General features: G+C 61.6%; 7 protein-coding genes across 10 annotated transcripts in view; 2 read left to right on the top strand and 5 right to left on the bottom strand.

Annotated features, from left to right (window-relative positions):
- The window catches only part of DGAT1 (diacylglycerol O-acyltransferase 1), a gene marked incomplete at its 5' end in the record, with an annotated part of 9831 nt that extends 8822 nt beyond the window's left edge, over positions 1-1009 (top strand). The window contains 2 exon segments of the mRNA XM_080339479.1: positions 517-579; positions 675-1009. Of these exon segments, the coding sequence (XP_080195605.1) occupies positions 517-579; positions 675-821 (210 nt within the window). The 3' untranslated portion in view covers positions 822-1009.
- Positions 1010-2030: 1021 nt separating this feature from the next.
- On the bottom strand, positions 2031-35185 carry LOC308038267 (casein kinase II subunit alpha-like). The gene is made up of 13 exons (XM_080340620.1): positions 34980-35185; positions 21702-21809; positions 20484-20595; positions 19799-19900; positions 17927-17977; positions 13944-14003; positions 13532-13615; positions 7103-7213; positions 6704-6805; positions 5351-5451; positions 2678-2826; positions 2508-2597; positions 2031-2424 (listed from the first exon to the last, which is right to left on the bottom strand). Exons 2-13 carry the CDS (start codon positions 21800-21802, stop codon positions 2315-2317), a joined length of 1173 nt encoding a protein of 390 aa, XP_080196746.1. The 5' UTR covers positions 21803-21809; positions 34980-35185; the 3' UTR covers positions 2031-2314.
- A 19063-nt stretch (positions 35186-54248) lies between these two features.
- Positions 54249-125294, bottom strand: HSF1 (heat shock transcription factor 1). 2 transcript variants are annotated; one of them, XM_080340619.1, is made up of 13 exons: positions 125061-125294; positions 111766-111874; positions 107797-107933; positions 106092-106216; positions 79050-79125; positions 78639-78700; positions 76537-76633; positions 70131-70267; positions 68505-68738; positions 58091-58196; positions 57300-57365; positions 55540-55609; positions 54249-55072 (listed from the first exon to the last, which is right to left on the bottom strand). In XM_080340619.1, exons 1-13 carry the CDS (start codon positions 125196-125198, stop codon positions 54867-54869), a joined length of 1563 nt encoding a protein of 520 aa, XP_080196745.1. In that variant the 5' UTR covers positions 125199-125294; the 3' UTR covers positions 54249-54866. The 2 variants fall into 2 exon arrangements, with proteins under 2 accessions (XP_080196745.1, XP_080196744.1); XM_080340618.1 differs by lacking the exon at positions 125061-125294 and adding an exon at positions 115431-115552.
- A 429-nt stretch (positions 125295-125723) lies between these two features.
- BOP1 (BOP1 ribosomal biogenesis factor) lies at positions 125724-194958 on the top strand. Its single transcript, XM_080340616.1, has 16 exons — positions 125724-125837; positions 126020-126181; positions 141591-141701; positions 188257-188411; positions 188991-189108; positions 189198-189299; positions 189563-189775; positions 190270-190431; positions 190674-190754; positions 191048-191117; positions 192459-192591; positions 193384-193564; positions 193645-193933; positions 194044-194128; positions 194499-194606; positions 194733-194958. Exons 1-16 carry the CDS (start codon positions 125829-125831, stop codon positions 194884-194886), a joined length of 2133 nt encoding a protein of 710 aa, XP_080196742.1. The 5' UTR covers positions 125724-125828; the 3' UTR covers positions 194887-194958.
- Positions 170018-178838, bottom strand: SCX (scleraxis bHLH transcription factor; the record flags this gene model as incomplete). Its single annotated transcript, XM_080340624.1, has 2 exons — positions 170018-170056; positions 178320-178838. 2 exons carry the CDS (start codon positions 178836-178838, stop codon positions 170018-170020), a joined length of 558 nt encoding a protein of 185 aa, XP_080196750.1.
- A 1324-nt stretch (positions 194959-196282) lies between the features above and the next one.
- Positions 196283-267622, bottom strand: MROH1 (maestro heat like repeat family member 1). 3 transcript variants are annotated; one of them, XM_080340615.1, is made up of 43 exons: positions 267571-267622; positions 265925-266253; positions 264170-264315; positions 263436-263567; positions 262869-263031; positions 262099-262197; positions 254852-255003; positions 253045-253185; positions 252243-252335; positions 251132-251210; positions 248376-248489; positions 247876-247949; positions 246503-246622; positions 244138-244248; positions 242218-242362; positions 242089-242129; positions 241417-241558; positions 240430-240482; positions 239825-239932; positions 238072-238191; positions 236786-236908; positions 235319-235465; positions 235170-235196; positions 233790-233912; positions 233594-233673; positions 232196-232328; positions 230483-230578; positions 229918-230022; positions 229140-229275; positions 228102-228214; positions 227082-227234; positions 224198-224352; positions 223095-223260; positions 221395-221591; positions 212641-212778; positions 210042-210156; positions 207951-208097; positions 204732-204920; positions 203157-203309; positions 202934-203068; positions 200985-201087; positions 200039-200104; positions 196283-196715 (listed from the first exon to the last, which is right to left on the bottom strand). In XM_080340615.1, the coding sequence occupies exons 2-43, from the start codon at positions 265944-265946 to the stop codon at positions 196630-196632; spliced, it is 4941 nt and encodes a 1646-aa protein (XP_080196741.1). In that variant the 5' UTR covers positions 265947-266253; positions 267571-267622; the 3' UTR covers positions 196283-196629. The 3 variants fall into 3 exon arrangements, with proteins under 3 accessions (XP_080196741.1, XP_080196739.1, XP_080196740.1); XM_080340613.1 differs by lacking the exons at positions 248376-248489; positions 251132-251210; positions 252243-252335; positions 253045-253185; positions 254852-255003; XM_080340614.1 differs by lacking the exons at positions 246503-246622; positions 248376-248489; positions 251132-251210; ... (1 more) ...; positions 253045-253185; positions 254852-255003.
- A 1960-nt stretch (positions 267623-269582) lies between these two features.
- HGH1 (HGH1 homolog) lies at positions 269583-278016 on the bottom strand (the record flags this gene model as incomplete). The annotated part of the gene is made up of 6 exons (XM_080339478.1): positions 269583-269891; positions 271384-271506; positions 274374-274465; positions 274549-274647; positions 275914-276014; positions 277508-278016. 6 exons carry the CDS (start codon positions 278014-278016, stop codon positions 269715-269717), a joined length of 1101 nt encoding a protein of 366 aa, XP_080195604.1. The 3' UTR covers positions 269583-269714.
- Positions 278017-279776: the final 1760 nt, after the last annotated feature.

Here is a 279776-nt window from a genome sequence, read left to right as displayed (position 1 = left end):
CCCCCCCCACTCCTTGTCTGGGACCCCCCTATAGCCCCCAAGTTCCTGTCTGGGACCCTCTGAGACCCCCCCAAAAACCCCTCTGTCTTTACTCAGCGCCCCTCACTCCTTTTCTGGATCCCCATGGCCCCCGTCCCTGTCTAGGAGCCTCTGAGACCCCCCCAAAAACCACTTTGTGTCTACTTAGCCCCCCAAGTCCACGCCTGGGACCCCCCACTCCTTGTCTGGGACCCCCTGGGCCCCCTGTCCCTGTCTGGGACCCTCTGAGACCCCCCCCCAAAAAACACCTCAGTGTCTACTTAGCCCCCTCAGTCCCTGCCTGGGACCCCCCACTCCTTGTCTGGGACACCCCCATAGCCCCCAAGACCCACATATCCCTGTCTGGGACCCTCTGAGACCCCCCCAAAAACCCCTTTGTCGTTACTCAGCCCCCCAGTCCATGCCTGGGACCCCCCACTCCTTGTCTGGGACCCCCTGGGCCCCCCCCGTCCCTCCTGACCCCCCCTGTCCCCCCAGTACCTGGTGAGCGTCCCCCTGAAGATGTTCCGGCTCTGGGCGTTCATGGGGATGGCGGCTCAGGTGAGCGCGGCCCCGGCCCCACGTCCCTCCCGCCCCCCCGGGGAGGGGACACAGCGACCTGGGGGGGGTGACACTGTCCCCTTGACCCCCCCCAGATCCCACTGGCCTGGTTCGTGTCCAAATTCCTGCGTGGGAACTACGGGAACGCGGCCGTGTGGCTGTCGCTGATCATCGGGCAGCCCATCGCCGTCCTCATGTACGTCCACGACTACTACGTGCTCAACTACGAAGGCACCCAGTGAGGGGGGGGGACAGCACTGTCACCCCCCCACCGCTCACCCTGTGCCGCCGAGGGACGAGCCGCTGTCACCGTCCTCGCCAATTGAATGTCGGATCAATGCAATAGCCCCCGGGGGGGTGACGGGGACGACCCCCCCCACCCTGGGGACGTGGGGCCGAGGGCGCAGCGGGGATTGCGGGGCCGTGTCCCCCTCCCCAGCTTTAAGCATTTTGGCACTTTAAGGGACTGTCCCCATGTCCCTGTCACACTCCCCGGGGGGTGGGAGGTGTCACCTGGAGCCCCCCCCCGGCCCCGCTGCTGCCTCCGGCCACTTTTTAACCCTTTTCCAGATTCTTTCTCTCAAAAACTGTGTGATTAAAGTCTTTGGTTGTTTTTTCCAAGCCTGGGTGGTCCAGCCTCATGTCCCCCCCCCAGCCCGACCCTTTGCTTGGGGGGGCTTCTGGGGGGCAGTTTGTACCCCCCCCCAAGGAAGGTTTGGAGGAGCTGGTTTGGGGTGGGATGGACAGTGTGGGGAGAGCGATGTGACCCCCCCCAGGACAAGCGACAATTCTGTCACCCTGTCACTTGGGGTGTGGGTGACACCCCCAGCGAGGGGCTGCGTGTCCCCCCCAGGACCTGCCCTGTGCACAAACCCCCCCCAAAGCTGAGATTCACCCCGTGAGCCCCAAAACTGGTCAGTGCATCAGAGACACGTTGGGGGGACATGAGGACCTGAGTGGGGACATTGTCACCCTGACCCCCCACCATGGGCTGTGACACCTGGGCTGCGGTGTCACCCTGACCCCCCATGGCACTGGGACACAGTGTCACCCTGACCCCCCCACATGGTGCTGGGGTGTCACCCTGACCTCCCATGGCGCTGGGACACCTGTGCTGGGGTGTCACCCTGACCCCCCCATAGCACTGGGACACCTGTGCTGGGGTGTCACCCTGACCCCCCCATGGCGCTGGGACACCTGGGCCGCGGTGTCCCCCTGACCCCCCCATGGCGCTGGGACACGGTGTCACCCTGACCCCCCCCATGGCGCTGTGGCACCTGGGCCGGGGTGTCACCCTGATCCCCCCCATGGCGCTGGGGTGTCACCCTGACCCCCCCATGGCGCTGGGACACGGTGTCACCCTGACCCCCCCCCCCCATGGTGCTGGGGTGTCACCCTGACCCCCCCCATGGCGCTGGGACACCTGTGCCGGGGTGTCCCCCGTAGGGCCATAGAAAATAAACTTTATTTGTCATTTTTGGGGGTTTCTACACCGCGGCCGCGTCACCAACCGCGACCCCCGGGAGAGCGGCGCGGCCACCGCCGGCACCGGCGCCGCGCAGGGGACATGGGCACAGGGAACCTACGGCTTTGCTCTCGCTTTCCAGACTTAACAGAAATCGAAATTAAAAAAGAATAATAATAATCCAAATCCCCCGCGGTTCGTGGCGGGGGGGGAGGCAGAAGGCGGCCCCGGCGCTGCGGGACGGGCGCGGGGACGGGGACGGCACCGGCGTCACGGCTGCGCCGCGGCGGGGACCGGCGAGCCCAGCGCGTTGGGCGAGGAGATGACGGGCGAGGCGGCCAGGCTGCCCAGCGGCTGCGGCGCGGCCATGGACGTGATCCCTGCGGGGACACGCGCGGGGTGCGGGTGACACCGGCGGGGGCGCCTGCGGTGGCCCCGGGTGGCCCCGCGGGCCGGGACTCACCTGCCAACATGCTGGAGGAGCTGACGGGGGTGTTGGCGGCCGAGAGCGCGGCCGCGGTGCCGAGCCGCGCCGGGTCCTTGGCGATGGGGTCTGGAGGGAAAGAAGCGGGTGGTGAGGGGGGCACAGGGGTGTCACCGAGCCCCACAGGGGACACGGGTGGGTGTACATACAGAAGTAGGGGTGCTCCATGGCGTCCCGGGCCGTGAGACGCGTCTGGTGGTCGTAGCGCAGCAGCTTGTCCAGGAAATCCAGCGCCTCGGTGCTGACCAGGTGCTGGTTCTCGCTGTGCACGAAGCGCTCCCACCGCTTCCGCGAGTGTCTGCGGGGACGAGGAGCCGTTGGAGCATGGAGACCAACCCCTGTCACTGCACAGGACACCCCAAAATTCACACCATGTGTCTCAGGATGTTGTCAAAGCAACGTGCCGTTGGGTCAACCCAAGACGTTGAGTCAAAGCAAGATGACGTTGAGTCAAAGCAAGATGACGTTGGGTCAAGCCAGGATGTCATTAGGTCAAGCCATGAGATCAGGTCAGGCCAAGAGATTAGGTCAAGCCAAAATGTTGGTCAAGCCAAGGTATTGTTAGGTTAGACCAAGACATTAGGCTAAGTCAAGATGTTGTTGGGTCAAGACAAGAGACTAGGTCAAGCCAAGACATTGGGTCAAGCCAAGCTGTTAGGTCAAGTCAAGACATTGGATCAAGACACTGGGTCAAGTCATGATGTCATTAAGTCAAGCCAAGAGATTAAGTCAAGCCAAAAGATTAGGTCAAGCCAAGAGATTAGGTCAAGCCAAAATGTTGGTCAAGCCAAGGTATTGTTAGGTCAGACCAAGACATTAGGCCAAGTCAAGAGGTTGTTCGGTCAAACCAAGAGACTGGGTCAATCCAAGACATCATTGGGTCAAGCCAAGCTATCATAGGATCAAGTCAAGACATAGTTAGGTCAAGTCAAGACATTGCGTCAAGCCATGATGTCATTAAGTCAAGACAAGAACTTAGGTCAAGCCAGGATGTTGGTCAAGTCAAGGTATTGTTAGGTTAGATCAAGACATTAGGCTAAGTCAAGATGTTGTTGGGTCAAGACAAGAGACTGGGTCAAGACAAGACATCATTGGGTCAAGCCAAGACATTGGATCAAGCCAAGCTGTTAGGTCAAGTCAAGACATTGGATCAAGACATTGGGTCAAGTCATGATGTCATTAAGCCAAGCCAAGAGATTAGGTCAAGCCAAGAGATTAGGTCAAGCCAAGGTAATGTTAGGTCAGTCCAGGACATTAGGCCAAGCCAAGAGGTTGTTGGGTCAAGACAAGAGACTGGGTCAAGACAAGACATCATTGGGTCAAGCCAAGACATTGGATCAAGCCAAGCTGTTAGGTCAAATCAAGACATTGGGTCAAGACACTGGGTCAAGCCATGATGTCATTAAGTCAAGCCAAGAGACTAGGTCAAGCCAGGATGTTGGCCAAGCCAACGTATTGTTAGGTCAGACCAAGACATTAGGCCAAGTCAAGAGGTTGTTGGGTCAAGAGAAGAGACTGGGTCAAGACAAGACATCATTGGGTCAAGAAAAGACATTGGATCAAGCCAAGCTGTTAGGTCAAGTCAAGACATTGGGTCAAGACATTGGGTCAAGCCATGATGTCAGTAAGTCAAGTCAAGAGATTAAGTCAAGCCAAGAGATTAGGTCAAGCCAAGAGATTAGGTCAAGCCAAAATGTTGGTCAAGCCAAGGTATTGTTAGGTCAGACCAAGACATTAGGCCGAGCCAAGAGGTTGTTGGGTCAAACCAAGAGACTGGGTCAAGCCAAGACATCATTGGGTCAAACCAAGCTGTAAGGTGAAGCCAAGATATCATAGGGTCAAGTCAAGACACAGTTAGGTCAAGTCAAGACATTGGGTCAAGCCATGATGTCATTAAGTCAAGCCAAGAGATTAGGTCAAGCCCAGATGTTGGTCAAGCCAAGATGTTGTTGAGTCAAGCCAAGACATTGGCTTAAGCCAAGACATCACTGGGTCAAGCCAAGACATCATTGGGTCAAGCCAAGACATTGGGTCAAGCCAAGACGTTATGGGGTCAAACCAAGACGTTACAGGGTCAAGCCAAGACTCAGGTCAAGTCAAGACCTTTTCCTCCTGTCCAGCTGACCCTCCCCGGCACATCTTCCTGCCGTCTCTCGTTCTGTCACTGTCACCAGAGCAGCGCTCAGCCCTGCCCCCCGCTACCAAAACCGTCCCCTCAGAAGGACGCAGGGACCCAGCGAGTCGTGGAGCCACCAGCACATCCCGAACACGGCCGTTTGGCCGTGCGATCACACGGCGCTTCTCGTGAACACAACTCAAAGCCGCTGCGTTTACTCGTTGCACCCACGCGCCAACGCTTCCAGCCCACAAACCGCCGGTGCGCCGCCAAATGGTTACAGGAGATGTTCCCCTGTCCAGGTTGGTTGCCAGGACGCATGCGGAGCTTGTTCCTGCAGCGACGGCGCGTGCGGAGGGGCCTGGGTTTAGATCTTAACCACAGCCAAACGTCGGTGTGCGAACCGAAAAGCCACCCTGCCCTCAAAACGGTCAAACCTGCTCGTGCCGGCTCAGTTCGCGAGCACCGGCACACGGAGCCGGCGGTTCTGCGAGGAGACGCGATGCGAACCACGGAGCTCAAGGGCATTTCCCCCTTGGGCTGGATTGTGTCCCCCATGGAGGAAGCGGCAGCGCCTTCCACTGAGGATGGTTTGAAGCTGGACCCTTCTCCAAGCGCCGCGTCCCCAAATCTCGACCCCGGGCTCCGCTTCTGTCCCACCCCGACGCCGCAGCGTCCCCGGCGGTGCCACGGCGGCGGGTCCCACCTGCCGAGGATGTCGTTGAAGCGGGGGTCCAGCTCGATGTTGTACTTGTCGATGTAGTCGTACAGGTCCTCAGTGCCCAGCACCTTGGCGATGCGCACCAGCTGGGGGAGGGAGAGGTGACGCTCAGGTGTCAGCGGCGCCACCGCCGCCCACGCCGCTCCGTGCCCATGCGCTGGCGCTCAGCGCAAAGCCCCGGGGCAGCTGGGATCCGCGCCATGCTGTGCCATAGCCGTGCCGCGCTCCTATCCGGCAGCGAAGGGCCAACAGGTGCCAGCGGTGCCGCAGGGCCGGAATTCCAGAGCCGGAGCCGCATCCCAGCGCTGGCGCCGGGCCCGGCGCGGGGTGTCCCCTCCCGGCCCCGCGGGCGGGCGCGCTGGGAGCCGCGGTCCCACAGCGCACGTCCCGGCAGGCCCTTCGTGCCGGGTTTGGGGCCGCCGGCGGTTGTGGTACCACCGGAAAACGCGGTTCTGCTCCTGCCGACCGGCTCCAAACCCACAGGCGCGATCCTCGCGCTCCGGCAGCGCTTGGGGTAACCAAAACACCGGCACCGCCCCGGACAACCAGCTCCCCAGACACAAACCAGGGGGAGCGGAGAATCGGGGAGCGGCCGGAGCCAGCGGAGGGGACGGGGCCAGGAGGTGGCACAGGAGGCACAGCACCGAGGGCTGGGCTGCGGCACCCGTTTGGTTCATGGTGACGTACCGGGATCACCCAGAACCCCGGGAGGGTGTGGGGTGCCAGGGGAGGAGTGGGGTGTCAAGTTGAGGTGTGGGGTGCCAGGGGAAGGTGTGGGGTGCCAAGGGGAAGGTGCGGGGTGCTGGGTTGGGTGTGGGGTGCCAAGGGGAGGTGTGGGGTGCAAAGGGAAGGTGTGGGGGTGCCAGAGGAGGGTGTGGGGTGCTGGGTTGGGTGTGGGGTGCCAAGGGGAGGTGTGGGGGTGCCAGAGGAGGGTGTGGGGTGCCAAGGGGAAGGTGTGGGGTGCCAAGGGGAAGGTGTGGGGTGCCAAGGGAAGGTGTGGGGGTGCCAGAGGAGGGTGTGGGGTGCTGGGTTGGGTGTGGGGTGCCAAGGGGAGGTGTGGGGTGCCAGAGGAGGGTGTGGGGTGCCAAGGAAAGGCGTGGGGTGCCAAGGGGAGGTGTGGGGTGCCAAGGGGAGGTGTGGGGTGCCAGGAGAGGGTGTAGGGTGCCAAGGGGAAGTGTGGGGTGCCATGGGGAGGTGTGGGGTGCCAGAGGAGGGTGTGGGGTGCCAAGGGGAGTTGTGGGGTGCCAAGGGAAGGTGTGGGGTGCCAAGGGAAAGGTGTGGGGTGACAGGGGAAGGTGTGGGGTGCCAGAGGAAGGTGTAGGGTGCCAGGGCGCTCACCTGGTCGTAGTTGTCGTGGCCGTGGAAGAAGGGCTCTTTCCGGAAGATCATGCTGGCCAACATGCAGCCCAGGCTCCACATGTCCAGGCTGTAGTCGTACATCTGCAAAAACACCCCGAACAGAGCCGGGGCGGGGGGTCAGTGACACCCCAGCACCACCGGCAACACCGCGACGGGGGGGACACGCACCGAATCCCCCCCAGAGCGCGGCAGCTCCACGCTCGCCCGGCTCCAACACCAGCGTTGGGTTCGGGCCCTGAGCTCCACGCGGTCTCACCTTGGGCAGAAGAGCCTCATTTTTCCCCCCTTTTCCCCCATTCTTGGGCCCCTGGGGACAGCTCCACCACGCACAGGTGACACCGGTGACGCCGGTGACACCGACACCTCCCCGGGACGTACCTGATAATCCACCAGGAGCTCCGGTCCCTTGAAGTAGCGCGAGGCCACGCGCACGTTGTACTCCTGGCCGGGGTGGTAGAACTCGGCCAAGCCCCAGTCGATGAGCCGCAACTGCGGGGACAGCGTGGGGACGGGCGCCTGTCACCCCACGGGGACCGCGACGCACCGCCTGTGTCTGTCACCCGCCCCACGGCCGCTCCACGTGCGGCTCTTGGCCACGTTGCGGGGGAAAGAGGGAACGGGAGAGATTGTGGGGTGACAGGAGTAAAGTCAGGGTGACAGGAGCGATCTTGGGGTGACAAGGGGAAGCTCAAGGTGACAGGAGTGATTTTGGGGTGACAGAAGGAACCTTGGGGTGATGGGAGCGACTTCAGGGTGATGGGAGTGATTTTGGGGTGACAGGAGAGACCTCAGGGTGAGGGGAGTGATTTTGGGGTGACATAAGCAACCTTGGGGTGACAGGAGTGATTTCAGGGTGACAGGAGTGACCTTGGGGTGACAGGAGTAACTTTGGGGTGACAAGAGTGATCTCAGGGTGACAGAAGTAACCTCAGGGTAACAGGAGTGACCTCAGGGTAACAGGAGTGATTTTGGGGTGACAAGAGGAACCTCAAGGTGACAGGAGTGATTTTGGGGTGACAGAAGCAACCCTGGGGTGATGGGAGCGACCTCAGGGTGACAGGAGTGACCTCAGGGTGATAAAAGCAACCCTGGGGTGACAGGAATGACCTTGGGGTGACAGGAGTGACCTCGGGGTGATGTGAGCGACCTCAGGGTGACAGGAGTGATTTTGGGGTGACAGAAGCAACCTCGGGGTGATGGGAGCGACCTCAGGGTAACAGGAGTGACCTGGGTGACAGGAGTGTCCTCAGGGTGACAGGAGTGATTTTGGGGTGATACAAGCAACCTTGGGGTGACAGGAGCAACCTCAGGGTGACAGAAGCGATCTTGGGGTGACAAGAGTAACCTCGAGGTGACAGGTGTGACCTCGGGGTGACAAGAGCAACCGCAGGGTGATGGGAGTGACCTCAGGGTGACAGAAGTGATCTCGGGGTGACAAGAGTAACCTTAAGGTGACAGGAGTGATTTTGGGGTGACAAGAGTAACCTCAAGGTGACAGACGTGACCTCGGGGTGACGGGAGTAACCTCAGGGTGACAGGAGTGATCTCGGGGTGACAAAAGTAACTTCAAGGTGACAGGTGTGACCTCAGGGTGACAGGAGCAACCTCAGGGTGACAGGAGAGACCTCAAGGTGACAGGAGTGATTTTGGGGTGACAGAAGCAACCTTGGGGTGATGGGAGCAACTCCAGGGTGTCGGGAGTGATTTTGGGGTGACAGAAGCAACCTCGGGGTGACGGGAGCGACCTCAGGGTGACAGGAGTGATTTTGGGGTGACAGGAGCAACCTTGGGGTGATGGGAGCGACCTTGGGGTGATGGGAGCGACCTCAGGGTGACAGACGTGACCTCGGGGTGACAAGAGTAACCTCAAGGTGACAGGCGTGACCTCGGGGTGACAGGAGTGACCTCAAGGTGACAGACGTGACCTTGGGGTGATAGAAGCAACCTTGGGGTGACAGGAGTGATCTCAGAGTGATGGGAGCGACCTCAGGGTGACAGATGGGATTTTGGGGTGACAGGAGTAATCTTGGGGTGACAGGAGCAACCTCAGGGTGACAGGACCAACCTCAGGGTGACAAAAGCAATCTTGGGGTGACAAGAGTAACCTTGAGGTGACAGGTGTGACCTCGGGGTGACAAGAGCAACCGCAGGGTGATGGGAGTGACCTCAGGGTGACAGAAGTGATCTCGGGGTGACAAGAGTAACCTCAAGGTGACAGGAGTGATTTTGGGGTGACAAGAGTAACCTCAAGGTGACAGACATGACCTCAGGGTGACAGGAGTGACCTCAAGGTGACAGAAGCAACCTTGGGGTGATGGGAGCAACTCCAGGGTGTCGGGAGTGATTTTGGGGTGACAGAAGCAACCTCGGGGTGACAGAAGCGATCTTGGGGTGACAAGAGTAACCTCGAGGTGACAGGTGTGACCTCGGGGTGACAAGAGCAACCGCAGGGTGATGGGAGTGACCTCAGGGTGACAGAAGTGATCTCAGGGTGACAAGAGTAACCTTAAGGTGACAGGAGTGATTTTGGGGTGACAAGAGTAACCTCAAGGTGACAGACATGACCTCAGGGTGACAGGAGTGACCTCAAGGTGACAGAAGCAACCTTGGGGTGATGGGAGCAACTCCAGGGTGTCGGGAGTGATTTTGGGGTGACAGAAGCAACCTCGGGGTGACAGGAGTGACCTCAAGGTGACAGGAGTGATTTTGGGGTGACAGAAGCAACCTCGGGGTGATGGGAGCGACCTCAGGGTGACAGACGTGACCTCGGGGTGACAAGAGTAACCTCAAGGTGACAGGCGTGACCTCGGGGTGACAGAAGCAACCCTGGGGTGACGGGAGTGATTTCAGGTTGACAGGAGCGATTCTGGGGTGACAGAAGCAACCTTGGAGTGACAGGAGTGACTTCAGGGTGACGGGAGCAACCTCAGGGTGACAGGAGTGATTTCAGGGTGACAGGAGTAACCTCGGGGTGACGGGAGCGACCTCAGGGTGACGGGAGCAATCTTGGGGTGACAAGAGTGACCTCAGGGTTACAGGAGCGATCTCGGGGTGACAAAAGTAACCTCAAGGTGACAGGTGTGACCTCAGGGTGACAGAAGCAACCTCAGGGTGACAGGAGAGACCTCAAGGTGACAGGAGTGATTTTGGGGTGACAGAAGCAACCCTGGGGTGATGGGAGCGACCTCAGGGTGACAGGAGTGACCTCAGGGTGATAAAAGCAACCCTGGGGTGACAGGAATGACCTTGGGGTGACAGGAGTGACCTCGGGGTGATGTGAGCGACCTCAGGGTGACAGGAGTGATTTTGGGGTGACAGAAGCAACCTCGGGGTGATGGGAGCGACCTCAGGGTAACAGGAGTGACCTGGGTGACAGGAGTGTCCTCAGGGTGACAGGAGTGATTTTGGGGTGATACAAGCAACCTTGGGGTGACAGGAGCAACCTCAGGGTGACAGAAGCGATCTTGGGGTGACAAGAGTAACCTCGAGGTGACAGGTGTGACCTCGGGGTGACAAGAGCAACCGCAGGGTGATGGGAGTGACCTCAGGGTGACAGAAGTGATCTCGGGGTGACAAGAGTAACCTTAAGGTGACAGGAGTGATTTTGGGGTGACAAGAGTAACCTCAAGGTGACAGACGTGACCTCGGGGTGACGGGAGTAACCTCAGGGTGACAGGAGTGATCTCGGGGTGACAAAAGTAACTTCAAGGTGACAGGTGTGACCTCAGGGTGACAGGAGCAACCTCAGGGTGACAGGAGAGACCTCAAGGTGACAGGAGTGATTTTGGGGTGACAGAAGCAACCTCGGGGTGACGGGAGCGACCTCAGGGTGACAGAAGCGATCTTGGGGTGACAAGAGTAACCTCGAGGTGACAGGTGTGACCTCGGGGTGACAAGAGCAACCGCAGGGTGATGGGAGTGACCTCAGGGTGACAGAAGTGATCTCGGGGTGACAAGAGTAACCTTAAGGTGACAGGAGTGATTTTGGGGTGACAAGAGTAACCTCAAGGTGACAGACGTGACCTCGGGGTGACGGGAGTAACCTCAGGGTGACAGGAGTGATCTCGGGGTGACAAAAGTAACTTCAAGGTGACAGGTGTGACCTCAGGGTGACAGGAGCAACCTCAGGGTGACAGGAGAGACCTCAAGGTGACAGGAGTGATTTTGGGGTGACAGAAGCAACCTTGGGGTGATGGGAGCAACTCCAGGGTGTCGGGAGTGATTTTGGGGTGACAGAAGCAACCTCGGGGTGACGGGAGCGACCTCAGGGTGACAGGAGTGATTTTGGGGTGACAGGAGCAACCTTGGGGTGATGGGAGCGACCTTGGGGTGATGGGAGCGACCTCAGGGTGACAGACGTGACCTCGGGGTGACAAGAGTAACCTCAAGGTGACAGGCGTGACCTCGGGGTGACAGGAGTGACCTCAAGGTGACAGACGTGACCTTGGGGTGATAGAAGCAACCTTGGGGTGACAGGAGTGATCTCAGAGTGATGGGAGCGACCTCAGGGTGACAGATGGGATTTTGGGGTGACAGGAGTAATCTTGGGGTGACAGGAGCAACCTCAGGGTGACAGGACCAACCTCAGGGTGACAAAAGCAATCTTGGGGTGACAAGAGTAACCTTGAGGTGACAGGTGTGACCTCGGGGTGACAAGAGCAACCGCAGGGTGATGGGAGTGACCTCAGGGTGACAGAAGTGATCTCGGGGTGACAAGAGTAACCTCAAGGTGACAGGAGTGATTTTGGGGTGACAAGAGTAACCTCAAGGTGACAGACATGACCTCAGGGTGACAGGAGTGACCTCAAGGTGACAGAAGCAACCTTGGGGTGATGGGAGCAACTCCAGGGTGTCGGGAGTGATTTTGGGGTGACAGAAGCAACCTCGGGGTGACAGAAGCGATCTTGGGGTGACAAGAGTAACCTCGAGGTGACAGGTGTGACCTCGGGGTGACAAGAGCAACCGCAGGGTGATGGGAGTGACCTCAGGGTGACAGAAGTGATCTCAGGGTGACAAGAGTAACCTTAAGGTGACAGGAGTGATTTTGGGGTGACAAGAGTAACCTCAAGGTGACAGACATGACCTCAGGGTGACAGGAGTGACCTCAAGGTGACAGAAGCAACCTTGGGGTGATGGGAGCAACTCCAGGGTGTCGGGAGTGATTTTGGGGTGACAGAAGCAACCTCGGGGTGACAGGAGTGACCTCAAGGTGACAGGAGTGATTTTGGGGTGACAGAAGCAACCTCGGGGTGATGGGAGCGACCTCAGGGTGACAGACGTGACCTCGGGGTGACAAGAGTAACCTCAAGGTGACAGGCGTGACCTCGGGGTGACAGAAGCAACCCTGGGGTGACGGGAGTGATTTCAGGTTGACAGGAGCGATTCTGGGGTGACAGAAGCAACCTTGGAGTGACAGGAGTGACTTCAGGGTGACGGGAGCAACCTCAGGGTGACAGGAGTGATTTCAGGGTGACAGGAGTAACCTCGGGGTGACGGGAGCGACCTCAGGGTGACGGGAGCAATCTTGGGGTGACAAGAGTGACCTCAGGGTTACAGGAGCGATCTCGGGGTGACAAAAGTAACCTCAAGGTGACAGGTGTGACCTCAGGGTGACAGAAGCAACCTCAGGGTGACAGGAGAGACCTCAAGGTGACAGGAGTGATTTTGGGGTGACAGAAGCAACCCTGGGGTGATGGGAGCGACCTCAGGGTGACAGGAGTGACCTCAGGGTGATAAAAGCAACCCTGGGGTGACAGGAATGACCTTGGGGTGACAGGAGTGACCTCGGGGTGATGTGAGCGACCTCAGGGTGACAGGAGTGATTTTGGGGTGACAGAAGCAACCTCGGGGTGATGGGAGCGACCTCAGGGTAACAGGAGTGACCTGGGTGACAGGAGTGTCCTCAGGGTGACAGGAGTGATTTTGGGGTGATACAAGCAACCTTGGGGTGACAGGAGCAACCTCAGGGTGACAGAAGCGATCTTGGGGTGACAAGAGTAACCTCGAGGTGACAGGTGTGACCTCGGGGTGACAAGAGCAACCGCAGGGTGATGGGAGTGACCTCAGGGTGACAGAAGTGATCTCGGGGTGACAAGAGTAACCTTAAGGTGACAGGAGTGATTTTGGGGTGACAAGAGTAACCTCAAGGTGACAGACGTGACCTCGGGGTGACGGGAGTAACCTCAGGGTGACAGGAGTGATCTCGGGGTGACAAAAGTAACTTCAAGGTGACAGGTGTGACCTCAGGGTGACAGGAGCAACCTCAGGGTGACAGGAGAGACCTCAAGGTGACAGGAGTGATTTTGGGGTGACAGAAGCAACCTTGGGGTGATGGGAGCAACTCCAGGGTGTCGGGAGTGATTTTGGGGTGACAGAAGCAACCTCGGGGTGACGGGAGCGACCTCAGGGTGACAGGAGTGATTTTGGGGTGACAGGAGCAACCTTGGGGTGATGGGAGCGACCTTGGGGTGACAGACGTGACCTCGGGGTGACAAGAGTAACCTCAAGGTGACAGGAGTGATTTTGGGGTGACAAGAGTAACCGCAAGGTGACAAGAGTGACCTCGGAGTGATGGGAGCAACCTCAGGGTGACAGGAGTGATTTTGGGGTGACAAGAGTAACCTCAAGGTGACAGACGTGACCTCGGAGTGACGGGAGCAACCTCAGGGTGACAGGAGTGACCTTGGGGTGACAAGAGTAACCTCAAGGTGACAGGCGTGACCTTGGGGTGACAGGAGTGACCTCAAGGTGACAGAAGCAACCTCGGGGTGACGAGAGTGTGGCACCCCCGCCGTGTTCCCCCCGTACCTTCCTGTGCTCGTGGTCGATCATGACGTTGTGCGGTTTGACGTCCCGGTGCATGACGCCCATGCTGTGGCAGTAATCCAGGGCCTGCGGGGACAAGGGGATGCGTCGGGGACAGACGGACGGCCGCGGGGAGACGGCGTTTGGTGACACCCATCCGGAACGCCGCGGGGATCGCCGGTCATTTCAGACCTTGTGCTGTCCCCTCTAACCGGGGGGACACCAGAACACCCCATGCGGGGCTCTGATCCGTGTCCCCGCCACGGGTGGGACCCCGTGTCCCCCATCGGAGGGGACATCGCGCCCAAGGAGCCCCCGTTCCATGGCGCTTGTTCCCCACAGCAGAGGGGACAGCGGGGACACACACGAGGGCTCCGGGAGGGGGTTTCGGTGCCCTGGGGAACCCCCGGCTCACCTTGAGGATCTCGTACATGTAGAACCGGATGTCGAAATCCGACAGCGTCTGGTACAGTTGCTGCGGGAAGGGAGAGGAGAGGCGGGTTAATGAACGGCGGGTTAATGAGCGGTGGGTTAATGAACGGTGGGTTAATGAGCGGCGGGTTAATGAACGGCGGGTTAACGGACTGCGGCACCGTTATCTGGTGCAGAGAAGGTGTTGAGCGGCTTTGGAGCCCCAATTTTGTGGCCAGGAGCCCCAGGCTCAGCCCAGTCTGGCCAACGACCCTGTGCCCACCCAGGGAGCCCCGGCAGCTGGACCAACACAGTTTCCCTGCATGAGGACAGGGATGAAGATGAGGAGGAGGAGGGGGAGGAGGAGGGGGATGAGGGGAAAGAGGGGGATGAGGGGGGTGAGGGGGACAAGGAGGGGGATGAGGAGGGGGATGAAGAGGGGGATGAAGAGGGCGATGAAGAGGGCGATGAAGAGGATGAGGAGAATGAGGATGAGGAGAATGAGGATGAGGAGAATGAGGATGAGGAGAATGAGGATGAGGAGAATGAGGATGAGGAGAATGAGGATGAGGAGGGGGATGAGGAGACTGAGGAGGATGAAGAGAATGAGGAGGATGAAGAGAATGAGGAGGATGAGGAGGATGAGGAGGGGGATGAAGAGGGGGATGAAGAGGGGGATGAAGAGGGGGATGAAGAGGGGGATGAAGAGGGGGATGAGGAGAATGAGGATGAGGAGGATGAGGAGGGGGATGAGGAGGATGAGGAGGGGGATGAGGGGGATGAGGAGGATGAGGGGGATGAGGAGGATGAGGAGGATGAGGAGGATGAGGAGGATGAGGGGGATGAGGAGGATGAGGAGGATGAGGAGGATGAGGAGGATGAGGAGGATGAGGAGGGGGATGAGGAGGATGAGGAGGATGAGGAGGGGGAGGAGGATGAGGAGGGGGAGGAGGGGGAGGAGGAGGATGAGGAGGAGGATGAGGAGGATGAGGAGGGGGATGAGGAGGGGGATGAGGAGGGGGATGAGGAGGGGGATGAGGAGGGGGATGAGGAGGAGGATGAGGGGGATGAGGATGAGGAGGAGGATGAGGGGGATGAGGATGAGGAAGAGGATGAGGAGGGGGACAAGGATGAGGAAGAGGATGAGGAGGGGGATGAGGAGGGGGAGGAGGAGGATGAGGAGGAAGAGGGGGATGAGGAGGATGAGGAGGGGGATGAGGAGGATGAGGGGGATGAGCATGAGGAAGAGGATGAGGAGGGGGATGAGGATGAGGAAGAGGATGAGGAGGGGGATGAGGAGGATGAGGAGTGGGATGAGAGGGATGAGGGGGATGAGGAGGGGGATGAGGAGGGGGATGAAGAGGGGGATGAAGAGGGGGATGAAGAGGGGGATGAAGAGGGGGAAGAAGAGGGGGAAGAAGAGGGGGATGAAGAGGGGGATGGCGAGGGGGATGAAGAGGATGAGGAGAATGAGGATGAGGAGGGGGATGAGGAGGATGAGGAGGGGGATGATGAGGATGAGGAGGATGAGGAGGATGAGGAGGGGGATGAGGAAGAGGAGGATGAGGAGGATGAGGAGGAAGAGGAGGAAGAGGAGGATGAGGAGGATGAGGAGGATGAGGAGGAAGAGGAGGAAGAGGAGGAAGAGGAGGAAGAGGAGGAAGAGGGGGATGAGGAGGAAGAGGGGGATGAGGAGGAAGAGGGGGATGAGGAGGGGGATGAGGAGGATGAGGGGGGGGATGAGAGGGATGAGGAGGGGGAGGGAGGGGATGAGGAGAGGGAGGAGGGGGATGAGGAGGATGAGGAGGATGAGGGGGATGAGGAGGATGAGGAGGATGAGGAGGATGAGGAGGATGAGGAGGATGAGGAGGATGAGGAGGATGAGGAGGATGAGGAGGATGAGGAGGATGAGGAGGGGGATGAGGAGGATGAGGAGGATGAGGAGGGGGATGAGGAGGATGAGGAGGGGGATGAGGAGGATGAGGAGGGGGATGAGGAAGATGAAGAGAATGAAGAGGATGAGGAGGATGAGGAGGGGAGCACATCTCAGCGCTCCTGCAAACCTCAGTGGGGCAAGTCCCCAAAACCAGGCCCTGGGGACACGAATTGGGTGGGAAAGGGCTCATGTCAGGATGTACAGGGTGGTAATTACAGGGCGGTAATTACAGGGCGGTAATTACTCCTGACAACAGAACCAAGCGGCTGCTGGTTTAAGTCCTGGAGCCCATCTCAATAACCTTCCTCATCTTCTTCCTCCCCACAACCCTCCTCATCATCTTCCTCCCCATAACCCATAATCAGAGAGAGCTGGGACCCCCCCCGATGGCATCAGACAGAGCTGGGAACCCCTCAATAGCATCAGAGCGGATCAAGAACCCCTCAATAGCATCAGAGCGGGTCGGGAACCCCTTGATGGCTTCAGAGAGGGTCAGGAACCCCTCGACGGCATCGGAGAGAGTTGGGAACCCCTCGATAGTGTCAGAGCGGATCAAGAACCCCTCAAGAGCATCAGAGCGGGTCGGGAACCCCTTGATGGCTTCAGAGAGGATCAGGAACCCCTCGGCAGCATCTGAGCGGGTCGGGAACCCCGTGATAGTGTCAGAGCAGATCGAGAACCCCTCAATAGCATCAGAGTGGGTCGGGAACCCCGCGATAGTGTCAGAGTGGGTCTGGAACCCCTTGATGTCATCAGAGAGGGTCGGGAACCCCTTAACGGTATCAGAGTGGATCGGGAACCCCTCAATAGTGTTGGAGTGGGTCCGGAACCCCTTGATGGCATCAGAGAGGGTCAGGAACACCTCGACAGCATCAGAGCAGGTCAGGAACCCCTCAATACTGTCAGAGTGGGTCTGGAACCCCTTGATGTCATCAGAGAGAGTTGGGAACCCCTTGATGGCATCAGAGAGAGTTGGGAACCCCTCGACAGCATCTGAGCAGGTCAGGAACCCCTCGATAGAGTCAGAGTGGGTTGGGAACCCCTCGATGGCATCAGAGCAGGTTAGGAACCCCTCGACGGCATCAGAGCAGGTCGGGAACCCCTCAATGGCATCAGAGAGGGTCGGGAACCCCTCAATAGTGTCAGAGTGGGTTGGGAACCCCTCGATGGCATCAGAGCAGGTTAGGAACCCCTCGACAGCATTTGAGCGGGTCGGGAACCCCTCGACGGCATCAGAGCGGGTCGGGAACCCCTCAATAGTGTCAGAGTGGGTCCAGAACCCCTTGATGTCGTCAGAGAGGGTCGGGAAGCCCTCAATGTCATCAGAGAGGGTCGGGAACCCCTTAATAGTGTCAGAGTGGGTCCAGAACCCCTTGATGTCATCAGAGAGAGTTGGGAACCCCTTGATGTTATCAGAGAGGGTCAGGAACCCCTCGACGGCATCAGAGTGGGTCGGGAACCCCTCAATAGTGTCAGAGTGGGTCTGGAACCCCTTGATGGCATCAGAGAGGGTCAGGAACCCCTCAATGTCATCAGAGAGGGTCAGGAACCCCTCGACGGCATCAGAGCAGGTCGGGAACCCCCTAATAGTGTCAGAGTGGGTCCGGAACCCCTTGATGGCATCAGAACGGGTTGGGAACCCCTCAATAGTGTCAGAGTGAGTCAGGAACCCCCCGATAGCACCCAAGCAGGTCGGGAACCCCTTGATAGTGTCAGAGAGGGTCGGGAACCCCTTGATGGCATCAGAGAGAGTTGGGAACCCCTTGATGTCATCAGAGCGGCTCGAGAACCCCTTGATGTCATCAGAGAGGGTTGGGAACCCCTCGACAGGGTTGGGAACCGCTCGACAGTGTCTGAGTGGGTCGAGAACACCTCAACAGCGTTGGAGTGGGTCGGGAACCCCTCGACGGCATCAGAGCAGGTCGGGAACCCCTCGACGGCATCAGAGCGGGTCAGGAAGCCGACGCTGTAACACGGCAGCCCCTGCACGAGCTCCCTCAATCACCATCCCCCAATTCAAGAGGCATCAGCGACACCAGCAAGCCCCTCACCTTGAAATCGGTGTTGTTGACATGCTCGAAGACCAGGGCGGGCGTCCGAGACTGCGGGGCCGTGACCGCGGCGCCGAGACGGGAACAAAAGAGACTTTAGCGCCGCCGGAGGAGCGAGCGCGGCCCCCGGCCCCGCTGCCGCTATCTCCCGCAAACAGCTGCCGCGCGGCCGGGGATTAACCGGCTCGAATCCGCCCGGATCATTCATCCCGATGGGGGTTTGTCACCGGCGCGGCGGGGGGATGGAGCTGGGGAGGGGGCGGAATCGGTGCTGCCAACAGCGGGGATTCAGCGGGCTGGCTGGGGAAACTGCCACCCGCTGCCAAAAATGGGGCTGGGAAACCTACAGGGTCATGCTGAGCGGTGCCATGAAATGGGGAGCCTGCAACAAAATGGGGAGACTGCCACAAAATGGGGAGCCTGCCACAAAATGGGGAGCTTGCGCCAAACTGGGGAGCCTGCGCCAAAATGGGAAGCCTGCGCCAAAATGGGGAGCCTGCCACAAAATGGGGAGCCTGCCACAAAATGGGGAGCCTGCCCCAAATCAGTGTTGCCCTGAACTGGGGATCCTGCCCCAAACTGGGGATCCTGCCCCAAACCCAGGATCCTGTCCAGAACTGGGGATCCTGCCCCTTATTGAGGATTCTGTCCCCAAACTGGGAATCCTGCCCCAAACTGGGGATCCTGCCCCAAACTGGGGAGCCTGCCCCAAACTGGGGATCCTGCGCCAAAATGGGGAGCCTGCCCCAAACTGGGGATCCTGCCCCAAACTGGGGAGCCTGCCCCAAACTGGGGAGCCTGCGCCAAACTGGGGAGCCTGCCCTGAATGAGGATCCTGCCCCAAACTGGGGATCCTGCCCCAAAATGGGGAGCCTGCCCCAAAATGGGGAGCCTGCCCCAAACTGGGGATCCTGCCCCAAACTGGGGATCCTGCCCCAAACCAGCGTTGACCTGAACTGGGGATCCTGCCCCAAACTGGGGAGCCTGCGCCAAACTGGGGAGACTGCCCTGAATGAGGATCCTGCCCCAAAATGGGGAGCCTGCCCCAAACCAGTGTTGACCTGAACTGGGGATCCTGCCCCAAACTGGGGATCTTGCCCTGAACGAGGATCCTGCCCCAAACTGGGGATCCTGCCCCAAACTGGGGATCTTGCCTTGAACGAGGATCCTGCCCCAAACTGGGGATCCTGCCCCAAACCTGAGGATCCTGCCCCAACCTGGGGATCCTGCCCCAAACCTGAGGATCCTGCCCTGACCCTGAGGATCCTGCCCCAAATCGGGGATCCTGTCCCAAACTGGGGATCCTGCCCCAAACCTTAGGATCCTGCCCCAAACCTTAGGATCCTGCCCCAAACCGGGGATCCTGCCCCAAACCTGAGGATCCTGCCCCGACCCTGGGGATCCTGCCCCAAACCTGAGGATCCTGCCCCAAACCTGAGGATCCTGCCCCAACCCTGGAGATCCTGCCCTAAACCTGAGGATCCTGCCCCAAACCAGGGATCCTGCCCCAACCCTGGGGATCCTGCCCCAACCTGAGGATCCTGCCCCAAACCTGAGGATCCTGTCCCAACCCTGGGGATCCTGCTCCAAAATGGGGATCCTGCCCCAAACCTGAAGATCCTGCCCCAAACCTGAGGATCCTGACCCAAACCTGAGGATCCTGCCCCAACCCTGGGGATCCTGCCCCAAACCTGAGGATCCTGCCCCAACCTGGGGATCCTGCCCCAACCTGGGGATCCTGCCCCAAACCTGAGGATCCTGCCCCGATCCCAGCAGAGCGGGGCACAGGCTGCGATCTCCCGGGGCCGGTTTGGGCTGCGGGGCGTCAGTCGGGGCGCAGGGAGATCCCGCGGGATCCCCTCCCCTCCTCACCACCGGGTCCTTCACGATGTCCAGCAGGCTGATGATATTGGGGCCTCCTCGCAGGTTCTCCAGGATCTTAATCTCTCGTTTGATCTTCTTCTTTTTCACAGGCTGCGGAAACACCAGCAGACACGGTGACGGGCGGGCAGAGCTCGCGGTGCCGCGCGCCGCGCTCAGAGCCCGCGGCTCCGGTCGTGCCGGAGGAACCGCGACGAGCGGCGAACGGAGCTTCCTGCATTTCCGACACCGTCGCAGGATTATTTTACTCCAAGAAAAGGGTTTTAAAGAGCGAGCTGAGTTTCCCCAAGGCCCAGGTTAAACCTTTGGCTGCAGTTTTGGAAACGGTTCACCGGGAAAGGCGTAACGGCGTGGAACAGCTCGAGCAGGCGGTGTCCCCGTTCCTCATGTTCTCACTCATCACCCGGCCCCGGGGTTTGTTAACGAGTGTTTCTGTTGTGCTCCTTAATTACTGTTCTCCTTCCACCTCCACCGCTTCTCTCTTAAGCCCATCCTCGTGCTATACAACTCACCCACCCTACAGACTAATTGCGGCGACACCGCAAATTAGCGGCCGAGCCTGAACGCTGCGGCAAAGCTGCCGAGCGATGGGAGCGGAGGAGCGGGACGGGTGTTTTCCTCAAACAAATATCACGCCGAACGGAGAGGGAGGGAATGGGAAGGCGCCAACACGCACCTTGAGGATCTTCACCACCACCTTCTCGTTGTTGGTGATGTTGATGGCTTCAAAGACCTCGCTGTACTTGCCGCGGCCGAGTTTCCGCACCAGCTGATAATCGTCTTGGTTCCTGGTGGAGAAAGAGAAAAGATGAAGGGACGGTGTCTCGATTGAATCAGAGCCGCTTCACAGCCAACGCTTCTCTCCCTCCTTTATACCGGGGTGTAACGGACCCCGCAAGCCCAAGGGGTTGTAAAGATAATTATTCTGGACAAGGAACCCAAAGAAAATCAAGCAACTCCACGTGTTTCAATCCACTACCCCAAGTCACCTGAGAGGGCTGAAGCATCAGCAATTATTTCTGCTCCGGCACGCGGGGGATTTGATACGGATACACAAGCTGAGGAAGGAAAGGGAGTTACAGGCTGCAAAGCTCCACTTCCCAAGTCGCTAATTAGCAGATGATACGAGAGAAGCTCGTCAGCAACTCAAGGACGAGCAGCTCGTCAAACCTGGGAGGATTCACTCGTTCACCCTTATGGTCAAGAGCGGTGAAAAGATGAACTGCAGGGGTTGTGTGGGGATAGAAGCCCGGGATGCTCGCACAAAACGGGCAGTTACCGGCGTGGGGGAACGACGGCTCCCCAGGGGCTTGGTCACGGCTAAAAGGGTTTTAATTCCTATATGAGCGGATATAAGATGTGTATTCCGGATTTCATCACAAGTCCTGGGACGCCCGGGAGCGTTTCTGGCGGCCGAACGCGACAGTAACACCCGTGACGCCAACGCCGGTGGTGCCGCAGCCCCTCGCCAAAGCAGCTGCTGGGTGAAACAACCAACTGCTCGTCTTTGTGTTCGCCAAGAGCACAAACCCTCGGGGAGCTCCAAAAAGAACAGTCGCGAGACGTTCACCTTTCAGCCCCGATTTGCTCCAAGCTTCCCACTGTTTTCCCCATTATTCCCAGGGCTGGCGGCGCGAATTCCGCCGCCTTTTGCCGTAACCGGTAATCAAACCAAACCCTCACCACGCTGCTTTAATTAAGCGCTTCCAGCCAAGCCCCAGCTCTATTTTAAACACTTCCCTACAGGCGGCTCCACTTTGGAATCGTTTTGGTTGGAAGAGACGCTCAAGATGATGGAGTCCAACCACAAAGCAACACCGGACGGCACCACCGGAAAGCGAACGGGCGGTCCGCGCTCCGCGCACGCCGGCGTCCCCCCGGTACCCCTGCGTACCCCCATTCCACGACGTGCGACTCGTAGTCCCAGTACTCGCGGGGTCTCTGAGTGTTCACGTCCGCATAGACCCTGGCCCGACTCGGCACCGGCCCCGACATGCTTCCCCTAAAACACAAACACAGGAGTTGGGGTGAGAGCGAGGCACTTTTGGGGAGAAAGCGGGGAAAACGGGGGTGCCGGCGCGGCGCGGAAGCCGCCGTGGGGCTGGGCGCACCCCACACCAGCCCTTTTCTCCCCCAGAGCAGTTGGCCCAGTTCAAGGCAGGGCAGGAAGCCCCCCCTGCGGCACTGGGGTGGGAGGGGAAGTGCCGAACCGGGACGGTGATGGGGAAACCGGGAGCGCGACACGGGGCCAAAGCGGCCAGAGCTGGGGGGGCGCGGGGAGAAAGCAGCTCTGGCTATGGGGAAACGGAGCTCTGCCCGGTGACAACACCGGTGAGCCCAAAATGTGTACCGGTGACACCACAGGTGAGCACAATGGCCTGGTGACACCACACGAGTCCAAAATGTGTACCGGTGACACCACAAGTGAGCCCAATGGCCTGGTGACACCACACATGAGTCCAAAATGTGCACCGGTGACACCACACATGAGCCCACCAGCCTGGTGACACCACATGTGAGCCCACCAGCTCTGGTGACACCACACGTGAGCCCATTGACCTGGTGATACCAGATGTGAACCCACCAGCTCTGGTGACACCACACGTAAGCCCACTGACCTGGTGACACCACACGTGCGCCAACTAGCCCCGATGACACCACACATGAGCCCACGAGCCTGGTGTCACCACATGTGAACCCACCAGCTCCGGCGACACCACAAGTGAGCCCACCAGCTCTGGTGACACCACAAGTGAGCACATTGACCTGGTGACACCACATGTGAGCCCACCAGCTCTGGTGACACCACATGTGAGCCCGTGGACCTGGTGACACCACATGTGAGCCCACCAGCTCTGGTGACACCACACATGAGCCCACCAGCCTGGTGACACCACATGTGAGCCCACCAGCTCTGGTGACACCACACGTGAGCCCATTGACCTGGTGATACCAGATGTGAACCCACCAGCTCTGGTGACACCACACGTAAGCCCACTGACCTGGTGACACCACACGTGCGCCAACTAGCCCCGATGACACCACACATGAGCCCACGAGCCTGGTGTCACCACATGTGAACCCACCAGCTCCGGCGACACCACAAGTGAGCCCACCAGCTCTGGTGACACCACAAGTGAGCACATTGACCTGGTGACACCACATGTGAGCCCACCAGCTCTGGTGACACCACATGTGAGCCCGTGGACCTGGTGACACCACATGTGAGCCCACCAGCTCTGGTGACACCACACGTGAGCCCGTGGACCTGGTGACACCACATGTGAGCCCACCAGCTCTGGTGACACCACATGTGAGCCCATAGACCTGGTGTCACCACATGTGAACCCACCAGCTCTGGTGATACCACATGTGAACCCACTGACCTGGTGACACCACATGTGAGCCCATGGGCCTGGTGACACCACACATGAACCCACCAGCATTGGTGACACCACACGTGAGCCCACTGACTTGGTGACACTACATGTGAACCCACCAGCTCTGGTGACACCACATGTGAGCCCATTGACCTGGTGACACCAGATGTGAACCCACCAGCTCTGGTGACACCACATGTGACCCCAAGGGCCTGGTAACACCACACGTGAGCCCATGGGCCTGGTGACACCACACATGAACCCATCAGCATTGGTGACACCACACGTGAGCCCACTGACCTGGTGACACTACATGTGAACCCACCAGCTCTGGTGACATCACATGTGAGCCCATTGACCTGGTGACACCACATGTGAACCCACCAGCTCTGGTGACACCACATGTGACCCCACTGACCTGGTGACACCACATGTGAACCCACCAGCTCTGGTGACACCACATGTGACCCCATTGACCTGGTGACACCACATGTGAACCCACCAGCTCTGGTGACACCACATGTGACCCCATGGGCCTGGTAACACCACACATGAGCCCATGGGCTTGGTGACACCACAGGTGAACCCACCAGCTCTGGTGACACCAGATGTGACCCCATTGACCTGGTGACTCCACATGTGAGCCCACCAGCTCTGGTGACACCACATGTGACCCCACTGACCTGGTGACACCAGATGTGAACCCACCAGCTCTGGTGACACCACACGTGAGCCCATTGACCTGGTGACACCACACATGAGCCCATGGACCTGGTGACACCAGATGTGAACCCACCAGCTCTGGTGACACCACACGTGAGCCCACTGACCTGGTGACACCACATGTGAACCCACCAGCTCTGGTGACACCACATGTGAACCCACTGACCTGGTCACACCACACGTGAGCCCATGGGCTTGGTGACACCACATGTGAACCCACCAGCTCTGGTGACACCAGATGTGAGCCCACTGACCTGGTGACACCACATGTGAACCCACCAGCCCAGTAACACCACATGTGAGCCCATGGACCTGGTGACACTACATGTGAGCCCATCAGCTCTGGTGACACCACATGCTACCCCATTGACCTGGTGACACCACATGTGAGCCCACCAGCTCTGGTGATACCACATGTGAACTCACCAGCTCTGGTGACACCACACGTGAGCCCACTGACCTGGTGACACTACATGTGAACCCACCAGCTCTGGTGACACCACATGTGAGCCCATTGACCTGGTGACACCACATGTGAACCCACCAGCTCTGGTGACACCACACGTGAGCCCATTGACCTGGTGACACCACATGTGAACCCACCAGCTCTGGTGACACCACATGTGAGCCCATTGACCTGGTGACATCACATGTGACCCCATTGACCTGGTGACACCACACGTGAGCCCATGGACCTGGTGACATCACATGTGAACCCACCAGCTCTGGTGACACCACACGTGAGCCCACTGACCTGGTGACACCACATGTGAACCCACCAGCTCTGGTGACACCACATGTGACCCCATTGACCTGATGACACCACATGTGAGCCCACCAGCTCTGGTGACACCACATGTGAGCCCACGGGCCTGGTGACACCACATGCGAGCCCACTGACCTGGTGACACCACACGTGAGCCCATGGGCCTGGTGACACCACACGTGAGCCCATGGGCCTGGTGACATCACACGTGAGCCCACCAGCTCTGGTGACACTACACGTGAGCCCAGCCGTGGGGACTGTGGGGCTGCCCGCATGTCCCCACCCCTCCCACAGCAGCAGGAAATGGCCCTTAGTGCCCGTCCTTCACCCCACCGAACCACACACCGACACAGCGCCCGGGCTCTGCTCTGGCCGCGGCAAAACCAGCTCAAACCACATCCCGGCACGGCCGGCGAGTCTAAACCCATTGGAGCGCTGGCTAGCACTCGGCCGGCTCATTTGTATGTTTAATTTGCTACACAAGGGTTAATAAACACCTCAAAGAGGCAGCTGCGGGATCCGGCCCCTCCAGCCTGGGATGGGAGCGAGCGGAGCTCGTTAATCCCAGGAATAATGAATTTCCTGTGGAGTTACCGGGCTCCATCAGCCCAGCCTGGACCAGCGATCAGAGAGGGCTAAAACCGGCTCTAAAACTGAACTCCCGCTTATCCAGGCAGCAGCGGAAAGCCACAGCGAGGGGATGCGGCGCTCCGGAGGCGCCACCGGCAGAGGTGACACTGCTGTGACACCGTGGAACGGTGCCGAAAGCGCTGACCGGGGAGAAGAGAAGGACGGGGAGATATCAGAGAGGGACCTTCCTCGGGGCACAAGCACCGATGGTTCGGTACAGACGCGTGAAGGGCAATTAACGGGCAGCTAATGAGCCTCAGCGCGGGGGCTGCAGGGTCCCGCGGCACCAGGAGGGTCCGGAGGCGCGTTCCCCGCTCCCATCTCTCCTATGCACAGCGATCTCCGGCTCCCGAGGCGTTCACACGTGAAATAGGGCAGAAATGGGGTCACCCTGCCCCACTTTTCACATATTTTTAACGTGAAGAGCTCAGGAAAAAATGCAACTTCTCTGCTGTGCACTCGTTTCAGGGCTTTTTCCCCTCTAAGGGCTTTCATGGAAGGGGAAGCGTTGGGCTCTGCGCGTCCTGGAGGCATCAACCGCGGTCTGGGGCTTCTGGGCTTCCTGAATTGACTGGTTTTAACCCAAAACCGCAGGCAGAATGTGGCAGCCCTGCGTGGGCAGGCCCGTCCCTCTGAACCCCTTACCAAAAGGGGGCTGAGGGTCACCGTGTCCCCTCTGTTGTCACTGCACCGCCACGCCGGTGACCCGGAGGGAACCCCGCGCTGGCCGTGCTCCCACGGGCCACCAGTGTCCTGGATGGCCCCACGGTCACCGTCGCCCTCCCCCAGAAAGGCAGGAGCAGCCCTGGGGTTCAGCGGCTGGATCTTGGGGTCACCGGGATGGCACCAGGACCCTCTGAATGCCACAACCCCCCCGGGGCCATGGGAAGCTCCGGAAAAATCCACGAGGCTTCACGGCGCTCAATAAACCGTCAGGAATTTGGAGGAAGCAGCTCGATGAGCTGAGGATGCCGACACGGGGAGAAAGAGCTTAACATCCCGGTTTCCAGCTCTGGATACCAAACTGGAGCGACTGGCGGGGCTGAAATGAGAAGTGAAGCGGCTGTGGTCAGCATGAGGTCCCGCACCCCAGTGCTGCGGGCTCGGGGACCCTCCTGAGGCTCCCCCAAAGTGCTGCTCTCAAGGGAAGACGCACACGGTGGCTACAGAATTGTGGAGTCATTGAGGTTGGAAAAGCCCTTGAAGATCATCAGGTTCAACCACAACCCACCCCTGTCCCTGCCCCATGTCCTGAGAACCTCGTGTCCGTCTGTCCAGCCCTCCAGGGCTGGTGACTGCAGCACTGCCCCGGGCAGCCTGTTCAATGCCCCACAGCCCTTTGGGGAAGAAATTGTTCCCACATCCAACCTCAACCCCCCCTGGCGCAACTTGAGGCCGTTTCCTCTGCTCCTGGCGCTTGTTCCTGGGGAGCAGAGCCCGACCCCCCTGGCTCCAAGCTCCTTTCGGGCAGTTCAGAGATCAGAAGGTCTCCCCTCACCGCAGTTTCTCCCGTTGCCGGCACCGGCCCGGCCTCGGCTGCAGGAGGACATGGGGACATCCCACTGACCCGCACACGGGGACTGAACCCGCATCACCCGACTAAACCACACTGGAAATGGCCACGGGGACTGTAAACGTCTGCCCAAGCCTCTGCTCAGCACCAGCCAACGGGGGACGGGTATAGGGTGGGGTACGGGGTATGGGAACAGGGTATGTGGTACAGGTAAGGGGCATGACACACAGGGTACAGGTATGGGTACAGGTAAGGGGTACAGATAATGGGTATGGGTACAGGTAAGGGGTACTGGTATAGGGTACAGGGGCAGAGGGTGTGGGGTACAGGTGAGGGATATGGGGTACAGGGTAAGTAAGGGGTATGGGTAAGGGGTACAGAGTATGGGTGTCAGTAAGGGGTAGGGGTACAGGTAAGGGGTACAGGGTATAGGGTAAGGGATATGAGTAAGGGGTACAGGTAAAGGGTACAGGGTAAGGGGTATGGGTAAAGGGTACAGGGTATGAGGGAACGGGTAAATGGTACAGGGTAAGGGGTACAGGGTATGGGTATGGGTAAGGGGTACAGGGTATAGGTAAGGGGTACAGGTAAAGGGTACAGGGTATGGGTAAATGGTACAGGGTAAGGGGTACAGGGTAAGGGGTACAGGGTAAGGGGTACAGGGTATGGGGTAAGGGGTACAGGGTATGGGTATGGGGTATGGGTAAGGGGTATAGGGTATGGGTGTACGGGTAAATGGTACAGGGTAAGGGGTATGGGTAAGGGGTACAGGTAAGGGGCACAGGGTAAGGGGTACAGGGTAAGGGTGTACGGGTAAATGGTACAGGGTAAGGGGTATGGGTAAGGTGTACAGGGTATGGGGTAAGGGGTACAGGGTATGGGTATGGGGTATGGGTAAGGGGTATAGGGTATGGGTGTACGGGTAAATGGTACAGGGTAAGGGGTATGGGTAAGGGGTACAGGTAAGGGGTACAGGGTATGGGTATGGGGTATGGGTAAAGGGTACAGGATATGGGGTAAGGGGTACAGGGTATGAGGGAATGGGTAAATGGTACAGAGTAAGGGGCACAGGGTATGGGGTATGGGTAAGGGGTACGGGGTATGGGTAAGGGGTACAGGGTATGGGTAAGGGGTCGGGGTCCAGGTAAGCCCTCTCTGAGCAATGCCAAGCCCCATTGTGACCCCCGCCGCAGAGAAGCCCGTAACCCCTCATTTTCTGCAGCTCACAAGCACTCAGCACCCCCCCTGCAAAGGGCTCCCCCCACACCCCGTTTGTAACCCCCCGCAGCCCTCTGGGGTGTGGAGAGAACACCCGGCCTGGTCCAGCGCCGGGTGACAGGGCCGGGACACCCCGCACGGACCACGGGGCTGGGTGACACCACACCCCACGCGGCTGGGGGCCCAGGGGGCACGCGGGGCCTGTCCCGTCCCCAGCCACCCGCTCCCCCGCTGTCCTGCCATGAGAGGGAACGGTGGCTTCCGAACCGCCCTTCTGCCCCCCATGCTCAAATCCAAAACCGCTCGGGGCTGGAGGGGATCGGGCTGGACGGGGACAGGGACGCGGCTCCAGGAGCAGTTTGGATGGACGGGGACGTGGTTCCAGGAGCAGTTTGGCTGGATCAGGACAAGATTCCAGGAGCCGTTTGGCTGGATGGGGAAGAGGGTCCAGGAGCAGTTTGGCTGGATGGAGATGCGGCTCTAGGAGCAGTTTGGATGGACAGAGACGCGGCTCCAGGAGCACTTTGGATGGACAGGGACGCGGTTCCAGGAGCAGTTTGGATGGACTGGGACGTGGCTCCAGGAGCAGTTTGGATGGACGGGGACACGGTTCCAGGAGCAGTTTGAATGGATGGGGATGCGGCTCCAGGAGCAGTTTGGCCGGATCAGGACAAGATTCCAGGAGCCGTTTGGCTGGATGGAGAAGAGGGTCCAGGAGCAGTTTGGCCTGGATGGGGATGAGGGTTTGGGAGCAGTTTGGTTGAATGCAGATAAGGGTCCAAGAGCATTTTGGCTGCACAGGGGATGAGGGTTGGGAAAAGATTAGATGGATCGGGACAAGATTCCAGGATGAGTTTGGCTGGATTGGGATGGGGATCCAGGAGCAGTTTGGCTGGATCAGGGCGAGGGTTTGGGAGCAGTTTGGCTGGATCAGGATGAGATTCCAGGATGAGATTGGCTGGATCAGGATAAGGGTTTGGGAGCAGTTTGGCCGGATCAGGATGAGGGTTTGGGAGCAGTCTGGCTGGATCAGGATGAAGGTTGGAGAGCAGTTTGGTTGAACAGGGATGAAGGTTTGGGAGCAGTTTGGCTGGATCAGGACAAGATTCCAGGAGCCGTTTGGCTGGATGGGGAAGAGGGTCCAGGAGCATTTTGGCCTGGATGGGGATGAGGGTTTGGGAGCAGTTTGGTTGGAGGGGGATGAGGGTCTGGGAGCAGTTTGGTTGAATACAGATGAGGGTTTGGGAGCAGTTTGGTTGGAGGGGGATGAGGGTCTGGGAGCAGTTTGGTTGAATACAGATGAGGATTTGGGAGCAGTTTGGCTGGATGAGGATGAGGGTCCAAGAGCATTTTGGCTGCACATGGGAGGAGGGTTTGGGAGCAGTTTAGATGGATCGGGACAAGATTCCAGGATGAGTTTGGCTGGATTGGGATGTGGTTCCAGGAGCAGTTTGGCTGGATCAGGATGAGGGTTTGGGAGCAGTTTGGCTGGATCAGGGTGAGGGTTTGGGAGCAGCTTGGCTGGATCAGGATGAGATTCCAGGATGAGATTGGCTGGATCAGGATGAAGGTTTGGGAGCAGTTTGGCCGGATCAGGACAAGATTCCAGGAGCCGTTTGGCTGGATGGGGAAGAGGGTCCAGGAGCATTTTGGCCTGGATGGGGATGAGGGTTTGGGAGCAGTTTGGTTGAATACAGATGAGGGTTTGGGAGCAGTTTGGCTGGATGAGGGTCCAAGAGCATTTTGGCTGCACAGGGGATGAGGGTTTGGGAACAGATTAGATGGATCGGGACAAGATTCCAGGATGAGTTTGGCTGGACAGGGATGTGGTTCCAGGAGCAGTTTGGCTGGATCAGGGTGAACGTTTGGGAGCAGTTTGGCTGGATCAGGATGAAGGTTGGAGAGCAGTTTGGTTGAACAGGGATGAAGGTTTGGGAGCAGTTTAGCTGGATCAGGACAAGATTCCAGGAGCCGTTTGGCTGGATGGGGAAGAGGGTCCAGGAGCATTTTGGCCTGGATGGGGATGAGGGTTTGGGAGCAGTTTGGTTGGAGGGGGATGAGGATTTGGGAGCAGTTTGGCTGGATGAGGATGAGGGTCCAGGAGCATTTTGGCTGCACAGGGGATGAGGGTTGGGGAACAGATTAGATGGATCGGGACAAGATTCCAGGATGAGTTTGGCTGGACTGGGATGTGGTTCCAGGAGCAGTTTGGCTGGATCAGGGTGAACGTTTGGGAGCAGTCTGGCTGGATCAGGATGAGATTCCAGGATGAGATTGGCTGGATCAGGATAAGGGTTTGGGAGCAGTTTGGCTGGATCAGGACAAGATTCCAGGAGCCGTTTGGCTGGATGGGGAAGAGGGTCCTGGAACATTTTGGCCTGGATGGGGATGAGGGTTTGGGAGCAGTTTGGCTGGAGGGAGATGAGGATTTGGGAACAGTTTGGTTGGAGGGAGATGAGGATCCAAGAGCATTTTGGCTGCACAGGGGATGAGGGTTTGGGAACAGATTAGATGGATCGGGACAAGATTCCAGGATGAGTTTGGCTGGACTGGGATGTGGTTCCAGGAGCAGTTTGGCTGGATCAGGATGAGGGTTTGGGAGCAGTTTGGCTGGATCAGGGTGAAGGTTTGGGAGCAGTTTGGCTGGATCAGGATGAGGGTTTGGGAGCAGTTTGGCTGGATGGGGATGCCATTCTGGGGGCATTTTGGCCTGAACTGGTTTCCACCACCCCTCTGCGCTGGGTTCCGCAGCCGGCGCAGGCGTCCAGGCTGTAATCCCAGCGCTGGCACCAGCACCAGGACCCGGCGTTCCGGCGCTTGCCCTTAGTCATCCTCCCAACGGAGACGCCAGATACCCAATGACATCCTTATGGGTTTAAACCACCGATTGCTCCGCTACAGCCGAACCGCAGCAGCCAACAGTCTGCAAAGGCAACGCTTTAGGGGAAAACACCTCATTTAGGTGAGCGCGGTGGGCTCAGCCGACCCCGTACGCAAATATTGTCTCATGAGGAACCGCGTCCCCGATCCCGCAGGATCACGGAGTCTTTTTGGTTGGAAAAGACCTTTAAGATCGTGGAGTCCAACCATAACCCACCCTGGCACTAACCTGTGTCCCTGAGAACCTCATGTCCGTCTGTCCAACCCTCCAGGGATGGTGACGCCACCACTGCCCTGGACATCCCACCCCAGGGAGCAGGGAAAGAGGCTCAAACGCAATTCCGGCATCGTCGTGGTGCCGCCGAACGGCTTTTCCAAAGAGAAATCCTGGGAAGGAGAGCAAAGCTTGTCCAGCGCCGGGCTCGGGGAGGAGGGGAAGCAGCGAGGGGTTGATATCCTAAATTTAGACCTTTCTGCATCACACAGCGAGTTTCAAGGTGGCCGCAACGAGTCGGAAAGATTTCGGAAAGGAATCGGCTAAAAGCCGCGACAACGGCACTTTCTGCCCCAAAAGCACCTTCTGGGAACGCTGGGGGACGCGTCCCGGCACACGGTGCGACCCGAGCGCCGCCAAAAACACCGCGCCGGATGCGGTACCCACAGCTCACCGCCAATCGCCACCGGCGCTGCCCATGGGAGACGCAGCAAAAACTCATCACCAAAAAGTGGTTTGGGATCCCAGAGGATTCACCGTGAGAGCGAGGACGGGGTTTCGAGATCTCCTGGCGACGGGATCCCCATATGGCGCAAGAAATATGGATTAACTAGGACGAGAAAAACCTCTTGGTTGGGCAGAAACGGGTTCGCGTTGTTTGCGGTTGACAAAGTTCGTTAGATTCTTCCCGTTTTGCAGAAACCGCAGCTTCCCCCTTGCGCTCCCTGGTAATTACGGCTGCGTTTTGGTAATGAGTTGGCGACCGAGTGTGCCGGGAAGGGCCCGGTGGGCCCCAAAAGTGAGGGGCTGCGCCCCCCCCGCCTCCCGCTCCGAATGGAATTGAGAGTCAAACAGGAGAAGCTGGGAGAAGTGAGGATGCGGCGCTGGGTCCTGCCCTGCGCGCCCCATGGCGCCGAACCGCACCGGCGGGTCACCCGGCACCGTGACACCCACTGAACACGCCAGCCCCTGCCCCACGCCTCGCCACACAGCCCCATGGGGCAGCCCCTGCCCCACATCCCCCCCAGAACGCAGGGCACCCCCTGCCCCACGTCCCCCCAGAACACAGAGCACTCACTGCCCCAGGTACCCCCAGAACACAGGGCACCCATTGTCCCACATCCCCCAGAACGCAGGGCACCCCCTGCCCCAGGTACCCCGAGAACACGGGGCACCCCCTGCCCCATGCCCTCATCATCACACTCACACCCCATTGCACCCACCATCATCCTCATCCTCACACTCACACACACCCCATCGCACCCACCATCATCCTCATCCTCACACTCACACACAGCCCATCACACCCACCATCATCCTCACACTCACACACACCCCATCGCACCCACCATCATCCTCACGCTCACACACACTCCATTGCACCCACCATCATCCTCACGCTCACACACACCTCATCGCACCCACCATTATCCTCATCCTCACACTCACACACACCCCATCGCACCCACCATCATCCTCATCCTCACACACACCCCATCGCACCCACCATCATCCTCATCCTCACACTCACGTCCCATCGCACCCACCATCATCCTCATCCTCACACTCACCTCATCGCACCCACCATCATCCTCATCCTCACACTCACACACACCCCATCGCACCCACCATCATCCTCACACTCACACTCACACACACCCCATCGCACCCACCATCATCCTCACACTCACACTCACACACACCCCATCGCACCCACCATCATCCTCACACTCACACACATCCCATCGCACCCACCATCATCCTCATCCTCACACTCACACACACCCCATCGCACCCACCATCATCCTCATCCTCACACTCACACACATCCCATCGCACCCACCATCATCCTCATCCTCACACTCACACACACCCCATCGCACCCACCATCATCCTCATCCTCACACTCACACACACCCCATCGCACCCACCATCATCCTCATCCTCACACTCACACACACCCCATCGCACCCACCATCATCCTCACACTCACACACATCCCATCGCACCCACCATCATCCTCACACCCACTCACACCCCATCGCACCCACCATCATCCTCACACTCACACTCACACTCACCCCATCGCACCCATCATCATCCTCACACTCACACTCACACATACCCCCCCACACTCACACACCCCTCACTTACCCCTTCACACACTCACTCCCCCCACGAGCACACACCCCAGTACACACACACCCCATCCTCACATCATCACACACTCACACCCCATCCTCACACACTCACACTCACACCCCATCACACCCTCTCACCTGCACTCCCCACTCACCCCCCACACTTACACTCCCCCCCATCCTAACAGCCCCTCACACTCACCCCCATCCTCACACACTCACCCCCATCCTCACACACTCACCCCCATCCTCACACCCCTCCACACTCACCCCATCCCACTCACACTCACCCCCACCCTTACACCCCCACACTCACACCCCATCCTCACACACTCACACTCACACCCCATCACACCCTCTCACCTGCACTCCCCACTCACCCCCCACACTTACACTCCCCCCCATCCTAACAGCCCCTCACACTCACCCCCATCCTCACACTCACCCCCATCCTCACACACTCACCCCCATCCTTACACCCCTCCACACTCATCCCATCCCACTCACACTCACCCCCACCCTTACACCCCCACCACACTCACCCCATCACACACTCACTCCATCACATCACACTCACCCCCCACCCTCACCCCCTGACACCCCCATCACACTCACCCCTGACACCTCCATCACACTCACCCCTGTCACCCCCATCACACCCCCATCCTCACACACTCACCCCATCACACTCACATTCACCCTCACTCGCCCCCCCAACTCACCCCATCACACTCACACTCATCCCCCATCCTCACCCCCTGACCCCCCCATCACACTCACCCCCACCCTCACACACTCACCCCCACCCTTACACCCCCACCACACTCACCCCATCACACTCACACTCACTCCCCCACCTTCACCCCCCACACTCACCCCCTGACCCCCCCATCACACTCACCTCCACCCTCACACACTCACCCCCACCCTTACACCTCCCCCACACTCACCCCATCACACTCACACTCACTCCCCCCCCTAACCCCCCCTCACCCCCTGACACCCCCATCACACTCACCCCCACCCTCACACACCCCCATCCTTACACCCCCCCACACTCACCTCATCCCACTCACACTCAGTCCCCCCTCCTCACCCCCTACACTCACCCCCTGACACTCCCATCACACTCACCCCTGACCCCCCCATCACACTCACCCCATCACACTCACACTCATCCCCCATCCTCACCCCCTGACCCTCCCATCACACTCACCCCCACCCTCACACACTCACCCCCACCCTTACACCTCCCCCACACTCACCCCATCACACTCACACTCACTTCCCCCCCTAACCCCCCCTCACCCCCTGACACCCCCATCACACTCACCCCCACCCTCACACACCCCCATCCTTACACCCCCCCACACTCACCTCATCCCACTCACACTCAGTCCCCCCTCCTCACCCCCCACATTCACCCCCTGACCCCCCCATCACACTCACCCCCATCCTCACACACTCACCCTCACACACTCACATTCACACTCACACTCACCCCCACTCACCCCCTCATCACCCCCCCAACTCACCCCCCCCAAATCCCCCCGTACCCCACTCACCCCCACCCCCCATCCCCCTCATTCCCGCCCTCACACCCCCCCCCTTGCTCCCCCCTCACTCCCCAACCCCCCCTTTCCCCTCACTCCTTCCCTCCCCCCCCGCTCCCCCCTCCCCCTGCCCCTCCCCCCGCTGGCCCCTCACCGGAGCGGCCGGGCCGGGCGGGGGCCGAGCCGGGAGCCGGGGGCCGGGGCCGGGGCCTGTGTGGCCCGGGACGGCGGGGGGCCGGCGGGGGGCCGGCGGGGGGACGGCGGGGGGACGGCGGGGGGACGGCGGGGGGACGGCTCCCTCCCCTCCGCTGGGGGTCACAAGATGGCGGCGGCTCCTGGCGGCGGCGCCGGCGGACGGGCCGGGCCGGGCCCCGCCGGGCCCATGGGGGGCGCTGCGCGCCCGCGCCGACGCCTCCGCCAGGAGGACAGAGCGCCGCCTGCCGCCAGCACGCCTGCGCGGGGCCGGGGGCGGGGCTGGGGACAGACCACTGCGGCCAGGGCGGGGGGGGAGGTGCGGGTCACGTGGGAATGGGACCAGTTCAACTCGGGATGGACCAATTCACGTGGGGTGGGAGCGGTTCGGGGCGGGGATGGCACCAGTTCATATTGGGATCGGACCAGTTCACATGGGGATGAGACCAGTTCACATGGGATGGCACCAGTTCACATGGGATGGCACCAGTTCATATTGGAAGCGGACCAGTTCACATGGGCATGGGACCAGTTCACATGGGATGGCACCAGTTCACATGGGGATGGGACTAGTTCACATGGGGTGGGACCAGTTCACATGGGATGGCACCAGTTCACATGAGGTGGCACCAGTTCACATGGGGATGGCACCAGTTCACATGGGGTGGCACCAGTTCACACGGGGATGGGACCAGTTCACATGGGGTGGGACCAGTTCACACGGGATGGGACCAGTTCACATGGGATGGCACCACTTCACATGGGGTGGGACCAGTTCACATGGGGATGGCACCAGTTCACATGGGGTGGCACCAGTTCACATGGGATGGCACCAGTTCACATGGGGATGGGACCAGTTCAAGTGGGGTGGGACCAGTTTGAGTTGGGATGGGACCAGTTCACATGGGATGGCACCACTTCACATGAGGTGGCACCAGTTCACATGGGATGGCACCAGTTCACATGGGATGGCACCAGTTCACATGGGGTGGGACCAGTTCACATGGGATGGCACCAGTTCACATGGAGTGGGACCAGTTCACATGGGGATGGCACCAGTTCACATGGGATGGGACCAGTTCACATGGGGATGGCACCAGTTCACATGGGATGGCACCAGTTCACATGAGATGGCACCAGTTCACATGGGATGGCACCAGTTCACATGGGGATGGGACCAGTTCAAGTGGGATGGCACCAGTTCACATGGGATGGGACCAGTTCACATGGGATGGCACCAGTTCCCATGGGCATGGGACCAGTTCACATGGGATGGCACCAGTTCACATGGGATGGCACCAGTTCACATGGGGATGGCACCAGTTCACATGGGATGGCACCAGTTCACATGGGGGTGGCACCAGTTCACATGGGGTGGGACCGGTTCACATGGGATGGCACCAGTTCACATGGGGATGGCACCAGTTCACATGGGGATGGCACCAGTTCACATGGGGGTGGGACCAGTTCACATGGGGATGGGACCAGTTCACATGGAGGTGGATCCAGTTCACATGGGATGGCACCAGTTCACATGGGGATGGGACCAGTTCACATGGGGTGGGACCAGTTCACATGGGGATGGGACCAGTTCACATGGGGATGGCACCAGTTCACATGGGATGGCACCAGTTCACATGGGGGTGGCACCAGTTCACATGGGGTGGGACCGGTTCACATGGGATGGCACCAGTTCACATGGGGATGGCACCAGTTCACATGGGATGGCACCAGTTCACATGGGGATGGGACCAGTTCACATGGAGGTGGATCCAGTTCACATGGGATGGCACCAGTTCACATGGGGGTGGGACCAGTTCACATGGGGGTGGCACCAGTTCACATGGGGATGGCACCAGTTCACATGGGATGGCACCAGTTCACATGGGGATGGCACCAGTTCACATGGGGGTGGGACCAGTTCACATGGGGATGGGACCAGTTCACATGGGGGTGGCACCAGTTCACATGGGGATGGGACCAGTTCACATGGGGATGGCACCAGTTCACACAGTTCACTTGGTCCCACACTGGATTACTGGTCCCACACTGGATTACTGGTCCCACACTGGGTTACTGGTCCCACACTTGCTCACTGGTCCCACACTGGCTCACTGGTCTCATACTGGCTCAGTTCGGCCATACTGGTTTACAAGGATCATACCGGTTTACTGGGCCCATACTGGCTCACTGGGACCATACTGGCTTACTGGGGCCACACTGGGTTACTGGGACCACACCAGTTTACTGACACCATACCAATTTATTGGGGCCATACTGGTTTACTGGGACCATACTGGTTTACTGGGGTCATACTGGTTTACTAGGACCATACTGGGTTACTGGGACTATACTGGTTTACTGGGGCTACACTGGGTTACTGGGGCCATACTGGTTTACTGGGGCCACACTGGGTTACTGGGGCCATACCAGTTTACTGGGACCATACTGGCTCACTGGTCCCACACTGGTTCACTGAGACCACGCTGGGTTACTGGGAACATACTGCTTTACTGGTCCCACACTGGGTTACTGGTCCCACACTGGCGCACTGGTCCCACACTGGTCCCACGCTGGTTTACTGGTCCCACACTGGGTTACTGGTCCCACACTGATTCACTGGCCCCACACTGGCTCACTGGGACCATATTGGTTTACTGGGAACATATTGGTTTACTGGAACCATTCTGGCTCATTGGGGCCATACTGGTTTACAAGGATCATACGGGTTTACTGGGACCATACTGGCTCACTGGGACCATACTGGTTTACTGGGGCCACACTGGTTTACTGGGACCACACTGGCTCACTGGGACCATACTGGTTTACTTGGACCATACTGGTTTACTGGGACCATACTGGTTTACTGGGACCATATCAGTTTACTTGGGCCGTACTGGTTTACTGAGGCCACACTGGTTTACTGGGACCACACTGGCTTACATGGGGCCATACTGGGTTACTGAGATCACACTGGCTCCCTGAGACCATGTCGGTTTACTGGGATCATACTGGTTCAATGGGGCCATACTGGTTTACTGGGACCATGCTGGCTCACTGGTCCCACCCTGGCTCACTGAGACCACGCTGGGTTACCGGGACCATACTGCTTTACTGGTCCCACACTGGGTTACTGGTCCCACACCAGTTTACTGGTCCCACACCGGTTTACTGGCCCCAAACTGGCTCACTGTCCCTGTACTGATTTACTGGCCCCACACTGGTTTACTGGTCCCACACTGGCTCACTGGTCCCACACTGGGTTACTGGCCCCACACTGGTCCCACACTGGGTTACTGGCCCCACACTGGTTTACTGGTCCCACACTGGCTCACTGATCCCACACTGGCTCACTGGTCCCACACTGGTTTACTGGCCCCACACTGGTCCCACACTGGGTTACTGGCCCCACACTGTTTTACTGGTCCCACACTGGTTTACTGGTGCCACACTGGGTTACTGGCCCCACACTGGTTTACTGGTCCCACACTGGCTCACTGGTTCCACACTGGTTTACTGGCTCCACACTGGTTTACTGGTCCCACACTGGTTTACTGGCCCCACACTGGGTTACTGATTCCCCAATGGGTTACTGGTCCCACACTGGTTTACTGGCCCCACACTGGGTTACTGATTCCCCAATGGGTTACTGGTCCCACACTGGTTTACTGGCCCCACACCGGTTTACTGGTCCCACACTGGTTTACTGGCCTCACACTGCTTTACTGGTCCCACACTGGGTTACTGGCCCCACACCGGTTTACTGGTCCCACACTGACTCACTGGCCCTGTACTGATTTATTGGCCCCACGCTGGTTTACTGGCCCCACGCTGGTTTACTGGCCCCACGCTGGTTCACTGGCCCCACTGTGGCTCCCCGGGCCCACAGCGGCTCCCCGGGCGCAGGTGCCAGTTTGGGGGCGCAGGGCCGCCCCGTGTCCTGGTGCCGGTGCCAGGGCCGCGGTGCCGCTGTGCCGGGCCGCGGCCACGCGCCGTGCCGGTTCCGGCGCCCGGCGGTGCCGCAGCGCCGGGATAAAGGCGCTTTGTGCCCGCAGCCGGGGCGCTGCCGTGCCAGGGCACCCCAGCAGCGGCGCCGCGGCCGGGGGGTCCGTGGCCTTGCGGCTGGTGCCCCCCCAGGTTCCTTGGCCACCCCGGCGCTGCCAACCGGCCCCACGGTTGGACAGGACAGGGCCCGGGACCCCCAGCCCCGGGGGGACCCCCAGCCCCAGCGCAGCCCCTGACACCGGAGCCGGCGCTGCCCCCCGGCCCGCAGCCCCCCCTTGATCCTGGAACAAAGGGACATTGAGCACCCCGGACACAAAGGGGCCCTTGTTCGGGCTGCGGGGGGGCAGGGTGGGACCCCCCGGCTCCGTCCCAAATCCACCAGCATGGCTGGGGGGGCCCTGTGGGTGCCCGGGTTATGGGGGGCTGCCTGCCCGGGGGAGCCCTGTGGGTGGGAGGACCCCCAGGACAGCCCAGGTTGGGGATCCCAGGGCTGCTGGGGGTGCTCAGTGCCACCCCAGCCATGGCCAGGACCCCGGCACACAGTGCACAGCACCCCCAGTATGACCAGTGGTGCTGGGGGGACCAGTCAGGGCTCTGGATTTGGGGGGGGCCCAGAGCTGTGGGATTGGCCATGGTGCTGGGCCTGGGGGCCCCCAAAATGGTGCTGGGGGGCCCAGTCAGAGCTCTGGGTTTGGGGGGGGTCCCCAGAGCTGCGAGGAGCTTGGAGGTCCCCAAAGTGGTGTTGGGGGTCCTGGGGTCCTTGAAGTGGTGCTGGGGGGGCATGTTTGGGGTCCCCAGAGCTGTGGGACCAGCCATGGTGCTGGGCCATGGAGGCCCCGAAATGGTGCTGGGGGGTCCCCGCTGTCGCTCTGTGTTAGAGGGTCCCCGAAATGGTGCTGGGGGTCCCCGTTGTCACTCTGGGTTAGGGGATGCCCACAGTGGTGCTGGGGGTCCCCGTTGTCACTCTGTGTTAGGGGGTCCCCGAAATGGTGCTGGGGGTCCCCGTTGTCACTCTGTGTTAGGGGGTCCCCGAAATGGTGCTGGGGGGTCCCCGCTGTCACTCTGGGTTAGGGGGTCCCCGAAATGGTGCCGGGGGGTCCCCGCTGTCGCTCTGGGTTAGGGGGTCCCCGAAATGGTGCTGGGGGGTCCCCGTTGTCGCTCTGGGTTAGGGGGTCCCCGAAATGGTGCTGGGGGGTCCCCGCTGTCGCTCTGGGTTAGGGGGTCCCCACAGTGGTGCTGGTCCTTGCCGTGGCTCTGGGGTCCCCAAAACGTTGCTGGGGGTCCCGGTCAGGGCTCCGGGGTGCCCGCAGTGGGGCGGGGGGTCGCGGGCTGAGGGTCCCCGCACGGGGGGCTCCCGGCGCCGCTCGGGCCGGCCCTGCCCGGTACGCGGTGCCCGGTACCCGGTACCCATTACCCGGTGCGGAGCCGCAGGGCCGGTACCGGTGCCGGTTCCCGGGTCCGGTTCCCGGTCCCAGCCGCAGTGCCGGTTCCTGGGGCCGGGTCCCGGTCCCAGCCGCAGTGCCGGTGCCGGGTCCCGGGTCCCGGTCCCAGCCGCAGTGCCGGTGCCGGTTCCCGGGTCCCAGTCCCAGCCGCAGGGCCGGTACCGGTGCTGGTGCTGGTTCCCGGTACCCGGTGCGGTGCCCGGTGCGGAGCCGCAGGGCCAGTGCCGGTGCTGATGCCGGTTCCCGGTCCCGGTCCCAGCCGCAGTGCCGGTGCTGGTTCCCGGGCCAGGTCGCGGTTCCAGCCGCAGGGCCGGTGCCGGTTCCCGGGTCTGGTCCCGGTCCCAGCCGCAGTGCCGGTGCCGGTTCCCAGGCCCAGTCCCGGTCCCAGACGCAGTGCCGGGTTCCCGGTGCCGGTTCCCGGTTCCCGGTCCCGGTCCCGGTCCCAGCCGCAGTGCCGGTGCCGGTTCCCGGTGCCGGTTCGGGTCTCGGTCCCAGCCGCAGTGCCGGTGCCGGTTCCCGGGTCTGGGTCCCGGTCCCAGCCGCAGTGCCGGTGCCGGTTCCCGGTGCCGGTTCGGGGTCCCGGTCCCGGTCCCAGCCGCAGTGCCGGTGCCGGTTCGGGGTCCCGATCCCGGTCCCAGCCGCAGTGCCGGTGCCGTTTCCCGGGTCCGGTCCCGGTCCCAGCCGCAGTGCCGGTGCCGGTTCCCGGATTGGCTGGCCCGGTGCCACCTGGCTCCTCCCCAGCCCCATGCGGCTATAACGGCCCCGGGCGGTGCCGGTGCCGGTGCCCGCAGCGCCGCCAGCCCCGGAGCCGCAGGCATGGCCGTGCCCCGCAGGTGAGGGGACCGGGGACCCGGGACCGCAGAGACCCGGGGACACGGGGACAGCAGAGACCCCGGGACAGCAGAGACCCGGGGACCAGGGACCTGGGGACACGGGGACAGCAGAGACCCCGGGACAGCAGAGACCCGGGAACCAGGGACCCGGGGACACGGGGACAGCAGAGACCCGGGGACCAGGGACAGCGGGGACACGGGGACAGCAGAGACCCGGGGACCAGGGACAGCAGAGACCCCGGGACAGCAGAGACCCGGGGACCAGGGACAGCGGGGACACGGGGACAGCAGAGACCCCGGGACAGCAGAGACCCGGGGACACGGGGACAGCAGAGACCCCGGGACAGCAGAGACCCGGGGACCAGGGACCCGGGGACACGGGGACAGCAGAGATCCCGGGACAGCAGAGACCCGGGGACCAGGGACCCGGGGACACGGGGACAGCAGAGACCCGGGGACCAGGGACAGCAGAGACCCCGGGACAGCAGAGACCCGGGGACAGCAGGGACCCGGGGACAGCAGGGACCCGGGGACCAGGGACCCGGGGACACGGGGACAGCAGAGACCCCGGGACCAGGGACAGCAGAGACCCCGGGACCAGGGACCCGAGAACCAGGGACAGCAGAGACCCCGGGACAACAGGGACCAGGGGACAGCAGAGACTCCGGGGACAGTGGCGACAGCAGAGACTCCGGGGACATTGGGGACCCGGGGACATTGGGGACCCGGGGACAGTGGGGACAGCAGAGACCCCGGGACAGCAGGGACAGGAGAGACCCCGGGGACAGTGGGGACCCCGGGACAGCAAGAACCCCGGGGACAGTGGGGACTCCGGGACAGTGGGGACCCGGGGACAGCAGAGATCCCAGAGACAGCAGAGGCCACGGGGACAGCGGGGACAGTGGAGACCCCACAGATAGTGGGGACAGGGGAGAACCCGGGAACGTTGGGGACAGCAGGGACCCTGGGACAGTGGGGACAGGGGGGACCCCGGGACAGCATGGCATCAGCTCTGCTGCCCGTGCCCCGGGCACGGGGGGGACGAGGGGACATGGGGACACCAGGACCCCCCCAGGACCTGGCTACTGTGGGGACTCCTCCCAGTAGTAGTGGGGGCACTGAGGGATGGGGTCCCGGGACATCTCCAGGTGGTGCGGGGGGCGCTGGGGACATCGCGGGGGGCTGGGGACATCTCTGGGTGCAGCCGACCCGCTGGCACGAGGCAGCGCCCCCCCCGCCCAGTGCCACCCGTACCCCGGTGCCGGGCTGTCCCCCCGCGGCCCGCGGGGTCCCCGGCAGGGACAAGGCCAGGACACGGGGTCCCCTCCTCCGGGACACGGGGTTGGGTCCCCTCCTGCCTGGGGGGGGACAGTCTGCCCAGAGCTGGGGTGACACCAACCTGGGGACAGGGACTGCAGCCCCGTGTCCTGCCCAGAGCTGGGGTGACACCAGCCTGGGGACAGGGACCGCAGCCCCGTGTCCTGCTCGGTTTGGGGTGACACCGAACTGGGGATAGGGACCGCAGCCCCGTGTCCTGCCTGGTTTGGGGTGGCACCAGCCTGGGGACAGGGACTGCAGCCCCGTGTCCTGCTCGGTGTGGGGTGACACCGAACTGGGGACAAGGACCGCAGCCCCGTGTCCTGCTCGGTTTGGGGTGGCACCAGCCTGGGGACAGGGACTGCAGCCCCGTGTCCTACTCGATTTGGGGTGACACCGAACTGGGGACAGGGACCGCAGCCCCGTGTCCTGCATGGTTTGGGGTTACACCGAACTGGGGACAGGGACTGCAGCCCCGTGTCCTGTCTGTTTTGGGGTGGCACCAAACTGGGGACAGGGACCGCAGCCCCGTGTCCTGCCCAGAGCTGGGGTGACACCAGCCTGGGGACAGGGACTGCAGCCCCATGTCCTGCCCAGAGCTGGGGTGACACCAACCTGGGGACAGGGACCGCAGCCCCGTGTCCTGCTCGGTTTGGGGTGACACCGAACTGGGGACAGGGACCGCAGCCCCGTGTCCTGCTCGGTTTGGGGTGACACCAACCTGGGGACAGGGACCGCAGCCCCGTGTCCTGCCTGGTTTGGGGTGGCACCAGCCTGGGGACAGGGACTGCAGCCCCGTGTCCTACTCGATTTGGGGTGACACCGAACTGGGGACAAGGACCGCAGCCCCGTGTCCTGCTCGGTTTGGGGTGGCACCAGCCTGGGGACAGGGACTGCAGCCCCGTGTCCTGCTCGGTTTGGGGTGACACCAACCTGGGGACAGGGACTGCAGCCCCGTGTCCTGCATGGTTTGGGGTGACACCGAACTGGGGACAAGGACCGCAGCCCCGTGTCCTGCATGGTTTGGGGTTACACTGAACTGGGGACAGGGACCGCAGCCCCGTGTCCTGTCTGTTTTGGGGTGGCACCAAACTGGGGACAGGGACCGCAGCCCCGTGTCCTGCCCAGAGCTGGGGTGACACCAGCCTGGGGACAGGGACTGCAGCCCCGTGTCCTGCCTGGTTTGGGGTGGCACCAACCTGGGGACAGGGACCGCAGCCCCGTGTCCTGCTCGGTTTGGGGTGACACCAACCTGGGGACAGGGACTGCAGCCCCGTGTCCTGCTCGGTTTGGGGTGACACTGAACTGGGGACAGGGACCGCAGCCCCGTGTCCTGCTCGGTTTGGGGTGACACCAACCTAGGGACAAGAACAGCAGCCCCATGTCCTGCTCGGTTTGGGGTGACACCGAACTGGGGACAGGGACCGCAGCCCCGTGTCCTGTCTGGTTTGGGGTGACACCAGCCTGGGGATGGGGACAGCAGCCCCGTGTCCTGCATGGTTTGGGGTGACACCGAACTGGGGACAGGGAGCACAGCCGCATGTCCTGCTCGGTTTGGGGTGACACCGAACTGGGGACAGGGGCCATGGGGGCTGCAGGGTCCTGCAGGATGCAGGAAGGGGCTGCTGTGGGTGCTGGGGATCCTGGGGGGTCCTAGGGGGTCTGTGGGGGGACTAGGAGCTGCGATGGGCACTAGGGGGGTTCAGGGCTCCCCAAAACCTGTGTCACCTCCGCAGGGCCCCGGCGATGGCCGCGGTTGTGCTCCTGGTCCTGGCTGCTGTGACAGCTGATGGTAGGGGGGCTGGGGGGCCGTGGGGAGCAGGTTGGGGGGCTGGGGAGCCGTGGGGAGGAGGTTGGGGGACTGGGGGGCCGTGGGGAGGAGGTTGGGTGGCTGGGTGGCCATGGGGAGGGTCTGGGCGCGCCCTGGGTGCTCAGGGGTCCCAGTGGGTGCTGCCCCCAGCAGCATGGGGGGGTCTCTGTCTGGCTGCAGGGGTTTGGGCTGTGTCACCCCCAGTTGGGGGGTGTCCGGGCCGTGTTCCCCATCCCGTGTCCCCGCAGACCCCCCGACCCCCCTGGACGTGGCCCTTTCTGCGGAGGGACAGACGCCAGGTAGGGGACCCTGCGCCCACCCCCCCGGACCCGCCGTGCCTCAGTTTCCCCCCGGCCGGGCCGGATGGGGTGTCCGGGGTGACCCGGGGTCACGTCCCCCCGTCTGTCCGTTCCAGAGCCCGTCAGCCCCGCCAAGCTGGAGGCGTCCGGAGAGAGTGAGCGGGGGGGGGGGACACCCCGGGGTCACCGTCCCCAGGCTCCTCCTGACCCCCCTCTGCCCCCCCAGGTGATCTCACCACCTCGGCACAGCGCCTGGGCAAAGGTAGGGACCCCCCGCTCTGCGCAGGGACCCCCACATGGGCACGGACCCCCTCTGTACACAGGGACCCCCGACATGGGCATGAACCCCCAAGCATGGGCATAGACCCCCCGACGTGGGCAGGGCCCCCCAACATGGGCATGGACCCCCACTCTGTGCACAGGGACCCCCAACATGGGCATGGACCCCCGGCATGGGTGGGCATAGACCCCCCAGCATGGGCACGGACCACCACTCTCTGCACAGGGACCCCCAACATGGGCACGGGGCCCCCGACATGAGCAGGGACCCCCCGCCATGGGCAGGGACCCCCCGACATGGGCAGGGACCCCTGACATGGGCATAGACCCCCCAGCATGGGCACGGACCCCCACTCTGTACACAGGGACCCCCAACATGTGCACAGACCCTCCAACATGAGCACGGACCCCCCAGCATGGGCACGGACCCCCCAACATGGGCACAGGCCCCCCGATGTGGGCAGGGACCCCCACTCTGTGCACAGGGACCCCCCAACATGGGCACAGGCCCCCCGACATGTGCATAGACCCCCCAGAATGGGCACGGACCCCTACTCTGTGCACAGGGACCCCAGAATGGGCAGGGACCCCCACTCTGTGCACAGGACCCCCAACATGGGCACGGACCCCCCAACATGTGCATAGACCCCCCAGGATGGGCACAGGCCCCCTGACATGGGCACGGACCCCCAACATGGGCACAGGCCCCCCGATGTGGGCAGGGACCCCCACTCTGTGCACAGGAATCCCAACATGGGCACGGACCCCCACTCTGTGCACAGGGACCCCCCAGCATGGGCACAGGGACCCCCCAACATGGGCAGGGACCCCCACTCTGTGCACAGGAACCCCAGTATGGGCAGGGACACCCCAACATTGGCACAGACCCTCACCCTGTGCACAGGGACCCCCAACATGGGCACGGACCCTCCAACATGTGCATAGACCCCCCAGGATGGGCACAGGCCCCCTGACATGGGCACGGACCCCCAGCATGGGCACAGGCCCCCCGATGTGGGCAGGGACCCCCACTCTGTGCACAGGGACCCCCCAACATGGGCACGGACCCCTGACATGTGCATAGACCCCCCAGAATGGGCAGGGAACCCCACTCTGTGCACAGGAACCCCAATATGGGCACAGGGACCCCCCAGCATGGGCACGGACCCTCCAGCATGGGCATAGACCCCCCAACATGCGCAGTGACCCCCCAGCATGGGCGGGAACCCCCGGTTTGTGCACAGGGACCCCCCAACATGGACACTGACCCCCCGACATGTGAATAGACGCCCCCGCATGGGCAGAGACCCCCACTCTGTGCACAGGAACCCCAACATGGGCACGGACCCTCCAACATGTGCATAGACCCCCCAGGATGGGCACAGGCCCCCTGACATGGGCACGGACCCCCAACATGGGCACAGGCCCCCCGATGTGGGCAGGGACCTCCACTCTGTGCACAGGGACCCCCCAACATGGGCACAGGGACCCCCCAGCATGGGCACGGACCCTCCAGCATGGGCATAGACCCCCCAACATGCGCAGTGACCCCCCAGCATGGGCGGGAACCCCCGGTTTGTGCACAGGGACCCCCCAACATGGACACTGACCCCCCGACATGTGAATAGACGCCCCTGCATGGGCAGAGACCCCCACTCTGTGCACAGGAATCCCAACATGGGCACGGACCCTCCAACATGTGCATAGACCCCCCAGAATGGGCAGGGACCCCCACTCTGTGCACAGGAACCCCAACATGGGCACGGATCCCCCAACATGGGCACAGACCCCCAACATGGGCACAGGGATCCCCCAGCATAGGCAGGGACCCCCACTCTGTGCACAGGAATCCCAACATGGGCACAGGGACCCCCCAGCATGGGCAGGGACCCCCACTCTGTGCACAGGGACCCCCAACATGGGCACGGGACCCCCGACATGAACAGGGACCCCCCGACATGGGCAGGGACCCCCGACATGGGCATGGACCCCAGAGCATGGGCGGGGACCCCCACTCTGTGCACAGGGACCCCCAACCTGTGTCCCCCCCCAGGTCTGACCCCCCTCAGCTTTGGGGGTGCGGACGACGTGACCCGCGAGTCCCCTGAGCAGCGACTCGTCCAGCCTGGACGCCCCCAGCAGCGGCTCCTTCAGCGCCGAGCCCATGGCGGGGGGACCCCGGCCCGGTGGGTGCTGCCCCCCCGGGGATCCCGCTGCTGACCCCCATCTGCCCCCCAGCCCAGGGGTCCCGCTGCTGACCCCCATCTGCCCCCCCCACCCAGGGGTCCCGCTGCTGACCCCCATCTGCCCCCCCCAGCAGGTCCCGCTGCTGACCCCCATCTGCTGACCCCCATCTGCTGCCCCCCATCTGCCCCTCACCCCACGCCACTGACCCCCATGTACCCTCCACCCCGGGGGTCCCGCTGCTGACCCCCATCTGCCCCCCCCCCCGCGCTGCTGACCCCCATGTGCCCCCTAACCCCCGTGGGTCCCGCTGCTGCCCCCCATCTGCCCCCCCGCCCCGCGGGTCCCGCTGCTGACCCCCATCTGCCCCCCACCCCCCGCGCTGCTGACCCCTATCTGTGCCCCCACCCCGGAGGTCTCGCTGCTGACCCCCATCTGCTGACCCCCATTTGCTGACCCCCCATCTGCCCCCCCATCTGCTGCCCCCCATCTGCTGCCCCCCATCTGCCCCCCCCACGCGTGTCTAGCTGCTGACCCACATCTGCCCCCCAACCCGGGGGTCCCGCTGCTGACCCCCATCTGCCCCCCCCACCCGCCCTCCTGAACCCCATGGGCCCCCCAACCCCCGTGGGTCCCGCTGCTGACCCCCATCTGCCCCCCACCCCACGCCGCTGACCCGCATGTGCCCCCCAACCCCCGCGGGTCCCGCTGCTGACCCCCATCTGCCCCGCCCCGTGGGTCCCACTGCTGACCCCCATCTGCCCCCCCCACCCCGTGGGTCCCGCTGCTGACCCCCATCTGTTGACCCCCATCTGCCCCCCACCCCGCGGGTCCTGCTGCTGACCCCCATCTGCCCCCCCCCAGCAGGTCCCGCTGCTGACCCCCATCTGCTGACCCCCATCTGCCCCTCACCCTACGCTAGTGACCCCCATGTGCCCCCCAACCCCCGTAGGTCCCGCTACTGACCCCCATCTGCTGCCCCTCATCTGCCCCCCACCCCGGGGGTCCCGCTGCTGCCCCCCATCTGCCCCCCACCCCACACCGCTGACCCCCATATACTGATCCCCATCCCCCCCGCCACGCGGGTCCCGCTGCTGCCCCCCATGTGCTGCCCCCATGTGCTGCCCCCCATCTGCTGCCCCCCATGTGCTGCCCCCCATCTGCTGCCCCCCATTTGCTGCCCCCCATCTGCTGCCCCCCATTTGCTGACCCCCATGTGCCCCCCAGGTCCCGTCCTGGATGTCCCGGCCCAGTCCAACGAGTCGGAGGAGGGTGAGGAGCCCCCGGACCCCCCCAAACCAGCACCCCCTGGGCTGCGAGGGGCGTCCCGAGTGGGGACGTGGGGACGTGGGCACATCCCCAGCGCCCGGGGGGGCCCTGGGGGCTGCGGCAGTCTCGGGGTGTCCCGTTAGTGGGGGTGCTCCGTTAGCAGGGGACACCCCGATACTCAGGGCCGTGTCACGGGTTGGGGGTCATGTCACGGGTGGGGGGGTCGTGTCACGGGTTGGGGGTCATGTCACGCGTGGGGGGTCGTGTTACACGTGGGGGATTCATGTCATGGGCAGGGGGCTGTGTCCCGGGTGGGGGGGGTTGTGTCACGGGTGGGAGGTCGTGTCCTGGGTCGGGGGGCCACGTCACAGGTGGGGAGTCATGTCATGGGTCGGGGGGGGTCGTGTCACGGGTGGGTGGTTCGTGTCACGGGTTGGGGGGTCATGTCACGCGTGGGGGGTCGTGTTACACGTGGGAGATTCATATCATGGGCAGGGGGCTTTGTCCCCGGTTGGGGGGGTTGTGTCCTGGGTGGGGGGGTCGTGTCCCGGGTGGAGGGTCGTGTCCCGAGTGGGGGGCCACGTCACGGGTGGGGAGTCATGTCATGGGTCGGGGGGTCATGTCACGGGTGGGGGGTCGTGTCAAGGGTTAGGGGGCCGTGTCACGGGTGGGGGGGCCATGTCCCGGGTGGGGGGTCATGTCCTAGGTTGGGGGCCGTGTCACAGGTGGGGGGGCCGTGTAACGGGTGGGGGGGGTCATGTCACGGGTCGGGGGGCGGTATCCTGGGTGGGGGGCTGTGTCACAGGCGGGAGGTCATGTCACGCGTGGGGGGTCATGTCACGCGTGGGGGGGTGGGGGGCGTGTCGGTGCCACCCCCGGCCCCGCCACCTCCGCAGGACTCGAGCGCGACGCGGACTCGGAGGAGGCGCTGGCGTCCCAAGGTGACGGTGACGGTGACGGTGACAGTGACAGTGACAGCGGGGGGGGCGGGGTGGGCCGGTGACAGCGCGGGGCTGACGCAGCCTGTGCCCCCCCAGGGGTCTGAGACGGCCGAGCCTCGATGGACACGCCCCCAGGACACCGCCCCCCCCCTCCCTCCTGACCCCCGCGTCCCCACGTGTCCCCGCAGCGGGGTGACCCCCCCTCCCCTGGGACCCCCATCCCGAGGGGGCCCCGGGGGCTGCGCTGGGGCCGTGGGGGCGGCCGGACCCCCCCGTGTGCCCCGTGGTGGCGGCTGCGAGCGGAGCAGCCCCCCCGGCCACCCGCACCCCAGTGTCCCCAATAAAGGTCCTTGAGCAGCTGCGTGGAGTTGGGGGGTAAACCGGGGGGGTCCCCACTGGGTCCGCTCCCCGCCACTGGGAAAACGCCCCCGTCCCCACACGGGGGTCCCTGAGCACCCCGGTGCCCCCGGCCTCACTGCCGTGGTGCAGCCCCCACGGACCAGCCGCCTGGGGTGTCCCCAAATGAGGTGGCATCGCTGGGGACCCTTCCCCGTGTTCACACCTGCACCCTCCCCATGGTCACACCTGCACCCTCTCCATGTTCACACCAGGAGTCCCACACGCTCCTCGTGTTCACACCTGCACCCTCTCCATGTTCACACCAGGAGTCCCACACACTCCCCATGTTCACACCTGCACCCTCCCCATGTTCACACCAGGAGTCCCACACGCTCCCCGTGTTCACACCTGCACCCTCTCCATGTTCACACCAGGAGTCCCACACGCTCCCCGTGTTCATACCTGCATCCTCCCCATGTTCACACCTGCACTCTCCCCATGTTCACACTGGGAGTCCCACATGCTCCCCATGTTCACACCTGCACCCTCCCCATGTTCACACCTGCACCTTCCCCATGTTCACACCTGCACCCTCCCCATGTTCACACCTGCACTCTCCCCATGTTCACACTGGAGTCCCACACGCTCCCCGTGTTCACACCTGCACCCTCTCCATGTTCACACCAGGAGTCCCACACGCTCCCCGTGTTCATACCTGCACCCTCCCCATGTTCACACCTGCACCCTCTCCATGTTCACACCCAGGAGTCCCACACACTCCCCATGTTCACACCTGCACCCTCCCCATGTTCACACCAGGAGTCCCACACACTCCCCATGTTCACACCTGCACCCTCCCCATGGTCACACCTGCACTCTCCCCATGTTCACACCAGGAGTCCCACACGCTCCCCGTGTTCACACCTGCACCCTCTCCATGTTCACACCAGGAGTCCCACACGCTCCCCGTGTTCATACCTGCATCCTCCCCATGTTCACACCTGCACTCTCCCCATGTTCACACTGGGAGTCCCACATGCTCCCCATGTTCACACCTGCACCCTCCCCATGTTCACACCTGCACTCTCTCCATGTTCACACCTGCACCTTCCCCATGGTCACACCTGCACTCTCCCCATGTTCACACCAGGAGTCCCACACGCTCCCCGTGTTCACACCTGCACCCTCTCCATGTTCACACCAGGAGTCCCACACGCTCCCCGTGTTCATACCTGCACCCTCCCCATGTTCACACCTGCACCTTCCCCATGTTCACACCTGCACCCTCCCCATGTTCACACCGGGAGTCCCACACCCTCTCCATATTCACACCGGCACCCTCCCCATGTTCACACCGGGAGTCCCGCACGCTCCCCATGTTCACATCTGCACCTTCCCCCTGTTCACACTGGAGTCTCACACCCCCTCCACGTTCACACCGGCACCTTCCTCGTGTTCACACCAGGAGTCCCGCACGCTCCCCACGTTCACAGCTGCACCTTCCCCATGTTCACACCTGCACCTTCCCTGTGTTCACACCAGGAGTCCCGCACCCTCCCCACGTTCACAGCTGCACCTTCTCCATGCTCACCCTGCGGTGTCCCACATGTTCCCTGTGTTCACACCGGGGTGTCTTGCATGTTCTGTGTGTTCACACCAGGGTGTCCCACACGTTCTCTGCATTCACACCTGCATCTTCTCCACATTCACACCGGGGTGTCCCCCATGTTCACACCAGGGTGTCCCACACATTCTCTCTGTTCAACCTGGGGTGTTCTGTACGTTCTCCATGTTCACACCAGGGAGTCCCACATGTTCCCCACGTTCACACCAGAGTGTCCCACACGTTCTCTATGTTCACACCAGGGTGTCCCCCATGTTCCCCACATTCACACCAGGGTGTCCCGCACGTTCTCTGTGTTCATACCCAAGTGTCCTGCACGTTCCCCATGTTCACACCGGGGTGTCCCACATGTTCTTTGTGTTCACACCAAGGTGTCCTGCACGTTCTCCATGTTCACACCAGGGTGTCCCACATGTCCTCTGTGTTCACTCTGAGGTGTTCCCATGTTCACCCCCAGGGTGACCTGCATGTTCTCCATGTTCACCCCGGGGTGTCCCACACGTTCCCCGTGTTCACACCAGGGTGTCCCACATGTTCCCCACATTCACACCAGGGTGTCCCACACGTTCTCTGTGTTCATACCCAAGTGTCCCGCACGTTCCCCATGTTCACCCCGGGGTGTCCCACATGTTCCCCATGTTCACACCAGGGTGTCCCACATGTCCTCTGTGTTCACTCTGAGGTGTCCCCATGTTCACCCCCGGGGTGTCCTGCATGTTCTCCATGTTCACACCAGGGTGTCCCATATGTTCTCTGTGTTCACACCAGGGTGTCCCACATGCTCTCCATGTTCACACCAGGGTGTCCTGCACGCTCTCCATGTTCACCCTGGGGTGTCCCACATGTCCTCTGTGTTCACTCTGAGGTGTCCCCATGTTCACCCCCGGGGTGTCCTGCATGTTCTCCATGTTCACCTCGAGGTGTCCCACACGTTCCCGATGTTCACCCTGGGGTGTCCCACACATTCCCCATGTTCACCATGGGGTGTCCCACACATTCTCCATGTTTACCCTGGAGTGTCCTGCATGTTCTCCATGTTCACCCCGGGGTGCCCCACACATTCTCCATGTTCACCATGGGGTGTCCCACACGTTCTCCATGTTCACCATGGGGTGTCCCACACATTCTCTGTGTTCCCACCTGAGTGTCCCACACGTTCCCCACGTTCACCCTGGAGTGTCCTGCATGTTCTCCATGTTCACCCCGGGGTGTCCCACACGTTCCCCACGTTCACCCCGGGGTGTCCCACACCTTCTCCATGTTCACCATGGGGTGTCCCACACCTTCTCCATGTTCACCCCAGGGTGTCCCACGTGCTCCCCATGTTCACACCAGGGTGTCCTGCACGTTCTCCATGTTCACCCTGGGGTGTCCCACATGTCCTCTGTGTTCACTCTTAGGTGTCCCCATGTTCACCCCCAGGGTGACCTGCACGTTCCCCATGTTCACCCCGGGGTGTCCCACACATTCTCCATGTTCACCCTGGGGTGTCCCACACATTCTCCATGTTCACCCCGGGGTGTCCCACACGTTCCCCACATTCACCCCGGGGTGTCCTGCACGTTCTCCATGTTGTAACGACCTCTGGAGCACCAGCATCATTTCCAGCCGCCGCGGCGACGCTGCTGCCGTCAGGACGCTCCCTCCTCCTCCTCCTCCTTCTCCTCCTCCTCCTCCTCCTCCTCCTCCTCGCCGTGTGTCGTGCCGTGTGTCCGTCCCGCGCCAGCACCCTCCATCCCACGGGACCGTCCGGCAGCGTCTCCGTCCCCCCTGGCCCCTGTCCCCCTGTCACTGCGGCTGCTCCGGTGTCCACGTGCCCAGGTCCATCCTGGTGTGACCACAGCGGGGTCGCCCGACAGGACTCGATCGAGCGCTCCACAGGTGACGATCCCACCGCACAGGGCTGGGGGTCCCCGCGTGTCACCCGGTGTCACCGCAGCGGCGATGGCGGCAGAGCCACGGGGTCGGGTCCCCGGCCACAACCCGGGCTGAGCCCCCGCAGACCCGAGTTTTGGGGGACAGCAGGTGCGGGCAGGCCGGGGACACACACCCGCTGTCCCCACACGGCCACGCAGGGACATCCCCGCGGAGCCGAGGGCCCCGGCAGAGCCACCGCTCACCGGCACAACCGCAGCGCCGCGACCGCGGGGACGGGAGACGCTCAGCGGCACCAATGGGTCACCGAATGCGGACACGACGTGGCATTACGATGCGGCCCCATCACACGTTGTCACATCCCCTGCTCCGGGCCAGACTCGGGCAGAGGGCTCAGCGCCACAACTCGGCCGCAACGCTGTTTTGGTGCCTCACCGCCGAGCTGGGGACAGCGGGGACGTCACCTCTGAGCCAGGTCCATGACAGTGCGATTCAGGGTGTGGGGACACTTGAGGGACTCCGGCGCATCCGTCCCGGTCCCCTGGTCCCGTTGCGGAGCTCCGGACGCCAGGAACCGCATTTCGGACAAGGTGCCGGTGCCGGGCTGGCCCCGGGTGACGTCCCATCTCGATGGCCCCGGGCTGGATGAGCCCCGGACGCGGCCCCCGGCTCCTCCTCACGTCCAACCCGCGCCGGCCGCGCTCCGTTCCCGACGCCGCGACCCGTCCACAGCGACCGAGCGGCGAGAGCGGGACGCACGGACCTTCCGACGCTCCCAAACGTCCCGCAAAGCTCGGCCTGGGGTTTAGGCCAGAGCGCCGGCCCAGGGTTCGAACGCACAAACCTGGGGCTCCCGCCGGAGCCGGCGCCGGGACCCGCAGCAAAAAGGGCGATCCGGGGCTGTTATCTCATCCGCTTCCCCAACACAGGACAGAGATAAAGGTTTTGACCATAGAAAAGCCAGCAGGTGACAGACTTTGTTTTATATATATTTGTATGTATATATAGGGCGAGATATTTATATATATATATAGATAGAAGTGGGTTCTTCTTCTCTCATGTAAAAATCCAAAATACAGTTTTTACTATTAACAGTCCCAAGTGGAAATGTACAAATTTTGTTGTTTCTTTTTTTACTGCGAAGCAAAAAAACCCAGGGGAACAACCCCCCAAAGAAACACACGCAGCGAGAGGAAATAAAACGCAGGCGGGTTCGGGGCGCGCCGGGAGCCGGCGGAGCCGAGCGCGACGCAGAGACCACAGCGGGACCCCAGGCACCGGCGCCGCAGCGCAAACCTTTATTTCTCTCCTTAAAAACCATCCTACCGGCCTCTGCGGGGAGGGGGACGCGGAGCTCCCCCCTCGGCAAAGCCGCGCGGTGGGCGCTGGAGGGGACGCCCCCCGGTGCCGCCGTCTCGGCGCCGCGGTCCTGTCCCGGCGCCGCGGGCTCTGGGAAGCGGGCTGAACACACCTGGTGAAGCACACACACAATGGGGGTCCGCGCGGCGCCGGGGAAGCAAACACGAGCCGGAGGGCGCGAGCGCTCGCAATGTCTGCGCCAAGGCGGGAGCGGGCGGCTGCGTTTCCCTTCGGCGCGGTGAGTCGTCCTGTCGGTCGCCCCCGCGCCCGGCTTTAGGATATCGCAGGGTCCTTGGGTTTGGGCTGCTCAGTCCCGGACAAGAGGGAGATGGTGGGATCCTCGGCGTACTCGTCCCCGTCCGTGAAATAGGGCCCTTCGCCCAGCTCGAAGAAGATGGGCAGCTCCCCGCCGCCCACGTCCACGGCGCTCGAGTCCACCAAGAAGAGGGGCTGGGCCGTGTAGTGCACCAGCTGCTTCCCTGCGGGGGGGACACGCTCAGTGGGGACACAGCACCCCGCGTGGGGACAACAGGGACGAGAGGGACACGGTCTGGCTCCTGGGAGCGCCGGCGCTCAGCGCCCCCCACCACGGGGCTGCGCAACGCTCGGCTAAACCCAGAATTAGTCCCAGCCTAAGGATGGCTGGGGGCTCCTCAGTGACACAGGGGACAGTGCCCCGTGGGGCGCACGGCCCACAGAGCGCCCCCCGGCCAGCGCCCCACGGGAAAAACACCTTGTCTGGTGTTCTGGTGGAATTTGATGGGTTTTCATTCCCGTCGCAGAACACCCGGCTCCCCCGGCTCCATCACCCCCACCAGGGCTTCACAGCCCCTCTCAACCGCCCCTTTTTCAGCCTCAACGTCCCATCTCTCCCAGCCAAACCCCCTTTTTGGGAGGAGAAACGATTTGGTCGCGGTGCCAACTGCCGCGGGGCCGCCGCGGGTACCTGTGTCTGCCGCGCCGGGCTCCGTCTCCGCCGGTTTCTGCTGCTCCTGGGACGAGAGGAGATCCTGGATCTGCGGGAGAGAGGTCGCGGAGCAAACCGTGATTTACAGCCCCAACGGGTGATTTACAGCCCCAAACCGTGGTTTACGGAGCTGGGACAGGGTGAGGCGCAGCGTTCCGGCCCCAGGACACACCCGGGGCCGGTTCGGGTGACGCCGGTGTCACCGCTCTGCTCTGCAGCCCCCGCGGTCCCTTTGGTCCCAGTGGGCAGCTCTTCTGCACCTCAGGCTCTAAAAGCCCAGGGAAAACCCTCAGGATGTGTTTGTAACGGGTCACGTTGGTTTATTTATCTGACATATATTTTGTTGTTGTTGGGAGGGACCCTTAAGATCGAGTCCAACCAGAACCTAAAGCTGGCGCTAAACCAGGTCATACAAACATTTGGGTATTTATCATAGAACCAATTGGTGTTTATTGAAGTCTTAGAGCAACTAAAGCACTTGTGTGATTTTATTAAGCCGTGTTTATCTCAATCTGAGCTTTCCCTCCCTTTCAATTCTCTCTGCTATTGGGAGGAGTGAGTGAGTGGCTGCGTGGTCCTATTGTCAGCGCGGGTTAAACCTCGGCCGGGGACGCGATCCCATGTCACATTTGTCCCACAGGTGTGACGGGGATGGAACGGCTGAGACGGGACTGTTAAGGGGAGGAAAACGCTTGGGGTGAATAATCCCCTTCAGATTCACTCTGCTCACAATCCCCCAGTTGTTTCTTACAGCACCTGTGGGCAGGGAAAGTCACCTGAGCGGGGATTTGGGTGCAGAGCCCTGGTTTAGTTACCACCCCGGAACGGCACTAATGAAAAGCTGGAGGGTTAAGCTGCGCCTTTCAGAGGACGCCGGTTAAGCCGCCCTCAGTAAACTCTGCTCAACCCAGCTCAACGACACGAAATAATTAACGTCTGAACTACCCCATCTTCACTCTTCAGATTAAACACCCAAAGAAATGGGGGAGGAAGGGGCAGAGATGAGCTGAGGGTTTGGCGCTCGTGATGTGTCAACTGGACCAGGTCAGACCCGGGCCAGACTCACGGCACGTCCAAGCTCTTGCTTGTCTCAGTGTCCCGCTCCTTTTTTCCTACAGAATCGTTCCATTTTGGGCAAATCCTGACCGATGTCCCAGGGCGGCGCTGGGCGCGCAGGGGCCGGCACAGCCCCGCGGCACAGGCTTTGGCTTTGCCGGGCACCAGGTGGGTCTGGGACTCGCCGCTTTTGACCCCAATTTCCACCTCTCTGCTCCAATCACCTTGTCGGCGCAGCCACAAAACGCCGCGTTTGGTTAATTATCACGACCTGGTGAAAAATCACTTTATGAGGCACGACTGGCTCTCGTCTGTCTCGGCGCTGAGGACACGCAAGCAAATCAAAGCAATAACGCAGCACCTGGCCGAGTTTGCGTGGGGAAAACCTCCTGGGGACCGCGGAGAGGCAAGAGGAGGGTTTATGGAAACCACATGCAGCTCTGCGGGCTCCAGCGCCGGCCCCGCTCGGGGGCAGCGCTCGCGGGAGAGCGGGGGGTCTCAGCACCTAATTAACCGCGGGTGAGCGATGAAGCCGCCCCGCTCTCTGTATGAGCCGCTCAGAGAAAGCCGCGGCGCTAATTGAATTATTTCCCCCCTGTGGCTTCCCCCAGCTCCGCGTTCCTGCTCTGCCCCCATCGCCGGAGCCGTTTCGAACGGCGGGAGAGGTTTTAACAGCTACTCACGCTGGCGAGGCTGCTGTCCAGGTCGGGGAGGTTCACGTCTGTAACCGTCATCGAGGGGCTGAAGAGCTGGCAAAGGAAAGAGCGATGAGTGTGAGGAAAGGCGGCGAAAGGAAGGTGGGGAATGACTGGTGGAGAGTGGTGTAGGGAAAGGGAGCTGGGGGTCCTGGGGACAGCAGGGTGACCATGAGCCAGCACTGGGCCCTTGTGGCCAGGAAGCCAGTGGCACCTGGGGTGGGTTAGAAGGGGGTGGTCAGTGGGTCAGAGAGGTTCTCCTGCCCCTCTGTTCTGCCCTTGAAAAGAGGGTTTAGTTCAAATATGATCAGGATATACTTGGGGAACTTATATATAATATATATACAATGTGTGTAGCCGCCCCACCCTGAGAACACCTGATCTCATCTGATGTGGGAAGCTAAGCAGGGTCGGGCCCGGTCAGGACTTGGATGGGAGACCAGGTGGGAACAGCGGGTGCTGTGGGCTGAGCCAGCACTGGGCGCTTGTGGCCAGGAAGCCAATGGGACCTGGGCTGGGTTAGAAGGGGGTGGTCAGTGGGTCAGAGAGGTTCTCCTGCCCCTCTGCTCTGCCCTGGGGAGACCACAGCTGGAATCTTGTGTCCAGCTGTGGCCCCTCAGTTCCAGCAGGACAGGGAACTGCTGCAGAGAGTCCAGCGCAGCCACCAAGATGCTGCAGGGAGTGGAGCATCTCCCGTGTGAGGAAAGGCTGAGGGAGCTGGGGCTCTGGAGCTGGACAAGAGGACACTGAGGGGGGACTCCAGGGGGGCCGATACTCACGTCCAGCAGCGCGCTGGTGTCCACGCTGAAGCCGTGCGTGGTCAGCATGGTCTGCAGGTTGTCCAGGTTGGAATCGATGGTGTCCAGGTGGTCGTTGAGCTCGTTCCTGGGCAGAAGAAAGAGGAGAGCGGGGAGGTCAGTGCTGGGAAGGCTCTGGCAGGGCCAGAGCTGGTGGGAGAGGCTGTTTCTGGTGGCAACGGAGAGAATGAAGCTGCCCCGGGATGAGTGTGCAGGGCAACGGGGTGGCAGAGCAGGAGCCATCCCGGCAAGGGCTGTTTTCAATTGATTTGGACCTTGGAGTGTGACACTGAGCTCCGGAGAATGGTCAGCGCATGGCAGGCGGGCTGCCATGTCACCTCCATCAACCAGGGGTGAGACAGGGAGCTGCGGCACGAGGGTCCCACTGAACTGGTGTCCAATGTCACCTCCATCAACCAGGGGTGAGACAGGGAGCTGCGGCACGAGGGTCCCACTGAACTGGTGTCCAATGTCACCTCCATCAACCAGGGGTGAGACAGGGAGCTGCGGCACAAGGGTCCCACTGAACTGGTGTCCAATGTCACCTCCATCAACCAGGGGTGAGACAGGGAGCTGCGGCACGAGGGTCCCACTGAATTGGTGTCCAATGTCACCTCCATCAACCAGGGGTGAGACAGGGAGCTGCGGCACGAGGGTCCCACTGAACTGGTGTCCAATGTCACCTCCATCAACCAGGGGTGAGACAGGGAGCTGTGGCACGAGGGTCCCGCTGAATTGGTGTCCAATGTCACCTCCATCAACCAGGGATGGGACAGGGAGCTGCGGCACGAGGGTCCCACTGAATTGGAGTCCAATGTCACCTCCATCAACCAGGGGTGAGACAGGGAGCTGCGGCACGAGGGTCCCACTGAATTGGTGTCCAATGTCACCTCCATCAACCAGGGGTGAGACAGGGAGCTGTGGCACGAGGGTTTGTTACAGCAAACCCCCTGGATTTGGCACCGTGAGCAGCAGCAGGTTCAGTTATCGCACGGTCTGGTGCTGCAGTGGCCTCGGGTTCCAACCATCACCTTCTTTGTCCTGGGAAGGAGCTTTTTGGCTCCGGAAGGTGCTCAGGAGGGGCTGGGGGTGCAGAGCCAGCGCAGCAGCTGAGGGGAAGGTGCCAGAGATGCACGGGACACGAGCACAAGGACACCAGGGGTGGGTGAGGTTGGATTTGGGAACCATTTCTTCCCCAAAGGGCTGTGGGGCATTGAACGGGCTGCCCAGGGCAGTGCTGGAGTCACCAGCCCTGGAGGGCTGGACAGACGGACATGAGGTTCTCAGGACAGGGGGCAGGGACAGGGGTGGGTTATGGTTGGATCGATGATCCTGAGCGTCTCTTCGACCAAAATGATGCTGCAGTTTCTATGGGAGCGCAAAGCTGCTGTTTCCAGTGTGGGGTGAATCAGAAACACGCGGGGAAGCTCCATCGCTTCTTGGAGGCTCCATACCCACCGCGGGGTTTGTCCCCAGGTCCCGCTGCCACCGGGGTCCTGCAGAGCAGCAGTTCTGCCGTCACCCCTTTGGGACACGGGCCGTCCCCGAGCCCAGGATGTGCTGGGACACCCGACAGCGGGGACGAGGACTTGGCCACCACTCAGTCACCCACAGGCACTTCATGTCCCCGTCCCCACGAGCTGCTGCATCCCTCACCCTACAGCACCGCACAGACGGCCAAATCAAACCTATTTTGTCATCGTCGCAGGAAAGGAAAAGAGGCTGGAAGGAAAACCTCACAGCACAAACGAGCCAGAACACCAAATCTCCTCATTTAGGGGCCACCGGCTGCAAATAAATGACTTTGTGCTCTTAAACGGCCTCCGAAGTGCTGGCTGCGCAGCACCCAAAATGCTCTGAGGGCAGAGGACACTGCGCAATGGCACAATCGGAACGCCCAGCAGCGGGGAGGGACCCGTCCCGGCCACTGCGCTGCTAGAAACGTCCCCTGTGACAGTCAGCGGGGGACGAGACAGGGAGCTCGTGTCCCATGTCACCTCCATCAACCGGGGATGGGACAGGGAGCTGCGGCACGAGGGTCCCACTGATCAGTGTCCCATGTCACCTCCATCAACCGGGGATGGGACAGGGAGCTGTGGCACGAGGGTCCCACTGAATCGGTGTCCTGTGTCACCTCCATCAACCAGTGATGAGACAGGGAGCTGCGGCACGAGGGTCCCACTGATCAGTGTCCTGTGTCACCTCCATCAACCAGAGTGGGACAGGGAGCTGTGGCACGAGGGTCCCACTGATCAGTGTCCCATGTCATGTCTATCAACCAGGGATGAGATAGGGAGCTGCGGCACAAGGGTCCCAATGACCAGTGTCCCATGTCACCTCCATCAACCAGAGTGGGACAGGGAGCTGCGGCACGAGGGTCCCACTGATCGGTGTCCTGTGTCACCTCCATCAACCAGGAATGGGACAGGGAGCTGCGGCACGAGGGTCCCACTGAATCGGTGTCCTGTGTCACCTCCATCAACCGGGGATGGGACAGGGAGCTGCGGCACGAGGGTCACACTGAATCGGTGTCCCATGTCATCTCTATCAACCAGGGATGAGATAGGGAGCTGCGGCACAAGGGTCCCAAAGAGCAGTGTCCCATGTCACCTCCATCAACCAGAGTGGGACAGGGAGCTGCGGCACGAGGGTCCCACTGATCAGTGTCCCATGTCACCTCCATCAACCAGAGTGGGACAGGGAGCTGCGGCACGAGGGTCCCACTGATCGGTGTCCAATGTCACCTCCATCAACCGGGGATGGGACAGGGAGCTGCGGCACGAGGGTCCCACTGAATCGGTGTCCCAAGTCACCTCTATCAACCAGGGATGAGACAGGGAGCTGTGGCACGGGGGTCCCACGGAATTGGTGTCCCCTGTCACCTCCATCAACCAGGGATGAGACAGGGAGCTGTAGCACGAGGGTCCCACTGAATCGGTGTCCCGTGTCACCTCCATCAACCAGGGATGAGACAGGGAGCTGTGGCACGAGGGTCCCACTGATCAGTGTCCCATGTCACCTCCATCAACCAGAGTGGGACAGGGAGCTGCGGCACAAGGGTCCCACTGAACTGATGTCCAATGTCACCTCCATCAACAGGGGACGACACAGGGAGCTGTAGCATGAGGGTCCCACGGAATTGGTGTCCAATGTCACCTCCATCAACCGGGGATGGGACAGGGAGCTGCGGCACGAGGGTCCCACTGAATCGGTGTCCTGCGTCACCTCCATCAACCAGTGATGAGACAGGGAGCTTCGGCATGAGGGTCCCACTGATCAGTGTCCCATGTCACCTCCATCAACCAGAGTGGGACAGGGAGCTGTGGCACGAGGGTCCCACTGAATCGGTGTCCCATGTCACCTCCATCAACCAGGGATGAGACAGGGAGCTGTGGCATGAGGGTCCCACTGAATTGGTGTCCCATGTCACCTCCATCAACCAGGGATGAGACAGGGAGCTGTAGCACGAGGGTCCCACGGAATTGGTGTCCCGTGTCACCTCCATCAACAGGGGACAACACAGGGAGCTGCGGCACGAAGGTCCCACTGAATCGGTGTCCCGTGTCACCTCCATCAACCAGGGATGAGACAGGGAGCTGCGGCACGAGGGTCCCACTGAATTGGTGTCCCATGTCACCTCCATCAACCAGGGATGAGACAGGGAGCTGCGGCACGAGGGTCCCACTGAATTGGTGTCCCATGTCACCTCCATCAACCAGGGATGAGACAGGGAGCTGCGGCACGAGGGTCCCACCGAATCGTTGTCCCATGTCACCTGCATCAGGCCCTGCAGAGCGACGGTGGAATCCCTGGCACACATGATGGATCCCGGGCTGGTGCCGCAGGGCTGGTGCCGCTGCAGAGCTCCTCCTGTCCCCAGGGGTGGCTGTGCCGGGCAGGGAGCGCCAAAATTGGGGAGGCCAATAACACCGTCCCACACGCAGCCCTGGGCTGGCTCCCTCTGCTCCCCGTCACCCCGAGCCCCTGGCAGCCGCTCCTGGCTTTGTCCCCTGCCCACCGGAGCCGGGGACGCGCATCTTGCTCCAGCGCCGCTCTCCCGAGACCCCGGAGTCAGCGTTTCCATGTGATGAAGTGCCGAGAGGCAGCCTGGGGTGGTCTCGCTCTGTGTGGGCTGTTTTACAGTCTGAGCAGCAGCAACGTGAACATAACACCTCCTTACTCAGCAGAGCGGCTCTCCCCGCGGCCGCCTCTCCTCCCAGCACGGCGATGCGTTTAGCGCCGATGCCGCGGCGGCCCCGGCCAAGCTGCGCCAAAGTCCTTGTCACGGCGATGGAGGCGGCAGGCGACGCCTCCCCCTCCGCAGCTTTTTCCGGGGAAAAAGGCCCATTTTGATAGATTCTGATGAGAAAACTCCATCTGCCAGCGCCTCGCGCTGCCTCCAGCTCTGCTCCGCGTGTTACGGCAACACAGCCGCCGGCGAGCCTGGCGCCGCTCGTGCCACCGTCACCAGCACAACGTCCTTCCCAGTGAGGGCTGGGAGCTGCCGCGGAGCTCCAGCTCACACTTCTCAGGTGTCCGCCGGTCACAGGCAGCGCTTGAGCAGCTCCCAGTGCCACCAGTCTGGCTCCAGTCCCCCCAGTAGAGCTGTCGCCCCTTCCATCCTTAACTCCGTCACCAGCTGCGTCGCCGAAGGCGCTGCCTGCGCACCTCTGGTCCTCGGGGTCCGGAGCGCCGAAGATGCGCACAGTGGGTTCTCTTCCCCGTATCGCTTCTCTTTTCAAACATATTGGGCAGTTTCGGTGGGGAAGCAGCAGCGCCCAGCCCCTGCATGCTCTCCGGGCCGTCACGTCACTGTCATCGTATAGAATCATATAGAATCACACACACGTGGGGGCGCGGGACCACCCCCAGCAGCCACCAGCTCTGCCGGAGCCTTGGGGGTGAGACGCCAATTTAGAAACGCATTTTAGCTCAAGACAGGTTGCATTTATCTTCTGCATTATTCTGTACATTCACCAGAGCTACCTACGGGCAATACTGAAGGCACGGTGAGATTTTTGTCCCGATCTGGGATGTTTTCCATCAGGGAAAAGCTCAGCGCGAGCAGCCCCTTGGTGCGCGGTCAGCGGGATGTTACGTTTTTCCCTCGTTACCCTAAAACGGGAGAACGGCCCCGAAAAGCCGCTGAGCCCCGTCTGTCCCCACGGGGCGCGTGGGTTCCGCTGGCAGCGGCTCCACCTCTCGCAGCTGCACTTTCCATTCCCCAGCGCAGGGATGGAGCGGCGCAAACACCCCTCCCTGCCCTGCCAGGACCACCTAAAGGGATGAAAAGCAGCTCAGCCCCCGCCCGCCGCTCCGTATTTTGAGTTGCTGCCCGAGCTGGCCAAGGATTCCACCACGCGGCGCCAATTTTTAGCCTTTTCCCTGTTGCTATCCCAGTGATAGGGTTGGGAAAGCGGAATGGAGCACGGCGTTTCGCCAGCGGCTGCGGGGATGCTGACCCGCGCTGCCATCGCTGCGGCGAGGAAGAGGAGGCGGGCGAAGGCGAGCGAGCTTGGCCATGTGTGCGGTGCGAGCCAAGCTGCAAAACACAAGAGGAGACGAGGTTTGGAAGGCTCGCAGACCAGGCGCTTTCAGGAGGGACGTGCTGGTTATGCCCAAAGATGGGAGCGTGGCGCAGGATGCTGCAGGCGAAGCGGCACGGGTGCTGCGCTCGCAACGCGGTTCTGAGCCGGTGGAGTTGTTGTTAACAACAAATAACCCAACACGCAAACACGGGGTCCTGCAAAAGCACCTGAGGACAGAGCAGGCTCGTTACAGAGCGGGTTCGTTACAGCACAGGCTCGTTACAGTGCGGGTTCATTACAGCACAGGCTTATTACAGCGCAGGTTCATTACTGTGCAGGTTTGTTACAGCGCAGATTCATTACTGTGCAGGTTCGTTACAGCGCAGGTTCGTTACAGTGCAGGTTCATTACAGCACGGGTTTGTTACAGTGCGGGTTCGTTACAGCGCAGGTTCATTACAGTGCAGGTTCGTTACAGTGCAGGTTCGTTACAGCGCGGGTTCATTACAGTGCGGGTTCGTTACAGCGCAGGTTCGTTACTGTGCAGGTTCGTTACAGTGCAGGTTCGTTACAGCGCAGGCTCATTACACTGCAGGTTCGTTACAGTGCAGGTTCGTTACAGCGCAGGTTCATTACTGCACAGGTTCTTTACAGTGCGGGTTCGTTACAGCGCAAGTTCGTTACAGCGCAGGTTTGTTACAGCACGGGTTCGTTACAGCACATGTTCGCTACAGCGCAGGTTCGTTACAGTGCAGGTTCATTACTGCACGGGTTCTTTACAGTGCGGGTTCGTTACTGCACAGGTTCGTTACAGTGCAGGTTCATTACTGCACGGGTTCTTTACAGTGCGGGTTCGTTACTGCACAGGTTCGTTACAGTGCAGGTTCATTACTGCACGGGTTCTTTACAGTGCGGGTTCGTTACTGCACAGGTTTGTTACAGTGCAGGTTCATTACTGCACGGGTTCTTTACAGTGCAGGTTCGTTACAGTGCAGGTTCGTTACAGCGCAGGTTCGTTACAGCGCAGGTTCATTACAGTGCAGGTTCATTACTGCACGGGTTCGTTACAGTGCAGGTTCATTACTGCACGGGTTCTTTACAGTGCGGGTTCGTTACTGCACAGGTTCGTTACAGTGCAGGTTCATTACTGCATGGGTTCTTTACAGTGCGAGTTCGTTACTGCACAGGTTCGTTACAGTGCAGGTTCATTACTGCACGGGTTCTTTACAGTGCAGGTTCGTTACAGTGCAGGTTCGTTACAGCGCAGGTTCGTTACAGCGCAGGTTCGTTACTGTGCAGGTTCGTTACAGTGCAGGTTCGTTAGAGCGCAGGTTCGTTACAGTGCAGGTTCGTTACAGCGCAGGTTCATTACAGTGCAGGTTCGTTACTGTGCAGGTTCGTTACAGTGCAGGTTCGTTAGAGCGCAGGTTCGTTACAGTGCAGGTTCGTTACAGCACAGGTTCGTTACAGTGTAGGTTCGTTACAGCGCAGGCTCATTCCAGCACAGGCTCATTCCAGCACAGCCAAACTCAGGGAGCAGCTTCTCAGCAGGACGAGCCACTGCGGCTGTGGGTCTGCAGGGTGGCACTGACACGGGGACCGTTGTCACTGTCACCGTCACCCCCGAGCGAGGCTCCGGGAGGACGCAGGCGCAGCACTGACAGCGCCTGCTGCTCGTGGGATGCGTGTTTTACATCGATAATGTCGGTGTTTTCGGCACGCTGTGCGCTCTGGCTCCTGGAAAGGGCCCCATGGGGCGGTGGACAATGTTTGGGTGACGCCGCCCAGCGTTTCAGGCAGACATTCCCTCTCATTGCCCGACAGTCGGTGCCGTCACCTGCTGCTGGAATGCCGTTGTTCACATGAAGGGTGATTCTGGGTTCGGGTGGAATTCCCCCGGACAAAGGATGTCTTGTGGAAGAAATCCCAGCCGGCGGGGCCCACAAAGGGGCCCTGTGCACCGTGACCTGCGGCCCCGCAGGCTGCGCGTCTCCAGTACATCTGAGAACAACCGCAATACACCTCGTGATGAAAAGCAGGTATCGCCGAGCGTTGTTGGCAGGATGTCAGAGCCCAGGGCAGCCCTGTAAACACCGCCCCGGTACCTGTGGCTCACCTCGACGAGCACGTTCCGGGGATGTCACAGAAAAGGGCGCCACAGGGTCGCAAGCTTGGTGACACGCACCACGACGTGTGTTTGGTGTTGTGAGCAGGAGCTGTGACCGCAGGATGGGCGCCGGGGACGGGCGGAGGGTCTGACACGTCCTGGGGATGTGACAAGTGACGTGCTGCCCCGTTAGACCAGCTCGTTGACAGTGCTTCAAGCTGCAACTCCTCCCCTCCGCGGTTCGGTGCCTGTGCAATCCGTGCTCTGGTCATTGCAGGTCCCGCTGGGCACCCACGGCTGATGGATGGTTTGGAATGATGGAATCACGGAACGGTTTGGGTTGGAAAAGGAGCTTCCAAGGTCACCCGGTGTAACCGCAGGGACATCTCACAGCTCAGGGTGCTCAGAGCCCCGTCCAGCCTGGCCTGGGGTGTCTCAGGGATGGTTCATCTACCACCTCTGGGAACCTGGGCCAGGCTCTCACCACCCTTCCTTATATCCAGCCTGAATCTCCCTCCTTTAGTTTCAAACCATCACGTCTTGTCCTATGGAAACAGGCCCTGCTGAAAAGTCTGTCCTCACCCTTTTTATCAGCCTCCTTTAATTACTAAGAGATGCAATGATGTCTCCCCAGAGCCTCCCACGGCTGCTCAGCTCCGGCACACACGGCTGGCCCTGGTGACATCGAGAAAGGAGCCGGCAACACCGACCTCCTCCGAGCTTATATCCCTCTGCTATAACGGGACATGGGGAGTCCAGTAACCCCAACGAACAGGCGGGGATGCTGAGGCACAAAACTGGTCCCATCCAAGCCGGGGGGAGCGCAGAGCTTGGGGATTCCTTTTCCAATGTACACTTTGGCTCCCGGTCCATGCGGCAGGGACAGGTTTGCTGCTCGCTGGTCACGCTCTGTCCAGCGCCGGGTGCCCGTTGCGCTCCAGCGCCTCTTGTACAGACTCCTGGGGCAAACAGGATGGATCCACATGTGGGAACCTTGACCGGGTGCAGTCCTTCCTTCTGGGATGGCAAGAGGTGGGAGAAGCACGGTGTTGTTTGCAAAATGCGGGAGCGAGGGAGCACCCAACGTGAGCAAGCACAAGCCTTTCTGTTCAAATGGTCCTAAGCTGCTTCTAAGGCTGGAGTGGAGTCTCCGCAGGGGCACGGGGAATGTTTTCCATGTCCTTTGCTTCTGCACGGTCCTGAGTGACCCAGAGCCGCACTCGGCGGTGTTTCCTTTTTCATGTTTATTACCTTTATATGGCCAGTTTCAGCTTCTGATGAGCTGCACAACTAAATCAGTCTCTTTGTAAGGCCCGCAGGTATCGGTGGGACAGATGGGTCTATAGGTCCTGGACGGGTCTGTAAAGAGGTGAAGCTCCAAACATCTCTGAGGATGGGAGAATGGAGGAAGCCGGTGTTTCTGGCCTCTGCGCAACTGCGGGGGGTTTTAAGGCAGCGAATGGGCTCTGTTGCGCTGTCAAGAGACTGCAGAGCTCAGCTGACGCTGCACTCACCGTGAAATGGTAAAGCGAGACAGCTCTTGGCGCAGGTTTTGCGGCTACAGCTCCGCAAAGCAATGGGCTGACACAACTGATGAATAGAAGGGATCAAGGCGCTGCCACCCCTGGGCTGCGAGTCAGAGCAGCGCCCTCAAACCAACAGCGTCTGCTCCAAACCGCGTTTCTGCTGCAAGGACACAAAGCCCGTCCTGCCGCTCCGAGGAAAAGCCTGAACTCCAACACTGGTTTCCCCAGAACGCAGAGCGAACGGGGGCTGAGATCTGAGAACCGTGCCGAGATCTCAAGGCGGTCAGGGGAGAAGCTCCTGGCACTTGGATACGGACAAAAAACTTACTAGTTTTTCATGCAGCACTTGCAGTTGCATCTGCGAGCACTGTGTGGTGATAAAAGACATAAGACTGCACAGCTGATCCCCCATCAGAAGTCACCCAGCAGCTCCCAGCCTGCCAGCCGCTGAGCCCAGCCTAAGTGTGCCACAAGCTCCGTCCCGTGAGCCAGAGCTGAGTGAGAACGTGTTCACCACATCTGGAGCCAGGTGGGCAATCACAGAGTGTCCTGAGCTGCAGGGATCGTGGGTTCCAGCTCCTGTCCCTGCCCAGGACACCCCACAGGTCACCCCATGTGTCTGAGGACGGTGTCCAGTTTCTTGAACACTGTCAGGTTGGGGCCGTGACACCTCCCTGGGAGCCTGTTCAGTGTCCAGCACCTCTGGGGAAGAACCTTTTCCCCATGTCCCACTGACCTGGCACATCTGCTGCCGTTCCCTGAGCTCTGTCACTGTTCCAGAGCAGAGCTCACCCTGCCCCTCCTGCTCCTGCTGAGGAAGCTGTAACTGCAAACAACAGCTTATAGAACTATACAATTGTTTCGGTTGAAAAAGAACCTCAAGGCTGAGTCCAACCATAACCCCGCCCTGTCCCTGTCCCCTGTCCTGAGAACCTCGTGTCCGTCTGTCCAGCCCTCCAGGGCTGGTGACTCCAGCACTGCCCTGGGCAGCCTGTTCAATGCTCCACAGCCCTTTGGGGAAGAAATTGTTCCCACATCGAAGCTCAACCTCCCCTGGCGCAACTTGAGGCCGTTTCCTCTGCTCCTGGCGCTTGTTCCTGGGGAGCAGAGCCCGACCCCCCTGGCTCCAAGCTCCTTTCGGGCAGTTGAGAGAGCGAGTGGCCGCGCTGGCTGCAGACCCAGCTGGCAGCGTTTACGGCGGGCCGGCAGCGGAGCCGGTGTCCCCGCGGCACTTACTTGTCGAGGCAGGCGACGCTGAGGCACTTTTCGGGGGGCGGGGGCTGCGGGGCGCTGTCGCCGGTGGCCGCGGTGGTGCTGCTGGGGTCGTTCTCCTGTAGGATGGAGTCGATGAAGGTGGAGGGGGACAGCGGGGTGTCCACGGCCGGGGGGTTCCCCGGGCTGGCCTCCTCGATCTGGGGGCTGCGGGCGGGACTGGGGGGTTCCTCTTTGATACGGACCACAGGGCTGCTCCTGCGGGAGACACAGAGCGGGTAAAGAACTCACCGCGCCGCGCTCCTGAGCTGATGCTGATCATCCCGCAGATCTGCTTCCACACTAAAGGGCGAAAGGGGATCCCTGTGGCTGCTGCCACAAAGCCTGCCCGGTCAGCCCCAAAAGATGAGGCTGAACAACACCCACACCTAAATATTTCTTCTCTGATTCTGACCCAAAGCAGCTCCCCTGATGCTCCAGCATCTCCTGCAATCCCAGTGTGTCCCTGGCTGCTCAGCCCCGCGCTCCGACGCAGTCATGGAATCACAGAGTCACAGAATGATAAGCCCCCCAGGGACCACAGGACAACCCCCCAGGCAGCTCTAGGTGAGGATTTTGGAAGGACGGGCTGATTTTGCCTCCCCAGTGTGGTCAAACCGCTGCAGCTTTTGATGTGGCCACACTCTCAACGGCACACAAGTTGCGCAGCGTCTACAGCATCTTAAAGGCGCCGCGGGGACGCTGGTGGCATCGCCGTCACCACAGGGGCTGCGGCGTTTGAACTGCTCCCACGTCAGCCAAGCGACGCCTTTGCGCAGAGCCCACGAGTGACCTTATCCACAGGCACCCCCACATTCCAGACGAGCTGGTTTTATGGGAAGGGAAAGCGGGTCCTTCGGGCAGCCCTGGTTTGGCTGATCAAATCCTTTACCGCCCCAACTCACGGGTTTGGGGGCGGAACAGGCACAATTAGTCCTGCTGGAAAGGAAAGGACACAGCTAAGGCAGGACCGAGCAAAGGGCCCAAAAGCAAATATATGGCCTGTATCTGAGAGCAAGTGCTCCTGGCAGAGGGTAGTAAAGGTAATAAAAGGCGTTCGGGGGTGGTTCAGCACCTCATGGGAAGTGCCAATGGCAGGATAAGCTATTAAAGAGGAAGGAAAAGGGGAATCATCCCTAGAGACACCCCAGACCAGGCTGGACGGGGCTCTGAGCAACCTGAGCTGGTGAAATGTCCCTGCTCATGGCCGGGGAGGCTCTGGGTGACATCTGAAGGTCCCTCCAACCCAAACAATGTGTGATTCTGTGACACTGATAACTTCACGGGACGGAGCAGCCAGGCCAAGGAACGTGGTTTCCTTGTGGAAACCAAACCATGTTCCCCCAGGACAGTTCCACACCAGACGGGGCAGGGAAAGGAGTGAGTGTCGCATGGAACAAACAAAACCAAAGCAGAAATGTGAGGGGCAGGCCCAACGTCCTGGCCAGGCACCCCAAACCCTGTCCCAGGGGCTTTGCTGTTTTCCAGCTGCGGCTCACAGGAGATTCTGAACAGAACAGGCGCGTTTTGGTGCTGCTGGCTACCCGGCTCCTTGGCAAACACGCTCACCCGACGCGGCTAAGCTGGGCTTTTCGGAGAGCAGCGGCGTACCTTTCGTCCAGGCTGTCGCTGGGAGACGCCGAAGGGCTGGACTGGGCGAGCTCGGTCACGTCTGAGATGATGGGACCGGAGTTGGCTGAAGAATCCGGGGAGTAGAGGTTGGAGCCGCTGTATGCTGGGGAAGAAGCCTGCAATGACAATCGCAGCATTGGCGCCGGGCAGCGCCGGGCACGGGCCACACGCTGTCCCCTGCATGGGGACATCGCACGGGCCCAATCCCCACCCGCCCCAGCAAGGAGGCGACGGCGACTCGACGCGATGCCTGGAAATACATTATCGCCAACCCAAAGCACTGTGGAAAGTGAAAAGTGGGTGTCTGTCCTCCAAGCTTCATTTTCTGGGAAAGAATGGAATTTAAGAACCAAAAATATTGCATTATTTTTCAGGCTCGTTCACCCAGGTTTTCGGCTTTCTTCTTCTACTAAAAACCCATTCTTTTATTCTCAAATAAAAGCTGCGATTCGCACGACTGAGACCTACACATATAAGAAATACAAAGATTTGGACGCTGCAAACGGCTGCGTTTTGACATCGCTCTCGTTAAGAAGCAAATTAACGGGGAGACTTGAGTGAAGCTGAACGGGCTCTTTGTGCATCAGCCTTTGTCAGCCCAGGACACGAGGGAAACCCCAGAGAAGATGCACCCAGGGGTGTTGGGACCAGGCGGGACGTGGAGAACCCCCCGGCCCTTCCTCACTCCACATAGATCCCGGCTTGGCAACACTTTCAGTTTTGCTCCTGGAATTTGGCTCAACCTGATCACCATGCGGTGGGACCACAGTGCAGACACAGCCCCTCGGCAACCTCAGGACTCAGAATAAATACTGAAAGAGTCAAAAAGACGAAATAAGCTGTGGCAGGATGCAAACCCCCCCTCTCTCCATCATGGAAGGAGTAGACACATCTCCCTCTCTCTGCTACAGCTTTTGTTTGGCCCCAGAGTCCCTGGCCAGGGCCATTAGGAGAAGGGAACGTCGAGGCGCCACTGGGCACCCACAGCCAGTGTGGGGGGATTTGGAGGCTTCAGGCGCACCCACAGCCAGGGTGGGGGTGTTTGGAGGCTTCAGGGGCACCCACAGCCAGGGTGGGGGTGTTTGGAAGCTTCAGGGGCACCCACAGACAGTGTGGGGGGGTTTGGAAGCTTCAGGGGCACCCACAGACAGTGTGGGGGTGCAGAGCAGCTTCTGGAATGCCCACAGTCATGTCTGATCAGCCTATAAAAATGGGACTCTCGCCAAGACTCTGCCCCTTGTCGCGGGTCTGGGAACACGAGCGACATGCTGCCGAGACCCCCGGGATGGAGACTGCGCTCGCCTCGACAACACATATGGGAGTAAAACCCTCGCAGGATTGCGAGTGTATCTACTTCCCGTGCACATTTGCACGTGTAACTTTCCGTGCTCAATACGAGCACATGTAAAATTAATCCTCGCATAACCGCAGGTTTATTTTCCTCCCGTGCTTCCACATAAGCACGTGTAACTTTCCATGCACATTTGCACGTGTAAGTAAATTAACCCTCACAGGATTGCGAGTATATTATAAATCGACCCTCGCAGAATCGCGAGTGTGCACTTTCCGTACTCACTATGAGTCCATGTGTCCCTTTACAATAACCCCACGCCGTGTTCATGCCGTGTGGGCTCCTCCCGGGCTCAGGGCGGCTCCGGCATTGTTTTGGTGAAGGCACGTGCATGCACTCCATGGGCCGCCTGTTCTATTAGCTGCTGCCCCTTAATAATTGTCCTCACCTGATATCCGAACCTGTATTCAAGTCACTTTTGGAGCCCTAAACCCTGTTTCTCACCGGTTTAATAAAAGTTGTTTTGGACGCTGTTGTCCCTTAAACTCCCCTCGGGGTGCCTCCATGACATAAGCAAAGCCCAATGAGTGGCGCAGGACCCATCCTGGGTATATCGGGTCAGGAGCAGCCTGTCCCTCATCCCCACCAAGGTCTCGAGCTGCGTTAGCACTCATTGTGAAAACACATTATTTCCGCAGGATTACGGCAGCGTCAGCATCCAGCTGGCACCGTGGCAGCTCACTCCTCACAGTGCTGTTTGGAGGTGAAAATCACCAGGGCTGGAGCGTGAGCTAAGCCGAGCGCCTGTGCTTCCCATCCCAGGACAGGCTGGGGCTGCTGCGAGAACTGCCAGCGGCGCTGCGTGAGAACAAAGGCGCTTAGAGCGGAGATCAGAGAGGAGCGGAGCTGGACGGGGAACACAGGGCTGGCACGGAGTGGGGTCGGGCGGCAGGGAGCAATGCAGCGGCGCCACATACTGCGGTTCTCTGCTAAAAAGCTCCCCAGGATCACTGGGTGTGGGGAACTGGCGGCTTCAACGCTGTCCCGGTGGGACGTCCCTGCGGTGACATGGCCAGGGCATCCCCATGACCGTGAGCCAGCACTGGCCCTTGTGGCCAGGAAGCCAATGGGACCTGGGGTGGGTTAGAAGGGGGGGTCAGTAGGTCACAGAGGTTCTCCTGCCCCTCTACTCTGCCCTTGAAATAGGGTTTAGCTCAGATACCATCAGGATATACTAAGGGAACTTATATATAATATATATATAATACATAGAGCCGCACCACCCTGAGAACACCTGATCTCATCTGATCTGGGAAGCTAAGCAGGGTCGGGCCCGGTCAGTGCTTGGATGGGAGACCAGGTGGGAACAGCGGGTGCTGTGGGCTGAGCCAGCACTGGCCCTTGTGGCCAGGAAGCCAATGGGACCTGGGGTGGGTTAGAAGGGGGTGGTCAGTGGGTCAGAGAGGTTCTCCTGCCCCTCTGCTCTGCCCTGGGGATACCACACCTGGAATCTTGTGTCCAGTTGTGGCCCCTCAGTTCCAGCAGGACAGGGAACTGCTGCAGAGAGTCCAGCGCAGCCACCAAGATGCTGCAGGGAGTGGAGCATCTCCCGTGTGAGGAAAGGCTGAGGGAGCTGGGGCTCTGGAGCTGGACAAGAGGACACTGAGGGGGGACTCATTGCTGGGGATCAAGATGGAAAGGGGCAGTGTCAGGAGGATGGAGCCAGGCTCTGCTGGTGACAACCAGGGACAGGACAAGGGGCAATGGGTGCAAATTGGAACACAGGAGGTTCCACTGGAAGAGGAGAAGCAACTTGTTGGGGTGAGGGTGGCAGAGCCTGGCCTAGGCTGCCCAGGGGGGTTGTGGAGTCTCCTTCTGTGCAGACATTCCAACCCCCTGGACACCTTCCTGTGTCATCTCAGCTGGGTGCTCCTGCTCCGGGGGGCTGCACTGGATGAGCTTTGAGGGCCCTTCACCCCCTGACACTCTGGGATCCTTGTGGTGACACGGCCAGGACTGCGCCTCAGAATCAGGGACAGGTTTTATATTGCGGCAGGAAAATAATAGGAAACATTAGCATAAATCATAAAATAAGGATAAAATAACAGGCAAGCTGAGCTCCGCTCCCAGCTGTAAAGCCTGGACTAGAGCAGTGCCAGAGGGTCAGGACAGAGCAGCACGTTGGTTCACGCAGCAGCTTTGGTCCAGAACAACCAGCTGCCTTTCCCATGCCGAACTGAGAGAAACGGCCTGAGTTTTGGTGGTTTCCCAGGCACACGCCGGTGTGCGCCGGACCAAACTGCGTCTGAAACTAAAACCACCACGCCAAAACACCAGATTTTGCCCATGAGCACGTGCGCGGGGTGATGGACACAAGCGGGGATGTTTGCTGCTCGCTGTGAGCGTCGGGCCAGGCGGAGCGAGCCACAAGCACGGCTTTTGGGCTCGGGGGCGTGGGGAGAATGTTCCAGAGCTGGCGGTGAGTCAGGCCCTGGCTGAGACCAGCTCGCGGTGACACGGACGGTGCTCGGCGCTCAAAGCCTCGTGCGGTGTTACAACAGGGCTGCTGTGCAGGCACCGAGGGGCAAAGGGGAACGGCAGCGTGAGCAACACCGCTGCCTCAGGCTTAGGAGCGGACTCAGGCCTAGGAGGGGACTCAGGCTTAGGAGCCGACTCAGGCTTAGGAGGTGACTCAGGCTTAGGAGCTGACTCAAGCTTAGGAGTGGACTCAGGCTTAGGAGGGGACTCAGGCTTAGGAGCTGACTCAGGCTTAGGAGTGGACTCAGGCTTAGGAGCAGACTGAGGCTTAGGAGCCAACTCAGGCTTAGGAGCAGACTGAGGCTTAGGAGCCAACTTGGGCTTAGGAGCCAACTCAGGCTTAGGAGCCGACTCAGGCTTAGGAGCAGGCTAAGGCCCAGGAACGGACTACAGGCTTAGGAGCGAACTCAGGTTTAGGAGCCAACTCAGGCTTAGGAGCGGACTCAGGCCTAGGAGCGGACTCAGGCTTAGGAACTGACTCAGGCTTAGGAGTGGACTCAGGCTTAGGAGTGGACTGAGGTTTAGGAGCCAAATTGGGCTTAGGAGTGAACTCAGCTTTAGGAGCCAACTCAGGCTTAGGAGTGGACTCAGGCCTAGGAGCGGACTCAGGCTTAGGAACTGACTCAGGCTTAGGAGTGGACTCAGGCTTAGGAGTGCACTGAGGTTTAGGAGCCAACTCAGGCCTAGGAGCTGACTCAGGCTTAGGAGTGGACTCAGGCTTAGGAGACAACTTGGACTTAGGAGTGGACTCAGGCTTAAGAACTGACTCAAGCTTAGGAGCAGACTCAGCCTTAGGAGCAGGTTTAGGAGCAGACTCGGGCTTAGGAGAAGACTCGGACTTAGAAGCGGACTCAGGCTTAGGCTGAGCAGGCTCAGCACACATATGCCTAGGAGCGAGTGTGTAGCCCATTTGAAGGGTTCAGTGCTTGGGAGCAACTCCTTGTGTTCCAGCAGCAGTCAGGACATAGAGAAAAGCTCAGGATTACTGGGGTCCAGCTGCAGTCAGGACATAGAGAAAAGCTCAGGATTACTGGGGTCCAGCTGCAGTCAGGACATAGAGAAAAGCTCAGGATTACTGGGATCCAGCAGCAGTGGGAAGGACATAGAGAAAAGCTCAGGGTTACTGGATCCAGCAGCAGTGGGAAGGACATAGAGAAAAACTCAGGATTACTGGGACCCAGCAGCAGTCAGGACATAGAGAAAAGCTCAGGATTACTGGGACCCAGCAGCAGTGGGAAGGACAGTCCAGTGCACACGTTTCCAGAGGCTCCTCCTAGAACGCTGTGTCACCGTGAAGCCACCTCCTGCAGATGGTCACCCACCGTCACAAGGCCACGCTCCGATCAACACCCACACCCAACCATGAACTTGGTTGCTCTGGACTACACGCTGATGACGTCTCCACCTCCAAAGCCACCGCCTGCTCCCTCCTCTCAGGGCCTTAACGCCCCAGCCTTGGGGACATTGGGGACTACTGGGTGCACATGCAGCCCTTGGGTTTGTTCCGCTCATCCCGCCTTGGAGCCGGTGTCCACAGACACGATTCAGCTCCCATTACCTGGGAATATGCTACTTCAGGCCTGCATGTGCGCCAGGCACCTGCCCAGGCTGAAAGGCTTCTTGGAGAGAATAACACTAATTAACCACAGTCACACGTTAATTCGGCAATATGAGCAAATGTAGAGCGGGAACTGGATCACCTCAGATGTGACAAAACCAAACCGTGGAGCAAGGCAGAGCACGCAGGCACCGCTTCGACCCAGCTCCGCTTCCAGAGGAACTGAGTCGTGGTTTATCCTCCCAGGTCCCAGCACAGGGACGGTCACTGCGCTGGTCCCCTGGCCACCCCAGCGCTGGGACCAGCCGGGATCCTGTGGCCTCTTGGCCACCTGGGCACCCGCTGGCTCCTGTTCAGCCGCTGGCACCAACACCCCCAGCTCCTTTTCTTCTCCAGCCGCTGTTCCCCAGCTGCAGCGTCCATGGGGTTGTTGTGACCCCAGTGCAGGGCCCAGCACGTGGCCTTGGTGACCCTCAGACCATCGATCCAGCCCCCTCTGTACGGCCATCCCACCCTCCAGCACATCAACACTGCACCCAACCTGGTGTCACCTGCAAACTGAGGGTGCACTCGATCCCCTCATCCAGACCATTGATAAAGAGGTTAAACAGAACTGGCCCTGGTGCTGAGCCCTGGGGAACAAAACCTGTGACTGGCCAACAACGGGGTTTGTCTCCATTCACCACAACTCTCTGGGCCCGGACTTTGCTGAACAAAACAAAGAGGTTGTGAGCGATAAGTTGTACAAAGGTGGATGAACCATCCCTGGAGACATCCCAGGCCAGGCTGGATGGGGCTCTGAGCAACCTGAGCTGGTGAAACGTCCCTGCTCATGGCAGGGGGGCACTGAGGGGCTGGGAAGGTCCCTCCAACCCAACCCAACCCAACCCAACCCATTCCATTGTTCTATGATTGTAAGAGCAGCTGGAGAAGAGCCTGATGTGTGTCCCTCCCCACGGAGCCGCGTCCTCGTTCCCTGGCGTGCACGACGTACTTACTGTGTATGGGGAAGAGCCGTGGACGTGCTCCAGGGAGTACTGGCGACTGTACTTCGGCATGGAATGTGCTGAACTGCTGTCGTTCAACATCAGGGGGCTGCAAAACATTCCCAAACAGCACAGGAATCACCGCGCCGCCGGCTCCGGATCTTGAGCATCACCTCCCCCCCGGCAGAGCCCAAAACCGGGTAACCTGCACCCACCCCGGGGGACAAGGCACAACCGTGGGCAGGTCTGGGTGTCCGGGGACAGGGGGTGGGTGTGTGGGTACAGCGCAGCCCCCAACACAGAGGAACACACTGAGCCCCTGGGTGAGGTTTTGCAAGTTGATTGAGCAGAAATGTAAAAGCTCGGGCCTCAGAGGACGCGTTTATAGTCCCCGGTCACCTCCTGCATTGTCAGGGCTCTGCTCGGCCTCCCCGCTCCACGGCCAACTGCTCCGGAGATGGATTACGCGTGGTCAGCGGGGACTCGACCACTGCTGGGGCCCTTTTCATGGACTCGGGTACTGCGGAGAAACACTCTCTCCTTACGAGATAAATCATTCCGGCATGTCTTGGGACATTATCACCATCTAAACCACCGTCTTCATTAATACTAATCAAGCCCGCGGTGGTGCTGTCTGCCATATGGTGCTGCCGGGCACGGCTTGCGCACAAAAGGACACACGGCAGCGTCAGCGCCTGTTCACACGTGAACCAGAGCCAGAAATGGGGCGAACGAGGAGCCCGTCCCACAGGCCGGGACTGCGGGAGCGGGACCTGGCCAGCCTGGGGGTGTCGGATGGGGACAACAGGACAACAGAGCGGGGGATGATCGTGCTACAGCGCAATCCTGGGACAAAACCACAGCACTGTTAACGAGTCAAAGCAAATTAACCCTGAAACGTTCTTAATCACTAAGGGCACTTAAGTACTGAATGGTACAAGGAGCGAGGGGTAAACCAGTCCCCAGCACATTTGAGGACAGGCTGCGAGGGCGCCGCAGCCTGGGACGGCGGGAGGCTGCTCCGGGTGCTTCAACAAGGCCAAGTGCCGGGTGCTGCACTTTGGCCACAACACCCCCTGCAGCTCCAGGTTGGGCACAGAGTGGCTGGAGAGCAGTCAGACAGAAAGGCACTTGGGGGGACTAATGGACAGGAAGCTCCACAGGAGCCAACAGTGTGCCCAGGTGGCCAAGAAGGCCAATGCGATCCTGTCCTGTATCCAAACCAGCGTGGTCAGCAGGACAAGGGCAGTGATCCTTCCCCTGTGCTCTGCACTGGGGAGGCCACACCTGGAGTGTTGTGTTCAGTTCTGGGCCCCTCAGCTCAGGAAAGAGATTGAAGTGCTGGAGGGTCCAGAGAAGAGCAACAAGACTGGGGAAGGGACTTGAGCACATGCCCTATGGGGAGAGGCTGAGGGAGCTGGGCTTGTTTAGTCTGGAGAAGAGGAGGCTTAGAGGTGAGCTCAGCACTCTCTAGAACTACCTGAAGGGCAGTTGTAGCCAGGTGGGGATTGGGCTCTTCTCCCAGGCAGTCAGCAACAGGACAAGGGGCCATGGGCTTCAACTCTGCCAGGGGAAACTGAGGCTGGAGATTAGAAAGCAATTCTATGCAGAGAGAGTGGTCAGGCATTGGAATGGCTGCCCAGGGAGGTGCTGGACTCACCGGCCCTGCAGGTTTTTAAACTGAGATTGTGCCATGATCTAGTAAACGGACTAGAGTTGGACCAAGGGTTGGACTCGATGATCTCTGAGGTCTTTTCCAACCCAGTCCATTCTGTGATTCTGTGATTCTGTGATTCTGTGCCGTGTCCTTTTCGGTCTGATGACATGAACCCCGTGGCAGTGCCGAGGGGCTGTTCTGGCAGCGGTGCTGCCCCCAGCACAGCGCTGAGCCACCACGGTTCTGCTCGGGGCTACGTGGCCAGCGTGCCAAACCTCCTCGATACCATTGGCACGGTGGCGTTGGCTGGTTTTGGCTGGAGTGAGTATGAGGAGGCTCCCACGGCGCCCTGGCCAGGCTGCCGCAGGACACGGAGCTCCGGGGACCCTCCCTGCCGATCCTCCCTTTATTCTCTCAGACAGAAAATAGGTATCTGGAGGTAGAAATGCAGACTTACATCTTCCTCTTCACCCCGAGGATACGGTTGGATTGCACCAATGAAATCAAAAACTGGATAAGCTGTGAGGAGATAAAAGGAAAAGCTGTTAGGGGTGTGGATAAGTGCAGAGAGAAACAGCTCGGGGTGCTGGGTGCCCATGCTGAGAGCAGGACACAACCCTGGCCGCAGCCCCAAGCGCGACGGTGACGGCTAAGGGTAAAACTGCAACCAAATTAGCACCTCAACACTGCCAGCCCAAAAGCAGCTTCGCCCCGCCGCATTTCCACAACCCCACAGCAACGGGAAGGAGACACAGCGACCAAAGCTCTTTTTGACCAGAATCAACGCCCCCGCGCCCCGTCCGGTCGCTCCGTCTCCACGTCCGCGCCCACGCGAGCGTCCCGACCCCTTCATATGGAAGAGCGTTACCTTATTGACAACCTTCTGCTGCTGCGCGTGCTTCTGCCGCAGGCTGGCCACCTCCCGCCACAGCGCCTCGTTCTCGCTGCAACACAGGAAACGGCGTCAGCGCCAAACACGAGCTGGGACACCGCGCCGGGACACCGCGCTGGGACACCGCACCGGGACACTGCGCCGGGACACCGCGCCGGGACGCGCCGGCACCTCCAGCCACGGCTCATCTGCAGCCGCCCGGGGCTGCGGCGGAACTGTGTGCCTTGAGCTGATTCTGCCGTCGTTGGAGCTCACACGGCTCCAGGAACAGCCATGCACATGCAGGGGTAACGTGGAGCTCACACGGCTCCAGGAACAGCCACATACACGGTAACGTGGAGCTCGCACGGCTCCAGGAACAGCCACGCACACGGTAACGTGGAGCTCACGCAGCTCCAGGAACAGCCATGCACACGGTAACGCGGAGCTCGCACGGCTCCAGGAACAGCCATGCACACATGGAGGTAATATGGAGCTCGTGCAGCTCCAGGAACAGCCATGCACATGGTAACGTGGAGCTCACGCAGCTCCAGGAACAGCCATGCACAGGGTAACGTGGAGCTCGCGCGGCTCCAGGAACAGCCATGCACACATGGAGGTAATATGGAGCTCGTGCAGCTCCAGGAACAGCCATGCACATGGTAACGTGGAGCTCACGCAGCTCCAGGAACAGCCATGCACACGGTAACGCGGAGCTCACACGGCTCCAGGAACAGCCATGCACACATGGAGGTAATATGGAGCTCGTGCAGCTCCAGGAACAGCCATGCACATGGTAACGTGGAGCTCGCACGGCTCCAGGAACAGCCATGCACAGGGTAACGTGGTGCTCGCGCGGCTCCAGAACAGCCATGCACACGCGGGTGTAACGCGGAGCTCGCGCGGCTCCAGGAACAGCCATGCACACGGTAACGCGGAGCTCGCGCGGCTCCAGGAACAGCCACGCACACGGTAATGCGGAGCTCACGCAGCTCCAGGAACAGCCATGCACACGGTAACGCGGAGCTCGCACGGCTCCAGGAACAGCCATGCACACATGGAGGTAATATGGAGCTCGTGCAGCTCCAGGAACAGCCATGCACATGGTAACGTGGAGCTCACGCAGCTCCAGGAACAGCCATGCACAGGGTAACGTGGAGCTCGCGCGGCTCCAGGAACAGCCATGCACACATGGAGGTAATATGGAGCTCGTGCAGCTCCAGGAACAGCCATGCACATGGTAACGTGGAGCTCACGCAGCTCCAGGAACAGCCATGCACACGGTAACGCGGAGCTCACACGGCTCCAGGAACAGCCATGCACACATGGAGGTAATATGGAGCTCGTGCAGCTCCAGGAACAGCCATGCACATGGTAACGTGGAGCTCGCGCGGCTCCAGGAACAGCCATGCACAGGGTAACGTGGTGCTCGCGCGGCTCCAGAAACAGCCATGCACACGCGGGTGTAACGCGGAGCTCGCGCGGCTCCAGGAACAGCCATGCACACGGTAACGCGGAGCTCGCGCGGCTCCAGGAACAGCCACGCACACGGTAAGGCGGAGCTCACACGGCTCTAGGAACAGCCATGCACACGGTAACGTGGAGCTCACACGGCTCCAGGAACAGCCATGCACACGGTAACGTGGAGCTCACACGGCTCCAGGAACAGCCATGCACACGCGGGGGGAACGCGGAGCTCGCCCGGAGAAACGAGCAGCTCACATCTGCTGTGAGCCAGGACATGGGAACGTCCCTGGTGACCGAGCTCAACCTCCTGAGCTGGCCCAGCTGCAGGCAGGGCCGCTTATATTCTATTATATAGATATCTATAAATCGGGGTCTCTAGGGATGGAGCGGAGCTCGCTCCGCAGCCCGCGGGGCCGGACGGCGCGGGGGCCTCACGATCCCCTGCAGCAGCTGCTCCCAAACCCCACACACCTCGTACAGCCCCGGATTCGGCTTTTTCACACGTCCAAATGAAAACAGCAACGAGCGGGTCTGCGTGTTCCGCGAACGTAAAAGACAGTGGAGAAACCAGCAATAAACCGGCAAGGTTTTCTCTTGTTCTCAAAGCTACTGGAGCTCCAGGGAGCGCCGAGGTGACGTGGTTGGGTTTATGTGGTTATGTGATGGCAGCACTGATAGGATCGCGGTGCCGGAGTCACTCTGTGAGATCTCTCATCGGGGATCGCGCCGCCAAGGGGCTGCGTTTTGGCTACGTGAGGAGCGCTCAGCACTTTCGGCAGCGATTTGGGGTGTCCCTAGAGCGTGAGGACACCAGAGTGGTGCCTGGCGGACAATGGGGCTGCCCTTGTGTTGGGGGGCGCAGCTGGGTTAGCATCTCATATCGGGGGGTGCAGCTGGGTTAGCATCGTGAGTTGGGGGGTGCAGAGATGGGTTATCACCCTGTGTCACGTGGTGCAGATGGGTTATCATTTCATATTGGGGGATGCAGGGATGGGTTATCACCCTGTGTCAGGGGGTGGAGATGGTTTATCATCTCATATTGGGGGGTGCAGGGATGGGTTATCACCCTGTGTCAGGGGGTGCAGATGGGTTATCATCTCATATTAGGGGGTGCAGATGAGTTACGCTGTGTCAGGGGTACAGATGGGTTATCATCTCATATTAGGGGGTGCAGCTAAGTTACCCTGTGTCAGGGGGTACAGATGGATTACCATCTCATATTGGGGGGCGCAGCTGAATTACCCCATGTCGGGTGTACAGATGGGTTACCATCTCATATTGGGGGGTGCAGCTTAATTACCCCATGTCGGGGTTAGAGATGGGTTACCATCTCATATTGGGGGGTGCAGCTGCGTTATCATCTCATATTGGGAGGTGCAGCTGAATTACCCCATGTTGGAGGTACAGATGGGTTACCATCTCATATTGGGGGTGCAGATGGGTTATCATCTCATATTGGGGGGTACATCTGGGTTATCATCTCATATTGGGGGGTGCAGCTGAATTACCCCATGTCGGAGGTACAGATGGGTTACCATCTCATATTGGGGGGTGCAGATGGGTTATCATCTCATATTGGGGGGTACAGATTGGCTATCATCTCATATTGGGGGGTGCAGCTGAATTACCCCATGTCGGGGGTACAGATGGGTTATCATCTCATATTGGGGGATGCAGCTGAATTACCCCATGTTGGGGGGTACAGATGGGTTATCATCTCATATTAGAGGGTGCAGCTGAATTACCCCATGTCAGGGGTAATGTCGAGCTGGGGGTTGCAGCGATGGTTGCCATCCCGTGCCGGGGGTGCGGCTGAGTTACCCCCCCATGCCGGGGGTGCAGCTGGGTTACCGTGCCATACTGGGGGTGCAGCTGGGCTCCCCCGTGCCGGGGGTGCAGCCGGGTGATCTCAGCTGCTCCATGGCTCCCCAGGCACCAGCTGCCAATTACGCGCAGGCAGGGTCTGTGCCGCGGCCGGCGGGGAGCGGGGGGGCCGTAAATTAGCCATCTGAACGCGGCTCCCGGCTTCGCCTCGGGACAAGAACAGGCCCGTGGAGAAATTGGCGGGTCCCGGCGCTGGGAAGGGCCGAGCGCAGCCCCGGTCCCGGGGGTGGCGGCGGAGCCGGGGCCGTCCCGGCAGCACCGCGGCCGCACCTGAGCCGTGCAGGGGTCGTGATGGATCATGAAAGGAGAAGAAAGAAGGTGGTAACTGCTCATTAGGCGGCGGGAGGGAAACAGCTGGACACGAGGTCCCCGAAGGGTTAAACCCATCTGAGAGCGGCAAAACATACCCTTTAATACTTGTGGTTTATGAGGCAATTAAAGGCCGGTGAGGAGTTTACAAGGGCCGGTTTCAAACGTTTCATTTCGGGAGTTATTAAAAGAGCTTTGAAGCGTTTTGTTCAGGCAATATTTTACAGGGCGCGTCAGGCGGCCCCGCTCCGCACCTGCCTCTCCTGAACGCGCCCGCGGGGACGGCGCGGCCACAGCGCACGGCACCGGCACCGGGCTCATTCCGCTCACCCGTTAGCATGGAGCTGCTGCTAAAACTTGCGGAAAGAAAGGCAGGTCTGTGTAGCTGCAATCCCACGGCTGCGCACCACGGACCCAGGGACAATGAGCCGCTTGGATGGGAACCAACCTGCAAGAACTGGACCTTTTAGGGAAGGTCCAACCTGCACACGTTCCCCTGTTCAGTGCGAGCTAGTCTGAGCTCCGGTACCACACTGAAACTCCTAATGAACATTTAACAGAAGCAATTGCCAACTTAAACAATATTCCCTTTTCATACTGCCCATAATATGCTTATATGGTTCTATGGTTACACGGTTATATGGTTACATGGTTATATGGTTACCTGGTTACATGATTATATGGTTATATGGTTACCAACACTGTGTAGCAAAACCAGGCGTTATATGGTTACATGGTTATATGGCTATATGGTTATATGGTTACATAGTTATATGGCTATATGGTTACATGGTTATATGGTTACATAGTTATATGGCTATATGGTTACATGGTTATATGGTTACCTGTTTACATGATTATATGGCTATATGGTTATATGGTTACCAACACTGTGTAGCAAAACCAGGCGTTATATGGTTACATGGTTATATGGCTATATGGTTATATGGTTACATAGTTATATGGCTATATGGTTACATGGTTATATGGTTATCTATTTACATGATTATATGGCTATATGGTTATATGGTTACCAACACTGTGTAGCAAAACCAGGCGTTATATGGTTACATGGTTATATGGCTATATGGTTATATGGTTACATAGTTATATGGCTATATGGTTATATGGTTATATGGTTACATAGTTATATGGCTATATGGTTACATGGTTATATGGTTACCTGTTTACATGATTATATGGCTATATGGTTATATGGTTACCAACACTGTGTAGCAAAACCAGGCATTATATGGTTACATGGTTATATGGCTATATGGTTATATGGTTACATAGTTATATGGCTATATGGTTACATGGTTATATGGTTATCTGTTTACGTGATTATATGGCTATATGGTTATATGGTTACCAACACTGTGTAGCAAAACCAGGCATTATATGGTTACATGGTTATATGGTCACCTGTTTACATGATTATATGGCTATATGGTTATATGGTTACCAACACTGTAGCAAAACCACACGTTATATGGTTACATGGTTATATGGCTATATGGTTACCTGTTTACATGATTATATGGCTATATGGTTATATGGTTACCAACACTGTGTAGCAAAACTAGGCATTATATGGTTACATGGTTATATGGTTACCTGTTTACATGATTATATGGCCATATGGTTATATGGTTACCAACACTGTGTAGCAAAAACAGTGACATGACAAAATGAAGCCATTTGCTTCTTAAATAGAGGAAGGGACATAATAAAGTATCAAAATGGGAGAAAAACGGGGGTGACGTGTAGAGCCACATCAGCATTGCAGCCTCTGGAAATACTTTGAGTTGTTAACAGCAGCGATATGATTGATCTCCCATTCGGAAATTAAAAGAGAAGCGTTTGAATATAACGTCAAGCATTTAAATGCAACCAAAGCAGAGACAGGGGGGCGTGTGGGATGGACGGACCCCAGTTCCCCCACCCAGATAAGGCGGTGCGTGCCCGTCCTGGCTGGACCAGCGCCGGGTCTCGGGGGACGCGGGGTGTGCAGGGACCCCCAGATAATCGTGCTGCGTGTCCTGTCTGCGGCGGAGCGGGCGCTGCGGGGGGACACGCCAGCACAGCCACATTTGTTATCTCCCGGCGCCAGGACAGACGCTCATTTATCACCGGCCGTCCCGCGGTCCTCAGGAGGAACGTCCGTCCCGCCTGACGAGCAGCCCTTGCAAAGGGCTTTAATTACCGGATCCGCGCAGGAACGGGGGCGGCGCGCTCGCAGCAAAGCTGCGGGGAAAGGCCGCGCTTGACTTCACAGCCAGCGAGGCTGCTAATCAATGGCCGGGTTTATTTATCCCGCTGTTTTGCGATTGAAAGAGAACGCAGCGCGCAAGCTGGGGCTGCTGCTGCTCGGCTTTCCTAAAGCCGGGCTTTGAGAAACAGGCATTGAGAGGATGGACTTGCCTCCCCTCGTGTTTGAACGCAAACTGCTCAGCCCTGTGCCACACACACACAGAACAAACCCTCAGTATTTTAAACCCCCTCCTTTGGGGGCTTGAACCCCATTGAACCCCAGAGACTCGTGCTAGAAAACACAATGTTTAACGGCGGCTCGTGGTTGTGACGGTGCATGAACACACTTGGTGCCCACAGAGTTTGGATTCAAGCTCTTCTGTGTCCTGCAATAATTTTATCTCCTGCAATAATTCTATCTCCCGCAATATTTGTATCTCCTACAATATTATTACCTCCTTCCACAAGGTTCTCCAGATTTATTGGGCAGCGGCACAGCAGCGAGCAGCCGAGTCCTCCATAGTGGCAGCAATTAGATGTTCTGGGACTTAACCAACAGTGTATAGGAAATAAAACTGGATTTTGATCAAGCAAAGCAATCAGGATCTGCAGGGTCTTGCTACATCCATATTTGCTTGGAAAAAGAACCAAATCGACAGCACAAAGCTGTTTGTTGGGCAGGTTGTGGGACCGCGCGGCAGGTCCGGAGGAAGGTTTAGGGTCGCGGATGCTATGGTGTCACCAAAATGTCAGAGGAGGCTTTGTGCAAGGTGTATTTTCACAGGGGAAGCGCCCCGGGTGATGCTGTCCCTGCCACATACACTTTATGTGGTGGAAACGTGTATCAGGATGAACTGAGAGCGGATCTGGGCTGTGAGAGTGACAGCGGATCTGTCCCCTGCTCCGCATGGGTGTCACCCTCATCCCATCCTGATCACAACATGGGCAGGAAGGAGGGTGACTGTGTGTGTTATAGCAGGAAAAATCACAGAATCACTTTGGTTGGAAGAGATATTTAAGGTCATCGATTCAATCATAACCCACCCCAGCACTGCCCCATGTCCTGAGAACCTCATGTCCGTCTGTCCAGCCCTCCAGGGCTGGTGACTCCAGCACTGCCCTGGGCAGCCTGTTCAATGCCCCACAGCCCTTTGGGGAAGAAATGGTTCCCAAATCCAACCTCAACCTCCCCTGGGCAACTTGAGGCCGTTTCCTCTGCTCCTGGCGCTTGTTCCTGGGGAGCAGAGCCCGACCCCCCTGGCTCCAAGCTCCTTTCGGGCAGTTCAGAGATCACAAGGTCTCCTCTCAGCTCCTGTTCTCCAGCTGAACCCCCAGGTCCCTCAGTCTCCATCACATTGTGCTCCAGCCCCTCACCAGCTCCGCTCCCTTCTCTGCACTTGCTCCAGCACCTCAAGGGTTTCTTGTCCTGAGGTGATCCCGCCACCCCTGGGGCCGCCATTCTGAACCCTGAGGTGATTCTGGTGCCGCTGGGGCCGCCATCTTGTGCGCTGAGGTGATCCCACCACCCCTGGGGCCGCCATTTTGTGCGCTGAGGTGATCCCGCCACCCCTGGGGCCGCCATCTTGTGCGCTGAGGTGATCCCGCCACCCCTGGGGCCGCCATTTTGTGCACTGAGGTGATCCCGCCACCCCTGGGCCGCCATTTTGTGCGCTGAGGTGATCCCGCCACCCCTGGGGCCGCCATTTTGTGCGTTGAGGTGATCCCACCACCCTGGGGCTGCCATTTTGTGCACTGAGGTGATCCCGCCACCCCTGGGGCCGCCATTTTGTGCGCTGAGGTGATCCTGCCACCCCTGGGGCCGCCATTTTGTGCGCTGAGGTGATCCCACCACCCCTGGGGCCGCCATTTTGTGCGCTGAGGTGATCCCGCCACCCCTGGGGCTGCCATTTTGTGCGCTGAGGTGATCCCACCACCCCTGGGGCCGCCATTTTGTGCGCTGAGGTGATCCCACCACCCCTGGGGCCGCCATTTTGTGCGCTGAGGTGATCCCGCCACCCTGGGGCCGCCATTTTGCGCGCTGAGGTGATCCCGCCACCCCTGGGGCCGCCATTTTGATCCCTAAACTGAGGGGCCAGAGCTGCCCCCAGGGTTCTCGGTTTGCCCCCCGGTGCCCAGCACAGGGACGGACACCGCGCTGTCCCGCTGGCCACGCTGGGGCTGGTACAATATGGGATAAGAGCAATACGCGGGGCCAGATGAAGATTCCCCGCGCAACACGAAGCAGCGCGGCCAGAGAAGCGCAGGAGGGAGCCGAGCGGTGCTGCGCCGAGACGGCGACACGGCAACCGAGCGGCTCTGTAAAACGCCGCCCCGGTGGCCCAGAGCAGCGGAATCAAAGGACAAAGCGGAGGCGAACAGGCAGCAACTGTTCCCTCTCCCTCCCGATATCAGCTGAAGCCGGCAGCTGGCACGTCCGCCGCGAACAAAGGGCCGCGCTTCTCCAGACACGGCGGCATTAAGATGCAGAGCTCTGCCGCCACATCCCAGGAGTCACGGGACAGGAAAAGCACACAAAGAACAACACGTCCAGCGAGGAGCATGAAGTGCCGGGCATCACCTGGACCGAGGGGGCAGAGGATGCTGTGGGGAGCAGCGCACGGGCCGCCGGCTCCTCTGCAACAGCAGCGACACAAACTGCAGCAGCGGGAGCTTTGGTTTGGAATAGATGACTTTTGAATTATAGTGTCCTGAGCTGCAGGGACCCACAGGATCGTGGGTTCCAGCTCCTGTCCCTGCACAGGACACCCCACAGCTCACCCTATGTGTTTGAGGACGGTGTCCAGTCTCTTGAACACTGTTAGTGGGGCTGTGACACCTCCCTGGGAGCCTGTTCAGTGTCCAGCACCTCTGGGGAAGAACCTTTTCCCCATGTCCCACTGACCCCCCGGCACATCTGCCATTCCCTGGGCTCTGTCATTGTCACCAGAGCTCCCCTCCCGCTCCCTGCTGAGGAACCTGCACGTCGCCGTAATCCCTTCCAATGCAAACTATTCCACGGTTTGACACCTTGTCACCTTGTAAGTCCTTGTTCTGCATCTGTATAACCCTCGTTTGCAGTTAAATCCTGACCCGGACCCTTCTCGTGGTGTCTTGCAAACTGTCCCTCTGCTCAAATGAACATTCGGTGCCACCAAGATGCTGCAGGGAGTGGAGCATCTCCCGTGTGAGGAAAGGCTGAGGGAGCTGGGGCTCTGGAGCTGGACAAGAGGACACTGAGGGGGGACTCATTGCTGGGGATCAAGATGGCAAGGGGCAGTGTCAGGAGGATGGAGCCAGGCTCTGCTGGTGACAACCAGGGACAGGACAAGGGGCAATGGGTGCAAACTGGAACACAGGAGGTTCCACTGGAAGAGGAGAAGCAACTTGTTGGGGTGAGGGTGGCAGAGCCTGGCCCAGGCTGCCCAGGGGGTTGTGGAGTCTCCTTCTGTGCAGACATTCCAACCCCCTGGACACCTTCCTGTGTCACCTCAGCTGGGTGTTCCTGCTCCAGGGGGGCTGCACTGGATGAGCTTTGGGGTCCCTTCACCCCCTGACACTCTGGGATTCTGGGATTTAGGCTCTTGTTTGAAGATCAACACTGGATGCCACCCGCGGGCTCTGGGGACTGTCCTGCCGCCGTGACACCCGGACAACGCAGGTGAACCAAGGGCCACGTTCCAACGTCCGCAGGGCTGGTATGTCCTGGGGAACGCGGCATGTCCAAGGTCAGCGACAGCTCGGGGCAGCCCAGCCATCCCGGCAGAGACCGCCATGGGCAGGACGGGGCTCCCAGCGCACGTGTCCATTCCCAGTAACACCAGTCATTGCCGGTGTCCATTCCCAGTAACACCAGTCGGCACAGGTGTCCGTTCCCAGTAACACCAGTCACTGCAGGTGTCCGTTCCCAGTAACACCAGTCACTGCAGGTGTCCATTCTCAGTAACACTCATCATTGCCGGTGTCCGTTCCCAGTAACACCAGTCGGCACCGGTGTCCATTCCCAGTAACACCAGTCATTGCCAGTGTCCATTCCCAGTAACACCAGCCAGTGCACGTGTCCATTCCCAGTAACACCAGTCATTGCCAGTGTCCATTCCCAGTAACACCAGCCGGCGCAGGTGTCCATTCCCAATAACACCAGTCATTGTAGGTGTCCATTCCCAGTAACACCAGTCGTGCGTGGGGGGAGCAGCTGTGTCTTACTCTGCACTCAATGAGCTACCCAACTACCAAAGCAATCCGAATCCTGGCTCGAGCGCTCGGGATCCGGACCCTCCAGCAGGTACAACGTTGGGGGTTCCCTCTTGGAACAGGGTGAATTACCTGTAGATGGCTCTTGCTTTACAGCCTGGAAACAGCTCAGGAATACAGAATATTAACAATTAATGATTAATGACTGAATACATCCTGCTGACCGGCCGGGGATGCAAACCAAGCGCCGCCATTGCAAGGCTCCCAGCACAGCTTGTGGAGCGCCGAACACGCCGGTGGCACCGGCACCAAGGAGCGCGACGGGAACATAAAAGCGCTTTTCAAAACTCGTAACGTAACGCACCTGATAGGCAGGGAAAAGGTTTGGTTCTGAGCCCTAATGCCAGCTGCCCAACGAGTCAGGCACAAACCCACACTTCTTGGTTGCTTTTCAGCAACACGAGGAGGGAGCAAGACAAGCTGAGCTTAGAGGAAAGTCCGACCTTCCCAATAACAGTGATTTCCCTGACTTTTATACTGATTTCCTCACCCGGTTTCGCTTTGCGTTGGTACCCGTAGCACCTTTTACCGCAGCAGAGCAGGATTTACGGGTCACGGCCCTCGAGCGCTGCTGACCCCTTCGCTTGCTCCAAGAAAGCCGCGGAGCCTTGTGCTGCAGAGGAATGGAGCCAAGCAGTGCCCAGCGAGGATTTCATCTCAATTTTCAAGCAGAACATGTGGAAAGAGCTCTGCAAAGCACTCAGGACAGCTGGGGGAACAGGGCTGACCCGGGACACATCTGGAACTGGTCACGAATGGAGCAGAGAAGCTCCAGCAGAGGAATGTTGGTCTGGGAGAACACAGCACAGGTCTCTGGAGCTGCAGAAATGGAGGTTTTAGTGCCAAACGTCACCTCAAAAAGCACTCGCCTGCTCCCTAAACCTGGGGGATGGACCCAGCTGGTATTAAACCACCTTTTAAAACAATTTTAAGTTCGGCAGAACGCTCAGGCAGCACCGGTTCATACAACAAGGAGAAGAGACATTCTTTAGCGTCAATAAATAGGAACCGTCTGGCCAAATAAACCCGCAGGTCAATTAAAAAGCTCATTATCTCGGGACGCTGACACATCATCAGCTCTCGGCTGCAGCGACGAGCAGAGCGGCTCCCGCACCACGGGAAGCTTTGCTAAAGAACCCATCCACAAAAGCAGCTCACGCCGACCCGATCCGTGAGCATCAGGGGTCTCCTCAGCCCTGAGCGCAGGGTTAAGCTGCGCTTGGGACCTGAGTATATAATGTGAGACAAGCACTGAGCTTCGGCCACATCACGGTAACCCCCGCTCGCACATTATGAGAGAAATAGGGATGTCAATCCAACATCAAAAGTAATTCCGTTTGGCGCCACACCGTTCTTCCTCCTCCTGATGAACCAGTGGAATCTGCTACATTCAATACGTTTTTCTGAACTATTTCAGGTGCGTATGGAGAGAGGAAACAAACATGGTGTGGTTCACAGGATCTCAGAATGTCAGGGGGTGAAGGGACCCCAAAGCTCATCCAGTGCAACCCCCCCATGGAGCAGGAACACCCAGCTGAGGTGACACAGGAAGGTGTCCAGGGGGTTGGAATGTCTGCACAGAAGGAGACTCCACAACCCCCTGGGCAGCCTGGGCCAGGCTCTGACACCCTCACCCCAACAAGTTGCTTCTCCTCTTCCAGTGGAACCTCCTGTGTTCCAGTTTGTACCCATTGCCCCTTGTCCTGTCCCTGGTTGTCACCAGCAGAGCCTGGCTCCATCCTCCTGACACTGCCCCTTGCCATCTTGATCCCCAGCAATGAGTCCCCCCTCAGTGTCCTCTTGTCCAGCTCCAGAGCCCCAGCTCCCTCAGCCTTTCCTCACACGGGAGATGCTCCACTCCCTGCAGCATCTTGGTGGCTGCGCTGGACTCTCTGCAGCAGTTCCCTGTCCTGCTGGAACTGAGGGGCCACAGCTGGACACAAGATTCCAGGTGTGGTCTCCCCAGGGCAGAGCAGAGGGGCAGGAGAACCTCTCTGACCTACTGACCAACCCCTTCTAACCCACCCCAGGTCCCATTGGCTTCCTGGCCACAAGGGCCCAGTGCTGGCTCATGGTCACCCTGCTGTCCCCAGGACCCCCAGGTCCCTTTCCCCTACGCTGCTCTCTAATAGGTCATTCTCTAGCTTATACTGGAACCTGGTTCCTCCAGAATAACCTAAGAAAGACCAGTGAAGCTGGGGCATGGAGAACAGGACATGCTGGGCAACGGGGGACAGGAAGGACGGTGCGAAATGGGAAGATATGCAAGTTCTGCAGGTGCTGCCAGAGAGAAGAGTGCACGGGGAAAGGAGAACACCCTGCTACCACCATCAACACAGCCAGCTGGCCAGGAGCTCACCTGCAAACCAGGCTTCAGAAATGCCAGTTGTGCTGGGTTATTTTAACATCAGCCTGTGGCGGTAATTAATTTCAGATTGAGATCGCTGCCTTGAAAAATGAGTATTCCACAGGTCTTTAACCTCTGGTTTGGAACGACCAATAAAACCGACTTCAGATGATCTCAAGCAGTGACTAAAGCTCATAAAAAGCAGCAGTGTAGACAAAACGCACAGATCCCCTGTTACACTCAGCATTATAAGCCATCAAAGCGATGTTAAGATCAAGCTGATGTTTGAGCTGGAGCCAGCGCGGGGCCCCCGGGACCAGCCGACATGCGGAGGCCACGGTAGGAAAGTGTTTTGGCCGTGGTCCCCGAACAGCTGGAGCCGGCGCAACCTTTGCGCAGGAAGGCCGTAAAACAACACATTACAATTGTCCAATTTAGAGGTCATAAAAGCGCAGACCACAGTCTCAGTGCGGCTGGGAGAGACGGAGCTCGGCCAACGGCGCACCAGCGGAAAGACGGAGAATTAGGGACAGCCAAACCGCACCGCGGCCATGCCTGGACACACAGGTATCCCCTTCCTTTGAGGCTCTGGGAAACAATTATGCACAGATAATCATCGAATCCCATGTTGGAAGAGACCTCAAGGATCACCTGGTCCAACCTGGCAAAGCCTGGTCTAGCCAAGCTGGCCCAGCGCCCTGCCCAGCTGAACCTTCAGCATGTCCAGCGCTGGGGAAGCCACCGCTGCCCCGAGGACATCATCCCAATAGCTCATTGTTCTCATCCCGAAAAGTCTTCCTGTGGTATGCGGAACACCAAAATAATGCTGGAGAGATTCAGAAGGTGCCCGTGCCTTGAGCACCAGGTACGGTTCATTCTCGACCGCCTGCACCTTGAGCACCGGGTACGGTTCATTCTCGACAGCCCGCACCCTCAACACCGGGTACGGTTCATTCCCGACCGCCCGCACCTTGAGTACCGGGTATGGTTAATTCTTGACTGCCCGCACCTTGAGCGCCGGGTACGGTTCATTCTCGACCGCCCGCACCTTGAGCACCGGGTACGGTTCATTCCCGACCGCCCGCACCTTGAGCACCGGGTACGGTTCATTCTCGACCGCCTGCACCCTCAACACCGGGTACGGTTCATTCTCGACCGCCCGTACCCTGAGCACCGGGTACGGTTCATTCTCGACCGTCCGCATCCTCAACACCGGGTATGGTTCATTCCCGACCGCCCGCACCCTGAGCACCGGATACAGTTCATTCTTGACCGCCCGCACCTTCAACACGGGGTACGGTTCATTCTCGACTCAAAAGGCACCAGAACTTTCCATACGGGGAATGAGGTTCCACAGTGCGGCTCTTCAGACTGCACGAGACGCGTCTACAAAAGTCATGGGTGGCAAAATTGTCGAATAAACACTTGCTGTTCGTTGCCTGTTTGCTAATGAGAAGGAATGAAACGAAGGCAGAAGGAGCCTGGCTCACACCAAACATGGACTTCTCCTTCCACAAAATGACGCTTCATGGGCACTGAGTTCCAGGAGCCGCGTTCCCCTTCCACCGCAAATGCTCTCGCCACCTCCTTTCCAAAGGGGCAGATGCTCCAGCTTTAATATGGTTACTACCCAAAGCGAAAAGAGTAGCTGGTGGGGCAGCCTGTCACTGTCACCTCCACCTGTGAGTGAGGCCAGGGACACGGGTGGCACCTCAGGGTCCTTCCTCCACGCACAGCCCAGCAACGGCCGAAAGCCAGAGCCCACTGTTCCCTTGGATTACGGGAAACGGGGTGAAGGAAGGTCCATTAGCAGAGTAGAATCACCGAATCGTTTTGGGTGGAAAAAACCATCCAGATCATGGAGTCCAAGCATATACCAACCCCTGTCCTGAGAACCTCGTGTCCGTCTGTCGGGCTGGTGACTCCAGCACTGCCCTGGGCAGCCTGTTCAATGCCCCACAGCCCTTTGGGGAAGAAATTGTTCCCACATCCAACCTCAACCTCCCCTGGTGCAACTTGAGGCCGTTTCCTCTGCTCCTGGCGCTTGTTCCTGGGGAGCAGAGCCCGACCCCCCTGGCTCCAAGCTCCTTTCAGGCAGTTCAGAGATCACAAGGTCTTCCCTCAGCTCCTGTTCTCCAGCTGAACCCCCAGGTCCCTCAGTCTCCATCACACTCGTGCTCCCGAGCTCCTGTGACCCCCATGTGCAGGGGGGTCCCTCTGCTGCACCCCCGACACCGCTGGCCATGCAGATCTCTGCACAAGAACCCAGTGCCCTGACGCTGATGTCTCACACCCAAAACCAGGAGCACGTCCCCACTGAACTCCGCTCACTGCATTCCCACCTATTTTGAAAAGGAAACTCCGCAACGAAGCAAAAATCCTAATCTGTTATTTCCTGACGAGCACCAGTGAACTGAGAAGTGGAGCCTTGATAGAGATTCTCATCAACAGGGCTGTAATTAATCCTAAGGCCGTTTCTTTCAGGAGGAAGCAGGCAGCGAACACGCGGGGGGCAGCGCGGCGGAGGGCGCGGGGACACGCAGGTGCCGGCCAGCTGCCCCCCCGACCCGCCGCACAAAGGAAAAGGCTCTTTCAATGCAGAGCGACGTCGCGGCTGCTCAGCTGCAGCGGGACGAGGCCCCTGAGGACAGGATGCTCCCCCATCCCGCGAGTCCAGCGGGCTCAGCACGGATCGCTACTGCCGCCACAAGACTCTTTTGGTAAAGGTCTGCGTGCGGACAGCACGGGCACAGCCGCGGTTGTTTGCCCACAGCTGAGTTTGACTTTTCTTTTGCCCACGGGAAGCGGAGGAAACATCCACGTGGCTTTGCGCCGGGACCAAAGCAGCCGGCCCAACGTGCTTCCCTGGCAGCTGGGAGGTTTTGGGCAGGATGAGGCCCCTTTGCAGCCACCTCTGTCCCATTCCACGCGCCGGATCTTCCCCGGCACGTCCTCCCGCTGCCAGCAGCACCGCGGGCGCACGGCGAGGAGGAGAAGGGGAAATACGTTGGGAAAAAGCCTCAGGTTGAGTGTATTTCACCTGCTGCGTGTGGGACGTGTCCTGAGCAACTGCATATGCAGACGGACAGGGGTGGGTGGCAGAAAGACGGACAGACAGGGCTGGGTGACAGACACACAGACAGGGCTGGGTGAGAGACAGACAGTGTTTGGGTGACAGACAGCCGGGGTGAATGACACACAGCCAGGGTTGGGTGGCATAAAGACAGACAGCCAGGGTTGGGTGACAGACACACAGCCAGGGCTGGGTGACAGACAGACAGACAACCGGTGAGCAGTGCAGCCCTGGTCCCGCGCTCACTACTGGGGCCTATTTCCAACTTTGCCCGTAAACAGACGTGTGTGTAAAACCCACAGTTAAACCCGGTTCCAAGGCCCATGGTGAGTGAACTGCTGCAAACGCGGCTCCGGGACCACGTCCCCCACTCCCAACACGGCTCCGGGACCACATCCTCCGCTCCCAACGCGGCTCCGGGGACCACGTCCCCCGCTCCCAAGGCGGCTCCGAGACCACGTCCCCCGCTCCCAACACGACTCCGGGGACCACGTCCCCCACGTCCCCCGCTCCCAACACGGCTCCGCGACCACGTCCCCGCTCCCAACACGACTCCGGGGACCACGTCCCCTACGTCCCCCGCTCCCAACATGGCTCTGGGGACCACATCCCCCATGTGCCCCACTCCCAACATGGCTCTAGGGACCATGTCCCCCACGTCCCCCGCTCCCAACGTGGCTCCGGGACCACGTCCCCCGCTCCCAACACTGCTCCAGGACCACGTCCCCTGCTCCCAATGTGGCTCTGGGGACCACGTTCCCCATGTCCCCCACTCCCAAGGCGGCTCCGTGACCACGTCCCCCACTCCCAACACGGCTCTGGGGACCACGCGGCTCCGGGACCACGTCCCCCACTCCCAACACGGCTCCGCGACCACGTCCCCCGCTCCCAACACGACTCTGGGACCACGTCCCCCACTCCCAACACGGCTCCGCGACCATGTCCCCCGCTCCCAACACAGCTCCAGGGACCATGTCCCCCGCTCCCAACGCGGCTCCGCGACCACGTCCCCCGCTCCCAACACGGCTCCAGGGACCATGTCCCCTGCTCCCAACGCGGCTCCGCGACCACGTCCCCCGCTCCCAACGCGGCTCCAGGGACCACGTCCCCCGCTCCCAACGTGGCTCCAGGGACCACGTCCCCCGCTCCCAACGTGGCTCCGGGGACCATGTCCCCCACATCCCCCGCTCCCAACGCGGCTCCGGGACCACATCCCCTGCTCCCACCGCAGCTCCGGGGACCGCGTCCCCTGCTACCAACGCGGCTCCTGGGACCACATCTCCCACGTCCCCCGCTCCCAACGCGGCTCCGGGGACCACGTCCCCCACGTCCCCCGCTCCCAACGCGGCTCCAGGACCACGAGTGGGACTCGGGATCCGCCAAGCTCGTACAGCACGGCGGGAACCACCGGAAACACTCGGTCGGCCGCTTCCCAGCAGATCACCTTACAAACCTGACGTCTTTGCTACACAGACCGGGCTTTGGTTTTTCCAGGCCAGCCCAGACATGCAGAACAAACCACTGGCGCTCGCGGGGCTGCTGAGCAAAAGGTGAAGAGAGAACCAGGGTTGTAAAGTTCTGCCTAATGCTAAGCCCAGGACTAACGCCCAGGGGGTTTGGAGCGGGTCTGAAGCAGAGCACCTTGCTCCCCGAAGGTGGGAGGGCTGCTGGTAATGAGGCTTTTCCGAGCGCGGTGACTAAACTTGGCTATCGCCTCGTTGGCTTTGTTCCGGCCTAGCTCAGCGTTTCTCTCACCTAACGCTGATGGATTCAATCTTTTCAACAAATGCTGTAATGCAAACTCTATCCCCTTAGGTCAGCGTCAAACCATAATATATATGTTGCTTTTGGAACCCTGAAAGCATCGAGCGAGCTGCACGGGCCAGAACGGTTTGGTATGATTTACTGGGGGCTTGCAGACGGTAAACTAATTCTGGGGAAGAGGGATTGTGCTGCGAAAGGCCAGATCCTTGCGGCTCTTCAGGTTCAGTTTTGTCCAGAGGAATTTTAACCTTTCAATTCGGTGAGCGACCGGGGCCCTGGAAAAGTGCTGGGGCTTTGGGGGGGAAGAGCTCGCGGCGTCCTGGGCAGTACCGAGCCCCACAGGACACGGCATGGTGCTGAGCCCCGCAGGACACGGCATGGCGCTGAGCCCCGCAGGACACGGCACGGCGCTGGACCCTGCAGGACACGGCATGGTGCTGAGCCCCGCAGGACACGGCATGGTGCTGAGCCCTGCAGGACACGGCATGGTGCTGAGACCCGCAGGACACGGCACGGCGCTGAGCCCCGCAGGACACGGCACGGCGCTGGACCCTGCAGGACATGGCATGGTGCTGAGCCCCGCAGGACACGGCATGGTGCTGAGCCCCGCAGGACACGGCATGGTGCTGGGCCCTGCAGGACACGGCATGGCGCTGAGCCCCGCAGGACGCGGCACGGTGCTGAGCCCCGCAGGACATGGCACGGCGCTGGGCCCTGCAGGACACGGCACGGTGCTGAGCCCCGCAGGACATGGCACGGCGCTGGGCCCCGCAGGACACGGCACGGCGCTGGACCCTGCAGGACATGGCATGGTGCTGAGCCCTGCAGGACACGGCATAGTGCTGAGCCCCGCAGGACACGGCATGGTGCTGGGCCCTGCAGGACACGGCATGGCGCTGAGCCCCGCAGGACGCAGCACGGTGCTGAGCCCCGCAGGACATGGCACGGCGCTGGGCCCCGCAGGACACGGCACGGTGCTGAGCCCCGCAGGACACGGCACGGTGCTGAGCCCCGCAGGACACAGCACGGCGCTGAGCCCCGCAGGACATGGCACGGCGCTGGGCCCCGCAGGACACGGCACGGTGCTGAGCCCCGCAGGACACAGCACGGTGCTGAGCCCCACAGGACACGGCACGGCGCTGAGCCCTGCAGGACACGGCACGGTGCTGGGCCCCACAGGTGCTGGCACAGGCAGGGCAGGGCGCAGGCAGGGCATGGTGCGGGCAGGGGGCAGGCAGGGCAGGGGCAGGCAGGGCAGGGGCAGGCAGGGCAGGGGCAGGCAGGGCACAGGCAGGGCACAGGCAGGGCACGGGCAGGGCGCGGGCAGGGCGCGGGCAGGGCACAGGCAGGGCACGGGCAGGGTGCGGGCAGGGTGTAGGCAGGGCACAGGCAGGGCACAGGCAGGGTGCGGGCAGGGCGCGGGCAGGGCGCGGGCAGGGTGTAGGCAGGGCACAGGCAGGGCACAGGCAGGGCACAGGCAGGGCAGGTGCGGGCAGGGCAGGGCACAGGCAGGGCACAGGCAGGGCACAGGCAGGGCACAGGCAGGGCAGGTGCGGGCAGGGCAGGGTGCAGGCAGGGCACAGGCAGGGCACAGGCAGGGCAGGGCACAGGCAGGGCACAGGCAGGGCAGGGCGCAGGCAGGGCACAGGCAGGGCAGGTGCGGGCAGGGCGCAGGCAGGGCAGGTGCAGGCAGGGTGCAGGCAGGGCAGGTGCAGGCAGGGCACAGGCAGGGCACAGGCAGGGCAGGGCGCAGGCAGGGCACAGGCAGGGCACAGGCGGGGCACAGGCGGGGCACAGGCAGGGCAGGTGCAGGCAGGGTGCAGGCAGGGCAGGTGCAGGCAGGGCACAGGCAGGGCACAGGCAGGGCAGGGGCAGGCAGGGCAGGGCGCGGGCAGGGCGCAGGCAGGGCACAGGCAGGGCACAGGCAGGCAGGGTGCAGGCAGGGCACAGGCAGGGCGCAGGCAGGGCAGGCGCAGGCAGGGTGCAGGCAGGGCAGGGCACAGGCGGGGCACAGGCAGGCAGGGCATGGGCAGGGCGCAGGCAGGGCAGGCGCAGGCAGGGCGCAGGCAGGGGCAGCTACAGGCACGGGCAGGGATCTCCTTCCTCCCTGCCAAACAACCTGTGGGTACAAATAGTTCCAAACGCAGAGCCAGCATCTCCATTTCGAGCTCCCCAGGCATTCAGGCTGGTTTTGTTACGCTTGTAACACGAACAATGACCGCGGCGCCATCCCAGGGCAGCGCCACGGCCTCCCAGAAACCCCTGACCCGCCACTAAACGGCCCAGCGTTGTCGTCTCGAATTGTTCACAGCCCGAAAAGCCAAGCGTGCGGCCGCACCTCCAGTAAACCGAACTGCTCTCCTCACAGAGCCGCGCGCCGCTCACAGGACACCAGGAATCGCACAAAGACACCGACGGAGCCGGCGCTGGAGACAAACATTAGAGGGATACGTGAATTATACCTGAGAGGCAGCGCGGCCCCAGCGCCAGCTTTAATTGCCATCGTCAGCTCCGAAACCTCAACAGCTCCAAGTTAGAAAGTCCAGAGGAAAACATTTGGCTGGGCTGAGTCACCGCTTCAGAAGCTCAGGAAGCAGAACGGAAGCCAAACGAAACGGCAGGAGCACCGGGTCAATCACCGGCTCCGGGTCTGCGGTAATTAATGAGCACCCGTTGCATGAGGACGCCTGGGACGGCAGCGGCTCCCGGAGAAGGAGATGGAGCAAACCCAGTCCCAGGCTCCTGCCCGTCTCCTGCAGCCCTTCTGGCACCTTCCCAGCTCTAAAATACTATAAAGAAATAGAAAAGATATCAACAGTAACGCTCATAACACAAAACATCTTGTGAGCAGAAGCACCCTGGCTGTTGGTAAATCACGCATGTAGTTACACCATCCCTTTGAATATCAAGACTTGCTAAGCTCGGCCTGTTAAGAACGGTTCTAGCAAAGCCTCAGCACCGATAAGCAACACTGAAGGTGCAGCAGAGTGGAAAGAGACGCTTCCCCAAACACCAGCACGAGGAATTTTGGGAAGGCGTTGGGTGAGCGATGCGATGCTGGGCAGTGATGAACCTGCAGGACAGAGCAGCAGTTACAACCCGTTACGGGACGTGTGTGCGGCACCAGGATGGGCGAGCAGGAAAGCGAGGGGTGCGCTTGACAAAGCTGTTGGAACGGGGGTACGGAACAGCCGAACCAACATTGCGCACTGTGACTCGGTGAATCCCCGCAGAACGGCCCGCAGGGCTCGTCCTCCCACGCTCCAATAAACCTTCACTTTGTGATAAACGCGGGGGGAAAGCAGAAGAGAAGAGGTAATTTGGAGCTGTTAATGATGTGAAGGAGCAGCTGGGCAGGGAGGAGCAGAAGGGCGCCCGGAGGCTCCGCCGTGCACAACCAACCGCGGCTCCGCACCAGCAGCACAAGAGCCTCGGGTTGTGCGCGCCCAGAATGGGGAGATTTGCTGGTTTTGCGCATCTTTCCATGCGAGGTAACCGAGAGGACAAAGGAAATGGTGCAATGCCACCCTAACTCCGCGAGCACCAAAGGCCGTTAAAACCTCCCCGAAAGCTCACGGCCAGTTCAGACACTCGTTTCGTCTTGTTTAAACAATACAAGTCTCATAAACACCCAAAGAAGACAAGGGACGCCTGTTTGCCCGGAGAACAAAACAACGCCCGCAAACCCAACAAAAGCCCACCCTAAAACAAACAAAAAGCCCCAAACTAAGACCAAGAGCAGGAAAGCGCAGGCTGAGCCAACGCAAGGTGACGGCGCCGCGCCGCAGGGACGCCACGGCGCGGCTCCCGGCGCCCTCAGACGTGCTCACCAACTATGAATGTGCTCCTACCCTAAGCTGGGCTTTTCCATCATCTGCTGCCAGCACCAGAGACTGATGGCAACTCAGCCACTGTCACACGAGCGGAGACGCGTCCCATCGCTGTCCCGGCTCTTCTGGGGGACTTTTTGAGCTGAGTCAATAGAAGAAGATTTGAGAGCTTTAATAAAAACACCTTCACCCTGAGCATTACATTGGATGGGACTGAGAAATTCCTAATTCAAACCGGCAAAAGCCCCCGCACACCTTTCCCCTCCTGGCCTCAGCCCATCTGTGTTTTCACCGAGATCTCCATTCCACACAAGCTGCGACCAGAAACCTTTTATTATGCCACCAAAGCTTCTTGATATAAACCACACTTGGCGTGTTTAGCTGAAGTGGATCCCGATTCAAAATACACCTTTTTGACAGCAAAAACCAATGAAGAGCGGAGCGGTTCAGGCACTAGGAAACAGCTCTGTGGCTCCGGCACCCTCTCCTTTGGAGACGACTGTCACCGCGTCAGGGGACACAAACCAGGGGTGAGTCCCCACCGGGACTGTGAAGGGACCCCTCGGGGGTCAGAGGTGACGAGCTGGGACACGGCCCCGTGTTTTGACCCCGGGCAATGGGGACAGTCCCCATTCCCCACACTGTCCCCGCAGAACAGCCCGGGAGCGACTTCCCAAGGTGGCCACAAGTGTAAACGGAGAACAGAGTCACATTCGTTACAACCAGCTCACGTTGGTGCTGCCAACACACCGGGCTCACAGGGAAAAGGCTCGGAGTTGGACTCCTCAAATATGGGTAAGACAGAGAGAGGCCGATGGGCGAGCCGTGAGGAGAACGAGACAGCGGGCTCCGCAATCTTCTCAGAACACACAGCTTGCTTCGTGGTGCGGGCTCTTCACGGCACAAAGCCCTGAGCGCTGCGATTCGGGTGTGCAGAGCACGAGGTGCAGCATCCGCGGGCACTCGCTCGTGCAGCTGCGGCTCAGGCGGGGAATCTCCAATTCCCATTTGCAGTGGTGAGATCAACCACATCCTCCCCGTATCAAAATTTTACTTAAGACCTTATCACTAGTCTAATTTGATCTATTTTCATCTCTGTTATCGCATAAAACCACTCAAGCGACAGTTACTTGGGCTGCAGTTACCTCCAGAGATGCACATCAGTGCCTGTTCTCCTTCCAGGACGCCCGTTGACACCTACTGTCCTCCAGGGACGCCCATTGACACCCGTTGTCCTCCAGGGACGCCAGTTGACACCCATCGTCCTCCAGGGATGCCCGTTGTCCTCCAGGGACGCCCATTGACACCCATTGTCCTCCAGGGACGCCCGTTGACACCCGTTGTCCTCGAGGGACACCCGTTGTCCTCCAGGGACGCCCATTGACACCCGTTGTCCTCCAGGGACACCCGTTGTCCTCCAGGGACACCCGTTGTCCTCCAGGGACGCCCGTTGACACCCGTTGTCCTCCAGGGACGCCCATTGTCCTCTAGGGACGCCCGTTGACACCCGTTGTCCTCCAGGGACGCCCGTTGACACCCGTTGTCCTCCAGGGATGCCTGTTGTCCTCCAGGGACGCCCATTGACACCCGTTGTCCTCCAGGGACGCCCGTTCTCCTCCAGGGACGCCCATTGACACCCACTGTCCTCCAGGGACGCCCGTTGACACCCGTTGTCCTCCAGGGACACCCATTGACACCCGTTGTTCTCCAGGGACGCCCGTTGTCCTCCAGGGACGCCCATTGACACCCATTGTCCCCCAGGGACGCCTGTTGTCCTCCAGGGACGCCCGTTGACACCCGTTGTCCTCCAGGGATGCCCGTTGACACCCGTTGTCCTCCAGGGACGCCCGTTGTCCTCCAGGGACACCCATTGACACCCGTTGTCCTCCAGGGACGCCCATTGACACCCGTTGTCCTCCAGGGACGCCCGCTCTCCTCCAGGGATGCCCATTGGCGCCCATTCTCCTCTGTTTCCGGTGAAAAAGGCTCCGGGCACTGGTTACCCAGCAGGTTTGCCCTCGCTCTGGTATTTTCTGTCCCTGAGGGTTGCTCAGAGTTCCTACCCTGCCCACACCAGCTCTAGTTCCGCTCCTCCAGTTGTGGCTTTTCCAAAGCCAACAGTTGACTGCGTGCCCCCAAGTACAACCATCCGTATCAAACCAGAAGGAACGCGGGACGTTTGGCCCCATTGCGAGCTCATTTTCAGAGCTCAATTCCTCATTCGTAGCAACCTCGCGCTTGGCCAAACAAAAAACGTGCTGGTTTTAAGAGCAAAATTAACCCACTTCTAACTCATGGTTGAGAAGAGCTCAGATCTCCAGCTCAAGTTCACTTCGCACGAGTAACTTCGGCTCATCCGCGCCGGCGTTTGAACGCGCGGTGCTGGTTTTTAGGTAAAGTGGGAGCTGCAATCTCTGTTTCTGTGCAGAAACAATTCGGGAGGTCTCTGTTATCAAACTTCTCTCTCCAAGACCGACGCGCACCAGAGTTTCTCCGAGTTCCTCCTCACCGAGCCTGTGGTGGCCAGAACTGGGGTGTTACCCCCAGATTTGCAGGCTGGGCGGCCAACCAACACCAGGTCGATCTGGAAGTTCTGCTCCATCCCACGCGGATACAGACGGTTCCTGGATTGAGCCATTAATGCATTTCGAGCCTCCGCAATGGAGGATTAACAGGGATTATTCCCGCAGAACTTGCGACAAAGACACATCCAACAGGATCCCGATTGCAATGCGGTTCACCGGGAACCGGTGGCGCAACAGGCACAAGCTGAAGGTCTCAATCCACGTCATTTTGCCCACAAAATGATGGCAGGTTGACAACAAGCGACAAGGACGTGACGGTAAGAGCCAGTTGAGGCTTTGATGTGCTGCAGATCCAGAGGTAAGGAGATCAACCTCGGGTGAATTGGATGGTTATTACTCAGGGAGCAAGAGAATTTTTAAGCACAAGTTTCCAAGACATAAAACTGGCTTGTGCGCTCTGCCCTCCAGAGAAGGAACAGCATGGAGCACAGGGATCCAGCGCTAGTAAGAGATGGGAAGGAGTAAAGATAACGAGACGCCAACCCAAGCTGTGGTTATTGAGCGACACGGAGAACCCCGAACATCGAACAACCCGCTTCTGAGCTGCGAAGGCCGGAGCAACAGGCAGGACAAACGGAGAACACCCAGCCCGGCTTTCTAAAGCAACACCCGTGGTTCTTATGGAGTGGAAGCTTTGCTTTGTGAGTTCTCCGCCAGCCCTGCTGCAGGCACTCCACTTAGTGGTTTCCAGCCCGGTTTAATTAATAACGCTAATGTTTGCTTTGGTGAGAGGCAGCGGAGCAGCCGGAACGCGGGCTAGAGCCGGCCGTGCGTCTGTGGGCGCTCTCATCCTGAACACGAGCTGAGACGCTCATCTCAGAGCACAGCCCGGGGGTGCAGAAAGCACGAGGGTCCACATGGGTGCTGCATGCTGGGCTCCGGCGCTGCAAGGGCCAAAGCAGCGTGCAAAAGAGAAGACTCCACAGCAGCCCATAGTGATAACGGCTCAGGCGGGGACACGAGGAACCGCGGCGAGCGGCAAACTGCTTGTTTTGCCAAGAAAGTGGGAAAAATTGCTCCCGATCCATGGACGGCTGAGTTCATCCTGCTGTGGACTTGCAGGTCCATTCTGCTGAAGACCCCGTGGGGTTCGTTTCGGGGTGTGCAGGGGGCTGCGAGGACGCTCTGTTCCGGCCGCATCCAAAGCCACGGTGGGGACGTCCCTTCGCTCGCTTGGAAAGGCAAACAGACCCCAAACTGCTCTATAACGACAGCACACGAACCTTCCACCCGCTGCCATCGAGCCGCGGCTCCGGAGCACCCGCTCTTCCGGAGCCCAAGCGCATCGCTTACAGGATGAATCCCATCCGTAGTCGCTCACCTAAAGGGATGGAAATCCTTACGGGTTTAGCTTGGTCTGCTCATATAACAAAGATAAAATGACCTGCAAAAGACTTGATCATCAACTGCAGACACCGCTGACCCCGCCGCTTTAGACTTCAGAAGCCGCACAGTTAGTCGAGTCTTGCTAATATCTCACGCTAAAGTGTCCTTTAGCTGAACGTTGCTTGTTATACCCCCAAAGATAACGTAATGCAATGTGCAAACGTGTGACCAACGAGCTCTTTAGGGTCTGAAGGCAGCGATAAGGTTTTCATTGACCTTGCCGGCTCCGTTCCAGCACCCAGACCCGCAGAGCTCGGCAAACACCATCTCTCCCCTCTGGGTGCTGCGACCCGGCTTTTGGACACAGCAAAACACCCCCTGCTTTGGGGACAACGAACCATTCCCGGTGATTTTGGGGATCATCCAGAGTGACTCGCAGACAGAGCGCGTCGTCTCCCCCCCCATGCACAGCAGAGGGGCCAGAGGGCTGCACGCACCAGACACATCATGAAATGTCATGGACATTAGTAATGAAATGCAAGAAAAGGGGCTTGGCTGTGGATCACAGTGCGGAGGAAATGTTCCTCCCTGATGAAACCGTCCCCTTGAGCCCCCGCCCGCTTTCCTGCTCCATCCGATAGGAACGGGGCTGCTCGCTCTGGTTGCCGAGCGCCTTCGAAACAGTGGGAAATCAAATCAAGCCCAGTGATGGGTGATCCGCTCCGACCTGCGCGGAGGGGAACAGCGCAAAAAGCTAAAGAGCAGCTTTAAGTCAGGATGTGTAAAGGTGCCTGAGGGACTCACAGAATCATTTTGGGTGGAAAAGCCCCTCAGGGTCACCGAGTCCAACCATAACCTCCCCCTGTCCCTGCCCCATGTCCTGAGAACCTCGTGTCCGTCTGTCCAGCCCTCCAGGGCTGGTGACTCCAGCACTGCCCTGGGCAGCCTGTTCAATGCCCCACAGCCCTTTGGGGAAGAAATTGTTCCCACATCCAACCTCAGCCTCCCCTGGGCAACTTGAGGCCGTTTCCTCTGCTCCTGGCGCTTGTTCCTGGGGAGCAGAGCCCGACCCCCCTGGCTCCAAGCTCCTTTCAGGCAGGTCAGAGATCAGAAGGGAAAAGGTGCCCGGGTGACAAGTGGCAGCCCCTGAGCCCTCCCGGTAAAGCCGGTTTATTAGCGGGACCCCAGACCCCGCGTTTGCCTCCCGACCCAGTGACGCAGCGTGAGCAGCACCCGCTGAGAACTGAACTGGGCACGAGTCAGAAGCCAAGAGCCCAGGGGATGGACAGACAGACAGCAGATGTTATCCCGAACCACCTGAACACCCGGGTGCAGCCAAAGACAAGACAGAACAGAATCACAGAACTATTTGGGTTGGAAAAGACCTTTCAGCCCATCAAGTCCAACACTGACTCTCTCAATATCCACCTGTCAGGACGGTGCTTGATCTCAACAGAAAACCTCTGGAAAGATTTGGTAACATTCCACACAGATTCGGTGCTGCCACGTCCACTAGTATGACATTTTAGAGCCTCTATTACGCAAAATATTTAAATTGCTTTTAACTTTGTGATGCTGAGAACATTTAGAAGCCGCTATATTCACGAACATGAACTTCAGCTTAGGTGAAACTACATTTATCCACGTTCAAGTCGGAATTAAATTGGGCAAAGAAAGGAGACTAAGAGGGACTCCATGCTAACAGTACAATATGTTCCCAAAGCACCCCCGTCCTTCAACCAGCACCGCAGAGCAGGTCACACCGCGCTGGTGGGACACCGGGTCCCGAACGAGTTTTAATGGTGTTCCAAAGATCCTTGCGGCTGTTGCGGCCCCGGTGACACCCCCGGGACGGCTGGAGCGGAGAGCTGAGCTCTGGAAAGCGACGCTTCGGGACAGGAACCGCGGGACACAGTGGCATTCGGTGGCACCCCCTCCCCACATACATACTGCTTCATGGCCATCAGCTTGGAGTCCATGCTCTCCTGCTTCCCCTTCATCACCTGGATGTCCGTCAGCAGCTTGGTGACGTTGTCTTGCCGAACCTTTATATCCTCGTTCTTTATACTGGATACCTGGAGACAGAAAGAGACGTCAGGGATGTTTCCTCCCTACAAAATGGTTATTGAGGATTCAAAGTTGACGCCGCGAATAACTCGTCTTCCTTCTGTAGGCCAAGCGCTGCGTTCACACCTGAACTGTGTCCCGGGGCTGAAAGCAGCCGCCTGCAAAGCCGCTCTTCTGGGAACGGCAAATTCCGCCCAGCCTCAAAACAAAGGTCTTTTTGGCTCAGAAATACGGTGCTGGGGTGCGAGCGCGGGGCAGCACCCACACAAACCTCCAGGAATGCAACAGGCCAGGATGTGGGTGTGCGTGACGGCCCTAAAACTGGCGCTTTGAGCTGCAGAGAGCGCATCTGCACCAAATGCAGGAAACCAAGAGCCTCTGCTGCTGGTGCTGAGCTGCGGAGCAGTCTGGCAACGAGGGAAGTCTAGTGGGCTAGAGAAGAAGCCCAGGGGCAGGAGGGCAGCGGCGCTCGCTGCGGCACACTCAGCATCCTCCTCCTCCACACTACAAGCGCTAAAGGGGAAGAGTGAGCAGCCGAGTTGATGTTTCCGATACGATCCTCAGGAGCAATGACACGTCGGCACGTTCATCGCGGAGATGTCTGTGGGCCCACCCGCTGCTGCAGGTGAACACGTCTCATCTCCATCCCAGCTCCATCCCAGCTCCATCTCAGCTCCCGTCCCTGCACCTCCCAGAGCTCACACATCTTCAGGATCTCTTCACATCCTCCTAACGTGTCCACCCGCCACAAAAACGTCTGGGGGAACTAAACGCCTTAGAGCAAACGAGAGCGCCCTGGATGGACACAAGAGCTGCTCTCTATGTGTTCATTTGGTTCATATTTGGAAAAGAACAACAAAAGCAGGCTCCCCCAGCCCACGCTTCGGGACTAATGAATCAGCTCAGGAAGTTCGCAGCACTTTGGGAACTCTGATAGCAACGGGCGCTCGTGCACATCTGCAGGGCCCGCGCTGCCGTTCTGCTCTGCTGTACAACACACCTGCGAGTTCAAAGGGCAAATGGGTAAGTTGATATTCGGGATACGCCGGAGGTTCACACATTTAAAATAATTCAGGTACTTTATCCTTCCTTTTCGTCTTTCCACTACCGCATCTAACACATCCTCAGGTGTCTGTGTGTGCACACACTGTACGCATAATATGGATTTTTTCCTTCCGAGAAGCATTTTCAGTCAATCCTGCAGCTCAACTAGTGATCGCTCTCCCTCCTCCTGAAAGGCACAATTGCTTCTGAGCCTTCCCAGAGGAGCCAGCAAACCTCCCTCCCTCCCGCTAAACTCCAACAGATGCTGCTCGTCCACACAAACAACAGGAAAATCCGGCGCCCCTTCCTCCTGAACTCAGAAGCAATTTGGTTTGCGAGGCCCGAGTGCCGCAGCAGTGGGAGAGGGGGATGTCAGGGCAGCGGCGTAACAAACTACGGCTGAAAATACGGAGAAAACCAGAAAACATAAACCCATAACCCACTGCTCAATGTCCATCAGCCCTCAGAGCACGCCTGGGCTTTCCAGATGGATCCGCTGCTTTGCAACAGTTCATCTAGAGCAAGATGCGCTGCGGAAACTTACGCTGGTGACCTTCCTCTTGATGTTCTCCAGGAGGTGCTCCTGCCCGCGGATGAAGTAGGGATGCTGGAACTCCGTGTCGTCCTTCTCCGGCTTCACCAGCCCGCCCTGCTCGATGTGGACAACCTTGCGAAAGCCATCTGCAAAACAAAGGGGAGACGCTGGGAGAAAAGCTCAACGGGCCACGCGTGAACTGAGAAAGAGAAAGCGGCACGAGCACGCCGCGGTCGCTCTGTCACTGTGGGATTGCTTTCTAACCCATCCCATCCCCAAAATGGGGTGAGAAACCCGGCCTTAAGCTGGCAGTGTGCACAGGGGTTTGTGCTGAGCCTCGCCAGCCAGCGGGAGGAGCGATGGGCGAAGGTCCCTCCAGCCCTCAGCCCTTCCCCTGCCTCAGTTTCCCCAGCAGAGCAGCTCCAGGTACCTGCCCGAGCAGCAGCTCCACACGGAGCGTGGGGACCGTGGATCACGGGAAAAGCACCTTCTGCTGCTCCCGGTGTGGGGCAGCAAGAACAGAGGATGAGGGAGGATTAGAATGGGGTGGTCAGTGGGTCAGAGAGGTTCTCCTGCCCCTTTGCTCTGCCCTGGGGAGACCACACCTGGAATCTTGTGTCCAGCTGTGGCCCCTCAGTTCCAGCAGGACAGGGAACTGCTGCAGAGAGTCCAGCGCAGCCACCAAGATGCTGCAGGGAGTGGAGCATCTCCCATGTGAGGAAAGGCTGAGGGAGCTGGGGCTCTGGAGCTGGACAAGAGGACACTGAGGGGGGACTCATTGCTGGGGATCAAGATGGAAAGGGGCAATGTCAGGAGGATGGAGCCAGGCTCTGCTGGTGACAACCAGGGACAGGACAAGGGGCAATGGGTGCAAACTGCAACACAGGAGGTTCCACTTAAATGTGAGAAGAAACTTGTTCGAGGTGAGGGTGGCAGAGCCTGGCCCAGGCTGCCCAGGGGGTTGTGGAGTCTCCTTCTCTGCAGACATTCCAACCCCCTGGACACCTTCCTGTGTCACCTCAGCTGGGTGTTCCTGCTTCGGGGGGCTGCACTGGATGAGCTTTGAGGGCCCTTCACCCCCTGACATCCTGGGATTCTCTGAAGCTACTGCAACTAAAGCAAAAGGCTCCAAGCAACCTCCCCGTTCCTGCTCCGACCCCAGCGCAGGGACCCGTCCGGCCGTGCGGGTCAACACGTCCTCCTCAGCAATCCAACGCGCAGCGAGAAGGGAGATGTGTCTATTGACCAAATTTCTCCACCAGTACCATCGCAAGGAGACTCAGGGCTCAACCAGGCTCAACTCAAGGCTCTAGCGCCGCCTCCAGGCCAACCCAGCGAGCTCCTGCTTGATTTATCCAGTGAATAAATAAACAGAGAGCAATTAGCCAGGCGCTCAGCCACAGACAAAGCACCGCTGCCTGTTATCTTGTGTATTAATGACAACACAAACCCCCTGGAGACAAAACCACGCGAGGGGCCACCAACACGATGGGTTATTCCGCATCTCCCCAAGCTCCCCGCTCATCATTCCAGCGCCTTCTCGCCCTCCCCGTTGCGATGCAGACGCCTGGAGCTGGGGTTCCTGCGATAACGCGCACGGTCCGGGGCGCCGTGGCCACCTTGAGCCTCAACTGACCACCAGCAGGAGGGGACCCCAAGGCCCAGGGGGTCAATAAATGACACCCCGAGGGTCCAGGGCAGAGCGGGCACCTCTGCACACGCGGCCGCTGCTCCTGACGCAGGAATCGCGCTCAACAGTCAACCCACCTTTCTACTAAAGCCTCAAGTGCTGTTTTTGTTTGAACAGCCCGCTCCACCTAAAGAAACAGAACTCCATATGGAATTTCTGGTTCTAATATCCGATGAAAGCCACCCGGGCTCCGGGTGGTTCGCAGAACCGCAGCGACACCGTGGGCACCAGCAGCACCGTGCGGCTTGGCCCCCGCCATGGACAAACGGCATCGGACACCCCAACTGCCGCAGGTGTCCTTTGCAAGTAGCCCTGTTATTGCCGAGGGGGAGTGGATCCGGGTTATTTGTTCCGAAAACGGGGTTATAACTACTGCAAACAATCGAGCTGCGGGTCTGTGCTCTAGAACCCGAACCTAAAGACCTGTCACCTCCCCGGCGTCCCCTTTCTGGCCGTCTTGTCTTCCCAAATGCTTCCCCATCACCAACCCCAAATCCACCCACATCCACCCATTGGATGGGCTTTCCCTATGGGCTTTCCCATAGCAGAGCTGCTTCTTCCAGCTCCTTATCCACCGAAAAACCCTCTTGTTTTCCGCTTTCGGGCGTATTTGTGATTTTGAAGCCATTCTTGTAGCTGGGAAAATGCTGTTTCACCTTGGGAGCTGCACCCTCAACCTCCAAGTCATTAGGTAAGGGGGGACAATACAAAAGGAGGGTGTTCCTAAGGACACCAATGCCATTGAGAGATGTTGTGGGGTGCTACACAAATAACGATCCTTTGGTAGCCCAGGGGGCAAGTTCTCTACCACGAGTCCTTACAAAGGAAGGGAAATGAAAGGCCACCGAGTTATTACTGCAATTAACAGCAGAAGGAGAAGGCGAGATAAAGAAATAAAGAACAGCAAACACCGCTGTCCGCCTGACACAACAGCCAGAACCCCCTGAAGATGATTGAAAAGAAAAAACAAGCATCTTCACACACACTTAAAACACCTAAAAGCCGCTCAGGACCAGCGCACAGTGCTTTTGGACCTCAGCGCGCCTGTAAGCAGTCGGGATGGATCCACGCTGTTATTGGAGCTGTTCAGTCCGCAGCTGCGGTTCAAAACCACTAAAATTGCTTCCTGCGCTCGCAGCAGAAAGTGATTTAGCGAAATTACGCGTTATTGTAGTGATATTGTGCAGTTTGGGGTTATTCGGGTGATCCTTGAGAACGCAGGGTCAGGCTGCACAGGACACGTCGCTGAGAACGGCGCTGAGCGTGCCAGCGCTTGTAACCGCGCCAGCCACAGCTGCAGATTGGGCTGGTCCCGAACCCGGTGTGGGGTTAACGGGACCCTCGTGCTGCTGCCCCAGGGGCGGCGGAGGAGGCGGCGCAGACGGGCGCGAGTTGGCGGCTGTGCCGTAATCCCCACCGCAGCACCGACACCGACAGATGCCGCGTCCATCGCACGGCCAGGCTTGCTGCGCTGCCCGGCCCATCCGAACTGAAAGAGGACGATTAAACAGAGTAACTTTGAAAATGGGGAAGGGGGAACGTGGAGAAAGAGAATAGAGCTGGGCTGGTAGAGTGGAGACACGCGGGGAGCAGCTCTTCGTGCGCCCAGCACGGCGAAGTTGAGCTTGGATTTAGGAACAATTTCTTCCTCAAAGGGCTGTGGGGCATTGAACAGGCTGCCCAGGGCAGTGCTGGAGTCACCAGCCCTGGAGGGCTGGACAGATGGACATGAGGTTCCCAGGACAGGGGGCAGGGACAGGGTGGGTTATGGTTGGACTTGGTGACTTTGAGGGTCTTTTCCAGCCAAAATGATGCTGTGAAACACCAGCTCCCATTGGGTTTGCTCCTACAGCACCCGGGAGATCACAGGATCGCAGAATCATTTCAGTTGAAGAGACCTCAGCAACATTGAGTCCAACCATAACCCAGCCCCCTGTCCTGAGAACCTCGTGTCCGTCTGTCCAGCCCTCCAGGGCTGGTGACTCCAGCACTGCCCTGGGCAGCCTGTTCCAATGCCCCACAGCCCTTTGGGGGAGAAATTGTTCCCACATCCAACCTCAACCTCCCCTGGTGCAACTTGAGGCCGTTTCCTCTGCTCCTGGCGCTTGTTCCTGGGGAGCAGAGCCCGACCCCCCTGGCTCCAAGCTCCTTTCAGGCAGTTCAGAGCTCAGAAGGTCTCCCCTCAGCTCCTGTTCTCCAGCTGACCCCCCCGGTGTCCCTGGAGCCAACGTTCCCCCTGCAGCAAGCACGGGCCGAGCCGGGAACCAGCGTCCCCCGTTGGTACTCACACATGTTGAGCTGCCGTACAAAGCTGGCCATGTTGTTGTGTTTGAAGTACTTGGGAAGCACCTCCTTGGCAAATTGGCCTTGGTCAAACACGTGGAAGCTGTTTCCGCTCTGGAAGAAAAGAAGAAGAGAAACATTATCAACCCCGTTCTGCTTTCACAAGGATAAATGTGCACAGGTGAGGTCGGGATCGGCATCGGCCCCATCTCCTGAGTCCCTTGGCCGCAGGTTAGAACACAGCTTATCAGACCTAGTCCTCCTGGAGGACTGACAGACACATACCTGGCGGACCAACAGGCACCTGGAGGACCCACAGGCACACACCTTGAGGACCCACAGGCACCTGGAGGACCCACAGGCACCTGGAGGACCCACAGGCAGCCAGTAACTCTCAATGCTGTGAGTAATGTCAAGAACCTGCAGAGCAAAGCTCTCCAAAGGCTCCGAAAGCCAAGCCGGGGGTTAAGCAGGCTACAAAGATCAAAGCTCAGCCTGCACAACCGCCAATCTACTCATTCCCTCACGTGTCCTAATTAAGTCGTTGTATCTCCAGCAATAGGCAGCGATGTTTCCAGCAAACGGAGCCACGGAGGCTGGTACGGAGAGGCCCGCAGGTCAGCGCAGATGATGCACCAGCTGCGCAGCCCGCGGCGCCCGTGGCCACGAGCTGCTGGAAGCAACGAGCCACTGCTGGCCCAGCAGGAGCAGCACAGCTTCAGGAGCTCTGATCCCTCACCGTGACCGAGAAACATTTCCTACATGCTTATTTAACAACCAGGAATAGGCAAGAGCCGAGAAGCATTCCTGCCTCTCTGAGGCGCTTCTGCTGCTGGATTTTGGAAGATGAGTTATTGCCAACAAAGCAGGATAACTAGTTATTTTGACTATTCTGACGATCTTAACTAGTAGTCAGGATCACATCTGCGCCGCTCAGCGTCCAGCTCTGCGCTGCCATTCCAGCACGGTGGTTTCTATTCCCTCTCCGGCACGCGGAGCAGGAACTCTTTGTCAACATCCGCACCCGCCAAACAGCCAGAGGAGGGATTTTCATCCTGGCAAAGCAACACAGGCACTCGGAACGCGTTTTACGGCCTGGGTTTTCCGCCACGACCAGCGTCGCTCCCGCTAACGCCGGCCCACAGCGCGGAGCTGGCAGAGCGTCTGAGCCCAACCAGACACCGACGCATCGCACACATATGGAACATCAGCCAAGCAGCTGCCCCGACCACCCACACAGGATCCAAAGTCGCCCCGTTCACAAGAGTTCAGATGACTAAAACAGGCCCCCAGACCTTAAAAGATTCTGCTGGCCAATAACAAAACCAGGTAAAGGTTTATTAGAAGTTGAGAGTTTGGGTGTTTTGGTCCATGGGTGAGTTTCTTCACTCCTTCAGAGGACGCAGCTGCATCTGAGGGTTTGGTTTTATTAAGACTTTGCCAAGTCTTGGGAAACGGGAGAGGTGCCCAAGGATTGGAGGAAAGCAAATGTCACTCCAGTCTTCAAAAGGGCAAGAAGGAGGACCCGGGTAATTATAGACCGGTCAGCCTCACCTCTGTCCCTGGGAAAGTAACGGAACAGCTTATCCTTGGTGCCATCTCAAGGCACATCAAGGATGAGAGGGTTATTAGGGGCAGTCAGCATGGCTTTACCAAGGGTAAGTCATGCTTGACCAACCTCATAGCCTTTTATGAGAATGTAACAAGGTGTATGGATGATGGCAGAGCGGTGGACGTGGTCACCTTGACTTCAGTAAAGTCTTTGACACAGTCTCCACAGCATCCTCACAGCTAAGTTGAGGTGTGGTCTAGACAATAGAGTAGTGAGGTGGGTTACAAACTGGCTTAAGGAGAGAAGCCAGAGAGTGGTAGTCAATGGTGCGGAGTCTAGTTGGAGGCCAGTATCTAGTGCAGTGCCTCAGGGGGCAGTGCTGGGGCCGGTATTATTCAGTATATTCATTAATGATTTAGACGAGGGAATCAAGTGCACTATCAGCAAGTTTGCTGATGACACTAAGCTGGGAGGAGTGGTGACACAGGAAGCTGTGCTGCCATCAGAGACCTGGACAGGCTGGAGAGTTGGGCGGGGAATAACCTAATGAAATTTAACAAGGGCAAGTGTAGAGTCCTGCATCTGGGCAGGAACAACCCCAGGTCCCAGTATAGGTTGGGAAATTACATATTAGAGAGCAGTGTAGGGGAAAAGGAGCTGGGGGTCCTGGGGACAGCAGGGTGACCATGAGCCAGCACTGGGCCCTTGTGGCCAGGAAGCCAATGGGACCTGGGCTGGGTTAGAAGGGGGTGGTCAGTGGGTCAGAGAGGTTCTCCTGCCCCTCTGCTCTGCCCTTGAAAAGAGGGTTTAGCTCAGATACTATCAGGGTATACTTTGGGATCTTACATATAATACATATATAATACATAGTCATACCACCCTGAGACCACCTGATCTCATCTGATGTGGGAAGCTAAGCAGGGTCGGGCCTGGTCAGTACTTGGATGGGAGACCAGGTGGGAACAGCGGGTGCTGTGGGCTGAGCCAGCACTGGGCCCTTGTGGCCAGGAAGCCAATGGGACCTGGGGTGGGTTAGAAGGGGGTGGTCAGTGGGTCAGAGAGGTTCTCCTGCCCCTCTGCTCTGCCCTGGGGAGACCACACCTGGAATCTTGTGTCCAGCTGTGGCCCCTCAGTTCCAGCAGGACAGGGAACTGCTGCAGAGAGTCCAGCGCAGCCACCAAGATGCTGCAGGGAGTGGAGCATCTCCCGTGTGAGGAAAGGCTGAGGGAGCTGGGGCTCTTTAATTTGGAGAAGAGGAGACTGAGGGGTGACCTTATGAATGTTTATAAATATATAAAGGGTGAGTTCCACGAGGATGGAGCCAGGCTCTTCTCGGTGGCAAACAATGATAGGACAAGGGGTAATGGGATCAAGCTGGAACACAAGAGGTTCCACTTAAATTTGAGAAAAAACTTCTTCATGGTGAGGGTGGCAGAGCCTGGCCCAGGCTGCCCAGGGGGGTTGTGGAGTCTTCTTCTGTGCAGACATTCAAACCCGCCTGGACATGTTCCTGTGCGACCTCACCTGGGCGTTCCTGCTCCGTGGGGGGATTGGACTGGATGATCTTTTGAGGTCCCTTCCAATCCCAAACATACTGTGATACTGTGAAGGTCCTTTATCCAGAGGGGTGGTAGATGAACCATCCCTGAGACACCCCAGGCCAGGCTGGACGGGGCTCTGAGCACCCTGGGCTGGTGAAACGTCCCTGGGGACCACACGGGGTAACCCAGCTCGCGCACACATCGAAAAACACACGAAAACGGGGGTTAGAAGAGGAAAAGCCCCCTGATCCAATTCCTAAGAAAGAAACAACCATTTGCAGGCACAACTAAGGAATTTCCAGAAAGCAGCACAAATCATTGGGTGCGTGACCTCGTGCTTCACCCAAGCGGGGTCACAGTGCCCCGAATTGCAGGTTTTTTGGGATTTTCCCAAATCCCGCAGCCAGATGAGGCTCCGAGGCGCTGGCACCTCCTACCCGACTCATTGCGCTTCACACACCAACTGCGTTTTCACGCCAACGGCACTAAAAGAACCTCAGCAGACAAAACCAAGGACCCCGCGGAGCCCAGCTGGAAACTGCGCCTGGAACTTCACCAAAGGGTGTTCAAACTACACCTTTTCCTCCTGGTTTGCTGGTTCTTCCCTCGTGGATCTTGCGTTGTCCTTCCCAGCCTACGGGTGACACGGTTTCTGTGCAGCGGTTACCGGAGCCGGGCAGGATAGAGCTTGGAGCTGAGCATCATGTAAAGCGAAGGGAAAGCACGGCCTGTGCGCAATACATCGCTAATGGGGGAAATGAAGAAGGAAATTCTACGTACAAAGTGATTTAAAGGCAGATATTGGCCACTGGTTAGAACTGGAAGTGAACAGACTGTGCTGGAAGCGGGATTGCAAGAAGAGGAATGCTCCTGGGCTGGATTAGGGAGTCCTGATCCCTGAGAAAGGCACAGCCTAAATCTAGACAATAAAACCACAACAAACTAGAAGAAAACCAAAAAACCCCGACCAACCAACCAAAATAACCCTAAAACCAACCAAAATAAAAACCCAAATAAACCCCGCCAAGGAACAACCTGAAGCCAGGAGAAAGCAGGGCATAATCACTCCTTTGTGCGTCAAAGCGCGCACTTTAATTGCGGCTGAGAAAGCTCCTCGGGCTCTGGAAGGGAGGCAGGCGGCAGGACGATGCGCCGAGGTGCAGGCTCTCATTAGCCGGTAATTGCGCTAATTGCTGTGGGCTCCAGACTCAGCGGGAAGCCGCTCCTGTTAGTCTCCAGCTCTCCCCGGCGCTGGGCGGTCCCTGCACGCAGCACCGAGCAAAACGCAAGGAAACAAAGGGAAAACTGGCGCCATCCCCAGGATAAACTCCTCCGAGTCCTGTGTCAAGATGAGCCCGGCCTGCAGGGATTCGATCTGCAGGGATTCGATCGGCGGCCGCGGCACAAACCACACAAACCGCGGCACGTTGTAGCTCACGCGGTTTAGCCGCGTTCCTCTCGCTCTCCAGCGAGGCCCAAGTCCGGTGTCCCCCCGGTGTGGTTTAACCTGAGCACCAGGACCACGCAGCCGCTCACTCACTCCCTACCACACAATATGGGAGAGAATGGACAGGAAGGGAGAAACTTGGATTGAGATAAACGTGGCTTAATAAAAGAACAAAACGCTAATACGGTACTATTAGATATATATATATATATTTAAAATAGAAATAAAAGATAGTCAAGGCAATTCCTCACACCCACACTATGCAGCCAGTCCCAGAAACGGCACCTGGTCCCAAAGCTCATCCCAGAGAGTGAAAAAGGCAGAAAAGCCCCGAGGACTCTGCAAAATGATAAAAAGCCCAACTAAACGTCCTGAAACAAACTGGCCCGGCACAAAGAGCGAAGGAGAACAGAACGTGCACAAGTAAGAGCGAGAACACCCCAGAGAGAGAGAGCAGAGGGTCCCCTCTCCTTAAATAATTCTCACGTCGCTAGTGGGCTGGAACCCTCTCCCTGGTCAGTGTGGGTGTCAGTCCAGCTCTGTCTGTCCAGCCTGTTCCAGCTCCTCTGGTCAGTGTGGGTGTCAGTCCAGCTCTGTCTGTCCAGCCCATCCCAGCTCCTCACGCCCATGGGCAGAACTCAGAGCGTCCTTGGCTCCCAGAGCAGAGAGCAACACACGTTCCTGTGTGGGGCTGAGCCCTCGTGCTCACACCGAGCGCCAATAACGAGCTGGGGAGAAGAAAGGGGTCTAAGAGACACCTCCAGGAGCAGCCGCGACCCCGAGGCAGCTGCAAACAAAGCCAAGGGGGCGATGAGATCATTGCAGGGTCTGCGGGAGGTGGAACGAGAGGCAGAGTCAGTGAGAGCCCAGCGCAGGCGCCCGTGGTCGGACCCAGGGCCAGACGGAGCTGTGGGATGAGCGCTTGGCATGAAATGGCGTGGAGAAGAGTGCAAGGATCAGCGAGACAGCCTGGACTCCAAAGCATCGCCGCGGCACAGACCCGCTGCCGGGAGCGCCCCGACAGCAGCACGAGCAGCGTCAGCGGCGCTCAGACCCGCTGCCGGGAGCGCCCCGACAGCAGCACGAGCAGCGTCAGCCGTGCTCAGACCCGCTGCCGGGAGCGCCCCGACAGCAGCACGAGCAGCGTCAGCCGCGCTCAGACTCGCTGCCGGGAGCGCCCCGAGAGCAGCACGAGCAGCGTCAGTCGCGCTCTGACCCGCTGCCGGGAGCGCCCCGAGAGCAGCACGAGCAGCGTCAGCCGCGCTCAGACCCGCTGCCGGGAGCGCCCCGAGAGCAGCACGAGCAGCGTCAGCCGCGCTCAAACTGCCGGCAGAGTCCTCCAGCCAACCTCGACGGGCCTTCCAACCCAAAGTGTGCCGGTTGCACCGGGGAGAAGGCACCGGCGCCGTTTCCAAGGACAGCTCCTGACTCTTCTGGTTTGTGCTGTCACCACGTGGCGCCGGTTCCGCGCAGCGTTCAGGGCAGCTCCGGGTGTTTTGGTGCCCGGCGCTCTCCGGCTCTACGAGGGGTTTTCCATTCAGTCTTAGTAAGGCTCTCACTTCAGCCTCCTGCCCAACACCGGACCTTCACCTTGAGACTCTAAATGAACCTTTAGCTCAACCCAAATAAAAACCCAACCTTCAAAGGTCACATTTTTGAATTTAGATTGTCCCGGAGGCACCCCGAGGGTAGTTTAAGGGACAACAGGGTCCAAACCAACTTTTATTAAACCGGTGAGAAACAGGGTTTAGGGCTCCAAAAGTGACTTGAATACAGGCTCGGATATCAGGTGAGGAAAATTATTAAGGGGCAACAACTAATCCAACAGGCAGCCCATGGAGTGCATACACGTGGCTTCACCAAAACAATGCCGGAGCCGCCCTGAGCCCGGGAGGAGCCCACACGGCATGGACACGGTGTGGGGTTATTGCGAAGGGACACACGGACTCGTGGTGAGCACGGAAAGTGCACACTCGCCATTCTGCGAGGGTCAGTTTATAATACACTCGCAATCCTGCGAGGAGAAATACACATGCAAACGTGCACGGAAAGTTACACGTGCTTATGTGGAAGCACGGGAGGAAAATACACCCGCGATTGTGCAAGGAAATAATTTATACACGTGCTCGTATTGAGCATGGAAAGTTACGCGTGCAAATGTGCACGGGAAGTAGATACACTCGCAATCCTGTGAGGGTTTTACTTACACACGTGTTGGTGAGGCGAGCGCAGTCTCCATCCCGGGGGTCTCAGCAGCATCTCGCTCGTGCTCCCAGACCCGCGACAAGGGGCAGAGTCTCGGCGAGAGTCCCGTTTTTATAGGATGATCAGACGTGACTGTGGGCATTCCAGAAGCTGCTCTGCACCCCCACCCTGGCTGCGGGTGCCCCTGAAGCCTCCAAACATCCCCACACTGGCTGCGGGTGCCCCTGAAGCCTCCAAACACCCCCACCCTGGCTGTGGGTGCCCCTGAAGCCTCCAAACATCCCCACACTGGCTGTGGGTGCCCCTGAAGCCTCCAAACATCCCCACCCTGGCTGTGGGTGCCCCTGAAGCCTCCAAACACCCCCACACTGGCTGTGGGTGCCCAGTGGCGCCTCAGCGCTCCCTTCTCCTAATGGCCCTGGCTCTGGGCCAAACCAAAGCAGCTGTAGCCTCAAGCAGCAGAGAGAGGGAGATGTGTCTACTCCTTCCATACTGAAGGAGGGATGGAGAGAGGGGGGTTTGCATTCTGCCACAAGATTCAATCAGAAATCCAACACAACTACAGCTTATTGCCCTGTACCAATACTGTATTTTGGTCGCCACGCTTATAAGAGTAAGTTTTAGTTTGAATTTGCATTGCAAACACAGAATTTGAAAGCAACTCAAGCATAAAAGCTCTGAACAATGGTTTGGTTTGGTTTCATTAAAAGCCTTATCTACCAAACCCTCACCCTATTTACTAAACTGATCGACCCCCCCCTTGCAAAATCATGAAAGCTGCTATTACCTGCACACAAGATTCAATATATAAGAGAAACCCTTCTGTTTCCCTGTATCCCCGTCCTGCCGCCTCCTCCGCTTCCACAGGGAAGAGAGTTTAGGTTGGAAAAAACCTTTAAGGTCACCAAGTCCAACCATAACCCACTCCTGTCCCTGCACCATGTCCTGAGAACCTCATGTCCGTCTGTCCAGCCCTCCAGGGCTGGTGACTCCTTCCAACTCACAACTCTCCAGCACGCTGGGATTGCCATTCTTCTGCTCATTTCCAGCTATACATTCGGATTTTCCATACAATACCCTATCAAAGCGAGTCCTTTCCCTTGCGATAAGGCCGGGCCTGGGGACGGCGGAGGGGCAGCGGTGTCACCCGCACACCAGGAGTTCAGGCACCAGTCACCATCCCTGGAGGGGGTGAGAAGGTGTTTAGACGAGGTTCTCAGGGACATGGGTTAGCGCCTGGGTCGGGTTATGGTTGGACACGATGATCCTGAGGGTCTCTGCCAAATGAAATGATTCTGTAGAAATGAAGAACACAACTGGCGACAGTTTGAACAGAGTTGTTGTCCCAGCGCAGACAAGGACCTCGGCACCAACATCAAATGGGCACGTGGTGCAGGACATGTGTATGTGTTCACAAGCAACACGAGCTGCCGCCGCTGGGATTTCGGACAAGCCCTCTGTCCCGGAGCATCCACGGAGCTGCCGGATTAGAGCACAACTGCGCAGGAACGGCTCCGCACCCACAGAATCATTTCAGTTGGAAAAGACCTTTCAGATCATCGCGTCCAACCAGGCTCTGCTGAAGACCAGTGTGCAGTGGAGGGTTTGCTGTTCCACCGGTGGTGACTTTGCAAGGCAGCGTCACCGTCCCCAACAGCGCGGCCACCTCACAGGTCTAAACCAGCACGAAGCTCAGGGGCACTGAAATGGTCATACTGGACCGTACCAGCCTGGCCTTGTGGGAGCTGCTGAGCGGCTGGAGCACGAGTGTGATGGAGACTGAGGGACCTGGGGGTTCAGCTGGAGAACAGGAGCTAAGGGGAGACCTTGTGATCTCTGAACTGCCTGAAAGGAGCTTGGAGCCAGGGGGGTCGGGCTCTGCTCCCCAGGAACAAGCGCCAGGAGCAGAGGAAACGGCCTCAAGTTGCCCCAGGGGAGGGTGAGGTTGGATATGGGAACAATTTCTTCCCCAAAGGGCTGTGGGGCATTGAACAGGCTGCCCAGGGCAGTGCTGGAGTCACCAGCCCTGGAGGGCTGGACAGACGGACATCAGGTTCTCAGGACAGGGGACAGGGCTGGGTTATGGTTGGACTTGATGACCTTAAAGGTTTTTTCCACCCTAAACCATTATCTGATTCTGCACCACATGGACCTTCCTGTGCTGGGCTTGTGCTGCAGCAGAAATGGAGACGTGGGGTTCACCAGCAGCCGGTTCCTCCCCTTCAACAGAGCGCAGGGAACAGCAGCAGATGTGCCGGGGGGTCAGTGGGACATGAGGAAAAGGTTCTTCCCCAGAGGTGCTGGACACTGAACAGGCTCCCAGGGAGGTGTCATGGCCCAACCTGACAGTGTTCAACAGACTGGACACCGTCCTCAGACACACGGGGTGACCTGTGGGGTGTCCTGTGCAGGGACAGGAGCTGGAATCCATGATCCTGTGGGTCCCTGCAGCTCAGGGCAACCTGTGATTCTATGAACTGCTGATACAAGGACTGAGGCTCAGACTCCACAAGCTCAGCATATTCTAAATTCAGGCTTAAGACTTGGCCAAGAGTGACCGTTTGGGTGGGACACCAGGTTTCCTCCCAACTCTGCCCCTCAGGAGCACCTTCACGTTCCCCCAGACTCTCCGTCTCCACCTTTGTCCCTGTTCCCCAAGTGACAAGAAGCAAAACGATGTCTCCGAACCTGACACTTCCTTCAAGTCAAGCGGCCAAAACCACCACCAGACCCACTGTAGGAGCCACCACAAGGCGATTGTGGCCACCACGCATATCTTCATCGTAAGGGACAGTTTCACGCATGGTCAGGCCAATCCAGCGCCCTGTGGATGCTGAGCGTGGCCCCCAACCACGTTTGCTCCCTAACGCTCCCCTGGGCGCAACGGGCCAGAAAACGGACGTACAGGCAAACCCAGAGCAGCGTGAGCAGCACTGGGGGGATCCTGCCCCTGCGCCCCCTGTGCTGACCCCCTGAGCTCTGCAGCCAGCCCTGGGGTCCCAGCGCCAGCCAGACATGGAGCTGTTGGAGCAGGACAGAGGAGGGACACGGGAATGGGCCGAGGGCTGAGCAGCTTTGGGGAGAAAGGCTGAGACAGCTGGGGGCTCAGCCTGAGGAGGAGAAGCTCTGGGGAGACCTTAGTGCGGCCTTTCTGGACTTAAAAGGGGCTGATGAGAAAGATGGGGACAGAGTTTGGAGCAGGGTCTGTTGTGATAGGACAAGGGGTGATGGTTTTAAACTAAAGGAGGGAGATTCAGGCTGGATATCAGAATTGTTGCCCTGAGGGTGGTGAGAGCCTGGCCCAGGTTCCCAGAGCGGTGGTGGCTGAACCATCCCTGAGACACCCCAGAGCTGGATGGGGTTCTGAGCACCCTGAGCTGTGAGATGTCCCTGCTCATGGCAGGGGGGGCACTGGTGGCGATTTAGTTCCCTTCCAACCTAAACCATTCTGTGATCCTGTGAAAACCATTTTCCTGATGGTTTAGAATAGAATCATTTAGGTTGGAAGAGATCCTGAAGATGAAGCCCAATCGTTAAGCCAGCACTCCCAAGCCCACCACTAAACCCGGGCTTAAACACCACACTGAGCTCACTCTGGATCCAGCTGAGACTCAGAGGGGAGAATCAGCTCAGACGGGGTGAGGAGTCACATCAGCGAGCCCAAGATGCAGCTGAGATACAGGTACCAGAGCGGGTCCAGCCTCTCCTTAGTGGTTCTGGCACTTCCCTGAGCTTGTCCCGTCCCTGGAGAAGCCGTGACAAGTGCCACAGCCGGCACAGGGGACGGTTCAGCATCACCCCAAGAGGTCTGAGCGAGGCGGAGCAGAGGTGTGTGTGCCAGCCGCCGGACACCACACAGGAGCTTCTCCAGAGCAGAACGTGCTGTGCTGCTCCATCTGAGCCCCCGCGGCCTCGGAGGCTCACGAGCCGCACGCTGTCCTCTTTCACACAGCTTCAAGCAATTCAAACCGGTGGTCGCCACCAGCAGAGGTTGTCCCCTCTTCCTGCCACCCCCAGGCACGCTTTGGCGTTACCTGCAGCAGAACGGGTCACCAAAACTCACCAGTTCCACAGAGAAGAAAGACACCCAGGAAAAAACACCAGCCTGTGGAGGACGAAAAGCTGAATCCGCTCCCCGTGGCCCCACGAGCAGCAAATCACAGCCAGCCGTGGTGTTTCACAGGAACACGAGCCCTCCTCCTTCAACTCTTCAAACTCTTCTACAGTTCTGGCCTGCGTAGGATCATTGTGGGGAGAGACTGCGCAACGGGTGAGCCGCATGGCCACATATTCGACTTTCCAATGCGATATCCGCCTCTTCCAACCCGATATCCGCCTCTTCCAACCCGATATCCGCCTCTTCCAACCCGATATCCGCCTCTTCCAACCCGATATCCGCCTCTTGCACCTGTCTGCCCAGCAACTCAGCCAGTGCCGTCTCCTCTTATACATGAGAAACACCGACTGATTAGAGATAATGAGGGCCAAGCATCTCTCTGTGCGTCCCCGTTGAGCACCCAGCCCAGCAGCTGCCCCGATCTGAGGCGCTGCTGAGTGTCCTGTTCCCTCAGCGCTTCTGGGCTCCCGTCAGCAAAGCCGCGGGTCTCGGACGGGAATAGCCCCGGTGATCCCGAGAAACCGCGGGGACCGATGGATGAGGCAGGACAGGAAGCGGCTGATGCTGAGGACACGATAAACGCCTCGAAACCAGGTTTGAATAGCCTCTCTAGGGACCAGAGAAGTATTAAAGTTGAGAAAGTTAATTTAAAAAGCGTGCCAAGGAACTGCAAATAAAATGTGAAGGCTTTACCTTCAAAGAAGACAAATTAGAATTTATATATGTTAAGAAGTGTATTGTGCTTCTTAACCTCCCTTTTATGTTTATATTCCTGCTGATTTCTCCTCAAATGCACAGAGAAAATCCTTTTCAATCCTGCAGCCATTTAGGGGTTCACAACCCCAACCCCCCGAGCTTGTTTCTTCTGTTACTGAAGGAAATTAAACAAAAGGAATTAAACACAGTAAGATGAGAATAACTGGCTGAAGGGAAGAAGCCAGAGAGTTGGGGTCAATGGGGCAGAGTCCGGTTGAGGCCTGTATCCAGTGCAGTGCCTCAGGGGCAGTGCTGGGGCTGGTATTATTCAATATATTCATCAAAGATTTGGATGAGGGAATAAAGTGACTGTCAGCGAGCTTGCTGGTGACACCAAGCTGGGAGGAGTGGTGACACTGGAAGCTGTGCTGCCGTCAGAGACCTGGACAGGCTGGAGAGTTGGGCAGGGAAAATGTAATGCAATAGAACACGGACAAGTGTAGAGTCTTGAATCTGGGCAGGAACAACCCCAGGTTCCAGTGTAAGTTGGGAATGAGCTGTTGGAGAGCAGCAGAGGGTAAAGGGAGCTGGGGGTCCTGGGGACAGCAGGGTGACCATGAGCCAGCACTGTGCCCTTGTGGCCAGGAAGCCAATGGGACCTGGGCTGGGTTAGAAGGGGGTGGTCAGTGGGTCAGAGAGGTTCTCCTGCCCCTCTGCTCTGCCCTTGAAAAAGGGTTTAGTTCAAATATGATCAGGATATACTTGGGGAACTTATATATAATATATATAAAATATGTGTAGCCACACCACCCTGAGAACACCTGATCTCATCTGATGTGGGAAGCTAAGCAGGGTCGGGCCCGGTCAGTACTTGGATGGGAGACCAGGTGGGAACAGTGGGTGCTGTGGGCTGAGCCAACACTGGGCCCTTGTGGCCAGGAAGCCAATGGGACCTGGGGTGGGTTAGAAGGGGGGGTCAGTAGGTCAGAGAGGTTCTCCTGCCCCTCTGCTCTGCCCTGGGGAGACCACACCTGGAATCTTGTGTCCAGCTGTGGCCCCTCAGTTCCAGCAGCACAGGGAACTGCTGCAGAGAGTCCAGCGCAGCCACCAAGATGCTGCAGGGAGTGGAGCATCTCCCGTGGGAGGAAAGGCTGAGGGAGCTGGGGCTCTGGAGCTGGACAAGAGGACACTGAGGGGGGACTCGTTCCTGGGGATCAAGATGGAAAGGGGCAGTGTCAGGAGGATGGAGCCAGGCTCTGCTGGTGACAACCAGGGACAGGACAAGGGGCAATGGGTGCAAACTGCAACACAGGAGGTTCCGCTGGAAGAGGAGAAGCAACTTGTTGGGGTGAGGGTGTCAGAGCCTGGCCCAGGCTGCCCAGGGGGGTTGTGGAGTCTCCTTCTGTGCAGACATTCCAACCCCCTGGACACCTTCCTGTGTCACCTCAGCTGGGTGTTCCTGCTCCGGGGGGCTGCACTGGATGAGCTTTGAGGGCCCTTCACCCCCTAATCCTGTGATTCTGTGAGAACCAACTGCTGATTAATTGAGTCAGCTTGAGGAGAATCAACTTTTTTTCTGCATCACAGTGCGAATTACAAAAAATAGTGAGAGAATTCTACGCTTCAAGCTACGGAAACGCCTGGGCCGAGGCCCCGGGGCCCGGACACCCGGCAGCGGGCGTTCGCCCGCTGCCGGGTGCCGGGCCCCGGGGCCTCGGCCGCTTCTCCCCGCCGCGACTCACCGGGCTCCAGCAGATGAGCGAGTCGGTGTCGGGATCCTCCACCAGCGTCCAGAGTTTGGTGAGGAACGCGGGGACGTTGCTGCCGCCGGGGCCGCCGCCGCCGCCGCCCCCTCCCGCCGCCGCGCCAGGCCCGTCCATGGCGCTGCGGGCTCCGGGGCCGGCCGCGCCGCGCCGCTGCCCCGCACCCCCGCAAAGCCGCCGCCAAGGTGTGTGTCGGGGCGGGCGGGCGGCCCGGGGTTCAGAGCGGGCGGCGGGGGGCGCGGCGGGGCCGGGCCGCTGCCTGCGCACTGACCCGCCCGGGGCCCAGCATGGCCGCCGCCATCTTGGGCCGCCTCCGTGACGCGCCCCCCGCGCGGCACCGCCCCCCCCGCCTCCTCCTTCAGCGCGGTGCGCATGCGCATCCCCCCTTTTGCCCCGCCCGGGAGGGAATCCCTCGCTGCGCATGCGCGCTTGTGCCTAAGAGGCGGGTGCGGCGCGGTGGTACTCCCCATGCGTGCTTTGGCGCATGCGCAGCGCGCCACAGCCCGCCCGGTGTCTCGCAGTGCGCATGCGCGCGGTGCCGCGCTACCTCTCCCCTTTGACCCGCGCTCAGTAATTATTGCCCCCCCGCCCCTCCCGGAGCGCGCCCCCCCCTCCTCCTTTTTGGTTCCCCCTCCCCCGGTGGGCTCTGCAGGGCGGGGCGTGCGCCGTGGGCGGGGCTTGGGGCCGTGACCTCTGACCCGCGCGCACGTGGCGCACGCTGGGGCCGGCGCACGCGGAGCCGCCGCCATGGAGCAGGTCGGGGGGGTGTGTGGGGCTGTGGGGCGGTTGCCATGGCGACGGGGGGCGGTTGCCATGGCGACGGGGGGCGCTGAGGGGGCGGCGGGGCCCGGGGAGGCCGCGGAGGCGCCGGGGGGACCCTCGGTGAGCGGGACCCGCCGCCCTGACCCCCCCCCCCCCGCCGCCCGGTTCCGTTGCAGGCGCGGCCCGGCGAGGAGAGCGCGGAGGAGCTGACGGACAGCGAGGAGAGCGCCTACTCGGGGCTGCAGGACTCGGGCAGCGACAGCAGCTCGGCGGGGGAGCAGGACTGGGACTCGGAGCCGGAGGACGAGCCCGGCGGCGGCTGCCACCCCCGGACACACGTAAGGGCTGCGCGGCCTCGCTGCGCTGGGGGACGGAGAGCACAGCCCCAATAGCCTGTGCAGTGTGGGCCCTCAGCTCCAGCGGGACAGGGAACTGCTGCAGAGTCCAGCGCAGCCACCAAGGTGCTGCAGGGAGTGGAGCATCTCCCGTGTGAGGAAAGGCTGAGGGAGCTGGGGCTCTGGAGCTGGACAAGAGGACACTGAGGGGGGACTCATTGCTGGGGATCAAGATGGCAAGGGGCAGTGTCAGGAGGATGGAGCCAGGCTCTGCTGGTGGACAGCAGGGTGACCATGAGCCAGCACTGGCCCTTGTGGCCAGGAAGCCAATGGGACCTGGGGTGGGTTAGAAGGGGGTGGTCAGTAGGTCAGAGAGGTTCTCCTGCCCCTCTGCTCTGCCCTGGGGAGACCACACCTGGAATCTTGTGTCCAGCTGTGGCCCCTCAGCTCCAGCAGGACAGGGAACTGCTGCAGAGAGTCCAGCGCAGCCACCAAGATGCTGCAGGGAGTGGAGCATCTCCCGTGTGAGGAAAGGCTGAGGGAGCTGGGGCTCTGGAGCTGGACAAGAGGACACTGAGGGGAGACTCATTGCTGGGGATCAAGATGGCAAGGGGCAGTGTCAGGAGGATGGAGCCAGGCTCTGCTGGTGACAACCAATGACAGGACAAGGGGCAATGGGTGCAAACTGCAACACAGGAGGTTCCGCTGGAAGAGGAGAAGCAACTTGTTGGGGTGAGGGTGTCAGAGCCTGGCCCAGGCTGCCCAGGGGGTTGTGGAGTCTCCTTCTGTGCAGACATTCCAACCCCCTGGACACCTTCCTGTGTCACCTCAGCTGAGTGTTCCTGCTCCGGGGGGCTGCACTGGATGAGCTTTGAGGGCCCTTCACCCCCTGACACTCTGGGATCCTGTGATTCTGTGACAGGGCAGGAGGGACAAGTGGCTCCCCTGGGCCCGTCCCACCCCCAGCCCATGGTCTGGGACCCTCCTTCCAAACCAAAGGCATGTGGGGGCAAATCCGTGCCAGCCAAGTGCGGTTTATTCCCTGCTCCGGCTTGTGCCTGGAGGAGAAGAGGGAAGTGGGGGGAATAAGTGTCCTGTGTCACAACCACAGAGTGGTTGGGGGTGCAAGGGGCCCCTGGTGGTGCCCCTCCTCTGTTAATTGTGGGGAAAATGCAAAATCAAACCTGTGTGCGTCAACCACAGCAAAACATATGTGAAGAGAAATAGTATTTATAGAAACATAGAAACATTTTGGTTGGAAGCGACCCTCAGGGTCATCAAGTCCACCCATAACCCTGTCCCTGGAGCTCTCAAGGAACTAGGTTGTTCATTTGGAGCTGGTTTTTGCAGCAGGGGCTTGGGCTAGGTTGGTGTGAGGAATGGGAGCGGCAAGATGAGTCCAAAGCCCCAGAGCTGCCGGGAAGGTTCACACGTCTGAGCGTCCGTGTTCTGTCTGCCGGGAGTCGGGATGTCTGAGTGTGTGGAGTCAGTGAGGGGGAGCCCAGACCTTTCCAGAGATGGGGACGCTTCAGTTTCCTGCCTCTGGGTGGGCATTTGGTGATGAGACGCAGCGTAGAGACCCGCATTGTAACAGGAGAGCAGCTTCTGTGCCACCCTGGGCTTGTAGAGGCTGTATTGGTGGTGAAGCTTCTCTCACAGGTGCTACATTTTTAAATAATATCAGAATGACGTAGTCTCCCTCTGATTTCAGAAGGTGCAGGAGCAAAGGTTGATGGAAAAATGCACACTTGAGCTTGTCTTGAGTCCTGGGGGCAGCTCTGGGCCCCTCACGCCAAGAAACCCTTGAGGTGCTGGAGCGAGTGCAGAGAAGGGAGCGGAGCTGGTGAGGAGCTGGAGCACAATGTGATGGAAACTGAGGGACCTGGGGGTTCAGCTGGAGAACAGGAGCTGAGGGGAGACCTTCTGATCTCTGAACTGCCCGAAAGGAGCTTGGAGCCAGGGGGGTCGGGCTCTGCTCCCCAGGAACAAGCGCCAGGAGCAGAGGAAACGGCCTCAAGTTGCACCAGGGGAGGTTGAGGTTGGATGTGGGAACAATTTCTTCCCCAAAGGGCTGTGGGGCATTGAACAGGCTGCCCAGGGCAGTGCTGGAGTCACCAGCCCTGGAGGGCTGGACAGACGGACGTGAGGTTCTCAGGACAGGGGGCAGTGCTGGGTTGGGTTGTGGTTGGACTTGATCTTGAGGGGCTTTTCCAACCAAAACGATTCTGTGATTCTTCCTCTGCTGGTCTTAGTGTTTGCTGCTCCATCCATGGAAGCAGCGGCTCTGGCAAAGGAGAACCCTTTAGCTCAGGGGTCTAACTGCTTGTTGAACGCTCTGGTGTTGGAAATACCCGCCGGAGGTTTGGAGCTGGTCCGTGACTGTCCTGTTGAGAAGTAACAGGGAGACGGTGAGACGCGGGTTTGGGACGCGCGGTCAGCGCGGAACGCGGGCTGGCGGGACGAGCCCCCGCGGCGCCGTGCCGCTGCGTGCCAGCCCGCTGCCACCTGCCGTTCTCACCAAGAACACGCGGCTGGAAAGCTGGAATGCGAGTCGTCTTGTCTTTGGGGCTCAGAAACCCCACAGAGGAGCCAAGCCAGCCCCGCGGGGACAGAGCAGAGGGGAGCTGAGTGGTGCGCAGCGCCGGCATCTCAGCCCCTGCGGGAGCGTGAAGCTGGTGTGAGCAGAGAGGCGCTGAGCTGAGCTGGGCTGAGCTGTCCCGACCCGAGCTGAGCTGTCCCGACCCGAGCTGAGCTGTCCCGACCCGAGCTGAGCTGACCCGACCCGAGCTGAGCTGACCTGAGCTGAGCTGAGCTGTCCCGAGCTGGGCTGAGCTGTCCCGAGCTGGGCTGAGCTGTCCCGAGCTGGGCTGAGCTGTCCCGAGCTGGGCTGAGCTGTCCCGAGCTGGGCTGAGCTGACCCGAGCTGAGCTGAGCTGAGCTGTGCTGTCCCAAGCTGAGCTGAGCCGAGCTGAGCTGAGCTGACCCGAGCTGAGCTGAGCTGAGCTGTGCTGTCCCAAGCTGAGCTGAGCCGAGCTGAGCTGTCCCGAGCTGAGCCGAGCTGAGCTGTCCCGAGCTGAGCTGAGCTGAGCTGTCCCGAGCTGAGCTCTCCTGAGCTGGGCTGAGCTGAGCTGTCCCGAGCTGTCCCAACCTGAGCTGAGCTGAGCTGTCCCGAGCTGGGCTGAGCTGAGCTGAGCTGTCCCGAGCTGGGCTGAGCTGAGCTGTGCTGTCCCGAGCTGAGCTGAGCTGTGCTGTCCCGAGCTGAGCTGAGCTGTGCTGTCCCGAGCTGAGCTGAGCTGTGCTGTCCCAAGCTGAGCTGAGCTGAGCTGAGCTGAGTTGTCCCAAGCTGAGCTAAGCTGAGTTGTCCCAAGCTGAGCTGAGCTGTCCTGAGCTGACCCGTCCCGAGCTGTCCTGAGCTGAGCTGAGCTGTCCTGAGCTGAGCTGTCCCGAGCTGAGCTTTCCTGAGCTGAGCTGAGCTGTCCCGAGCTGACCCGAGCTGAGCTGAGCTGTGCTGAGCTGAGCTGTGCTGTGCTGTCCCAAGCTGTGCTGACCCGAGCTGTCCCGAGCTGAGCTGTCCCGAGCTGAGCTGTCCCGAGCTGAGCTGAGCCATGTTGTCCCAAGCTGAGCCGAGCTAATCTGAGCTGTGCTGTCCTGAGCTGATCTGAGCTGTCCTGAGCTGAGCCGAGCTGAGCTGAGCTGTCCCAGCGCCCCGGGGTCCGTCAGCGGGAGGGGCCGTCGCTCCCCGCGCCTGTCAGCACGTCGCGCAGCCCGTGCTCGGTGCGTCTCCAGCTGGCGGGGCTGTGTCAATATTAGGCTGTCCTTGTCGGGTTAGATTTCCTCTTAGTGACTTGCAGCGTTCGCCAGCCGGGCTCTCGTCCTGGGCAGCGCCGCGCGGAGCGGAGCCGTGCGGCCGCAGTCGGGCCCCGGGACAGCCGATGCCTGCAGCGGGGCCGGGCTGACCGGTGCATTAGAACCCAGGCTTAGAACCCGGGATCCTGGCCCTGCAGGTGCACAGATCACCCCAGGGATCCTGTCCCGTCCCTGCAGGTGCACAGATCACCCCAGGGATCCTGTCCCATCCCTGCAGGTGCACAGATCACCCCAGGGATCCTGTCCCGTCCCTGCGGGTGCACAGATCACCCCAGGGATCCCGTCCTGTCCCTGCAGGTGCACAGATCACCCCAGGGATCCTGTCCCGTCCCTGCGGCTGCACAGATCACCCCAGGGATCCTGTCCTGTCCCTGCAGGTGCACAGATCACCCCAGGGATCCTGTCCCGTCCCTGCGGGTGCACAGATCACCCCAGGGATCCTGTCCTGTCCCTGCAGGTGCACAAATCACCTCAGGGATCCTGTCCTGTCCCTGCAGGTGCACAGGTCACCCCAGGGATCCTGTCCTGTCCCTGCAGGTGCACAGATCACAACAGGGATCCTGTCCCGTCCCTGCGGCTGCACAGATCACCCCAGGGATCCTGTCCTGTCCCTGCAGGTGCACAGATCACCCCAGGGATCCTGTCCTGTCCCTGCAGGTGCACAGATCACAACAGGGATCCTGTCCCGTCCCTGCGGCTGCACAGATCACCCCAGGGATCCTGTCCTGTCCCTGCAGGTGCACAGATCACCCCAGGGATCCTGTCCCGTCCCTGCGGGTGCACAGATCACCCCAGGGATCCCGTCCTGTCCCTGCAGGTGCGCAGATCACCCCAGGGATCCTGTCCTGTCCCTGCAGGTGCACAGATCACCCCAGGGATCCTGTCCCGTCCCTGCAGGTGCACAGATCACCCCAGGGATCCTGTCCCGTCCCTGCAGGTGCACAGATCACCCCAGGGATCCTGTCCTGTCCCTGCAGGTGCACAGATCACCCCAGGGATCCTGTCCCATCCCTGCAGGTGCACAGATCACCCCAGGGATCCTGTCCCGTCCCTGCAGGTGCACAGATCACCCCAGGGATCCCGTCCCATCCCTGCGGGTGCACAGATCACCCCAGGGATCCTGTCCTGTCCCTGCAGGTGCACAGATCACCCCAGGGATCCTGTCCTGTCCCATCCCTGCAGGTGCACAGATCACGCCAGGGATCCTGTCCCGTCCCTGCAGGTGCACAGATCACCCCAGGGATCCCGTCCTGTCCCTGCAGGTGCACAGATCACCCCAGGGATCCTGTCCTGTCCCTGCAGGTGCACAGATCACCCGAGGGATCCCGTCCTGTCCCTGCGGGTGCACAGATCACCCCAGGGATCCTGTCCTGTCCCTGCAGGTGCACAAATCACCCCAGGAATCCTGTCCTGTCGTGTCCCTGCAGGTGCACAGATCACCCCAGGGATCCTGTCCTGTCCCTGCAGGTGCACAGATCACCCCAGGGATCCTGTCCTGTCCCTGCAGGTGCACAGATCACAACAGGGATCCTGTCCTGTCCCTGCAGGTGCACAGATCACCCCAAAGGGCCCAGGGCAGCCTGTTCCAATGCCCCACAGCCCTTTGGGGAAGAAGTTGTCCCTATTCATCTCACAGTGGTGGGAAAGCGAATAGCAGCCGACTTCTCCCTGTGCCATGGCCTCTGCGACCGATCCTGTCTCTGTTTGACAGTGCTCGGCAGGAGGAGACTTGACCTGCTGGTAGGAGCCACTTTTCTGCTCTCGTTTGGCGGCGCTAATTGGGATCATCTTGTATCTGAGCTCAACGCAAGGTGCTGTGTGGACAGCAGGGTGACCATGAGCCAGCACTGGGCCCTTGTGGCCAGGAAGCCAATGGGACCTGGGGAGGGTTAGAAGGGGATGGTCAGTGGGTCAGAGAGGTTCTCCTGCCCCTCTGCTCTGCCCTTGAAAAGAGTGTTTAGTTCAGATAGTGTCAGGATATACTTTGGGAACATATATATATATATATAATATATAGAGCCATACCACCTTGAGAACACCCGATCTCATCTGATCTGGGAAGCTAAGCAGGGTCGGGCCCGGTCAGTACTTGGATGGGAGACCAGGTGGGAACAGCGGGTGCTGTGGGCTGAGCCAGCACTGGCCCTTGTGGCCAGGAAGCCAGTGAGACCTGGGGTGGGTTAGAAGGGGGTGGTCAGTGGGTCAGAGAGGTTCTCCTGCCCCTCTGCTCTGCCCTGGGGAGACCACACCTGGAATCTTGTGTCCAGCTGTGGCCCCTCAGTTCCAGCAGGACAGGGAACTGCTGCAGAGAGTCCAGCGCAGCCACCAAGATGCTGCAGGGAGTGGAGCATCTCCCGTGTGAGGAAAGGCTGAGGGAGCTGGGGCTCTGGAGCTGGACAAGAGGACACTGAGGGGGGACTCATTGCTGGGGATCAAGATGGAAAGGGGCAGTGTCAGGAGGATGGAGCCAGGCTCTGCTGGTGACAACCAGGGACAGGACAAGGGGCAATGGGTGCAAACTGGAACACAGGAGGTTCCACTGGAAGAGGAGAAGCAACTTGTTGGGGTGAGGGTGGCAGAGCCTGGCCCAGGCTGCCTAGGGGGTTGTGGAGTCTCCTTCTGTGCAGACATTCCAACCCCCTGGACACCTTCCTGTGTCACCTCAGCTGGGTGTTCCTGCTCCGGGGGGTCGCACTGGATGAGCTTTGAGGTCCCTTCCAACCCCTGGCATCCTGTGATTCTCTGATTCTATCTTGGATGCCGCCTTTGCCGCGGGCCGCAGGTGCTGCAGAGTGTTTGAATGAGAACAGAACCCTCTTCAAACGCAAGAGCTGATAACCCCTAGCCCGCAGTGTAGTTTAACCTCAGCACCAGGACCACGCAGCCGCTCGCTCACTCCCTACCCCCAATATGGGAGAGAATGGACATGAAGGGAGAAACTTGGATTGAGATAAACACGGCTTAAGAAAATAACAAAGTGACCGGAGCCAAATCCACTTGGCGGCAGCAACGTCACCATGTTCCTCACCAAATTCTGGAGGTGTTCCCGGCGAGGAGAAGCGGCCGAGGCCCCGGGGCCCGGCGCCCGGCAGCGGGCGTTCGCCCGCTGCCGGGCGCCGGGCCCCGAGGCCTCGGCTCAGGCGTTTCCATAGGCTGTGCTGTCGAAACCCACCACTCGCCCCACATCTCCCCATCAGCGACTGTGTGTCCGTGTGTCCGTGTGTCCGGCATCGCTTGCCGCCCTCTGGTGGAACGAGCCTGTTTGCAGGGGCTGCCCGGGCGGCCGAGCGGCACTCGGGCTTTATTCCTGGACTCGGGCTTTATTCCTGGACTTGGGCTTTACTCCTGGACTCGGGCTTTATTCCTGCTACTTGGGCTTTACTCCTGCCACTCGGGCTTTGTTTCTGGACTTGGGCTTTATTCCTGCCCCCAGGCTTTACTCCTGCCACTCGGGCTTTAATTATGTCGCCCGGGCTTTACTCCTACACTCGGGCTTTATTCCTGCCACTCGGGCTTTATTCCTGCCACTCGGGCTTTACTCCTGCCACTTGTGCTTTACTTATGTCGCTCAGGCTTTATTCCTGCCACTTGGGCTTTATTTCTGGACTCGGGCTTTATTCCTGCACTGAGGCTTTATTCCTGCCTCTCAGGCTTTACTCCTGCCCCTTGGGCTTTGCTCCTGCCCCTTGGGCTTTATTCCTGCCGCTTGGGCTTTATTCCTGCCCCTTGGGCTTTATGCCTGCCGCTCGGGCTTTATTCCTCCACTCGGGCTTTATTTCTCCACTCGAGCTTTACTCTTGCTGCTCGGGCTTTGCTCCTGCCACTTGGGCTTTATTCTTGGCACTCGGGCTTTATTCTTGGCACTCGGGCTTTACTCCTGCCCCTTGGGCTTTACTCCTGGCACTCGAGCTTAATTCCTGTCACTCAGGCTTTACTCCTGCACTCGGGCTTTATTCCTGTGGTTGGGCTTTATTCCTGCCGCTCGGGCTTTATTCCTGCCGCTTGGGCTTTACTCCTGCACTCAGGCTTTATTCCTGCCACTCAGGCTTTATTCCTGGACTCGGGCTTTATTCCTGCACTGGGGCTTTATTCCTGCTGCTCAGGCTTTATTCCTGCCCCTTGGGCTTTATTCCTGCCCCTTGGCCTTTATTCCTGCCCCTTGGGCTTTATTCCTGCAGCTTGGGCTTTACTCCTGCCACTCGGGCTTTATTCCTCCACTCGGGCTTAATTTCTCCGCTCGGGCTTTACTCTTGCTGCTCGGGCTTTGCTCTTGCCACTCGGGCTTTATTCTTGGCACTCGGGCTTTATTCTTGGCACTGGGGCTTTACTCCTGCACTGGGACTTTACTCCTGCACTGGGGCTTTACTCCTGCCCCTTGGGCTTTACTCCTGCCACTCAGGCTTTACTCCTGGCACTCGAGCTTGATTCCTGTCACTCAGGCTTTACTCCTGCACTCGGGCTTTACTCCTGTGGTTGGGCTTTACTCCTGTGGTTGGGCTTTACTCCTGCCGCTTGGGCTTTACTCCTGCCGCTTGGGCTTTACTCCTGCCGCTCAGGCTTTATTCCTGCCACTTGGGCTTTACTCCTGCCGCTTGGGCTTTACTCCTGCACTCAGGCTTTATTCCTGGACTCGGGCTTTATTCCTGGACTCGGGTTTTATTCCTGCACTGGGGCTTTATTCCTGCTGCTCAGGCTTTACTCCTGCACTTGGGCTTTACTCCTGCTCCTTGGGCTTTATTCCTGCCGCTCAGGCTTTACTCTTGCCGCTTGGGCTTTACTCCTGCACTCGGGCTTTATTCCTGTGGTTGGGCTTTACTCCTGCCGCTTGGGCTTCATTCCTGCCACTTGGGCTTTACTCCTGCACTCAGGCTTTATTCCTGGCACTCAGGCTTTACTCCTTCTACTCGGGCTTTATTCCTGTGGTTGGGCTTTACTCCTGCCACTCGGGCTTTACTCCTGCCATTCTGGCTTTACTCCTGCCCCTTGGGCTTTACTCCTGCACTCGGGCTTTACTCCTGCCACTTAAATATTCCTGTTTTGTGCTTAGATGACTGTTTGCTGTGTCCGGTTGGGTTCCAGTCGGGGATCACCGGGCGCGGGCTGTGATTGGCGTCCTGGCTGAGCTCTTGCTCACTTTCCAGGCAAAGCTTTCTTAAGGGTTGGAACCTGCCGGCGGCCGAGCCCGTTCCCCGGCGCTGGAGTGGGCTGTGCTTGGCGGCCGCGCCAGCCGCGGTGGACCCTGGTGAGCCCGGTGGATCCTGGTGAACCCCGGTGAATCCCGGCGAGGTCTGGTCGTGCCAGCTGCCGTGGATCCTGGCGAACCCCGGTGAATCCCAGTGAATCCCGGCGAGGTCTGGCCGTGCCAGCCGCGGTGAACCCGGTGAATCCTGGCAAGGTCTGGCCGTGCCAGCCACGGTGGATCCTGGTGAACCAGTGAATCTCAGCGAGGTCTGGCCGTGCCTGCCACGGTGCATCCTGGTGAACCCCGTCGAGCTCTGGCCGCGCCAGCTGCGGTGCATCCTGGTGAACCCCAGTGAATCCCGGCGAGGTCTGGCCGTGCCAGCCACGGTGGATCCTGGTGAACCCCAGTGAATCCCAATGAATCCTGGTGAGGCCTGGCCGTGCCAGCCGTGGTGCATCCTGGTGAACCCCAGTGAATCCTGGCGAGGTCTGGCCGTGCCAGCCACGGTGGATCCTGGTGAACCCCAGTGAATCCTGGTGAGGTCTGGCCGTGCCAGCCACGGTGAACCCTGGTGAACCCCAGTGCATCCCGGTGAGGTCTGGCCATGCCAGTCTTGGTGAACCTGGTGAATCCTGGTGAGGTCTGGCCGTGCCAGCCACGGTGAACCCTGGTGAACCAGTGAATCCCGGTGAGGTCTGGCTGTGCCAGCTGCAGTGTACCCGGTGAATCCCGGTGAGGTCTGACTGTGCCAGCTGTGGTGTACCCGGTGAATCCCGGTGAGGTCTGGCTGTGCCAGCTGCGGTGTACCCGGTGAATCCCGGTGAGGTCTGGCTGTGCCAGCTGCGGTGTACCCGGTGAATCCCAGTGAGGTCTGGCTGTGCCAGCTGCGGTGTACCCGGTGAATCCCAGTGAGGTCTGACTGTGCCAGCTGCAGTGTACCCGGTGAATCCCGGTGAGGTCTGGCCACTCCAGCCACGGTGAACCCTGGTGACCCCCGGTGAATCCCAGTGAGGTCTGGCGGACCAGGAGGCCGCGATCACTGGAGTGAGAGCGGGAGCGACCGGGCCAGCTCCGGGCACGTCAGTCGCTCTCGAGGCCACCGGCAGCTCGTGGCACCGGTAGCTGAGAATCACGTCGCAGGATCCTCCTCCGGTCTCATCGTGGCGGCGGAGAGAGGGGGGAAACGAGGGGAAGATGGAAACTGGAGCCCGAAGCCATCGTAGCGCCAAAAGCCTGCAAAAAAACTTATCTCCCATCTCCCTTTTTCGAAACGTTTTAATAAAGCCTTTTGTTTTTGCAGTAATCTCATCCTCTTGCCGGGCCGGGATTTTCCAGGCGCTGTCCCGCGCCGGGGGAGCCGCGCTGCTCCGTCCGCGCAGCAGAAGGTGATCACACACCGCGCGGATTTTACTGCTCCCGCGAGGGACCTTTTCTGGGGCTGTTTTTCCGATTATTTCACCGAATCCTCCCGTAAACCCGATCTCGGCGGGGTCCCCGTTCTCCCCCCGTGGTGCGCGGGGGGAGAGAGCCAATCTCTTTTCCAGGGAAGGATCTGTCGCTCGTTCGGCACCCACACAGCCGGTCAGCGAGTGGGCGCAGTCTGCCGCCGGCGCTGCCGGAGCGGGGAGCGGGCTGCCGGCCACGCCGGGCCCTGCGGCTTGTCCCTCGGTCGGGAGCAGAGCGGGCACCGTGGGCCTCGCCGGAAGACACGTTGTGTTGCGGTGCATCGGCGTCCTGCCCGCTGCGGGGCTGGGATGGGCCAAATGGGGCTAATCCAGGGAGCAGAGGCTGCGCTGAGCTGCCCAGTCCCATGGTCACCTCAGTGGGACGCATGCGGTACACGTGGTGCCACAGTCGCCTCGGTGGGACGTGTGTGGTACACGTGGTCCCACGGTCGCCTCAGTGGGACGCATGTGGTACACGTGGTGCCACGGTCGCCTCGGTGGGACACGTGCGGTACACGTGGTATGGGTGTCTGTCCGTCATGGTGATGTTGGCACCTCGGGGGCTGTATGTTCCTGCCCCGTCGGTCCCACGGTCACCTCGGTGGGACACATGTGGTACACGTGGTGCCACGGTCGCCTTGGTGGGACGCGTGCAGTACACGCAGCCCCACGGTCGCCTCGGTGGGACGCGTGCGGTACACGTGGCGCCACGGTCGCCTCGGTGGGACGCATGCGGTACACATGGTGCCATGGTCGCCTCGGTGGGACGCGTGTAGTACACATGCCGCCATGGTCGCCGCGGTGGGACACATGCGGTACACGTGGTGCCACAGTCGCCTCGGTGGGACGCACACAGTACACGTGGCACCATGGTCGCCTCAGTGGGACGCGTGTGGTACACATGGTGTGAGTGTCTGTCCGTCACGGTGATGTTGGCACCTCGGGAGCTGTGTGTTCCTGCCCCATCAGTCCCACGGTCGCCTCGGTGGGACGCGCGCGGTACACGTGGTGCCACGGTCACCTCGGTGGGACGTGTGCGGTACACGTGCCACGGTTGCCTCGGTGGGACGCGTGCGGTACACGTGGTGCCACGGTCGCCTCGGTGGGACGCGTGCGGTACACATGGTGGGGCGTCTGTCCGTCACGGTGATGTTGGCACCTTGGGGGCTGTGTGTTCCTGCCCCGTTCCCTCCCCACGTGTGTCTTCTGGAGACATTTGGGGTTCAGAGCGGCTCCGAACGTGCCCGTGGTTTGCAACCCATCCCATCCCCAGAGACATCCAAGGCCAGGCTGGATGTGGCTCTGAGCAGCCTGATCTAGTTGATGTCCCTGCTTATTGCAGGGGGGTCCGTCTAGATGACCTTTGAAGGTCCCTGCCAACCCAAACTATGATGTGCTATGTGATTCCATGTGAAGTTCCGATTTTGCAGCTGAGGTGGTTGTGTGCGTTCCCCGCTCAACCGCTTCACCCAGCGGCTCCGGAGACCTGAGCGCAAACGCGCTGGAGCCCATTGTTAGGCGGGAGCTTTGCTGGGAAGAGCCTGTCCTTGTGACAGCATCGTGCTTGGCACCAGGAACCCGCGGGCGCTTGTCCTGGAGGCCGAGAGAACAGTGCTGCTGAAGGAGTGGGCTCTGGGGTCTACCGGGGATCCGCTGCCCTTTGGAAGGACCGGTTGGGCTGCCTTGTGAAGTTCAAGGGTGAAGAATGCTGGGTGTTGGGACAGAGTAACCCTGAGCCGGGGCTGAAGCGCCAGGAAGGAACGACCTGGGCGTCCCGGGATGAACAGAGAGCCAGCAGAGCCTGGAGCAGGCACAGCTCGACTGTGTGGCAGCAGGATGGATGACGGGGCCAGGGATGGGGGGGTCATTCAGCTCTGGGGCGCTGAGACCCGTCTGGGCTCGGGGTCCAGCCTGGGGGTCCCAGTACAACACGCTGACAGGACTGAGTCCAGCGGAGGTGGTGGGGCTGGAGCACGGACACCAAGGAGGGCTGGGAGCTGGTTCTTCACCAGGAGAAGGGACACGGAGCTCCTGTTGGTGTCCACAGCGTCAGGAGGGAGCGTGGAGATGGAGCCGGGCTGTCGTGACGCCTGGGGACAGGGTGGCAGAGGGACTGTGAGCTGGTTCTTCACCAGAAAGCACACAGGGGATCCCATTGGTGTCCAGTGTCTGCAGCGAGCGTGGAGATGGAGCCGGGCTGTCGTGACGCCTGGGGACAGGGTGGCAGAGGGGCTGTGAGCTGGTTCTTCACCAGAAAGCACACAGGGGATCCCATTGGTGTCCAATGTCTGCAGCGAGCGTGGAGATGGAGCCGGGCTGTTGTGACACCTGGAGACAGGGTGGCAGAGGGGCTGTGGGCTGGTTCTTCACCAGGAGAAGGGACACGGAGCTCCCGTTGGTGTCCACAGTGTCTGGAGGGAGCGTGGAGATGGAGCTGGGCTGTCGTGACGCCTGGGGACAGGGTGGCAGAGGGGCTGTGAGCTGGTTCTTCACCAGGAGAAGGGACACAGGGGATCCCATTGGTGTCCACAGTGTCAGGAGGGAGCGTGGAGATGGAGCTGGGCTGTTGTAATGCCTGGGGACAGGGTGGCAGAGGGGCTGTGGGCTGGTTCTTCACCAGGAGAAGGGACACGGAGCTCCCGTTGGTGTCCACAGTGTCTGGAGGGAGCGTGGAGATGGAGCCGGGCTGTCGTGACGCCTGGGGACAGGGTGGCAGAGGGGCTGTGAGCTGGTTCTTCACCAGGAGAAGGGACACAGGGGATCCCGTTGGTGTCCACAGTGTCTGGAGGGAGCGTGGAGATGGAGCCGGGCTGTCGTGACGCCTGGGGACAGGGTGGCAGGCAGCGGGGACAAGGTGCAGCAGGAACTGTGGTTGGGCGTCAGGTGTGTTCCTGCCCATGGGAGCTGTGCAGCCCTGGGGGACCAGGACCCGTGCTTGGAAACACCCGAAGCCTGAGCACCCCGATCCAGCGTGGAAGGTTTGCCCAGAGCAGGGGCCTCATCCGCAGCGTCTCGTATGCCGACGGAGCTGGGAAATCCCATCCCCACACTGGCTCTGTGTCCACGCCTGCTCTTGGTGACATTGGGCGCCGAGGGAAAAGAGGGACAGAGAGGCTGAAGTAGCTCCGGGAGATGGTTTGGACGGGGCAGGAGGCTGAAGTGGCTCTGGGAGATGGTTTGGACAGGGCAGGAGGCTGAAGTGGCTCCGGGAGATGGTTTGGACAGGGCAGGAGGCTGAAGTAGCTCCGGGAGATGGTTTAGACGGGGCAGGAGGCTGGAAGTGGCTCCGGGACATGGTTTGGATGGGGCAGGAGGCTGAAGTAGCTCCGGGAGATGGTTTGGACGGGGCAGGAGGCTGAAGTAGCTCCAGGAGATGGTTTGGACGGGGCAGGAGGCTGAAGTAGCTCCGGGAGATGGTTTGGATGGGGCAGGAGGCTGAAGTGGCTCCGGGAGATGGTTTGGACGGGGCGAGAGGCTGGAAGTGGCTCCGGGAGATGGTTTGGACGGGGCGAGAGGCTGGAAGTGGCTCCGGGAGATGGTTTGGATGGGGCAGGGGGCTGAAGTGGCTCCGGGAGATGGTTTGGACGAGGCAGGAGGCTGAAGTAGCTCCGGGAGATGGTTTGGACGGGGCAGGAGGCTGAAGTAGCTCTGAGAGATGGTTTGGATGAGGCAGGAGGCTGAAGTAGCTCCGGGAGATGGTTTGGATGGGGCAGGAGGCTGAAGTGGCTCCGGGAGATGGTTTGGACGGGGCAGGAGGCTGAAGTAGCTCCGGGAGATGGTTTGGATGGGGCAGGAGGCTGAAGTGGCTCCGGGAGATGGTTTGGACGGGGCAGGAGGCTGAAGTGGCTCCGGGAGATGGTTTGGATGAGGCAGGAGGCTGAAGTGGCTCCGGGAGATGGTTTGGATGGGGCAGGAGGCTGAAGTAGCTCCAGGAGGTGGTTTGGACGGGGCAGGGGGCTGAAGTGGCTCCGGGAGATGGTTTGGATGGGGCAGGGGGCTGAAGTAGCTCTGGGAGATGGTTTGGACGGGGCAGGAGGCTGAAGTGGCTCCGGGAGATGGTTTGGACGGGGCAGGAGGCTGAAGTAGCTCCAGGAGATGGTTTGGACAGGGCAGGGGGCTGAAGTAGCTCCGGGAGATGGTTTGGATGGGGCAGGGGGCTGAAGTGGCTCCGGGAGATGGTTTGGATGGGGCAGGAGGCTGAAGTGGCTCCGGGAGATGGTTTGGACGGGGCAGGGGGCTGAAGTGGCTCCGGGAGATGGTTTGGACGGGGCGAGAGGCTGAAGTAGCTCCGGGAGATGGTTTGGATGGGGCAGGGGGCTGAAGTGGCTCCGGGAGATGGTTTGGACGGGGCAGGAGGCTGAAGTGGCTCCGGGAGATGGTTTGGACGGGGCAGGAGGCTGAAGTGGCTCTGGGAGGTGGTTTGGACGGGGCAGGGGGCTGAAGTGGCTCTGGGAGATGGTTTGGACGGGGCAGGAGGCTGAAGTGGCTCCGGGAGATGGTTTGGACGGGGCAGGAGGCTGAAGTGGCTCTGGGAGGTGGTTTGGACAGGGCAGCTGCAGAGGGACAATCATTTTAAACCCAAGGAGGAAGAATGAAGCTCTTGGGCGAGCTGAGCAGCTGCCGGAGCTGCTCAGGCCACTTGTCCCCAGGACAGAGCTGATGGGCTTTGTCTCTCTGCACTCCCAGGTGGCCGTGAGCACTCGCTGCTTAATGAGCCCTTTCCTTCCTTCCTTCCTTGTGCAGTTGGGTGTCCCGGGAGAGGAGAGCGAGCGCGGGCTGGGGACCAGGGCCCTGCCAGCACAGCCAGGCGGTGGCAGCTTCACATTTCATCACCAGCCATGGTCCCCGATTCAGTGACCGCACAAATGCAAAGATTCACGCGATAGGATCTTACTGAGCTGTGCTTTTCTGTCTTTCAGGCCAAAGGGGCTCCCAGGAAGAGCAAAACCTTGGAGGACGATTCGTCGTTGAAGGACGATGAGGATCTGCTTGCTCAGAATGAATACGAAGAAGACAGCTCAGATGAAGAGGTAGGACCCGGCGCAAGGGGTTTTCAATACATGGCTACAGGGCAGAGGTGATGGATTTCCCTCGGTGTCGGCTTCTGTGTGCGCGCAAAGCGTGGCAATGCAGTCAAACCTCATCTCTGGAAGGGAAGCGCAGAGCTGGCGGGAGACCCGGGCGAGGGGACGTCGCCCAAGCGTGTCACTTGGGCTCTGGGGAGCCGTCCGCCCCGCCGGGAGTCGCACAGCAGTGCTGTCTGTGCCGTGGGAGCTGTGCCCAGGCTTATCCAGGGTCTCAGGGGGTGCCTGGGGGGCATTTGGCTGGGGGGCTCCGTTCGGTGCTCAGGGCTCTGCCGCGCTCGCCGGGGGGACCTCGCCAGGTTTCGTGTGTCGGAAAAGGTTGGAAACTGCGTGGAAGGTAGCAGGATCTCAGCAGTAAAACGCCCCGAGGGCTTGGTTGTTCCAGACAAACTTCATTGCCTTCCTTAATCGTCTGCTAAATCAATTAATGCGATTGGCTTCTATCAGCTGTTTCGCCAGAGCCCTGGGGTCGGGATGGGGGGATTGCCAAGGGCTGTGGGGGCGTTTGGATCTGGCCCGTGTTGCTGGGGTCTGGGTTCACCTGCGAGGGCGCTGGGCAGCCTGAGCGTGACTTGGACGAGCGCTCCGCGGAGCCTCCCGCGCGCCCCCGGGGTGGAATATTTCAGCCTGTCTCCTGTTGAAGTGCCGAGGAGCACCGGAGCGCAGCAAACCCCGCGCGCGGGCAGGTGAGGAGCCCGCGGGGCCGCTGCGAGCGCGGGGCGTGAGGAGCCCGGCCGGGGGACGGCAGCGCGGCCCCCGCGGGGACGGCGACTCCTGTCTGCGCCCCCAGCCTCGGCACAGCATCCAGAGGCTCTGCGCTTGTCCCCGGGGGCTCCGAGCGCCGCGTCGGTTCCCGTGTGAGCCCCGGCGGGGAGGCGGCGGTGCCGGCTGCGCCCCGCAGCGCTGCGTGTTAGAGGCCCACCTGGGCTAACGCTGGAGCTGCCGCAGCCCCTGCCCCCGGGTCTGGAATACAGATTTAGAGAGAGGGGGAAATATATGACTATAGAAAACATACACTTGTGTAATGTCTCCAGCATAACCCAGGCAAAAAAACCCAAGCCTTTCATGCAGGAATTCAAGGTCTCTCTCCCCAGCTGGTCCTGCTTCAGGGCCCCGGTGGGGGGAGCGCTGATTCAGAACCTGTTGACATCAGAGCAGCTTCCAGTGGCTTTGTTCCTTGTTCCCCGTTCCCAATCCCCTGCCCTCCCTCTGTAATTGTATTTATCTCTCTTCCATAAGAACCCTGATGCTTCTGTTTCCTGCGGCCGGGATGCGCACACTGGGCGCTTTGTGCCGGTCTCCGGGAGCGGCGCTTGGCCGCTGCTCCGCGGCCCGGTGGCCCTGAAGCGCTGCGAAACGCCTTATTGCTGCAGATAGCTTCTGTATTTTCATTCTGTTGGATTGTCGCTTTGAGACGCAGCCTGCGCCGCAGCCTCACGCCAATTAACGTGCAGCCTCATCCTAATTAAAGCATTGAGACACAGCGGTTTGGTGCGCTGCTCTCCAGGAGGGCGCTGGGGACTGGACTCCATTCCCGGTGTGACCGTCCGCACTGGTTTCGGGGAGCCTGGCCCGGCTGGGAACCGCGGCAGCCGGATTCAGTGCCGGATGTCGCTTTGTTCCCCGTCCCTTTCCGGAGGCGGGGGGTGCGGGGGCAACACGGGGCTCCGGGGGTGCAGAATCATCACCCGCATCCTTCCAGCTCCCAGCCATCACCGCGTCGGAGAGAGCCGGCAAACCGTGGCGTTTGCCATGGGACCGCGGGCTGGGGGTGGCGGAACACGTGGGTGTGCGGTCCGTGGTGGCGGGGGGTCCTGGGTGACCCCCTGTGAGAGGCACCGCGCTCCCCGGCGTGTCCTGTGGGCAGCGTGGACGGAGCCATGGAAGCTGGAGCTGGCACCCCCTTTCCTGCCCATTGGGGGTCCCAGCCCTGTCCCCGTGTCCAGGGGCGCCAGGGCCCTGCCGGGCACGGCACGCAGCTCGGGAGCAGCTCGTCCCTGGGCTCTAGGGGGTCACACAATCTGGGTAGAGATCCAGCCTTGTGCACCTTGATTATACCCATCTGTGATCATTATCTCTGCACACCTCGTTATCTTTACTGGCAGCAGCCCTAAATGTGAGCAATGGACAGTCGTCCCCTTGCGCGCGTTCACACGTTGGCGTTGGGCAGCAGCGGCTCCAGCAGTTGGGTACGGCAGCGGGAAGTGTCCCTGTCCCCTCTGGTCACAGAGTGGGTGCTGCTCTGGGGCTCTTGGGGTGCTCCCCAGCTCCCCTTTGCCCGGTTTCACCTGCTAACCAGGCACTGTCACCTGCAGCCTGACCCGGGGCTCTGCTCCCAGCAGGATTGCTCCCTAAACCAGCGGCACTTTGGGAGAATCTCCGGTGGCACCACTACCCCGCGTTGTGCCGCCGTCAGTGCCGCGGCTGGCGCTGAGCCGCCGCGCTCCCCCGCCGCCCGTGCGTGGGCTTCGGAGCTCTTTAATAAAGAATAATAGCTCAGCCCCGCTCTGCCCTTGTGTTTAGCACAGGCTGGATTTCTCCTCGCTGTGCTCCTGCTCACTTGGCAGCCGCCGGCTCGTTCTGGCCGGGCGCCCGGGCCGCTCTGTGCCGCGCGCTCCGACCAGAGACACAACAAAATAAATCGGTTTCCTGGCCGGGGTGGGTAGAGGAGCCCGTGTCGCACGCAGCGCCCGCTCCCGGTGCCCGGCGAGCCGCGTCCCCGCGCCGGCCGGCACCGCAGCCCCAGCGCCTGGCCGCCGCGCCGGTGCTGCCGGGGTCCCCGCGCCGGCCCCCCCGGCCATCCCTCCGGCGCTCGCCGAGCGTCCCTTCCTCTTCAGCGCTCGGAGATGAATGGCCGTGAGCTGCAGAGGCTGTCAGGGCCTCGCTGGGAGGAAGCAGTTTGGGGCTTTTGTTTGGTTCTGTTTCCTCCCGCAATGACTATTCCATATGTCAGTGGATAATGAATGAAGGCGCGTTGAGTGCTCCTCGGTGAGCCGGCGGCTGTTCCAAGCCCACTTCCCTCCTCCGCAGCGCAGCTGACCCGGGCGGGGGGGCTCAGCGCTGGCCGGGCCAAGGGAGCTCTTCTTTCAGTAGCTGATTAGCCAAGAGAGAGGGGAAAAAACCCTCCTGCAGAATGTGCTGCTGGCAGACAGCTCCTTCAACTCATCGCTCGTGTGTGTGTGTGTGCGTGTGTGCGCGGCTCTGCCGGCGCTTCCCGACCCGCCTGGCCCCAGCAGCCGCTCCAGGCTTCCCCCTCGCCGCCCGCGGTAACCGCTCACCAAACCTCCCCCGCGAGCGTGTCTGGCCGGGCAGCCGCGCGTGCTCGGCCCCGGCTGACGGCTGCCGAGGTGCGAAAGGGCTGCGAGGAGCCGCGGCTCTGGGACATGAGGAGCCGGGGCTTTGGGACATGAGGAGCCGGGGCTTTGGGACATGAGGAGCTGGTGCTTTGGGACAGGAGGAGCTGGGGCTTTGGGACATGAGGAGCCAGGGCTTTGGGACGTGAGGAGCTGGGGCTTTGGGACAGGAGGAGCTGGGGCTTTGGGACATGAGGAGCGGGGGCTTTGGGACGTGAGGAGCTGGGGCTTTGGGACAGGAGGAGCTGGGGCTTTGGGGTGTGAAGGAGCCAGGGCTTTGGGACAGGAGGAGCCGGGGCTTTGGGGTGTGAAGGAGCCAGGGCTTTGGGACAGGAGGAGCCGGGGCTTTGGGGTGTGAAGGAGCCAGGGCTTTAGGACATGAGGAGCCGGGGCTTTAGGACATGAGGAGCTGGGGCTTTGGGCCATGAGGAGCTGGGCCATGAGGAGCCGGGGCTTTAGGACATGAGAAGCTGGGGCCTTGGTCTCCAAGGAGCCAGGGCTTTGGGCCATGAGGAGCTGGGACTTTGGGACATGAGGAGCCGGGGCTTTGGGACAGGAGGAGCTGGGACTTTGGGACATGAGGAGCTGGGACTTTGGGCCATGAGGAGCTGGGTCTTCGGGCCATGAGGAGTTGGGGCTTTGGGACATGAGGAGCCGGGGCTCTGGGCCATGAGGAGCCGAGGCTTTGGGACATGAGGAGCCGGGACTTTGGGACAGGAGGAGCTGGGGCTTTGGGGTGTGAAAGAGCCAGGGCTTTGGGACACGAGGAGCCAGGACTTTGGGCCATGAGGAGCCGGGGCTTTGGGCCATGAGGATCCGGGGCTTTGGGCCATGAGGAGCCGGGGCTTTGAGCTGTGAAGGAGCTGGGACTTTGGGCCGTGAGGAGCCGGGGCTTTGGGACATGAGGAGCTGGGGCTTTGGGTTGTGAAGGAGCTGGGGCTTTGGAACAGGAGGAGCTGGGGCTTTGGGACATGAGGAGCCCGGGCTTTGGGACATGAGGAGCCCAGGCTTTGGAACAGGAGGAGCTGGGGCTTTGGGGTGTGAAGGAGCTGGGGTTTTGGGGTATGAAGGAGCCATGGCTTTGGGCCGTGAGGAGCTGGGGCTTTGGGCCATGAGGAGCGAGACCTTTGTGCCATGAGGAGCGAGACCTTTGTGCCATGAGGAGCTGAGGCTTTGGGACATGAGAAGCTGGGGCTTTGGTCTCCAAGGAGCCAGGGCTTTGGGCCATGAGGAGCCAGGGCTTTGGGACATGAGGAGCCAGGGCTTTGGGTTGTGAAGGAGCTGGGGCTTTGGGTTGTGAAGGAGCTGGGGCTTTGGGCTCCAAGAAGCCAGGGCTTTGGGCCATGAGGAGCTGGGGCTTTGGGCTGCTGTGTGACTGGGAGTCAGGCCACAAGAAGCCAGGGCTTCAGGCTGCAAGGAGCCAGGGCTTTGGGGTATGAAGGAGCCGGGGCTTTGGGACATGAGGAGCTGGAACTTCAGGCTGCAAGGAGCCAGGGCTTTGGGCTGTGAAGGAGTTGGGGACTGGGGCCATGAGGAGTTGGGGATTGGGGCCGTGAGGAGCGGGGCATTCGGGCTGCCGGCGGGACGGTCGGCAGCGCTGCCGGGATGGAGCCGGGCGCACCAGAGCTGGGAGAGGAGCAACCCAAGGGCTGCTTTGTGAGCAGCCCAGGGCTCGGCCCCTCTGCGGCGCTGTGGGGGCGCTGGGGCTCCTTGGCCCCGGCTCTGCCCTCGCAGCGCTGCAGAAGCCCCAGCACGTTGTTCCCGACTGTGCCAGCACCGTAACCACGCCGAGCCCGGGAGCCCCGGTCCAGCTTCCCCAGGGGAAACGCGGAGGAGCGGGTTCCCAAACCATCACATTGTTTTGGTTGGAAATGACCATCAGGTCCAACCATAACCCACCCCGGCACTGCCCCCTGTCCTGAGAACCTCATGTCTGTCTGTCCAGCCCTCCAGGGCTGGTGACTCCAGCACTGCCCTGGGCAACCCGTTCAATGCCCCACAGCCCTGCTCAGCAAGTGTTTCTGTTGCCAAATGCAAGGTTGTTTTATTTTCCCGTTGGGGGACAAGCACACCCTTGTGTCGCTGTGCCCTTTCCAACACGTGCCCGTTGTTTCTCGGGGAACACCGATGCTCTGCGGTGGTTTCCTACACCGAGAAGGCAGCGGGACAGGGATCTTTAGCCCGCACATCCAGGGTTCGGGATCACACCATGCGAAAGGCTGCGGGGTAACGGCCCCTCTGCGCCCTCCTGGGCTCCCAAAGAACAGTCGCTCGGGGAAGGTTCTTGCAGGTACCCTCTGCAAGCGGTGCTGCTGCGCTCGGCGCGGGGAGGGAGCCGGAGGGGCTCGAGAAGGGGCGAAAGCTCCGTTGCAGCCCGTGGGTGAGCTCCAGCTCCAGCTCCAGCTCCAGCTCCAGCTGCAGCGCCATGCCCCATCGCCATCGCTCCCTTCCCACAAGAGGCAGCGAGAGCAAGAGGAGTTGCGGAGATGGATAGCGGGGATAATTGGTGGCCTGGGGGGAATGTGCAGATGAAGAGATGTGAAAAGACAAGATTTGTGTGGTTTGGAGGCGAAGCGGAGTCTGAGAGGACACAATAACAGGATGCAGAAGGTAGCGCGGGGGGATATTTGACAAGATGAAAAGGCATCGGGTTTAAAACTGAAATGGCAGGAGAGGGACGCGCGCACCGTGCAGGGGGATTATCTTACATGGCCGTGAGATGCCGGCGGTGCCAAAGGCTTTGCAGATACTAATGTGAATAACAAGAACATCTGGAGCGACAGCGTTTTAAAATGAAATGGACGTTCTCAGGACCTCACGGATCAAAGCGCGGCCCCTCAGCCGGGCCTGGCCCGGGTCCCGGCTGTGCCGGCAGCACCTGGTGCTGCGGGGCGGGCGGGCGGTGGGACACACCGCCAAAGGCAAGGGACGGGGACGGTGGGACACACCGCCAAAGGCAAAGGACAGGGGCGATGGGACACACCGCCAAAGGCAAGGGACGGGAGCGGTGGGACAGGACCCGCCAAAGGCAAGGGACGGGGGCGATGGGATAAAAACAGCCAAAGGCAAAAGATGGGGGTGATGGGATAAAAACAGCCAAAGGCAAAGGACAAAGGATGGGGGTGATGGGACAGACCGCCAAAGGCAAAGGATGGGGGCGACGGGACAGGACCCGCCAAAGGCAAGGGACGGGAGCGATGGGATAAAAACAGCCAAAGGCAAAGGACAAAGGATGGGGGCGATGGGATAGAACCCGCCAAAGGCAAAGAATGAGGGCGATGGGACAGGACCTGCAAAAGGCAAAGGATGGGGGTGATGGGATAAAAACAGCCAAAGGCAAAGGACGAAGGATGGGGGTGATGGGACAGACCACCAAAGGCAAAGGACAAAGGATGGGGGTGGTGGGACAGACCACCAAAGGCCAAGGATGGGGGTGATGGGACAGGACCCGCCAAAGGCAAAGGACAAAGGATGGGGGTGATGGGACGGGACCCGCAAACCCACCAAAGGCAAAGGCCGGGGGTGGTGGGACAGGACCCGCCAAAGGCAGAGGACAAAGGCCGGGGGTGGTGGGACAGGAGCAGGCAGAGGCAGAGGACGGGGTGTCCGGGAGCTGTTCCACCCGGCTCGGAGGAAGGCGGGCAGGAGGGAGGGCTGTGCAGCGCTGTTGGCAGCGAGCTTCTCTCCAGCCAGAGCCGACCAGGCTTTGGGCAAGCGCCGCCGGCGTTGCTGCCAAGTCGCGCTGGGTTTCTGATAAAAGGCTCCGTGCGGGTGGGTGTGGAGCCCCCGGCTGCTGCGCTTTCTGCTCCGAGCGCCAGCTGGACAGACCGAGCAGCAGCAGCTCTGTGCCCACCCACCGTCATTCCCTGCGCCTGGGGAACAGCTGGGGGTTCAGGACAGACCCCATACCCACGTTTCGGTGCTGAGTGCCTCCCCGCGGCCAACGGGGAACGGCGCAGCGAGCGGCTCGGGCACTCGCTGTCCTAGCATTTCCAGCCAGGACGGAAAGTTTGCGTGTGATGGAGAGGGGGGAGCTGGGACTGGAGCAAACCCCTTCCCCACGGTGCTGCCGGCGGTGGCTCAGCGCTCGCCACGCTGGCACGGCCGCTCCGGCGGCCCCGGCGGCACCGGCCCCGTGTCCTGGCCCGGCCGCGCTGCTCTCGCTCGGGATCAGCGAACCCTGGGGGTCCAGGTGGAGAGCGGAGGGGAAAGGCGTCAATTAACAGGTGCTGATATCATCGTGAAAAAAACCCAAAAGGAGCTAAATGACTCTGTCTCTTGGCTGCCCCAACCTTGATATTTAAAGCGTTTGTGAAGCAACTCAGTTGGGGCAGGAAAGGCTTTTTCCTTCTGGAAGGAATGACATCAGCGAATGCACTGAAACCATCAGCTCCCTGACCCGAGGAGAGCGAGAAACCCACAACAACGTTCGCCTGAGGAGTGGAAACTTTTCCTTCTTTCCCTTTTTTTTTTTCCATTTACTTTCCCCCCGCGCGCTGGGGCTGCTCCGTGCTGCGGCTCAGCTTACGGCACGCCGGCCCTGCCGCGGCTCAGCTCACGGCACGCCGGCCCTGCCGCGGCCGTGCCATCACGGCCGCCTGGAGCTGCGCGGGGGCCACGATTCACCCTGTGCCAGCGTCGCACCGGGGCCACCGCCCACCAGTACCAGCATTACCATGCACAGGGCGAATCCACACCATGCAGCCCACAAAAGCATTGCCAGAGCCGCGGTTTCCCCGGGACGCGGATCGCCGAGCGTGGACGGTGAGCAGGGCACGGAAACACCGCTTTGGACTTCACCTTTGGAGAGCTGTGCTCTCAGAAGGCTTTAAATGTATTTTTAAAAGCCTCGTGAACTCCAAAGCAGTAAAACAAACTTGAGTGAATAGTTAATAATTCAGTGCCAGCCGAAATCCAGGAGGGCAGCGCTGAGTGTTTCCCCAGCCCCGGTGAGCTGGATGAGCCCTGCGCCACCTCGGCAGCTCTGGCAGCGCTGGCCTGGTGGGACTCACACCACAGACCCCCCCAAAGCCGGTGTGACCCCTCTGCCTCCCGAGAGCCCCTGGTTCCTCGCGGAGGGCCAGAGCCGCTCCTGGAGCAGCAGCACGGCTGCCTGGCCCTGCGCCAGAGCCCCGGGCACGTCCCCAGGCAGGGAGCCGCGGCAGCCGCAGCGCTGGGGTCGCCGCTCGGGCTCCTCCCGTTGGGCGGAGGGGACGCGTGCAGCCCCGAAGCGCTGGCCGCTGTTCCAATGTCCCACTTCATCAGGCTCCGCGCCGGGTACGGGAGAACGTGCGGAGGAAGCTGGAGGCCGCTTGGCCAGTTCAGGAGACCGGGCTGGGCTGGGTTGTTAGGCCAGGACTAACGCTCCAGCCCAAAGATGATTATCCTCAAGCCCTAACGTGCCCAGCAGATATTTGCTGCCGTTTAAACGGAGCACGCTGACATCTGCTAACAGACACGCACACGTCTGTCAGTGGGGGCTTTGCCATGCATTTTCCACTCCCGGTGGCACAGTCTGGTGCTTCTCGCCCCGGTGCCCACGTCCGACCTTCATCTCCTGCCCATCGCATCCTCATGGCTCGGTGGGCTCCACTGCGTTGCCCGTCGGCATCGCCCGCATCCATCTCACCGGGGCTTTATTTGGTATTACAGCCCCAGCCGTGTCGCTGGTGCGCGGGAGCTATTTGGGACGATTTTTGGGCTTGCGGTGTCGACTTCCAATTCCAAGACAGCGCTCACAGCTTTTGGATTGAAATACCTGTCTATGGAAGGCTCTGTGCAAACCAGTATTTCCGCGCCGGGCCGGCTGCATCCCGGCGGCTTTCGGGGCAGCCGGTGCCTGCGGGATTCCTCGGAGCTCACGTCAGCCGGGTGTATCTGAGCGCTCAGGGCCAGGAAGGAGGGACTTTGGAGCTGGCAGGATAGGAGCCGTGTCCGCGCAGCCCGGGCTGGGGAGCGGCGCCCGGCTCAAGGGGAGCGGCACGAGCGCCCCGCTCGTCCCGAGACGCGCATCGCCCAGCGTGGACACGGCAACACTTTGCCTTTGGAGAGCTGTGCTCTTGGAAGGCTTTTAACACACGTTTTAAACAGCCCGATGAACTCCGAAGCAGTGAAACAAACTGGACAAAATAGTTAATAATTCAGTGCCAGCCAAAAGGCCCCCAACTGAAAACCAAGTGCTGATGGGCCTTCCTGCCCTGGCCGTGCTGCCCTGTGGGGACACAGGTGGCAATAACCGAGTGGGAAGCTTGGCACGGTTGGTTTTGGCGGCGTTGCGGCTGCGGCCGTGCGGGACGCGAGGGTGACGTGGCGGGGAAGGGACGTGACATCTCCCCGCTCACCGGGGCATCGGCAGCTCCAGCGGACCTGACTTTGAACTCACGGCAACAGGAGCTTTGTGGGGGCCTGGGGAATGAAAATGTGGTTGAAAGGAAAGCCAGGTCAGGTCATAAATTCCCGACTGTCCCCTGGTGCAAAGGCGGGACACGCGGGGGACTGCACGCGGGGGACGGCGGCCTCGGCGCACAGACCTGCCCTGCCAGCTGGGACAGTGAATTTGGCTGATGGTGTTCATGGCATCACAGGGTGGTTTGGGTTGGAGGGACATCAGAGCCCCCCCAGTGCCCCCCGTGCCATGAGCAGGGACATCTCACAGCTCAGGGTGCTCAGAGCCCCGTCCAGCCTGGCCTGGGGTGTCTCAGGGATGGTTCAGCCACCACCGCTCTGGGAACCTGGGCCAGGCTCTCACCACCCTTCGGGCAACAATTCCTCCTTGTGTCCGGCCCAAATCTCCCCTCTTTTAATCTAAAACTGTTACTGCTTGTCCTATGACAACAGGCCCTGATAAAGTCTGTCCCCGTCACCTCCCGGCTGGGGACAAGGCAGCTGCTCTTAGTCCTGGCCTTGCAGACCCAAGTCCGGTGCCTCCTTGTTCTTGCTCACGGTTCTCTCCGTGATGTTTTCCCTCTGTCCACCAGCACAACTTGTCCTAAAAATCACCACTCAACCTCAGTTCCTGGAAATACTCAGGAACAGACTAATCAAGCCCGTTGCAAAGCTCTGGAAGGTGGTGAGTGGGCTCGTCGCTGCCAGCACAGACGGGCCGGTCCAAGCACCGAGTGCTGCGCAGGAGCGACGGCCCCGTGGGGCAGGGCAAGGGCTGTGGGGACAGAGCTGGCAATGGCCGTGGGGACAGAGGTGGCAACGACTGTGGGGACAGAGCTGGCAATGGTTGTGGGGACAGAGCTGGCAATGGCTGTGGGGACAGAGCTGGCGATGGCCGTGGGGACAGAGCTGGCAATGGCTGTGGGGACAGAGGTGGCAACGACTGTGGGGACAGAGCTGGCAATGGTTGTGGGGACAGAGCTGGCAATGGCCGTGGGGACAGAGCTGGCAATGGCTGTGGGGACAGAGGTGGCAACGACTGTGGGGACAGAGCTGGCAACGGTTGTGGGGACAGAGCTGGCAATGGTTGTGGGGACAGAGCTGGCAATGGCCGTGGGGACAGAGCTGGCGATGGCCGTGGGGACAGAGGTGGCAATGGCCGTGGGGACAGAGGTGGCGATGGCTGTGGAGACAGAGCTGGCGATGGCTATGGGGACAGAGGTGGCAATGGCCATGGGGACAGAGCTGACGATGGCTGTGGGGACAGAGGTGACAATGGCTATGGGGACAGAGGTGGCGATGGCCGTGGGGACAGAGGTGGCAATGGCTATGGGGACAGAGCTGGCGATGGCTGTGGGGACAGAGCTGGCGATTGCCGTGGGGACAGAGGTGGCAATGGCCGTGGGGACAGAGCTGGCAATGGCCGTGGGGACAGAGCTGGCGATGGCCGTGGGGACAGAGGTGGCAATGGCCGTGGGGACAGAGGTGGCAACGGCTGTGGGGACAGAGCTGGCAATGGCCGTGGGGACAGAGCTGGCAATGGTTGTGGGGACAGAGGTGGCAGTGGCTGTGGGGACAGAGCTGGCAATGGCTGTGGGGACAGAGGTGGCGATGGCTGTGGGGACAGAGCTGGCAATGGCCGTGGGGACAGAGGTGGCAGTGGCCGTGGGGACAGAGCTGGCAATGGCCGTGGGGACAGAGCTGGCAGTGGCTGTGGGGACAGAGCTGGCAATGGCTGTGGGGACAGAGCTGGCGATGGCTGTGGGGACAGAGGTGGCAATGGCTGTGAGGACAGAGGTGGCAATGGCTGTGGGGACAGAGCTGGCAATGGCTGTGGGGACAGAGGTGGCAGTGGCCGTGGGGACAGAGCTGGCAATGGCCGTGGGGACAGAGCTGGCAGTGGCTGTGGGGACAGAGCTGGCAATGGCTGTGGGGACAGAGGTGGCAATGGCTGTGGGGACAGAGCTGGCAATGGCTGTGGGGACAGAGGTGGCAGTGGCCGTGGGGACAGAGCTGGCAATGGCTGTGGGGACAGAGGTGGCAGTGGCCGTGGGGACAGAGCTGGCAATGGCTGTGGGGACAGAGCTGGCAATGGCCGTGGGGACAGAGGTGGCAATGGCCGTGGGGACAGAGCTGGCAATGGCTGTGGGGACAGAGCTGGCAATGGCCGTGGGGACAGAGGTGGCGATGGCCGTGGGGACAGAGCTGGCAATGGCCGTGGGGACAGAGCTGGCAATGGCTGTGGGGACAGAGGTGGCGATGTCTGTGGGGACAGAGGTGGCAATGGCTATGGGGACAGAGCTGGCAATGGCCGTGGGGACAGAGGTGGCAATGGCCGTGGGGACAGAGGTGGCAATGGCCGTGGGGACAGAGCTGGCAATGGCCTCCTATTGCTTTTTGTGGCTTCCTGGGAGAGTGTGGGTGAAAATTTGACCTGTGGGTGCCCGGTCAGTGGTGACTCTTCAAGTGGGCTCGGTGGGGAGGTTGGTGGACCTGAATGGTGACTTTTATTGACGGAGCAGAGGGTTTGGTTATTAAAGGACACGTTGCTACATGGGAAAGGAGGATGGCAAGTGCCAGGGCACCCACACACTGCACCTCAGACCCTGGGGCAGCTCTGGGCCCCTCACGCCATGAAACCCTTGAGGTGCTGGAGCGAGTGGAGAGAAGGGAGCGGAGCTGGTGAGGGGCTGGAGCACAATGTGATGGAGACTGAGGGACCTGGGGGTTCAGCTGGAGAACAGGAGCTGAGGGGAGACCTTGTGAGCTCTGAACTGCCTGAAAGGAGCTTGGAGCCAGGGGGGTCGGGCTCTGCTCCCCAGGAACAAGCGCCAGGAGCAGAGGAAACGGCCTCAAGTTGCCCAGGGGAGGTTGAGGTTGGATGTGGGAACAATTTCTTCCCCAAAGGGCTGTGGGGCATTGAACAGGCTGCCCAGGGCAGTGCTGGAGTCACCAGCCCTGGAGGGCTGGACAGACGGACACGAGGTTCTCAGGACAGGGGGCAAGGACAGGGTGGGTTGTGGTTGGACTTGATCTTGAGGGGCTTTTCCAATCAGAATGATTTAACGAGTCTGATCTCCAGGGGTCCCTTCCACCATGAACAAGCTGGACATGCTCAATGACTCTGTGAACAGGCTGGACCCCGTGCTGGGGGTGGTTTGGAGTGGAGGAGGCGGGTCAGCTCAGCTGCAGCACACGTGTGTGTCCACGTGTGTCTTCACGTGTGTATCCACGTGTGTGTGCACGTGTGTGTGCACGTGTGTGTGCACGTGTGTGCCCGTGTCCGTGAACAGGCAAACACATGCTGCCGCCCCTGCTCTCTGCTGCCATCACGTTCCCTTTCCTTTGGTCCCCCCATGCAGTGCTTGGGGTTGTTTCTCTCCGGCGGGGATAAGATCTTGGGGCGCTGGGCTGGGTGGTGAACGCCAGTGGGTTTGGGGGCTGCCTCCCCCAAAGGGGCTTTTCTGCCCGTGCCCATTTAATGGGGCAAATTCAGGTGTTTGTGGCTCTGCTGCCAGAGCGCTGCTGGGCTCCAGGAGCACAGACCAGGGTTTGGGGAGCCCATGGGCACCCCCGGGCACCCCTCTGCCACCCCAGGAGAGGTGGGAGCAAGGTTCTTGGAAGGACCTTTTGTCCCGCGGTCAGGCTGGGTGTTGGGGACACGGAGGGTCAGCCGGTGTGGCTGTTGTAAGGACACACACGACGTGACAGGGCCGAGCATCCCTCGGGACAGTGCGGGGGACGAGGTGCTGGCTCTATGCACAGGGTCAGCATCGCTCTGCAGAGCCAGGACCTGTCTCAGGAGCAAAATCCAGGGCTCTGCAGCGCTTGGGGACGGTTCTTTCCCGGTCAGAAACACGGATCCCATCCAGGGGGGCGAAGGGCCAGACCTTTGAGCCGTCCCCGAGCGGACCCGGCCCCTGCAGTAGCCCGGCTGGATCGGAAGCTGCGTCCTGTGCCTGCGCTCGCCTCCGGCCCCGGGCTGTAACTCTAGAGCGTGCGGAGCCGCTGCCGAGCGGCTGTTTGTCTGTCCGGGATCCACGCCTGGCTTTGCTCTGCTGCCAAACGCCGTTAATGGCTTCTGCCGGCTACCGAACCGACAGCTGCCAGAGGCCTTGGCCTGGGCCCCCCGCTGCCGGAGCGGCCCCCGCGCACCCCCAGCTGCAGCGCTCGCCCGCAGCTGCGCTCTGGCTCTGCCGCTCCTGCGCTCCCCAGCGAGCCCTTTGTTTGGGAAAGAGCTGCTCCCCATGGCCTCCAGCGCCTGAGATACACTCACAGCCTCTGCCCTTCGCCCGGGCTGGGGGGCTGGCTCCCCCACCCCATCTCCGGGCGCTCGGGGAGCACGCTGACCCCAAGCCCCCTTTTCCTTCACCTGCCCCCACACGGGTTCATCCCGTCTCTTTCCTCTCCCAGCCTCAGGTTTTCCCATGGGGTTGCTCAGCCGTGGTGGCCGTGGGTGACAACCAGACACGGTGTTTGGTGGGGACACGAGTGGGCTGCTCCGGGGGGCTGCCCCGGGCTCCGGCCTCCCCGGAGAGGGGCTGGGGGCACGTGCGAGAGCTGCCTTGGGACGATCGGTTCTGCGAGGGACCTGGGACTCATTGAACCTCTCTGGCTTCTTGCTTAATGACCGAGGCTTGGGGACGGCAGCCCCGAGGAATCCTGCGTGGTGCTAGGCTTGCAGCACCTCGGGGAGCGGGATCACAGCCCCTGCCTTGGGCGTTCTGCCTCCCCGAGGTTAGAATCCCAGAATTAATCGAACCAGAGAACCATTTTGGTTGGAAAAGCCCCTCGAGATCATCAAGTCCAACCGTTCCATGAAGGTTTTCCCTGCCCAGCTCTCCAGCCTGTCCAGGCCCGGCAGAGCCGCGGGTCCTGGTGTGCGGTGCGGAGAGGGAACTGGGGACACACGGGACACTGAGCCCTCCCCCCGGTCCTGACTGTGTGTCCCCGCGACAGATCATCGCCCCGAGAGATGGGGAGTGATCGGTCACTTGTGTCACGGTGATCAGCCGGTTGTATCACAATGATCGGTCACTTGTGTCACAGCAATCAGCCGGTTGTATCACAGTGATCGGCTGGTTGTATCACAGTGATCGGCCACTTGTGTCACAGCGATCAGACGGTTGTATCACAGTGATCAGTCACTTGTGTCACGGTGATCAGCCAGTTGTATCACAGTGATCGGTCACTTGTGTCATGGTGATCAGCCAGTTGTATCACAGTGATCGGTCACTTCTGTCACAGCGATCAGCTGGTTGTATCACAGTGATCGGTCACTTGTGTCACAGTGATCAGCCGGTTGTATCACAGTCATTGGTCACAGTAATCAGCCGGTTGTATCACAGTAATCGGTCACTTGTGTCGTGGTCATCGCTCAGTTGTGTCATGGTGATCAGTTGGTTGTATCACAGTGATTGGTCATTTCTATTGTGGTGATTGGTTGGTTGTGTCATGGTGACATCCCTTGTGTCATGGTGTTTGGTTGGTTATGCCATGGTGATTGGTCAGTTGTGTCATGGTGATCGGTTGGTTGTATCACAGTTACTGGTCACTTTTGTTATGGTGATCTATCAGTTGTGTCACAGTGATCAGTCACTTGTATCATGATGATCAGTTGGTTGTATCATGGTGATCTGTCGATTGTATCATGGTGATCAGTCAGTGGTATCACGGTGACCGGTCAGTTGTCTCATGGTGATCGGTCAGTTGTATCACCGTTGATCAGTCAGTTGTATCATGGTGATCAGTTGGTTGTATCACAATGACTGGTCAGTTGTATCCTGGTGATCAGTCGGTTGTATCACAGTGATGTGTTAATTGTATCCTGGTGCTTGGTTGGTTCTGTCATGGTGACTGGTCAGTTGTATCCTGGTGATCGGTCAGTTGTATCACGGTCATTGGTCGGTTGTATCACAGTGACTGGTCAGTTGTATCCTGGTGCTTGGTTGGTTCTGTCATGGTGACTGGTTAGTTGTATCCTGGTGATTGGTCAGTTGTATCCTGGTGATCAGTCAGTTGTATCACAGTCATTGGTTGGTTGTATCACAGTGACTGGTCAGTTATATCCTGGTGCTTGGTTGGTTCTGTCATGGTGACCGGTCAGTTGTATCCTGGTGATCCGTCAGTTGTATCACAGTGATCGGTCAGTTGTATCACAGTGATCCATTAATTGTATCCTGGTGCTTGATTGGTTCTGTCATGGTGACCGGTCAGTTGTATCCTGGTGCTTGGTTGGTTCTGTCATGCTGACCTGCCGGTTGTATCACGGTGATCAGTCGATTGTCTCACGCATCCCTGCTCTTGGCCGGGCCGCGGTGCCTCCCTCTGCTTTTTGGGCAGGAAATCTCTCTTTAATGGGCCGCAGAGGGGACCGGGCCGTGTTTTGCTAAGCGGGAGGAATGTGGACATGGCAGCCTCTGCTCCTTCCTCCTGGCGGGTCCCGGGGAGCCGCGGGGCCGGCTCGCGTGCGGCTCCGCCGCGCCGCCTGGTCCTGGCGAGGGCTGCGGGGCTGCAGGTGCGTGTCCGGCGCCGGGGGGGCTCCGTGCCCCCTGCCAGCCCCACCGCGCCGCGGGGAGCCCTTTCCTTTCATCCCGGGTTAGCTCTGCTCCCAGATGGCCGCCAGAGGGTCCCGGGGGCACTGGGCATGATTGGAACCAGCTGTCGGCATTCTCGCCTTCTCCGGGGGCAAACGTGGCGTAAGGGACAACGGGGACACCCCGGAGCCGTCGACACGGGGGGAACCGTCCCTGCCCAGCGCCACGCGGGGGCTGCACCCCCAGGACGCCGCTCGCGGGACCCCGTCCCGCTCCCCATCCCCGCGCTGCCGGTACATCTCGTAACCTTTAACGAGCGGGGCCTGCTCAGCACAGAAGCGAGAGCTGGGCGGCTGCTTTACGAGGCAGCGCTTTGCTTTGCCGCGGGGAGGGGGAACCTGCGCCCGGGCCAGCGCCGGCGTTTGGCGCCCGGTGGCACCTCCGGCACCTTGGCGGCGCGGTGGGTGCCGGAGGTGTCTGTGGGGCAGCCTGTGGGTTCGTTGATCCGCAGGTTCCCCCACAAAGCGGCTCTATGCTGTGGTTTCTCTTCTCGCAGCTGTGCCGGTGGATCCCCGTGGCCAGGCAGCTGCTCCGCGCCGAGCCTGGCTCCTGTTTGCCACGCTGGGCCACTGCCCACTGGGCCAACAAGCCCATGGCCCTGCCTGCTTTGCTCTACCAGTAACACCAGTGCCCAGGGTGGGGTGGACAATGGGGGCTCTTGGTGGGATTTGGCTGCGCGGTGGCGGCAGCGGGTCCTCCCCGTCCTCGGAGAGGGCAGAGTGCCCAGGAAGGAGGGGACGCCTGTGCCCCCCCCCAGGAACAGCTCCCAAGGTGTCGGGAATGGAAAAGTCCGAGCACGGTCAGAGCAGAGAAAGGGCACTTGCCAAAATTAACAGTTGATTCGGGTTTGCGGGAGCAGAAGCCAAAACGCGAGGAATCTTGGATCCGAAAAGGGAAACTTTTTGCTGTGGGCAGTAAATCAGCACGGAAAGATTGGAGGTGGGGAGGGCGGGGGAGCGCGGCCCCCGTGCGCGGCAGCGCTGCGAGCGTGGCCGTGGCCGTGGCCGGGCCCCGTGACGGCCGCCCCAGCCCGCTGGCGTTCGGGGGTTTCCAGTCCTTCCTCCTGTTGGTTGTGAGGCAAATTTCAGCTCCGCTCCTGGGCCTGTGTGGCTGCAGCAACCCCCAGCCTGCCATCTGTTGTGATGTGAGCCTGTGTTTACTCTGAAACCTACTGATTACCTCCCAGACTGCTCAGGGCTGAGCTTGCCATCCTTGTGGGAGCACAGGGGTCTCTGGGGTCGCTGAACCCCGAGGCAGCTGGGGCTGTTGGGGGCCGCCCAGCACCATGTCCATGCAGGTCCAGAGTCTCTCCAGGGATGGGGATTCTACCCCAGGCAGAGCCCGACCACCCCCCCAGTAAAACAGCATCTTCTCGTGTTCAGGTTGAATTCCAAGTGCGCTTCTTTGCGTCCCTGAGCAGCGCCCGGCTCCCTCCTCTTCCTCCATGGCTGGGATCCCCCTGCCCTTCCCCGCTGGGTTTTGGGGGAGGGCTCCAGGTGCGGCGCGGGATGCACGGCGGCAGGAAGGCCCCGGCAGCTGGCTTCGCTACAGAAAACACCTCGCCATAAATCAGGGGGGGGCTGCGGCGGGGGGAGGGCAGCGGCCAGCGGAGCCGCCAGCGCGTTCCCCCTCATTAACCGCTGCGGTTCCTGCGCGGCGCGGGGAGCTCGTGGGCTCCGGCGTTTCGCGGGTCTGTTCCAAGCAAGCGATGCTGCGGATCCTGCCCGGCTCCCCGCGCTTCCTCACCGCTCAGCACCCCCTCGCTGCTTCAGCTTCGCCGTTTGTCCATCCCCGGGAAGGTCGAGGCCGCGGCGCTGCTGCCCCGGAGTGCCAGCGGCGTCCTTGGCGTCAGCACAAAGCGGGGGGCGCGGGGGCTGCTCCTGTCACAGCCTGGGCAGGGGACACGAGGTGACGCGTGTCCCTGCGCCCTCGCAGGGGTCCCATCAGATCTGAGCCAGCGCCGGCGCTGTGGCGATGCCAGCGCTGCCCGGCCCTCGGGAGGACGAGGGGACCTGGGCTGGGGGGCGAACACCCAGGTCCGTCCGTCTGTCCCATCAAGTTCTGGAAGTCTCTGTGTCCCCTGTGCTCCACTCTGAGACCCCCCAGATCTCCCCCGGGGGACCCTGCACAGCCCCCTGCTGCAAACTCACGGGTTTGCTCTGCCTTATGCTGCCCAGATTTGGGGCAGGAGCAAAGGTTTTGGAGACGGGCTGGGACAGGAGCCCGGGCACACGCTCCGGGCACGCAGCCCCTCCCCAGCCCTTGCGGGAGAGGGAAACTGAGGCAGGTGGGAATGATGGATCGCAGGGGAGATCTTGGCTGCTTCAGGTGGCCCCTGACCCCCCGAGACCCCGCTCGGAGCTCTGGGAATCAGAGAATCATTTGGGTTGGAAAAGACCTTTGAGATCATGGAGTCCAAGCGTTGGCCCAACACTGCCCATGCTGCCTCTAAGCCGTGTCACCTCGTCGGTGCCCTCGGAAGTCCCGTTTGAGCACTGCGGGTGACTGGGATTCAGGCGACGGAGCCGGGGGGCCGTGTCGGTGCCCGCTGGGACCCCCGGTGTGGTCCCGGTGCCCGCGCCCGCTCGCTCGCCCTCCTCCGCGGCTGCCGCGGCTCCCGCAGCCCCTTCCCCGTCCCGTGCGCCGCGATCGGAGCTGACGGGCTCGATTTGTCAGAGATAAAAAATAGCGGAGGAGGAATGGAAAGACAGGAGGCACAGGAAAGCAGTTTGGTAGTTAGAGACAGAGGAACAGAATTAACGTGCGGTGGGGGATTTGGAGCGAACACTGCCTGCATTGTAATGTGATAGGGGCAGGGGAAAAAAGAGAGACCGAGAGAGAGGGGCTGACCCCGAATCCCCGGGGGAGCCGCGGGGAGAGCAGGAACGAGGAGAGAGTGAAGGATTCCAGAGGTGGACTGGCTTCCTCTCGCAGCAGACAGACACAGGGGAGACGGGCAGGGAGCCAGCGCTGTACCTGCACTTCCCATCGAGCCCCGACAGCTGGAGCTGCTTTGGGAGGGGGCCGGGGGCCGGGGGGCGCGGGGGCACGCGGGACGGGGACACGCGCGGCTGGCGGCGGGACCCGCGGCGCCGCAGCCGGGTGACGGGGCTGCGGGCCGTGCGGGGGGCGCCGGGGGTGGCACCTGCGCCGGAGCGGGGCCGGGGGGTCCAGCTGGCCGGGATCCAGCGGGAGGGCGGGCGGGGGGAGGTGGAAAAAGCCCCCTAACAGCAAGTAAATCAGCGGCAGCGCGGGGTCACACGTGGTTCCTGGCAGCCCCGCAGGTGCTAAGCGGGGACGCAGGCGGCAGCACCTTGTGATGGATCATGTGGGGAGCGCGGCAGCTCATTGTCCCCCAGCTTGGGGACGGGGCGGTGGGAGTGGGGGGTCGCCCGGGGCAGGGACTGCGCTGCCGTGGCCGTGGGACCCCCCCCCAGGGCCGGAGGGGTGGTTGGTGCTGCTGGGACACACCAGAGGCACATCCCTTGGGTTCCCCACGTCCGTAACCTCGGGTCCCCCACATCCCTTCCCTCGGGTCCCCCACGTCCCTCCCATTGGGTTACCCCACGTCCCTCCCATTGGGTTCCCAACGTCCCTTCCCTTGGGTCCCCCACGTCCCTTCCCTGGGGTTACCCCACCTCCCTCCCATTGGGTCCCCCACGTCCCTTCCCTCGGGTCCCCCACGTCCCTTCCCTCGGGTTCCCCGGGACGTGTGGCTCATCGGTGAGGCCAAAGGCTGCGCCTGGTGGGGACCGGGGTCTGGCTCCTGTCCCCAAGCCCCAGGGCACTGACAGAGGCATTAAACATGTCAGCATTGGGGACACGGCAGTGGCAGCATTGGGAACATGGCAATGGCAGCACTGGGGACATGGCGGTGGCAGCATTGGGGCCACAGTAATGGCAGCATTGGGGACATGGCCGTGGCAGCATTGGGGTCATGGCAATGGCAGCATTGGGAACATGGCAGCATTGGGGACACAGCAGTGGCAGCACTGGGGACATGGCAGTGGCAGCATTGGGGACACGGCAGTGGCAGCATTGGGAACATGGCAATGGCAGCACTGGGGACACAGCAGCATCAGGGACATGGCAGTGGCAGCATTGGGGACACGGCAATGGTAGCACTGAGGACATGGCAGTGGCAGCATTGAGGTCATGGCAATGGCAGCATTGGGAACATGGCAGCATTGGGGACACAGCAGTGGCAGCACTGGGGACATGGCAGTGGCAGCATTGGGGACACGGCAATGGCAGCATTGGGGACATGGCAGTGGCAGCATTGGGGACACGGCAATGGCAGCATTGGGGTCATGGCAATGGCAGCATTGGGAACATGGCAGCACTGGGGACACAGCAGTGGCAGCATCAGGGACATGGCAATGGCAGCATTGGGGTCGAGGCAATGGCTGAATTGGGGACACAGTAATGGCAGCATTGGGGACACAGCAATGGCAACATTGGGAACATGGCAATGGCAGCATTGGGGAAATGGCAATGGCAACATTGGGGACACAACAGCATCAGGGACATAGTAGTGGCAGCATTGGGGACACAACAATGGCAGCATTGGGGACACAGCAGCACCAGGGACATGGCAATGGCAGCACTGGGGACATGGCAATGGCTGCATTGGGGACATGGCAATGGCAGCACTGGGGACATGGCAGTGGCAGCATTTGGGACACAGTAGCGTTGGGGACACAGAAATGACAGCACAGGGGACATGGCAGTGGCATCACTGTCCCCTCCTCAACCATCGGCAGTTCCTGCAGGGTCACACGCAGGAACGTGGCGCTGGGCTCCTCCGGGGCTGCTCCTGCCCTGACGCTGGGTTGGTTTCGCTCTGCACCCATGGAATTCCAGGTGTGGTCTCCCCAGGGCAGAGCAGAGGGGCAGGAGAACCTCTCTGACCCACTGACCACCCCCTTCTAACCCACCCCAGGTCCCATTGGCTTCCTGGCCACAAGGGCCCAGTGCTGGCTCAGCCCACAGCACCCGCTGTTCCCACCTGGTCTCCCATCCAAGTACTGACCGGGCCCGACCCTGCTTAGCTTCCCAGATCAGATGAGATCAGGTGTTCTCAAGGTGGTATGGCTGTATATATCACATATGTGTGTATGTATATGTTGCCAAAGTATACCCTGATAGTATCTAAGCTAAACCCTTTTTTCAAGGGCAGAGCAGAGGGGCAGGAGAACCTCTCTGACTCACTGACCACCCCCTTCTAACCCACCCCAGGTCCCATTGGCTTCCTGGCCACAAGGGCCAGTGCTGGCTCATGGTCACCCTGCTGTCCCCAGGACCCCCAGGGGCAGCTCTGGGCTCCTCAGCTCAGGGCTCAGAATGGCGGCCCCAGGGGTGGCGGGATCACCTCAGGACAAGAAACCCTTGAGGTGCTGGAGCGAGTGCAGAGAAGGGAGCGGAGCTGGTGAGGGGCTGGAGCACAATATGATGGAGACTGAGGGACCTGGGGGTTCAGCTGGAGAACAGGAGCTGAGGGGAGACCTTCTGAGCTCTGACCTGCCTGAAAGGAGCTTGGAGCCAGGGGGGTCGGGCTCTGCTCCCCAGGAACAAGCGCCAGGAGCAGAGGAAACGGCCTCAAGTTGCACCAGGGGAGGTTGAGGTTGGATGTGGGGAACAATTTCTTCCCCAAAGGGCTGTGGGGCATTGAACAGGCTGCCCAGGGCAGTGCTGGAGTCACCAGCCCTGGAGGGCTGGACAGACGGACGTGAGGTTCTCAGGACAGGGGGCAGTGCCGGGGTGGGTTATGGTTGGACTCAATGATATCGAGCGTCTTTTCCAACCATAATGATTCTGCTATTCTATGACTTCTGGATCGTTTCACCCGCCGCTGGGGCTGAGGGCTGAACACTTGTGAACACGGTCAGTGTGTGTCTGCGCGAGGGGAAAATCCCACCGACGGCACGCGGTTCCTCTCGCTGGGACACGGGGAGGAGGAGCTGGGCCCTGTGAGGATGGACAGGGACAGACGCAAGGACAGAGGGTGGCCCAGGGAATGGCCAGGTCCCTCAGGCACCAGCGCTGCTGCCACCCAGACTACAGGGTCCGCTCTGCTCGGGGGCTTGGGAGAGGTCTTGAGGCATCTTGAGGGGTTGTGGTGGGTCTTGGTGGTCAAGGTGGGTCTTGTGGGATTGTGGTGGAACTTGAGGGGTTGTGGTGGGTCTTGAGGAGTTGTGGTAGGTCTTAGGGGCTGTAGGGGATCTCAAAGGGTTGTGGTGGATCTTGAGGGGTTGTGGTGGATCTCAAGGGGTCATGGGGGTCTTGAGGGGTTGTGGTGGGTCTTGGGGAGTTGTGGTGGGTCTTGAGGGGTTGTGGTGGGTCTTGGGGCTGTGGTGGATCTCAAGGGGTCTTGGAGGTCTTGAGGGGTTGTGGTGGATCTCAATGCTCGTGGTGGGTCTTGGGGAGTTGTGGTGGGTCTTGAGGGATTGTGGTGGGTCTTAGGGGCTGTGGGGAATCTCAAAGGGTTGTGGTGGATCTCGAGGGGTTGTGGTGGATCTCGAGGGGTTGTGGGGGTCTTGAGGGGTTGTGGTGGGTCTTGGGGAGTTGTGGTGGGTCTTGAGGAGTTGTGGTGGGTCTTGCAGAGTTGTGGTGGAACTTGAGGGGTTCTGGTGGGTCTTGGGGCTGTGGTGGATCTCGAGGGGTCTTGGAGGTCTTGAGGGGTTGTGGTGGATCTCAATGCTCGTGATGGGTCTTGGGGAGTTGTGGTGGGTCTTGAGGGGTTGTGGTGGGTCTTGGGGCTGTGGTGGATCTCAAGGGGTCTTGGAGGTCTTGAGGGGTTGTGGTGGATCTTGATGCTCATGATAGGTCTTGAGGGGTTGTGGTGGAGCTTGCAGAGTTGTGGTGGGTCTTGAGGGGTTGTGGTGGGTCTCAATGCTCGTGATGGGTCTTGGGGAGTTGTGGTGGGTCTTGAGGGGTTGTGGTGGGTCTTGGGGCTGTGGTGGATCTCGAGGGGTCTTGGAGGTCTTGAGGGGTTGTGGTGGATCTCAATGCTCGTGATGGGTCTTGGGGAGTTGTGGTGGGTCTTGAGGGGTTCTGGTGGGTCTTGAGGCTGTGGTGGATCTCAAGGGGTCTTGGAGGTCTTGAGGGGTTGTGGTGGATCTTGATGCTCATGATAGGTCTTGAGGGGTTGTGGTGGAGCTTGCAGAGTTGTGGTGGGTCTTGAGGGGTTGTGGTGGGTCTTAGGGGCTGTGGGGGATCTCAAAGGGTTGTGGGGGTCTTGAGCACATTTGTCCTTTTGGCCCCCAGCACGGTTCCAGTGGCCCTGGATGGCTGTTGGCTTTCCCCAGGGTGGCCATACCCATGTCACCTCCACATCTCCACCAGTGCCCGTGCTGGGGACGTGCTACTGGTCCCCAGTAAGGGGTTAACTGGGGATGTGGAAAGGTGCTGGAGCAGAAAAGGCCGGGGACACTGCTGCCCCCAAACGTCCCAGCTCCCCAGCACTGGTTGCAGCTCGCCAGCAGCTCTTCCAGTATCCCAGCAGCTCTCCCAGTATCCCAGCAGCTCTCCCGGTATCCCAGCAGCTCTCCCAGGAGTGATAGGGGGGTCAGAGGAGAGGAATGGGGGCCCAGAGAGCAATGGAGAGTCAGGGGATGGGAAAGGAGCCCAGGGAGCAATGTTGGGGGTCAGGGGATGGGAAAGGGGACCCAGGGAGTGATGTTGGGGGTCAGATAAGGGGAAGGGGGCCTAGGGAGCGATGTTGGGGTTCACATAAGGGGAAGGGGGCCCAGGGAGCGATGTTGGGGGTCACATAAGGGGAAGGGGGGCTAGGGAGCGATGTTGGGAGTCAGATAAGGGGAAGGGGGCCCAGGGAGCAATGCGGGGGTCAGGGGAAGGCAGAGGGGCCCAGGGTAGCCATGGGGGGGTCAGGAGAAGGCAGGGGAGCCGAGCACACCATGGGGCAGCCCCATTTGCGCAGCCGCCAGCACCATGTGTTTAAAGACCCTTTTCCTTTCTTCCCCGGGACCCCCGTACGGCTTTACCAGCCAACCCATAATTGTCACCTGCAGCACTTTAATGGCTCGCCAGCCGCACATGTTGCCGGCGGGCAGTGGAGAAGGGGCCGGGGGGGCATATGGATGCGACTGGGAGCGGTGGCAGCTGGACACGGGTGCTGCCGGGGACCCCGTGTGCCCCTCTGCCCCGAGCTCCCCTGTGCAGGGGGTCACACTCGTCCTCTGCAGACTCCGGCATTTCGGCGCTGGGATTTAGAGGGTGTGAAGCCGGTGGCGGGTTGTACCCACCTCCCGCTCCATGGCACGGGCGAAGCTCCATGGGGGCTGTGACAGAGGTGACATCCGTCCCCCGTCACACAAGGTGCAGTGACTTGCTGCAAAGCGCCTTCCCTCCTCTGGCAGGAGTTTTGGTGAGCCCGGGGGTGATAGAGCCGGTGCCCCATGGGCACCCGAACACGGGCAACACTGTGCTGGGACACCGGGACTGGTTCCAGTCCGACCCCACGTCAGCGTTGCTGAGCACCCGTGTTTGCAACCTGGGAGCTGTTTCCCTCTGCGTCGGGGATCTCCGACCCGTTGGTCTGATCCCTCTTGCAGAATCACCCGTGGTCGTTCTTTCTGTCCCAGCTGTGGGTGTCCCGGCCCCCAGCGATGGCAGGAGCTGCAGCTCGTGTCCCTGGCAGCGCGTGGTGGTGACGGGACGCGGGTGACACCGCGTTCTCATCCCCAAAGCCCCCAGAGCTCCGGAGGAGCAGGAGCTGCAGCTGCCGCGGGTGCCGAGGGACCCGCAGCCCCACCGCTCGTCCCCGAGCCAGCGGCGCGGCCTGGACACGGGCAGCCGTGCGGATCCTGGAGCCACCTGTGACTTCACAGAGCAAATATGTGGTGGAAAATCACTGGGCGGCTGGGCAGGCCCTATCGCGCAGCTGAGAGCCAGCGCCGCGCGGCTCGCTGCCCGGGTCCCCCCGCGTCGCCGGGGAAAGCGGGGAAAGCTGCATCTCCTGCAGCACCGGGTGATGGGACGAGAGGAAACGGCCCCAGGTTGCGCAAGGGGAGGTTTAGGTTGGATATTAGGAAAGAATTCTTCCTGGAAAGGGCTGTGGGGCATTGGAACAGCGCTGGAGTCACCATCCCTGGAGGGGTCGAAAAGGCAGTTAGGTGAGGTTCTTAGGGACGTGGTTTAGCGCCAGAGTTGGGTTATGGTTGGAGGGTCTCTCCCAACTGAAATGGTTCTATTCTATGATTCTACTCTATGATTCTGTTCTCTGGTACCCGTGCCAGCACATCCCTTCCCGGCCGGCTCTGGGCTCCATCCCCGCGGGCAGAGCCGTGTCCGTGGTGGCACAGCCCGCGGTGATGAGCCGGCAGAGGAATGCGTGGCTGGAAGAGGCGCGGTGGGATGCGGCGGCAGCGTCTCAGAGCCGAGGTATGTGCGGTGTGCCGGCTGCCAGGGCACCGAGCCGGGTGCGGGCGCTGCTGCTCCGGCGGCCCCTTCCACTAAACCTCCTGCTCCGTCCTGCGGCAGCTCCGCTCGGCTGCGGGTGCTCCGGCCACGCTTTGCCGCGTTTGTAACGGTCCGAGCGCCGATCCGCTGTCCCTGCGTGACCGCAGCAGCCTGGGTGGGGACGAGTTGGCAGCGTCCCTCGGAATCGGTGAAGCATCATTTGAGTGTTGAGCGTTCCGACCTCATCCGCGGGACTCCAAGGGACTGCACTGAACGGCCGCTTTCCTCCCGGCGCCTCCAAACTTCATTGCAGCGCTATCATCCCTGCGCTCGCTTTGCGTCCTCCCGAGGGGCAGGGGCCTTCCAAACCTCTTTCTCCAGCTTTGAAACCGCTCTGATTGCAATTAAAAACACCAACATTCCCATGTCGGTCAAGCGGAGCTTCTCCGGCTGCTGCTGCAAGCCCCGCGCTTGCTGGCTCCGCCAGGCATGGGATGGGTCGCTCCAGATGTGTCACTTGTCATCCCCGAGCCACCTAGGGACCCTTTGACATCAGCACCGTGCAGAGCAAGGGGACCCCCGCGCCCCGGCCGTGTCCCCCCAGCGCCCCGGCCCCTCCGCAGCCCTCGCAGCGAGCAGCAAAGGCCTTTTGTGCTGCTTTAGCTGATACCGAGTTGATTTCCTTCCTGCGCTTAGAAACATTTCGCACCCAGCACACTCGGAGTTGCGTTCAGTTTGAGAACAGGGAGGTAACGCCCCGGACAGACAAGACAGCGCGTTTCTCCAAGTGGTTTTGAGTGCGAACAAACCATTCTTGTTGTAGTTGTTGGCCGGGAGCCCGAGGCCGCTCTGAGCTCCGTGTGGGACACACGAGTGGGACAGACCCCGACTCGCACCCACTGATCCGTGGGGACGTTCCGTGCCCTTACCATCGGATATAGCGAGGGTTGGGTTTTCAGCCGGGGACCGTGGTGGTTCAGCTCCGTTTGGGCGCAGTTCCCGTCGGTACTTCCTTCGGTTCAGCTTTTGGCTGTTTCGCAGAAGCCTCTGGGCCTTTTTGTGCCTTTTTCCCTCTTCTGTCCCCGGATCGGCTGCTGGGACCGGGGGGCTCATCCTGGGACTGGCTGCTCCCTGCGGATGGACCTTGTGAGGAACAACACTGCGGATCTTTCACTTTATATTCTATTTCCATTTTATATACAGTAGTAGCAGTAGTATATTAGTATTATTTCATTATTGTATTATATTGGTTTTATCTCAATCCACAGGTTTCTCCCCTTTTGATTCTGTGCCCTTTCTGGGTGCTGAGCGAGCCAGCAGCTTTGCCGCGTTCCATTGCCGGCTCGGCTTGAACCACGACACTCTTGGTGGTTTTTGGGGAGCGCCTGTGACCGCTCCGGGCAGCCCTGGAGCCCGAGCTCACCCTTCCCTCCACCTCCGGCTTTTACAACCTCGGGCCGCCGTTTTGGGGATGTAAGGCGCGTTTCACACCCCACGGACCCTGCGCTGGCGCTGCCGTGCTGCCCGTGATTTATTTCCCCAGGAGCTCAGCTCAGCCGCAGCATCTGGTTTGCAGCGGGTCCCTGGTTTTGAGCCGGTGCCGCAGCTGGGGACGCGGCGCAGGGCTCGGTGCTCGCCCCACCAAGGGTTTGTCCCAAAGGGGGAGCAGAGCACGACCTGCGGCTGCATCGGGGCCTAAAGCCGGCGAGGGTGCGGGTGAAACCAGCGCTTTATTGTGTGGGGGCTCGGGGGGGGAAGGAAATCCTGCCATGAGTTTCAACCATAGTCATTTTTAATTATACAAATCGCTCAGGCTTTATATTATCATATCAATGACATGAAACACCAGCATGTATTGATCAAACTCAACAACTGCAGCACCCCAGGACTCCGGGTTGAGGGCACGGAGCGGCTCCACGCTGGAGGGGACAGGGAGAGACGAGTGTCCCCGGACGAGGTGCCACCGGCGCCGCTCGAGTCCGCCCTGGAATGGGGTGCGCAGTGTCTCCAGACACCGGGGTGCGCGGTGTCCCCAGACAGCAGGGTGCGCGGTGTCCCCAGACACCGGGATGCGCGGTGTCCCCAGACAGCAGGGTGCGCGGTGTCCCCAGACACCGGGGTGCGCGATGTCCCCAGACAGCAGGGTGCGTGGTATCCCCAGACACCAGGGGTGCGCGGTGTCCCCAGACACCGGGATGCGCGGTGTCCCCAGACACCAGGGGTGCGCGGTGTCCCCAGACAGCGGAGCGGGTCCCTGGTCCCTTTGGCTGTCCGCGCAGCGGCTGCGGTGCCATCACAGAGCGTCCCTGCGCAGCCAGCGCTCCTGCGGTCCCCGTGTCCGTCCTGGTCCCCGAGCCGCGTGCGCGGGTTGCATGAGGTCCCCGGGGTGTCACCGTGCCGCTCTCCCCAGCAGCAGGGTGAAGGCAGGAGTGTCCGTGGCTGTGGTTTGGTGTGTGTGGCTTTTCCATCCTTCCTCCTTCTGCTCGTCCTTCCCCAGCGCCGTGACCGTCTAACTCCGAATCGCCGTCTTCCTGTCTCGGTCTTTGCTCTGCGGAGAGGAGGAGAAGCCGAGTTACAAAACCGTTGGGGCCGGGAGCTCAGCCCGTAGGCTCCCGCGCTCCCGGTGCCGGGCAGGAGAGCGGGGCGGCTTCCCCGAGGTGTCACTGTCATTGTCATTGTCATCGCCATCCTCTGTGTCCCTCAGGGGGTCTGGAGGGGCTGTGGGAGCTGCATGCGCCCCAGAGCTTAGTACCCCGGGTGCCAGAAACGTCCCCCAACCAGCACTGTCGCTGTCACCATCGCTGCCACCACCAGCACTGCCACTGTCACCACCACTGCCACCAGCACCACCACTGTCACCATCGCTGATACCACCAGCACCATCACTGTCACCACCACCAGCACCATCACTGTCACCACCAGCACCACCACTGTCCCCATTGCTGATACCACCAGCACCCTCACTGTCACCACCACCACCACCATCACTGTCACCACCAGCACCATCACTATCACCATCGCTGATACCACCAGCACCATCACTATCACCACCACCGCCACCAGCACCATCACTGTCACCACCAGCACCATCACTATCACCATCGCTGATACCACCAGCACCATCACTGTCACCACCAGCACCATCACTGTCACCACCATTGCCACTACCAGCACCACCACTGCTTCCAGTACCACCATTGCTGCCACCACTGCCATCATCGCTGCCACTCCCAGCACCATCACTGCCATCATCACTGCCACCACCACCACTGCCACCACCACCACCAGCATTCCCACCCCCAGCACAGTCACTGCCACCGCTACCCCATCCCCAGCCAGCTGGTGATCTCCTGCCCCGTTTGATGGCACCGTGGCCACGTGGGGTTTAACCGGGCTGGATGCCGGTCCCTCCACCCGGGACCGAGCGTTCGGTGCCATTTCCAGCAGCGTGGAAACGTGCCCTGCCAGCGTGGCCGCGCCGGGGCCGCTCGGCCGCTCAGCCTCCCCCATTGCACGTGCGGCCCCTGCGCTGCCTCCTCCTTTGTTACCGGGGGTGGGAGGGGAGGGGAAGGGGAGTTCAGCGCAGGAACGGTAAAATTAAATTTCCCAGATGTTCAGGCCCCAGGAGTTCTTGTGCTGTCTGGAGAGGAAATGGGGATTCGGAAAATCCCGCCTCATATTTTTTCCCCTATCACCTTGCCTTTCCGCTGCCATTAAGTGCAGCAGGAACAGTAAATTACGGGGCCGCGGAGCCGTCGCATCTCGGAGATACGGCGGGGGGAGCGGGGGACGGCGCTGGGGACGCCGAGCTCCCCGGGCAGCTCGCCGCCCGCTCTCGGCTCCCCGGCACCGGCACCGACCCAAATTATGAGTGTTTTCGCACTAAACCCACAGCCGTGTCCAGACTCCAAGCCTGGCTGTCCCGTGGGCCAGCTGACGGGGGACCCTGCTGTGGGTCGCGGTGGGAGGGACACGGAGATGGGGACGGCTGTTGTGACAAGGACACGAGCTCCCCGGCTCCCGGTGCTGCGCCGGGGCCGAGGCCGAAGGCTGCGAGTTCCTCCCTGTGTGTTGAATCAAAACCCTGTGCCAGCGTTCTCCCTCCTGAGGGACGGGGCCGGTGACACCCCAGAGCCCAAGCGCCACACCAGGTCCCTGCAATGAAACCCCCGGTGAGCCGTCCCCTCCCGCACCCGCAGCCGTCCCGTTGTGACCCCGACGGTGCAGCCCCACAGGTCCCCACCGGCCAGGCTGACCGGACCCCCAGGCTGTGCCGTCCCTTCCGGAGGGTCCCATCCTCCTGTCCCCTCGTCGCCATGCTCCAGCACCGCGCTGTGCCGCGGTTATCTGTGCCGGGACCAGAGATGCTCTGGAAGGTGCTCCCGCCCTTGTCCCGTGTGCCTGTTCCTCTCCAGGAGCATCAAACCCGGGGCGGGGGACATGGGGACCGGGACCAGCTCGTGGCACCTGGCTCTGCCCCCCTGCCCACCCGCGGCAGTGGCAATGGGACCCCACCGTGCTTGCCACACCAGTGCGTGCTCCTGCGCCGGCAGACAGAGCAGCCGATGCCGGACACTTGTCCCTCGTCACTTTAACCGGTGTGCAGTCCCTGTGCTCGCTGCTCGCGGTGACACACGCGCCTGTCTTCCCGTGTCCCCCAGGTCCCCTCCAGCTCTGCACCATGCAGGCGGTGGGGACGAGCGCTCCGTGGGGCGCAGCACTCAGAGGATCCTGCCAGGGTCCTCAGCGCCGCGTTTGGACTGTTTGGCGTTTAAAAGAGCGCGGTCCAGCCGCGGCGCAGGTGTCCGCGAGCCCCACAGCTCCACAGCCCATTCGGTCACCGGACGAGAAGCGTCCTGGCTTTTCCGCACCAGGTGGGGATGGTGACACAGAAAGCTGAACCTGGAGAAGGACGGTGGGCTGGCGGGGACGGGGTGACCGGGCGCCGTGGCCCTGGGTCCCCTCTCCCGGCGCTCGCTTACAGGAGTGATCCCCAGCAATGCCAGTCGCGGCCCGTCCTGTCCCGGCTGTCACTGCAGCGCCCGTGGCACACGGGATGCTCCTCACATCTCAACTGTGGCATCACCCAAGGCCTCGTCCCCGTGCTGGGTTTTGGTGCTGGGGGACCTGGCCCAAGCCGGCGCAGCCGCCGGCCTGCACAGCCACTTTGGCTGAGCCCGGTCGTGCTCCGGCGCTGAGACACCGACACGAGGCGCTTTAAAGCCGCATCCAGGGAGATGGTGGATTTTCAGCCCCACACGGGGATGTCCCCGGGTGCAGGGGGAGCTGAGTCACGCAGCGCCAACCCGGACAAGCCCCTTTGCCCGCGGTGCCGCTCGGCTGGCGCAAGGCGAAGCTCTGGGAAGGGCTCACTGCAAGCTCGACCTGCTGGGCTGTGCCTTGGGGCGCCCACAGCACCCGAGGACCCCCAACGTGCCGCCCAGCTCTCTGCGCTGACCCCTCGCTGGGAGAAGCCTCTGCTCGCACCGTTGGTCCCGTTTGTCCCCTCGTTGCTCACGGTGATGGTGAACGCTCACCCACCGCCTTCCCTGGTGCTCTGACCTTCCCGGGGACCAAGTGGCACCTGGACCCTGCCCACACCGTCCCCTGGGGCTCCAGTGCCACCTCCTGCCTCTCTAGCACTAACGAGGTCCCCTCATTAAGCCGTGGCATTGGCCGCCCCTCGGAGCCACGGCTCAGGACGGAGAGACGTTCCCAGCGTGGACGGGGCTGCGCATGTCTGGGGCCATTGGGGGAGAAGGACAAAGGTTTTGGGGAGCCCATGGGCTGGAGTGTCACCAGCTGTGGGCTGGGGCGTCCCTCACCATGGGTTGGGGTGTCCCCCATGCACTGGGGTGTCCCTCACCATGGGTTGGTGTGTCCCCATGGGCTAGGGTGTCCCTCACCGTGGGCTGGGGTGTCCCTCACCATGGGCTGGGGTGTCCCCCATGGGCTGGGGTGTCCCCCATGCACTGGGGTGTCCCTCACCATGGGTTGGGGTGTCCCCCATGGGCTGGGGTGTCACCCATGCACTGGGATGTCCCCCATGGGCTGGGGTGTCCCTCACCATGGGTTGGGGTGTCCCCCATGCACTGGGGTGTCCCTCACCATGGGCTGGGGTGTCCCCCATGCACTGGGGTGTCCCTCACCATAGGTTGGGGTGGCCGGCTCGGTGGCAGCTCCATGGCACATCGGGTGCAAAGTGGTGACAGAGCTGGTGACGGAGGGACAGAGGGTGCCGGGGCTGGCCTGGGCGCCCCACACCAGAGATCCCTCCCCAGGTGACCCTGGCGAGCCGGATGCCGACGGGATCACGCACCATGAGGTCGCGCTGCTTGAAATGACACGGTGACGCGGGAGCAGAACGACGTGGCGAAGGCGCCGCCGGTGCTGCCGGGCCGGACGGGTTGTGTTGCCAGTCCCGTTGTGATACGCTCGAGCTGCGGCTCCCAGCCCGGCCTGCAGCGCGGTGCGTGCGGCTGGGGGAGGCGGCTCTGCCTCCTTCCCCGGGACGGCGTCCCAGCAGAGCTGCGCCCGGCGCTGCCTGGAGCTGCCGCGCACCGCCGCACCGGCTCGGCCTTGGGACGTGGCTTTGGGAGCGCGGCTTTGGGAACATGGCTTTGAGACCGCGGCTTTGGGAGCTCGGCTTTGAGAACGCGGCTTTGGGGACGCGGCTTTGGGGATGCGGCTTTGGGAACTCAGGTTTGGGAACATGGCTTTGGGAACGTGACTTTGACAATTCAGCTTTAGGAACTTGGCCTTGGGAACTCAGCTTTAGGAATTCGGCTTTAGCAACTCAGCTTTGGGAACTCGGCTTTGGGAACTCAGCTTTGGGAACATGGCTTTGGGAACATGACTTTGGGAATGCACCTTTGACAATTCAGCTTTAGGAACTCGGCTTTGGGAACTCGGCTTTGGGAACTCGGCTTTGGGAACTCAGCTTTGGGAACATGGCTTTAGGAACATGGCTTTGGGAATGCGACTTTGACAATTCAGCTTTAGGAACTCGGCTTTGGGAACTCAGCTTTAGGAATTTGGCTTTGGGAACACGGCTTTGCAAACTCATCTTTGAGAACTTGGCTTTTCAACTCAGCTTTGGGAACGTGGCTTTGACAACTCGGCTTTGGGAGCTCGGCTTTGAGAACTTGACTTTGGGAACTCAGCTTTGGGAACTCAGCTTTGGGAGCTCAGCTTTGGGAACTCAGCTTTGGGAGCTCAGCTTGGGGAACACGGCTTTGGGAGCTAAGCTTTGAAAACTCAGCTTTAGGAACATGGCTTTGGGAGCTCAGCTTTGAAAACTCAGCTTTAGGAACACGGCTTTGGGAGCTCAGCTCTGTGAACTCAGCTTTGGGAACTCGATTTTGGGAACTCGGTTTTGGGAGCTCAGCTTTGGAAGCTCAGCTCTGAGAACTTGGCTTTGGGAGCTCAGCTTTGTTAGCTCAGCTCTGTGAACTTGGCTTTGTGAAGCCGCCGAGGCGAGTGGCCTCACGTGGCGCTGGCCACGGGGCCGGTGGCCATGGGCTCCGCGGCACCAAGGCAGATCTGGTCCCTCCAGCCAGCGAGGTCCCGGCTGCGCTGGCGTTGCCGCTGGGACGAGCCGGCGTTCGTTGCCTCGCCGTTCGTGGAAATAACCGTCCCCATCAAAGATGGTTTGTTTTACTCCTTTAACACGCAATAAAACCTATCGAGTTGTTATCTGGCCGTAAAATCACGAGCACAGACCAAGTGCGCTGCTTAGGCACGGGCTGATCATCCCTCGGCCCAGCCTGAGCCCGACTTAACTGCCTGCTCAGCCCAACCAAAGTATCTCGTAGTCTTTGACAGCGGCCGAGGGGGGTTTGTCCTGGCCCCGAGTCCTGTGCTGCTCGTCCTTCCCTGGGCACACAGTGGCCCCGAGGGAAACTGAGGCACAAGCAGCAACAGCGAGCGATCGGAGCCCGGGCAAAAGTGGCGCCGGGAGCTTAGTGCGATCCGGGCAAAAGTGGCACCGGGAGTTTATAGGAATCAATGCAAAAGTGGTGGTGGGGATTTATCAGAACTGATGCAAAAGTAGCAAGGAAGATTTATCAGAACTGATGCAAAATGGTGATGGGAATTGCCGCACAAGCGGAGCCAGGCGTTTATCACGTTTATCAGAACTGATGCAAAGGCAGCGACGGGAATTTGTTGGAACTGCTGCCGAAGTGGCAATACCAACGGAAGAGGCAGAACGCTCGACCCCTGAAGCCGTCGCAGCGGGTTCCTGAACCAGCTGGGAACTGGGGGGCGGGGGAGCTTCCCAATTCAGCCTAGTAGCAGCTTCCCCCCCACCTGCAGTTCTGTTCTTAACCCGGGATAACATCATCCCGAGCCGTTTGCTGCGGCACGAGGGCACTTTGCAGCCAGCGGCTGAGTAGATCGACACCGGTGCTCAGGAGCACTGCGGACAGGGCAGGCGCTCGGGCTTTGCTGGGCTGAGCTTTAGCTGTGTAAATACCAGCAGATTCAAAGGCTCCTGCCGTCCTTCCCTCCTGCCCCTGCTCCTGCTCCAGCTCCTGCTCCAGCTCCTTCTCCAGCTCCTGTTCTGCCCCTGTCCCTGCTCCTGCTCCAGCTCCTGCTCCTGCTCCAGCTCCTGCCCCTGCTCCAGCTCCTGCTCCTGTTCCTGCCCCTGCTCCTGCTCCTGCTCCAGCTCCTGCTCCTGCCCCTACTCCTGCTCCAGCTCCTGCCCCTGCTCCTGCCCCTGTCCCTGCTCCTGTTCTGCCCCTGCTCCTGCCCCTGCTCCTGCTCCTGCTCCTGCCTCTGCTCCTGCCCCTGCTCTAGATCCTGCTCCAGCTCCTGCTCCTGCTCCCTCTCCAGCTCCTGCCCCTGCACCTGCTCCTGCTCTGGCTCCTGCTCCTGCTCCTGCCCCTGCTCCTGTTCCTGCTCCAGCTCCTGTTCTGCTCCTACTCCTGCTCCAGCTTCTGTTCTGCTCCTGCTCCTGCTCCGGCTCCTGCTCCGGCTCCTGCTCCATGTCTCTGCCTCGGGAAGGACGTGCGAGGGGATTAACAGGGCCGGGGTTTTCCTGCTCTGACACACTCAAGCTGTCGGGTTTGCTGCTGAGGCTTTTACCGGCTGCTCCGCGCTTAATGAGCCTTGAATCCTTAACAAAGACTTTTCACCCTTCGGGGCCTTACTCTTTGGGGTGAAACGGGTTCAGAGGACGGGGCGAGCACGCACAGCTCCGGCTGCTGTCCCGACACCTCCGCCTCGGTTACCCCGCCAGGCACCAGCTGCGCCGTGCCGAGACCAACAGGTTCTTCAAACCCAGCTGTCCCTGCACTGGGGTTTGCTGTCCCTGCACCAAGGTTTGCTGTCCCTGCACCTCGGGGTTTGCTGTCCCTGCACCCCAGGCTTTGCTGTCCCTGCACCCGGGTTTGCTGTCCCTGCACCCCAGGCTTTACTGTCTCTGCACCCCAGGCTTTGCTGTCCCTGCACTTCACAGTATCACAGTATCACTTGTATCACTTGGGGGTTTGCTGTCCCTGCACCCGGAGTTTGTTGTCCCTGCACTCCAGGCTTTGCTTTCCCTGCACCCAGGCTTTGTTGTCCCTGCACTCGGGGTTTGCTGTCCCTGCACCCGGGGTTTGCTGTCCCTGCACTTGGGGGTTTGCTATCCCTGCTCCCCAGGCTTTGCTGTCCCTGCACCGGGGTTTGTTGTCCCTGCACCGGGGTTTGCTGTCCCTGCACCCCAGGCTTTGCTGTCCCTGCACCCGGGGTTTGCTGTCCCTGCACTTGGGCGTTTGCTGTCCCTGCACTTGGGGGTTTGCTGTCCCTGCATCGGAGTTTGTTGTCCCTGCACCGGGGTTTGCTGTCCCTGCACCGCGGTTTGCTGTCCGGCACTGCAGCGGCTCTCTCCCTCTCCCAGCCGGTGGCACTGGGTCAAACGGCCCCCGGAGCCTCCGCAGAGTCGCTGGTGAAGCTGCATTTTCCCATTCAGGCTCCTGCGCTCATGTCCTAATCCACCTGTCCCCGAGCCCTCTGTGGCTGACACTGGGAGCGAGCTGGGTCATCGGGTGCGCCGGGCTGGCCACAACATCCCGCACCGGCAGGAGCCGTTGGTGGCACAGCCGTCCCGCGGCCCCCGTGCTGGTGGGGCAGGGATGCCGGTCCCCGCCACCCGCGGGCTGCTCAGTGGGGCTGCGTGCGGTGGTGTTGGCCTCCTCTCCCCCCGTACCGGGACACCGGGCTGTGGCTGGTGCCAGAGCCGGCACAGCCATCGCTGGGGTGGACGGAGCAGCCCAGGGACCCCGGCGCAGCCAGCGCTGCGCCCCAGCCCCTCTGGCCTCTGTTTGCCGCCTGGGCCGTGCCGAGGGAGGCGCGGACTCTTCCAGACTCTTTCCAGACTCTTTCCAGACTCTTTCCAGACTCTTTCCAGACTCTTTCCAGACTTTCACTTTCCCTGCGCCTCTGATTTCCAGCTCCTAAAATGCATTTCTCGCCCTCGCAGCGTTTCCCCCTCTCCCCTCCCTTTCCCTCACAGCGAACGCGTGCAGGATTCGGAGGCGGCTTTGGGCAGCAAATCCAGACGTGCTCAAGGCGGGCACCGCGTTGCCCCCCAGGTTTCGGGTGTTCCCCCCAGTCCTGTCCGTGCAGCTCCCACCGGAGCGGCTCCATCTCTCCCATACGGTCCCTTTTCCCCTCGGCTTGTGCTGGCGCCGTGGCAGCAGAGCCGTAAGCGGTGCCGCGGCGCTCCGAGCCCCTCCATGGCTGGGGACTCCCGGGGGTCCCCACCGCTGCCAGCAAACCCCGTTCCAGCCGAGAGCCCCGCGGGGCCGGCGCGAGCGGCCACTTACCAGCTTCCTCTGGTTGCTGAGGCAGAAAGTGCAGATCTGTTTGGGCTGGGAGTTCTCGGAGTCGCGCGCGGCGGGGCTGCCGCCGCCGTGGTGGTAGAAGGCCGGGGTGGTGTGGCAGGGCTGCCCGTCCCCGCACGCCTCCCCCACCAGCAGCACGTTCCCCAGGTGCGAGATGTAGCTGGAGGCCAGTCTCAAGGTCTCGATCTTGGAGAGCTTTCTGTCGGCCGGCTCGGTGGGGATGAGCGTGCGGAGGGCGGTGAAGGCGGTGTTGACGCTGTTGGTGCGGTCACGCTCCCGCGCGTTGGCCGTGTGCCGCTGCCGGGGCTCCCTGCTGAGCCGGTTGGGTTTCTTGCCGCTCCTGCGTTTGCCGGCCTTGATGCCGTAGCCGTCGGCGTCCATGTGGTAGGGCTTCTCGTCGGAGCCAGAGCTCTCGCTGCCGTTCTCCTCGTCCTCCGACAGCATGCTGATCTCGGGGTACAGGTACCGGCTGGGGGCCGAGCGCAGCATGGCAAAGGACATGGTGGGCGGCCGGGGGACAGCGGGGAAGTCGCGCCGGGGAGCACCGAGCTCTGCCGAGCTCCTCGTGCTGCGGGCGCCCTCAGCTCCGGGCGCTCATGCTGCTTCCCTGGGGAGCCCCGGCTCGTCCCGCTCCCCGCAGGCTCCGGCTGGGCCGGGTCCCGTCCCGGCTCCCCGCTGGCTCTGGGCGCACCGAAGGGTTAAGGGCTGCTGGCAGGCACCGCCTGTTTCCTCTCCACACACATGTGCATCTTAAGGCTGGGAGTGTGGCAGGAGCTGGAGCTTTATAGCGGCAGCAGCACTGGTCAGCCAGGCCCCTCCTCCGGCTCCCAGCCCTGCTCAAAGCAGAGCCGCAGGCTCAGCCTACCTGAGCTCACCCTGAACCCCGAGGGGACTTAACCCTTCAGGGCTCGGCCGGGGGTCCCGCCAGAGGCCGGCTGGCGAGGACGGGCTGCGGGTCGCCTGCCGGCCCGGCGCGCGGTGGCTGCGCCGTGTCCTGCCTGCGTGGGCTGGGTGGGCACCGGCAAAGGGGCTCCCGGAGGTCCCCGGGGGACCCTGCGTGTTTGGGTGGGACAGAGGGTCCCCTGGCCCCGATCCCGTGGGGTTCATGGGCAGCCTGAGCCTGGGACAGAGCAGGGGACAGAGCTGCGTCACACCTGGGACACGGCTGGGGATGGGGCTGGCAATGGGGCTGTGTTACACTGGGGACAGGGCTGCGTCACCCCCAGGACAGGGCTGGGGACGGAGCTGGCGATGGGGCTCTGTTACACTGGGGACAGGGCTGCATCACCCCCGGGACAGGGTTGGGGACAGGGCTGACGATGGGGCTGTGTTACACTGGGGACAGGGCTGCGTCACCCCCGGGACAGGGTTGGGGACAGGGCTGACGATGGGGCTGTGTTACACTGGGGACAGGGCTGCGTCACCCCCGGGACAGGGCTGGGGACAGGGCTGCGTCACACCTGGGATGGCGATGGGGATAGTGCTCTGTCATCCCCAGGACAGGGCTCGGCATGGGGCTGCGTTGCGCTGAGGACAGCGCTGGAGCCAGGGCTGTGTCACCCCCAGGACAGGGCTGGAGCCAGAGCTGTGTCACCCCCGGGACAGGGCTGGGGACAGGGCTGCGTCACCCCTGGGACAGGGTTGGGGACAGGGCTGTGTCACCCCCGGGACAGGGTTGGGGACAAGACTGTGTCACCCTCAGGACAGGGTTGGGGCCGAGGCTGTGTCACCCCCAGGACAGGGCTGGGGACAGGGCTGTGTGACCCTGACCAGGGTGCTCAGGATGAGCCCGGGGCAGCAGAGCCCTGAGCGCGCTGCCCCCTTCCCCAGTGTGACCGAATCCATCCTCTTCCTCCTCCTCCTGCTGCTGCTGCTGCTAATGGGGCAGAGCAGGAGGAATTAACCCTCGCGGCGCTGCCGCCTGCTGCTTCAGTTTGCTTTAATTTCCTCCCCGTGTATCAAGAACACCATTTGTGTCTATCAGTGTGACAGGCGTGTGCGGGCGTCCCCATAACCTGTCCCCATAGCCTGTCCCCATCACGGTGCCGGCTCTGCGGGACGCACAGAGACCAGCACCTGCTGCAGGGCTCGGCTTTGCCACCTGCCCCACGTCCCCCCCGGCTCCCCTGCCCGCGCCGGAGCCCGAGCGGCCTCCTCCGGGCACGCAGGGCTGGGGGTCGAGCAGGGACCCCGCGGGGACCGTCCTGGCTCACTGTGCCCAAAGGAGACCTGGGCAAAGTCCTGTGGCTCTTGGCTCGGCGCATCCCCATGGCACGGATCGCATGGCACAGATGGTGGGCCCGGATCTTGGGGACCATCAGGGCTGCCCCGTCCCCTCGCAGATGGGCTGCAGACCCGCAGCCTGGGGGGCTGGAGCGGGGGAGGCGGGATGAGCCCCACATTGCGCTCTCCCCCTGACATGGGGGGGACGCGGCTGCTTTTGGTGACAGGAGGCCGGCAACCCGCAGCAGCGGCAGCGCGAGATCCCGCTGGGACGGCCACATCGCACCCACAGGGTTGATAAACGGCATTTTAACTTGTCCAGAGCTGGGAACTGCTGGGCAGTGGCGGTTTGGCGGTGTTTTGGTGGCGCGGTCCCCAGCGGGAGCTCCTTCGGGCGCTGTCACTCCGTGCCGCGCTCTCCACCTCTGCCGTGCGCTACCGCAGTGAATCAGCAGTCGCAGCAGCTGCTGCAATCCAAGCCACTGTCATCTCCTCGCACGGCGCTGGGCACTCACCGTGTGTGCTTTGGAAACGTGGGCTCCCGGAGGCATCTGCTTTCGTTTAGCTCCACTAATGAGCCTGCTTTTCTCTAGCACCTTCTATCCAAGTGCGGTCCCCGGGCCCTTTTCCTGCACTGGCCTTCCCGGTGAGGCGCGCACCCGTGTCCCCGCAGCCCAGCTCCTCGGCTCCGGACAGGATGGGAGCGACCCTGTGGGCAGGAGACGGTGGGCCCTGGGTCGGGCCGCAGCACCAGGCTCCGAAAGCCCTGGTTTAAACAAGCAGAGGCATTTGGCGCTGGAGACGCAGCGTCCCAGCCCCTGGCTCTGCCACTCTCCTGCCTTCCCAAAAAGCTTCCCCGGTGCCCCAGTTTGGGCGCTGTGTCCCAGCCCTGGCAGGGCGGCACAGCCCGGTGTCACCACCTTGTCCTGGGGCTGCCGCGGCTGCCGAGCCAGGGCCCCGCTGCAGAACAGTGCTGCCTGCACCCTCTGCCTGCACCCTCTGCCTGCACCCGCTACCTGCACCCCCTGCCTGCACACACTGTCTGCACCTGCTGCCTGCACCTTCTGCCTGCACCCGCTGCCTGTACCCCCTGCCTGCACCTGCTGCCTGTGCCCACTGCCTGCACCTTCTGCCTGCACCCTCTGCCTGCACCTTCTGCCTGAGCCCACTGCCTGCACCCCCTGCCTGCCCCTTCTGCCTGTGCCCACTGCCTGCATCCCCTGCCTGCACATGCTGCCTGCACCCCCTGCCTGCACCCACTGCCTGCACCTGCTGCCTGCACCCGCTGCCTGCACCCTCTGCCTGCACTGCCTGCCTGCACACGCTGCCTGCACCCTCTGCCTGCACCCGCTGCCTGCACCTTCTGCCTGTGCCCACTGCCTGCACCCTCTGCCTGCACCCCCTGCCTGCACCCGCTGCCTGAACCCTCTGCCTGCACCTTCTGCCTGCACCTTCTGCCTGCACCTGCTTCCTGCACCCTCTGCCTGCACCCCCTGTCTGCACCCACTGCCTGAACCCTCTGCCTGCACCTTCTGCCTGCACCTGCTTCCTGCACCCCGCTGCCTGCACCCTCTGCCTGCACCCCTGCCTTCACCTTCTGCCTGCACTACCTGCCTGCACCTTCTGCCTGCACCTGCTGCCTGCACACGCTGCCTGCACCTTCTGCCTGCACGCACTGCCTGGTGCTGGCCCTGCGTCAGTTCCGGTCACCGTCCCTGCTCAGCCGCTGGCCCTTGTGGTCCCCAGCTGCTGCTTTTCCTGCAGACACCCTGGCCCGGACCCTGGTCCTGGCAGAGGTGCCCGGTGCTCGTGCTGAGCCCCTCGAGCGCCCCCTCCTCTGGGACGTGCGCCCGGGGGTGCAGAGCCCTCCCCTGCTCTGCGCTCACCTCGGGGGCACCGACGGGACCCCCGTGCCCCTGGCGCGCAGCCCCGGGCTCCGGGCTGGGGGTGGGAGGGCTGAGCTTGCCCCGGCCCCTTTCTCCTCCACGTGGACCGGATATTTTCAAGAGAAGAATCTTTCCTACGGGGTTCTCCAGCTGCCAGGAATGCGCGTCTAGGAATGCCCAGGGCCCATCCAAGAACAACTTCCAGACGTGAGGCTGAGTGACGGCAGTCCCTCGCGCCGTGCCGCAGACTCCCCCGCGCCGGCCATGTGTTACCGATGTGTTACCGACGTGTTACCCATGTGTTACCGACACGGGAGGCGGCTGGCTGGGTGGGTGGGTGGGAGGCGAGTGGAGGGGAGGGCCGGGCTCTGGCTACCGGGCTGCGGCAGCGCTAAGAAACTCCATCTGGGAGGAATTTGCTCCTTCCTCCCAGCTGCAGGGTTGGGGGGACATGGAGCCCGCAGCTGGGGGGACGTGGAGCCCGCTGCTGGGGGGACGTGGAGCCCGCTGCTGGGGGGACGTGGAGCCCGCTGCTGGGGGGACATGGAACCCGCTGCTGGGGGGACATGGAGCTCACTGCTGGGGGGACGTGGAGCCCGCTGCTGGGGGGACATGGAGCCCGCTGCTGGGGGGACGTGGAGCCTGCTGCTGGGGGGACGTGGAACTCGCTGCTGGGGGGACGTGGAACCCGCTGCTGGGGGGACATGGAGCTCACTGCTGGGGGGACGTGGAGCCCGCTGCTGGGGGGACGTGGAACCCGCTGCTGGGGGGATGTGGAGCCCACTGCTGGGGGACGTGGAGCCCGCTGCTGGGGGGACGTGGAGCCCGCTGCTGGGGGGACATGGAGCCCACTGCTGGGGGAACGTGGAGCCCGCTGCTGGGGGGACGTGGAGCCCGCAGCTCGGGGGATGTGGAGCCCGCTGCTGGGGGAACGTGGAACCCTCTGCTGGGGGGACGTGGAGCCTGCTGCTGGGGGACGTGGAGCCCGCTGCTGGGGGGACGTGGAGCCCGCAGCTGGGAGGATGTGGAGCCCACAGCCCCGCCATCCTCCCATGGTGGCCGCAGGCGTCTGCACCCCCACAACATTTTGTCGGGGCTGACAGCTCATCCTGACCCAGCCAAGGGCACCACTGGGGCTTTGGGGTTCACTCCCTGCCCCAGCTGGAGACACGGGTCAGGGCATCCCAGTGTCCTCCCCAGCGGTCACTGCGGTGTCTGTGCCGGGCGCATAAGCACTAGGGACAAGTGCATGGAGCATCTGGCCAGCGCTGAGCATCTCCTGCTTTGGGGTCCAGGATGGGGCAGGGTAACCCTAGGAACCCCCCAGTGTGGGGCAGGGTATCCCCAGGAACCCCCAGCGTGGGGCAGGGTATCCCCAGGACCCCCCAGCATGGGGCAGGGTATCCCTATGACCCCCCAGCGTGGGGCAGGGTATCTCCAGGACCCCCCAGCATGGGGCAGGGTATCCCTATGACCCCCCAGTGTGGGGCAGGGTATCCCCAGAACCCCCCCATTATGGGGCAGGGTATCCCCAGGAATGCCCAGCATGGGGCAGGGTATCCCTATGACCCCCCAGTGTGGGGCAGGGTATCCCCAGGACTCCCCCAGTGTGGGGCAGGGTATCCCCAGGACCCCTCAGCATGGGGCAGGGTATCCCTATGACCCCCCAGCATGGGGCAGGGTATCCCCAGGATCCCCCCCAATGTGGGGCAGGGTATCCCCAGGACCCCCCAGCATGGGGCAGGATATCCCTATGACCCCCCAGCGTGGGGCAGGGTATCCCCAGGAACCCCCAGCGTGGGGCAGGGTATCCCCAGGACCCCCCCCCAGCATGGGACAGAGTATCCCCAGGAACCCCCAGCATGGGGCAGGGTATCCCTATGACCCCCCAGCATGGGACAGAGTATCCCCAGGAACCCCCAGCATGGGGCAGGGTATCCCTATGACCCCCCAGCATGGGACAGAGTATCCCCAGGAACCCCCAGCATGGGGCAGGGTATCCCTATGACCCCCCCAGCATGGGTCAGGATATTCCCAGGAACCCCCAGCGTGGGGCAGGGTATCCCTATGACCCCCCCCCAGCATGGGACAGGGTATCCCCAGGAACCCCCAGTGTGGGGCAGGATATCCCCAGAACCCCCGCAGCGTGGCGCAGGGTATCCCTATGACCCCCCAGCATGGGACAGGATATCTCCAGGACCCCCCAGCATGGGGCAGGGTATCCCCAGGACCCCCAGTGTGGGGCAGGGTATCCCCAGGACCCCCCCAGCATGGGACAGGGTATCCCCAGGAACCCCCAGCGTGGGGCAGGATATCCCTATGACCCCCCCAGCATGGGGCAGGGTATCCCTATGACCCCCCAGCGTGGGGCAGGGTATCCCCAGAACCCCCCCAGTGTGGGGCAGGGTATCCCCAGGACCCCCCACCATGGGGCAGAGTATCCCTAGGAACCCCCAGCATGGGGCAGGGTATCCCTATGACCCCCCCAGCGTGGGGCAGGGTATCCCCAGGACCCCCAGCATGCAGCCGGACTGTGCACCCCCACAGCCACCACGGGACGCCGGGGTTTGCATTGGAGGGGAGCGTTCCAGGCCAGCTGGGCTCCGGTCTGCGTCCTGCGCGAGCGCACAGCTCCTGGCACGGCCGCGCCGGCCCGCGGGAAGAGACGCCCAGTCCGGGCTCCGGGCTCTGGGCAGTGCTCGTATGTGTCCCCGGCGCCGGAGTCTGAGCAGCGAGCGTGCGCTGCAGAACAGCCCCGTGTGAGCGGTTCCCTGTGCACGCAGAGCAGGGCCGGGACAGCATCGCACGGGGCAACGGGCAGAGAAAGCCGAGCTGCTCCGACCCCTCGGCCACAAAACCACGCGCAGAAACCCTGCATCACCCCGACATCTGTGCTGCTGATCTCGCTCTGCCTGCACCCCCAAACCACAGCGCGATCGGGTTGGAAGGGGTGTGTGTCCAGACCAGGAGACGCCGCAGCCTCCCCGGGCAGCCTGGGCCAGGCTCTGGCACCTCGCAGCACCAAGGGCACAGGCCAGTGGTGGCACAGGGCAGGATGCCGTGACCCTCCCTGTGTCTCTCAGTGCCACCTGTGTCACCTCCAAACTCCTGGCACCGCTGGCCATGCCGACACGGACCCCTGCGACCGGGCGAGCCATGCAGAGATGTGAGCACATCAGCACCGCGCTTCCGAGCAAGTGCTGCTGGACACACAGCACGTGCAGCCGGACAGACGGCCGTACCCCTCTGCTTTGTGCTGCTGGGAGCGTCGGTGTCACACTCGGTGCTGAGAGCCGGAGCCCACGCCAGGCGCCGCGCCGGCCCTGTCACCGTTCCCTCCGCGCCGCTGTGAGCTCCAGGAGGGGACAGAGGGACAGAGCTGTCCCTGTGCTGTGGGGACGCTGCCCGGCAGCCCCTCGGGGACCCCGCGCCCGCTGTCTTGTGCAGGAATCGCCCTCCTTGTGGGGCGGCAGCCCCGAACCTGGCAGACACGGTTGCTGCCAACTCCTGCCTGCGCCAGCACCGCTATCACCGCGCAGGTGACGCGGCTGCCCATGGCCAGCGGCATCTCCCGGGGCTGTGCCAGGGCACCCCAGGGACAGGTGACAGCAGAGCTGCCTGCGCCAGGCTCCCGGAGACCTCACTGGTACCGGCTCTCCTGCTGCCAGCCACGGGATGAGACTTCCCCAGCCGCCAGCCCAGTGTCTGCCTGTCTGTCTGCATGTCTGTCTGTCTGCGTGCTGCAAAGGGCAGTGACCCGGGGAGCTCAGCCTGCAGGTGCTGGTGCCGTGCTGGGTCAGTCCTAGGTGGTCGGGGAAGCCCCCAGGGTCCTGGGTGGTCCGGGATACCCCAGGGTCCTGGGTGGTCCGGGATACCCCAGGGTTCCAGGTGGTCCGGGATACCCTGGGGTCCCGGGTGGTCAGGGAAGCCCGCGGGGTCTCGGCCGTGCCCCAGCAGGACGCAGCCACCAACCAAGCATGGTGACGGCGTCCCAGGCTGATGCCGAGGGCGAAATCCCCGCCCGGGTCCCCACGGGCTGCGTTTGTCCTGCGCTGATCCTGCTTGGGGGTGACAGGGGGTCCGGGGTGGCCGTGGGGCTCCCTGTGGCTCCGCCGGTCCCCGGGGGGCTCCGTGCTGTTTGTGGGTGTTGATGGGGACCAGATGGTGCCACGGGCGAGGGTGACCCCTGACTGCGGGGCGTGCGGGGCACAGGTCACCCTCACACTTTTGTCCCTCTGCGGCTGTACGTGGGGACGGGGTCTCTGTGTTCTGCAACACGGGGGCAGCGCGAGAGGCCGGAGGGTCCCTGGGGGCTGGGCAGGACCCCTGCTTTCCTGGCTGAGCTCCGGGGGGTCTCCTGGTGTCCGAGCCCTGCGCTGGGACAGCGGGTCCTGCGGGGGGACGGAGCCGGGGAATGCGAGCCCGCAGGGGCCGGCTCCTTGGCCTCTCGTGAAGTGAACCAGCTCCGGCGTTCCCTCTGTCGGTCCCGGGACCGCAGCAGGGCAGGCCGGCTCGTGTCCATGGCGCGTCCCTATGCCAGCTGGTGATGGGACCGGAGCAGCTGTCCCCACGCTCCCTGCCAGCACTGGGGACGAGATGTGGAGCCTGGTGGCAGCTCCAAAACCCGCCCGTGGTGTGCTGGTCCCCTCCACCAGCGCCTGGGGACACCGGCGCTGCTCCTGCTCCGCCTCTGTGACACCTGTGGCCACCGAGCCAAGGAGAGGGCGAATGCAGCGCTGGGACAGGCAGCGGTGGGACAGGCAGTGGGACAGGCGGCGGGATAGGCAGTGAGACAGGCAGCGGGACAGGCAGCGGGACAGGCAGCGGGACAGGCAGTGGGACAGGCAGCGGGACAGGCAGCGGGACAGGCAGTGGTGGGACAGGCAGCAGGACAAGCAGTGGGACAGGCAGCGGTGGGACAGGCAGTGGAACAGGCAGTGGGACAGGCAGCGGGACAGGCGGTGGGACAGGCAGCGGGCAGGCGGCAGGACAGGCGGTGGTACAGGCAGTGGGACAGGCGGCAGGACAGGCAGAGGGACAGGGAGTGGGACAGGCGGCGGGACAGGCAGCGGTGGGACAGGCAGTGGGACAGGCAGTGGGACAGGCAGCGGGACAGGCAGTGGGACAGGCGGCAGGACAGGCAGCGGGACAGGCAGCGGGACAGGCAGTGGTGGGACAGGCAGTGGGACAGGCAGCGGTGGGACAAGCAGCGGGACAGGCAGCAGGACAGGCAGCGGGACAGGCAGTGGGACAGGTGGCAGGACAGGCAGTAGGACAGGCAGCAGTGGGACAGGCAGCGGGACAGGTGGCAGCGGGACAGGTGGCGGGCAGACAGCAGGACAGGCGGCAGGACAGGCAGTGGGACAGGCAGCAGGACAGGCAGCAGGACAGGCAATGGGACAGGCGCGGTGTGTGCGTGCAGGGGAGCAGCGCTGGCAGCCGGCGGGTGGAAAATGTGAGGCTGTGCGCGGGACGGCCGCAGGAACGTGCTGGGCTGCCCGCAGCCGCGGCCACGCTCCACCGGCCCCGCTCGCCCGGCTGTGGAAAGGCCGTTGCACCCGTCCCGCTGTGGGACACGAGCCCGGCGCTGCTCGCCGCGGCGCTCGCTCCTCCGCCTCATCCCCCATCGACACGCACTCTCACCCCCGCCTTGGGGTTCGGTTGCTGCCCTCCCGGCCTCCCCCACCTTGGTGCACCCCTCTCCGGTCCCGTGCCACCCCGGAGGGCTTGGGCCATCCTCACTGCAAGCCATAGGCTTGGCGCGGTGTCCCCTGTTGTCCCCTCACTCCTCCTCCCTCCGTCCCCTCCAGGACATTCGCAACACGGTGGGCAACATCCCCATGGAGTGGTACCAGGACTTCCCCCACATTGGCTACAACCTGGACGGCAAGAAGATCTACAAGCCCATCCGGAACAAGGACGAGCTGGACATGTTCCTGGAGAAGATGGAGAACCCCGAGTACTGGTGAGCACGGCGGTGCACGGTTTGACGTGTCCGCACACACGCACACAAGCCGTGAAACACCCCGACTGCCTTGGGCTGTAGAATTGAGGCTGAAGACCTCGAGATCTCCCGGTGTGACTGCTGACGTGTGGCTTTGGGACCCCAAGGCTGTAGAATTGAGGGTGGAGACCCCAAGGTCTCCCGGTGTGACTCCTGACATGTGGCTTTGGGAGCCCAGGGCTGTAGAATTGAGGCTGGAGACCCCAAGATCTCCTGGTGTGACTCGTGACATGTGGCTTTGGGAGCCCAGGGCTATAGAACTCAGGCTGGAGACCCCAAGGTCTCCCGGTCTGACTCCTGATATGGCTTTGGGAGCCCAGGGCTGTAGAATTGAGGCTGGAGACCCCAAGGTCTCCCAGTGTGACTCCTGATGTGTGGCTTTGGGAGCCCAGGGCTGTAGAATTGATGCTGGAGACCCCGAGGTCTCCCCGTGTGACTCCTGGCGTGTGGTTTTGGAGCCCAGGGCTCCAAGGCTTGTCCCAGCACTGGGGACAGACGCTGCCGTCCAGCCCTAGCCCTGTCCCCTTCATTTCCCCGCAGGCGAACGGTCCAGGACAAGATGACGGGCGCAGACATCAAGCTGACAGACGAGCAGGTGGAGCTGGTGCATCGGCTCCAGAGAGGGCAGTTTGGGGACGTCCACTTCGACCCCTACGAGGTAGGGTCACGGTGCACCCCGGCGCTTGCTCCGAGCGCTGAGTGGCCCGGGGACGGAGCCGCTGCCACACGCGTCCGTGTCTTCCCCAGCCGGCTGTTGACTTCTTCACCCACGAGGTCATGATCCACCCGGTGACCAATCGGCCAGCGGACAAGCGGAGCTTCATCCCCTCCCTCATCGAGAAGGAGAAGGTGAGAGCCCGACAGCTCCTGGCGGGAGCGAGGAGCACAAAGCCCAGCTGAATGCTGGTCACTCTTCTCCTGTCCGGCTGTCCCTCCTGTCCCAGCTGTGACCACCCAACCCCACAACGTGTCCACACGCAAACCTGGGCCAAGCCCCCAGGGTGGCAAAGCTGCGCTCGGCGGCTTTCGGTCCCATCCCCACGTCCCACCCTCCTGCTCCCCATCCCCGTGGAGCCCCGCGGCTCCTGCCCCAGCCTCTCCTCGCCCCGCAGGTCTCCAAGCTGGTCCACGCCATCAAGATGGGCTGGATCAAGCCCCGCAAGCCCAAGGATGATACACCCACCTACTACGACCTCTGGGCCCACGAGGATCCCAACTCCATCCTGGGCCGCCACAAGATGCACGTCCCGGCCCCCAAGATGAAGCTGCCTGGGCACGAGGAGTCCTACAACCCACCCCCCGAGTACCTGCTCAGCGAGGAGGAGGTGCGGGGGGACACGGGGGACACGGGGGGACACGGGGAGCTGGGAGGTTGCGGGGACCCGAGGGGATCTGTGCGAGGGAGGATCTGGAAAGGGCTGTTGCTCAGAAGGGCACCGTAGAGATCACGTCGCATCGAGGTGAGTCAAAGCCTTGCAATGAGAATTAAAGCAAAGGTTCCTCGGCACCTGGAACCAAACAGAAGTGGGGTCACCTCCCCCCGTGACACTGGGGTCCAGCCTCCAAGCTGAGCGTGTCCTGGTGTGGGGTTTCTCCTGGCACACTGTGTGCAGAGCCCCCAGCAGGGGCTCGAGGAGGAAAACCAGGCAGCAGAACCCCTGGGCAGACGGGGGATGCCGGGGCAGAGCGGGCGGAGCGCGGTGCCTCCCGTAGCGCCGGGATGGTTCTTACTGGGCTCGGGGGACGTGTCGGGCGGGGGCAGCGGCACCTCTGCGCTGGGGGGTCCTGCTGAGCGGGGTCTGTGCCGTCCGTCCCGCAGAAGCTGGCGTGGGAGCAGCAGGAGCCGGCCGAGCGGAAGCTGAACTTCGTGCCGCAGCAGTACCGGTGCCTGCGCGCCGTGCCCGCCTACCCGCGCTTCATCCACGAGCGCTTCGAGCGCTGCCTGGACCTCTACCTGTGCCCGCGGCAGCGCAAGATGCGGGTGAGAGCTTCTCCTGGCGCCGGGTCACACTGGCCTCTGGGCACTCCTGCCTGTGTCCTCGCGTCACGCAGCTGGGGACCGCGGTGCTCTGCGGCACAAGCTGCTGCTGCCACGGGCCTCTTGCCCCTCGCCTGCTGGCAGCGTGCGCCGCAGCTCAGCGCGGAGCTCCCGCGCTGTCCCCGAGCCTGCGAAACGCGGCCCCCGGCACAGCCCGATTGTGGCTCAGCACCCGCCTCCCGCAGGTGAACGTGGACCCCGAGGACCTGATCCCCAAGCTGCCGAAGCCGCGGGACCTGCAGCCCTTCCCGACCACCCAGGCGCTGGTGAGTGACGCGCGGAGCCGGGGGGTTGTGTGCGCACCCGTGGCTGTGGGATGTGCCCAAACTGTCCTGCTGTGTCCCTGCACCTGTGACAGCTGTTCTGGGCAGAGCGGGGCCTGTGGTGCATGGGGCAGGACAGGGCTCAGCACCGTCACCAAGGGGCAGGGGGGGGACGGGCCCCGGGAAAAGAGCAGAGTCCCGGGTTCGGTCCCACAGGGGGTCGGTGGCAGTGTGGGGACACCCCCACAGAGGAGCTGTGAGGGTGAGGTCTCACCCGCCCTCCGTGTCCCTTCCAGATCTACCGCGGCCACAGCAGCCTGGTGCGGTGCCTCAGCGTCTCTCCCAGCGGGCAGTGGCTGGTCTCAGGTGAGCCTTCCCACCCCAAACCGCGGTGCCCTGGCACCCCGACGCTGGAGCTGGTCCCAGTGTCGCCCCCAGTGTGGACCTGGTCCCAGTGTTACCCCCAGCGCCAGAGCTGGTCCCAGTGTTACCCCCAGTGCCGGAGCTGGTGCCAGTGTCGCCCCCAGTGCAGGACTGGTCCCAGTGTCCTACCCCCAGCACTGGAGCTGGTCCCAGTGTCACCCCCAGTGTGGACCTGGTCCCAGTGTCACGCCCAGCGCTGGAGATGGTCCCAGTGTCACCCCCAGTGTGGACCTGGTCCCAGTGTTACCTCCAGCACCGGAGCTGGTCCCAGTGTCACCCCCAGCGCTGGAGCTGGTCCCAGTGTCGCCCCCAGTGCCCGAGCTGGTCCCAGTGTCGCCCCCAGTGCCCGAGCTGGTCCCAGTGTCACCCCCAGCGCCTGAGCTGGTCCCAGTGTCACCCCAGCACAGGACTGGTCCCAGCATCACCAGTGCAGGGCTGGGAGCAGCCGCGCTGCTGCCCTGTGCCCATGGGCGAGCCGGGGCTCCCGTGAGCTCCCTGGCAGCCCCCCAGCTGCTGCAGGGCCATGGGGGGAGCCGGGGAGCACCCCGGGGGTGCTGCGGCCGCCCGGCCGTGTCCCCCCAGCCCGCGGAACGTCGCGTGGCCTCCAGGAGCCTCCGTGGCTTTTCCAGCGGCTCCGGGGACCCCACCCAGGAGCTCGGCGGTGGAGAAAGTGAGGCCGGAGGCGCGAGCGCGGCGGCCGCGCGGCCGGCGGAGCCTGGAGATGGGGAGCAGATGGCAGTTTAACAGCCCGCAGCGGCACATGTGCTTTTTATAGCGCTGGAGTTTGCAGGCTGCCAGCTCCCGGTGGCCGCCGTGCCGGGCGCTTGCACAACGTGGAATTCCTGGCCGCGGGCTGGGAAAGTGGCTGAGATCAGGCGTTAAAAATAACCCGACCTGCGGGGACACGCGCGCGCGCTGCCGGCTACCTGCTCCTGCTCCTGCCCGCGGAGCCGCCGCGCTGCACCGCGCCGCGCCGTGCCGAGCCGGGCGCGCCGCCAGCACGGCAGCTGTGCCGGGAGCCGTGCGCGTCGGGAGGGGACCCCAGGCAGAGCCGCGGTGCCGGGGGAGCGCGGGGGGGCTGTTCTCTCGGCAGCAGCCCCCGGTCACGTCTCACGGCGCTGGAGCCGCTGCCATGCGGACTCGCAGGTGCTGGGGCACGGCTGCGGCGCTCCCGGTGCTCCCTCTGGGCGCAGGGCTGCTCCCCCTGGGCGCAGGGCTGCTCCCCCTGCTCAGAGCCCCCCGCGGTGCAGTGTCCTTGTCCCCTGCTCACCTGTCCCTCCGCAGGCTCGGATGACGGCACGGTGCGGTTCTGGGAGGTTTGCACCGCGCGCTGCATGAAGACGCTGCCCGTGGGCGGCGTGGTGAAGAGCGTCGCCTGGAACCCCAACCCCACCGTCTGCCTGGTGGCCGTGGGCGTGTGAGTGTCCCGGCGCTCCCTTCCTCCCGTCGGAGCTGCCGCAGCCACGGCGGGCGCCGCTTTTCCTCCCCCAGCGCCTGTCCAGCCCCTCGGGAGCTCAGTAACGCCGGGCGCCCCAGCAGCGAGGATGGGCACAGCGCGGGTGCGAAGCCACCATGCCCGCTGTCACCTGCCTCTCGCTGCGCCTGGTGGCCATTGGTCTTTTGGGGAGGAACCGTCCGTCCCCACCATCATCCCTGGGGCGCCCGGGCTGTGACAGCGCTCACCCGGATCCTCTGCCTTGTCCCCTTGGTGGCCTGGCTGCTCACGGTGTCCCTCGTGGCCCTGGTGGTGCTGGGGCCACCCCATGGTGGTGCTGGGCTCCTGGGGGGTCCTTGGAGCACGAGTGTGATGGAGCGGCTGAGGGACCTGGGGGGTCAGCTGGAGAACAGGAGCTGAGGGGAGACCTTCTGATCTCTGAACTGCCTGAAAGGAGCTTGGAGCCAGGGGGGTCGGGCTCTGCTCCCCAGGAACAAGCGCCAGGAGCAGAGGAAACGGCCTCAAGTTGCCCAGGGGAGGTTGAGCTTGGATGTGGGAACAATTTCTTCCCCAAAGGGCTGTGGGGCATTGGAACAGGCTGCCCAGGGCAGTGCTGGAGTCACCAGCCCTGGAGGGCTGGACAGACGGACATGAGGTTCTCGGGACAGGGGGCAGTGCTGGGAGTGGGTTATGGTTGGACTCAATAATATCGAGCGGCTTTTCCAACCCGAATGATTCAATGATTCCTGACGCGTCCCTCGTCCCGCGCCGCAGGGAGCAGTCGGTGCTGCTGGTGAACCCCTGTCTCGGGGACAAGCTGCTCTACGGGGCCACCGACCAGCTGCTCGAGTCCTACGTGGCGCCGGAGGAGGAGCGAGTGCAGCCGGTGCAGTGGGTGACGGCCACCGCGGAGCAGCACGGCAAAGGCGTGCGGCTGCTGGTCCAGCACAGCAAGGTGAGCCGGGGCGGCCGCGCGGGAGCCGCCTGTGCCCCACAGCGTGCTCTGACCCTGCGCCGTCCCTCCCCGCTCCGCAGGCCGTGAAGCAGGTGACCTGGCACGGCAAAGGCGACTACTTCGCCAGCGTCGTGTCTGACAACAGCAACATGCAAGTGCTGATCCACCAGACCAGCAAGCGCTGGACCCAGAACCCCTTCCGCAAGAGCAAGGGGCTGGTGCAGTGCGTCCTCTTCCACCCCATCCGCCCCTACTTCTTCGTGGCCACCCAGCGCTACGTCCGCGTCTACAACCTCCTCAAGCAGGAGCTCACCAAGAAGCTCATGACGAACTGCAAGTGGGTGTCCAGCATGGCCATTCACCCCGGAGGTACGTGGGCCGCGTGGTCGCTCTCCAAGGAGCTGCTGGGTCCCTGGGGTGCAGGGCGGACACCCCAGGCTTCGCTGGTGACCCCAGTAACCCCCAGTTCCCTCTCACAGGTGACAACATCATCTGCGGCAGCTACGACAGCAAGCTGGCCTGGTTCGACCTGGACCTCTCCACCAGACCCTACCAGCTGCTGCGGTGAGCGCCCGGCTCTGCCTGCTCCCCAAACCTGCCCGCACCCCCCAGACCTCTTCCCAGGGCCGTTCCCACTCCGGGGACCCGGCAGCCCCGGGGACTGTGCCAGGAACCACCGTCCCTGCCCTGCGTGGTGGAGTCTCACGGGACAGTGACAGCTCTCCGGAGCTCCCGGGGACAAAGCGCCTGTGCTGGGAGCTGCTGGGCTGCTGGAGCTGCTCCCAGAGGTCCCAGTCTGTCCCAGTTGCCCCTTCCCGTACATACGGCCGTTCACAGCAGAGCTTGGGGTCCGTACAGCCTGGCCCTGCGGCCAAGGGTTGGGGACAGGGACAGCATCCACCCCTCGCCCTGACACAGCGCCTGCTGTCTGCAGGCACCACAAGAAAGCGCTGCGGAGCGTGGCCTTCCACAAGCGCTACCCGCTCTTCGCCTCGGCCTCGGACGACGGCACCGTCATCGTGTGCCACGGCATGGTCTACAAGTAGGTGCTCGGGTCGGGTCCCCTCTCCCGGGGAGCGTTTTGGGGTGGGCAGCGGCTGCGGGGCGCCGCGGGTACCCCGGGGAGGGCGGTGGGGGCCGGAGCCCCGCGCTGACCTGTGCTCCGCAGTGACCTGCTGCAGAACCCGCTGCTGGTGCCCGTCAAGGTGCTCAAGGGCCACGCGCCGACGCTGGACCTGGGCGTGCTGGCCGTGCTCTTCCACCCCACCCAGCCCTGGGTCTTCTCCTCGGGCGCCGACGGCACCGTCCGCCTCTACACGTAGCGTCACCCCCACCCAACTGCAAAGGGCAGTGCTGGGGCCACCGCGCTGTGCCGGGAGCTCCGCACACGCTCCGGGGGCCTCTCTCATTAAACCTGTTTGGATACGACCCTGTGCCGCCTTGTTCTGCGTCACCGGCTCAGCCCGTGGTGGACTGAGACCGTGGGGACTCGGGGACCCCCTGCCAAAACGCGCTGGGTGCCGCTGCCCCCGCGCGGGGCCCTCGCTTGTCACGCGAGCGAGGGACAGAAAGGGCGGTGGGAGGTGGCGCGGGGGGCTGGGAGGATGGACAGGAGACGGGATGGGTTGATCTCAGCCCTCCCCAGTTGCCCCGAGCTCCAGCGCCCCCACCCCCACCATGGGGAGGCTGGGGGGGCATCACCTGAGCCCTGCACCCCCACAGCCCCTCCATGTGCCAGCCCTGGGGTGCGGAGGCTGCTGGGCCGCAGCAGGTCCCAGCCCCATGCCCAGGATGGGCACCCCCCACCGGGACCCCAAAGCCCACAGCTGGCCCCAGCGGCACCCAGTGCGGGGACACGTTCAGCAGGCAGCCCCAGCCATGTTACCCCCCCCCAGCACCCCTCTAACCCCAGCGTCACCCCCATAGTCCCTGGGGGTCACCCCAGCTGCCCCCACACATGGTCCCAGCAGAGGAGCCCCAGGGCTGCCCCACAGCCCACACATGAGCTCAGCACCGGTCACCGGCTGGGGGGGCATCCAGGGGTACCCCACATCCATGGGACGTGGCCAGATGCTGCTGGGAGCCAGCATGACCCCCCCCAGCACACAGCACCCCCACTGCGGGGCCCCACGTCACCCGGACTTGTCCCCGAGGGGGACACGGGGCCAGAGATGGCACCGAACTGCTGCAAAGGGCCCCCCCTGGGCTTCCACTGAACAAAAACCACCACGGGGGTGTCCCCCCAGTCACCCCGCAGGCTGGGGGGGGGGGCTGGCACAGCCCAACCCTGTGAACCCCCTATCCCCTCCAAGCAGCATTTCCACCTTGGCCTGTTCACTCTGAGCCCTAATGACAGCTGGGTGCGGAGGGCGCTCAAGGCACTTGAGCCAGTGCCCCCAGCACACCGTGTGCACCCCAGGGAAGGGCAGCGGCAGGAGCTGGGACAGGGGCAGCACCCGAGGGACAAAAAGAGCCCAGAGGTGACCGGAGCAGGGACGGGATCTCTGCCCGCCTGGGGGGGCCTGGGGAAGAGACCCCCTCACAACCCGGCTCCCATGGGCACGGGGGCTCCCCCGGCGCCTTCACCCACCACAGCTCCTGGGGAGCAAAGAGCTTTATTTAAAAATACACTTATGTACATGTGTGGAGAGGGGACAGTGACATTCGTGGGGTGGGGGGACAGGGCCCCGTGTGCAGCAGCGGGGAGCAGCGGGGGGGACGAGGGGCTGGAGGCAGCCGGGGGGACCCGGGGATGCTGTCACCCCCGCTCCAGCCTCCCCCTCCACCAAGGTCCCCGGGGACCCTCGTCCCAAAAGTCAACCAGGACCCGCAGAGAGGAACCGTGTGTCCCCCAGGTCCCGGTCCTGGGGGGTGACAGAGGCGCAGCCCCCCCGGGCTGGCGAGAGCGGAGGAAGATGCTGGAGCAGCCGTGGGTGCCGGGCGCTGGGTGCAGGAAGACGTGGCGGTGCCCGGGGGTCCGGGCGCGGGGCTGCCGCCCCCAGTATTGCTGCGGCGGCCCCGGGGCGGCCCGGGGCTCACAGGATGCGCACCAGGCGGCCCGGGGCTCACAGGATGCGCACCAGGCGGCCCAGCGTCTCGGCCACCTTGACGCGGACGGCGGGGACGGGATCCTTCAGGAGCAGGTTCAGGGCTGGAGGGAGCAGAGCACAGCGGGGCTGGGGGGGCGCAGCGCCGGGACCCCCCCGTGCCCGCGCCAAAGCCACGGCCTGGCTGCGCTGGCACACGGGGACCAGAAACTGGTCCCAGGGACGCTCGGTCCCTCTGTCACACCCCCTAGGGGAAAATCTATCGCTCCTATAGCTTCTATAGCTGCTATTGCTCCTAGAGCTGCTATAGCTGCTATCGCTCCTATAGCTGCTATTGCTCCTAGAGCTGCTATAGCTGCTATTGCTCCTATAGCTGCTATCGCTCCTATAGCTCCTATAGCTGCTATCGCTCCTATAGCTCCTATAGCTGTTATTGCTCCTATAGCTCCTAGAGCTGCTATAGCTGCTATTGCTCCTATAGCTGCTATCGCTCCTAGAGCTGCTATCGCTCCTAGAGCTGCTATAGCTGCTATAGCTCCTATCGCTCCTATAGCTGCTATTGCTCCTATAGCTGCTATAGCTCCCATAGCTGCTATTGCTCCTAGAGCTGCTATAGCTGCTATAGCTCCTATAGCTGCTATAGCTCCTATAGCTGCTATCACTCCTATAGCTGCTCTGCACCCCCAGGAGCCCCCAGCTCCGGGGCGCAGGGGCCCGATGCGATGGCAGCAGGACGATGGCGGCAGGACGATGGCAGCAGGACGATGGCAGCAGGACGATGGCAGCAGGACGGGGCTGCTGGGCCCAGGAGGGGTCCCGGGGGCACAGGCTGGAGCTGGGGGGCCCTGGGGGGCTCCTGGGGGGCTCCTGGGGGGCCGGGGCGGGGAGCGGAGCCCCCGGGGGCCCGCGGGGCCGTGCAGCCGCTGGCGGGGCCAAACGTCCCCTATCAGCGATTTCCTAACGGCTGGAACGGCTCCCGGCACTAAGAAAACAATCCAGGTAGTTTTTCCTACCAGTAAAAATACAATCCTATTTTTCCAGTAGCTTGTTTACCCAGCACAGCCAAACCCTCCCCCCCACCCTGCGCCCCCGCCGTTGCTCCCCAATTTCCGTGCCCGTTCCCCCCGTTTCCGTGCCCGTTGCCGCGGTCGGTGCCGCCGCGGGGGACCCCGGGTGGGCTGCGATCCCCCCGCCCCCGCGCCACTCAAGACGGGAAGCTCGGGAGCCCAAGCCGGGGCCGCTCGCTCCAGCGATTACTCACACATGGGCAGATTATCTTTCACTTGTTTCTAACAGACAGGCCTCTTTCTTCTGGAAGGGCTCGGGGAGCCAACGGAAAGATAGTTTTTCCTTTTTTAGTGTTTTTTAAGCTCCCTTGGAACAATCCGAAAGTTTCCATGCATTACTATATACTATGAGGTCACTAGTGACAGGGAAAAAATCCCTGAAATCCAGGAAAATTACTTAACTCTGCTCCAAAATGCCACCAGCTTCAAGTCGACTTTTTACGAGCCCTTCAGAAGGAGCCTCGGCTCTGCCTCCTGACAGTTAACACGTTGCGAACAAAGCGCTGCGAGTCCCGGCCGCTCACGCCAAAGCCACCGCGGGCGCCCGGGAGCCCCGCGGAGCCGCCGGTGCCGCGGGGGGCCGTGCTGGGTGGGGGGCCGTGCGGCACCCACAGTCGGTGCCCCGGTGATGCGTGAGCTCGGCCATGGGTGCCGCGGGGTGCAAACCAGGTCCCATGGTAGTGCCCCCCCGCTCGGCCCCGGGCAGCACCGTGGGTCTCCGGTTTGGACCCCCCCGCAACACCGGCATGCAGGTGCTGGGCTGGTCCTGGTCCTGGTCACAGCGCGGGCTCAGCTGCAGGTTGGGGACATTCCCCGTGGCACCCGCAGGATGGGAGCACATGGAATCAGTCACAGAACCACAGCATGTCAGGGGGTGAAGGGCCCTCAAAGCTCATCCAGTGCAGCCCCCCGGAGCAGGAACACCCAGCTGAGGTGACACAGGAAGGTGTCCAGGGGGTTGGAATGTCTGCACAGAAGGAGACTCCACAACCCCCTGGGCAGCCTGGGCCAGGCTCTGACACCCTCACCCCAACAAGTTGCTTCTCCTCTTGCAGTGGAACCTCCTGTGTTGCAGTTTGCACCCATTGCCCCTTGTCCTGTCCCTGGTTGTCACCAGCAGAGCCTGGCTCCATCCTCCTGACACTGCCCCTTTCCATCTTGATCCCCAGCAATGAGTCCCCCCTCAGTGTCCTCTTGTCCAGCTCCAGAGCCCCAGCTCCCTCAGCCTTTCCTCACACGGGAGATGCTCCACTCCCTGCAGCATCTTGGTGGCTGCGCTGGACTCTCTGCAGCAGTTCCCTGTCCTGCTGGAACTGAGGGGCCACAGTTGGACACAAGATTCCAGGTGTGGTCTCCCCAGGGCAGAGCAGAGGGGCAGGAGAACCTCTCTGACCCACTGACCACCCCCTTCTAACCCACTCCAGGTACCATTGGCTTCCTGGCCACAAGGGCCCAGTGCTGGCTCAGCCCACAGCACCTGCTGTTCCCACCTGGTCTCCCATCCAAGCACTGACCGGGCCCGACCCTGCTTAGCTTCCCACATCAGATGAGATCAAGTGTTCTCAGGGTGGTATGGTTGTATGTATTATATATATATTATATGTAAGTTCCCAAAGTATATCCTGATGGTATCTGAGCTAAACCCTTTTTCAAGGGCAGAGCAGAGGGGCAGGAGAATCTCTCTGACCTACTGACCACCCCCTTCTAACCCACCCCAGGTCCCATTGGCTTCCTGGCCACAAGGGCCCAGTGCTGGCTCATGGTCACCCTGCTGTCCACAGGACCCCCAGCTCCCTTTACCCTCTGCTGCTCTCCAACAGCTCATTCCCAACTTACACTGGAACCTGGGCTTGTTCCTGCCCAGATTCAACACTCTGCATTTGCCTTTGTTCTATTCCATTAATTTTCTCCCCACCCAGCTCTCTAGCCTGTCCAGGTCTCTGATGGCAGCACAGCTTCCAGTGTCACCACTGCTCCCAGCTTGGTGTCACCACCAAACTCACTGACAGTCACTCTATTCTCTCGTCCAAGTCATTGATGAATATATTGAACAGTGCTGGTCCCAGTACCGACCCCTGAGGAACTTCAACTGGACCCAGGAGGACTCAGCGGGACCCCATTGCAGCCCCGTCCCCCTGCGACAGCCCAGGGCTGCGGGTCCCCAGCCCCGAGCAGGAGCCTCGGGGACAGCAGTGGTTGGGGAGCCCCATCCCACAGGGCTGAGCTCCATCCCATGGGACTGAGCCCCATCCCACGGGACTGAGCTCCATCCCGTGGGCTGAGCCCCATCCCGTGGGACTGAGCCCCATCCCACGGGGCTGAGCGAGTCCCCGCTCCCCACAGCGGCAGCAGCGACTCACCCGAGATGAGCTGGTCCAGGTCCACCTGCGGGCTGTGATCTTCGTCCACGTGCAGCACCAGGAAGCCTGAGGAGGAATTTCAGAGTCAGCGCTCGGACTGGAACCACAGAAACGCTCAGAGCTGCGGACACGGGGCTGAGGCAGCTGCTCAACCCTGTGCTGGGACCTGGGGGGCCAAACCCGAACCCTGCGGGCAGCTCTGGGCCCCTCACGCCAAGAAACCCTTGAGGTGCTGGAGCAGGTTGAGAGAAGGGAGCGGAGCTGGTGAGGGGCTGGAGCACAATGTGATGGAGACTGAGGGACCTGGGGGTTCAGCTGGAGAACAGGAGCTGAGGGGAGACCTTCTGATCTCTGAACTGCCCGAAAGGAGCTTGGAGCCAGGGGGGTCGGGCTCTGCTCCCCAGGAACAAGCGCCAGGAGCAGAGGAAATGGCCTCAAGTTGCCCAGGGGAGGTTGAGGTTGGATGTGGGAACAATTTCTTCCCCAAAGGGCTGTGGGGCATTGGAACAGGCTGCCCAGGGCAGTGCTGGAGTCACCAGCCCTGGAGGGCTGGACAGATGGACACGAGGTTCTCAGGACAAGGGGCAGGGACAGGGTGGGTTATGGTTGGACTTGGTGACCCTGAGGGGCTTTTCCACCCAAAATGATTCAATGCTGCTCATCGCACCGTAACCTCCCCCACACGCTGCCCTGGGGACCCTGGCCGTGATGGACCCAGCCGCTCCAGGCCCATCGAGGGCACCGTGTGACCCACGGCTGCTGCAAACCGGGCTCTGTGCGGGCATCGCCCACGCAGGCGCTCACCAAAACCACGGCACAACCGGCGCTTCCCAGGGCTCTGCGGGACACGGGGACTGAAACGTCCCCAGGACACACAACCCACCAGGCGCCACCGCAGGGAGGGGACACCCCCAGCCCGAGGGGCAGGCTGGGCCCATGGCCGTACCGATGAACATGGGCGCAGCGGCGCGGATGTCCACCCAGCTGCTCTTGAAGTAGAAGAGGTTGGTGGAGATCAGGCGGTTCAGCATCTCCGGGTAACTCTGCATCTGGGACAGAAACGGCCGCCGGGATGTCACACGGGACACGGCACCGGCTGTCCCTGCGCTGACACCGGCTGTCCCCACTGGCTGTTCCTGCGCTGCCACCGGCTGTCCCTGCACTGACACCGGTTGTCCCCACCGGCTGTCCCTGCACTGTCATCGGCTGTCCCTGTGCTGCCAACGGCTGTCCCTGCGCTGACACCGGCTGTTCCCACCGGCTGTCCCTGCGCTGCCATCGGCTGTCCCTGCACTGCCACTGGCTGTCCCTGTGCTGCCACCGGCTGTCCCTGTGCTGCCATCGGCTGTCCCTGCGCTGCCACCAGCTGTCCCCACCGGCTGTCCCAGTGCTGCCACCAGCTGTCCCCAGTGCTGCCATCGGATGTCTCTGCGCTGCCACCAGCTGTCCCTGCGCTGCCACCGGCTGTCCCCACCGGCTGTCCCTGCGCTGCCACCGGCTGTCCCTGTGCTGCCAACGGCTGTCCCCAGTGCTGCCATCGGATGTCTCTGCGCTGCCACCAGCTGTCCCTGCGCTGCCACCGGCTGTCCCCACCGGCTGTCCCTGCGCTGCCACCGGCTGTCCCCAGTGCTGCCACCGGCTGTCCCTGTGCTGCCATAGGCTGTCCCCAGTGCTGCCATCGGATGTCTCTGCGCTGCCACCAGCTGTCCCTGCACTGCCACCGGCTGTCCCCACCGGCTGTCCCTGCGCTGCCATCGGCTGTCCCCAGTGCTGCCGTCGGCTGTCCCTGTGCTGCCACCGGCTGTCCCTGCGCTGCCACCGGCTGTCCCCACTGGCTGTCCCTGTGCTGCCACTGGCTGTCCCCAGCACTGCCACCAGCTGTGCCAGCACTCCCACTGGCTGTCCCCAGCGCTGCCACTGGCTGTCCCTGCGCTGCCACGGGCTGTCCCCAATGTTGCCACCGGCTGTCCCCAATGTTGCCACCAGCTGTCCCCACCGGCTGTCCCAGCACTGCCACCGGCTGTCCCCACCACTGCCACCACCTGTCCCCAGCACTGCCACCACCTGTCCCCAGCACTGCCACCGGCCCCTGAACGCCTAGAGGTCCTGGGGGGCTGAGGAACCCACCGAGCTGGGGGGAGCTGCCCTGGGAGCACCTTAGGGACCAGGAGCCCCCACACGTGCCCCGCTGGGTGGCACTGAGCCCCGGGCAGCACTGAGCCCAGGGCAGCACTGAGCCCCGGGCAGCACTGAGCCTCAGGCAGCACTGAGCCCTGGGTGGCACTGAGCCCCAGGCAGCACTGAGCCCCGGGCAGCACTGAGCCCCGGGCAGCACTGAGCCCCGGGCAGCACTGAGCCCTGGGTGGCACTGAGCCCTGGGTGGCACTGAGCCCCGGGCGGCACTGAGCCCTGGGTGGCACTGAGCCCTGGGTGGCACTGAGCCCAGGGCAGCACTGAGCCCCGGGCAGCACTGAGCCCCAGGCAGCACTGAGCCCCGGGCGGCACTGAGCCCTGGGTGGCACTGAGCCCTGGGTGGCACTGAGCCCTGGGCGGCACTGAGCCCTGGGTGGCACTGAGCCCTGGGTGGCACTGAGCCCCGGGCAGCACTGAGCCCAGGGCGGCACTGAGCCCTGGGTGGCACTGAGCCCTGGGTGGCACTGAGCCCTGGGTGGCACTGAGCCCCGGGCGGCACTGAGCCCAGGGCAGCACTGAGCCCCGGGCAGCACTGAGCCCTGGGTGGCACTGAGCCCTGGGTGGCACTGAGCCCCGGGCGGCACTGAGCCCTGGGCGGCACTGAGCCCTGGGTGGCACTGAGCCCTGGGCGGCACTGAGCCCCGGGCAGCACTGAGCCCCGGGCAGCGCCGACCCCATGCTGCGGGCTCCGTGGCCGCTCACCAGGTGCTTGCAGACGTTGTTCATGAACTCTCCGTAGTGCAGGCTCCTGTCCTCGCGCAGGTGGTTCAGGAACATGTCGCAGAGCCCCTCGCAGCCCATGCTGGGGCCGCACATGCGCAGAGCGAACTTGCAGGCCTGCGGCACAGAGAGGGGTGTCCGGTGTGCGCCTCGAGCGCGGCACCGCGCCGGGCAGCCCAGCGTCCCACCGCGGCGGGACACTCACCTTGACCACCTCCGGCTTGGGGTCCTGCAGGTGCAGCAGCAGCGTCACCAGCCCGTTGAGGATCTGCTCGAAGAAAACCTCGCAGTCGCCTTCGCTGAACCTGCTCAGGTTGCCGAAGAGCACGATGGAGGAGTGGCGGAGCTCGGGCTGCTCCTGCGGGCAGAGCACCGAGCGGGCTCAGCGGGGACACGCGGACGCTGGGGACACGGCGGCTCCCAGCACCCTCCGTCCTGCTCCTCGGGCTGGGGACGCCGGAGCAGCAGGAAAAGCGCAGGACGGGCTGTGCTGGGGGTCTAAAGCCACTCCACGAAAACACAGCTCCCTCCCAGCCTCTTCACCCCAAATTCCAGCCACCAGCATCCCCGTTTGCTGCTGCTGCTCTGGAGCACCCAGCGCGGCCGGAGCACCAGGAGGTGCTGGGGGTCTCCGTGCTGCACCCCCGGCTGCTGGAAGGGGCAGAGCAGCAGTGTGCAGCAGAGGTGACACCCCGGAGCCCAGCGGGGGTCCTGGGCAAGGGGGGGGCGCTCCCACCAGGACCCGGCCGCTCAGTACCAGGACAGAGCACGAGGTTCAGGCTGAGCAGGAGAAGCATCCAGCTCCGTTCCCGGCCCCATAGGGCAGCCAGGACCCGGGCTGTGCCCCGTAGCACCCGGGACATGTCCTGCAGCACCTGGGGATGTGCCCTATAGCACGTGGGACATGTCCTGCAGCACCCGGGAACATGCCCATAGCACCCAGGACATGTCCTGTAGCACCTAGGGACACATCCTATAGCACCCAGAACATGTCCTGTAGCACCTGGGGACATGGCCGTAGCACCCAGGACATGCACACAGCACCCAGGACATGTCCTATAGCACCCAGGACATATCCTGTAGCACCCAGGACATATCCTATAGCACCCAGAACATATCCTATAGCACCCAGGATATATCCTGTAGCACCCAGAGCATGCCTGTAGCACCCAGGACATGCCTATAGCACCCAGAACATGCCTGTAGCACCCAGAACATGCCCTATAGCACCCAGGATATGCCCGTAGCACCCAGAACATGCCCTATAGCACCCAGGATATATCCTGTAGCACCCAGAGCATGCCTGTAGCACCCAGAGCATGCCTGTAGCACCCAGGACATGCCTATAGCACCCAGAACATGCCCGTAGCACCCAGAACATGCCCTATAGCACCCAGGATATGCCCGTAGCACCCAGAACATGCCCTATAGCACCCAGGATATATCCTGTAGCACCCAGAGCATGCCTGTAGCACCCAGAGCATGCCTGTAGCACCCAGAACATGCCCATAGCACCCAGGATATGTCCTATAGCACCCAGGACATGTCCTATAGCACCCAGAACATGCCCATAGCACCCAGAACATGCCTATAGCACCCAGGACATGCCTCTAGTACCCCAGAACATATCCTATAGCACCCAGGACATATCCTATAGCACCCAGGCCCGTGCCCGTAGCACCGAGCATCCTCCCGCACACATGATGTGGCTCCGGCTCAGCGGAGGAGCCGTTCCAGAGACGCCGGGAAGGGCGGGAGCTCAGCCCCGCCCCAGCCTTACGCTGTCGAAGAAGGGCCGGATGCGGATGGCGATGTGCAGCAGCATGGACTGCATGTCCCTCTCCTCCACGTGGCCCAGCAGCTTGGACAGGCTGGACATGGCCTCCAGCGCCACCAGGTTGTGCGGGTCGTCCTTGTCGTCCAGGCCGTTCACCATGGACGCCAGCAGCTTGGCCCCGTGCTTCCTCACCTGCGGGAGACGGGGAGAGAACGGCGGTCATGGGCAGGGACACGGCGCCTGGTCCTGCGCCGGCCAGAGGGGCAGCGAGACCCCGAGTGACAGAACCAGCTTTACAAAACGTTCCTTGAAAGGATGAATCGGTTTTGTAAACTCTCCCTGAAAGGATGTTCAAGCATATTGTGCTCGAGTATACTCTTATCTTAACAACCTAGCTTTATCTCAGCCTAAATACACATAAAGTGAGGAGAAGTACATGCAGTATCTCCGGAGGTTGAGCAAGTCAGCGGTTATCGAGCTATAGAAGTAGTACGTGAAAGGGACAGAAGTGATGAAGACCACTTACTTCACCCTGAAGACCCCCTGAAAGACCACCAGAGGACACTGCCCATGATCAAAATAGTTCCAAGATGTTGCAATCGATGTTTCAATCAATGTTGAGTAACCGTTACGTATCTTAACGAATATATGAATATGTATGTGAACGGACTGTATAAATACTGTGGAACTTAAACTGAGCAGCGAAGCTTTGGGTGCGAACTCCTGCTTTCCCAGCGCTGAAATAAAGCACCGCATAGAACTACGCCCGTGGTTATGTGTCCTGATTGCTAACAGCCCTGGCACCACGGTGTGCCACCGCGCGGTTAGAGCTGCTGTACGCACGGCAAAGGGGGACATTCAGTCAGCGTGAGCCACGCTAAGTCTATTAATCCTGAGTACCTGACTGCAAACTACACTGTGCTGCCCGGAGTGGCGTGCAGAGTGCAGTTGGGATGGGACAAGGACGGACAGATGGACAGCTGTCCCTGAGTCACCCCCCCGGCCCCACAGCTGCCCGGGGCTCACCCGGCATCGTCCCCCTGCGTTGTGGCCGGGTGAGCGGAGGAGCCGGCAGCGGCTCGGCTGTGCCACAGAACCACAGAAACACAGAGGGTTCGGGTTGGAGGGACCTGCAAATGTCACCCAGTGCCCCCTGCCATGAGCAGGGACATCTCACAGCTCAGGGTGCTCAGACCCCGTCCAGCCTGGCCTGGGATGTCTCCAGGGATGGTTCAGCCACCACCTCTCTGGGAACCTGGGCCAGGCTCTCACCACCCTCAGGGCAACAATTCCTTCCTCATGTCCGGCCTGAATCTCCCTCCTTTAGTTTAAACCATCACCCCTTGTCCTGTCACAACAGACCCTGCTCCAAACTCCACCCCCATCTTTCTCATCAGCCCCTTTTAAGTCCAGAAAGGCCACACTAAGGTCTCCCCAGAGCGTCTCCTCCCCAGGCTGAAACAGCAGGGGCTCATCGCTGCCCTCCTCATCCTCACCAGCCTGCCCTGCCAGCACCGCGGGTTTCTCCCTTCCCACAGTGTCGGATGCTGTCAGAGCAGCAGCTCCGGCCGGGTGACGCCAGCAGAACCCAGCAGGTCACGGCAGCACGCTGTCTGTCCCCCGTCACCTTTCCTTAGGGTCCGGCACAGCTGAGCGTGGCAGCGGCGCCAGCAGAGCCACAGTGCTGCCCCACCGGCCAGCAGAGCCGCAGGGCCGGCAGAGCCCCGGCGCTGCCCCACCGGCCATCAGAGCCGCAGGGCCAGCAGAGCCGCGGTGCTGCCCCACCGGCCAGCAGAGCCGCAGGGCCGGCAGAGCCCCGGTGCTGCCTCACCGGCCATCAGAGCCGCAGGGCCGGCAGAGCCCCGGCGCTGCCCCATTGGCCAGCAGAGCCGCAGGGCCGGCAGAGCCCTGGTGCTGCCACACCGGCCATCAGAGCCGCAGGGCCGGCAGAGCCCCGGTGCTGCCTCACCGGCCAGCAGAGCCGCAGGGCCGGCAGAGCCCCGGTGCTGCCCCACCGGCCAGCAGAGCCGCAGGGCCGGCAGAGCCGCGGTGCTGCCCCACCGGCCATCAGAGCCGCAGGGCCGGCAGAGCCGCGGTGCTGCCCCACCGGCCATCAGAGCCGCAGGACCGGCAGAGCCGCGGTGCTGCCACACCGGCCATCAGAGCCGCAGGACCGGCAGAGCCGCGGTGCTGCCCCACCGGCCATCAGAGCCGCAGGGCCGGCAGAGTCCCGGTGCTGCCCCACCGGCCATCAGAGCCGCAGGGCCAGCAGAGCCGCGGTGCTGCCCCACCGGCCAGCAGAGCCGCAGGGCCGGCAGAGCCCCGGTGCTGCCTCACCGGCCATCAGAGCCGCAGGGTCGGCAGAGCCACAGTGCTGCCTCACCGACCATCAGAGCCGCAGGGCCGGCAGAGTCGCGGTGCTGCCCCACCGGCCATCAGAGCCGCAGGGCCAGCAGAGCCGCGGTGCTGCCCCACCGGCCATCAGAGCCGCAGGGCCAGCAGAGCCCTGGTGCTGCCACACCGGCCATCAGAGCCGCAGGGCTGGCAGAGCGCCGGTGCTGCCTCACCGGCCATCAGAGCCGCAGGGCCGGCAGAGCCGCGGTGCTGCCACACCGGCCATCAGAGTCGCAGGGCTGGCAGAGCGCCGGTGCTGCCCCACCAGCTGCCGGGCCAGCAGAGCCGTGGGGCCAGGGAGGAGCGATGGGCTGCAATGCTGCTGCCCGTGGGGGCAGTGACACAGGTGATCCAGCCTGTTCGGGCCAGGCTGTGTCCCCCCAGGGATCGCAGACTCATTTTGGTTGGACAAGACCATTGAGTCCAACCATAACCCATCCCATCCGTGCCCCCTGTTCTGAGAGCCTCATGTCCATCTGTCCAGCCCTCCAGGGCTGGTGACTCCAGCACTGCCCTGGGCAGCCTGTTCCACTGCCCCACAGCCCTTTCCAGGAGGAAACGTCTCCTAATTTCCAATATTAGAATGGCAGGCTTTCCTCCAAGGCCAGAATTGCTACAAGCCAGCCGCAGCGCCGTCTGGCAGTGCCGGCGGTGCTGACCATGCACAGGGTGGCTGCACCGGTGGCTCTGGAGCCGCCGTCACCAGGGTGAGGATGTGGCCGACTCCCCGGCTAAAGACCCACCTTGTCTTGGGCAAGTGGCACCTCCCGATGGCCACGGGCCCCCTTGTCCCCCCAGCTCCGGCCGGGACGCTGAGCTCGCTCTCACCTTCTCCGGTGAGCCGGCGGCGATGTTGCCGAGCCCCCGCAGCGCCAGCATCCGCACCAGCGTGCAGGCGTCCTTCTGTCTGCCCATCATGTTGTCCATCACCGTCTCCAGCAGCATCAGGTCGTTCACCACGTTACTGCCCAGGAGCTAAAGCAGAACAAGAGCCTCAGCACCGATGGGACGGGGACCCGCGAACCGCGAGGGAAAGGATGGATCTGGGGAACCTGTGATAAATCCTAATGCACAAGTTGGGACGGTGTGGGAAGCTGGGGTGAGCACTGACAGCTGGAATACACCCCTAAAACCAACACCAAAGCTAAATCCTCGCCCCTGAGATCACCTGCCAGGGAAGACGGGGTGGGGGACACGGGGCTTTTGCAGGGATGGACGCCAAAGCGCGTCCCCTGCGCTGGCCAGCGTCACTGGGGTCCTCAAAAGGTTTATGGTCAAGCAAGTGGAGGACACGGCAGCAGCTGGAACTCTGAGAGTTCAGACGTGACACGTTTGTCCTGCAACTTGTGTCGTGCGTCCAACTTGCAAGAAAACTTTCCTTACGCTCTAATATAGTCAACGGTGACACAGCTTTAAATTCCTGCAATCCTTAAAATACTCATACGCTTGACAAGAATTACTTGAGCCGGAACTCGCCGTACTGAAAACTGCGCTTCTAAATCAATGCATCGGCTCCTCGGCTGACGTGGAATTGCTTCTGGGGGTTTTAGGACATAAGGGCTCCCAGCAAACCCGTCATGTCTGATGTGTGTCCAAGCAGGAGGTTTCTCCCGCCCCACCGGAGACACCGGCTGCGGCGCTTTGTTCAGTATCGCCACCAAAACTCGCCACCGAACATGCTGCCGGCAGCCACGGCTTTGGGACTAAAGGGGGATTTCATGCTCTTGGCTGCTCTCCCGCTGACCCTCGTACCGAGCCCCGGGCCGTGGGGACATGGGGACAGTGGGGACATGGGGACAGTGGGGACATGGGGACGGGCTCCAAGGAGTGCTGCTGGCCCCAGCTCAGCCCGGATGGGTCAGGCTGGGCTTTACAGAGCGGAGCTTTAACCGCCGGCGGGGTGAGCAGGAGCCCAGCACTGAAGGGCACATTTGGGTGCTGGTGCGGTCGCCCTGGAGTTCGGGTGCCCCTGGGGACAGCCCTGCAGGGGGGTCACCCGCTGTCACCTGCCACCACCGCGGGGCTGCCGGGAGCTCCCCGTGACACAAGCCCCGGGACCCCAGAGTGCGACCCACAAGTGGGCACCGTGGGGCGAGCGCAGAGCTCGGGGTGGGCGGTAGGGACACCGGTGGCGCCGCAGAGCTGTCCCTGCGTGCCGGAGGTGGCACGGAGCCCCCATTGCGGGGGCCGCGGCCGTGGGAGCCGTCCTGGGGCAGCAGCTGCAGCTCTGCCGCCATCCCCGGGACCCCGCGAGGCCGAAGGCTCCCGGCGGCCGTTCCCCTCCTCGCTTCCCCTCTGTCATCTCCGTCACTGGCACAGCCGGCAGAAAAGGGCCTGGGCTCTCACCTCATCAGTTTTGAGAGAGGGAGACACAGGCATTTGCTTCCTTCCCCTCCAGCTCCACGGTGAGGCAAAGCTGCTATTTTAAACCCAACCACACTCCAAAAACTAAAGCAGATTCTGGGCCAGGCTCCAAGAGCCGGGGCCGGCAGCTCCCCCAGCCAAACACAAAATAAAAACAGTGCCTTAATCCCAGGCTGCTTAAGCAGCTGAGAATTTAAAAGGTGGTTTTATAAGGGGGGGATATGGTTCTGCATTGTTGGCATAAGGTGCTCCTTTATGTAACAAAACCTCCTGGAGCGGGCCGAGGTTTTAAGGTGGTATGTACGGCGAGATCTAGCGTTACAGTCTGCTGGCCGGCGAGGGGAAAGGACTTGAGTCACCTCATTCCTGCGCCTGGTACGTCAGGCCGGAGGAGCTCCGGCGTGCTGGCTCGCGGCGGCGATGGCTCCGGCGCTGGATTCCTGCGGGCGCTTCCCCGCCACCCCCTCCAGCAGAGGGTCGGGGAGGGAGGAGGGCGCGCGAACCTGCCGCGGCTTAACCCCCGTTAACGGGGCCGACGGAGCCGCGCGCGCTCACCTCGGCGAGGAAGGCGGTGGCGGTGACCCTCTGGCTGTCGAAGACGCTGTTGAGCGTGGGGATGAGGTTCTTGACGATGAGGGGCAGGCGGGGGCCGGCGTGGCGGGCCATGGCGCTGCCGAGGGAAGCGGCAGGTGTCACCGAGGAGGTGACGCGGGACGGGCGGCGCGGGCGGCTCCTGGACGCACATAGAGCGCCGGGAGCCGCCGGAGCCGCCCGGCATGCGGAACAGTGACATGCAGGGTGGAAAAGCCATCGTCCCCTCCTGCCGCCATGGGGACACAGTGCAGGGCACGGCCGAGCCCCACACCGGCACGCTGGCAAGAGCCGGCTCTGGTGAACCTGGCAAGCGGGGGCAGGGGTTGTTTGGGATGAGCCAGACGCTCTTCAAGCGTTTGGGAGGTTCAATAATGCTTTTTTCTCTCTTTTTTTTGCAAATAACTGGAAAATCCCAAACCGCTCGTCTCCTCCGCAGCGTCCAAGAGCTATTAACGGCGCTGGGTGGAGGGACAGCGAAGTCCCCGGCTGAACCGGGCTCGGCCGGGCTGTGGCCGTGCCGCGGCCTCGCCAAATCGCGGCCGTTGGCGGGAGGAGGCACAGGCGCCGCGGGAAGGACCGGGGGGGTCGGACGCTGCCGCGGGGCTTGATGAACCACAGGGACACTGCAGCAGCAAAAGGAAAGAATCTTTCCATCCGAGACCTTTCGGTGCTCGGCACGCTGGGACGGGTGTGCTCTCGCTGGGTGAGGAACCGGCTGCAGGGCCGGGCCCAGAGAGTTGTGGTGAACGGAGACAAACCCCGTTGTTGGGCGGTCACAGGTTTTGGTCCCCAGGGCTCAGCACCGGGGCCGGTTCTGTTTAACCTCTTTATCAATGGTCTGGATGAGGGGATCGAGTGCACCCTCAGTTTGCAGATGGCACCAGGTTGGGTGCAGTGTTGATGTGCTGGAGGGGGGGATGGCTGTACAGAGGGGGCTGGATCGATGGGCTGAGGGTCACCAAGGCCACGTGCCGGGCCCTGCACGGGGGTCACAACAACCCCATGGACGCTGCAGCTGGGGAACAGCGGCTGGAGAAGAAAAGGAGCTGGGGGTGTTGGTGCCAGCGGCTGAACAGGAGCCAGCGGGTGCCCAGGTGGCCAAGAGGCCACAGGATCCCGGCTGGTCCCAGCACTGGGGTGGCCAGGGGACCAGCGCAGTGACCGTCCCTGTGCTGGGACCTGGGGGGGCCAAACCCGAACCCTGGGGGCAGCTCTGGGCCCCTCACGCCAAGAAACCCTTGAGGTGCTGGAGCGAGTGCAGAGAAGGGAGCGGAGCTGGTGAGGGGCTGGAGCACAAGTGTGATGGAGACTGAGGGACCTGGGGGTTCAGCTGGAGAACAGGAGCTGAGGGGAGACCTTCTGATCTCTGAACTGCCTGAAAGGAGCTTGGAGCCAGGGGGGTCGGGCTCTGCTCCCCAGGAACAAGCGCCAGGAGCAGAGGAAACGGCCTCAAGTTGCGCCAGGGGAGGGTGAGGTTGGATGTGGGAACAATTTCTTCCCCAAAGGGCTATGGGGCATTGAACAGGCTGCCCAGGGCAGTGCTGGAGTCACCAGCCCTGGAGGGCTGGACAGACGGACACGAGGTTCTCAGGACATGGGGCATGGACAGGGGTGGGGAACAGTTGGACTTGGTGACCTTGAGGGGATTTTCCAGCCAAAACGATTCTGTGTTTCTGTGATCACACCTCAGCAGGTGAACAGGGAGCCTGAGCCCCGGCAGGAGCGCAGCCAAGCCGCTGATGGCAGGAAACGTTTGGCTGATGTGGCTGAAGAGCTGAGGGACAGCCCTGGCCAGGGGCACAACGGGACGGACAAGCAGCCTGCGCTCCCAGCACCAGACATGGAGCTGTTGGAGCGGGACAGAGGAGGGACACGGGAATGGGCCCAGGGCTGAGCAGCTCTGGGGAGAAAGGCTGAGACAGCTGGGGGGTCAGCCTGGGCAGGAGAAGCTCCGGGGAGACCTTAGTGCAGCCTTTCTGGACTTAAAAGGGGCTGATGAGAAAGACGAGGACAGAGTTTGGAGCAGGGTCTGTTGGGACAGGACAAGGGGTGATGGTTTAAACTAAAGGAGGGAGATTCAGGCTGGACATGAGGAAGGAATTGTTGCCCTGAGGGTGGTGAGAGCCTGGCCCAGGTTCCCAGAGCAGTGGTGGCTGAACCATCCCTGAGACACCCCAGAGCTGGATGGGGCTCTGAGCACCCTGAGCTGTGAGATGTCCCTGCTCATGGCAGGGGGGGCACTGGGTGACATCTGAAGGTCATTTGAACCCAAATAATCTGTGATTCTCTGATGGGCACCAGCTGCATCCAGCCCCCGGGGCTCCCAGGAATGCGGTTCATCTGTGGGTTCCCCATCCCCACGGCCAGCAGCACGGCAGAGCCCCATCGCCCGGGCCCTGGGAAGCCAGCGAGACCCTCCATGGGCTTTGACACATCACAGCCCCCCAGGACACCGCAAACGCCCTCCCCGCTTGCCATCTGCCTCCCCACGGCCGCCGCGTGGCTCTTGCACCCAAGCCCGACGAGCCACTGGAGCCCCGGCGCGCAGTGCCAGCCTCACCTGGCGAGCACGGCGATGCCGTCGTGGTGCCTCTCGGGACTGGCCATCAGGTCCCAGGCGCCGGCGCTGCCCACGGCCACGGCCACCTCCTCGCTGCCCCCCCGCGCCAGCATCACCTTCAGCGTCTCCACCGCGCAGCTGCGGAGAGAAATGGGGTGTGAGGTGAGGGCAGCCTGCCTGTGCTGCCTGCATCCCTGCCAAATCCCTGCCGCATCCCTTCCCGCATCCCTGCCTGTATCCCTGCCTGTATCCCTGCCACATCCCTGCCTGCATCCCTGACGCATCCCTGCCACATCCCTTCCCGCATCCCTGCCTGCATCCCTGACGCATCCCTGCCACATCCCTGCAGCATTCCTGCAGCATCCCTGCCTGCATCCCTGACGCATCCCTGCCTGCATCCCTGCCACATCCCTGCCTGCACTCCTGCCTGCGCTGCTCGTATCCCTGCCTGTGCTGCTCGTATCCCTGCCGCATCCCTGCCTGCATCCCTGCCTGCATCCCTGCCACATTCCTGCCTGCATCCCTGCCTGCACCCCTGCCTGTGCTGCTCACATTCCTGCCTGCGCTGCTCGTATCCCTGTCTGCATCCCTGCCTGCACTGCTCACATTCCTGCCTGCACTGCCTGCGCTGCCTGCAGCATCCCTGTCTGCATCCCTGCCTGCCCGCCTCCCTGCAGCATCCCTGTCTGCATCCCTGCAGCATCCCCGCCTGCATCCCTGCCCGCATCTGTACCTGCATCCCTGCAGCATCCCTGCCTGCATCCCTGCCCGCATCTGTGCCTGCATCCCTGCCCGCATCCGTGCCTGCATCCCTGCCGCATCCCTGCCTGCATCTCTGCAGCATCCCTGCCTGCAGCATCTCTGCCTGCATTCCTGCCTGCAGCATCCCTGCCTGCATTCCTGCCTGCAGCATCCCTGCCTGCATTCCTGCCTGCATCCCTGCCGCATCCCTGCCTGCATCTCTGCAGCATCCCTGCCTGCATCTCTGCAGCATCCCTGCCTGCATCCCTGCCTGCATCCCTGCCCTCATCCCTGCCTGTGTTGCCTGCGCTGCCTGCATCCCTGCCTGCGTTGCCTGCATCCCTGCCTGCACTGCCTGCATCCCTGCCTGCGCTGCCCACATCCCTGCCCATCTGGGCGGCTGCGCTGCTCGAGGACGGGATGAATTACACGAGGGCTGTGGCCAGAGGGAGACGAGCCCATAACTCCTGGCCACTTCCATCGCCACCATGCCGTTTGGCGTTAACGTGAGTCAAGACAATGGACCGAAAAGTAAAGAAGTCCAGAAGTACTTTAAGAAGAGTTGGTGGGTTTTTTTTGCATTAATATTTTATAGGTAGGGATTATTTTGCTGCAAGCACAGGGCAACATATGGGAAACATACATTATCCTGTCAAAACAAAACAAATATTAGCGATGGATAAATCTCTTAGCCTGCCATATAAGCCAGAGGAACGTAGTTACCACACACACAAAGAAAACAGAATTCAGTAAGAGCGTCTCGGCACGAAGGTTTATGAGCTGGTTCCTGCTATTTGGGCTTCTGGCGGGGTGACCTGAGCCGCGGTGACAAGCGACATGGAGGGGCCGTCACCCCCGAGTCAGGTCCCAGCTCGCCCTGCCCAAGGCCACCCCGTCACCTCCCACGTGTCCCACCTTCACACAACGATGGACAATAAACAGCACCCCAAAGAAAGGAGGATGATGAGGGTTTGCTGAGCACACTCGGCTCCGGCGCAGAGCCCCGTGGCGCGCGTTCAGCATCCCCGCACCAGGACCGCGACACGGCAAGGAGCTAATTGCTAATTAAAGTAAGCCCTCGGCAGAAGGATCCTTGCACCATCTGCCCACACCGCGCTGCTGGCTCATGGAACAGCCCTGGTTTTACTGCTCGGAGCCCGGCCACGCAGGCTTTTGGAGTTTTCAGCCCATTTTCAGGCGCCATGAGCTGCAGCCCGGGTTGCACGGGGACGTGCGGGTGTCTCCACTCAGAGCGCCCCTTCCACAAAGCGGGGCTCTGACCTCGAGTATCCCCCTTGGATACTCCCCCTTCCATCTGCCTGGAATGCAACCCGGGTTCCTTTCACAGCCACGGTGGGTTTAGGGGGGAGGTTCAGCACCCACACAGGTTTGGGGCGGGAGAGCCGGACAAGCGCCACTTGGGGACATGAGAACCACGCTCCTGCAGCATCCTGAGGAACACGAACATCTCTGCAGAGCTCAAGAACCTCCACAAGCTTTGAAACCCAACGCTGGCGCACAGGTGAACCCATCGCTGAGTCCAACAGGCCACGGGGGGATTAATTTTCTTGCAGTGTAAGAAAACGGCAACAAAAAGGCTGAGGAACATCCCACCGGCTCCCTGGCTGTGGCCAAGGTCTGATGGCAACGTCCCAGCGCCAGCCCGGCGCTTGTGGCAGCTCCTCGGGACGGACCGACCCAGCAAAGCGCCCACTTTGCTCCAGAACCCGCCGAGGTCCGGGCTCCCGGCTGCAGCTCCAGGCTCTCCTGCTCCAACACAAGATCCCGGAGCGCAGCTGCTCCCACCAGATGGTTGACGCCGCTCCTTCCCCAGGTTTGCTTTTTCCACAGTGTCCTATAGACACTTCCTTCCTTTCCAACAAAATCCCGTTGTCTTCCAGCCGGCCCTTCCTGCCAAGCTATCATATTCACCTTTACCATCTCTCTTTGGCATTTAAATATCATGAAGCCTTCGCATTCAAAACGCGTACAGGAAATTACTTTGATATTGTAACCTGCTCCTGGGACGAGGCTGGAATTTCACATCCTCGCGGTTTGTTCTCCGTGTTGGACAAAGACTGTTCCCCTCCCTCAATCAGCGATGACTTCATGGCCACGGCCACCGGCCCGCAGCCTGCACAGCCGGACGGAACCGGGCGGGGAGAACCGGGGCTGGGAGAACCCACACTGGGACGGAACCGGGTGGAGAGAACTGGGGTGGGAGAACCGGGGCTGGGACGGAACCGGGCGGGGAGAATCGGCGCTGGGAGAACCAGGGCTGGGAGAACTGGCGCTGGGAGAACCGGCGCTGGGATGGAACCAGGCGGGGAGAACCGGCGCTGGGAGAACCGGGGCTGGGACGGAACCGGGCTGGGATGGAACCAGGCGGGGAGAATCGGCGCTGGGAGAACCGGGCTGGGATGGAACCAGGTGGGGAGAATCGGCGCTGGGATGGAACCAGGCGTGGAGAACCAGTGCTGGGAGAACCAGGGCTGGGAGAACCAGGGCTGGGAGAACCAGGGCTGGGAGAACCAGGGCTGGGACGGAACCGGGCTGGGAGAACCAGCACTGAGAGAACCAGGGCCAGAAGAACCAGGGCTGGGAGAACCGGTGCTGGGAGAACTGGCGCTAGGAGAACTGGCGCTGGGAGAACCGGTGCTGGGACGGAACCGGGCTGGGAGAACCAACACTGGGACAGGAACCGGGCTGGGAGAACCAGTGCTGGGAGAACCGAGGCTGGGAGAATCGGGGCTGGGAGAACCGGGGCTGGGAGAACCGGGGCTGGGAGAACCGGGGCTGGGACAGGAACCGGGCTGGGAGAACAGGGGCTGGGAGCGAAACTGGGGCTGGGAGCAGAATTGGAGCTGAGAGCAGAAATGCGGCTGGGAATGGAACTGGTGCTAGGAGCAGAAATGGGACTGGGAACAGAAATGGGACTGGGAGCAGAATTGAGACTGGGAACAGAATTAGAACTGGGAGCAGAACTGGGTCTGGGAAGAGAATTTGAACTGGGAGCAGAACCAGGGCTGAGAACAGAACTGGGACTGGGATCAGAACTGGGACTGAGAGCAGAAATGGGGCTGGGAGCAGAAATGGGGCTGGGAGCAGAAATGGGGCTGGGAGTGGAACTGGCAGAGGGAGCAGAACCGGGAGTGGGAGCAGAAATGGAGCTGGGAGGGGTACTGGGACTGGGAGCAAAACCAGGACTGGGAGCAGAACCGGGACTGGGAGCAGAACCGCGACTGGGAGCCGGGACTGGGACTGGGAGCCGGGACTGGGAGTGGAACCAGGTGTCATTCCCGGCCTCTCCACTCATCCCCAGGGGTTTCTGGCAGGATCTGGGGTGACACAGCCCCGTCCCCGCTCCCCAAAAGCAGGCGATGTCACCGAGACTCAACCGCAATGCAGAGCCGGGACCTGGCTGTTCCAGACCAACACCAACAGACCAAGTGGGGATCCGAGGAGCAGCACCAGGACAGCCAGCACGGTGCTCATGTGACGGTCATGTCTGCGGAGCGCTGACGGAGGAGCCTTCTTCCCGTGCCCAGGACACAAACACCACGTGTGACCCACGGACGGCGGTCCCAGGGAGCAGAGCGTGGCCAGCGCACCCGCGTTCAGACCGGCCCTGGCAATGCGATCCGGGGGCTCGGACCAGCGAGAAAGCCCCCATGGTACCATCCTGCTCAGCTTCGCCCCGCAAAGCCGGGACTAAGTCACCGCCTCCATCAGCGGGGCTGCTCCTGGGGCTGCGGGAGACAGGCCGGGGGATCCCCCACCCACCTCAGGGAAGTGGGTGTCAAAGAGCTGCCGGCTCCCACTGATCCTCTGGTTCCTACCAATGCTCTGGTTCCTATTGATCCTCTGGTTTCCACCGATCCTCTGGCTCCTATTGATCCTCTGGTTCCTATCAATCCTTTGGCTCCCACCAATCCTCTGGTTCATACCGATCCTCTGGCTCCTATTGATCCTCTGGCTCCTATTGATCCTCTGGCTCCTATCGATCTTCTGGTTCCCGCTGATCCTCTGGCTCCCACCGATCCTCTGGTTCCCACTAATCCTCCGGTTCCTGCCAATCCTCTGGCTCCTACCGATCCTCTGGCTCCTATTGATCCTCTGGTTCCCACCAATCTTCTGGCTCCTATTGATCCGCTGGCTCCCACTGATCCTCTAGTTACTATTGATCCTCTGGCTCCTATTGATCCTCTGGCTCCTATTGATCCTCTGGCTCCCACCGATCCTCTGGTTCCTATTGATCCTCTGGCTCCTATTGATCCTCTGGCTCCCACCGATCCTCTGGTTCCCACCGATCCTCTGGTTCCTATTGATCCTCTGGCTCCCACCGATCCTCTGGTTCCTATTGATCCTCTGGCTCCTATTGATCCTCTGGCTCCCACCGATCCTCTGGTTCCCACCGATCCTCTGGTTCCTATTGATCCTCTGGCTCCCACCGATCCTCTGGTTCCTATTGATCCTCTGGCTCCTACCGATCCTCTGGTTCCTATTGATCCTTTGGTTCCTACCGATCCTCTGGCTCCTATTGATCCTCTGGCTCCTATTGATCCTCTGGTTCCTATTGATCCTCTGGCTCCTACCGATCCTCTGGTTCCCATCGATCTCCCATCTGGCACATTGGCTTTTCCCACAAGGACCCAGGGACTGTCGCATCCCGCACGTTCGCTCTCGTGCTCGACAGACGTCGCATCCCGCACGTTCGCTCTCGCGCTCGACAGACGTCGCATCCCGCACGTTCGCTCTCGTGCTCGACAGACGTTGCATCCCGCACGTTCGCTCTCGCGCTCGACAGATGTCGCATCCCGCACGTTCGCTCTCGTGCTCGACAGACGTTGCATCCCGCACGTTCGCTCTCGTGCTCGACAGACGTCGCATCCCGCACGTTCGCTCTCGCGCTCGACAGACGTCGCATCCCGCACGTTCGCTCTCGCGCTCGACAGACGTCGCATCCCGCACGTTCGCTCTCGCGCTCGACAGACGTCGCATCCCGCACGTTCGCTCTCGCGCTCGACAGATGTCGCATCCCGCACATTCGCTCTTGTGCTCGACAGCTGCCAGAGGAGCCAGACCCCAGCGTGGCGAGGGACACGGGTTCATCCAGCCCAGCCCCATTCCACGGACAGAGCAGCGGCCGTGGACAGAGCTCAGCACCTCCTGGTTTGTGTCCCCAACGCTGTTTGGAGTCCAGACGCTTCTGGAGGAAGAGCAGGCGGTTCTGGCTCCTGCGTCTCCTTCCCTGGGGCAACAACCAGCTGCTCCAAGTTCCCTCCAGCGCTCCCCGTGTTACGGCACAGGCTCTGGCCAGCATCTGCCCATTTCGCCCATCCAGGAGACACCCCGGGGGACGAGCATGATGAGAGCAGACGGATCTGGCTGCAGGAGCCCAAAGCCACAACAGCAGCGCAAGTGTTGGATCTCATCGGGAGGTTGCACGAAGCCACATCCCAACCACGGCCACAAACACCCTGAGGGGACAGGGCAAGAGCCACGAGCTCAGGGAGCACCAGCACCAAACGGCCACGGGACAAGCACGATCGGGCTCCGCCAAGCCGCCCCTCCAACGCAGCGGGTTCTCTTAATCCTGTTCTGCCATGTGGTGTAAATAAAAGGCTGATCAGACGGCAGCCCTGCCATCCACAGCACCTGGTTCCACTCATCCCTCCGGCGGGAGGAGCCAGCGTGAGCGGCAGCTTCGCCAGATGCGGACGGGGCCACCACGGTGCAGCGCAGCCGGGGACACCGCTCGCTGTGCCCCATGTCACCACCTCGGTCATCCGACCCGGAGGAAAGAAACACCTTTCTTCACCATCGGGATGTGACAAACGGAACGTCAAGAGATGCCAGAGCCCTCCTCGCTCAGTCCCACTTTGTCTCTGGCTGCAGGGGATCCTCCAGGCTTTCTTCCTAACACTAATAACAGCCTGTAAAAAAACCCAAGTCCCCTTGGGGCTAACCCAACATCCCCATAAATATAAAGTGCTTTAAAGCGAGTGCAGGTACCGCTCACCAGCTGGGCCGTTTGCTGCAGGACGAGGGCACACGTGGTGACATCAATAAAGTCCCTCTCAGCTTCCCTTCTGCAGCTGAACAGCCCCAGCTCTCCCAGTCTCCAGACACGGCCAGGGGGCCAGCAGCCCCAGCGCCCCACGGGTGACAGCCCCACACTCCCAGAGGGGACACCATGAAGCCCCATGGGTGACAGCCCCACGCTCACGGAGGGGACACCATGAAGCCCCATGGGTGACAGCCCCACACTCTTGGAGGGGACACCATGAAGCCCCATGGGTGACAGCCTCACGCTCCTGGAGGGGATACCATGAAGCCCCTCGGGTGACAGCCCCACGCTCCCGCAGGGGACACCATGAAGCCCCGGGGTGGGACAGTCCCATCTAATGGGTGCTCTGCCCCTATGGCGTCCCAGCTCTCCCAGCACCAGGGCTCTGCTGGGAACCTCCAGCAGCTGGTGGTGCTCAGCACGCTGGGCAGGGCAGCATGGACTGAGACTGAGATGGGGACATAGCGGGGGACACAGATCTGGCACAGGGACATGGATCTGGCGCTGGGACACAGACCTGGCACAGGGACACGGACCTGGCACTGGGACACGGATCTGGTGTGGGACACGGACCTGGCACCAGGACACGGATCTGGTGTGGGACACAGACCTGGCGCTGGGACACGGACCTGGCACAGGGACATGGATCTGGTGTGGGACACGGACCTGGTGTGAGACACAGACGTGGCGCTGGGACATGGAGCTGGCACTGGGACATGGAGCTGGCACTGGGACACGGACCTGGCACCGGGACATGGAGCTGGTGTGGGACACGGAGCTGGCACAGAGGAGGATTCAGCAGCTGTGGTGACTCTCCCTGTGCTCAGCAATGAGCCCTCGGGGATTTCAGGGGCTCTCACAGGAGAGAAATAACGTTTACAACAACAATCTTTTACAAGTCCAGAGGAGCCACAGAAATGATCCGAGGCTGAACAGCTCTGGGGAGAAAGGCTGAGAGAGCTGGGGGCTCAGCCTGGGGAGGAGAAGCTCCGGGGAGACCTTAGTGCAGCCTTTCTGGACTTAAAAAGTGTCGATGAGAAAGATGGGGACAGTTTGGAGCAGGGTCTGTTGTGACAGGACAAGGGGTGATGGTTTAAACTAAAGGAGGGAGATTCAGGCTGGATATGAGGAAGGAATTGTTGCCCTGAGGGTGGTGAGAGCCTGGCCCAGGTTCCCAGAGCGGTGGTGGCTGAACCATCCCTGAGACACCCCAGGCCAGGCTGGACGGGCTCTGAGCACCCTGAGCTGTGAGATGTCCCTGCTCATGGCAGGGGGGGCACTGGGGGAGCTTTAAGGCTCCTCCAACCCAAACCATCTGTGATCCTGTGACAATCCAGAAGGTCCGGCCCCAGGGAGAGGCCAGGACCCTCCTCGGTGCCGAGGGACACCCCGGGCTCTAAGCAGCGATGGACGAGCTGGACCGCGGTGCTTTGGCACTGCCACCTCTACCCGGGGGACAACGGCACCGCGGCACAGCTGTTCGCTCAACGGGCAGCGATTTGGTGTGACTGAGACGCAATGAAACCAAAACGTTGGCTCTTTGCAGCTTCCCCTCCTCATCCTTCAGCGAAAGGGAGCCGGCCTCCCTCCCCGAAAACGCTCCTCCGCCCCCGCCGTGCCCACGAGCCCCGGGGGACCCCGCACCAGAGCCAGCCAGGATTTTCGGGAGGCTGCGGCAATAACCCAACCCCGCAGGGCTCTGGCAGCGGCGCTGACCGAGCTCATCTTGCGCTGCGCCTGATTTAATGCTTCCCAATTTAGACGCTGCGTTCCGCACAAGAAAACACCACCCAACCCCAGCCCAAACCGCAGCAGAGGTCAGGCCGTCACCGCGAGGGCGCCACGGTCACCACCGCGGGCGTCGCCGCCGGCGCACGCCGCCGTGTTGGCAGCAGCGAGGCGCTGCACGTGCCGGCGAGCGTCCCGCGGCCCCCGCGCCGTACCTGGCGGGGTGGAGGCTGCGGGCGGCCGAGCCCAGGCTGCCGCTCCTCCTCTCGCGGCTCTGCAGGCTCTTCGGTAGCTGAACACCCACGGTGCAGCTGAGGCGCAGCAGGAGAGTCACAAACAGCGGCGGGTAGAGCCCCAGCACCGCTGCCCCAGACTCCGGAGCAGACATGATCTCATACAGAGCACATGTGGCCTGGAGAGAGAGCGAACGAAGAGGATTAGGAGGGGATCTCCCACACCACGCTGGGATAGCTGATAGTAAATAACCCAGCCAGGCAGCCAGAGGCCTTTGGTTTCTTTCTTTTCGCTCCTTCCTGCAACACCGAGTGTGACAAAGCGTCGGCGTGACCCCCCGCGTCCCACCCCAGCGGAGCAACAGCTGCTCCTCGGAAAGCCGGGGCGGTGAAGCGTGTACCTGGCTCTTAGGAGGAAGACAACACACACACACACGCACACACACACATAGAGCCTATTCCGGCCAATTTGCAAAGCCGTAATTACAGCGCGCAGTCCATAGGGGTGTTAAAGTGTGGGGAGGGGAGGGGGGTCGCTCTCAGGGCGGCTGATTCTCTCCCAGCTGCGTTTGGTCCTTCGGAGGAGGAGGAAATTTTCACAGCTGCTTTCCTGCTCAGAAAGCTGCCAAGCCGGCTTTATGTTTTTTCTGAAGGGATAAAAAGGCAAAGTGCTCTCCCTGGAGGACGGACACCTGAGAGGCTCTTTATGAGCCGCTGGATTAGCTCTAATAGGCGTTCCACAGCGGTGCGCTATTTCCAGAGCCCGCGCCTGGCACCCAGCCCCGAGGGCCACGCAAATGGGTAAAAGCCCTTCCAGGTGTGGGTGGGGGGCACAGCGTCCCGCTGGGCCCGGGCTGGGACAGGGACGTCACAGCCAGGGTGGGGACACGGACACAGGGACACACAGCCAAGAGCAGAGGGCTGGGGACAGGGACACAGGGACAGGGACACTCACAGGCAGGGGTGGGGACAGGGACACAGGACAGGGACACTCACAGCCAGGGGCAGAGGGATGGGGACAGGGACACTCACAGCCAGGGGTGGAGACAGAGACACAGGGACAGGGACACTCACAGCCAGGGGTGGGGACAGGGACACAGGACAGGGACACTCACAGCCAGGGGTAGGGACAGGAATATGGGACAGGGACACTCACAGCCAGGGGCAGAGGGATGGGACATGGACACAGGGACAGGGACACTCACAGCCAGGGGTGGGGACAGAGACACAGGACAGGGACACTCACAGCCAGGGGCAGAGGGCTGGGGACAGGGACAAGGACACTCGCAGCCAGAGGTGGGGACAGGGACACTCACAGCCGGGGCAGAGGGGTGAGGACAGGGACACAGGACAGGGACACTCACGGCCAGGGGCAGAGAGGTGGGGACAGGGACACTCACGGCCAGGGGCAGAGGGGTGGAGACAGGGACACAGGGACAGGGACACTCATGGCCAGGGGCAGAGGGGTGGAGACAGGGACACAGGGACAGGGACACTCACGGCCAGGGACACGGGGACAGGGACACTCACGGCCAGGGGCAGAGAGGTGGCGACAGGGACACTCACGGCCAGGGGCAGAGGGGTGGAGACAGGGACACAGGGACAGGGACACTCACGGCCAGGGACACGGGGACAGGGACACTCACGGCCAGGGGCAGAGAGGTGGCGACAGGGACACTCACGGCCAGGGGCAGAGGGGTGGCGATGCGCTCGGAGCTGCTGCCCAGCAGGAAGCCCTTGCTCTCCTTGTACGGGACGTCCCGGTTCACCTTCTCCAGGAGCTGCTCCAGGATCTGCGAGGTGAGGGTGGGCTCGCCGGCCAGGGACCTCCACATGGCGCACGTGTGGCTGGAGAGACAGGACACGAGATGCTTTGGTACCGGCTGCCAGCTTTAAATCACCCCCATGGGAAAGCGTCGGTCCCTTCCCCACGCCGGGGAGCACCTGAGTCATGTCACCCACCAACATGGGGTGAAGGGACCTCCAAAGGTCACCCGGTCCAACCTCAGGGACATCTCACAGCTCAGGGTGCTCAGAGCCCCGTCCAGCCTGGCCTGGGGTGTCTCAGGGATGGTTCAGCCACCACCGCTCTGGGAACCTGGGCCAGGCTCTCACCACCCTCAGGGCAACAATTCTGATATCCAGCCCAATCTCCCTCCTTGAGTTTAAAACCATCACCCCTTGTCCTGTCAAGGACGAGAACATCTCTGAACTGCCTGAAAGGAGCTTGGAGCCAGGGGGGTCGGGCTCTGCTCCCCAGGAACAAGTGCCAGGAGCAGAGGAAACGGCCTCAAGTTGCCCAGGGGAGGTTGAGGTTGGATATGGGAACAGTTTCTTCCCCAAAGGGCTGTGGGGCATTGAACAGGCTGCCCAGGGCAGTGCTGGAGTCACCAGCCCTGGAGGGCTGGACAGACGGACATGAGGTTCTCAGGGCAGGGGGCAGTGCTGGGCTGGGGTAATTGTTGGATGTCGAGGGGCTTTGCCGACCAAGCTCTATGTGACTCTATGACCGTCTGCTCGAGGCTCAGCCCGGGGCAGCAGCTCTGGGGTGGGTGAGCCGCTCTGCAGAGCAGCACCGAGCCCCAGCCACGCTCAGCTCCCTGGGGCTGGCACCGCCACCCCCTGCAAGCCCAGCAAACCCCCCGAGCGGCAGCGAGCGGCCGTTCGACCCTTGAGCACGCCAAGGAAACACCAGCAGGGGCTGGTCACTGCGGCTGAGCAGGCAAAAGCCTTCGTGCAGCTCAGGGGGAAGGCGCCGCGGAGCCCTGCGGGCGGCGGGCAGGACCTGTCGAAGGGCAGCGCGCTGCTCAGCAGGCTGGACACCACCAGGCTCTTGTGCTGGGACGCCAAGATGTAAACCGTCTGCTGGGCCGCCTTGCGCACGTGCTCCTCGTCCACCTCCTCCAGCTTGCCGTGGATGATGCTCATGATGTCGGGCACCTGAGGGGAGAGGAGATGGGGCGGCCAGGTGAGAGATGAGTGCCTGGGGTCACCGTCAGAGAGCACACGCGGGTCCTGTCCCCTCGGTGGCGGGTGATGCGGTGTCAGAGGACAGCGCGGGTGGGCAGAGCGTCAGGTAGTGCAGTTTGTGGGGACGTGTCCCAGCTCAGCACGCAGAACCACAGAGCTCCAGGGAGGTCAAGGATCCGTCCCCAGCCGGGGGACAGCGGAATGTGCCGGGTGTCCCGGGGAAGGGGACCCTCTTGTGGCCAGGAAGCCAATGGGACCTGGGGTGGGTTAGAAGGGGGTGGTCAGTAGGTCAGAGAGGTTCTCCTGCCCCCCTACTCTGCCCTTGAGTAAAGGGTTTAGTTCAGACACTATCAGGATATACTTGGGGATCATACATGTACATGTAATGTATACAGCCATAGCACCCTGGGAATGCCTGGTCTTGGAAGCTAAGCAGGGTCGGGCCCGGTCAGTACTTGGATGGGAGACCTTGTGGCCAGGAAGCCAATGGGACCTGGGGTGGGTTAGAAGGGGGTGGTCAGTAGGTCAGAGAGGTTCTCCTGCCCCTTTGCTCTGCCCTGGGGAGACCACACCTGGAATCTTATGTCCAGCTGTGGCCCCTCAGCTCCAGCAGGACAGGGAACTGCTGCAGAGAGTCCAGCGCAGCCACCAAGATGCTGCAGGGAGTGGAGCATCTCCCGTGTGAGGAAAGGCTGAGGGAGCTGGGGCTCTGGAGCTGGACAAGAGGACACTGAGGGGGGACTCATTGCTGGGGATCAAGATGGAAAGGGGCAGTGTCAGGAGGATGGAGCCAGGCTCTGCTGGTGACAACCAGGGACAGGACAAGGGGCAGTGGGTGCAAACTGCAACACAGGAGGTTCCACTGGAAGAGGAGAAGCAACTTGTTGGGGTGAGGGTGTCAGAGCCTGGCCCAGGCTGCCCAGGGGGTTGTGGAGTCTCCTTCTGTGCAGACCTTCCAACCCGCCTGGACACCTTCCTGTGTCACCTCAGCTGGGTGTTCCTGCTCCGGGGGGCTGCACTGGATGAGCTTTGAGGGTCCTTCACCCCTGACCCTCCGGGGTTGTGTGTGACCTGGCAGGCACACCTGCCACCCCGAGCCGTGGCCCTGGCCCAGAACAGGCGCTCAGCCCCGGCTGTGACACGGGGGCAGCGAGAGGAGCTCGGCAGCGAGTTCCTGCGAGGAACTCGAGCTGAACGGGGGAGACACCTCAGCACTGCCTGCGAGCTGTAAAACGCGCGTTAAGACCAAGAGGAAGTTCAGGCGCAGACCAGGCCTGGCAGCAAATTCCCGAGATTAAGCACAGAGCAGGCGAGCGCTCCGGCCCCAGCTGCGCTCGGCGCTGCCGCGACCCTGGGGCTTAGCATCGGTTCGGGTTTCAGGATCTGCGCTGGGCTGGAGCTGAGCAAAAGGTGAGTCATGTCAGCTGGAGCAGCCCCATGTAGGAGAGAGGCTGCTAGGTAGCGAGCAGGACTTCTACGCAGGAGCCCTAGCGCAAAACAGAGCCCGAGGAGTAGCTGCAGAGCCGGTGTTTCCAATTACTGCCGGAGAGAGGGGGAGCTTAGCCCTAAAGGTAGTGGATTAGACAAAAACCCTTCTGCATCCAGCACCTCTAAGCCCTGCGAGCATCCAGCCCGGCGTCCCAGCCAGGAGCCTGCGCTCCCCCAGAGCTCACAAAGGTTTCGCAGGGAGCCTGAGCCCATTCTGGTAAAGTGAGCTTGTCCCTGAACTCCTCAACCCGCCGCGGAGCCGGCGCGGAGCCGCTCCCGGCACAGCACAGGAGGAGGAGAAAGAGCGTGCGTGCCCGTGGGAATGGAGACACACACCCCAACAGCTTCGGGGCAAACGTTCCCCTGGCCAGAAATGCAACAGTTGATAGAGAGTCCCCTCAGAGACGGGTGAAATGTCTCCTGTCTTCTTTGGACCAGCACTGGGGTGGCCAGGGGACCAGTGCAGTGACCATCCCTGTGCTGGGACCTGGGGGGGCCAAACCCGAACCCTGGGGGCAGCTCTGGGCCCCTCACACCAAGAAACCCTTGAGGTGCTGGAGCGAGTGCAGAGAAGGGAACGGAGCTGGTGAGGGGCTGGAGCACAATGTGATGGAGACTGAGGGACCTGGGGGTTCAGCTGGAGAACAGGAGCTGAGGGGAGACCTTCTGATCTCTGAACTGCCTGAAAGGAGCTTGGAGCCAGGGGGGTCGGGCTCTGCTCCCCAGGAACAAGCGCCAGGAGCAGAGGAAACGGCCTCAAGTTGCCCAGGGGAGGTTGAGCTTGGATGTGGGAACAATTTCTTCCCCAAAGGGCTGTGGGGCATTGAACAGGCTGCCCAGGGCAGTGCTGGAGTCACCAGCCCTGGAGGGCTGGACAGACGGACACGAGGTTCTCAGGACAAGGGGCAGGGACAGGGTGGGTTATGGTTGGACTTGATGATCTCAAAGGTCTTTTCCAACCCAATCGATTTGACGATTCCATCCGGGCTGGATCCCTCCCTGTGCTGGGCATCCCGCTCTTGCCATCCTTGCTGCACCAGCGCAGCCCATCGCCCACCAAACCACCCGTGGGAGCCACAAGTGGGAATTTATCAAAATACACATGTGGGGAGAAGGGGCAGCAGCAGCAGGACCCGGCGGGAGCTGCGTTTGTGCCACGGGGGCAGCAACGAGGCCGACGGCAGCAGCTTTACCTTCTGCAGCAGCTTTACCTTCTCCTGCAGCACAGCCCCGCGCTCCTTGAGCAGGGAGTTGATCATGACGGTGGCTGCTCGGGAGCAGTTCTTGTCGGGGTCCGCCAGCCCCTCGAACATGGCGAGCAGGAGGCTCATCAGCTGCTCCGGCGGGATGCGCTTCCCGATCACCTGCGGGGAGGGTGAGCGGGGTCAGGAGACGCGTTTTTGTCGCTCTCGGAAGAGCGGGGTCCCTCCGGTGACACCGCAGAGCCCGGGACAAGGGCCCCAGCTGCAGGATGTTGTTCCCCAGCTCAGTGTCCTGCGGGAGCATCAGCCAGGAGCCCAAATCGGTGGTGACGGAGGGGACAAGGGCCAGGACACAGCCCTGAGGGTGGCCCGATAACCTGGGGCTCTCTTGGGATGGGCTGGGACAACACAACGAAGCCATTAACCCCATGCTGTCCAGCACCCAGCAGCTGGGAAGTTGCTCCCTCCCGTCTCAACACACTCTCCAGACCTGAGGGTGGAAAAAGCTGCTCAGTGCAGGAACAACGAGCTCTAGAGCCACCACATGTGAGGAACGGCAGCTTTTCCAGGACAAAAACATACCACCAGCTTCTCTAGAGCTCCAGGTCCTCCTGGAGCAACACTTGCATGGAAAACAGCCCTCAAAGAGGAGTTGGGCTCCCACAAGAGCAGAGCGCTGGGGGCTGAAGGGTTCGGGCTGCGTGTCAGAACCCTGAGCGGTGACATCAAGCCACAGCCCAGCCAGGGATGGGTCCCTGCCGGTGTCACCGCACCCACGGCATCTGCACATGTGTCCTCGTGCCCAAAGGGGGGACCAGCAGCTTCCCCATGGGGGTGAGACACTCCGAGCATCCCCGAGCAGGCCAGGAGGGTTCTCCAGGTGGAGGAGACTCCAGCGGTTGGTTCCGGTGCCAAACTGGGGCTCCCGAGCGGCAACCAGCCCACGAGCTGCTCAGAACAGAGGAGCCACCGAGCCCCGCGCAGGTCCCGCTCCTCAGCTCCGGCAGCCAGGCTTGCCCTGCGCCTTACCATGGCGATGTTGGTGCAGGTGTGGAACAGAACGGTGAAGTCGGGCTCCTCCAGGCCTTTCTTCAGAGCTTTCAGCCCCTCCACCATCTCATCTCGGTGGTCCCGGGCAAAACCTGGGGCCAGAGGGAGCATTCGGTGAGCAACAACCGTCACGTTTTACCCCAACGTGCTGCACCGAGCTGGGTTTGACCTGCGAGCTGGTGCAGCTGTCAGGAAGGAGCCAAGAAACCAAAGTGCTGCCCAGGGCCAGGGCGAGTGCTGCATGGGCCGCCCGCGCTGGAGAGCGGCACCACAAGCGCTGGCTGTTTGCCCAGAGCCTCTGCTGGGCTGGGGAAGGGGAGGACTGACCTCTCCCGGAGAGAGGGGGGATTGCAGGCTCAACACAGCTCAGACCTGCGCTCAGACCGGGGGAGAACCCCCAACACCACCCCCTGTTCTGCACCGGCCCCATTCCTGCTGCAAACCGCGTCCGCAGGTCGCTCCTGCAGGACCGTGTGCATGGAGGGATCGTAGAGTCACAGCTGGTTTGGGCTGGAGGGACCTTCAAAGGTCACCCGGTCCAGCCTTGGGGACATCGTCACCAGCTCGGGGTGCTCAGATCCCGTCCAGCCTGGCCTGGGGTGTCTCAGGGATGGTTCAGACACCACCGCTCTGGGAACCTGGGCCAGGCTCTCACCACCCTCAGCGTGGCAAATTAATCCTTATATCCAGCCTGATTCTCCCTCCTTTAGTTTAAACCATCACCCCTTGTCTTATCACAACAGACCCTGCTCCAAACCCCATCCCCGTCTTTCTCATTAGCCCCTTTTAAGTCCAGAAAGGCCGCACTAAGGTCTCCCCGGAGCTTCTCCTCCCCAGGCTGACCCCCCAGCTGTCTCAGCCTTTCTCCCCAGAGCTGTTCAGCCCTCAGACAATTTCTGTGGCTCCTCTGACCCCACTGGGGTCTGGATGGGACGGGCACCCCCGGCCGCAGAGAAGGGGGTTCCCGCTGCTGGCCCCAACCCCCCTCCAGCATCCAAACCCCCCTCCAGCACCCACCTTCATAGCAGAGCTGGATGTAGAGCAGGGAGTAGACGCAGTCGATGGCGTGTTGGCGAACGCTGGCCAGGGAGTCCGAGCAGCGCGGGGAGAAGAGAGCGATGAGGACGCCCAGGTTGTAGAAGGGGATGACGGTCTGTAGGGGTGATAAACACAGGGGACACTCACGAGGAGAGCTCGGGGCCACAGGGACAGCGTTTCCCTGCCACCATGAACCTTCCCTTGCAGGGAAAGTTCACCCTTGAGGCGCTGGAGCGAGTGCAGAGAAGGGAGCGGAGCTGGTGAGGGGCTGAAGCACAAGTGTGATGGAGACTGAGGGACCTGGGGGTTCAGCTGGAGAACAGGAGCTGAGGGGAGACCTTCTGATCTCTGACCTGCCCGAAAGGAGCTTGGAGCCAGGGGGGTCGGGCTCTGCTCCCCAGGAACAAGCGCCAGGAGCAGAGGAAACGGCCTCAAGTTGCGCCAGGGGAGGTTGAGCTTGGATGTGGGAACAATTTCTTCCCCAAAGGGCTGTGGGGCATTGAACAGGCTGCCCAGGGCAGTGCTGGAGTCACCAGCCCTGGAGGGCTGGACAGACGGACATGAGGTTCCAGGACAGGGGGCAGGGACAGGGTGGGTTATGGTTGGACCTGATGATCTGGAGGGGCTTTTCCAACCCAAACGATGCTGTGGTTTTATGAAACCAGCCGGCACCCCGCGGGCAGGGACGCGCGTGTGAGCCCCAGCAAGGCCAACAGCGTCGGGATAGAGGAGACGCCGGGGCGCCGGGTTCACTCACGCTGACGTTCAGCTTGCTCAGGTAGAAGTCCAGCAAGGCGGCGCTGACCTCCACCGCGCGCTGCCGCTCGTGCTCCTTGCTCGACTTGATCCAGGGGCCTAAATGCTGCAGGGAAAAAGCGTCAGGAGGGAGAATCCGACCGTCGTAGAGCAGAGCAGCGGCTCGGCGGCTGCGCCACGTGTCCTTCAGCCCGCGGCGCACACATGGGCTGTAGGAACGCTGTCCTCATCCCAACCAGCTTCCCCTGGCTCATCTGCAGGACAAGGCTGCGGCTCTGGCTCCTGGGGAGGCTGCGGGGATATCCCCCCACCACACGCTGCCCACCATCCTTAGGCACAGGGACAATCGCCCGCGTCCCCCCCTGGAGACCGTGTCCCAGCCGGGGTGGCTGTGCCGCGTACCCGGTGCGAGCAGGATGGGGACAGGGTCCACCGGACCTCCCCTCCCATGGAGAAGCGAGCACCAGCGTCACCAACTCCCGCCCTGGTTCTAAAGCTGCCTTGTCACCTCTGGGGTCACCTGGGCTTCCCCACTGCTCCCCAAAGAGCCCCCCAAAGCCACTCACCGCAAACATGTCCTGCAGCCCGTGGGGGGTCAGGCTCCTCTGCAGGAGGCTCTTCAGCAGGTCTTTCAGGGCACTGATGGTGTCACCGTACAGCACCTGAGGGGAAACGGGGATCACAGGGGCTGCACCACGTCTGGAGAGCCAGTCCGGAGAGACATAGAACCACAGGATTATAGAGTGTCCTGAGCTGGAGGGACCCACGGGATCATCAGTTCCAGCTCCTGTCCCTGCACAGGACACCCCACAGGTCACCCCGTGTGTCTGAGGACGGTGTCCAGTCTCTTGTTGAACACTGTCAGGTTGGGCTGTGACACCTCCCTGGGAGCCTGTTCCAGAGCTGGGGAGCCTGTTCCGGAGCTCACAGTTTCCTTCCAGGACTTATTTTGGGATAAACCTCCCCCAAAACAAGAGCTACGAAGCTTCATAGGATGGAAGGGAAAGGGCAAAAAGGTTATTAATTCCAGTTTTGGGCCAGCCGCCTGCAAACCTTGCGGCTGGGGCTGCTCCGCACCGCCGGCAGCTGCAACAACTTCATTAGCGCCGTGTTATTTTCATTCATTAAGCACTCGACCGCAGCCGAGAAGCAGCTGCAGCCTTTCAAAAGCTGGTTGTGTAAAGGCCCCTTCTACCCCACAGGGTTTCCAGCATCATTTGGTTTTTCCCCTGAAGGGAGTTGGTGCTGTTATTAGCAGCGTTTGGGTTTGCTGATAAGCTCATTCTTTCTCACTGGCTATCAGCACAGACGGGCCAGGCGCTGGTGGGGAGATAAGCGAGCGGGGAAAGCGATGCAGCTCGTCCCCGAGCTGAATCACAAACAGGCTTTTCCCACGGCTGAGCCGCTGCGGCCACGGGAGCCCACGGTTCACAGCGCTGGCAAAAAGCACCTGTGCTGCCCCAAAAGCCACGTCCCCAGCAGCTGTGACCGCAGAGCAAAGCCCTGTGGCGCTGCCAGGTCGCGATGCGGGCTCTGCATCGGCTCCATGCTGCTGGCGCCAAGTCCAGGCAGGGATCCGGGCAGCACCTGCCCGCCTCATGGAATCACACATGGTTTGGGCTGGAGGGACATCAGAGCCCCCCCAGTGCCCCCCCTGCCATGGGCAGGGACATCTCACAGCTCAGGGTGCTCAGAGCCCCGTCCAGCCTGGCCTGGGGTGTCTCAGGGATGGTTCAGCCACCACCGCTCTGGGAACCCGGGCCAGGCTCTCACCACCCTCACTGCAAAACATTCTGATGTCCAGCCTGAATCTCTCTCCTTCAGTTTAAACCATCACCCCTTGTCCTGTCACAACAGACCCTGCTCCAGACTCTGTCCCCATCTTTCTCATCGGCCCCTTTTAATTACAGAAAGGCTGCACTAAGGTCTCCCCGGAGCTTCTCCTCCCCAGACTGACCCCCCAGCTGTCTCAGCCTTTCTCCCCAGAGCTGCTCAGCCCTGGGCCCATTCCCGTGTCCCTCCTCCGTCCCGCTCCAACAGCTCCATGTCTGGCTGGCGCTGGGACCCCAGGGCTGGCCGCAGAGCTCAGGGGTCAGCACAGGGGGCACAGGGGCAGGATCCCCCCCGTGCTGCTCACATTGCTCCGGGTGCAGCCCAAGATGCCATCGGCTCTCTGGGCTGCCAGCACATGTTGCCAGCTCACGTCACCCCGCTCACCCCCTAGGACTCCCGAGCCCTTCTGGGCAGGGCTGCTCACAGCCCCGGCGCTGCCACCGCACCTCCCGGTACCCGGCGTCGGCTCCGTCCTCATCCCTGTCCCTCCCCGGCTCGGGCGGCAGGGCCAGCACGCTGCCCAGGCAGGTGTCCAGCAGCTCCGTCCTGTCCGGGTCACCCAGGTGTGGCTCCAGGAACCTGGTCCCAGGTTAAGGAAGCAATGTGGACGCATCGATCGTGCCGGGAGCACCGGGCAGCCGGGAATGGGGGATTTAATATACATTCCTGCTGGCGTGACTCCATACCAAGCGGCACTGGTTTAAGGGGAAGCGGGCAGAGTGTTCTCAGTGTCTGTGTCAGGAGCTGGGACGTGCTGAAGTATTTTTAACTGGGTCTCAAAAGTCACCTGGTGTAACTGAGAGAGCAGCGCCCTTGGCTCTGCTGTGTGCCAGAACACCGACTGCAGAGCCCAGCGAGAACGGGACCGAGAGCGGGGGGAGGCGCAGCCGTGCCAACCCAACCGTGCCAACCCAACCGTGCCAACCCAAGCCAACCGTCCCCTTCCACATGGCAGGAATCCTGGAATCACTTTGGTTGGAAAAGCCCCTCAAGGTCACGAAGTCCAACCATGACCCACCCCGGCACTGCCCCCTGCCCTGAGAACCTTGTGTCCGTCTGTCCAGCCCTCCAGGGCTGGTGACTCCAGCACTGCCCTGGGCAGCCTGTTCAATGCCCCACAGCCCTTTGGGGAAGAAATTGTTCCCACATCCAACCTCAACCTCCCCTGGCGCAACTTGAGGCCGTTTCCTCTGCTCCTGGCGCTTGTTCCTGGGGAGCAGAGCCCGACCCCCCTGGCTCCAAGCTCCTTTCGGGCAGTTCAGAGATCAGAAGGTCTCCCCTCAGCTCCTGTTCTCCAGCTGAACCCCCAGGTCCCTCAGTCTCCATCACATTGTGCTCCAGCCCCTCACCAGCTCTGCTCCCTTCTCTGCACTCGCTCCAGCACCTCAAGGGTTTCCTGGCGTGAGGGGCCCAGAGCTGCCCCAGGGTTCGGGTTTGGCCCCCCAGGTCCCAGCACAGGGACGGTCACTGCGCTGGTCCCCTGGCCACCCCAGTGCTGGGACCAGCCGGGATCCTGTGGCCTCTTGGCCACCTGGGCACCCGCTGGCACCAACACCCCCAGCTCCTTTTCTTCTCCAGCCGCTGTTCCCCAGCTGCAGCGTCCATGGGGTTGTTGTGACCCCAGTGCAGGGCCCGGCATTGGCCTTGGTGACCCCCAGACCATTGGCCTCAGCCCATCGATGCAGCTGGGCCAGCACAGCGCTGTTAACACCCCACCTAGGAGAACACCCCGGCTCTGCCGTCAGACCCGCGCGGCAAACCGTGGAGCGGGGTCCGGCTCTGTGGGCACAGCGCTCCAGCGAGCACAGCCCCGCGAGCGGCTTTTCCGCAGGGATGAAGGATACACCAGGTACGTGCAGGTGATCATGGCCCGCTGGCGAACTGGCGTGCGCATCGTGTCCAGCGGTTCCGCTTTGATGAACTCCTGGAAGGCAGAACCAGCGACGGTTACGGTCCCGCTCACACCAGACCCCACTCTGCGCCCAACTGGGAACCTTCCCGGTGTCCCCCAGGCCAGGCCACCCCGGGCCTTGCTCTTACCACCATCTGGGCCACCAGCTCAGCTTTGCGGGAGAAGACAAAGTCCCCGCACTTGGCACCGTTGTAGATGGCTTGGCTGATCATGCAGATGCTCCGGATGAGGCACAGCTTCAGGGTCAGGTCCTGCGGGCACAACCCGGGGTGAGAAGTGAACACCAGGCTTAGGACACGACCAGAACTCGCCGTCCCACCCAGCGCTGCCGTCCCTGCAGGACAACTGGTGCTTAGGCTGAGCTCAAAGCCTGGCCTTGCCAGCAGCGGCGTGTGGGCTCAGGTCTGTGCTCTATGTCCACGTCCCCTGGTGACCGGGGAGCACAGGGGACACTGTCCCCATTGTCACACACCAACTGGAGCTCCCTGGTGGGACACGGGACGAGGACGGTCCTGCCAGGGTCTGCAGCACCCTGAGCGACTCCTGCGCAGCTCAGGCGCTGGGACGGGGGACACGGGGCCGGAGGAGGCACCAGCCCTCCCTGCGAGCCGGTGGCTCTGTGGGTGGTGACCACAGCCCCACGGAGGAGGTGGACTCGCTCGTCAGGCTGCCGGCTCGTTAGCACGGCAAAGGGGATAATGTTTACATCCCAGAGATGGGGCCCCTCGCCCCATTAAACCCCCTCCCCCAGCCCCAGCCCTCACCCCCCGCTTCAGCGAGACCCCCGGGCCAGCCGAGGGACCAGAAGTGGTGTGAGCGAGCAGGTCCCAGCCCGGGGCCAGAGATGCTCTGCAGAAGCCGTTAGTGCCAGCGGGAGCCCAGGAGGAAAACGCATTAGTGGAGCCCGGCGCAGGAGCCCTTGGCTGACAGTTCACCCCGACAAACGCCATTCGTCTTCATCAGACGCAAAACCCCGACACATTTCAAAACACAGCCCCTCGCTGCCCCCCAGGACAGTAACCTGGCTCTTAATATCTGCCCCTTTGAGTTATTGTTCCGGGGGGGAAGCAGGATGATTAGTTTAGTGGATTAGTGGTGAGGTGGTTCCCCAGCAAAGCGCGTGGGGGGGACCCGGGGATCCCAATTGTGCCACGACAGAGCCCTGAGCAACCCCGGTCCTCTTCGTCTCGCCACGAGCGCCAACCAAGCAGCTCACACCCTCCTGGGTGGGCCTTGAGCTCCAGCGTGGGAGCCCACGGCGGCCGCGGGCAGCCCAGCAATTCACCTACAGCTCCTCCCTGCCGCAAAGGCATTTTCCCTTCCCTTTGCTGTGAATTTTGGCACTTTGGGGCAATGTTTGGAGCCTGGAGGACGGGATGGGGCGCTCAGAGCGCTCCCCTGGTCCTCGGGCGCTGCTGCGGGCAGAGCTGCAGGGCGCCCGGAGCGAGAGGCGGACAGAGAGCAGGACAGAGCAGAGAGCGGCTCAGGTTTAACGCCTCACACTGTACCTTGGTTTCTACCTTTATTCCCAGAACCTGAACGAGTGAGAAAACAAGACACGTTAGCAACGCCGGAGTGAGGAGACTCCACCGTGGGGGGGTCGCAGCACCCACGCAGCCCGGCTGCCCCACGGGAGGCCGGGGGGCCAGCAGCTCACCTTGGTGTTGAAGTACTGGAAGATGTTCTTGAGGATGTCTGCTTCGATCCTGGCCAGCACCAGCTCCTTGGGCGCGTACATGGCCACGTAACCGTAGCACAGGATGAGGGTGCTCTTGATTTTCTCCACTTCATTGTCACTACGGTCCTGTTAGAGCAGATGAGGATGTTAACGGGGGAACAGCAGGGAGGGTAACGGGAGAGCCAGGGCTGGTTCTTCTGGAAGGGAACGGAGCTGGTGAGGGGCTGGAGCACAAGTGTGATGGAGACTGAGGGACCTGGGGGTTCAGCTGGAGAACAGGAGCTGAGGGGAGACCTTCTGATCTCTGAACTGCCTGAAAGGAGCTTGGAGCCAGGGGGGTCGGGCTCTGCTCCCCAGGAACAAGCGCCAGGAGCAGAGGAAACGGCCTCAAGTTGCCCAGGGGAGGTTGAGCTTGGATGTGGGAACAATTTCTTCCCCAAAGGGCTGTGGGGCATTGAACAGGCTGCCCAGGGCAGTGCTGGAGTCACCAGCCCTGGAGGGCTGGACAGACGGACACGAGGTTCTCAGGATAGGGGGCAGCGCCAGGTTATGGTTGGACTTGGTGACCTTGAGCGTCTCTTCCAACCAAACCAATTCTGTGATTCCCAGGTCTCATAAGGACACGAGGGCCCCTCCAGGCATATTTTGGGCCTTCGCTTCCCTTCCTTTTGGCGCTGGCAGCGACCTCCGGAGCCGCACGGAGCAGTGGGTGCCCATCACGCGCTGTTCGAGCAGCGCGGCTCTGCCCGACGCACCAGTCCCGTTTGCCACAAGCGTTACCTGTCAGACCTGCTGGGAAGCACCCAAGACCCAGCCTGGCCACATTAACCGGGTAAATTGCTGGTTAATTAACATGCTAGAAATCAGCATCCACTGGCCGTACCCAGCGCTGCTAAAGGCTTCGCCCACACCATCCCAGGTTCATGGCCAACCCCCCGTACTAGGGCCAAGGGACCGGGCAGCACAAGAGCTCCCTGGTCCAGCTCCGGGCACCCTCCTGAAGTGGCCGAGGTCTGTTCCGTGCCACCCCAGCGCCCACCCTGCCCCTCGGACACCAGATTGGGCATTAAACCAGCCACCCGGGTCAGAAAACGTGCGGAAAGGCTTTTGCTGCCAGCGCTCGCGGCACAGAGCGCCCCGACTGCTGGGTGTGCAGGGGACCGCAGTGAGCACCCACAGCCACACCACAGCCCCCCGGCCCTGCAGGAGCCAAGCTGCGGCTGGCCCCAGCCCCCCGCGAGCAAACAGCTCCAGGGAACACGAGCCTGCGGGGCCGGGAGCTGGGGGGGCTCCCGGGGACACGGGGGTGTCCCAGGCGTGAGCCCAACGCCCTGAGCTGGGACACGAGCTCCTCGCCCCGGCGGCTCCAGCACACGCCGCAGCCGAAGAAGCCAGGGTGAGGCTCTTGCGCCGGCTGCGCCGCGGCGGGGGCCCCTCGGCTCTCACCTTGAAGATACTGAACAGCCCCACGGATTTCTTGAAGACATCAGACTTAACAAAATCTTCCAGCTTGGCCAGGGTTTCCTCCAGGTGATTTATTGCACAGATCCCGAAGCAGGAAGCCAGTCCCTGGAGGAAGCAGAGAAAACACATTAGCTGACAGCTATTAATTCCCCAGCCCCAGCTGACACTTAAAATGAGCCTGTTTATTGGTTTTAATCCCCAGCACCTGAGCCGGGCCCAGCTGGGGCAGCCCTGGCAGCCAGGGGGGCATCCCTGCGAGACAGAGGACACAATGACGCTGTCCTTGTCCGGGTGACAGGCTGGGACACGGCTCCAGAGCAGCCGCGGGCTCAGCGCTGACACGACACTCAGGTGTCAGCCGCTCTGCGGGAGACGGGAGCCCGCTCTGGAAGCGAGAGCAAAGCCGGGCTTAGCAGGTCCTGCCTCTCTGCCCAGCCTGCAGGTCCAGCGCTGGGCTGAGGCTCCATAAACAGTCTATTCAAGAGCAGCCGTGCTGGAGCTGCATAAGCTGGAGCCGAGCCGGGCAGCGAGCCCGTGTTTGCACGGAACAGCGGCACCAAGCGCAGCGTCTGCCCCATCGAGTACACAGGGAAACCAGAGCGTGAGTCAGGCCAGGCCGAGCTTAACCCCAACCTCAGCTCCAGGGCAGACAAGGAGGGTTTGGGCGGGTGGTGAAGCAAATGCTGCAAAGCATCCGCGAGCAGATGAGTTTTCAGCAGGGCCTGTTGCGATAGGACAAGGTGGTGGTTTTGAACTAAAGGAGGGAGATTCAGACCAGACCTAAGAAGGGTTTTTGCCCCTGAGGGTGGTGAGAGCCTGGCCCAGGTTCCCATAGTGGTGGTGGCTGAACCATCCCTGAGACACCCCAGGCCAGGCTGGACGGGGTCTGAGCACCCTGAGCTGTGAAATGTCCCTGCTCGTGGCACGGGGGGCACTGGGGGGCTGGGAAGGTCCTTCAACCCAAACCATGTGTGATTCACCGATTTCCCTGCGGCAGCAGCTCCACCAGCTCGCTCAGGGCTGGGAAACAGCACCTGTCCCAGGCTGGGGCCACACGTCACGTCAAACGGTGTCCCAAGGGCCAGCCGCTGGGCTGCTGCGGGTGGGCTCTCCCCATCTCCCTGGGCTCATTCACCCCACAACCCGTTCTCCAGGGGGTCCAAGCCCAGTGCAGACATGGCTGGACCAGAAAAGAAAGGTCCGGGGTGGCGGGCCTGCTCTCCGGGTCCCTCAGGGTGGCCCTCGGGACACTGGGCACAACTCCTCACCTCCCTTTCCACCTCCTCGTGGTATCTGGCCGTTTCCAGGAGCTCCTGGAGCTGCTTTAGCACGAGGTCTTTGCTGGCGCACGCCCCCAGCGTCGTCCCGATGCATTTGTACAGGAAATTCTGGAAGGGCAAGAGGAACGTCACCGCCCGTGACCCCGCTCGAGGCTCGAGCGCGCGGCCGTTCCTCCCACAGCACGCCGGAGCCTCGTGCCCAAAGGCAAAGGTGCATGTAGAGCCCGGCCCTGAGCAGCCGGGACGCCCGGAGCACTGGGACCGACGTCCCAGCGCAGCGCAGCACTCGGTGCAAGGAAAAGCCTCCTGATCCAGGCGCCCTCGGCTAAGCCTGAGCGGCGGCTCAGGGTTCAAACGCGCCCTTAAGCCCCGAAGGGCTCTGAGCCGGGAACAGGTCTGAGCAAACCCTCACTGCTGAACGGGGAGAATCAAAGTCACCGCAACAGAGGCGGCACCGGGACAGACTGCCCAGCGATGCCTTCGCCAAGCCGGGCTCTGCCCCGGCTGCTCCTGCCCCTGCACGAACACCCCCTCCCCAAGGGGACCCCATCCCGATGGAGACCCCGTCCCGATGGAGATCCCGTCCCGATGGAGACCCCGTCCCCAAGGAGACCCCGTCCCCAAGGAGACCCCATCCCCAAGGAGACCCCATCCTGATGAAGACCCCGCCCCGATGGAGACCCCACCCCGATGGAGACCCCATCCCAATGTAGACCCCATCCTGATGGAGACCCCATCCCCAAGGAGATGCCATCCCAATGGAGACCCCATCCCCAAGGAGACCCCATCCCCAAGGAGACCCCCATTCCCAAGGAGATCCTGTCCCATTGGAGACCCCATCCCAATGGAGACTCCATGCCCAAGGAGACCCCATCCTGATGGAGACCCCATCCTGATGGAGACCCCCATTCCCAAGGAGATCCTGTCCCGTTGGAGACCCCATCCCCAAGGAGACCCCATCCCAATGGAGACTCCATGCCCAAGGAGACCCCATCCCTCCTGACCCACTACAACAAGATCCTCCACGTCCTCTGCTCCCCATCCCGGGGGTGGCCCCTCGCAGCCCAGCCAGCACCGGTGCCAGCACAAACCAGGTCACTTGGTTCCTCGGCCTCCCCACCAGAGAGCTCTGCGCCCGGTTCAGCTCGTTTCTCGCTCAGCTTAATGACAGACCCGCTCACAGCAGGTGTAACACGAGCTGTAGGGACCACGAGTTGGGTCCCAATAGCGCAAACAGAGCAATGCAGCCGGTCAGGGCCTCTCCAGCCAGCAATGTGCCCACGGACTGGCCAGTATTCCCGTTTTCAAGCCTGCCCGGACACCTCACCAACCTCCTGCTATTTCTCCTTCACTCCTGGAGAGGAGAAGGCTCTGGGGAGACCTTCTTGGGGCCTTTCAGTATTTAAAGAGGCTTATAAGAAAGATTGGGACAGACTGCTCAGCAGGGCCTGTTGTTATAGCACAAGGGGTGATGGTTTAAACTAAAGGAGGGAGATTCAGGCTGGATATCAGAATTGTTGCCCTGAGGGTGGTGAGAGCCTGGCCCAGGTTCCCAGAGAGGTGGTGGATGAACATCCTGAGACACCCAGAGCTGGACGGGGCTCTGAGCACCCTGAGCTGTGAGATGTCCCTGCTCATGGCAGGGGGGGCACTGGGGGGGCTCTAATGTCCCTCCAACCCAAACCATGTGTGATTCTGTGATTCTAACCCCCCTTTCCTGGCGCCCCGCCGCTGGCATCACCTTCTCTGCCGGGACGCCGTTGTAGCTGCTCAGCTGCCGGCACATCTCGGTGACGAAATGGCAAACCCAGGTGTTGTCAGAAACGGCCGCCAGCGTCTCCTGGAGGAACTGAGGGAGGAAGAACCGTCAGCAGCCGGCAGACCCGGTCCCGGCTGCGCCCGCAGCCTCGGGGGCAGCGGATAAACCACGGGGGATGGCGTGTCACCTGTGCCCAGAGCTTATCCCCACCCAGTGACCCCCGATGGCTGCAGGAGACTGCACCCCCACACAGATCCTGCAAGCTCACAGCCCCAGGAATGTGCGTTTTAACTCAGGGTTGGGTCTCTCCCAGGATAAACTGCACCAGGTAACCCGGCCATGGTCAGCGGAGCGGGAGAGCTTCGACCGCTTCTCCATGCCCTGCTTCAATGCTCTCCAGTTAAACAGAGACCCCCCCGGGACTGCTGTTCTCTGACCCACCAGCACGCCTGAAAATTCATTGATAACCTTCCCTGCGGGTCGTGACCCGCATCGCGCTCCCGAGGCGAGAACTCGGAGCAGCGCGACCAGGAGCGACGTCCCGACGTCCCACCGCCCCGCGGTGCCCCCGGCGCCGGGACCCTCACCAGCAGCAGCTCCTCCTCCCACTGCTTCTGGGACAGCGGCTTCTCCGTGTTCTCTAGGAGAAAGCAGAGGGTTCACACCGCCTCCTGGTCCTCACTGGACAACACGCACAGGACAGACCCCTCCTCAGAGAATTCCTCACGGCGGTAGGAAAATGAGGGAAAAATTCTGCCCAAAAGAAGGGCTGTGGGGCATTGAACAGGCTGCCCAGGGCAGTGCTGGAGTCACCAGCCCTGGAGGGCTGGACAGACGGACATGAGGCAGGGACAGGGGTGGGTTATGGGTGGATTCAATGATCCTGAGGGTCTCTCTCTTCCAACTGAAATGATTCTATGATTCCATTAAATGCTGCGTGTCCTGCAGCAGACACAGCGTGGCTAACGTGAGGCACGCAGGCTCTCCTGGTAGGAACCAGCGACAGCAGGGTGATTAAAATCATTAATGAAATAGAAAACGGCACTTATGAGAGCAATGATGTACTGAGAGTCACCAAGTGTGATGGGAGCAGCTGAGGGACCTGGGGGTTCAGCTGGAGAACAGGAGCTGAGGGGAGACCTTCTGATCTCTGAACTGCCTGAAAGGAGCTTGGAGCCAGGGGGGTCGGGCTCTGCTCCCCAGGAACAAGCGCCAGGAGCAGAGGAAACGGCCTCAAGTTGCCCAGGGGAGGTTGAGGTTGGATGTGGGAACAATTTCTTCCCCAAAGGGCTGTGGGGCATTGAACAGGCTGCCCAGGGCAGTGCTGGAGTCACCAGCCCTGGAGGGCTGGACAGACGGACATGAGGTTCTCAGGACATGGGGCAGTGCCGGGGTGGGTTGTGGTTGGACTGATGATCTTGAGGGGCTCTTCCACCCAAAACGATTCTATAACTCTATCAGGCTCTGGGCAGCACCCCACCCTGTCCTTGCACACCCCAAATGCCCGGGCACGCACAGCCCAGCTCGGAGCAGGTCATTCCTGTGGTTGCTCCCGAGCAGAGGCCCCTTCCCACCTTCTATGTGCTCCACCAGCACGGGGACCCTCTTGCTCCAGAGCGGCTCGAGCGCGGGGTGGACGCTGCAGCGCAGCACGCTGAGCAGGCGCAGGGCGGCCGCCCCCCGCCCGTCTCCCGCGTACGGCTGCGATGACACAACCTGCGGGGTTGGGGACAGAACGGAGGGGTTAGCGCACAGAAAGGCCTTTGCGGGCTTCAAGTCAGAAAATATGAAACAGAAAAGGCCAGGAATGCGATGCTGGGAGGCGACGGATCTCTATGCTCAGTGGAAACACAGGTTCCTCTTGTAGCTCCAGCTCGATAGAGAAATGTGGTCAGGGGGTGCACGCCAGGCAAAAAGGAGCAAAGCCAGGCTCATGGGGCTGAGGAGCAGCTCCCCAGTGCCCTGTGAGCACATATGTGGGGCTCTGCAGCACCGCACGCCCCATGTACACGGCCCCGGGGGTCCCGAGGGACCCTGAGCTGCCCCAACCCACGCGGAGCCGCTCCGGCGTGCAGGGGGGACGGGGACATGGGACTGAGAGCTGGTGTGGGTACGGGAACCCCTGCAAGGAGCAGCGAGGTAGGACGGGGGTCACCCTGCCCCTGCGCGGGGCCAGGGGCCAGGGGAGCTCCCATGGGACCTGCCGCTGACCAGGGAGGGCAGAGCTCTGCCCACAGGCCACTCACCAGCAGCCGCGTCGTCAGAGCGTGGGGCGAGGGCAGGTTTGCTGGAAGAAGAAGGGAAAAAAGCGTCAAACAGCACGTCCCAGGGAGCAGCCCAGCGGCTGCCGAGCTCCCGCAGCCGCCGGCACCGACCGTTCAGGTCGTAACGGATGAGGGACGCGCTGTCTCCCTCCTCTTGTTTCTTCACGGCCAGATGCAGGAGGCTCTTGCAGAGCGGGGTCAGGGCGTTGGTGAAGGCGATGGGGGTGACGAACTCCAGCAGGTACGGCCACAGGACCTGCGGGGACAGGGGACATGGTAGCATGATGGCTCAGATGCGTTCTGACGATGGGGAAAATCACTGAGTTCCCCTAACCAGAGGGGAGAGGCGGCCACTGTGCTCAGCGTCTGCAGCCCCGCGGGTTCCCTTTCATGGAATCATCAAACACTTTGGGTTGAAGGGACATCAGAGATCAGCCAGTGCCCCCCCTGCCATAGCAGGGACATCTCACAGCTCAGGGTGCTCAGAGCCCCATCCAGCCTGGCCTGGGGTGTCTCAGGGATGGTTCAGCCACCACCGCTCTGGGAACCTGGGCCAGGCTCTCATCACCCTTCCTTATATCCAGCCTGAATCTCCCTCCTTTAGTTTAAACCATCACCCCTTGTCCTGTCACAACAGACCCTGCTCCAAACTCAATCCCCATCTTTCTCATCAGCCCCTTTTAATTACAGCACTAAGGTCTCCCCGGAGCTTCTCCTGCCCAGGCTGACCCCCCAGCTGTCTCAGCCTTTCTCCCCAGAGCTGCTCAGCCCTCGGCCCATTCCCGTGTCCCTCCTCTGTCCCGCTCCAACAGCTCCATGTCTGTCTTCACTGATATTTCCAGCACCACCACCTTGCTCCAGCCTCGGAGATGCCCACGGGGAGGGCACACACAGGCCCTTGGGACAACAGCCTCCAACCCAAAGCTGTGCCCTGCTTGCGGAAGCAGGGGGATGGTGACAGTAGCTCCATCCAGGGCTGGGAGCGGTGACAACCCGTGGCAGCGTGGGACCCCAGCACAGGGACGGTGGCTCTGGGGCCAGCACAGAATCCCAGAATGTCAGGGGTTGAAGGGCCCTCAAAGCTCATCCAGTGCAGCCCCCCGGAGCAGGAACACCCAGCTGAGGTGACACAGGAAGGTGTCCAGGGGGTTGGAATGTCTGCACAGAAGGAGACTCCACAACCCCCTGGGCAGCCTGGGCCAGGCTCTGACACCCTCACCATTAAGAAGTTGCTTCTCATATTTAAGTAGAACCTCCTGTGTTCCAGTTTGCACCCATTGCCCCTTGTCCTGTCCCTGGTTGTCACCAGCAGAGCCTGGCTCCATCCTCCTGACACTGCCCCTTTCCATCTTGATCCCCAGCAATGAGTCCCCCCTCAGTGTCCTCTTGTCCAGCTCCAGAGCCCCAGCTCCCTCAGCCTTTCCTCACACGGGAGATGCTCCACTCCCTGCAGCATCTTGGTGGCTGCGCTGGACTCTCTGCAGCAGTTCCCTGTCCTGCTGGAGCTGAGGGGCCACAGCTGGACACAAGATTCCAGGTGTGGTCTCCCCAGGGCAGAGCAAAGGGGCAGGAGAACCTCTCTGACCCACTGACCACCCCCTTCTAACCCACCCCAGGTCCCATTGGCTTCCTGGCCACTAGGGCCCAGCGCTGGCTCAGCCCACAGCACCCGCTGTTCCCACCTGGTCTCCCATCCAAGTCCTGACCGGGCCCGACCCTGCTTAGCTTCCCACATCGGATGAGATCGGGTGGTCTCAGGGTTGTATGGCTGTATGTATTACATATATATTATATATAAGTTCCCTGAGTATATCCTGATGGTATCTGAGCTAAACCCTTTTTCAAGGGCAGAGCAGAGGAACAGGAGAATCTCTCTGACCTACTGACCCCCCCTTCTAACCCACCCCAGGTCCCATTGGCTTCCTGGCCACAAGGGCCCAGTGCTGGTTCATGGTCACCCTGCTGTCCCCAGGACCCCCAGGTCCCTTTCCCTACACTGCTCTCAGGGCAGCGACAACGGTGCAGACTCACGTTGCTCATCCTGTCCACAGTCGTGCTGAGCAGAAAGAGCGTATTGACGCTGATGCTGCGGACGCCGTCACTGGTGAGGTCATCAGCGTCCGCGGGCTGTTTTTTGGGTTGCTGGAGGAGAGGGGAAGCGCAGGTCAGTGCAGATGAAGCCGAAGCCGCTGGGATGACACATCTGGCAAAGGGCACCTCAAAAGGAGGGGACAGACCCCAAAACCTCCTGCCTCGTGGCCCATTGCCAGCTCGTGCCCCAGCTCTACCCATGGAGCTTGGAGGGGCTGCAGAGACCCCGCAGCACAAACCATTGCCTGGCTCCTCTCTGAGGGGACATGGATGACCCAAAGGTGGGCTGGGATGAGCACCCAAGGGTGGGCTGGGTTGAGCGCCCAAGGGTGGGCTGGGTTGTGCCCAAGGGTGGGCTGGGTTGAGCACCCAAGGGTGGGCTGGGTTGAGCGCCCAAGGGTGGGCTGGGTTGAGCGCCCAAGGGTGGGCTGGGTTGTGCCCAAGGGTGGGCTGGGTTGAGCACCCAAGGGTGGGCTGAGTCGAGCCCAAGGGTGGGCTGGGTTGAGCACTCAAGTGTGGGCTGGGTTGAGCACCCAAGGGTGGGCTGGGATGAGCGCCCAAGGGTGGGCTGGGTTGAGTGCCCAAGGGTGGGCTGGGTTGAGCACCCAAGGGTGGGCTGGGATGAGCGCCCAAGGGTGGGCTGGGTTGAGTGCCCAAGGGTGGGCTGGGTTGAGCGCCCAAGGGTGGGCTGAGTTGAGCGCCCAAGGGTGAGCTGGGTTGAGCACTCAAGTGTGGGCTGGGTTGAGCGCCCAAGGGTGGGCTGGGTTGAGCGCCCAAGGGTGGGCTGGGTTGAGCACTCAAGTGTGGGCTGGGTTGAGCGCCCAAGGGTGGGCTGAGTCGAGCCCAAGGGTGGGCTGAGTCGAGCCCAAGGGTGGGCTGGGTTGAGTGCCCAAGGGTGGGCTGAGTCAAGCCCAAGGGTGGGCTGGGTTGTGCCCAAGGGTGGGCTGGGTTGAGTGCCCAAGGGTGGGCTGGGATGAGCGCCCAAGGGTGGGCTGGGATGAGCGCCCAAGGGTGGGCTGGGTTGAGCGCCCAAGGGTGGGCTGGGTTGAGCACCCAAGGGTGGGCTGGGTTGTGCCCAACGGTGGGCTGGGTTGAGCACCCAAGGGTGCGCTGGGTTGTGCCCAAGGGTGGGCTGGGATGAGCACCCAAGTGTGGGCTGGGTTGAGCACCCAAGGGTGGGCTGAGTCAAGCCCAAGGGTGGGCTGGGTTGTGCCCAAGGGCAGGCTGGGTTGAGCGCCCAAGGGCGGGCTGGGATGAGCACACAAGGGTGGGCTGGGTTGAGCCCATGTCTCTGCAGCCCATCAGCACAAGTGGGGCTGGAGGCAGCCAGACCCCCATGTAAGGAGCTGCCCCCACTGAGAGGACACAGCCTGACCCCGGCTACACAGGGGGTGGAGGTCACCCTGTCCTGGCTAGTGGCCTTTGGGCACAGGACACACAGGGACAGCTGCCCCAGCAGCATCTCTCCCGCTCCTGAGGTTTGGAATCATGGAATCACTTTGGTTGGAAAAGCCCCTCAAGGTCACCAAGTCCAACCATAACCCACCCTGTCCCTGCACCCTGTCCTGAGAACCTCATGTCCGTCTGTCCAGCCCTCCAGGGCTGGTGACTCCAGCACTGCCCTGGGCAGCCTGTTCAATGCCCCACAGCCCTTTGGGGAAGAAATTGTCCCTAAATCCAAGCTCAACCTCCCCTGGGCAACTTGAGGCCGTTTCCTCTGCTCCTGGCGCTTGTTCCTGGGGAGCAGAGCCCGACCCCCCTGGCTCCAAGCTCCTTTCAGGCAGTTCAGAGATCAGAAGGTCTCCCCTCAGCTCCTGTTCTCCAGCTGAACCCCCAGGTCCCTCAGTCTCCATCACATTGTGCTCCAGCCCCTCACCAGCTCCGCTCCCTTCTCTGCACTCGCTCCAGCACCTCAAGGGTTTCTTGGCCTGAGGGGCCCAGAGCTGCCCCCAGGGTTCGGGTTTGCCCCCCAGGTCCCAGCACAGGGACGGTCACTGCGCTGGTCCCCTGGCCACCTCAGTGCTGGGACCAGCCGGGATCCTGTGGCCTCTTGGCCACCTGGGCACCCGCTGGCTCCTGTTCAGCCGCTGGCACCAACACCCCCAGCTCCTTTTCTTCTCCAGCCGCTGTTCCCCAGCTGCAGCGTCCATGGGGTTGTTGTGACCCCAGTGCAGGGCCCAGCACGTGGCCTTGGTGACCCCCAGCCCATTGGCCTCAGCCCATCGATCACCCCATGTGCAGAGCCTTCCTTTGGGGTTTCCCCGCCCCAGGTACCTTCCCTCGGGGTTTCCCCAGCCGTGCTCACCGGCTCGGAGGGCAGGGCGCACTGCCGCACCAGGAACTCCACCATGGCCTCGCCGCCGGGCTGCTCCAGGTAGCCGTGGTGAGCCATGGCACTGATCACCTGCACCAGCGCCCGCTTCACCTGCACGGGCACAGCGGTGGCACCGGCGTCAGCGCGGGGACGCTGCAGGGTCCTCCTTACAGCTGCCCCTCAGTGCCTCCTCCTCCTCCTCCTCCTCCTCATGGGGAATGGTAGTTTGGGTTTTACCCAAACCCACAGCCGGGTTTGGGCTCTGCCAGCAGCAGCTGGACATGCACAGGACAGCGGGGACCCTGCCTGGGGCTGTGGGGCTGTAACAAGGACACACAGGGGACACACAGGACAGCGGGGTCCCCGCCCGGGGCTGTCACAGGGACACACAGGACAGCGGGGTCCCTGCCCGGGGCTGTGGGGTGTCACAGGGACACACAGGACAGCGGGGACCCTGCCCGGGGCTGTGGGGTGTCACAGGGACACACAGGACAGCGGGGACCCTGCCCGGGGCTGTGGGGCTGTCACAGGGACACACAGGACAGCGGGGACCCTGCCCGGGGCTGTGGGGTGTCACAGAGACACACAGGACAGCGGGGACCCTGCCCGGGGCTGTGGGGCTGTCACAGGGACACACAGGACAGCGGGGACCCTGCCCGGGGCTGTGGGGTGTCACAGGGACACACAGGACAGCGGGGTCCCTGCCCGGGGCTGTGGGGCTGTCACAGGGACACACAGGACAGCGGGGACCCTGCCCGGGGCTGTCACAGGGACACACAGGACAGCGGGGTCCCTGCCCGGGGCTGTGGGGCTGTCACAGGGACACACAGGACAGCGGGGTCCCTGCCCGGGGCTGTGGGGCTGTCACAGGGACACACAGGACAGCGGGGTCCCTGCCCGGGGCTGTGGGGCTGTCACAGGGACACACAGGACAGCGGGGTCCCTGCCTGGGGCCGTGGGGCTGGTGGGGGGACGGACAGGAGCCCACGGCCACAGTGCCCGTGGTCACATCTGGCAAAGCAGAGCTGGGTGTTGCAAGCGGGACGCATCCTGTGACCACACGCGCTGAGCCACCAGCAGCCGGTGCTCCCGGCACGGTCGTGTTTCCATCACACCGCGCGCTCCCCAGCAGCGAAGCTCAGCACCAGGCGGTGCTGCCCGTGCTCGGATGGGCCCTTCGTACGGGGCACAGATGGAACACGAGCCCCCGTGTGCTCCCCCGTTACAGGGAGGGGTCTCCTGGGCAGAACCCCAAGCGGGAGGGGGACGACAAGAGGAGGAGGTGGCAGAGGTGGGGACACGCACAGAAACGAGCCCGCACCCCGGAGTGCCCCGTGGCAGCGCAGCAGCGTGGCTCAGCTCACCTTATTGTTGGTGTCTTGCAGAGGGAGTCTCATCGATGAAAGAATAAAGGGCTTTTTAATCTCCATTTGTGAGGCTGGAAAAGAGAATTGGAGAATCATTGCAGTTGGAAAAGACCCTCAGGATGGAGTCCAACCACGACCTAACGCAGCTCTAGCGCTACCCCCTGTCCTGAGAACCTCGTGTCCGTCTGTCCAGCCCTCCAGGGCTGGTGACTCCAGCACTGCCCTGGGCAGCCTGTTCAATGCCCCACAGCCCTTTGGGGAAGAAATTGTTCCCACATCCAACCTCAACCTCCCCTGGGCAACTTGAGGCGAAGCTCAGTGACGCTCTCATGCTGTCCATCCCAAACAGCCCTTGTCCCTTGTCCCCTCCCCAGCTGGCGAGGTCACCAGGCTGGCTTCTGCCTCCCCAGACCCTGCGGCCACGGGTGGGCTGGTCTCCTCCCCCCAGACCCCACTGTGGGAAGGAGAAGTGCCTCCCGCAGCCCCCCGGTACTCACGGGCGCTGTTGATGATCTGCCGCATGATGAGCAGCGTCCCCACGCGCGTCCTCTCGCCGCTGCTCTCCAGCTTGGGGAGCAGGAAGGCCAGCACGCGGTCCGGGAAGGAGCAGGCTGCGGGGACAGAGCCACGGACACCGTGTCCCCAGGCGCCACATAGATCTGGGCTGCGAGCGTCCCCAAACAGAGCATCCCGCCTGCACGTCCCCACGGGCGAGCAGAGCCTTTCCCTGTGCGGCAAACCCCGTGCCTGCTCTCCTGGCTTGGCAGCTCCCTGGGGACACCGCCAGCTGTTGGGGACACTGCCAGCTGTTGGGGACACTGCCGGATCCCTGGGGACGTCACTGGATCCCTGGGGGCACCGCCAGCTGTTGGGGACACTGCCGGATCCCTGGGGACACCACCGGATCCCTGGGGACACCACCAGCTGTTGGGGATGCTGCCGGATCCCTGGAGACAACACCAGCTGCTGGGGACACCGCCAGCTCCCTGGGGAGGCTGCCAACTATTGGAGACACCACCAGCTCCCTGGGGACACCACCGGATCCCTGGGGATGCCACCAGCTGCTGGGGACACCAGTAGCTCCCTGGGGACACCACCAGCTGCTGGGGACACTGCTGGCTCCCTGGGGACACCACCAGCTCCCTGGGGACACCACCAGCTCCCTGGGGATGCTGCCAACTATTGGGGACACCATCAGCTCCCTGAGGACACCATCGGATCCCTGGGGATGCTGCCAACTATTGGGGACACCACCAGCTCCCTGGGGACACCACTGGATCCCTGGGGATGCCACCAGCTGCTGGGGACACCACCGGATCCCTGGGGACACCACCAGTAGCTCCCTGGGGATGTCACCAGTAGCTCCCTGGGGATGCTGCCAACTATTGGGGACACCACCAGCTCCCTTGGAGACACCACCGGATCCCTGGGGACACCACCAGCTGTTGGGGACACTGCCGGCTCCCTGGGGACACCACCGGATCCCTGGGGACATCACCAGTAGCTCCCTGGGGATGCTGCCAACTACTGGGGACACCTCCAGCTGTTGGGGACACTGCCAGCTCCCTGGGGACACCACCAGATCCCTGAGGATGCTGACAACTATTGGTGACAGCACCAGCGCCCTGGGGATGTTACCAACTACTGGGGACACCACCAGCTCCCCGGGGACGCTGCCAGCTGCTGGGGACACCACCAGTTCCCGTGTCACGGGGCGAACCGGCCCGTCCTGCTGCTCACATCCAGCCCGGAGCTCCTCCCCGCTGCCTCCAGCTCCCTGCGCTTCTCTGCAGAGCTGCAATTCCCCCTGCAGCCAGCGTGCCCGTCTGTCGCAGCACCGCGACGGCTGGGACGCTGGCACGGGGCAGCGCTCGCGGGCGCTGCGGAGGCGGGTCGGGGAGGGACGGGCTGTGCCGGGGCGCGGGGACTGCTCAGGAATCCTGCAAGCCAGGGACGTCACCCGCCGTGACTCAGCGCGGCTCAGCACCCCCTGCTCCTCCTGCCCGTCCGTGCCACCGCCGCTTGGTGACAACAGCCAGGACGGGGGACACAACAGCCACCGCGTCGGCTGTACAAGAGACACAGCAATGAGGAGCAGGGGGCCCCAAAGCCGAACTTCAGTCACGGGCATGGTGTGCGGCAGAACTGCCCTCTGGACAGGCCTCAAGGGGCTGGGATGGCTCCAAAGGCTCCGACAGAAGTTTGGAAGGGAGCTGGGTGCCTTTGGGACAGCCCTGGATGGGGATGATGGGCCCGAGGCAGCGCTGAGCACCGGGGAGTGGGGCTGGACCAGGCGCTGCCCCGAGGAGATGCTGCCCCAAACACAGCCACCGGGGACACCCGGTCACAGCACCCCAGAGTGTCAGGGGTGAAGGGTCCTCAAAGCTCATCCAGTGCAACCCCCTCATGGAGCAGGAACACCCAGCTGAGGTGACACAGGAAGGTGTCCAGGCGGTTGGAATGTCTGCAGAGAAGGAGACTCCACAACCCCCTGGGCAGCCTGGGCCAGGCTCTGACACCCTCACCCCAACAAGTTGCTTCTCCTCTTCCAGTGGAACCTCCTGTGTTGCAGTTTGCACCCATTGCCCCTTGTCCTGTCCCTGGTTGTCACCAGCAGAGCCTGGCTCCATCCTCCTGACACTGCCCCTTGCCATCTTGATCCCCAGGAATGAGTCCCCCCTCAGTGTCCTCTTGTCCAGCTCCAGAGCCCCAGCTCCCTCAGCCTTTCCTCACACGGGAGATGCTCCACTCCCTGCAGCATCTTGGTGGCTGCGCTGGACTCTCTGCAGCAGTTCCCTGTCCTGCTGGAACTGAGGGGCCACAGCTGGACACAAGATTCCAGGTGTGGTCTCCCCAGGGCAGAGCAGAGGGGCAGGAGAACCTCTCTGACCCACTGACCACTCCCTTCTAACCCACCCCAGGTCCCATTGGCTTCCTGGCCACAAGGGCCCAGTGCTGGCTCATGGTCACCCTGCTGTCCCCAGGACCCCCAGCTCCCTTTCCCTACACTGAGTCCGCCGCCAAGCCCAGTGCCACATGGGCCAGAGCTGGACAGAAACCACTGTCCTCCCCTCCTGCATCTCCTCACATGAGCCAGAGATGCCCAGGACATCCCCGAGCCCAGGGGGCACAAACCCCCCCGGTCACCAGGCTGAACTCCTTGGGGACCACAAAACATGGGGACAGACACCAGCCCCGGTGACCCCTCCCAGAGCCACCAGCATCAGGACAGCCCGGCCACCACGTCCCTTACCCAGAACCGTGAAGCACCGGAGAACCTCCGTGTGGTTTTTAACCGTCAGGGGAACCGCCGGGTCTGCGGGAGCACAGATCTGTTGGAGGAAGAGCCGCGGTGAGGGGTGACACCGGCACGGGCGCTGGCGGGAGCGAGACGGGCTGTCCGCACGGGGGGTGTCCATACAGGGGGTGTCCATACAGGGGGGTGTCTGCAGGACCCGCCTTTTCCAAACCTGCCCCACCACCCAGCCCGGGTCGTCTCCTCTGGAACCAAATGAGTCAGCCCTGCTAGCTGCTATTCCAATAACTGAGGCTCTTAATTCTATTTACACTAATGCCGCAGCAAGGACAACGTGCATCTGCCTGTTCGAGGCTGTCACAAAGACGCTACAGTCTGTGACCGCGCCAGGGTTGCCAGGTGGGACCACACACATCCCGCAGCCCCCGAGTTGTCCCTGAGCTGTCCCTTTGCAGCCACCAGCAGCTTTTACCAACCGAAACCCATCGCCAGGCAGCAGCTCCCACAAACGGCACCGTTATTGCGGTGGGTTGTTGCGCGTCGCTTTGGTAAAGCCGTATTTGAAATGACAGCCCCTCTCTGCTGACGCTTCCGAGGCCAAAGTCAGTTCAAGAGCGGTCAGACTTGCAAGCGTGATTGTGAGAGCTGGGTGAGGCGATTTTGGCGCCGGCAGCGCAAGAAGGGCTCCCGCACGGTCCCTGCCCACTCGGTGCCTCCCTTATTCCCAAAGAGCAAATCCCTTACAAGGTCCATTGACCCGGAGGGGTTTGGTATCACAGAATCACAGAATGGACTGGGTTGGAAAAGACCTCAGAGATCATCGAGTCCATCCCTTGGTCCAACTCTAGTCTGTTTACTAGATCATGGCACTAAGTGCCGTGTCCAACCTCACTTTAAAAACCTCCAGGGACGGACAACGGTGCAGCCAGAGCCGCTCTCGCTTCAGACGACTCAACCAGGATTGTGATTCCTTCAACTATCAGAGGTGGGATCCCGGGATCTGGCGGCACCACCGGGGAGCCAAGAGGTGCGGGGGGACACGGCCGGGGCGCAGCCTCCCCCAAAACGCCGTGTTCCCCCCAGCGCCCTCCCGAGCGGCCGCTCCTACCTGGGGGTGCAGGGTGCCCAGCAGAGGGTCCAGCTGCACGTCCAGGCTGCGGCTGCCGATGTTGACAGAAGCTTCCAGGATCTGGCAGAGGCTCTGCGCGGGGAGAGGTTGTGGTTAGCGCCGCAGAGCGCTCGGGGAGCGGGACCGAGGAGGAGGAGCCCCGGGGATCGTGCACCCAACACAGAGCAGCATAACCCACCTTATCACAGAACCACGGGTGGTTTGGCTTGGAGGGACATCAGAGCCCCCCCAGTGCCCCCCCTGCCATGAGCAGGGACATCTCACAGCTCAGGGTGCTCAGAGCCCGTCCAGCCTGGCCTGGGGTGACTCAGGGATGGTTCAGACACCACCGCTCTGGGAACCTGGGCCAGGCTCTCACCACCCCCAGCGTGACAAATTAATCTTTATATCCAGCCTGAATCTCCCTCCTTTAGTTTAACCCATCACCCCTTGTCCTGTCCCAACAGGCCCTGCTGAACAGTCTGTCCCCATCTTTCTCACTGGCTCCTTTTAATCATAGAATCACAGAATCTTTTTGGGTGGAAAATCCCCCCACAAGGGACAAGGGGACCAAGTCCAAGTGTTCCCCGATCCCCAGCACTGCCCCATGTCCTGAGAACCTCGTGTCCGTCTGTCCAGCCCTCCAGGGCTGGTGACTCCAGCACTGCCCTGGGCAGCCTGTTCAATGCCCCACAGCCCTTTGGGGAAGAAATTGTTCCCACATCCAACCTCACCCTCCCCTGGCGCAACTTGAGGCCGTTTCCCCTCGTCCCATCGCTCGTCCCCCTGTCCCCGCGCTCACCTTGGAGATGTAAAACGCCTCCGTGTGCTTCTTGTAGAGGGCGAGGATGCCGGGGATGAGCTTGGGGAGCTGCTCCTCCAGCCTGTCCGCGGGCAGCAGGTGGCTCACGGGCCCCAGCGCCTCCACCACAGCCAGTCGCAGCTGCGGGACACGGGTGGCAGCGTGGGACAGGCTGCCCCGCTCGTCCCCACGCTTCCGCACGCTTGCTTTTCTATAAACTATCATTATTCTGCATTTTGGTTGTATTGGGGTATTTAGTTTGGGTTTTTAAGTGTAGGTTTGTGTCTAACAGGGGTGCTGCATCTCTCCCCCTTTCGGTCACTCTGCTGGTCCAAAGCCCTGCCCAGCCAGTCTCTAATTCCTGATAGGAACAGCGCCTAAACCCAAGAGTTGCAAGCAGCAGCACCTCACAGCTGCTCCAGTTGGTTTTAACGTTAACTCTGTGATACAGTTTAAGCTCAGCAAGAAAAAGCTCCTAAACTACTTTGAGTTGGAACAGTGAGAAATCTTCATCTTTAACAAAGCTCGGTTTTAACTCACAGAAGTGGAAGCCTAAGAGCTTAAACCGGTGTTGTAGAATGGTACACAACACCAGAACACTGTGGAACACGCTCAGGTTTTAGTACAACACCTTGATCCTCTCCTTTGAAGACCATTGACGTTGTGGGGTTGGCTCACGCACAATCCTGGGGCTGCTTTTTCAATCTCTCTTAGCAAATGAAACCAGGGGGGATTTAAGGCGAACCCCCTTTATGAACCCCGAGCTCCCTCCGCACCCCGAGCGTGAAGCCACTGCCACAGCTTCTTTTCCTCTGTGCTCTATTCATCCTAACAGCAGAGCACTACAAAAAATAAGCCCGGCTTAAGCCCTGTTATCGTGCTGTTGGCATAAAGTCCCTGTTAGTCTCTTTCTTTCACTGCCATTTCCCCAAAAATAAGACAGGGTCTTATATTAATTTTTGCTCCAAAACATATTCCTTTTTAACATGTGCAGCTGCCTGGATGCTGTTTAAATTGACTTTTTAATGAGGTGTAACTAGGGCTTATATTTGGAGTAGGGCTTATATTTCGAGCATCCCCCAAAATCCTGCAAAATCAGGCTAGGGCTTATTTTTGGGGTAGGTTTTATTTTCAGGAAAACAGGGTAATTTCTTTACTTCCAACTTGAACGTGGATAAATGTAGTTTCACCTACGCTGAAGTTCATATTCATGAATATAGCGGCTTCTAAATGTTCTCAGCATCACAAAGTTAAAAGCTGTTTAAATATCTGGCGTAACAGAGGCTCTAAAATGTCACACTAGGGGATGTGGTGGCACCAAATCTGTGTGGAATGTCACTAAAGCTTTCCGGACAGAAGGCACCGTTTTCTGTTGAGATCAAGCACCATCCTGGCCGGTGGATATTGAGTGTCAGTGTTGGTCTCAATGATCTGAAAGGGCTTTTCCAACCCAAATGAGGCTCCAGGAGCCTCCAGCATCCGCCTGGAATGGGGACACCTCAATGTGCCACAGCGGGGCCGGAGCCACGCTGGTCACCTCCCGCCTGTGGCACTGCCCAAACTGTCCCCAAAGGGCCGCACAGCCCCCAGCTCCGATGTCCAGCACCGAGTGACACGTCCTGTGTGCGTGGCACATGGGGACAGTGGCAACGCAGGGACAAGGGCACAGCATTCAGCCCTAAAGCAGCGCCGCGGTGGCTCTTCTGGGGGGCACATCCTTACAAAGGGCACACAGGTGAGACGCTGCAAGGCCAATGTGAACCCCCCAAGCCCGCGCCGGGGGTCCCGCTGTGCCCCCCATGCCCACCTTGGCTTCGCGGTGCTGCAGCCAGCCGCTGAAGAGCACCTCGTAGGCGCTGAAGAGCTCGTTGGAGAACGTGTCCTTCCTGACCGTGGGGTCCGGCGCCTTGTCCAGGTTGGCCAGGTACTCCTGGATGCTCTCGCTGAAGTGCTGCAGGGCTGCGAGACACGCGGTACGGGGCGTTTGACACCCAGACAAGGCGCTGTTTGGTTCACACCCCCCAGGACGTGCACGATTGACGCGCTGGTTTGCTGGGCAGCGGCTGGAGGGACTGCACATGGGGGGCCCTGAGGCTTCATGGGGGTCCCTTACACTTTATGGGGGTCTCTGAGGCTTTGCAGGGGTCCCCAAGGCTTTGTGGAGGTCCCTGAGGCTTTAGGGGAGTCCTCAAGCCTTTATGGGGCTCCCTGAGGCTTCATGGGGGTCCCCAAGGCTTTGTGGAGGTCCCCGAGGCTTTATGGGGTACCCAAAGCTTTGTGGAGGTCCCTGAGGCTTTGTGGGGTGCCCAAGGCTTCATGGGGGTCCCCAAGGCTTTATGGGGTCCCTTACACTTTATAGGGGTCCCTGAGGCTTTGTGGGGTGCCCAAGGCTTCATGGGGGTCCCCAAGGCTTTATGGGGGTCCCTTACACTTTATGGGGATCCCTGAGGCTTTGCGGGGTGCCCAAGGTTTATGGGGGTCCCTGAGGCTTTAGGGGAGTCCCCAAGGCTTTATGGGGGTCCCTGAGACTTTATGGGGGTCCCCAAGGCTTTGTGGAGGTCCCTGAGGCTTTGTGGGGTGCCCAAGGCTTCATGGGGGTCCCCAAGGCTTTATGGGGGTCCCTGAGACTTTATGGGGGTCCCCAAGGCTTTGTGGAGGTCCCTGAGGCTTTGTGGGGTGTCCAAGGCTTTATGGGGGTCCCTGAGGCTTTAGGGGATTCCCCAAGGCTTTATGGGGTGCCCAAGGCTTTGTGAGAGTCTCCGACACATTAGGAGGTGCCCAAGGCTTTATAGGAGTCTCCAAGAATTTATGGGGGTCCCCGAGGCTTTGTGGGCTGCCCAAGGCTTTATGGTGGTCACTGATGCTTTATGGGAGTTCCCGAGGCTTCATGGGGGTCCCTAAGGCTTTATGGAGGTCCCTGAGGTTTCATGGGGGTCCCCAAGGCTTTGTGGGGGTCCCTGACGCATTAAGAGGTGCCCAAGGCTTTATGGAGGTCCTCAAGACTTTATGGGGGTCTCCAAGGCTTCACGGGGGTCCCTAAGACTTTGGGGGAGTCCCCAAGGCTTCATGGGGCTCCACAAGGCTTTATAGGGATCCCCAAGGGTTTATGGTGGTCACTGATGCTCTACGGGGGTCCCTGAGGCTTCATGGGGTGCCAAGGCTTTGTGGGGATCCCTGACACATTAGGAGGTGCCCAAGGCTTTATGGAGGTCCCCAAGATTTTATGGGGGTCTCTGAGACTTTATGGGTGTCCCCAAATCTTTATGGGGGTCCCCAAGGGTTTATGGAGGTCCCCAAGATTTTATGGGGGTCCCTGAGGCTTCATTGGGGTCCCCGAGGGTTTATGGAGGACCTTGACACTTTATGGAGGTCCCTGAGGCTCTGTGGGGTGCCCAAGGCTTTATGTAGCTCCCTGAGGCTTTATGGGGGTCCCCAAGGCACCGCAAACCCGACCTGGTTGCCCCATCCACCCCATGCACAGCCGTCTGTCCGTCCCTCAGCTCCATTCATCCCCATCACCTCCTCGCCCTGGGTGCTCCCTTCCTTATCTTAACACACATCGAGGCTCTTGCAGCTTCCGCACCCTTCGTTAGCCGTTTCTTAACGAGGAAGCAACCTCGGGCTTGCAAAACCCACGTTGTGCCACGTTGTGTGATGGAGACTGAGGGACCTGGGGGTTCAGCTGGAGAACAGGAGCTGAGGGGAGACCTTCTGAGCTCTGAACTGCCCGAAAGGAGCTTGGAGCCAGGGGGGTCGGGCTCTGCTCCCCAGGAACAAGCGCCAGGAGCAGAGGAAACGGCCTCAAGTTGCCCAGGGGAGGGTGAGCTTGGATGTGGGAACAATTTCTTCCCCAAAGGGCTGTGGGGCATTGAACAGGCTGCCCAGGGCAGTGCTGGAGTCACCAGCCCTGGAGGGCTGGACAGACGGACACGAGGTTCTCAGGACATGGGGCAGTGCCGGGGTGGGTTGTGGTTGGACTCGATCTTGAGGGGCTTTTCCAATGAAATGACTCAATGATCCCCCACCGTGACGGGACCAAGCGGCCCCACAGCCCCTGAGGACGTGGGATGACCCGAGGACACTCCGGGTCCCCACGCTGAGCACAAGCCCCATGCACCCACGGTATCGCACCCAGGGGAGGAGGGTGAGGAGGAAGGTCCCCGGCCCTGCCCGCCCCGTGGCACCGCACACACTCCCAAAGCCTCCGCTGGGGTTTATTTTCAGCCCGGGCCGGTCCCAGGTGCTGAGTCACCCGCTGACCTTGTCCCACAGCCAGAGAATCACATCACATGCTTCCTCCTCCTCCTCCTCCAGCAGCCAGAGTGGATCTCCTGTCTACAGACGTGGAACTGCATCCGTGATCACCCAGAGCAGTGGATCTCCCGTCTATAGATGCATAACTGCATCTGTGATCACCCACAGCAGCAGATCACCCATCTATAGATGTGTGACTGCATCTGTGATCACCCAGAGTGGATCTCCCATCTATAGATGTGTGACTGCATCCGTGATCACCCACAGCAGCAGATCTCCCATCTATAAACGTGTAACTGCATCTGTGATCACCCACAGCAGCAGATCTCCCGTCTATAGACGTGTAACTGCACCTGTGATCACCCAGAGTGGATCTCCCGTCTATAGACGTGTAACTGCATCTGTGATCACCCACAGCAGCAGATCTCCCGTCTATAGACGTGTAACTGCATCTGTGATCCCCCACAGCAGCAGATCTCCCGTCTATAGACGTGGAACTGCATCTGTGATCCCCCACAGCAGCAGATCTCCCTTCTACAGACATGGAACTGCATCTGTGATCACCCAGAGCAGCAGATCTCCCGTCTATAGACGTGGAACTGCATCTGTGATCCCCCACAGCAGCAGATCTCCCGTCTATAGACATGTAACTGCATCTGTGATCACCCACAGCAGCAGATCTCCCGTCTATAGACGTGTAACTGCATCTGTGATCACCCAGAGTGGATCTCCCGTCTATAGACGTGTAACTGCATCTGTGATCACCCACAGCAGCAGATCTCCCATCTATAAACGTGTAACTGCATCTTTGATCAGTCAGAGTGGATCTCCCGTCTATAGATGTGTAACTGCATCTGTGATCAACCACAGCAGCAGATCTCCCGTCTATAGACGTGTAACTGCATCCGTGATCACCCACAGCAGCAGATCTCCCGTCTATAGACGTGTAACTGCATCCGTGATCACCCACAGCAGCGGATCTCCCATCTATAGAGGTGGAACTGCATCCGTGATCACCCAGAGTGGATCTCCTGTCTATAGACAATGTGGAACTGCATCCGTGATCTCCCATCTATAGACATGTAACTGCATCCGTGATCTCCCATCTACAGACATGTAACTGCATCCGTGATCTCCCATCTATAGACATGTAACTGCATCTGTGATCACCCAGAGCAGCAGATCTCCCGTCTATAAACGTGTAACTGCACCTGTGATCACCCACAGCAGCAGATCTCCCGTCTATAGACGTGTAACTGCATCTGTGATCACCCACAGCAGCAGATCTCCCGTCTATAGATGTGGAACTGCATCTGTGATCACCCACAGCAGCAGATCTCCCTTCTATAGACATGGAACTGCATCTGTGATCACCCAGAGTGGATCTCCCGTCTATAGACGTGTAACTGCATCTGTGATCCCCCACGGCAGCAGATCTCCCGTCTATAGACGTGTAACTGCATCTGTGATCCCCCACAGCAGCAGATCTCCCGTCTATAGATGTGTAACTGCATCTGTGATCACCCACAGCAGCAGATCTCCCGTCTATAGACGTGGAACTGCATCTGTGATCACCCACAGCAGCAGATCTCCCGTCTATAGACGTGTAACTGCATCTGTGATCACCCACAGCAGCAGATCTCCCGTCTATAGACGTGTAACTGCATCTGTGATCACCCACAGCAGCAGATCTCCCGTCTATAGACGTGTAACTGCATCTGTGATCACCCACAGCAGCAGATCTCCCGTCTATAGACGTGTAACTGCATCTGTGATCACCCACAGCAGCAGATCTCCTGTCTATAGATGTGTAACTGCATCCGTGATCACCCAGAGCAGCAGATCTCCCGTCTATAGACGTGGAACTGCATCTGTGATCACCCAGAGTGGATCTCCCATCTCTAGATGTGGAACTGCATCTGTGATCACCCACAGCAGCAGATCTCCCGTCTATAGACGTGGAACTGCATCTGTGATCACCCACAGCAGCAGATCTCCTGTCTATAGATGTGTAACTGCATCTGTGATCACCCACAGCAGCAGATCTCCCGTCTATAGACGTGGAACTGCATCTGTGATCACCCAGAGTGGATCTCCCATCTCTAGATGTGTAACTGCATCTGTGATCACCCACAGCAGCAGATCTCCCGCCTATAGACATGTAACTGCACCCGTGATCTCTCGTCTATAGACGTGGAACTGCATCCGTGATCTCCCGTCTATAGACGTGGAACTGCATCCGTGATCACCCACAGCAGCAGATCTCCCGTCTATAGATGTGTAACTGCATCTGTGATCACCCACAGCAGCAGATCTCCCGTCTATAGATGTGTAACTGCATCTGTGATCACCCACAGCAGCGGATCTCCCGTCTATAGATGTGTAAGTGCATCCATGATCACCCAGAGCAGCAGATCTCCTGTCTACAGACATGGAACTGCATCTGTGATCACCCAGAGCAGCAGATCTCCCGTCTATAGACGTGTAACTGCATCTGTGATCACCCAGAGCAGCAGATCTCCCGTCTATAGACGTGTAACTGCATCTGTGATCACCCACAGCAGCAGATCTCCCGTCTATAGACGTGTAACTGCATCTGTGATCACCCACAGCAGCAGATCTCCTGTCTATAGATGTGTAACTGCATCCGTGATCACCCAGAGCAGTAGATCTCCCGTCTATAGACGTGGAACTGCATCTGTGATCACCCAGAGTGGATCTCCCATCTCTAGATGTGGAACTGCATCTGTGATCACCCACAGCAGCAGATCTCCCGTCTATAGACGTGGAACTGCATCTGTGATCACCCACAGCAGCAGATCTCCTGTCTATAGATGTGTAACTGCATCTGTGATCACCCACAGCAGCAGATCTCCCATCTATAGACGTGGAACTGCATCTGTGATCACCCAGAGTGGATCTCCCATCTCTAGATGTGTAACTGCATCTGTGATCACCCACAGCAGCAGATCTCCCGTCTATAGACATGTAACTGCATCTGTGATCACCCACAGCAGCAGATCTCCCGTCTATAGACATGTAACTGCATCTGTGATCACCCACAGCAGCAGATCTCCCGTCTATAGACATGTAACTGCATCTGTGATCACCCACAGCAGCAGATCTCCCATCTATAGACATGGAACTGCATCTGAGATCTCTCAGAGTGGATCTCCTGTCTATAAATGTGTAACTGCATCTGTGATCACCCAGAGCAGGAGATCTTCCATCTATAGACATGGAACTGCATCCGTGATCACCGAGAGCAACAGGTCTACTGTCTATAGACATGGAACTGCATCCGTGATCACCCAGAGTGGATCTCCCGTCTATAGACATGGAACTGCACCTGTGATCACCCAGAGCAGCAGATCTCCCGTCTATAGACGTGTAACTGCATCTGTGATCACCCACAGCAGCAGATCTCCAGGCTATAAACCCATAACCGCATCCACGACCACCTGCAGCAGCAGCTCTCCCGTCTATAAATCCATCTATCAATCTCCCGTCTATAAATCCAACCTATAAACCATCTATAAATCCACGATCACCCACAACTCCCTGAGCTGGCAACACCAACAACCGCAGGGCCAAAGCAGCGCGGGTTTGGGCCTGACCCAGGGGGATGCGCGGCGCTCAGAGCTCGGCTTTGGGAGGACGCGGCAGGACCGGACCCGCTCTGAGCTGGGTCCGACAGGACGGGAGCGGCTCTTCCATCCGAGGTGTAAAGCCGCCCCGGCCCCGCGAGGCGCAGCAGTGAGCGCAGACACCAGGCTCCTCGGCTCCAGAAGGCACAAGCGCTGCTGAATGTCACCCCGTGGTCACGGGGCTGCTCGGGTAGACCTGGCACACCAGGATGAGCCAGAGACAACCGCGACGGCCCCGGCGGCGTCCGCCCGAGCCCTCGAACCTCCGGAACACCTTTGATTTGGGTCCAGTACAGAAAGGAAACCTCACGTTCTGAGGATCCTCTGCTGGATTCCATAAGTGTCACACATGGGAGGGCACCTCCCCAGGGACAGCGTGGCCGCCGGGTGCCACTGCGGGAGCGCTGGCACCTCCGCATCGAACCCGGGAGGATGCGGGTGGAAATGAGGGACAACTGCTCCCCCAAAGGGCTGTGGGGCATTGAACAGGCTGCCCAGGGCAGTGCTGGAGTCACCAGCCCTGGAGGGCTGGACAGACGGACACGAGGTTCTCAGGACAGGGGGCAGTGCCAGGGTGGGTTATGGTTGGACTGGGTGATCTCGAGGGTCCTTTCCACCCGGCCCCACGCTGCCCCAGCTCTCAGCAGCCCAGCCCCCAGGGCTCCAGCGCCACGAGCAGCCCCGGGACATCCTGCCCGCCCCGAGCGCCACATCCTGAAACCAGCCGATAACAACCACAGAAGCGGGTTTGGCGAGCGCTGCTCAGCACCCCGACCTCCCCGCACCCCACGGGCGCCAGTTCGGTGGCACAACAGCCTGCGTTAGATCGGCACGTCCCTCCTTCTGTCCCACCCACCACCTCCACCACGTCCCCCTGGCCGGAGGAGACGGCGCAGGACACCGGGACCCCCCGGGCCATGGAACTGGAGCGAGTGGGATCACACAGGGGACAGGGAAGGACTGTTGCATGATCCCGGTGACCCAGAGGTTCCTGCCCGCAGCCACACGGGTCCCAGCTCCCAAACACGCAGGAAAGGTCTGGCCGAGCCCATTCCCAACCCTGCCCGCGGTTCCTCCTTCTCCAGGGGGGAAACATCTCCTATGGCACACCCGAAAACCACAGCGGGCTCGGGAGCTGCAGAGAAGCCCTTACCGTAGCAGAAGACAGACTTCATGTGGTCCTGCTTGGCCATCCCCAGCATGGGCAGCATCGTCCCCAGGATGGAGTTGAGAAAAGGCACCATCCCGAACACTGGGGAGGGACGGGAGAGGGTCAGCACGGCCAACGCACGAGGGGCATCGCACGGGCACCCCAAGAACGCGGCTCGCTGCGGCCAGGAGCCCCGTTTGCACAGAATGACGGCTGGTTTGGGTTGGAGGGACATCAGAGCCCCCCCAGTGCCCCCCGTGCCACGAGCAGGGACATCTCACAGCTCAGGGTGCTCAGAGCCCGTCCAGCCCGGCCTGGGGTGTCTCAGGGATGGTTCAGCCACCACCGCTCTGGGAACCTGGGCCAGGCTCTCACCACCCTCAGCGTGGCAAATTAATCCTTATATCCAGCCTGAATCTCCCTCCTTCAGTTTAAACCATCACCCCTTGTCCTGTCACAACAGACCCTGCTCCAAACTCTGTCCCCACCTTTCTCATCGGCCCCTTTTAAGTCCATAACGGCCACACCAAAGTCTCCCCGGAGCTTCTGCCCCCCAGGCCGAACCCCCATGTCTCTCATTCTTCCTCCCCCGAGTTCCTTTGCCGACCGAACGCCCCCGTTGCTCAGGAGCAGCGGTCTGAGCCGCAAGACCCCGCGCAGGCTGTTTGGAAGCGCACACCCTGCAGAGCCATTGGGGTGCGGGTGAACCTCGCCACCCGCAGCACCCAACACGCCGCGCCGCTCCCGGCCCGCGCCCCACGCCCCGCGCTCACCGTTGGACACGGAGAGGTCGGCGAAGGTCTGCACCACGAAGTAGTGCGGCAGGATGCCCGGCTGGAACTTGCTGAGCACCTCCTCCATCACCTTGTTGATGAAGCGCTGCCCCACGGCCACCAGCACGCTGCTGGCGGCTTGTTGCCAGTCCCGGATCACCTCCTGCCGCGGACGGGGAACGGCGTCAGGACAGACACACAGACACCGCCGCGTTTCAACGCCGCGGGGGATCGCACCGGGCGGGATGAACAGCGGGCTCCGGGTTCAGATGGAGCCCTCGCCTCCCGCTCCAGCACCCGCCTGCCTGCCCAGGTGCTTCTCAGCACCCCAATCTGGTTTAGTTGCGTTCACACGCTGTGCTGGAAGAAACCCCTCAGCAAAGCATCCTCGTCCCTCCCCACAGAGGAACGCAGCCCGGCCCCCTCCCCTGCTGGCATATGGCACAGAACCAGCTCTTCCCATCCCCAAAAGGGTCGCGGTCACTGCGCTGCACCCCAGACCCGCAGCACCCACTGCAACAACAGCATCGGGGCAGCAAGGGCCCGGCCGAGACCCCCAGCTCGTACCTTCGACTTGGTCATCTCGTTAGACGCCAGGAAGATAACGACCTTCGCTGTGCTCTTGTCCAAGAGGGCGATGTTGTTCTTCACCACGGTCTCCATCGCCTTCAGGATGATGACGCGGTGTGGGTAGGCGAGCTGGAACGGGACCGGGAGAGCCGGTCAGGCCAGCTGGGCTGTGCCACAGCCACCAAAACGTGATGGACCCCAGATGGAGCTGCTGTGTTGGGCACTGGGGGGGTCAAACCCAAACCCTGGGGTCCCCTCACGCCAAGAAACCCTTGAGGTGCTGGAGCGAGTGCAGAGAAGGGAGCGGAGCTGGTGAGGGGCTGGAGCACAATGTGATGGAGACTGAGGGACCTGGGGGTTCAGCTGGAGAACAGGAGCTGAGGGGAGACCTTCTGATCTCTGAACTGCCTGAAAGGAGCTTGGAGCCAGGGGGGTCGGGCTCTGCTCCCCAGGAACAAGCGCCAGGAGCAGAGGAAACGGCCTCAAGTTGCCCAGGGGAGGTTGAGCTTGGATGTGGGAACAATTTCTTCCCCAAAGGGCTGTGGGGCATTGAACAGGCTGCCCAGGGCAGTGCTGGAGTCACCAGCCCTGGAGGGCTGGACAGACGGACACGAGGTTCTCAGGACAGGGGGCAGGGACAGGGTGGGTTGTTGTTGGACTCGGTGGCCTTGCAGGTCGTTTCCTCACCCGCCGGTTCCACCGCCGCGCCCCGGGACCCCGGCGCTCCCCACCTTGTCGTGCTGCCGCAGGTACTCGTCGCAGGCGTTGAGGATCTCCTCGGGCTCCGCCTCGCCCAGCTCGCACAGCGCCTTGTAGATCTGCTCCTGCACCAGCGGGGCCTTGTCCGTCGTGGCGTCCATCAGCGTCGTGGCGAGTCCTGGCACAACGGGCACGTGGCAGAGATTCCGCCCCCCGGAACACCCCCAGACTCAGCGGCGCAAAGAGCCGCCTCCGGGTGTTTCCACCCGTCCTTCCACCAGCCCCGTGCAGCTGAACTAAACCACCAGCCCTTTTGCTTCCCGCTCAACCAGCACCTTCCTGGGGGCTCATCCCCCCAAATAACTCACTGTTAACTCAACGCCCCTGCGCGCGCCCTTCCCTACCCCACGGGCTCCTTCATCCCCACCATCCTCATCCCCGAGCTGGGCTGCATGTTCCATGGGTGCGTTTGAACCACAGACCCTCCAGACATCACTTGGCACTGCGGTGACCGCGGCTCCGGGCACCGGGAGGATGCTCAGCACCACGAGGATGCTCAGCACTGCGGTGACCGTGGCTCTGGGCACTGTGAGGATGCTCAGCACCGCGGTGACCACGGCTCCGGGCACCGCGAGGATGCTCAGCACCGCAGTGACTGCGGCTCCAGGCACTGGGAGGATGGTCGGTACCGCGGTGACCGCGGCTCTGGGCACCAGGAGGATGCTCAGCACCGTGGTGACTGCGGCTCCGGGCACCAGGAGGATGCTCAGCACCGTGGTGACCGCGGCTCCGGGCACCGGGAGGATGCTCGGCACCACAGTGACCGTGGCTCCGGGCACCAGGAGGATGCTCAGCACTGCAGTGACCACGGCTCCGGGCACCGGGAGGATGCTCGGCACCGTGGTGACTGGGGCTCCAGGCACTGGGAGGATGCTCAGCACCGCGGTGACCGTGGCTCCAGGCACTGGGAGGATGGTCGGTACCGCGGTGACCGCGGCTCCGGGCACCGGGAGGATGCTCGGCACCGTGGTGACCACGGCTCCGGGAGGGTGCTCGGCACCCGAGGTTTGGGAGTGGTGCCAGGGACGGGCGCTCCTCATTAGGGCTGCGTCATAACGAGCTTAATTAGCTCCAGAACAGGCCAAGGCTGCACGTGGCCTCCGCGACACCACGGCCGCTCATCCGAGGATGTGGCTGCACGTGGGGACACCGAGATCCGCCGGGACAGCCGGCACCGAGGGGACAGCACCGGGGCGGCATGAGAAGGTGACAGCAGGCAGGAGGAGCTGCTGTCTGTCTGTCTGTCCCGCCCCACAGCCCAAAGCCACCCCCAGGGTCTCATTTCCCAAGGCTGGGGGGTCACGGAGACGCTGGTCCCACCGTCACGGTAAAGCCGCTGTGAGCTGGTGCTGCTGGGGAGGGGGATCCCTGTGCCCCCCCACCCAAACCCACCCCACCGCACCCCCAGGGCTCCACCAACCCAGAATACTCTTTATTAAAAAACCAAACCACCAAACCCCAGTGGTTCATTTCCAAGCTGGCTGGGATTAATTTAGGAAACGCACAAGGGTTTAGAGCAGTTTAGCGACTATTTAAGCTCATGCAATTTGCAGCAAAGCCAAGGCCCGAGCTGAATTTCTAGGGCAGGGAATTACGACGCGGGGAGAACCGCTCCCTCCCCCCGGCACCGCGGGGCCCTTCGGCTTTATCAGCGACAGCGAGCTCCCCGCCGGCCCCGCGGCGCAGAACCGCGGCACTGGAGCCGGCGACGGAGCGCTCGTACTCACGTTTGACCCGTGACTCCGTCATGCTCCGCGTCCTCAGCCTCCCCGCCAGCAGCAGGCAGTGGGCAGCGGCCCCCGGCCCCAGCGCGGGGGGCCCCGGGGACCCTATTTTCACGCGGTGCCTTCACTCCCCCCGGGGACGCTGCCTGCGGCGCGGGGGCCGCTCTACGGCAGCCCTGGGCACGGCGCAACGCCGGCTCCCGGCAGGCGGGCGATCCCTGGCCCGCGTCCCGTGGCGGAGAGGCCGGCGGGCAGCGGGCACCGCGCTTCCATGGGTGCCGGCACCGTCCTGCAGAGCCGGGGGAGCCGGGCGCCGCTCCCTCCTGCTGCACCTGCGGGCGGGACGGCGATCGCCAGCGGAAAACGGCTTTTCCCACGTGCAACCGCGAGGAACCGCAACTGCGACCCCCACATTCGGCGGGATGGCGCTGGCTGCCGAGCCCCCGGTAACGAGGCCACGGTGAGCGCCCCATTGACGAACCCCCGGTGGGTGCCCCATTGATGAACCCCCCATGGGTGCCCCATTAAGGAACCCTAGGCAGGCACCCCATTAACAAACCCCAGGTGGGCACCCCATTAACGAATCCCCAGTGGGCGCCCCATTAACGAACCCCAGGCGGGCGCCCCATTGACAAAACCCAGGCGGGCACCCCATTAACGAGCCCCAGGTGGGCACCCCATTAACAAACCCCAGTGGGCACCCCATTGATGAGCCCCCAGTGGGCACCCCATTAACGAACCCCCGGTGGGCGCCCCATTAATGAACCCCTGGTGGGTGCCCCATTAACGAACCCCAGTGGGCGCCCCATTAACGAACCCCCCCGTGGGTGCCCCATTGACGAACTCCAGGTGGGCCCCCCATTAATGAACCCCCGGTGGGTGCCCCATTGATGAACCCCCGGTGGGTGCCCCATTAACAAACCCCAGTGGGCACCCCATTAACGACCCTCAGGTGGGCGCCCCATTGACGACCCCCAGGCGGGCTCCCCATTAACAAACCCCAGGCGAGCACCCCATTAACAAACCCCAGTGGGCGCCCCATTAACGAGCCCCCAGGCCGGGGCCGCGCTCCAGATTTCTGTCCCCAAAAGCGCGGTGAGGAGCGAGGGAGCGGCGCCTCCAGCAGCCACACCTGGCCAAGCCGGGCTTAAAGCCGGCAGCCCGGCCCAAAGCCGGCAGCCCGGCCCAGCCGGGCCCAGCCGGGCCCAGCCGGCAGCCGAACAAGCTTTGGGGGGTGACATTTCAGACTTTTCCCGCGGCCGACGGAGGCTCCTCCGCCCCAGCGCGGCCCCGAAGGGCCGGGCCGGCCGTGCCCTCGGCCTTGCGGCGGCACCGCAGCCGCTTACCGGCGCGTTCGCCTCCGCCGTGCCTGGGGAGCTCGGGGTGCTGCCGGGCTCAACCCCCCCGGGGATTCCACCGCCCCGGGGCTGACCCTCCCGGCTTCCCGCTACCGCAGCTTCGCTCCGGGGGAGCCCCCAGCGGGTGACCCCCCGGGAACGGGAAGCGGGGGGAGCACCGGGCACCAACCGGCCCCGCTGCCAGGCGGGGGGTGCGTGGGGTGCGGGGAACTGGGCCCCCGGAACCCCTGGTCGGCCGGGAACGGGCGGGGCCGGCTCCCGCAGCCCCGCGTCCCCGAACCCCGCACTCACCGCCCGGCCGGGACCCGCTCAGCCCGCTCCGCCGCTTCCGGGTGCGCACGCCACGCCCCTATGGCCACGCCCCCTTCCAGCGGGTCACGCCCCCTCGGCTAAGACCCCGCCCCGCATGGGCGGTGGCTCGCGCGCATGCGCACGGGTGGGGGGGCGCCGTGGCCGCGCGGCTCCGCCAGGGGGCGGGGTGGGGTCCCCAAAACAGCGGCCCCGGAGGTCCCGCCCTGTCCCCGTGTCCCCCACGCGAGGCCGTGGGGCTCGCCCGGGAGACAGCGTCTGTGTCGCCCCCCCCCCCGCCGCGCTGGGGAGGGTGGGGCAGCGCGAGGGACCTGGAGGGACTCTGGGGTGTCCCCAAGCAGGGGGCTGGGACAGGGGTGTCCCGCAGTGGGGACCCCCCAGCCAGACACGTCCCACAGGGGGAGACCCCCACCCAAGGGTGTCCCGCAGCGGGGAGCCCCCCGGCCCCATCCCCAACTTCCACCCATGGCACCCATGGCTGGAGACCCCCACCCAGGGTGTCCCGCAGCAGGGACCCCCACCCAGGGGTGTCCCACACAAGGAGACCCCCGCCCAGCCTCGCCCCTGCCCCCTCAGCGTGACACATGCTGCAGCTGGGGACCCCCACCCCTCCCCACCCTGTCCCCCCTCCATGGTGTCACCACCAGCCCACGGGGGGACATGGGCTCCCTCCAGGGTGGGGGGTCCAGGGGGCCCCACACAGGGACCCAGGGGTACCTGGGTACCCCCCACGGGAGGGGATCGACACCCTGGGACCCCCAGTTGCACCAACACAGGGAATCAGCCCCCCAGATCCCCGGGTGCCCCATACAGGAGGGGGATCAGCCCCCCAGATCCCCAGGTGCCCCATACAGGAGGGGGATCAGCCCCCCAGACCCCCGGGTGCCCCATACAGGAGGGGGATCAGCCCCCCAGATCCCCAGGTGCCCCATACAGGAGGGGGATCAGCCCCCAGACCCCCGGGTGCCCCATACAGGAGGGGGATCAGCCCCCAGACCCCCGGGTGCCCCATACAGGATGGGGATCAGCCCCCAGACCCCCGGGTGCCCCCTACAGGAGGGGGATCAGCCCCCAGACCCCCGGGTGCCCCATACAGGAGGGGGATCAGCCCCCCAGACCCCCAGGTGCCCCATACAGGAGGGGGATCAGCCCCCAGACCCCTGGGTGCCCCATACAAGAGGGGGATCAGCCCCCAGACCCCCGGGTGCCCCCTACAGGATGGGGATCAGCCCCCAGACCCCCGGGTGCCCCCCCCTACAGGAGGGGGATCAGCCCCCAGACCCCCGAGTGCCCCCTACAGGATGGGGATCAGCCCCCAGACCCCCGGGTGCCCCCTACAGGAGGGGGATCAGCCCCCAGACCCCCGGGTGCCCCATACAAGAGGGGGATCAGCCCCCAGACCCCCGAGTGCCCCCTACAGGATGGGGATCAGCCCCCAGACCCCCGGGTGCCCCCTACAGGAGGGGGATCAGCCCCCAGACCCCCGGGTGCCCCATACAAGAGGGGGATCAGCCCCCAGACCCCCGAGTGCCCCCTACAGGATGGGGATCAGCCCCCAGACCCCCGGGTGCCCCCTACAGGAGGGGGATCAGCCCCCAGACCCCCGGGTGCCCCCTACAGGATGGGGATCAGCCCCCAGACCCCCGGGTGCCCCCTACAGGAGGGGGATCAGCCCCCAGACCCCCGGGTGCCCCCTACAGGAGGGGGATCACGAGGGTGGGTGGGGGTGAGCTGCGTCCCCCTGCAGCACCCCTGGCCGGGGCAGGAGGAGGGGACCCGCTGTGACAGTGACAGTGACAGACCTGAGCCCACTCCTCAGTGCCCCTCACCCTCCCCTGGGGGCCACCGCGCTTTTGGGCCAGAAACCTTTTATTTTGCGAGTCACGTTGCGGCAGCCCTGGGAGAGCCATGGCAGCCGTGGGGCAGCCCCACGGTGCGGGGGCAGGGGGCAGCACCCCCTGCGCGTCGCAGCCTCATGGCAGGGCAGCGCTGCGGGGACGAGGGGCGCTGTGCCCCCAGGACCCCGAATCCGCTCCCCAAGCAGCAGGGAGGAGCGGGGGGAGGGTGGGCTGTCCCTGCAGGTCCCCGGGTGCCCCGGCCGTGCGGGGGGGCCGAGCCGCAGCCCCTCACCGTGGGGGCTCCTGGGGGTGCGCTGTGGCGCCCCGCGCCGCCCGCTGCTCTTCCTCCCGCCACCGCTCCTCCTCCTCGCGGTCCAGGCGCTGCAGCTGCTGCTCCACGTCCTCGGGGACCGTCACCTCCAGCAAGTTCTCCAGCCCCGGCGCGGGCTCGTCCCCGATCAGCACCTTTGTCCCGGGAGGGTGACAGGTTGGTGGGACCCCCACCCACGGCCCCACAGCGCCGTGGGGAGCACAGAGAGGGCCTGGGAGCAGCTCTGCGCCCCCGGGACACTGCTGTCCCCACCAGGGACAGAGCTGCCCCCTTGGGGACCCTCCTGTCCCCTCCCAGGGACACAACTGCCCCCCTTGGGGACCCTGCTGTCCCTCCCAGGACCCTGCTGTCCCTCCCAGGACCCTGCTGTTCCCGCCCAGGGACCCTGCTGTCCCCCTTGGGGATCCTGCTGTCCCCCCAGGACCCTCCTGTCTCCCTCAGGACCCTGCTGTGCCCAGCAGGGACACAGCTGCCTCCTTGGGGATCCTCCTGTCCCCTCCCAGGGATCCTGCTGTCCCCTCCCAGGGACACAACTGCCCCCCTTGGGGACCCTGCTGTCCCCCCCAGGGACCCTGCTGTCCCCCCCAGAGCCCTGCTGTCCTCTCCAGGGACCCAGCCACACTCCTTGGGGACCCTTCTGTCCCCCCAGAACTCCCCTGTACTCCCCAGGACCCTGCTGTCCCCTCCCAGGACCCTGCTGTCCCCCCAGCACCCTGCTGTCCTCTCCCAGGGACCCTCCTGTCCCCCCCAGACCCTGCTGTCCCCTCCCAGGGACCCAGCCGCCCCCCTTGGGGATCCTGCTGTCCCCCCAGAACCCTCCTGTCCCCCCAGGACTCTGCTGTCCCCTCCCAGAACCCTGCTGTCCCCTCCCAGGGACCCAGCCACCCGCCTTGGGGACTCTCCTGTCCCCCCAGAACTCTCCTGTCCCCCCAGGACTCTGCTGTCCCCTCCCAGGGACCCTGTTGTCCTCCTTGGGGATCCTGCTGTCCCCGCCAAGGGACACATCTGCCCACCTTGGGGACCCAGATGCCCCACCAGGACCCTCCTGTCCCCACCAGGGACCCAGCCGCCCCGCTTGGGGATCCTGCTGTCCCCCCAGCACCCCCCTGTACTCCCCAGAACCCTGCTGTCCCCCTCAGGGACCCAGCTGACCCCCTAGGACCCTGCTGTCCCCTCCCAGGGACCCAGCTGCCCCCCTTGGGGATCCTGCTGCCCCCCTTGGGGATCCTGCTGTCCTCCCAGCACCCAGCTGTCCCCCCCAGGACCCTGCTGTCCCCTTGGGGATCCTGCTGTCCTCCCAGCACCCTGCTGTCCCCCCAGGACCCTGCTGTCCCCTTGGGGATCCTGCTGTCCCCCCAGCACCCTGCTGTCCCCCCCCAGCACCCTGCTGTCCCCCCCAGCCCCCTGCTGTCCCCCCAGCACCCTGCTGTCCCCCCAGGACCCTGCTGTCCCCTTGGGGATCCTGCTGTCCCCCCCAGGACCCTGCTGTCCCCCCAGAACCCTGCTGTCCCCCCAGCACCCTGCTGTCCCCTTGGGGATCCTGCTGTCCCCCCCAGCACCCTGCTGTCCCCTTGGGGATCCTGCTGTCCCCCCAGCACCCCGCTGTCCCCGCAGGACGCAGCTGACCTGGATGAGCCTCTCGCAGGCAGCCAGCACGCGGGGGTCCCGCTCCCAGCGGTGCAGCTCCCGCAGCACCAGGTACGTCCCCCTGTCCCTCACAATGCGCCGGCCGGCCTTGGTGGCCGTGAGCTGCGGGGACACAGAGCCGCAGCGTGGGGCTGCGCGGTGACAGCGGGGGACAGTCCAGCCACAGCCCATGTCCTGAGAACCTCCTGTCCGTCTGTCCAGTCCTCCAGGGCTGGTGACTCCAGCCCTGCCCTGGGCAGCCTGTTCAATGCCCCATAGACCTTTGGGGGAGAAGTTGTCCCCCGTTTCCCACCTCAGCCCTCGCCCCTCCAGACCGGACCATCCCCGGTCCCTCCCGGGGAGAAGCTCCGGTCCCTTCACCGCCCTGGCTGACTCTGTCCCCGCTGGGTCCCCTCCCTTCTGCAGTGCCGAGCAGGCTGTGGCAGAATGCAACCCCCCCCTTGCTCCCCCTCTCTGCCCCCTCTCTCCCCCTCCCTCCTTCAGCATGGAGGGGTGGGCACATCTCCTCTCTTTCTCGAGGCTATTGGCTTCTTTTGTTTGGCCCCGGAGCACCCTGGCCAGGGGCCTTTAGCAGAGCCGCTGGGCACCCATGCCCAGGGTGGGGGATGTTTTTGGGAGGCTCTGTGGGCACTCACAGCCAGTGCGGGGGGTGCGGAGGAGCTTTAACAATGCCTACAGTCAGGTCTGATCACATTACAAAAACGGGATTCTCGTCGAAACTCCGCCCATTGTCGCAAGTTTCTGGGAGCACGAGCTCCCCCAGCCCCCCGGGATGGAGACTCTGCTCGCCTCGCCGCCACGGCTGTGAGTAAAACTCCCGCAGGATTGCGACTATATTTATACTTTTCGTGCACATATGCACGTGTAACTTTCCGTGCTCTATGTGAGCGCGTGTAAAATTAATTCTCGCAGGATTGCGAGTATATTTATACTTTCCGTGCACATATGCACGTGTAACTTTCCGTGCACATTTGCACGCGTACTTTAAATTATTTCCTCGCACAATCGCGGGTGTATTTTCCTCCCGTGCTTCCACGTAAGCACGTGTAATATTCCGTGCACATTTGCACGTGTAAGTAAATTAACTCTCGCAGGATTGTGAGTGTATTATAAATTTACCCTCGCGGAATCGCGAGTGTGCACTTTCTGTACTCACTACGAGTACGCGTATCTCTTTAAAAATAATCCTGCTACGGGCTTGGGCAAGCGGGTTCTTCTTCGGGACTCAGGGGCGACTCCGGCATTGTTTTGAGTGAAGCCACGTGCATGCACTCTGTGGACCGACCGCCTGTTGTAGTGGTTGCTGCCCCTAAATAATTTTCCTCACCTGATATCCGAACCTTTATTTAAGTCACTTTTGGAATGCTAAAACCCTGTTTTTCACCGGTTTAATAAAGGTTGCTTTGGACCCTGTTGTCCCTTAAATTAACCTCGGGGTAATATTCCGTGACACAGGCCCCTCGTCCCGCAGCCAGGACATCACTGGTCACCTTTGCCACCAGAACCCGCTACTGGCTCCCGCAGTGGCCACTGAGTCCCCCGTGGTGGCCACGGACACCCCTGGGTGTGCAGAGCCGCTCTCAGCCCACTGTGCCCGCCGATCCCTCGCTGAGCTCCGCGAGGTCCCCGATGCACGAACGTTTAACACAGGAACGTGTCTTTACCCAACTGGGGACCTGACCCCAGCAGGGAAGGACAGACAGACATCGGACTATGAATCCTTGGGGTAAAACAAAGTCTCTTCCAACTAATCCCGGAATGCAAACTGCGTCCTGCATTTACAAGTCAATTTTGCCCTGTTCCGTGTGCCGACCTTTAGGGACAACACCCGCTCTTGCAAAATCGTTAATAAAATAGGTTTCGCTGCGACATCCTGCCTGTGCCTGTCGGCACGGGAGCGTTTCCCACACCCGTCAGACCATCCCTGCAGCTGCGCGTCCCCCGGTGCCAACACCCCCGGCTCGGTGTCACCCACAGACACAGTGACACCATCCCAGAGTGTCAGGGGTTGGGAAAAGCTCATCCAGTGCAGCCCCCCGGAGCAGGAACACCCAGCTGAGGTGACACAGGAAGGTGTCCAGGGGGTTGGAATGTCTGCACAGAAGGAGACTCCACAACCCCCTGGGCAGCCTGGGCCAGGCTCTGCCACCCTCACCCCAACAAGTTGCTTCTCCTCTTCCAGTGGAACCTCCTGTGTTCCAGTTTGCACCCATCGCCCCTTGTCCTGTCTCTGGTTGTCACCAGCAGAGCCTGGCTCCATCCTCCTGACACTGCCCCTTTCCATCTTGATCCCCAGCAATGAGTCCCCCCTCAGTGTCCTCTTGTCCAGCTCCAGAGCCCCAGCTCCCTCAGCCTTTCCTCACACGGGAGATGCTCCACTCCCTGCAGCATCTTGGTGGCTGCGCTGGACTCTCTCCAGCAGTTCCCTGTCCTGCTGGAGCTGAGGGGCCACAACTGGACCCAATATTCCAGGTGTGGTCTCCCCAGGGCAGAGCAGAGGGGCAGGAGAACCTCTCTGACCTACTGACCCCCCCTTCTAACCCACCCCAGGTCCCACTGGCTTCCTGGCCACAAGGGCCAGTGCTGGCTCAGCCCACAGCACCCGCTGTTCCCTCCTGGTCTCCCATCCAAGTCCTGACCGGGCCCGACCCTGCTTAGCTTCCCAGATCAGATGAGATTAGGTGTTCTCAAGGTGGTATGGCTGTATATATATTATATATATATATGTATGTTCCCAAAGTATATCCTGACACTATCTGAACTAAACACTCTTTTCAAGGGCAGAGCAGAGGGGCAGGAGAACCTCTCTGACCTACCGACCACCCCCTTCTAACCCACCCCAGGTCCCATTGGCTTCCTGGCCACAAGGGCCAGTGCTGGCTCATGGTCACCCTGCTGTCCCCAGGACCCCCAGGTCCCCAATTTCCACGGGCAGGACACGGCTCTCGCCCTCGTCCCGCGGTACCCACCAGCATGATGGATTCCAGCAGCATCTTGCGGATGTCGGGCTCCTCCTCGCGCTGCTTGTCCTGCGGCAGGTACTGCAGCTCGGGGGGCAGCCCTGGGGGACAGGCGGCCTCAGTGGGTGGGGGACACGGCCGGCACCCCCCGGACACCCCCTGCCGCCCCCCGACACCCCCTCACGTTCCATCTCGTCCTCGGGGAGCTCCTCGGGGCCGGCCAGGGGCAGCAGCAGGAAGGGCAGGATGTCGACCTCCTCGCTCAGCAGCCACTCATGATCCTCTGCAGACAAAGGGGGGTCAGAGGCGCCCCCACAGCCCCGTTCAGCCCCCACCCCACCGCTCAGCCCCACCAGCGGCACCCGGGGGGATCTGAAGGGCAAAGGGTGGAAGATCTCGCACCAAAGGAGCCCCCAGCAACGCGAGGGCAGCGGCCGGGCCCCCATCGCCCGTCCCCGTTGAGCGCTGGGGGTGGGGGACACCCCGTGTGCGCGGGGGCTGGGCTGTGCCCCCCGGTTCCTGCACGTCCCCCAGGCTGCGCGCCGCGGCGGCACCGAGGGAAACGGGGACAGGCCGATGTCGGGGGAGCTCTGCTTAGCGCCGGCTAAACCTGGTTCTGCCACCCGCACCGGCTAAACCCGGCCCTGCCGTCCGCACCGGCTAAACTCAGTTCTGCCGCCCGCGCCGGCTAAACCCGGTTCTGCTGCCCGCGCCGGCTAAGCCCGGTTCTGCTGCCCGCGCCGGCTAAGCCCGGCCCTGCCACCCGCACCGGCTAAACCTGGCCCTACCGCCCACACCGGCTAAACAAGGCCCTGCCACCCACAAAGGCTAAACCCAGTTCTGCCGGCCGCACTGGCTAAACCCAGTTCTGCTGCCTGCGCCGGCTAAACCCGGTTCTGCTGCCCGCACCAGCTAAGCCCGGCCCTGCCACCCGCACCAGCTAAACCCGGTTCTGCCACCTGCACCGGCTAAACCCAGCCCTGCCGCCCGCATTCTGCCACCTGCACCGGCTAAACCCGGTTCTGCCACCCGCGCTGGCTAAACCCGGCCCTGTCACCCGCACCGGCTAAACGCAGCCCTGCCGCCCGCACCGGCTAAACCCGGTTCTACCGCCCGCACCGGCTAAACCCGGCCCTGCCGCCCGCACCGGCTAAACCCAGTTCTGCTGCCTGTACCAGCTAAATCCGGTTCTGCCACCTGCACCGGCTAAACCCGGTTCTGCTGTCTGCACCGGCTAAAGCCGGTTCTACCGCCTGCACCGGCTAAACCCGGCCCTGCCGTTTGCACCGGCTAAACCCGGCCCTGCCGCCCGCACCGGCTAAACCCGGTTCTGCCGCCCGCACCGGCTAAACCCGGCCCTGCCGCCCGCACCGGCTAAACCCAGGCAGTGTCGGCAGTCTAAAGCCCAGCAGCACAGCAGCACAGCAGCACAGCAGCACAGCAGCACAGCAGCACACAGTGTGGGTGCGACCCCCATCCCAGCTCCCCCAGGGCTGGCGGCTGGTGCTGGTCCCGGTGCCGGTGCTGGTCCCGGTGCCGGTGCCCTCACCGTGCTCGAAGCAGCAGTTCCTGAGGGCGCCCACGATGCCCCGGCGATGGACGACGGAGTCCCCGTACTGGGTGAAGGGCAGCAGCCGCTGCACCGAGCGCCTGCGGGGACGGGCACAGCGGGCGGTCACACCGTGACGGGCACACTGGGGACCGTCACACTAGGATGGACACACTGGGGACAGTCACGCACCAGGATGGACACACTGAGACAGTCACACCGGTACAGTCACACTGGGGACAGACATACTGGTACAGTCACACCGGGTGATCACACCATGACAGTCACACCATGATGGTCACACTGGGGACCCTCACACTGGGATGGACACACTGGGACAGTCACACACCAGGACAGACACACCATGACAGTCACACTGTGGATGGACACACCGAGCGGTCACACCATGACAGTCACACCAGGCCGGTCACACTGGGGACCATCACACTAGGATGGACACACTGGGACAGTAACACACCAGGATGGACAAACACACCGGGTGATGATGGTCACACCGGGCCGGTCACACTGGAGACCATCACACTAGGATGGACACACCAGGGACGGTCACACTGGGAATGACACACTGGGACAGTCACATACCAGGATGGACACACCATGACAGTCACACTGGTACAGTCACACTGGGTGATCACACCATGACAGTCACACCGTGGACGGACACACTGGGGACCGTCACACCAGGATGGACACAGTGGGGACGGTCACACCAGGGACAGACACACCAGACAGTCACACCGGGATGGACACACCGGGACAGACACACTGAGTGATCACACCAGGACACTCACACTGGGCCGGTCACACTGGGGACCGTCACACTGAGATGGACACACCGGGACAGTCACACACTGGGACGGACACACCATGACAGTCACACACCAGGACAGACACACCATGACAGTCACACCATGGATGGAGACGCTGGTACAGTCATACTGGGGACGGACACACCGGTACAGTCACAGTGGGTGATCACACCATGACAGTCACACCGGTACAGTCATACCGTGGACGGACACACCGGTACAGTCACACTGGGTGATCACACCATGACAGTCACACCGTGGACGGACACACTGGGGACCGTCACACCAGGGACAGACACGCCAGACAGTCACACCGGGATGGACAATGGAGTGATCACGCCGGGCCAGTCACGCTGTGACAGTCACAGCGGGCTGGTCACACTGTGACAGTCACACCGAGCCGGTCACACTGTGGCAGTCACACTGGGCTGGTCACACTGTGGCAGTCACACCGGGCTGGTCACACTGTGACAGTCACACCAAGCCGGTCACACTGTGGCAGTCACAGCGGGCTGGTCACACTGTGACGATCACAGCGGGCCAGTCAGATTGTGACAGTCACAGCGGGCCGGTCACACTGTGACAGTCACACCGAGCCAGTCACACTGAGCCGGTCACACTGTGACAGTCACACCGGGATGGTCACACTGTGACAGTCACAGCGGGCCGGTCACACTGTGACAGTCACAGCGGGAGGGACACACAGCGGGAGGAACACACAGCGGGCCGGGCACACAGCGGTAGGGACACGCGCGGGGCCGTACCGGGAGCGGTCGAGCAGGGCGCGGCGGCCGCCGGGCAGCTGGCTGAGGTTGCAGAGCAGCGGCCCGAGCTGCGCGGGCGGCCGGGGCTCCCCGAGCGCGTCCAGCAGCGGCGCCAGCCCGGGCCCGCGCTCCCGCAGGCCGCGCAGCACCCGGCGCGCCGCCCCGCGCTCCCGGCACAGGTTGGCCAGCAGCCCGCAGGCCGGCCCGGCCGGCAGCAGCGGCAGCAGCGCGGGCAGCGCCGCCAGCAGCGGCTCCCGCGCCGCGGGCTCGGCCGCCACGTTCAGCAGGCAGCACAGCGCGTCGCGGGCCGCGGGCGGGCCCGGCGCGGCCGCCAGCTCCAGCAGCGCCGCCAGGGCCTCGGGCCGCCCCGCCAGCAGCCGCCGCCCCGCCGCGTCCCCCGACAGCGCCAGCGCCGCCGCCGCCGCGCCCGCCCGCGCCGCCGCGCCCGCCGCCGGGGCCAACAGGGCCGCCAGCTCCGCCAGCGCCGCCTCCGCCGCCGCGTCCGCCATGCCGGCCGCCTCCGGCACGGCGGGCGTCACCTAGCAACCGGCGCGCCTCCCGGCGTGACGGGCGTGCCCGGCAGCCAATGAGCGCCCGCTGGCGCGGCGGCCGCTCCGCTCTGCTACGGAACGGCCGCCAAAGGGGGAGGGCCCGGCGGAGGAAAGGCTTCTGGGATTGGAGGTTAGCCCGGCGCTGCGCTGCCCCGCCCCGACTGGGCCCCGCCCCGACTGGGCCCCGCCCCCCGGCTCTGCGGCGCCGCCGGGTCCTAGTGCGAGCGGGAGGACGCGGGTGCCCCCGGGGGTCACGGCGTGGGGCCGCCGTTCCCCGTGTCCCCGCACCCCGCGGACCCCACGCGTGACCGCGGCCACCGCGCCACCTCGCTGTCACTGCGACCCTCCGGTCGCCACCCAGCCCTTCCTCGGCGGGACGAAGGTCAGAACAGCCAGCCCCGGCTCCCCGCACCGCGGGGCTGCCCGCTGCGCTCCCGGGGCCCCCCGGGTCACCCACGGCGGGGCTCGGGGTGGCCAAGGCCCCGGGGGGACCGGGGTCCTGCTGCTGACACCCATGTGGTCCCGATGCTGTCCCAGTTCAGTCCCGGTGCTGTCCCAGTTCAGTCCTGGTGCTGTCCCAGTTCAGTCCCAGTGGTGTCCCTATGCAGTCCCTACGTTACTCCCCTCCAGTCCCGGTGCTGTCCCAGTTCAGTCCTGGTGCTGTCCCAGTTCAGTCCCAGTGGTGTCCCTATGCAGTCCCTACATTACTCCCCTCCAGTCCCGGTGCTGTTCCAGTTCAGTCCTGGTGCTGTCCCAGTTCAGTCCCAGTGGTGTCCCTATGCAGTCCCTACGTTACTCCCCTCCAGTCCCGGTGCTGTCCCAGTTCAGTCCCAGTGGTGTCCCTATGCAGTCCCTACGTTACTCCCCTCCAGTCCCGGTGCTGCCCCAGTTCAGTCCCAGTGCTGTCCCCGGTGCTGTCCCTATGTAGTAGTCCCCATGCCACTCTGCTTCAGTCCCAGTGCTGTCCCAGTTCAGTCCTGGTGCCCAGTTCAGTCCTGGTGCAGTCCCAGTTCGGTCCCAGTGCTGTCCAAATTTGGTCCCTATGCCCAGTTTAGTCCTGGTGCAGTCCCACTTTGGTCCCCACGCAGTCCTCAATGTTGTCCCAGTTTGGTGCCAGTGCTGTCCCTGGTTCAGTCCCACTTTAGTCCCAGTGTGGTCCCCGTGCTGTCCCTGGTTCAGTCCCGGTGCTGTCCCAGTTCAGTCCTGGTGCAGTCCCATTTCGGTCCCGGTGCTGTCCCAGTTTGGTCCCGGTGCCATGCCAGTTTGGTCCCTATGCCCAGTTCAGTCCTGGTACCCAGTTCAGTCCTGGTGCAGTCCCACTTTGGTCCCTGTGTAGTCCTCAATGCTGTCCCAGTGCGGTCCCCGTGCTGTCCCCGGTTCAGTCCCGGTGCTGGCCCAGTTCAGTCCTGGTGCCCAGTTCAGTCCTGGTGCAGTCCCACTTTGTTCCCCGTGCAGTCCTCAATGCTGTCCCAGTGCAGTCCCCATGCTGTCCCTGGTTCAGTCCCATTGCTGTCCCAGTTCAGTCCTGGTGCCCAGTTTAGTCCTGGTGCAGTCCCAGTTCGGTCCTGGCGCTGTCCCAGTGTGGTCCCGGTGCTGTCCCCGGTTCGGTCCCGGTGCTGACCTCATGGTTCCTCCACCCCAAAGACCCTTGTATTAAAACCCCATTCTTGCCTTTTCGTCCCCAAAGATCCGTCGTTCAGCTGATTGACACACAGCGA

This window comes from Nesoenas mayeri, assembly GCF_963082525.1.
Source record: "Nesoenas mayeri genome assembly, chromosome: 2".
Taxonomy (NCBI): domain Eukaryota; kingdom Metazoa; phylum Chordata; class Aves; order Columbiformes; family Columbidae; genus Nesoenas; species Nesoenas mayeri.
Note: the sequence above shows the minus strand (reverse complement) of the source record. Positions and strands in the feature narration are given on the sequence as shown.

Coding starts and splice junctions, on each gene's coding strand:
- LOC308038267 (XM_080340620.1), bottom strand. CDS start 21,802: ATGTCGGGGCCGGTGCCGAGTCGGGCCAGGGTCTATGCGGACGTGAAC. Junction 5,452..6,703: donor GCCACGACAACTACGACCAG/GTGAGCGCCCTG, acceptor TCCCTCCCCCAG/CTGGTGCGCATCGCCAAGGT. Junction 2,827..5,350: donor TTCAACGACATCCTCGGCAG/GTGGGACCCGCC, acceptor TCGTCCCCGCAG/ACACTCGCGGAAGCGGTGGG.
- HSF1 (XM_080340619.1), bottom strand. CDS start 125,198: ATGGACGGGCCTGGCGCGGCGGCGGGAGGGGGCGGCGGCGGCGGCGGC. Junction 76,634..78,638: donor CTCGGGGTGAAGAGGAAGAT/GTAAGTCTGCAT, acceptor AATGTTTTGCAG/CCCCCTGATGTTGAACGACA. Junction 55,073..55,539: donor GCCCGGCGCGGCAGACACAG/GTACCCGCGGCG, acceptor TCCCCCCCGCAG/GGAAGCAGCTGGTGCACTAC.
- BOP1 (XM_080340616.1), top strand. Junction 189,109..189,197: donor TCCACTTCGACCCCTACGAG/GTAGGGTCACGG, acceptor TGTCTTCCCCAG/CCGGCTGTTGACTTCTTCAC. Junction 194,607..194,732: donor TGCCACGGCATGGTCTACAA/GTAGGTGCTCGG, acceptor TGTGCTCCGCAG/TGACCTGCTGCAGAACCCGC.
- MROH1 (XM_080340615.1), bottom strand. CDS start 265,946: ATGACGGAGTCACGGGTCAAAC. Junction 248,490..251,131: donor CCGGTGCTTCACGGTTCTGG/GTAAGGGACGTG, acceptor CTGTCCCCGCAG/CCTGCTCCTTCCCGGACCGC. Junction 230,579..232,195: donor CCGACGCCGGGTACCGGGAG/GTGCGGTGGCAG, acceptor GTTTCCCCTCAG/GTGCTGTACGGTGACACCAT.